The 243,692-nt window shown below is 44.4% G+C and overlaps 1 protein-coding gene and 2 long non-coding RNA genes across 5 annotated transcripts; 1 reads left to right on the top strand and 2 right to left on the bottom strand.

Moving 5' to 3' along the window:
* Positions 1–49,198: 49,198 nt before the first annotated feature.
* On the top strand, positions 49,199–211,702 carry FAM135B (family with sequence similarity 135 member B). Its single transcript, XM_079984151.1, has 20 exons — positions 49,199–49,241; positions 112,888–112,983; positions 131,227–131,306; positions 145,510–145,649; positions 146,647–146,717; positions 150,627–150,800; positions 154,263–154,389; positions 182,993–183,146; positions 184,576–184,625; positions 191,203–191,358; positions 192,413–192,486; positions 195,072–195,226; positions 196,853–198,878; positions 199,478–199,644; positions 200,979–201,070; positions 203,089–203,186; positions 203,364–203,515; positions 204,386–204,496; positions 205,480–205,593; positions 210,853–211,702. Exons 2-20 carry the CDS (start codon positions 112,907–112,909, stop codon positions 211,056–211,058), a joined length of 4,224 nt encoding a protein of 1,407 aa, XP_079840277.1. The 5' UTR covers positions 49,199–49,241; positions 112,888–112,906; the 3' UTR covers positions 211,059–211,702.
* Positions 92,114–116,554, bottom strand: LOC307220571. Of its 2 annotated transcripts, none has more exons than XR_013840932.1 (4): positions 116,451–116,554; positions 112,877–112,999; positions 95,976–96,049; positions 92,114–93,675 (listed from the first exon to the last, which is right to left on the bottom strand). It is a non-coding gene; the product is annotated as an uncharacterized lncRNA (long non-coding RNA). The 2 variants fall into 2 exon arrangements; XR_013840933.1 differs by lacking the exon at positions 116,451–116,554 and adding an exon at positions 113,081–113,375.
* LOC307220580 lies at positions 116,812–118,562 on the bottom strand. 2 transcript variants are annotated; one of them, XR_013840946.1, is made up of 4 exons: positions 117,868–118,562; positions 117,448–117,509; positions 117,086–117,266; positions 116,812–116,835 (listed from the first exon to the last, which is right to left on the bottom strand). It is a non-coding gene; the product is annotated as an uncharacterized lncRNA (long non-coding RNA). The 2 variants fall into 2 exon arrangements; XR_013840947.1 differs by having other exon boundaries at positions 117,086–117,209; positions 117,868–118,561.
* Positions 211,703–243,692: the final 31,990 nt, after the last annotated feature.

The following is a 243,692-nucleotide window of genomic DNA, read 5'->3' as shown; positions in this document are numbered from 1 at the left end:
TTTTAATGTATTGAGAGGATTATATTATTGAGGTTTATATTCTAATGGTTGTGTAACTGTCCTTTGTCCTTGCAAACTTCTTAGAAGCCTATTTTGACATTCAGCATTATATAGTAAGCATATTATTGCAACGCGCTCAGCATGGGGCTGCCCTTGAAGATGACTCGAAAACCTCAATTGTTTCAAAATGCAGTGGCCAGATTCTGTTCCACTCTCATATAAACCATGTTTCAAAACAGCTGTATTGGTTACCAGTTCATTTCTGGGCCCATTTGAAGGAGCTCACACCTTCACTACAGACCCCCCTTTGGTGTTAAAATTGGCAGAGTCAAGTCCTCTCAGTTGTTCCACCACCCTCAGAAGCTCTGGAGGTGGCAACCTAGGAAAGGGCATCTTCATTATGCAGCTCTTGACAAATGCTGAAAACACACCTCTTTTCCTGTGTGGTGTAGTGGTTAAGAGCAGTAGACTTGTAATCTGGTGAACTGGGTTTGCTTCCCTGCTCCTCCACATGCAGCTGCTGGGTGACTTTGGGCTAGTCACACTTCTTTGAAGTCTCTCAGCCTCACTTACCTCACAGAGTGTTTGTTGTGGGAAAGGAAGGGAAAGGAGAATGTTAGCCGCTTTGAGACTCCTTCGGGTAGTGATAAAGTGGGATATCAAATCCAAACTACTACTACTACTACTACTACTACTATTCTTCTTCTTCTTCTTCTTCTTCTTCTTCTTCTTCTTCTTCTTCTTCTTCTTCTTCTTCCCCCCTGGCATTTGCAGCTGAGATGTATACTTTTAAGTCCCACCTTAAAAATACGTGCTTCTGTGATTCAAAGTCATTGCAAACTGTTTTTAACATTTTGATTATCACAATCCACCATAGGAACTTAGGGTTAAAAGAACATAGGGTTAAATAACAACAACAGCGATAAAAAAGGATGATGTCATATCCTCCAACATTTCTCTGATGAAAATAGGGATGTCCTAAGGAAAAGCGGGACATTGCAGAATCAAATAAAAAACTGGGACGGCTTCTGCAAATCCAGAAGCATCCCTGGAAAATAGGAATACTTGGTGGGTCTGTGGTGTAGAGACCACTGGAGGAAGAAGACAGCCATCTTACATCACCGGCATTCCCAATGATATCAATGCCTTTTGAATCGGGTGAAAGCAACTGCAAAACGTCAAACTGCAAAAGAAAAGAAAAACAGGTTGTAACAGGTAAGGACTGACAGATGGTGAAGGTAATCAATAGCACGGAACTGTAGTTTCAGTTTACATTGAAATGGAAGTTGGCTTTGCTTAACTAAAGAAAACAGTGTGGGCTGGGCTGTGTACTTTCTTTCAGGAGCTACACAAAAGATGAGGAAGTTTTTGCTCTCCAGAGACACAAGTGTTTACCTACCAGATGTAGCTGAGCAACCTGAAAGCTCTCTGTATTTACAACAAGGAGGAATTCAGGTGGACTGAGAGCCAGGCTGAGGGAAGTCTCAAAAGCAGCTGACAGTGGACCATGACCCCTTTCCTCCTGTTTCACCAAGAAGGAGGATGAAACTAGCCGGCACCTTCCCTCTGCCCCTACTCTATGCTGAAATGGAAATTCCAACAGAACACGATCCCCAGTACAAAGGTGGGAAAAAGCTCAAACTGGAAGGCAAAGAGTTGATGTCAGTGCCTCGCCAGATCTTTGCACTGCAAGGATTGAGAGTTCTGGAGATGACTCCAGAACGAGAGAGCTGCCTGAGGTACAGGATGGATCTTGTCCCTCGTGAGATTGGCCACTTGCAAAACCTGGCCTTCCTCTACCTGGACTCCAACAACTTGAAAGAGGTCCCTGCTGAGATAGGCTCCTTAGGCAAGCTGGAGAGACTCACCCTCAGCAACAACAGCATAGCCTCTCTGCCTGAGGAAATAGGAAGCCTCCAAAAACTTCATAGTCTCCATTTGGCAAATAATAGCCTGGCAGAGCTCCCTGCACCTGTTTGTCAGCTGAGGAACCTGGTCTTCTTAGATGCTACCGATAACCACATCAGCACCATCCCCGACACCATTCAGCAGCTGCAGAAACTGGAAACATTGCTGCTGCTTTTCAATTCTCTCAGGCATCTGCCAAGGGGAGTGGGTTCCTTAAAGGCCTTGAAGACTCTCTGGCTAGGACAGAACAACCTCAAGGCTCTCCCATCCAACTTTGGTCAGCTGGTAAACTTGGACTGGGGTTCAAATTACTGTTCCTGCAGCTTTGAAGGGAATCCATTGGTGCAACCGCCTCCTGAAGTGTGTAGTGGAGGACCTGTTGTGATCAGAGAGTATTTTGCCTCTTTTAGGGGATAGAAATCTATGTGTAGGGTAAGTAGAGCAGAGAGAGAAGTTAACACTTACAGGGAAGCATATCTGATTTGCATTTCCTCTAACAACACTTGGCAGCCCTCATTCAGAATTCACACTTCTTCAAATAATGCATATGCAATCTATCTATCATGTATCTATCTATCATCTATCTATCTATCTATCTATCATCTATCTATCTATCTATCTATCTATCTATCTATCTATCATCTATCTATCTATCTATCTATCTATCTATCTATTGCAATGTGTCCTATGCATTGGCTCTGAATTTGCATTGCATATGTTCTAATTATGGATGTATTTTTTTAATATTTTAATTAGATTGTTTTATCGTGTGTTTTAACCATAGATGTTTATATCTTGAGGCTTGTATAATTGGTTTTTATTGTTGCAAACAACCTAAGGAGCAAGCCCTTAGCAAGATCCACCAGGAGGAGCTGGTTAGGATCCAGATGATCTCTTGCTGAGCTGAGAGGTCCATGGTGCAGCTGGGCTAGGCTGGCTTAAATCCTGCATCCTTGCACCCATACAGCATGCAGCTGGCTGAGCCAAACCTGGCTGATCTGAAACTGGTGTAAGCCCTGAGAAGAGGGTATTCTGGTACGGTTGCCATGTGCCCTCTTTTTCCAGGACACACCCTCTTTTTCAGGGGTAAAATTTCTGTTCGGGTGGATTTTTAAAATTTGACAAAATGTCTCTGGCTATACTTTCTGTATGAAGACATAGACATAACTGCTGGCTGAAGACTTGCTTTCCTCTTATCTTATCTTCTCCTACCCCCCTCAGCAACATATCACAGCCTCTACAGCCTACATATAGTAAAGGTAAAGGTAAAGGCACCCCTGACACTGTGGTTGCGGCGCTCATCTCGCTTTATTGGCCGAGGGAGCCGGCATACAGCTTCCGGGTCATGTGGCCAGCATGACTAAGCCACTTCTGGTGAACCAGAGCAGCACACGGAAATGCCGTTTACCTTCCCGCCGGAGCGGTACCTATTTATCTACTTGCACTTTGACATGCTTTTGAACTGCTAAGTTGGCAGGAGCAGGGACTGAGCAATGGGAGCTCACCCTGTTGTGGGGATTCGAACCCCCGTCCTTCTGATCAGCAAGTCCTAGGCTTAGTGGTTTAACTCACAGTGCCACTACTACATATAGTAGGGGTATTTAAAATGAGAGTCATCATAGCGTCTTCTTTTTTGCTCTTCAAAATATGGCAACACAATTCTGGGGACATAGGACTTGGGGGGGGCAGGACTTAGGCTGAGCATGTGACCTGGCACCCCAGTGTAAACTAACCCAACAAAATGGATGGTGTAACTCTAGTACTATTTTAAATGGTTGTTTTCCTTTTGCCAGGCTTCTCTTTGCCTCCGTCAGCAGTAGTGCCTCTACTCTGGTGCAACTTCACACCAGATTGATTTACTCTGGCTTCTTGTGAAAAGGATTGCTCTCTTAGCAGTAAGCCGTGCATTTTTATTTTTATGTAGATTATAATTCTGGATAAAAAGGTAAAGGTACCCCTGCCCGTACGGGCCAGTCTTGACAGACTCTGGGGTTGTGCGTCCATCTCACTTAAGAGGCCAGGGGCCAGCGCTGTCCGGAGACACTTCCGGGTCACGTGGCCAGCGTGACATCGCTGCTCTGGCCAGAGCCAGAGCCAGAGCCAGAGCCGCACACGGAAACGCCGTTTACCTTCCCGCTGGTAAGCGGTCCCTATTTATCTACTTGCACCTGGAGGTGCTTTCGAACTGCTAGGTTGGCAGGCGCTGGGACCGAGCAGCGGGAGCGCACCCCGCCACAGGGATTCGAACCGCCGACCTTTCGATCGGCAAGCCCTAGGCGCTGAGGCTTTAACCCACAGCGCCACCTGCATCCCTATAATTCTGGATACCTATATCCTAATGCTTGTTGTAATTGGTTTTACACTTAGAATTCTGATCAGCATTAAGTGGCATTTAAGTTAAAATGTTAATGATGATGATGATGAAGATGAAGATGTATTTGTTTATTACACATTGTAAGTATAAATGTTTATATTTTAATGCTTGTTTAATTGATTTTCATTCTTGTAAATCACATAGAAATCAATTTTGCCATTCAGCGGTAAATATATATAATATTAAATAACAACAACAACAACAACTGTGCAATACTGCCATGTTTGGGGGAAGAAGCTCTGCAGAGGGTGATAGAGACTTTCTAACTGCAACATGCTTAACCCTTACTATTAGGAAGCAGGAAGCAAGTAGCCTGTGTCTGGATCTGAGGTTGCAGCATCTCTATTTAGGTCACCCACGTAGGCAATGTCAGCAACTGTCCTCTGTCCCAGCAGGTTATGGCTCATGAATTTTAAAACCAAGTTTTGATCCAGCATGCTGAGCAGTGCCCAGGCAGTTAGGTCTGCCTGCTATTTAAATTCCCCACCATGATCGAGACGGATGCTATACGGGACAAATTGTAAGCAGTTAAAATGTTGGCTGGGCACAGCCATTCCATTCCCTTTGCACTGCTGGTGTTGCCTGCTGCCATGTAAGCTTAGAGGGGACCACCAGTGGAGAATGGGGGAGAGGGCAGAATGAGACCTTTTTGTCTACATTCAGGAGCTAGCGTTGCTTTGTACTGAAGTAGAACTCTCTAGGCAATCAAGGACACTGATCAAGTAGGCTTCCTGGTCGCCTAAAGTGTCCTACTTGCACTCAAGTAAGTTGTCAGTAGAAGCCCCCTGTAGGCCTTCACTGTAGAGCATTGGGAAGAGTAGCAGGTAGGGGGGCACAGGATGGAGCGTATGACAAATGCCCGGGATGGGAATTGCTTGCACAATCCTTCCCCTCTCCACAGAAACAGAATTTGAGTGTTCAGGCAGAAACCCAAATGTGCCCAATATCTAGATCAGTGCTTCCCAATTGGGCGCTCTGTGGACCCCACCCAAGGGGTCCATGACACGTACCTGCCAGCTGTCTGCGACACTTTGCAGGGTATGGTGGCATCGTTCACATAATAAAGACTACCTCAGAGATACCAACATTTACAAAAGTAGGGGGTCAGTAGCTTGGAATTTGAGAAACAAGGGGGTCCACAGTATTGAGTTAATTGTGAGCCACTGACATAGATACACAGATGGACAGGTAGGGAATAGGGGCTGCCATCCCTGCTTGCATTGCTCCCCTCATAGCTCCTTCAACTCCCCCATCCCAGACTACCAGCCAAACTCTGCACCTTGTGGCCAATCCACCCTTCTCACTGTTCACCCCAAAGTCCCCTCTTCTCCACAGTTCATCCCCAACTCCCTCCTCCCCTCACAGCTCACCCTAATCCTAAGAACTGCCTGTTGCTGCTGCCACTGGTGATGGGGATGGGAATGAAGTCTCCTCCCCCCACTTCACACTCATCCCCACACCACCGCTGCTAGAAGGAAGCATGAGGTACAGGCCTAGCAGCAATGAAATATTTGGCTGTCCTTCCCAGGCTGCCCATTAAGCATCCTTCTTTCCACTGTTCTTTCTCCCTCCTTCCATCCTGAATGTTTGCAGAGTCCGTTTGCCTCAGGCCTACAAGCCCTGGATGTTGAAAGATGAGAACATAACCATGCCTTATATATCTTAATGGCACCATTACGCAGAGCGAACATTAACTTGAGGTGCTGCCACAACATTAAAATCTAATCTTCTCTCAGTTATCTTGTGCTTGAACTGTGGTGTTTGTTTCCTTTTGTTTATTTCAACTTTTGGTCCACGCTGGTGAAAAGTCTCAACCTGCAGCCGCTGACAATTTGAGTGAGTTGCACAGAGCTTCCTTTAACTACTCTGGAGCAATTTACGCTGAGGGTTGCCACTTAAAGTGTCAGGCTCCCAAATCATGGAGCAGGGGTTTTAGCTCACTCCTTCATTTATTTATTCTCTCGTTCTTTCTGGCAGGGCTAATGGGCCTTTTAATGGCTATATGACAGCAAAATATCAAGGAACACACAGACCTTCTGTTATTGAGCCACTGCCTATTTCAGGAAGTGGCGGACTTTGGGCTTTAAAATTTCAGTGGGGTCCTATACAATGCCAAAATTTGGTACCACCACCTCCTGTGGCTCAGCAAACTGAGATGTGCTCCCAAACCTGTTAGGTAAAGGTAAAGGTACCCCTGCCCGACAGGGCCAGTCATGACCGACTCTAGGGTTGCGCGCTCATCTCGCTCAAGAGGCCGGGAGTCGGCGCTGTCCGCAGACACTTCCGGGTCACATGGCCAGCGTGACGAAGCTGCATCTGGCGAGCCAGCACCAGCGCCACATACAGAAATGCCATTTACCTTCCCACTATAAAGCGGTCCCTATTTATCTACTTGCACTTAGAGGTGCTTTCGAACTGCTAGGTTGGCAGGAGCTGGGACTGAACGACGGGAGCTCACCCCGCCGTGGGGATTCGAACCGCCGACCTTATGATCAGTAAGTCCTAGGCACTGAGGTTTTACCCACAGCGCCACCCGCGTCCCACCCAAACCGGTTGCACTCCCCTAAATCCATCTCTGTTACTGGACTCTTAAAGGCATGGGGACACGAAGAGGAATGGGGGCATCTGCTGAAAGGATTCTTCTTGATAAAGCTTTGGACAATATGTTTGTGTATCCAAAACAAGAAGTTGTGTGATGAGACTACATTGATTATTTGGCATTCATCTCACATCCAGTGAGGTTTGCTTTGATGTCTCAGCCAACATATGGGAAGATGGCCAGGAAGAACCCTTTTTTCTTTGCCCTCCAATGTCCCGAATTTCACTGGAAGTGATTGTTTCTGAGTCCAGCTGTGCCGATTGGCTTAGAAACTCACAAAAAGCTGCTTCCTGAGTCTAGACGGCTTCATCATTCATGTTGTGATGGTAGACCAATGTATTTTGATCTAAGATATCAAACCAAACAGCTATAGGAGTAAGGAAGGAAAGAAACATCAGGCTTAGTGTTTCGCTAAAGGTGCTTTCAAAGCTGACTCCCTGCAATGCTTTCAGACTGTTGCTATTTTGGAGGGTGGGATTCAGTCGCATGCTGACAAATAAGGTCGCACACCTATAGTGGATCAGAAGGTCTTGCACAGCAAGTCCACTTTCCCCAAGGATCATATGATTTGCAGTAACGAAGCTGGTGAGAAAACACACTGGAACGTGTGCAACAGCACTCACTTAATGCAACCTCATAAAACGTCCCTGCAAATATATATTGGTGAATGCACAATGAGCAGTACATCTGGAAATATGGGCACCACAGTTCAAGAAGGACACTGACAAACTGGAACGTGTCCAGAGGAGGGCAACCAAAATGGTCAAAGGCCTGGAAACGATGCCTTATGAGGAACGGCTAAGGGAGCTGGGCATGTTTAGCCTGGAGAAGAGGAGGTTAAGGGGTGATATGATAGCCATGTTCAAATATATAAAAGGATGTCACATAGAGGAGGGAGAAAGGTTGTTTTCTGCTGCTCCAGAGAAGCGGACATGGAGCAATGGTTCTAAACTACAAGAAAAAAGATTCCACCTAAACATTAGGAAGAACTTCCTGACAGTAAGAGCTGTTCGACAGTGGAATTTGCTGCCAAAGAGTGTGGTGGAGTCTCCTCCTTTGGAGGTCTTTAAGCAGAGGCTTGACAACCATATGTCAGGAGTGCTCTGATGGTGTTTCCTGCTTGGCAGGGGGTTGGACTCGATGGCCCTTGTGGTCTCTTCCAACTCTATGATTCTATGATTCTATGAAATAGGGTTGCCAGACCCTACAGTGCTGACCTGAAGTCTCCAGCTTTGTTTGACCCACTCCAGGTGGCTGGGGGGGAAGGGGAGGGAGGAGGGACTTGAATCTCCAGGTGAGTGAGAGCACACAAAAAAAAAGCTTGCAAGCTTCAGCCCAGCAGGAGCCAGCTGCAAATTATTATTGCATTGACTCTCTGGGATGCGTATGACCACATCCCCTTCCTCTTTCTCCCTCCCAATTAACCCTTGTCTGTGCAAATTATTGCACAACCTCTTTGGGGCCCATGACATCACCAGTGACTGACCCTAGTTCTTAGGTTTGGGCCCCAACATCTCAAAGTCTGGCATGTTACTGACCTTGCAACCCTATCTGGAAATGACCTCAGTAGTAATGCATGGATTCCTTACACCTCTCACCACTGGCCAAACTTCTTGACTGGCCTCTACTTGATAGGACTGGAACTGACCTGGTTTTTATTGAGTTATTCCCCCTACCCCACCCCAGTGTCCCAGATTTACTCTCTTTTCTCTCAGTTCTCTTCCAAACTTAGCCTCAAAGAGCCATCATGCCATTTCCGCTGTTCCTTTTCACACAAGAATTATAGATATAAAAAATCTCATCAGCATTTCATTCTTTTCCTTTCCTTTTCAGGTTCAACATACATTGCATTCCAGAAGCCCCCCCCCCCCCACTGCCACTCAGCTCCTTCCATCATCTCTTTGACACCCTTTTCTTCCTCCCTTGCTATTTTAAAACGTCAATGGCTCCCTTTCCTCCCCTTGAAGTGAGCCAGGAGCAAAACGATGAGACGCTCAGAAACTATCAGCGTGATGAAACGAGAACGCCTTCTGCACAAAGAGCACTTAAGAGTAGGAGCTCTTCAGCTCATCCTGTTCCACAATGGGGGGATACTTTGAATACCATCAGGAAAGATGAATAACCTAACAGCGTCACATTCACGGAGATGCATGCTATATTACCATCATTTGCAGGCCAAAGGAAGAGAAATGTTGATTAGGATCTCATCCCATAGACCAGCCTTTCTCAACCTGTGGGTCCCCAGATGTTGTTGGACCTCAACTCCCACCACCCCTAGCTAGCAAAACCAGAGCTCATGGATGATCGGAGTTGTAGTCCAACAACATCTGGGGACCCACAGGTTGAGAACCACTGTCATAGACCAACAGCACACTCATTTTCCAAGTATGGACCAAAATGGCACCATCCCACATGAAAGGAGAGATATCCAGCCAATCACCTCCTCCAATGATTGACTCATTGTAGTGGAAAGATAGGAGGCAAAGGGATAAAAAGATACTTTCACTCCTGTCTTCCCTCTGCAGTTCCGTGTGCAGATTGGATTGCTTATTAACACTGCCCCAGATATTAAATTTACATAGCTCACCTAGTACAAAGTCAGGTTATCACACAGCCAACTGCTGCTATGGGTCATGGACCTATCAAATGAGCATCATGTTCCCCACAGTGGCCAATGAGAGTTCAGTCTGGGACTTCAATATGCAGGTCATTGAGCTCCAAGAAGCTGGTATTCAGAGGAATGCTGTCTTTTGTAACAGGAGAGTCATATAGTCATTGTGATGAACAGATCTTCATAGGCTTGTCCTCTTAGGAGACCATAAGCTTAACATGAGTCAACAGTGTGATGCAGTAGCAAAGAAAAGCTAATGCATCTAGGGATGAACTCTGCTGAACTCACAAACATGAGGACGTTATAGTAATCTCTAATAAATATATCCTCTCCTAGCATCTATGTACATCCCTACACCTTTAATGATGGAGAGATTTGGGAACACATTTCAGCATTTCATTTGTGCCCTGTTCAGAGTTCAGCTTTCCTTATTTTTCTATTATCCTTGTATCTCCAGTGGATACTTATTTGCTGAAGGAGGATGCTCCACTGTTTCCTTAATTAAGAACTTTTCAGCTTTCATAAAAGTTCACATTATTAATAAGGCTTGTTTAATCCCAGCACGGTTTGTTTACTCTGGAGGTTAATTCCCTCTGCCATGCTTCCTTAATCAATTCTCTGCAGCTTTACATTGTCTGCGGTTCCTCTCTGCTCCACTTGGTTGTTGTTCTCATCCTCAGTTAAAGTAAATGAAATCAACATTGGTTTGCATCTCAGTGCAGCCCCCATTGTGTCAGGGATAGCCTGCAATGTTTTTCTCCGATAATAGTGGCATTTGCGTTGGGACTGCACTGCTACAAAAGTCCTCATGTGAGCTGTTTTTCAACATCACTTTGCCAGCACACCAGGGAAAAAGACTCAGAAGGCAGAGTCATGGTGGAAAGGCCTTATTTATTCAACTATAATATTAGAAGACCTCCCAAGCAATCATCAAATTATGTAAACACAGGAAGGTGAGCTTGCACTGACATACATGGCTGTCTAGCATTCACTAAGGAGGAGGAGGAGGAGGAGGAGGAGGAGGAGGAGGAAGAAGAAGAAGAAGAAGAAGAAGAAGAAGAAGAAGAAGAAGAAGAAGAAGAAAGTCCCAAGAGCCAATCAAGGGCTTCCCCCAAAATTCCTAATCAACCCCCAGAAAGGGTGACTAGCAAAAAAGAGGGAGGGGATGTTCATCCAATTTGCAGATGGCACCAAACTGGGAGGGGTGGCCAATTCTGCAGAAACCAGAATCAGAACTGAAGAACTGGACCAAAACTAAGAAAATGAATTTCAGTAAGGTTAAATGCAATGTTTTGCACTTACAGTAGGCAGGGATGACCAGCTCCACTAATATAAGATGGGGGCCATATCTCACATGGTTGTTGGAGCAAGCTTGTTTTCTTTCCTGCTCTTGAGGGTAGGACCCAAACCAATGGATTCAAGTTACAAGAAATGAGATTCCAATTAAAGCTCAGGAGGAACTTTCTGAAGGTAAGAGCTGTTTGACAGTGGAGCAGACTCCCATGGGAGGTGGTGGACTCTCCTTCCTTGGGGCTTTTAAAGCAGAGGTTGGGTGATCATCTGTCAAGGGTGCTTTAGCTGAGATTCTTGCATTGCAGGGGGTTGGACTAGATGACCCTTGAGCAGAGACTTACATAGGTTCATTTGCATCAGTGACCCTGCAAGGGGAGAGGAGGAGCAGCCCAGGGGACATGTGGACAGGCATACGGTCTCCTAGCCACTTCAAGCCAGAGTGGAGAGGCACTGTTTTTCTGCCCCCTTCTGGGCTTGCTCCCTTGCATCCCTTCCACAATATTTCTCTGATGAAAATAAGGGTGTCCTATTCCATACTCTCCAACATTTCTCCAATGAAAATAGGGACATTTTATGGAAAAGCGGGAAATTCCAGGATCAAATCAAATTTGCTTTGTTAAAAAATAATGCATGTTAAGATAGTGCAAAGACACAAATAATAGTTTGGTCCTCAATTATTCGACAGCAGCAAGAGAAACAATAGCCAAGAAGTGTTCAACACCACACTGAGACATTAGGGGGTGCTAAAGTATTCTTGTCCTTCCTAAGGCAGAGGATGGTCATGTTCTATTTTTAATTACATGGTTGCAACTTCTCCCTTTCCCAAGGGGAAAGGAATTTGTATGACGTTTGAGATTTGGTCCATGGGATAAATGTGTTGGAGGGACTTGTAAATGACACCTTTAATCCAACCCATGCAATGATGCAATGAGCCACTTCCCCCACCAGCACCTCAGTTGACTTCTTCTCAGGGGACTCCTTGACAAGAGGGCAGGAAGGGCAAGGGACCTGGTATGCATGTGCATATTTAGCCCCGAGTTGTTTTATTTATTTTTTTAAAAAAGTGGTTGGGTGATTAGGAACATAGGAAGCTACCCCTCACTTCCTTCTATAGCATGTGCAGAAATCACTTTCTTGGCTGTTGGACCCACTACTGGTCTCTTCTGCTCAATCCACCAGAGTCTGTCTTCACTTGCAAAGGAAGTCCCAACTCACTGAGGGCTTGAGACCCATCTAGTTCAGCTGGCCAGTCAAAGGTGTTCCCAGAAATAATAGGGGCTAGGTTCAGTGTGGAGCAGGAAGAGGCCATTTGTCCGTTACCTCAGAAGTCACTGGTGGTGGAAGGGCTTTTCTGCCCACCCCCACATTAACAAAGGTACAGCCTTTTGTCCCTAGGGGAGAGAACTGTCTTGAATAAGGGAAGGGGTGGTGGAAATATAGCATAAATCTCTAGAAAAGACTGGGGTGAGGAAAATGCCACCCAACAGCATGGACCATGTTACCCCAGTGAATGTCTGCTTGTTTATCCTATGATGATGTACATAAATAAATTCCATGGTGGAGCTATAAAACACCTAAAACTAGTGTAGTTAGGCATTTATTTATTTATGAGAATTTATATACCACTTGATTGTAATAAAACCTCAAAGCAGTTGTTAATTGTGGTCCTGTAAAGAGTAGCAATTTATTTATTTTTATCCTTTAGGTTATTCCCTCTCCTCATCCTTGTTCTAGAATAAAAACTAGTTTCCAACCAGTCATCCCAGTGTCCATTTCCGTGTTTATGTGACCCATTTCTGAACATGTTTTAGTATTGCTTACTTTCCACAATATCCTTCAGTGTTCAAATTGAAGCCCTTCTTTCTACCGCTACCCAGTCCCACGCTGCATAAGAGCATCTTCTCCCAATTGCTCTCCAACGTGCTGAAAGCTCTTTGACCATCTCTGCACAAGGACTTTCAAAGCTCCTTTGTGTGGCCACAAATTCCTTTTTGCTGATAATTGCATCCCATGGAATATGTGATGTGGGGAAACTGGATAGGGGAATTGGATGGAAAGGAGCTTTTTTGCCCTCTCACAAAATACCAGATACTAGAAATACTAGAGTCTGACCCTTTAAATAAGCTGAGTGATACTGAATAGTTTTATTTGTTATAAAATGCCCAATAGATTTTAATGGCAACAGTAAGTTGCCAAAGAAAAGTCCACTCCCCCGAATCACAGCAACCAGAGTGTCTTCCCTTAGTTCGCTCCCTCCTGCTGCCACGACTTAATCCCTTCCCACTTCTCCCCTACTACCATGAAGAAATAAGCCTTTTATCCTCCTCCTCCCTCCTCTTCCCCTTCACTGCCTTAGAGGAGAACACAAAGGAGTCTGATAAGTTTCTGTTGTCTGGAAACGATCCTTCTCCATTCAGTCCCTCAAAATTTGCCCTAAATTCTCGCTGATGTAAGGATGACTCAATCTCATCCCCTGCTAAAGCTGTTTACTGCACACGACACTTGCTCTCAGTTATGGATTCCAGCCTTCCCCAACCTAGTAACTTGTTCTGAGTTCCAATTCCCATCAGCCCCACCCAGGATGGCCAGTGGTCAAGGGTGATGGGAACTGTAGTGCAGCAAAATCTGGAGAATGGCAGGTTTGTGGGTAGACTGAGATGGCTTAAAACTTGGGGCTGATGTAGAAGGTGATTCGTCTTTCCACCACCACCACTGGCAGCTTAAGCTAGGCTGCCATTTTTATAAGATATAGACTGGATCTACTGACCCGTTTAACGTTATTAGGACAATATTAGATATATTGTTCTAAAACGTCACAGGGCATAGTTGCAAATTAACCTGGTTTGGTGTGTGTGTGTGTGTGTGTGTGTGTGTGTGTGTGTGTGTGTGTGTGTTTTACCTTGGTTTCTTTCTGTCTCCCTGCTTCTGGTTGCTGGTTCTGCTGCAGCACCCTCTGATGTAATATTTTAATAATGGATTAAGAACATTGAAAGCAGAACCAATCCATAAGCCTTCTTTAACATTATAAACCATGAGTGTAGATCTGCCCATAGTTGGGAACTCATTCTGCTGAAATCCACAGCAGGACTGTGCATGGTTTCTGCTACCTAAGCTGGGTGCCTGTTCAGTCTTACCTTCGCTCAGAGTGGCCCAGGAGACACCTGGACAGGATCTGACCCTGAATGAATTTGAGGATGAGTGAGACTAATGTTTAATTAGGGTTTTTTAAAACCCTATTTTTTTAGGGTTTGGATGTTTAGAGGGAGTGGAGGCATGAGTTGTTGTGTCATTCCCCTCCTTCTGACTGCACTGTGAGTAGTCGGGTTCAATACTGCTGGGTGCTGCTTCACAAGAGGCTGCCTACCTCTCTTCTCCACTAGACAACATTGACAGCCTGTGGTTACTCCATAAGCCCAACACAAGGAGATCCTGAGCTGTGGACTTGGGCAAACTCTGGATCCACCCGGAATCAGCCAGATTTCGCTCGGGATTCAGTTGGATCTGGTCCACAGCCCTCCTCAGCAGCATTTACTCCTGAGCAAACATACAATGGATTGTGCTGTCAATCAGTGCTTGGTACAATAATGGCCTCCTAATTTAGGGCTGGTGAGATAACAGTCATTTTGTGTCATGTCTTTTAATACATATACAGTGGTACCTCAGGTTAAGTACTTAATTCGTTCCAGAGGTCTGTTCTTAACCTGAAGCACCACTTTAGCTAATGGGGCCTCCCGCTGCTGCCGTGCCACTGCAGCCCGATTTCTGTTCTCATCCTGAAGCAAAATTCTTAACCTGAAGCACTATTTCTGGGTTAGCGGAGTCTGTAACCTGAGGCATATGTAACCTGAAGCGTATGTAACCCGAGGTACCACTGTACGCCTATAGGCTGGGACTATCTTGTCAATTCTATTTGCAAGCTGCTCCTGCAGCCTTTTTCAGGTGGGCTTATGAGTAGAATACAAATTCTTGAAATACACGGAATAAATAAATGGCATTTACAGCCCAGCTGTGTCCAGTCCAGATGGACCATCTACATGCTCCTTAAAGCCCAAGGTCCTGGCTTGGTGCAAGGTCCTGTTCTTGACGCAACATCTCTTTCTCCTGATGTTCTGTCATCTCCAAGATAGCCTGAGCTCCTTCCTTCCTTTTTTGTTCTTTAAAGCAGAGCTGCAATTCTCCCTGCAGACAAGCACAGTAGGGGTGGGGGATGGGAGGGAGTGCCAGTTGGAGCAATGCGAGCAGATTTGGTCCTTGTTGCCATCTGCCTCTGGGTTGTTGGCTGGGAAACGTGGGGCTGGCACAGTGTGACTCCTTGTATAATGCGGTGCAGCCTGCTGAGTTGAAGATGGGCATCAAAGCTGCCAGTGTCAGCAGTTCCTTTGCCATCCTGCATATTGGAGATGCGGGAACAAAAGCACGACAAAGCCAAGAGAGAAAGTAGGGGGAAGGGACATTAGCAGATGCTCCGCTTGAGTTTCAGCATTTCTGCACTGAGTTCATCTTTACCTCCTCCACCTTTGCCCTTTCCAAAATGTAATTGCCCCTTCTCCCCCATTATTGCATTATCGGGCGAGGCATTCATAATGAACTCGTTTGGGAATCCTTAATGTGTCGATTAGAAGCTCTGTCCATTTAGATTCAACTTAATTGCATTTTCAATCTCGGCACTTTATTGCAAAGCGCTTTCCTAGTTAGCTTTCCCTGTAGGGCATGTTCAGTGTCTGCTTAAGGATGACAAGAATCCCTGGGGCAATATCTCCCCCCATAGATTCCTTTAGGAGGGCAATGTCCAGAATGCCAGGAGGTGGCCTAACACTGCAAGGCTGGAGGCAGTGGGCCCAATAACTGGGCACCCATGACTTGACATCCCATTGCCTTGTGCCATTTTTAGCCCCGGTTACCTCCCAAATCTCTCTTTGCTGCATACAGCACAGTACCATCTTTGTGTCCTTTTATTACATGCATGGGCAAAACCATCAACCTAGAAAGCAGGAAAAGGTGGTGTTCTATGCATTGTTCTCAATCATCAGTTCGCAGTGTGTTTTAACAGTAAAATCTTCTTTCCATGGAACTCTGGGAAATGTAGCTCAGTGAAGGGAATATGGGTCTCCTAACAACACTCAGGACTTGGGTGGTGCTGTGGTGTAAACCACTGAACCCTGTGGGCTTGCTGATCAAAAGGTCGGCAGTTCAAATCCCCGTGACAGGGTGAGCTCCCATTGCTCGGTCCCAGCTTCTGCCAACCTAGCAGTTCAAAAGCATGCCAAAAATGCAAATAAATAGGTACTGCTCAAGCGGGAAGGTAAATGACATTTCCGTGAGCTCCTCTGGTTTCACCAGAAGCAGCTTAGTCATGCTGGCCACATGACCCGGAAAAACTGTGGACAAACGTCAGCTCCCTCAGCCAGTAAAGCGAGATGAGCACCACAACCCCAGAGTTGTTCATGACTGGCCTTAACTGTCAGGGGTCCTTTACCTTTACCTTTTTAACAATTCTTAACAAACTACAGCTCCCAGAATTCTTTGGTGGAAGCCATGACTGTTTAAAGGGGTATCATAGTGTTTTATGTGAATGTGTGAATGTGGTCTGTGTGATAGTTTATTGGGCTACTACAAATTGTGTGAGCAAGAGTGGATATCCAGGCCACAAAAGGAACAAGTGATACAATTCAGGTTTCTTAAATACTAGTGGGGAGTGCCCAGAGCTGCCCAGGAATTTTTAGAAACCGGAAAACATTGTGATGTGACCTTTCAGTCGACCATCTTGATTCAAAATGGCAGCTAGCATCCAAATGGCAATGAAGTCTGCCACTCCCCATCTCAGGAATCCTCCAGCCGAGTCTGGTGACCAATATCTCAAGAGGCAGCCAAACCTTTATAGAACAAGGGGCAGATGTACAGACAGGCAAAGCACTTTCCATGCAGCAGTTCCAAACAAATGCTCACAAAGCTACCAATGCAGAAAGATTGTGTGTATTAGTAAACAAATATCTATTAATCACCTGCATTGGCAGCTTTCTGTATCTGATGAACACCCATTCAAGAAATGAAGCATAATAAAATAATATGACAGCATGCTCAATTGTAATATATCAAAGAGAAACAGTAGTTTCCTCAAAGCACCTGATAACAAACCTAGAAGGTGCACAGGGGTAATAATAATAATAATAATAATAATAATAATAATAATAATAATAATAATAATATACCGCCCTATACTCACTGGTCTCAGGGGTAGAGTTTTACAGGCCTAATGTAGCACAGAGAGGCACTGTGATATAATGGTTAGACTGCTGGGCCCATGAGACCTGGGTTCAAATTCTCACTTGGTCATAAAGTGCAGTGTGTGACTTTGGGCCAATCACCGCCTCTCATCCCAAGCTACCTCACAGGGTTGTTTTGAGTACAAAGCTTGAGAAGGGGGGGGACGGACCAATGCATGCCGCTTTGAGTTCCTTGGAGGAAAACTGGGATAAAAACGGAATAGTAGAATTTATAAATAAATAAATAAATAAATAAATAAATAAATCCCAGTACACGCTTACTCAGAAATAAGTTCCACATTCTTCAGTGGGGCTTGCACCCAGGTAATATCTGCACAGGTTTTTAGCCTCAGGCCAAGCAGTGGCTGGAGGCCATGTCTGGCACCCAAGTTTAGTTTATCAGATTTTTTAGTGAAAACTTTTTAGAGCAGAGCATCATCATTCTCCCTTCCCTCCTTGCTTGGATGGTTTTCAATAGTACTGAAAACAAACACAACCATATTTTACTTACCTGGTCTGTTTGGGTATGAAACTGATGGATTTTACCATCAGTGATGCCACAGACACAAATTAGAACAGGCCAGAGGCACAACTTGAGTTCTTGGTCTCAGCATGACGATGGCTGCAGCGAGAGCTGTGATTTATGAGCCCAGAGAACAATACAGCCTGTGGGCTACGCTTGTGCTGCCTTCTGGACTCTTAATCACAGCAGCAGCCATGCATAGCTGTCTCTACTAACACATATTTCTCATCCCCTCTCCTTGACCTTGGAATTGAACAGCAACAAAATAACCAGGAAAAGGAAGGATTCATATACCGTAAATGGACCAGTTACAGTAACCAAAATTACCAGAGTTATTTTTTTCTTTGTTTAGTCATTTAGTCATGTCCGACTCTTCATGACCCCATGGACCAGAGCACACCAGGCACTCCTGTCTTCCACTGCCTCCCACAGTTTGGTCAGAGTCATGTTGGTAGCTTCAAGAGCACTGTCCAACCATCTCGTCCAGCATCATAACTTTTATATGCCTGTTGTCTTTGTCCATGGAGTTTTTTTGGCAGGGATACTGGAGTGGCTTGCCAGTTCCTGCTCCAGGTGGATCACATTTAGTCAAAACTCTCCACTATGACCTGTCCATCTTGGGTGGCCTTGCACAGCGTAGCTCATAGCTTCTCTGAGTTATTCAAGCCCCTTCACCGCGACAAGGCAGTGATCCATGAAGGAGACCAGAGTTATATATAGAAAATAGCTAGTGTGGTACTTGTTAACCCAGGAATGGCCAATGTGTTGCTTTCAGATGTCATAACTGGTCTTTCACCATTCTAGTGAGGGCTGATGAAAATTGTTCTCCAAAAGCAGCTGGAGGAAACTATGTTGTCCACCCTTGCGTTCACCTCTCCCTCTCTTAACCCACTGCTCTTGTCTTTATTATGCATCTTGTGGTTTTTTTCCATTGTATTTTTATGCTGTGAACCACCCTGAGATCTACAGATGAAGAAATTTCTTAAATGTCACAAACTGGCTGGACACAAAGGCATAGTTGGAGGAACCTGCTGGGGAACCACCAAGGGAAGAAGTCTCAGAGCCCAGGAAGTGATGATGGGACAACAATGCATGGTCACAGGGAGAAGAGGGAGAAGCCTGGGAAGAGGAGGTGTTGGAAGCTGAAGGGGTAATAGGGCTTAGTGAGTTTGGAGAGTCTATGACTAAGAGAAGTCAAAAATCAGAGGCAGAAGCTGAAGCAGATGAGTTGGATGAGGAAAGCCAAGAGGTAGAGATGAGTCAGGCTGGTGAAGTCATGGGTGTCTCCCCTCCTGCTGCAACAGGCTCCTTTACCTTCTTGTCCCCCAGAACCATGAGAGGTATGAAACAGGAGGAGCAAAGTCAGGCGGCATGCAGACATAGTCTCTGATTGCTTGGAAGAAGACCAGGAGAAGAGGAGATATAGGCAGCTGTGGGGAATTTAGTCTTGGCAACCTGGTTCATAGACTAAGACCTATAGGGCTTGAGCAGCTGTGCTCACTAGGCCTGGAACTCAGCCAAGCTTGTGAAGATCATATTTAGCTAATAAAATGTTGACTCCAGCTTTGAACTGCGTGATTGACTGGCTTACTCTGTGACTAATAATAATAATAATAATAATAATAATAATAATAATAATAGGTAAAGGTAAAGGACCCCTGGATGGCTAAGTCCAGTTAAGGGTGACTATGGGGTTGTGGCACTCATTTCACTTTCATGCCGAGGGAGCTGGCATTTGTCCACAGACAGCTTCCCGGGTCATGTGGCTAGGATGACTAAACCACTTCTGGCGCAAAGGAACACCATGACGAAAGCCAGAGTGCACGGAGACACCATTTACCTTCTTGCCACAGTGGTACCTATTTATATACTTGCACGGGCGTGCTTTTGAACAGCTAGGTTGGCAGGAGCTTGGACAGAGCAACGGGAGCTCAGCCCCTCGTGTGGATTTGAACCGCTGACCTTCTGATTGGCAAGCTCCAAAAGCTCATTGGTCTAGACCACAGTGCCACCTGCATCTCAGTTAAAATCATCATCATCATCATCTTCATCATCATCAACCCATGCACACATCCTGAGAAAAAACCATTGATTGCAATTTGTGGAGCACATACCTTTCATTCATTCTGAAGGAGCCCACAAGTATACAGCGAAGCGCCTTCTTTGCCTTTACTATCACGGCTAAGTATGTAAACAGAGGTCTGCTGCATCATACCCAGGGCTCATTTTGGCCTGTCTTCAAAAGCAGATGCTTCCATAAATCACACAAGCAGGAAATGAAGACAAACATACGATTGAAAGCCTCAGGAGTCAATGCCATTTCATATAACAGCCCACATATATCATGATGTTCTCACCTTTGTGTCTAATTTATAACCAGACTCGCAGTCCTAAGAGACTTCTGGGAGCTGGCATTCCTCAAATGAAGCATCACTCCAAAAGTCAAGTCAGGTGTCCCATATTTGTGCATCTGATTATTCCTGCCTAAGTGTAGAAAACCTTATATCTTGTTGGCATGGCCCACTTCTCCATTCTCTTATGGTCATTTTGAATCCTGATTCTATATTCTGAGATATTGCATACCCCTCCCAGTTTTGTGTCATCTGAAAATTATTATTATTATTATTATTTATTTCATTTCTATACTTCTTTACATTTTTCAGGGGGACACACACCTCAAAACGGTTTACAACCTACCTTAAACATCAAATAAAAGAATCCAGAATAAAACATTGCTGAAGAATGTATATATAATATAATGTGATATATAATGTATACATTTAAAGCAACATAGTTAACAAGAAATTAAAATATTAACTAAAATATTTCAAAATAAAGCATTACTATAGGAAGTCAAATATAAAACAGCATAATTAGCAAGAGAACATACCCTCCAACATTTTTCTGATGAAAATAAGGACATCCCAATCCATAATGATAATTTATACCCCACACATCTTATGGGGTTGCCCTAGCCACTCTGAGCAGCTTCCAGCACATATAAAAACACAATGAAACATTAAATATATATATATTTTAAAAAACCTTCCCTGTACAGGGCTGCCTTCAGATAGCTCAGGGTTCACATAACTCCATACCCTCCAATATTTTCCCATTGAAAATTGGGACATCCTAAGGAAAAGTCAGACATTATGGGATCAAATCAGAATCTGGGACAGCTTCTCTAAATCATGGACACTTGGAGGTTCTGAGAGAATAATATATTATTATTATTATTATTATTATTATTATTATTATTATTAGAAGAAGAAGAGTTTGGATTTGATATCCGGCTTTATCACTACCCGAAGGAGTCTCAAAGCGGCTAACATTCTCCTTTCCCTTCCTCCCCCACAACAAACACTCTGTGAGGTGAGTGGGGCTGAGAGACTTCAGAGAAGGTCACCCAGCAGATGCATGTGGAGGAGCGGGGAAGCAAACCCGGTTCACCAGATTACGAGTCTACCACTTTAACCACTACACCACACTGGCATAGAAAAGATGCTGAACAACACTAGGCCCAGGACGAAACCCTACAGCACCCCACTTTCCACTTTTTCCCCAGGAGGGCCAAGGAACTATTGGCGAGCATTCTGTGTTCGGTTCGTAAAAAGGCTACAAATCCACACAACAGTAGCATTCTCTAGCTTGCATTTTACCAGCTTCTCTGCCAGAATATCGTGGGGGACTTTGTTGAAAGCTTCACTGAATTCAAGTTACAGCCACAGTTCCTGCTTTCCACTCAAATACAGTGTCTTTTCCCAGCCCTAAGGCAAAGAGCAATTAGCACGGGTCCCCAAGATGTTTCCACCAGCACTGATGCATGTTAACCCAGTGCCCTGAAGCAACAGCTCACGGTGGGTGCCTCCAAAATGCCATCTGAGTTACACACCATGCAAAGTGACAGTGCTTGGACCCTTGTTACACTGTAGAGATCTTTCGCTTTATTAGTCCAGCTGTTATCCCCCCCCCCCCTGCTTTGGCACCGAGTCAGTTGCTGTGGTTATTTCTTAACCCCTGACGCCGTAACATTTGACTGGGTCAAGTGCGCCCGTTCTGCAGCTCGCTCCGACTGCAGTGCTTGTCTGTTGACAGCTAACAAATGCTCACGTCTTTGGAGCTTTTAAAAAGGAAATGGAAATGTTTGATTCTGCTGATGAAGCAGAACAACAACGCTCCTGGCTTTGTGAGAGGGAACGCTGTTTTTTGTTTTTTTTTAAAGACAGTCCTTGAAACAACTGGGGCCAAGTGAGGCTCAGAGAACTTTAGGCTGTGGTAATAGAGCCTTAGGGTGCCTTCAGATTGTTGTTCAAATTAACAATAACAATTTTATTTAGCAAGGAAGTTTGTGACACGAGTGGATAAAACTTGTTGTTGTTGTTTAGTCATTTAGTTGTGTCTGACTCTTCGTGACCCCATGGACCAGAGCATGCCAGGCACTCCTGTCTTCCACTGCCTCCCGCAGTTTGGTCAAACTCATGCTGGTATCTTCGAAAACACTATCCAACCATCTCATCCTCTGTCGTCCCCTTCTCCTTGTGCCCTCCATCTTTCCCAACATCAGGGTCTTTTCCGGGGAGTCTTCTCTTCTCATGAGGTGGCCAAAGTATTGGAGCCTCAGCTTCAGGATCTGTCCTTCCAGTGAGCACTCAGGGATAAAACTTAGGATACTTCAGTTTACAATGTTATTTCACTTCAAGGTTTTCTCAGTTGTTTCACACTTAATACTTTGGTTCTTAACTTAATGCTTTGGTTCTTAACTTAATGCTTTGGTTCTTAACAGGGTGGTACTTTCTGTCAGTGACACACCCCTTAGACAACCCTACTCCTGCAGTACTCCAAGTAATGGACCCAAGGTTTCACTGGTTTGGGAGTCTTCTCTTACTAGAAGAATCTCTCCCCTCCTGACTGGAATGAGACCTTAGTAGACAGTCTCTTTACAGTTTCTACTTCTCCTGTCTCAACCTCAGCCTCCCAATTAATTCCTGGCCTAATTACTCTTACAGGACACCACACAATGTCCTTCACACCAAGCTCAGAGGCTCCTTGTGATATTTTCCACAGAGTGGATGTTTCTGCTCAGAACCAGCTCTCACTCCCTATCTTCCTCCCTATCCTCCCAACCTCAATCCCAACCCACTCCAAAACCCTTTCCCAACACTCCCTCCAAAACTCCAAATTTGCAGGTGGAATTCAATCACATACTGGCAAATCCATGTTGCACATTTATAGCTGATTGCACAACAAGCCCTCTTCCTCTGATTCAGGCTTTTTGTGATCAGGTAAATAATGGGTAAATGCAGGATGACACTTGCTTGGATGCTACACCATCCAACCTGCCTGCCAACAAATCAAAACTAATGCTAATTAAATAGCCAACGTTGTCTACTCTCCCTGAAAACAAATCAGGATGAATCCTCAACAAACAGGTTGTATGGAACTGCAGATAGTTTCCAAATCACCAGAAGTAATAACTGCACAAGATTATGCACTGGGTGGCCCTCATTCAGAGTCCTGTTGTGGATGCCCTGTATCAACAAACCACAATTTTATTCTAAGCTAACTAGTATGGGTCTAAGCTAACTAGTGAGGGACGTGGGTGGCGCTGTGGGTTAAACCACAGAGCCTAGGGCTTGCTGATCAGAAGGTTGGCAGTTCGGATCCCCGCAACGGGGTGAGCTCCCGTTGCTCGATCCCAGCTCCTGCCAACATAGCAGTTTGAAAGCACGTCAAAGTGCAAGTAGATAAATAGGTACCGCTCTGGTGGGAAGGTAAACGGCGTTTCTGTGCACTGCTCTGGTTCGCCAGAAGCGGCTTAGTCCTGCTGGCCACATGACTCGGAAGCTGTACGCCGGCTCCCTTGGCCAATAAAGCAAGATGAAGCACAACCCCAGAGTTAGCCACGACTGGACCTAATGGTCAGAGGTCCCTTTACCTTTACTTTAACTAGTGTGGAGTGGTTGAGGGAAGGGGCAAAAAACTTCAGCAATCACACAGAAGTTTTTTTTTCTGTCCAGTTCTGCCCACTGGTGCAGACGGCAACTGTGGAACAGAAATAAATATGGCGGCTGGAAAAAATGGGAGTGTGCAGACTCTTATGTGCTAATCACCCACACAGGCAATTCAGATCTGAACAACCCATTTGTGACCAGTCTGAATGCAGGCAAAGAGGAAGTTTGGCCCTGGATTACCGGGTGAGCTTTTTGGTTGTGAGTTGGAATTTGAACCCTGGTCTCCCTGTTCCTGGTTTGATGGCTTGCATGTGACTACAGGTATATGTATGGTTTGGTGGTTAATAAAGAAATGTGCAGACTTACTCTATTATTATCAATTTCAAACAGCAGTGATTAAAGTTTCATTTTTTAATTTTTGTTTAGTCTCTTTCCCCCGCTCCCTTTTCCACTTCAAAACTTATTTGTGTTCATTAAGGCTTCTGTCACTTTGCGAAAGTCCCCTGTGGCGTAATTTCTATTTTGATGTTCCAATTCTCACCTTTCATGGATATATATATATATATATATATATATATATATATATGCTGGTGTCAAAGCCTCAAGCAGAGACATTTGTTTCCATTAATTATCTTTCCCTGTTGGGCTTTTGCCTTGCCACATGATGAAAATATATTTCCTCTTTTCTTGGTTCATTCCAAAGGCAATTTCAAATTCCCTTTTCCCCCCCTGCCCCTCACACTTTTAACCACATAGACAAAGTCTGAGTGATGGTTGTCCTGGCTAACTATACACAGCCATTAGTAGAGTGAACATATGTCCCCATACGTTGTTGAACAACAGGTGTGGAGAACTGGATCTAGTCAGCAGGCCATATCTTTATCTCCCTTATCTCTGATAGGCCAAATGTGACAGGTGGGTGGAGCGGCCGACTTGTCAATCATCTCAATTCATAATGGCAAAACACCTACACACCCACCCACCCAGTGAATAAAACATTGATCTGAAATTTAAGATTATTCAAGATTATTCAAGATCTGAAAATTCCTAGACGTGCAAAGTTTGATTCCAAGTGCAAATTACAGCAATTGTGAGAGCAGTCATGAAATTAAAAGACTCCTGCTCCTTGGGAGAAAGGCAATGGCAAACCTAGACAGCATCTTAAAAAGCAGAGACATCACCTTGCCAACAAAGGTCCGTATAGTTAAAGCTATGGTTTTCCCGGTAGTGATATATGGAAGTAAGAGCTGGACCATAAAGAAGGCTGAACGCCGAAGAATGGATCCTTCCGAATTATGGTGCTGGAGGAGACTCTTGAGAGTCCCATGGACTGCAAGAAGATCAAACACATCCATTCTTAAGGAAATTAGCCCTGAGTGCTCACTGGGAGGACAGATCGTGAAGCTCAGGCTCCAGTACTTTGGCCACCTCATGAGAAGAGAAGACTCCCTGGAAAAGACCCTGATGTTGGGAAAGATGGAGGGCACTAGGAGAAGGGGGGGGGGGACAGAGGGCGAGATGGTGGGACAGTGTCCTCGAAGCTACAAACATGAGTCTGACCAAACTGCGGGAGGCAGTGAAAGACAGGAGTGCCTGGCGTGCTCTGGTCCATGGGGTCACGAAGAGTCGGACACAACTAAACGACTAAACAACAACAAGCAAATTACAGAATTGTAAAGTGGGAAGGGACCCAAAGGGTCATTCAGTCTAACGCCCCTGCAGTGCAGGAATTACTTACAATATTAAACCAAACACTTTCCACAATCAAAATGTGCTACATTTGAAGGTCTTTGATAATAGACTTCATTTCTGTTTCCTGCTGGTCTTCAGAACCATGATTTTTGTCTCAGGATTGCCTAATATATTACCCAGTGGCACATCTTTCTTTCAGAAGAGTCCAGGATTTATGGTTGCTATTTTGAGTAGAACATTCACTCACTTCATGCTAGACATTTAGGATTAATGTTTTGCACACTCTGAATTGCAAAATGAAAGTAACCCTACTCTAACTAAATGTGAAATGCAAAAATAATTCTGTAACATTAAAGTAAAGGAATTTTCCATAACTTCTACTGGTTTGAAATCATGTATTTTCTTTTGTTGTCCATGAGGAGTATTAAGATGATATTCAAAGCACTAAATTTCACACTAATCCCTGAAATTCTGCTCAGAACTCCTTCCTGCAGAGTCTGAAGTCTCTCCAGACACTCCCTGCATGCAGTCAAATTTCCTTGTGCATTCATGAGGCTAAGGGCCTGTCTGACTTAAAAACAAATGAAATATGAAACACTCAGGATGCCAAATTCTTTGCAAGATCTCCTGTTCAACACTTTTGTGCTGCAATCATGGGCGGGCATAATAGATATCTGCATGTATATCTTTTAATCGCCAACTCAGTCAAGGTTTTACATTCCTCTAAATTGCATGTGTCTGCATGTATGAATTGCCCAGCTCTCATTATGGCTGCTTGCCTCTATAATTAATATTTCCATCACTTATATTTCTCATTAAGTGCAACATCAAGTTTATAATTGTGAAGCAAAGCAGAGCTTGACTGACCTCCAGGCATATGGCTGCATCAAAGTGTGGCTTTTAATTGAGTTCCATGCAGATGTAGGGCCAAGGATAAGACTTGGTCTTAAACAGTGGCGTAGCGTGGGTTGTCAGCACCCGGGGCAAGGCAAGTAATTTGCGCTCCCTAACCCGTGGATTTGCGCCCCCTAACCCGTGGATTTCCCTAACCCCCAGATGTTGCGCCCGGTGCGGCCGGCCCCCCCTGCACCCCCCACGCTACGCCACTGGTCTTAAAGGCTTGTTAAAGTCATCCTTACTTCTTGTTGGTTTTGCCTGGAAGTTAAGTGCATTCTCATTGATCCTGCTCAGTATTGACTGCCTGTACATAATGCTTCTGAATGAAAGTTCAAATCAACATAGAAAACACAGTTCACTTAACAAGCCCTATTGGCAATTGGGGGTGAACTTTCAGCGGGAAGCATATGCATCCTTTCTGGTTAGAAGTGAAAGGCAGAATGCCACCCACTGTTGTATAATTAAAGGTCTTTTACCTCTGGTTCCCCCTCCTTTAGATGGGGATCCTGTGGCCAGCAATTTGCATTTTCTGCTTTTGTATAGCACCTAATGCATTATACGCAAGTGATGCTCATGGTGATGAAGGCTTAGTAAAAGATAGAAAAAGAAGAGGAGGAGGAGGAGGAGGAGGAGGAGGAGGAGGAGGAGGAGGAGGAGTTTGGATTTGATAACCCACTTTATCACTACCCGAAAGAGTCTCAAAGCAGCTAACATTCTCCTTTACCTTCGTCCCCCACAACAAACACTCTGTGAGGTGAGTGGGGCTGAGAGACTTCAGAGAAGTGTGACTAGCCCAAGGTCTCCCAGCAGCTGCATGTGGAGAAGTGGGGAAGCGAACCCGGTTCACCAGATTACGAGTCTACCACTCTTAACCACTACACCACACTGGCTCATATAGTGCAGTCTTCCTCAACCTGATGCCCTCCAGGTTTTAAGAACGTAAGAAGAACCTGCTGGTTCAGGTCAATGGTTCACCTAGTCCAGCATTCTCTTCTCAAAGTGGCCAAACTGATACGTGAGGGAAACTTGCAAGCAGGACTTTCTGACAGTAAGAGCTGTTCGGCAGTAGAACAGACTCCCTTGGAAGGTTGTGGACTCTCCTTCCTTAGATGTTTTTAAGCAGAGTGTGATGATTACACAGGGTCCCCAGACATTTAACGGTCTATTGATCCCCGTGCCACCACTGTGCTCGCTTCCCCGCTGCCACCAACCCTTTACTCTCAGGTAAAACTCTGAGTCCAGACAGTTGTTAAAAGTGAACCAAATAAACAAATTTATTTTACAAACATTAACAAGTTTATGGTTTGTCAGATAATATTCCTGTCAGTATCTTAACTTTAGTTTCTTTACTGGCCTATACCTTCCTAATACCTTCTGACTGATTATCTCAACTGTTTGACTGACTCCTCTTAACAAATTCTCTCACTCTCTCACATCAGACTAGCCCAACCCACAGACTTATCCTCTCTCTCTCTTCTAACTCCAGACTGTCTTTTCAACAACTCTAACTCCTAACTCCTCCCTTTGGGTTCCCATTGGTGAGTCATTTTACAATTAGTTAACCCTTTCCTTATGAACCCAGTATGATGTCACACACCTAGGAGGGCAAACTCCACACAGAGGTTGGGTGGCCATTTGTCATGGATGCCTTAGTTGAGATTCCTGCATTACAGGGGCTTGGATTACCCTTGGGGATGACTTTTTCCTCCGTCTGTAGTTTCAACAAAACCTTGGTTTAACTTTAAAATGTCAGCCTTTTGGGCTCTAATTCAAAATCTCAGGTTAGTGTTACATGGCCTGAACCAGCTGCCAGCCTATTCTTATGTTCTTGATGTGAATAATTTGTGAAGCGGCTGAATTCTTTCAGTTAATCACGTGTTGTTTGAAGTACTTTCTCTTGTCTCTGCTGAATCTACCACTAATTAATTCCATTGAGTGACTCTATCCTAGTATTAGGCAAACGGAAGAAAAAGTCATTGTCGTCCACATTCTCCATATTCTTTGTATTTTAACAAGCCTCTTATCATGTCTCTTCTTAATCATTTCTCTTCCGAATTACAAAGCCCTGTACTGCACATTCTGCAAAGTTATCATGTGCAGACATGTTTCTAACGCTCTCCACAACACTTGAGTTTCCCTTAGAGGTTTCTCTCCCATTTCACTCATTTTCAGGCCAGTTCACAGCACAGTGAGGATTGCTGTCCTTGTATTCCTGCAAGCCCTTCACTTGTGTTCTATGTTGTTCACTTAATTTTTAATACCAAACATGAATGCCCATGGTAGACTGTCAGTTTCCATTGCCTTCTTTATTATTTTACAGCCACTACATTAAATAAACGTGTGTTTCAGAGCAAACCTAAGGGGGAATGTGCATTGTCATATATCCTTCATGCTTTCGTTATTCAGTTAACGAAGGAGTAGCCAACACGGTGACCTCCAGATGTTTTTGGACCACAGCTCCCATCATTCTTGAGGAATGGTCATCCTGAATGAAGCTGATGAGAAGTGTAATTCATAACATTTGAAGGACATCATATCAGATGGTTGTTGTTGTTTAGTTGTTTAGTCGTGTCCGACTCTTCGTGACCCCATGGACCAGAGCACGCCAGGCATTCCTTTCTTCCACTGCCTCCCGCAGTTTGGTCAGACTCATGTTTGTAGCTTCGAGAACACTGTCCAACCATCACGTCCTCTGTCGTCCCCTTCTCCTTGTGCCCTCCATCTTTCCCAACATCAGGGTCTTTTCCAGGGAGTCTTCTCTTCTCATGAGGTGGCCAAAGTATTGGAGCCTCAGCTTCACGATCTGTCCTTCCAGTGACCACTCAGGGCTGATTTCCTTCAGAATTGATAGGTTTGATCTTCTTGCAGTCCATGGGACTCTCAAGAGTCTCCTCCAGCACCATAATTCAAAAGCATCAATTCTTTTGCAATCAGCCTTCTTTATGGTCCAGCTGTCACTTCCATACATCACTACTGGTGATGGTACATCACCACCTGGTTTCAGATGGTACATGGGTAAAAAAAAAAAAGGTAAAGGACCCCTGACAGTTAAGTCTAGTTGCGGACGACTCTGGGGTTGCGGCGCTCATCTGCTTTACAGGCCAAGGGAGCCGGCGTTTGTCCACAGACAGTTTTTCCAGGTCATGTGGCCAGCATGACTTAAGCCGCTTCTGGTGCAATGAACACCCAAACCAGAGCAGTGCATGGAAATGCCATTTACCTTCCCGATGAAGTGGTACCTATTTATCTACTTGCACTTTTTTTGGGTGTGCTTTTGAACTGCTAGGTTGGAAGGAACTGGGACCGAGCAATGGGAGCTCACCCCGTCACGGGGATTCAAACCGCCAACCTTCTGATCAGACCACAGTGCCACCCGTGTCCCAGTACATGGGTAGACAAGTCTAAAAAGCCCAGGGCACAAATTTTCACAGGCCTCTAGCAGCTATAGTGGCTCATTTACAAGGAGTAATGTGTTAAGTGTAAACTCGCAATTCTGACCAAAGTTAAGCCTCAATTCTGACCAAACTAAGCCCCCTAGAGCACAATAAACAACAGGTGCTGGGGACCAATGAGAGGGATGTCGCCCTCATGCCCTGCTCATGTGATTCTCAGAAGCATCTGGTTTGCCACAGCTGGAAAAAAAATACTTGACCAAGACAGTAGGAGAAGCCTTCCTTTCCTATCATGAGTTCTTATTCAGATGAGGCCAAGTATCTGCAATGACCCCACAAAGACTGCTCTAAAACACAGCTGCCAATGCTAGCAGGACAAAATCCTCATTGAGATTGAAAATATTGCTCTTGATGTAAACATATTGCTAGCCAAGGGAGTAACTCAATTGAAATCAACCTTGAGTGTCTGCCAAGGCAATGCACAAGTCAGTTCACTGGGGCTGTCCACAAAGGCCGATGCTGACTAATGATTTATGCCCCACCCACCCCACCCCCCCAAAAAAAACACAATGACTGAAAGAGTCTCCTCTCTGTCTGGCACAAATTTGGCTTTCACAAGACCACATTTTGTACCTGTGATGCATTGGGTTCTTTAACAATGAGATCACATATTTCTTCAGAGCATTATCGTATTGCAAGTGGAAATGGTTCAGATAATGCTCTGCCTCCCTCAATTTTTAACCTCTGCACAATGCGGGTGGTAGTGGTGGTGAGATTAACTCTACCGAGAGTAACTGTTGCACTTGTAATGCCCTTGGACATCCATAGATGAACATCATGACTGAGCAACAACAACAACAATATATGCCATGCATCTGATTGGGTTGCCCCTGCCACTCTGGGTGGCTTCCAACAAATTAAACACAGTAAAACATCAAACATTAAAAACTTCCCTATACAGGACTCCTTTCAGGTGCCTTCTAAAAGTCAGATAGTTGTTTCTTTCCTTGACCGAGAAAGCTCTCTGCCTGGTTTCCTGTAGCTTCACATCTTACACTGAGAGAACCACCAGTAGACCCTCAGAGCTGGATCTCAGTGTCTACACTGAATGATGCAGATGGAGACTCTCCTTCAGGTATTTAGGGCTTTAAAGGTCAACACCACCCCATTGAATTGTGCTTGGAAACATACTGGGAGCCAAAGCAGCTAAAGCAGGTCTTTCAAGACCAGTGCTCTATGGTCCTGGCAGCCACTCCCAGTCACTAGTCTAGCTGCTGCATTTTGGATTAGTTGTAGTCTCCGAGTCACTTTAGACAGCATTGCAATCAATGGGGTGCAAGTCAGGGGGTTACCCAACTGTTTGCATTTAATTCCATGGCGATTCAGGTGCAACTAACTCAGGCTGAAATCATATATACACTCACCTGGAAGGAAGTCCCACTGAACTTCACGGGATATGACTTTTGAATGACTGGAATGTAGCCCAATGTACAGAGGTCTAAGTCACATCTATGTCATCACTCATCTTAGTCTCTGGCAGTGTTCACCAATTGGCATGTGGCTCCCAGAAGGTTGCCTGCAAGGAAATGCATCCATTGGACTGAGAAAGGTTCCCAACTCTTGATATACCCAGACCTTCTGGTTCTGACACAGCCTGCATTAATCCTGACCTCAAGGTCCCCACAATTTAAAATAATATCTACAGAGCGGTGGAAATGCCAGCTCCTAAGTATTTGCATTAAAAAGCATTAAGCAAAAGAAAAAGGCAAAAGCCAGCATAAATGAAAACAGTGGAGCCAGCATAACTCAGTTAAAATCAAATACCATTAAATGTCTAGGCAAAGCAACGGTGACACATTTTACCTGGCTCCTAATAAATATCAATAAAGCTGGGCCTTCTTGCTCTTAATAGGAGCTGAAGTCACATGACCTGGAATGGCCAAGTGCAAATTGATCAGAACTCCTGCACCCTTGGAGAACTGAGCAGGGGAGCTGACGTGGGCCCCAGGTTATGGGTGCCCAGTGTATATGATGTCATAACGTCACATGCACGTCCCCCCAGGCCTCAGAACCTGACTTCCAGTGGCACCTCGGAGATCTTGCGAGGCCTTGGACGTGACTTCCAGTGCTTCTCGAGGCACCAGAAGTTGAGTTGGGGGCCCTGTGGTGTGGGTGCTGGGCACCCACAACATTTTTTGTGGGTTCTCAGGCACCCAGAGCCCCCTACAGTTAGCACCCTAGAACTGAGAATTAGCTTAATGGTAGAGCATCAGCCTCGAATGCAGAAGATCCGAAGTTCAATACCCAGAATCTCCAGGAAGGACTGAAAAAATCCCATGTCTGAAGAGAGTCACTCCCAGTCCGCATAAATAATACTGAGCTAGGTGAACCAATGGGTCTCATTCAGTATAAGGCAGCTTTCTATGTCCTCACCTTCAGTTGCTATAGCCTGCCACCCCTTGTATCAAGGGATGTAACCATCCCCGTTTCAAACTTCAAAAGATGGGTGTGTTTCAGTTTGCACATTCTTTCTGAAAGTGCAAATTAGGAAGGTCTGCCTTTCAAAGAATCTAAGAAGAGTCTATTGCAGTGTTTTCCAAACTTGGGTCTCCAGCTGTTTTTGGACTACAGTTCCCATCATCCCTGACCACTGGTCCTGCTAGCTAGGGTTGATGGGAATTGTAGTCCAAAAAACAGTTGGAGACCCAAGCTGGGAAACACTGCTCTACTGCATCAAGCCAATGGCCCACCTAGTCCAGCATCCCGTTCTCACAGTGACCAGTCATTATGGTAATATGACCTGAATCAAATTGATCCCCTATTCATATCCTATTCATATCCTAGACTATCCCATACAACTAACCAACCAACCAACCAACCAACCAACCAACCAACCACCCATCCCTAAAAGAACAGAATTTCACAAATAAATAAATAAAATAAAATAAAATAAATAAATAAATAAGGTCAGCAGATTGTGATGGGCACGTTATCAAAACAGGCAAAGGTAAAGGGACCCCTGACCATTAGGTCCAGTTGTGGCTGACTCTGGGGTTGCGGCGCTCATCTCGCTTTATTGGCTGAGGGAGCCGGCATACAGCTTCCGGGTCATGTGGCCAGCATGACTAAGCCGCTTCTGGCGAACCAGAGCAGCACACAGAAGTGCCATTTACCTTCCCGCTGGAGTGGTACCTATTTGTCTACTTGCACTTTTTTTGGTGTGCTTTTGAACTGGTAGGTTGGCAGGAGCAGGGACCGAGCAACGGGAGCTCACCCCATCACGGGGATTCGAACCACCGACCTTCTGATCGGCAAGTCCTAGGCTCAGTGGTTTAACCCACAGTGCCACCCGCATCTCCCAAAGTTACCACTTAATTTCCTTTGTATCCCCCACAGGCCAACAAAGCGAAAGAGAGCAGTTCACCCAGATGAATGTGTCCCTTGTACTGTCCGTTCCATTTCAGGCTTTGCACAGTGGCTTGTCTTTCTGGGTGGGTGTATTTGTTTAAGTGATTGGTGGCTAAATTAAATTCTGTTTGCAGGGCTAAGTTATCCCTTTCATCAGCTCGACCTACACATGCTGTGCTGATGAGCTAGATAAGGTTGCCACTGTCTTCACTTCATTTATTAGAGAGACAGCACCAACAGGGTGTAAGGGCGGAGAAGGAGAGAGAAAGAGGTCTACTTATGTTTTCTTCCAAGCTGTTTAGCCTATCTTACGCCGAAAGCTGTTGGGTCAACAATCACAGGCCTTTCAAAATGTGAAACATTGCAAAATCCACACAGGGTTCTTTGTGTGGGGCTTTTGGGTGGGTAGTAGACAGGCAAATTACACATATCAAAGCAATTCCTTTGACAATGGAGAATTGAGACTGCCATAGCTTTTACACCTTCAGTCTACATGGAAGGCATCCAGTTCTGGTCTTGACCTTCCAATTCATTGTGTTGTTGTTGTTTAGTCGTTTAGTCGTCTCCGACTCTTCGTGACCCCATGGACCAGAGCACACCAGGCACTCCTGTCTTCCACTGCCTCCCGCAGTTTGGTCAAACTCATGCTGGTAGCTTCGAGAACACTGTCCCACCATCTCATCCTCTGTCGTCCCCTTCTCCTTATGCCCTCCATCTTTCCCAACATCAGGGTCTTTTCGAGGGAGTCTTCACTTCTCATGAGGTGGCCAAAGTTTTGGAACCTCAGCTTCATGATCTGTCCTTCCAGTGAGCACTCAGGGCTGATTTCCTTAAGAATGGATAGGTTTGATCTTCCCGTAGTCCATGAGACTCTCAAGAGTCCCCTCCAGCACCATAATTCAAAAGCATCATATTCAAAGTGGCAAAGGTTACCATCGGCTACTAGCCATAATGGCTGTGCAGCAATGTCTCTGAATGCTTCTGGATACCAATTGCTGGAGACCACAGGAGGGGAGAGGGTTCTTGTGCTTGGATCCTGGTTCTGAGATTATTTATTTATTTATTTATTGAATTTATATGTCGCCTGATATCAAATATATAAAATAAAAATAACCCAATTACAACCCCCTCCCCACCCCAAAAAGAGCGACATTTATGAAAGGTATAGGATGTCAATCAGGGCAACCAAAGGCCTGGTTAAAAAGGAGCGTTTCTGCCTGGTGCCTAAAGGTGTATAATGAAGGCGCCAGGCAAACTTCCCAGGGGAGAGCATTCCACAGACGGGGAGCCACTGCAGAGAAGGCCCCGTTCTTTTGTTACCACCCTACGGACCTCTAGAGGACGGGGCACACAAATGAGGACCTCAGAAGATGATCTCAAGGTCTGGGTAGGTTCATATGGAGAGAGGGAGTCCTTGAGGTATAGAGGTCCTGAGCCATTTAAGGCTTTATTGGTCAAAACTAGCACTTTGAATTGGCCCCGGAAACTATTGGTAGCCAGTGCAGTCAGACCAGGATCAGTGTAATATGCTCAAACCGCCTTGCGCCGGTGAGCAACCTGACTGCTGAATTCTGCACCAGCTGAAGTTTCTGAACTGTCTTCCGAGGCAGCCCTACATATAAAGCTGGCATGTGGTTGGCCACTGTGAGGGCAGGATGCTGGACTAGATGAGCCATTGGCCAAATCCAGCAAGCTCTTCTTATGTTATTAACTTGACTTAAACCTCTGATTGTCATCTTGAGATGTTTCGCTGCATGCCACCTCAGAGGCAGGTCCAGAGGGTGGCTGCAAGAGAACAGGCCTGCTCTGCCCAAGACAGACAGTGAAAGCATTTTTAGTTTTCCCAGAGATTTAGGCAGCCCAATGATATTGTATTATATTGTTAGATCTGTCTTAAAAGTATCTTTATTATTGTGTTCTTTACAGTCATACCTCAGGTTACAGAAGCTTCGGGTTGTGCAATTTCGGGATGCGCACTGCGCCGAATCCGGAAGTACCGGAATGGGTTACTTCCGGACTTTGTCGCTTGTGCATGCGCAGAAGCGCTAAATCGTGCTTTGTGCAGAAGCGCCGAATCGTGACCCCTGCATGTGCAGACATGGCGCTGTGGGTTGCGAATGTTGTGGGTTGTGAACGTGCTTCCTGCACAAATCACGTTCGCAACCCGAGCGTCCACTGTACAGTGGTACATCAGGTTAAGTACCAGAGGTCCGTTCTTAACCTGAAACTGTTCTTAACCTGAAGCACCACTTTAGCTAATGGGGCCTCTTGCTGCCGCCGCACCGCCAGAACATGATTTCTGTTCTCATCTTGAAGCAAAGTTCTTAACCCGAGGTACTATTTCTGGGTTAGCGGAGTCTGTAACCTGAAGCGTATGTAACCTGAGGTACCACTGTGCTTGTAAATCATTTTGGGACTTTGTTTTACTAATTTAATAAACTTAAACCTAACACAAAGCAGTCTGCATTCTGTTGAACTGATACAGATATAAAATTATGCATTGTTTAGAATTTAACCAGGCAACACTATCAACTGAATTTCAGCAAGGATGAAGAGAATCAAACACAGATAACTCCAAGCCACAGTTAATTACGCGCCTGTTAAAAAATATTAATTGTTCAATTATATATGTATGAAAAGGTTGAGGAGTACAGACTGGCAATTATGGTGGATGGATGGATAGATGAATGGATATAAAGCTATCTATTGTTTAGTTTTTCAGCAAATAATAACGTCAACGAGCAAACACAAATATCACAAGCTGTTAATTGCTTGGCACGGTTAGTTACTGTTGCTAGACCAGTTACACTTGCTTCCATAGCTCCTAGAGCCTGCGGTTGCTGGCTTCCGTTGCTGATGTTCAGTCTTCTCCAGTGGAAGGGGATCGTTCTCTCTGCCTCCGCCTCCCTCCTTCTCAACACTCGACTCTGCTTCTCCATTGCATCCACTCACCTTTGTGCTTAGCTGCTTGCCTCCATGCCTTGTCCTTGTCCATTGCTCCTCTCTCCTCCCCCTGCTGTCCCCAGCTAGATCCCAACCCCGCCCTCACATAATGGAACATCTCTCCCCTTTTGTAGGAAAAGGCTTTTACATCAGGACAGAGAAAAACACAGCAGGGACCTCAGAAAAGGTAAGGCAAAAGAAAAGTTTATTCCCCCTTGACTCTCCTCCCTTGAAAAAGTTGCAGCAATTTTTGGGGCTCGATCAGAATAGAGTGGTACCTCGGGTTACATACGCTTCAGGTTACAGACTCCACCAACCCAGAAATAGTACCTCGTGTTAAGAACTTTGCTTCAGGATGAGAACAGAAATTGTGCTCTGGCGGCAGGAGGCCCCATTAGCTAAAGTGGTGCTTCAGGTTCAGAACAGTTTCAGGTTAAGAACGGACCTTCAGAATGAATTAAGTACTTAACCTGAGGTACCATTGTAATTACTTTGCAGTGCCTCTCTTTTAAAGAAGCTTGCGGTTGTTGCTATTTTGCACATCTGTCAAGGAAACAGTGGTGCGCTGGTTAAGAGTGTTGGACTAGGACCTGGGAGACCAGGGTTCAAATCCTTGTGAAGGGTGATTTGGGGCCAACCTCTCAGCCTAACCTACCTCACAGGGTTGTTGTGAGTAAAAAGTATTGGGGGAAGGAACCATGCCCACCACCTAGAACTCCTTGGTGAAAATGTGGAATATAAATGAAATAATAATAACCACAACAAATGTTGATGATGCCTCATGATTACACCTTTTTAACTCAGAGAGTCCATACAAGCTAAAATCCAGTATACAATTTAAAGCATTGGTGGGCAAACTAAGGCCCAGGGGCTGGATCCGGCCCAATCGCCTTCTAAATCTGGACCGTGGATGGTCCAGGAATCAGCTTGTTTTTACATGAGTAGAATGTGTCCTTTTATTTAAAATGCATTTCTGGGTTATTTGTGGGGCTTGCCTGGTGTTTTTACATGAGTAGAATGTGTGCTTTTATTATTTGTGGATTATTTGTGGGGCATAGGAATTCGCTCATTTTTATTTTTATTTTCAAAATATAGTCCGGCCCCCCACAAAGTCTGAGGGACAGTGGACCGGCCCCCTGCTGAAAAAGTTTGCTGAATCCTGATTAAAGGCTAATGACCAAGGCTTCCAATAGGCTTTTCAGAGCCCAGTTCATTGTATGTTTACCTCTGCCCTACTCACAAATGAGGATATACATTTGCACAAATTTGTGTAATATGCAAATTCCCAACCTCTTTTTACAGCGCTGGGGTGAGAAGAGAATCTGCAGCAGAAATTAACTATACCCTAAACCTCCACTCATCCTTCCAGAGGAGCAATTATTATATAATTGCTAAATGGTACCATAATTTAGCAGCTGGGGAGAACTGTGGTCTCTGGAGACACCATACCAACAACGTTTTCTGTTGGCATTACATCCAGATCACAGGTTTCATTCAAACAGGTTTCTCCTTTGCAGTACCTCTATCTCTCTGTCTTGTTTTCAGTTTATGCCACTTTTGAAAGAGATAAATTGTGATGGTGTTTTTTCAATCCCATGTCTGAACAATGATGCCAAGCTTGCTTGTATTATGCATATTCATTCTTTACCAGTTCCTGAGGAAGAATTAAAAATACTATGCATATATCCCCAGTTTTGGAGAAACTACATCCCTCATGCGAAAAGACCAGAAACTATGTATGGACTCTGAGTTAAAAAGGTGTAATCATGAGGCATCATCAACATGCAGACCATTTGGATCCCTTCCAGTCAGGATTCAGGCCTCATCATGGGACTGAAACTGCCTTGGTCGCACTGGTTGATGATCTCCGGCGAGCTAGGGACAAAGGTGAGAGTTTTTTCCTAGTTCTGCTGGATCTCTCAGCGGCCTTTGATACAATCGACCATAACATCCTTCTGGACCGTCTAGAGGGGCTGGGAGCTGGGGGCACTGTTATAAAGTGGTTTCGCTCCTCCTCCTGGGCCGTGTTCAGAGAGTGGTAGTGGGGGGTGAGTGTTCAGACCCCTGGGCCCTCACTTGTGGGGTGCCTCAGGGTTCCGTCCTCTCCCCCATGCTTTTTAACATCTATATGAAGCCGCTGGGAGAGATCATCAGGGGGTTTGGACTGGGTGTCCATCAATATGCAGATGATACCCAGCTCTACCTCTCTTTCAAATCAGAACCAGTGAAGGCGGTGAAGGTCCTGTGTGAGTGCCTGGAGGCAGTTGGAGGATGGATGGCGGCTAATGGATTGAAGTTGAATCCTGACAAGACAGAAGTACTGTTTTTGGGGGACAGGGGGCAGGCTGGTGTGGAGGACTCCCTGGTCCTGAATAGGGTAACTGTGCCCCTGAAGGACCAGGTGCGCAGCCTGGGAGTCATTTTGGACTCATAGCTGTCCATGGAGGCACAGGTCAATTCTGTATCCAGGGCAGCTGTCTACCAACTCCACCTGGTACGCAGGCTGAGACCCTACCTGCCCGCGGAATGTCTCGCCAGAGTGGTGCATGCTCTAGTTAGCTCCCACTTGGACTACTGCAATGCGCTCTACGTGGGGCTACCTTTGAAGGTGACTCGGAAACTACAACTAATCCAGAATGCGGCAGCTAGACTGGTGACTGGGGGTGGCCGCCGAGACCACATAACAACGGTCTTGAAAGACCTACATTGGCTCCCAGTACATTTCCGAGCACAATTCAAAGTGCTGGTGTTCACCTTTAAAGCCCTAAACGGCCTTGGCCCAGTATACCTGAAGGAGCGTCTCCACCCCCATCGTTCTGCCAGGACGCTGAGGTCCAGCGTGAGGGCCTTCTGGCGGTTCCCTCATTACGAGAAGCAAAGCTACAGGGAACCAGGCAGAGGTCCTTCTCGGTAGTGGTGCCCGCCCTGTGGAACGCCCTCCCATCAGATGTCAAAGCGATAAATAACTACCTGACATTCAGAAGACATCTTAAGGCAGCCCTGTTCAGGGAAGTTTTTAATCTGTGATATTTTAGTGTATTTTTGGTTTCTATGGAAGCCGCCCAGAGTGGCTGGGGAAACCCAGCCAGATGGGCGGGGTACAAATAATAAATTATTACTATTATTATTATTATTATTATTATTATTATTATTATTATTATATGTCTTCCCCTTTGCCAGCTGGTGTTTGACACCTGCACATCTTTTAAAGATTATGTTTAAAGGATGTGCTATGAGGCTAGGTAGATAGATGACTATTATATGTATGAAAATGAAAGATGACCTCCATATTCAGAGACGTTAGCTGCACTCGAACAGTTTTCTACTTTCCTGATGTTTGCTTATTGGATAAATTTGGCATTTTATGTATATTTCATATCATGTAAAGGCCACTTCTAGAAACCTAGCAGAATCTAGTGGAATTTTAGTGCTCATTTCTGTGGTTTTTTTTTTGCTTCAAGAAAAAATCCATTCACTACTCCATTAACCCAGAAAGTCATTGGATGCAGTATGCTGGCATACAGAGCCCCTGTGGTGTAGTGGTTAGAGTGTTGGACTAGAACTTTGGAGACGAGGGTTCAGTGCCCCACTCAGCCATGAAGCTCAACATGTGATTTTGGGTCCTGAGCATATTCAATCTGCACTGGGCTGCTTTTTTTTTTTTTAATTAAGAGTTGTTTATTTGCACTCTCACACATTGCAAAAATGATTTTGTGTGACCAGGTGGCGACAGCCCCAGCCCCCAGGGATCATAAGGAAGGAATAAAGACTCTGACAACATTATACAGTGATACCTCGGGTTAAGAACTTAATTCGTTCTGGAGGTCTGTTCTTAACCTGAAACTGTTCTTAACCTGAGGTATTACTTTAGCTAAAGGGGCCTCCTGCTGCTGCCGCACCGCCGCCGTGTGATTTCTGTTCTCATCCTAAAGCAAAGTTCTTAACCTGAGGTACTATTTCTGGGTTAGCAGAATCTGTAACCTGAAGCGTCTGTAACCCAAGGTACCACTGTATGGAATTAAAATTAGGCCACAACTTTATTAAACTTCCAAATGTAGGAAGACCTTGGCTTAGGCCTTGGGCGTGTATCCCTCCCAGCCCCCCAGCCGGGGGGAACTGGGGCTCATCAGGGTAAATGGGGTATGGGGGTGCTCTGCACGACGTAAGTGTAGCAGTCAGCCAAGCCCATATCCCCGCATGCAGGGTAGTTCACTGATGACCTTTCAGTGTATGGCCAGTGACACCCATACAGTGGTACCTCGCAAGACGAAATTAATTCGTTCTGCGAGTTTTTTCATCTTGCGATTTTTTTCGTCTTGCGAAGCACGGATTTTGGAAAAGCTTCAAAAATCACCAAAGTCTTCAAAAACCTCAAAAAAGGCTACCACACCGTGTGCTATGAGTTGCTCCTCGAAGTCAAGTCGCAACTGCACCCCCTGAATGCACCCTGGGTATTAACGGTTTTAAGAAAAAGGAAACAAACTTGCAAGACGTTTTCATCTTGCGAAGCAAGCCCATAGGGAAATTCGTCTTGCGAAGCAACTCAAAAAACAAAAAACTCTTTCGTCTTGCGAGTTTTTCGTCTTACGAGGCATTCGTCTTGCGAGGTACCACTGTATATATAACCCCTTTAAGAGGGGGACCCTGGAATTGCCACCGCAGGGGGGTGAGTCACCACTTCACACACACACACACACACACACACACACACACACACGGAAGAAAAGACCAAAGGATTCCATCCAAGGCCATAACCGTCAAAGTTATGACGAATTGCTACAGGGAAGACAAAACCTGTCAATGCAGGAAAATTTCTTCCCGGCCCTTCAACAGCAACCAGTCGTAGACAGTAGCAGCGCCCACTAAACAGGAAGAAAAAGTTAACCTGCAAACAAAAAACTTTAAACTAAGGGAGGGTTGGGTGGGTGAATCTCCAGAGCCGACTGCCTGCCTATTGTCGGCTCCACTCCCTATATATCAATGGGACTGGCCCCACCTCCCAGCAAGAAACTTGATTATGGAGGCGGGGCGTGAACCTCCAAAAATTAACACTCAGAGGCAAACCAGCCCCTGTTTACTAGTAAGCTCCCTGGGAACTGTAGCACCACATGTGATCCTGCAAACGGCACCCACAATGTAAAGTGTGAGTGCTCATTTTTGTACTTCTGCAAGCCTCAGGGTCCTTTTCATGTTATCAATATCCCCATGCCACTTTCATTTCTCAATAGTGCCCTGATAGGACCCTGAAATATACTTGGAGTCGAGAGTGGATTTCATGCTCTTTATTCAGCTCATAGTGTTGAGGAGGAATAGAAGTTCCCCCAAAATGTCTGCTTTGTATACATTATTTACACAATGGGCCCCACATGATTGGCTAATTCTGGGATTCACCTCCACCTGGAGCTGGATTGGGTGGCTCCTGTGGACTAATCAGACTGCTGCATTCCTGACCCTATTGTTCTAGGACCAATCAGACTGCTGCATTCTGAATCGTATTGTCTAGGACCAGAATGCTGCCTTTTGGGTCCTATTCAACTCAGTACATAACACACCCCAACCTGTTGAACTGCAGTCATTGTTCCTTACTATGCGATGGGTATGTAGAACCAGGGTGGTGGGAAATTAGGGATGCAAATTGCTTCGCTTTGACTGCAAACTTCCATGGGTGGGAAGAACAATATAATTATACAGCGCCAACTGGTACTTTTGCATTGTCAACTCTAAAAGCAGTTAAAAACCACCAGGGAAAACAAACCCTTAAACAAACAGCCCCATCTGTCTGCTTAGCCAATTTATATGTATATTTCCTACTGCTTGGCAAATAAATAATAATTTAGAAAAGGCATCAGAGCATGTTTCCCTGCAGGACTATAAGTCAGAAGGCTAAAGAATGCTTTTAAGTGCCCACTGTAGTTACATAAAAGAATCAGCAATACAAAACACAAACACACCTCCCCCAACTAGGCTGCTGGTTCAGACCAAAGGCCTGTCTTGAGCAGCCCACAGCAGCCAAACAATTTACTCTGTAAAGCTCAGAAGATGTGAAATAGCCCTCTTCTCCTGTAGTTTCCAAGCACCGATGGGTGATTCCATCAGTTTCAGCTTGTCTCATTTTCTCATTTCCACTCCACCCCCTGCCCCCAGGCTTAAGCTCATCTTTAAAAAAGATGCACATGAATATGCACATGTTTTGAAATAAATTTTCCCTAACATAATGCATTTGTATACGTTATTTTTAGTAACTTGTATTTTTTTGTACATGGCGGGCGAACTGCACTGCAAAATTAGGAGGAATGCAAACTTCTTTTTTAAATGTGTTTTTTTATTAAAGATTCCTCGGTTTACATTGTGTGCAATGTCTCTTTTTTCAAGTTACATTTTCTACAGGTCAGTTTCATTTGTTGAGACATTAGTGTTACATTAGGAAGAGGGGGAATGGTGAGTGGGGGTAGGGTTGGGTGGCAAAGTTTCTATTTTACTTAGTGTATTTGTGGGGTTTTGTGTCAGCGTCGCTTGTGCAGGTTCTTGTTGCTATTCACTTGTGTTCCTTTGGTAGTGAGAGAAGTTGGGGTTGGCCTAGGGTGTGGATGCTTGTTTGTGATTGGCTGTGGTGAACTTTGTTTTCATGTGTGAGTGGGGTGGGTGTTTGTGAATCAGGATAGCCATATTGATTTGAATATTGTTGGTGGATTCTTGTCATTTTGTGGGCTGTGTATGTGATAAAGGGGAGCGATACCAGGGTGAAGGCATCGAGAAATGCAATCTTCAAAGGATGGCCATGCTTAGGTTCATGTTTTAGAGAGTGTAGTTTAGGAAAGCTCACTTTTAAATGCAAACTGAACTTTCTTTCGCATCCAAATTTCCAAGTGACCAGTTTTTAAAGGTAAAGGAACCCCTGACCATCAGGTCCAGCCGTGAACGACTCTGGGATTGCGCGCTCATCTCGCTCTATAGGCTGAGGGAGCCAGCATTTGTCTGCAGACCTGCATCCCAGAGGCAGAGTTAGTGTCCTCCGCAGGTGGTGTTGTGGGTTAAACCACAGAGCCTAGGACTTGCCGATCAGAAGGTCAGCGGTTCGAATCCCCACGACAGGGTGAGGTCCCGTTGTTCGGTCCCTGCTCCTGCCAACCTAGCAGTTCGAAAGCATGTCAAAGTGCAAGTAGATAAATAGGTACCGCTCCAGCGGGAAGGTAAATGGTGTATCCGTGCGCTGCTCTGGTTTGCCAGAAGCGGCTTAGTCATGCTGTCCACATGACCCAGAAGCTGTATGCCGGCTCCCTCAGCCAACAAAGTGAGATGAGCGCCACAACCCCAGAGTTGGCCATGACTGGACCTAATGGTCAGGGGTCCCTTTACCTAACTCTGTCTTAGCAGGAAGAATGCAGCCATCATAAGCAGCAGTTATTCCACCAATCCCTTTCTGGATTTAGCTCGGCAAAATTAAATCTGATTCCACTGAACCCTTGCTTTCCTGTCCAAACCATTTGTAGCTTCATGTACAAGTAGCACTGTGATATTCCATGCTAATCCAAAATCTTCCAGATTTTCAAAATTTCAGCAGAAAGCCTGTGTTGAAAAAAAGAAATAGATTCATTGTAGCCTAATCATCCCAGTTATTTTTCTTGTGTAGGTATTAGATTCCAGTGTGCTTTTTGAATGGCACATTTTTAAAAAGTACGTTTCTATAGGCAAAGATTTGCGGAATGGGACAGAATTTTCCCAGCTGAATCCTTGGGAAAGCTATCAAGTTCTTATTTTCTGAGACCAGCTCAGCAACAACTGTCTATACCAAACTTCTTTTTTTCCACTATGGTCATCACAATGTTCTATGAAATCCAGCCAAACTACTTTCCTGCCGAGATAAATGGTTAGAAAAGTAATAAAGGAGTAAAGCTTTTGCACTTTGTGAATAATAATATCCCACAATTATGGGCTTTTTGGCAGATCTTCAGGTTCATATTTGGCCTGTTGAGACCTACAGTTCTTTCACTCTTATCCCCTTAATTAGTTTCCAGAATGAATTTTCAGGAGAACCTGTGGACACTCCATCATAGGAGAATATAAGAAACTGTCTGCCATGACACCATATCAAATTAAGTGGGTTTTTGTTTTGTCCAAACAGCTCGTGCCTACTGTAACTGGCAGCAGCTAATCAGTCTCACGCAGAAACATTTCCCAGCTTATTTCATTATTTTTAATTGAAAAGCTCAGGTGCCAAACCCAGACGCTTCATACAGACAAAACACTGGTTGTCCACTGAGCCATGACTGTTTCAAACTAGGAGGAAAAACAAACAATTCAAGAGATACGTTACAGAGTTTTCTTAGGTGGCGGACCAGTTTTCACATGCATTTGCATTGTCATTACTGGAAGACTGTCTACAGCAATGAATTGCACGTGATAACTGTCATGGAGATGTTGGAAGCCCAGATGTTGGAGGCTCAGAACATTGTCAGGAGCTCAGCCTTCACCCGAGTAGGACCCTGGCAGAGACACATGCCCAACCGGCATGTTCTCTCCTTCCTGGTCATTCATTCAGGAGCTTCCAAAGCTTTCTTCTGCCCAAACATCACAGCGACCGATGCCAACAGACACCGGCACACTTAGGATCCGCAGAGTTCGCACAACTTGCATAAAAGACCTCAGCGACTCAGCATTTTGGCTATCTACTTTCTTTACATATAAACACACACGGAGCACTGCAACATGGCTCCCTCTCTAACATTGGACAGCAAAGAGAAAAAAGGACAAAGGACAATAGTCCCACTTCACGGAACACAGTAACACAAAATCCTGTTTCCGTCACTTCCCACTCTGTGGAGTCAAAACATATACCGTCATGTGAAAGACAACAATCCCATGACTGCAATCATGGAGCAGAAATTCTAACAATTTTCACATGCATTGGCATTGGCATTACTGGAAGACTGTCTACAGCAATGAATTGCATGTGATACCTGTCATGGACTGGCTAGAGGCAGAGGAGTGGTGGATGGCACCAACTGGGAAACCCCCAAGGAATGAAGGCCCAGAACCTGGTGATTGGTGGTAGGGTGACAATCAGTGGTTAGAGAGAGAAGTGGGAAAAGATTGGGAGGAGGAGATGTTGGAAGCTGAAGAGGTAACATGTTTTAGTGAGCAGGGGGAGTCTGTGACAGAGAGAAGTCCAGAACCAGAAGTGGAAGCTGAAGCAGGAGAGGATGGAGGCCAAGAGGCACAGGTGAGTCAGATTGGTGAAGAAGCCAGGGTTTCTCCCACCCCTACTGTGACCAGCTAACTCCCCCACTCCTCCAGTCTCCCAGAACCAGAAAATAAGAGGAGGGAATGGAGACAGGCTTGCCAGCAGAGTCTCAGATTGCTTGTGAAGGACCCAGCACAGGAGGAGGCTTAGGCAGCTGTGGGAAGGTGGGGACTGATTCAGAAATGTAGAGAATGGATCTTAAAATTGGAGAAAGGAGATCTATCCATCCATAGACAACATATCTGGAACATTTGTATTGCACCGCAATGTGTTTGAGTGGAGCTGGTTCACACATTCAGCTGCCAATCAAGGGAACAATAATAAAGTGTAGATAAACTGAGTGACATGCATGCATGCATTAAATGGCCCAGAGTCTGCATCCTCTAAAATCTGGAAGTACAACACGAGTGCAAGTGTGAAGAAGACTCAAGGGATGCTATTACTGATACCACTTCTGACGCCATGAAGGTGAAAACAGCACAGCAGTAGTCTTGCCTGTGGCAATGCATGGTTAGTTCCAAAGATAGATGTTAAAATGGTCCTCGGATTTTGCATGACCTTAGATTTAAGTGATGTGTTTTACTCAAAACAAAATAGAAGCATTTCCATAAGACAAAAAAAGTGGATGTGCTTTTTTTAAAGTCTTGAAGGCCATAGCTAAGTGGTAGAGTATCTGCTTTGCATAGAGAAGGTCTCAGATTCAATCCCAAGTATCTACAGGTAGGCCAGGGACAGTCCTTTGTCTGAAACCCTAGAGAGTCACTCCCAGTCAAACAATACTGAGCTGGTTAACTGGTCTGATTCAGTATATCGGAAGCATTTTTATATGTTCAGTCGAATACAGAAGGTCTCAGATTCAGTCCCCAGAATCTCCAGGCACAGCTGAGAGAGACCCTTGTCTGAAACCCTGGAGAGCTGCAGCCACTGAATGTAGACAGCACTGAGATAGATGGACCAATGCTCTGATTCAGTGTATTGGAAGCTGCCTTGGAGTCATTCCTGTGCATCGGTATTTTTGCATGGCTTATTAAGGCAGCCCATGCTGGCAGAAGCAGAAAAGTCATGGGGAGAAAACAGTGGGGACGTGATGTCTAATGACAAAGGGGTGAGCTCAAGGTTTGCTGGCCTGATTGAAAGTGTGAGGCTGAAGCAGTGGGAAATCTGCAGCAAGCTGTCCTGACTGCTTTTCGTTTCCTTTAAGGTAACCATCGAGGGAGGATTTATTTTGACCGTGGTGCCAGATGAGATTTAGATGTAGGGTCCTACTTGATTAACAATGTGTGCATATGCTCTGGGGCTGAGCTATGACCTCCCCCCCCCCCACCCAGCACTCGAATACTGGATGTCAGGGAACTGCCATTGGCTCAGAGGCGAGATAGAGGGGCAGGTGTGTTACAGGGAGCCTCCGAAAATCTTGTAAAGCAGTTCTTCTTCCGGGGAGGAGGGAAGCCCCACCTCCAGTGAGGAAGAGGTGCAAGGACCAGAGGATGCTAGTAAGAGCCTTAACACCACACCTGAGCAAGCCAGAGAGGAGGGAGGCACGCCCTTGCCATTGCCCATCATGCGCAGTAGTTTGAGGCAGAAAAGGCTGGGGGTGATGAAACTTTTCTGTTGGGGGAGGTACAAAACAGACCACTCCCGGATTCTGCTAGCGATTGAGCCAGACATGAATATGTGATGCTCTTCACTTTAAATAGTTTGCAGCAAAATAAAGCCTATAAAAGACAGGTCAGAATCCTGCCTGGTTACTCTCGAGCAACCACAACAGCATCTGACACCACCCACTCACCTGGGCCCCATAGCTCTTTAAGTGCTTTTAGTTAAACAATAAGGTTGAGTTACTAATTCTTCACTTCTTATGATTACCAGCTCCATGTCTCCACCTACTTCACCACGTCTCTGTTGCCACTACCACAGCCCTCCTTTTCTGGGGCTGAATGTCTGCAACAGGAAGTCTGCTGTACTCATCCTTCCTGCACAATTTATAGCAGGGATGTGGAACATCTGCCCCTCCAGATGTTGATCGCCACAACTCCCATCATCCCTGAGCATTGGCCATGCTACACCTAGAATACTGTGGTCAGCTTTAGGCATCACAATCTAGGAAACATATTGACAAGCTGGAGTGTGTGCAGAGGAGGCAACCAAGATAATAATAATAATAATAATAATAATAATAATAATAATAATAATAAAAAATTGTTATTATTATTTATACCCCACCCATCTGGCTAGGTTTCCCCAGCCACTCTGGGCGGCTTCCAAACAAAATATTAAAATACAGTAATGCATAAAACATTAAAAGCTTCCCTAAACAGGGCTGCCTTCAGATGTCTTCTAAAAGTCTGCTAGTTGTTGTTCTCTTTGACATCTGGTGGGAGGGTGTTCTACAGGGTGGGCACCACTACCGAGAAGGCCCTTTGCCTGGTTCCCTGTAACTTGGCTTCTCACAGTGAGGGAACTGCCAGAAGGTCCTAGGTGCTGGACCTCAGTGTCCGGGTAGAAGGATGGGGGTGGTGATGATGTAAGACTGAGAAACCAAGCCTTATGAGGAATGGTTGAAGGATTTAGGTATGTTTAGTGTGGAGAAGAGAAGACTGAGAGGTGTTATGACAGGAATCTTCAAATATGTAATGGGCTGTCACAGGGAAGATGGAACAAACTTGTTTTCTGCTGTTCCAGAGGACAGGACTTGAACCAATGGATTCAACAAGAAAGGAGATTCTAACGAAACACTAGGAAGACACGCATGACCGTTAAGAGGTGTCTGAGAATGGAACAGACTCATTCCAAAGGTGGTAGGCACTCCTTCACTGGATGCTTTTAAGCAGAGGTTGGATGGTCATCTGTCAGAGCTGCTTTAGTTGTGATTGTTCGTTGCAGGGGGCTGGACCAGAAGACCTTAAGGCCCCTTCCAACTCTACAATGCTATGATTCTATGATGGGAGTTGGACTCTGAAGATCCTCTGGAGGTCCACAGGTTCTCCATCCCTGACTGATAACATTTGAAGACAAACTTTTCTTCAGTTAAAAGCAGCCATGAGGTGGTGTTTAGGTCCCATGGTAGCATGAGAAACATTCTGAGCTCTTCACTGTGCTATGCTTAGGCTTAAATCTTGTGCATCATCCAACTGCTGTTAGCTAGGACTGAAGGTGATGGGGGAAGAAACAAGCACTATATAGGTTACTGATGTTCTCTTCTCATGTGTTCTCTCCTCCTCCTTCTAATTATTTCATACATCCCTTTTCCTCCAAGGAGCTCAAAGTTCTCCTCCTGCTTTTTCCTTACAACAACCCTGTGAGGTGGGTTAGGGTGAGAACCAAGAGCTTCATGGCTGAGTAGGGATCTGAACCAGGGTTTCCCAGGTCCTAGCCCAACACCTTACCACCATACTGGCTCTTCTCTTCACCATGGCTTTCTGTGGTTTTTTGCCTCAGCTGACCATGACCCATATAAAATACTCTGGAGAATGATCTCTGCTCTTGTCCTGGGCGTTCTTCTCTAGGGACAAGAATGAGCTATAACCTGGGTTTGTTCCTTCGAGACCTTTCCCCCTGAGGCTCTTTCTGTTCCAAACTGTAATGTTCTTACTGCTGCCACTTTTTTTTACCCTTTTTGTTTCGTTTCCAGCATCTTGCTGAGATATAAGATCCTAACAGCAGCTCAGACACTGGCCAATAACGGCTACATGTCATCAAGTTGTGGATGAGTGTTTGTCAAAATGAAGAATATGCCTTCTCATTACCTTGCAGCTTGTGCTACAAGCCAGACTTGGGTCCTGTCTGTGAAAGAACCAGGAGTTCTAGCAGCTGTTGCACTGTGTAGTGCTGCTGAGTTCCATCGCCATAGCAACAGCATCAGCACCATCTGCGGCATCCTCCTCCCCCTCTCCGCTCATACTCCTCCTCCTCCGTAACATCATCAGTACCAGGAACAGCAGCAGCAGCCTGGGCAGAAGCCAGTGCCTGGTAGCACACTGACTGCAATTCAACCAGCTGGCTTGGGAGACCTGCTCAGGCACCAGGACCAGTGATGAGCTGCAGCAACCGCTACTCTGTCATTTTCTGGAAGATGGACAGATAGAAAAGAAGGGAGGGAAAGAGAGTTGAGGACAGTACACTGCAGAGGAGCCGGAGAAGACCTAGGTAAGGGACATTTCCCCCCCAACTCCCTGTTTCTGCCAACTCTCTGCCCTTGATTGTCTCAATTGCATTTCCACATCTTTCTGATTTACTAACCATTTTGAACGTATCCAAATTATCCCTCTCCCTACCCCCAACAAACCATTGCCTGCTTTAAAAAAGAGATTCCCCTCCTCCTCTTCTTACCATCATCACTTTAATCTTAAAAACAACAAATATATTCAGAGGGGGAGGGGGAGGGGAAAAGAGAGACTGGAATTGATTGTTGTTGATGGGGGAACATAATCAAGAGATGCAATGTGTTGGATCCAAAGGGAAAAAAGGTTCTTGCTGAGCGCTTCAGAATAAAAAGTGGACAGCAGCTAGGCTGGCATAGCAATCGTTCATTCTTTTTCAGAAAAAAAGAAAGAAAACCTATACAGATCTGTGTCCAATCTGTTTATTAAATTGCTCTGAAAAATATTCTGCTGAGATTTTTTAAGACAGCGAGGTGTGTGTGTGTGTGTGTGTGTGTGTGATTAGTAAAGTCTTTCTCAAAAGCTTGAATTATATAGTGGAAAAAGTAGTGTGTGTGTGTGTGTGTGTGTGTGTGAGAGAGAGAGAGAGAGAGAGAGAGAGAGTAATTAGGGATGATGAGTTCATAAGCTCCCTGTTATTTACCGTTTGGGTTTGTACTGTTTGATATGGAACACATTCTGTACACTGGGTCAGAATATTGGATACTCTGGGCACAACAGGCATATTAAAAGCATTTTCCCAGTGTCTGGTGTCCAGGTATTTTCCAGCCTTCCTACCTGGGGTTCTTTGTCAAGAGATAACAAGGACTGAACTTGCGATGTTCTGCATGCAAAGCATGCACTCTGCCACTAAGCACTGGGCACACCAATTCTGATGTGATGGGCGGAGAGTCCTGCACTGAGCAATGTTTTCGGCTAAGGCACTGAATCTTCTTCTTAGATATTTCTTATGGACCTTTTGACTCCTTCTTTGAACCCTACAATTCTAAGGTTGTAGTCCTGTACGCATTGACCTGGAAGTGAGTCCCACTCAACACTGTAGGACTTATTTCTGAGTAGACGTGCATAGGATCGTGTTCCAGAAATACCGTGTCTTGCTATGAAGACTCATGGTGATGTTGTTATCCGGTGCAAATGGCAGTAACTCCTCTGTAAGCAAACATTAGAATGTCTCAATGTTGTGGATGTCCTTAAGCCATCCATAGGAGATTGTGTCATATCAATAAATTTACTGTGTGCATCTTTTCCCACCTTGAAACTGTTTTGTGCCTCTGTTGCTATGACTCACCAACCAGTTGAGCTACAGTTCCTGTGTTTACTTTGATTTGCTTCCTGGGTTGAAATCAGTTTCGTTGCATGACTGAGAATGTTATTCAGTTACAGCAATCATTCCAACAGCAGTTTTCATTTGACAGTGTGCTTGATCATTTGTGTTTCGCCTGTCTTGAACAAACCTCGGAGTTAAGTCACCATGAATCCTCATTTGCACATGGGGAAGCAAGGCTAAGTAACTATGATTTACTCAAGGCCATTGAAGAAATTTGGATTGGATTCCTATATCCAGAGACTCATACTAAAGACCACAATGCAGATTTTTTTATTTGATTTGATTGCCCCTTCAACTCGCCATCAGTTGCTTTTAACAGTTGTTATTAATTTCACTGGTAATTCTATTGCTTTATTCATTGTGTAAACTGCTTGAAGGTTGTTGCGGTGCTTTTTATAACCAAGCAATATATACAGTAATCTGTATGAAATAAAATAGATAATAATATTTAACCAAAATCAAGTTCTGAGGCAAAATTGATAGAGCAAACCATCACTCAGCATCTGAAGGCAAAAAGAATTCTAGCAAGATTAGCAAAAAGGAAAATACTCAAACAGTGAATTTTTGTACTTCTCTTGACTCCTTCCTCTCCTCTCCAGAAACCTGAATTTGAAGTGAATTCTAATGGGTCTGCTCAGGCCAGAAAACCTATTGGAATCTGGAGAAAAGCTAGAGAACAGAGAGATTTGTGTATTTTTGAGCAAAACACTGCAATGTTCTATAGAACGTCCCAGGTGAAAGATGGGGTTGCCTGGTGGATGTTCCTTAGCACTGGTGAACATCTTTAGTGTAGGTTTTGCAATTGATGTGGGTGGTGCTGTGGTCTAAACCACTGAGCCTCTTGGACTTGCCGATCAGAAGGTTGGCAGTTCGAATCTGCACAGCGGGTTGAGCTCCTGTTGCTCTGTCCTTGATCCTGCCAACCTAGCAGTTCGAAAGCACACCAGCGCAAGTAGATAAATAGGTACCGCTGTGGCGGGAAGATAAGCGGCATTTCCGTGCACTCTGGTTTCCATCGCAGTGTTCTGTTGTTGTGCCAGAAGCAGTTTAGTCATGCAGGCCACATGATCCGGAAAGTTGTCTGTGGACAAACACCAGCTCCCTTGGCCTGAAAGGAAGATGAGTGCCGCAACCACACAGTCGCCTTTGACTGGACTTAACCGTCCAGGGGGACTCCATTACCTTTTTCCCCCTTGAGTGCACTGAAAATGTGAACATGGCATCTGTTCCTCTTCTGTTAGAGATGAATGCACCTACCTTTTCTGCTCCCTTGTTGTAGGGAGATATAGGAGCACAGGAAGCTGTATTGCACTGAGTGAGACTATTGGTCCATCTACCCCAGTATTGTCTACACTGACTGGCATGAGCTTTCTGGGATTTCAGACCAGGATTTATCCCAGCCTTACCTAGAGATGCTGGGATTGAACCTTGGACCTTCTGCATGCAAAGCAAATGTTCCAGCACTGAGCTATGGCTCTTTCTCCAATGCTTAGAGGTAGCATGACCAGAGATACCTGCTGAAATTCCCTCTTTACAATTATTAGAGGTGCAGAGGTCCAGTCCTCACTTACACCTGGCCATTGAAGATCATCTTTGAATTCATTTTAAAATTTATTGTTAAAAAAACCCCTTAAATCACTTTAAATAGTAACATTTCGATACTGATATATTTTCTGCTGCTGTTGCTGCTAATCTTAGTAATTTGACTTAGTTTGTGAAAGGTTCACTAACTAAATGTAGATATTTTTGTGTAACTGGTCATTTATGCGAGGAATGCTTTTCATACATTATAATATTGCAATGTCTGTTAGCATGCTAATACTTGATAACTGCTATATTGTGTGTTCAGTAAATTTAGGATTGTTTCTGGTGTACGCACATATTTATGATTTGTTTACTCTTCTTGTGAGCTGCTTTAACTATGATTTGGGAAAGTAATGTATTTGTTTTCTCTGGCTTATAGAAACAACAAATGCAAAACCTGAGTTACTACTGCAGTCTTTATCTTTTTTTACTTTGGGATTTTCCAATATTTTGGTATGTTGGCCCTTTATATATACTGTACATAGTTGCGTATGTGCCTGAAGTCCAACATTAAGAGCACAATTCAGTAAAAGGCAGTTTTGAGTATTTCTCATTAAAAGCAATGGAGTGGGAGTCACAAGTCAACCTGAATTTGTTGGACTTATTTATTTGGAAATTGCCCCTCAGGGGCAGAGTTGTGGCTTAGTGGTTAGAGCACACACTTTTTTTTGTAAAAGCTCCCGGGTTTGATCCCATGTGTCTCTGGAGAAGGCCAGGAGAGCCTGAAATCTTGGAGATCCACTGGCCGACAATATTGACATTATTGAGGACCAATGGTTTGACTTGGTACAAGGCAGCTTATTAAAAGGTAAAGGGACCCCTGACCATTAGGTCCAGTTGTGGCCGACTCTGGGGTTGCGGCACTCATCTCGCTTTATTGGCTGAGGGAGCTGGTGTACAGCTTCTGGGTTATGTGGCCAGCATGACTAAGCCGCTTCTGGTGAACCAGAGCAGCGCACGGAAACACCGTTTACCTTCCCGCTGGAGCGGTTCCTATTTATTTACTTGCACTTTGACGTGCTTTCAAACTGCTAGGCTGGCAGGAGCAGGGACCGAGCAACAGGAGCTCACCCCATCGCCGGGATTCAAATCGCCAACCTTCTGATCAGCAAGTCCTAGGCTCTGTGGTTTAACCCACAGCGCCACCCGCGTCCCAGGCAGCTTATTATGTTCCTATAAATATGTTTTCTTGCACATGGCCTGCTAAAATGAAATGAATGACATATGTACAAGGCTGCAACAGTGCCCATGTTCAAGTAACCGTTCATTATAACTGGGGATGTTCAGGAGAACAGCAGATTGTGAACAGTCACAGCAGACGGTGTCCTTTAAGAATAACTTTAAAGCTTCACATTTAAATGTTAAGCTTCCCGCTTAATCTTCATTTTAACATTATTGATACTGCTGAATGCCAGTTGTCGAGCAGCAGAGATACTCATAAAGTCCTTCTGAGCCAGGCATGGATATGAACTTAGAGGGTTTATAAAAGCCAGGCCTAGCCGCCTCCAAATTCTCTGTCTCAGAGGAAAATCTAAGCTGGAGAAGAATTCATGGTTTCTCCCTGCCTGCCCTTCTCTCTCTCTCTCTCTCTCTCTCTCTCTCTCTCTCTCTCTGTGTGTGTGTGTGTGTGTATGTGTGCTTGTGGTCGAACATCAGTGCAAATTTCATCAAGACTTACAGTGTGTGATAGAGTTAATTACCAGTATTTGGCTATTTAATTTAATTTAATTATTTAATTACTATCATATCTTCTGGATGCTGAAGCTTTTAAATTATCTTCTGGCTACTTGCTGAGTTAGATGTATCTTGGTCCAGTCTAGCAAAATGGTTGTATGTTCATATTTGTCCATCAAGGCTGCCTTCACTATGACACATTACATATTACATTGCAATGAACTTAAGAAAATCCCTGCTTCATCTACTTCACCAACCAGATGCTTATGAGAAATCCACAAGCAGGGCATTAAGGCGATAAGGTTCCAGACAGCCTGTTTGTTGGCAGAAAGCATTTAGAGAGGGCCCTGGGAAGATTTCAAGCAGGTCTAAAGGTCCTCACCCCTGTATTTCATGGCCAGCAGTTCAAATCCCCGTGACGGGGTGAGTTCCCGTTGCTTGGTCCCTGCTCCCGCCAACCTAGCAGTTCGAAAGCACATCAAAGTGCAAGTAGATAAATAGGTACCGCTCCGGCGGGAAGGTAAACGGCGTTTCTGTGCGCTGCTCTGGTTCGCCAGAAGCGGCTTAGTCATGCTGGCCACATGACCCGGAAGCTGTACGCCGGCTCTCTCGGCCATCAAAGCGAGATGAGCGCTGCAACCCCAGAGTCGGTCACGACTGGACCTAATGGTCAGGGGTCCCTTTACCTTTCCCTTAACCCACCCAGGGACCTTGGGGTAAAGTAGGGTAATCAACAACAACAATGGAACAGCAGAATGGCGATCCTATCTCCCAAAACTTTGAGGCAGTTTTCCCCATTCCCTCCTGTATTAGGGTCATAGGAGATACTGCATTATTGCACCTTTGGAAACAACTTGGAGTGGCTGCAATGAGCTTGTGCAATCCACTTTCAGCCTGTGGTAGGTTACTTCCCCCCCCCCCCAACTTGAATACCGAAAGACATTTATTTTTATTATTGTTTTGGTAAGCCTCCCTCCTCTTTCCCCAATGAAATATATCCAAAGCGATGGAGAAATGCCACAAGAACGGCTCATTCCTGACCATGATAAATCAAAGGCAGTATTTTTTTTAATCCACTTTCTTTCTGCACATTGCCAAGAGAGCTGTACCACATAATAAAGAGGGTGCACGTGGCTGTGCGATGATGGATAGAGGCCTGTGAGCATTTCATCAGCCTAAGCTAACAATGAAAAGCCACCAGGGGCCTACAGATTGCTTTGGGCTCCCTAAATATTATTCCAAATCATCACTTTGCTGTTAACTAAAAGCATGCAGCAGCACCACAGAGATAGAGTCTCTTGATTACGATGGGGCTGCAAAAACTCCCTTTAAAATGATGTCAAACCCCCAGGGATATATAAATCTTTATGTCTAGAATGTTTGCGTGCTTATATATTTATAGCCAGACCAGGTTCATGCCATCAGTGAAATATGCCATTTTAAAGCAGGTTGTTGATGTTGTGCTTTTGCATCTCTGTATAAATAGAACTGGCAAGGCTATGCTGCACTCAAGGAACAAAACCAGCTAGCTTGGGTTCTTCGTTATTAGACTATGGCTGATTCCTCCATTAGTTTTACCACCTTTTCTCCATCTGCCACTTATCAGACAGCTTGTTGTCTGAGCAAATATTGTAATTTTATGTATTTAATGTATTAGTCTCATTTCATGCTTGGCAGTCGCTACTATAGCTGTGTTTCTGATGTCGCTGAAGTTGCCCTCCTATGTCACTGTTAGGGAACAAAGTAATTTTATAGTTGGAGTCTCCATTTAATTAGCAGCTTTTTTGAGGAGCTGATGCCACAGTCCTATTTACGCTGTATTGGCAAACAGCAGAAATGAGCAATCCTTAGCCCCAAATGATGTATCCGTTATTGGGTTGTGCCATTTTCTGACCATATAGACAGGGAGACATAATCGAAAGCTCTCCATTCACGGACAAAAGTAGGACATGAAGGAGAAAGATAGGAGAAAGATGCTCCTGCCATGCTTGTGTTATGTGAACATTATGTATCTCCTTTTTTTAAAAAAAGTGTGGTGGAGACACAGACCTTCGAACCCATAATTCTCAGCCCCCTACAAACCTTCAAGTGTCGCATAGTCCTACATGTGACCCTGTTGATCAAGCAGTATGGCTCTAAATGTGTAGGATTAGACCTGGGGTCAGCAAACATTTTCAGCAGGGAACCGGTCCACTGTCCCTCAGACCTTGTGGGGAGCTGGACTATTTTTGGGGGGGCTGGACTATTTTTTTGGGGGGTGGAATGAATTCCTATGCCCCACAAATAACCCAGAGATGCATTTTAAATAAAAGTACACATTCTACTCATGTAAAAACATGCTGATTCCTGGACCGTCCGTGGGCCAGATTGAGAAGGCGATTGGGCCGGATCCGGCCCCCGGGCCTTAGTTTGCCTACCCATGGATTAGACAATGTGCCAATTGCATCACTGGAGACATAAATGATGAGCCATGTTGTGCCACAGAACATAATAAGTGTCTTGAAGCTGGATCTGGTCAAATGCCCATCTTGTCCAACATCCTGATTTCACAAGGGCCAACCTTTATCCACAGTCAGGACCTTAGCAGAACATCAGTCTCCTCACTTGCAATTCTCAACAGCTCATATTCAGAGGAGACACCGTTGATGGAATCTTTTGAGGAGTTGGAGATGTGGAAGGATGTGTGGATCCAGAATTGGCCTCCACAGTCACTTACGGGCTCATTGTTAAAACCATGTTTATGGAAGACAATCTTACTCGGCTATAAGTTATCGCCAAAGAAGAAGATTCAGAGGCACACCGACTCCAGCACTTGAGGTTCAGCATAGTCATCATGGCATGTAGCCATTGATTTTGTCTATTATTCTTTTAAAGCCACCCAATTCAGTGGCCATCACTAGAGAAATCCATAGTTTAACAATGTGTTGAGTGAAGAAGTATCTCCTTTTATCTCTCCTGAATTTCCCACTATTAAGCTTAACTGGATGAGCCTTGAGCTCTAGGATAATGAAAGAGGGATGAAAGCTCCCTCTTCACTTCTCCACACCACGGATGAAGCAAAGGACAAGAGAACGCTTTCCGCATGTCATGCACAGAAGTGGATCAGGCATTCAGCCGAATCTCACTTCAACCTGGGAGCTTTTGTATGAGCTGCTTAGCCGAGACTCATTTTCTTTGCCCTGTGTGGCTTGGTTTATAAGGGCAGGGGTAGCCACTGGGGTTCCTTCCAGATGTTATGGGCTACAACCAAATCATCACAGACAATTGGCCATGCTGGCTGGGGCTGATGGGAACTGGGGTATGGGATGGAGGAGAAATTTGGTTTGCCTCCATCACTTGCTCTTCCTGAAACAATGCACAGCTAGCCTTCCAAATCCACACTTCTCTGAATTTTGCAATGCAGTTCTCCAAGCTGCTCCCAACCCCTGCACATAAAAATGCATTTATTAGAGGGAAAGTAAATTAGAAATGCACATTTTGTGAGAATAAAACGCATGATAAAATGCTTGCAGAAATGTTTGTGTGAGAATAAATGCACACTAAAATGGCAAATTTCCGTGAGGATTTTCAAATTAATGCAGAAATGTGGCAGACTGACCTTAAGATTTATGAGAGAAACCAAAATAAACAGATTTGCCCATCCCTAATTGGAGACTGCAATAATTAGAGGGATTCATTATGGCTACCCCTGGTTAAGATTGATGGTGTATCATACTGAAGCTCATTTAGCCACCAGTGAAACTCTTGCTTAATCATTGCAACACACATTGCTTGCATGAACCAGTAGTTCAGTTTCAAGACAGTGGCAGTTATCTCTAGGTAAGTAGTATTGTTTTAGCCCCTAAAAAAAGAATCTGGTCCAGGTTTATAAAATTATTTATTTGTTTCATTTGTTTATAATGCAACATGTGGGGAAAGTTCAGTGAAAGAGTGCCCCCCCCCCCTAGTAGCACTAGAAATTTGACTCATCCAATGAATTTGAATGGAAGTGAATTTTGGACTGAGGAAATAAAATCTGTTCCCCACCCCCAAGAAAATGTGTGGAATTTGTTGTCACCATATGGGCTCTAAAGAGGGGTTGTGTACAGTCATGGTGGGTAAAGCCAAGGTCCAAGCCATTTCTGGCATATTCAGAGGGCCTTGAATGAGTTGGGAACACGCAGCCATGGATCACTGCGAGTTGGGTTGGGTTGGGTTGGCCCAGAGTGGTCCGCAGCTGTCAGGAGGCAGGACATAATGCTGGAAGGAGAGACAGGCAGGATGCAAAGAAGGCCAAGATCTACCTGACTGGCGATTGTGTCTACCTGGAACCAGGTAGGCCCAGTGCCTTCTTCCTGCCTGATGTCTATAGGACCAACAACTGTTGAGTGGAAGCATCGGACCTGTGGGTTGCAGGTGCTACTTCTCAAGAAGCTTTCCTGCTTCTGAAGCAACAATACATAGGATTGAATCCTCCTACTGAAACAGCTGTCCGATCCTGCATGGGGCTGGTCACTACTTATCTTACCGTGCACGGTGCTGGCGGCTAATCCCTACATATAAAGTATGTTGCTGGGAAGGACTAGCAGTGGCACTGCAAAGCAGGAGAATGTGATACTGCGGTGTGCCTCCTGATCTTCTCAACAGGTTTTTAAATGGTTTTGTTGTTGTTTAGTCGTTTAGTCGTGTCTGACTCTTCATGACCCTATGGACCAGAGCACGCCAGGCACTCCTGTCTTCCACTGCCTCCCGCAGTTTGGTCAAACTCATGTTGGTAGCTTTGAGAACACTGTCCAACCATCTCGTCCTTTGCCATCCCCTACTCCTTGTGCCCTCCATCTTTCCCAACATCAGGGAGTCTTCTCTTCTCATGAGGTGGCCAAAGTATTAGAACCTCAGCTTCAGGATCTGTCCTACCAGTGAGCACTCAGGGTTGATTTCCTTAAGAATGGATCGGTTTGATCTTCTTGCAGTCCATGGGACTCTCAACCCTTAGTAATAATAAAAAGGCCCTCTCTCTGAATTGTTTCAGAGACACATCCAGAACGAGGTGGTTATGTTCCTTCCACCCAGGGTGGCATAGGGTAAATTGCCCTGCACAGCCCGAAAATATGCTACTTCCAGGATCAGAGGTACAATATCGCATAGTATCATTATGTGGGTGGACCAGGAGGGACAAAGCTATTACTTATGGGTTTCTGGGGAGGCATAAGTTTCTTCACTGCACTAGGCAAGCTTCCTGGCTGGGTGGGCTGTTTAATTTGACTCAGCAGAGCTCCTCTTGCATTCTTATGAACCAATTACTACATGATTAGCCACTTGGTAGTTACTTTGCCCTGGGCACCTATCCCATCTTATTTCATCCACGGCTGATCAAAAGGCGATGGCTTTTCTGATGGGCACAGGCTGTGCGTTGTTTATTTTTTTATTGCCGTCTGCAATGCTCAAGAGCAAACAATTAGCAATAAGTTACCAGGGAGGGCCCATCTGAAACACTGGGCTGTCTCCCGATCCAAGCAGCAGAAAAGCAGGCAGAGCTTGAACAGTGTGTAGCATAACTATTAACCAGCAGTCATTCATTGGTATGTAAATAAGGACTACCTGCAATTACATTAAAGGCCTGAATGGAAATGGTTGGGGTTTTTTAGGTGCAGATGATTACACACACACACACACACACAGAGAGAGAGAGAGAGAGAGAGAGAGAGAGAGAGAGAGAGAGAGAGAGAGAGGAAGCTGCCTTATATAAGTCAGACTATTTGCCCATCCAGTTCAGTATTATTTGCACCCAAAGGGAGTCACTCTCCAGAATTTCAGACTGGGGTCTCTTCCTGCTCTACCTAAGATGCTGGTGATTGAAGCTGGAACCTGGAATGTCTCCACCCCCATTGTTCAGCCCAGACACTGAAGTCAAGCTCCAAGGACCTTCTGGCAGTTTCCTCCCTGTGAGAAGTGAGGCTACAGAGAACCAGGCAGAGGGCCTTCTTGGTAGTGGTGCCCGCCCTGTGGAACGCCCTCCCATCTGATGTTTTATCACTTTATTATTATTATTATTTCATTAATTCTATTGGGAGCTGCCCAGAGTGGGTGGGTATAAATAAATTATTATTATTATTATTATTATTATTATTATTATTATTATTATTATTATTATTCTGCATACCAAGCAAATGTTCTACCACTGAGCTATGACCCTTCCCAAGTGGATTTTAGGCCATGGCTGGTGAGAAGAAATGTGTTTATCCATCCATCTCATTTTGTGTTGTTTTCAAAGCATTGACTTGTTTAGAATTCTCATCCATTACATCCTGGTGCCAATCCTTACGGCTCTATAGAAGTTTGCATGTTGTCGGTTTTTGGTTTCCCCCCCTCTATAGTATATCGACAACAGAGTAGATCAACTTAACCTAAAGTGGAGTGTAATAGTGTTACGAGATGTGTGAGTCTTGCAACGTGGTGGCAATTCTGGTGATAATTGCACTTTTAAAGTGTGTTACATTGGTGAGCTCTCTATTGATTTTTGACTTAGGGAGGGTTGGAATACTTTCCTCTTCGTAAAGAAGGCCAATATTGTGAGATTTAGGAAAAGGGGGAAAGATCTGCTCCAAGGACTGTTTGTGTTTTTGTTTTCATGTGAAATGCAGACAAACTCGGGGGCCTTATTCCTCTGTTGATACGACTGATAAGTAAGAGGGCTCGGTTTTCTCTTGATGTCTTTATATCTCTATTACAATTCTCAAAACAAATCGAAAAATCATGGCGATAGCATATTTATTAATTAACAACATGTATAAGCAGGTATAACGCAGGTGGCGCTGTGGGTTAAACCACAGAACCTAGAGCTTGCCAATCAGAAGGTCGGCAGTTCGAATCCCCTAGACAGGGTGAGGTCCCAGTGCTCAGTCCCAACTCCTGCCAACCTAGCAGTTCAAAAGCACGTCGAAGTTCAAGTAGATAAATAGGTACCGCTCCAGCAGCAAGGTAAACAGCGTTCCCGTGCACTGCTCTGGTTTGCCAGAAGCGGCTTAGTCATGCTGGCCACATGACCCGGAAGCTGTACGTCTGCTCCCTCGGCCAGTAAAGTGAGATAAGCGCCGCAACCCCAGAGTCGGTCATGACTGGACCTAATGGTCAGGGGTCCCTTTACCTTTATCTATAAGCAGCTTAAATCAAACAGTATAAAATATTGAAATGCTGATAACATTAACAAACTTCTTTTAAAATGGTCAGTTCAATAAAATGGTCAAAATATAGTAAAATCAACAATGCAAAAACAAATATGTATAAGAAAATTACATGCCTGGGTTGGCTTACCTAAAACTAAAATGTTTTTTGCAGGGACAGTGCAGTGAAGGGGACTGTCCAGTATTAATACCATGGTGCTTCAGAGCATGGGTGCTGCCATCAGCTCTTCATATGCAGTGGTGTAGCATGGAGGGGCATAGGGGTGGTTGCCTGAGTGCAAAATTGTTAGGGATGCAAAATTTCAACACCTGGTGCTACCTCAATACAGCTGTGTGCTTCTGTCGCTGGGCTCTGTTGAAAACGGCTTCTCCATGTGAACCAGGAAGTGACCTCTACTCAAAGTAGAACGTATCTTCTTTTCTTATCTCTGCGGCTGCAATCTGCTGGGTGACGTGGATGCCATTTGGCAGTTGAATGTGCAGGTGTGCTCCATTTGTTTCCCTTGCCATGTCTCCAGGCACTGGTAACCCCTGCTACACTACTGCTCCTGTGTAATATATTCAGTAGTAATGGCCACAGTGTATAAAGTAATATCCAGTTTGCCATAATGATGGGAATGTAAAAGGCCTTGGGGCCCTTTCAGAAGTTTGGGCAGCTGGGGAGGCTGAAGAATGCTGGGGGAGATGGGGAGAGGTACAGATGCTATCCTGGGCTGCCTCATAACCAAAAGGTATTCTCAAATCCTTGAGACTGAGGCCGATGAATGGAAGCCTCTTTTATTTATTTATCATTTCTATTTGAACATTTACAATCCGCTCTTTCATGAAATATAACACATAGGCTTTCCACAAATAAAATGCAATAACATCAGTCTATGAAAACCTAGAAAACTTAAGTAAAAACATCCTGGAGCCAGCTTTGCTTCTGGAAATTTAACAGCGTAGATTGAGAGAGAAGGAAAAGCAGAGCTTTTTTTGTAATATCAGCTTAAATAAATTTCAGTGTTCGATTTGGTAGCTATGTTAATAATGTGAGCAACCAACAACACTCCATTTTCCCTTAAACTAGGAGCTGCATTATTTAGCACTTGCTACGACAAATAATGTGCAAGACAGAAAGGGGTTGGCATTTATAGCAATGGGTATACAAGTGGGATGTCTTGTAGGTTATGTAGCACAATTTAGTCAAATAAGCTAAACAATTTAAGGTGTGAGTCATGACCTTTAAAGCCATTAAAGGCTTGGAAATAGGTTTCGTGAAGCACGGAATACATCTGCGCCCATGCAAACCTTCCACAGATTTGAAATCAGTGACAGAGGCTGCACTCCAGGGAGAGCAAGCATGGCTGTTTCCAGGCGTAGTTGAACAACTCCCAGGAGCATGGCCAATGGTTTGGGAATATGGGAAATGTAGTCTCAACAGTATCTGGACAGCTCCACATTAGCAACTCCTGTTGCCTTCGTATGTCCTCTAAGGAGAAAGGTTAGTCTGGTGGGTGTGAACAGGGTCTTTTTGGTAGAGGTCCCATGGTGTGGAGATATGAGCAGCTTCCTCCTTGCTATCATTTAGGTGGGCTCCAAAATTGTTTCAGCAAAGTGCAGAGGTAGTGCATCTGTTTCACATGCGGATGTTTCCTGAACATCTAAGACCTTCTCGCAATGGTGTTGCACCAGAGAGAAAAGAGCCACTTTTCCAAGGTAAGAACAGGTGCCTGACTTTGGCATGCTGCCAGAAGTGAATTCATGGGCCAAATCACATGGCTTCATGGGCCATGGGCTCACCACCTTTCATCTAACTTTTCCACCAGCTTCTGCCTCTATGTGAGACTCTCTCCGCATCAGACCTGTATGCAATTGCAATCTGTTTGTGGAGTGGTGGGCTCCAGATTTTATGGGTGAACTTGTTGGCGCCAACCAGGTCTATGAGGGCATGGTTTTCAAAACGCGGTAACCACTAGAGAGAATTTAGAAATAAATTGGTTAAATGAGCCTACTAGGTTCCTCTTGAAGTGATTAAGGACTGGCTACTGCATATGTAAACAATTTGGAGATACGGAGGGAGAGAGGATTTTTCATAAATACAACATTGCCATTTAATAATTAATTATTAGCTTTGTAAGCTTTACAGAAAATCTATAGGAACCATCTTCTTCAATTTTCCAAGTGGTATTTCCAAGGGAGTAATTAAATGTTGCATTCATTTATGTAGCTGTTGAGAAAAAACAATGTTTGCTCAAGGAACAGCTATGCCAAATGCAGCATATTTGTGATGGCCTGGGACTCGGGCTCCGACTCAGAACCAGAGGAGTCTCAATCTGCACCGGATCCTTTGCCTCAGGCATCATCTGAACCAAGTCTGCGGTCTGATCCTAAAGAGTCCCAGTCTGCACAGGTTCCCCTGCAACAAACACCAGCTGGGCCGAGTCAGAGGCCTGAGCCTGCCCTGGCTCCAGATGTGGGGATTACCTTGTTGCCTTCAGCTGGGCCATCACTTACAGCTGCTCTACTACTGGTTTGGTCAGGGGAGGCTGAGGCAACCTCTGGGTCTAGTAACCCATCAATGTCTCCCGAGCTGCAGAGACTAAGGTCTGAGAGAAGGAGAGACCTGAGTACTCGCAGGAGGAGTGCTTGCCTTCAGGAGAAACAGGGAGGTGAGTCGCTGGGGGATCAGGACTGGCCACTACCCCGACAAAGATAAAAGGCTGTCGGACCCCGCCCCAGGTTGCAGGAGCAACATTGCTGTATGCTAGATCCTGCCTGAGATCCTATACCTGTCCTTGCTTGGTTTCCTGCCGCGTGTCCTGCCTTGGCCCTGTTGGACTGACTCCTAGCGGAACCTTCAGATTCTGGACCGGTCCTGGACCACGTTTCACAGGTTACCCCCAGGCCCAGCACAATATTTCAAGGTCATTTCTTCCTAATACGGCATTTGAGATGAACAAAGCTAAGGTCACTAGACATGATGAACTAAGTCAGGTATCAGGGACTGTCAGGGTCTGAAAGGTCACTGATGAGTGAGTGTGCGTCTGGGCAAGGGCGGCTGTAGTCTGGTTCAGGACTGGGGGGCAGTGATTTGTGGTGACCGGCATCAGTCAGGAGGCATGAGTCAGAGGCAGGAGAAGCTTCAGAGCTGGAGGGTGGAGTGCAGGATGGGTCAGAAAAAGAGGGGGGGGGGAGGTAGGTCAGGCAACTGAATGGCCAAGTACTTCCCTGTCCTCTCCTGCACCACTGTCTCCCAGTACCAGGAGGGGACTGAAGAGGAAGGAGCAGGGGAAGTTTCCATGCAGGTGTAGTCTCTGTTTGCATGCATGCAGCCCATCAGGGGAAGTATATAATATGGTGGAGGGGGATTGGCCCCCATTTGCAGCAACTGCTGCATAGAGCCCAGATCCTGGGAATAGCTGCCTAGATGCTAGACTGGTGTGCGTGGTTATTTGAAGTTGTAGAATAACTGTGTTAGCTTTGCCAATAAAGAGTTAACTATCTGCTGTGCACATTCCTTGGCTGGAGAGTGCCCTTGACAGCAGGTCTTTCAACTCTGATACATTGGTACCTCAGGTTAAGAACTTAATTCATTCTGGAGGTCCGTTCTTAACCTGAAACTGTTCTTAACCTGAGGTACCACTTTAGCTAATGGGGCCTCCTGCCGCCACCACGCCACTGCCGCACAATTTCTGTTCTCATCCTGAGGTAAAGTTCTTAACCCGAGGTACTATTTCTGGGTTAGAGGAGTTTGTAACCTGAAGCGTCTGTAACCTGAAGCGTCTGTAACCCGAGGTACCACTGTAATAACTTTTGCTTCCCTGGATGCAGGACACATTGCTGTGTGTCTGCGTATGTCAACCGGTTTATTGGACAAAGGTAAATTTTACATTCCTTGTGCTGCCCATTTTCATCTTGGACTCGGCCCACCATTGCCATGTGGCCTACAGAAGTTTGCATAGAAAGGAATGTGTTGCTCAGCCTCGGGGAGGGGGGGGGGAGTTTCTCACTGTCTGAACCAGAGAATTAGAAAGCTTCTTCAATGGAAATTGGAGGTGATCATTTGCAGCACTACGGACCTCAACCAATGCACCAACCATCTCTGATTGAGGCTGTAGCAGTGGAAGAGTTTAGCGTTCCTCCTTGGAATGTTTCCAGAATTAAAATCTTTCATCCCCAGCAGCTATTTGCACTGTATGTAGTTGGGGGGTATTTTTTTGTGCTGGCTGCTGGTGGTATATAAATTAAAGTTTAATCTGGAGAAAGCGGTACAGGGGAAAAGGGTAAAAATCTCCTCCTTTGGTGGCATAAAGCCTCACTCCAAACTGGGCCTTCCCTGTGACTGCTGGTAGCTTCTAAAAATCTCGGCATTCCTGTGTTCAGTCTGATTTGGCCCCACACGTCTCTTTAAGTGAGGGGCAAGCTATTTGAAAGCTCCCTCCAAGTGCAGCTGTAAAAGTAAAAACTGTAGAACAGATTTCAAAGCACTTCTTTTAGGCATAATTTTCAGAATAATCACCAGTAGCGCTAGTAGGAACGATGTACGTCCCTTAAGAGGGAGAGATCTTCCGCTGATTAACTCCGGCCATTCCCAGCAGGTGTTCTCTGCATAGAAAGTAGCAGAGCTGAAAAGTACTTTGTTTTCTGAAATTTGCAAGCAGGGTTTTACAGCAGATGGACTGAAGAAGTCCCAGCCTATCGTCTGCCCTCTCCTTGTCCTTTTAATTGTTCAATTATGATGAATTGTGTTCATGGTGCTATTGGGGCAGTTAGACACAATCCCACTTTTAATACTATTTGTGCTTGCACGAGTTTCAGGGTGGTCATACTGCTTCGTTTCCAACCAGACATGGCCTTTAACTTCCTGCTGAAATCCTGTAGCTCAGAGGTAGCCAACATGGTGCCCTCCATATTATGTTGGACTACACCTCCCATCATCCCTGAAAATTGACCTTGCTGGCTAGGACTGACAGAAGTTGTACAGTGGTACCTCGGGTTACATACGCTTCAGGTTACATACGCTTCAGGTTACAGACTCCGCCAAGCCAGAAATAGTACCTCGGGTTAAGAACTTTGCTTCAGGATGAGAACAGAAATCGTGCCCCATTAGCTACAGTGGGGCTTCAGGTTAAGAACAGTTTCAGGTTAAGAACGGACCTCTGGAACGAATTAAGTTCTTAACCCAAGGTACCACTGTAGTTCAACAATATCTGGAGGGTAGCACATTGTCTGTCCTTGATGTAACTTTTTTATACCACAAATGTTACAGGGCTGTTGGTTTTTTTTGTGCCACTTTTGTTGTGCTGTAGAGCAAGAGTGCTCTTCCGGATGGCAGTGATGGAATAACACTGGGGATGCACCACAGAACAACTAAGAAAGCTCTCTCCAGGCATTACACTTTGCGTTAAGGAGAGGGAGCGGGAACATGCAAAGTTAGCACCCTCATTCTGCCATCAGCTGACACTGAACAAATGACTGGAGGATGGCCTTCTCATGTAAGGATTTCCATGGATTTCTGGAATCTAGAAAGTGTGATCTGGAACCTGGAAACTGTGGCCAGAAACCTAGAACATGTGCATGTGAAGACCCCACTACTTCAGACGTCTGTGGTGCACATGCAGAAGACAGGAGGAGAGGTTTCTTGCTGCAGCCCCACTCACACGCTCTCCTTTAAGTATAATGCCTGAGGAGGACTAGAATTAGATCAGAAGAATGAAAGAAGTAGCAGTCAGGCAACTGTAGGAGAGGCTGTGTAGGGAGCTGATGATGCTTGAGTATAATGCGTAAAGCCATTCGTAAGGCATGATCTATCCAAAGTGTTAAACCCTCTCTATTGATTTCAGTAGGAAAGCATTTAACATGTTCTGAAGTCGTCCATATAAAAAATACAGGACTTAAATGTGCTTCTTTGAATGGCAGTCATCAAGCGGAGGGCTGCAACTCAATGGTAACTTTGTATGAAGAAGGTTCAATCCTGACACATCTCCAGGCAGGGCTAAGAGAGGCCCATGCTGCAAATCCTGCAGAGCCATTGCCAATCTCTGTAGACAGTACTGAGCTAGAAGAACCAGCGGTTTGACTCAGTAAAAAGCAAGTTCCTCCATTCCCTTGAGGACGATGCTACGATAAGCTCTGTACAATCGCCTAGCACACTGCAGGAATTATACAAATCTCACTAGATTGGATGGTCTTGAGTTGGACAAATTCAGGGAGCAGTGGAGGTTTTTAGGCATGGCAGATAAATGGTGTCTCCGTTCCCTTGGAGGTCATGTATACTAATAGACACCAGCTGCTGGAGAACAATACTGGGAAAGGGCTATTGTTTGCAAGCCCTGCTTGTGGGCTTCATGGAGGCATCTGATGGACCTCCGTGGAGCCTTCTGCTGCCTAACCTTCCTCGCAGGGTTCTTGTGGAGGGAGGGGAACCATGCATGCTGTCCTGAGTTTCCTGGAATAAGGATGGAAAATATCAGTAATGATAACTGATTTCTGGGAGAGTAGCACCCACATATGAATAAATTATTTGAGAGTCTAGGGGACAATTACAATCTACTAGGTTTCCTTCCTTCCTTCCTTCCTTCCTTCCTTCCTTCCTTCCTTCCTTCTTTCTTCTGTGTCTGATATGAGGCATTCCCCTTAAAATATCCCCAGCTCTTTTTCCTATTGTTTATTTGCTTTAAAGGTTTAGGCATGTGCAGATAAAAGCAGCCAAAAGGATTTACCAGATTAATATTTCTAGATGACGCCATTGAGCGAGAGAGAGAACATCGGGGTGTTAAGATCACAGGATGCACTTTGTGTGACTTTGAGCTACCTTTTGACCCCTCCCAGAGGCTCCAGATTAAGGATAATGCACTTACAACACTGTATGCTGGTTATTTGCTTCCCCTGCACAGCTCATACAGTGTGTGCATGCATTGCACTTTGTGCCTGGGAACATAAGTGGTGAAAGATCTGTAATAGGGTGAGCACTGCAACACTAGTACCAGAACACAGTTTCATGTCGCACTTCCTGCTCAAAAGAAGTCCCAGGGAGCTAATAATCACAAGAAGCTATTATAACCTGCAACACGGTATACATAAAATCACTGGGAAACATGGGATGCAGTTTATGCAAAGTTAAGCACCTTAAGAGTACAATCCTGTGGTTGGTTGGCATCCATTTATCTCAGGAGACAAAGGAAGAGGGGAAGAACCTTCAGGGGGAAGTGAAACCATTGGAGAGTTACAGCACCGACTGTGGCTGTAGAGAGACAAACCTATATGTGTCTTTGTAGAAGTAGGTCCCATTGGGGCTTACACTTGGGAAGTGTGTATGGCGTTATGCACAACCCAAGAGATTTCGGAGGTGAGATATTTCAGGGGTGCCAGCAGATCCCTTGAATTTGTTTGCCTTGAGATGAAGGTTTCTGGAGTCATAGAATCATAGAATCATAGAGTTGGAAGAGACCACAAGGGCCATCGAGTCCAACCCCCTGCCAAGCAGGAAACACCACCAGAGCACTCCTGACATATGGTTGTCAAGCCTATGCTTAAAGACCTCCAAAGAAGGAGACTCCACCACACTCCTTGGCAGCAAATTCCACTGTCGAACAGCTCTTACTGTCAGGAAGTTCTTCCTAATGTTTAGGTGGAATCTTTTTTCTTGTAGTTTGGATCCATTGCTCCGTGTCCGCTTCTCTGGAGCAGCAGAAAACAACCTTTCTCCCTCCTCTATGTGACATCCTTTTATATATTTGAACATGGCTACCATATCACCCCTTAACCTCCTCTTCTCCAGGCTAAACATGCCCAGCTCCCTTAGCCGTTCCTCATAAGGCATCGTTTCCAGGCCTTTGACCATTTTGGTTGCCCTCCTCCGGACACGTTCCAGAGTCTGTGATGTCTTTGTGATGTATAGCTTCAGTCACACATGTTTAGCATAAGATGGAAGCATGAACATCCCAGGAAATCTTGTTCCCTGTTGGGTTTCTAGGCGGGTTCCCAAAGTCATGGCCTTTGTTTCAGAACAGACGAGGCTAGTTCTGGCCTGTTGTTCTTTGTGGGGGCTGATCCCCTGTGACTAGTAGGGTATAAGATGGTGATCTCAAATAGTAGTTGGAGCCAGAGTCAATAATAGGCAGAGCCAAGTAATTCTAGTTTTGCCCCCATCATTTTCCCTCTTGAGTTCTACAAGGTAAAACACTGAGACTGAAGAGGAGGAGGAATCTCGCAAGTAGTTCTTGAGCCCTGGAGTGGTTGTGAGTGGGGATGGGAATTGATTTCTTCTAGTTTCTCATTTTCCCCACCTTTTACATTCAGTTCTCCACATCTCCACATCAGGTTGCATTTTTTAAAAGTGCTCATCAAAATTTGCCTGCCTTTTAGTGCAAATTTCTCCTGATATTCATATTTTAATGCATACATGTATTATGGGCACATTAGTGCAAATCAGTTTCCCCTAATATAATGTATTTTATATGCTATTTTCACTAATACACCCATCATTATGCAAACTTTGCCTTAGTATTTGCATTTTTTGCCCTTTTCATGGCTGGAAAACTGCGGTGCAAAATTCAGAGAAATGTGAATTTTGCAGTATGGCTGCATTTTGGTTTCAGTATTGTTCTGGAATGTTTAACATAGGTAGATTTGCCTTTAAATGTCAGCTGAATCAGATTCCTTGCCCATCCCTACCTGTTATTGAAGTCCATTTAATATAATTCTATCCTCTGTGGCACCAGAAAGCAAGAGTTTACCCTCTTGTATGAGACAGCCCTTACGGTATTATGTAACTGAAGGATAATGATAATGAATGCTTTGATTGGGGGGGGGGGAGCCTATATGTGGAGAGCGTTCTTTTAGTAGACAGCCAGATACCTTAGGTTTTTTTTTTTTTATCAAGAATGAAGAATGAGCTCTGTGATTAATATTCAGAAAGGCAATTCCTCCTTCCTGCTTTAATTACGAGCAAATATTATTATTATTATTATTATTATTATTATTATTATTATTATCTATCTATCTATCTATTTATTTATTTATTTATTTATACATACCCCACCCATCTGGCTGGGTTTCCCCAGTCACTCTGGGCAGCTTCCAACAAAGTATTAAAATACAATGGTCTGTTAAACATTAAAAGCTTCCCTAAACTGCCTTCAGATGTCTTCTAAAAGTCTGGTAGTTGTTTTTCTCTTTGACATCTGATGGGAGGGCATTCCACAGGGCGGGCGCCACTACCGAGAATACCCTCTGCCTGGTTCCCTATAGCTTTGCTTCTCGCAGTGAGGGAACCACCAGAAGGCCCTCGGCGCTGGACCTCAATGTCCGGGCAGAACGATGGGGGTGGAGACGCTCCTTCATGTATACTGGATTTAAATAAACAATGCAATATAATAATAGTTATTAAAACAATGTGAACAAGGAAATGTTTTCTTCTCAGGTTTGTACTATTAAGCCTGTTTTCAAGATGGTAGGTGAAAAGCCAATTATAATCTTGCTGAGAAGTTTAGCAAAACCAGCAGACTGAACAGGGGTACACGCCAACAACCCTGTGAGGCATAATGATTGGTTCATGTTCACTCTGTAAGCTTTATGTCTAAGGTAATATTTGAACCCTGGCCTCCTTTGCGTAATGGTCTGAACATGATGCTGGCATTTATAACCCGCCAAGGATGATACAATCATGAGACAATTGCTGCTAGTCATGAGACAATTGCTGCTAACACCCCTAAAGAGAGTGTGTGTGTGCGTGCACGCATTTCTGTGTTTTTCTCTATAGCACCAAACTGGATGGACCAGCTGTTCCTTTGGTAGGAAGCTTCACGACCATCACTATAGGGAATCCAATGTGGAACTGGAAATCGAGCCTACTTAGATTAATAAAGCTGTAACCAAAGTAATGCATGGGGGACATTAAAGCTTCTAACACATTCCCTATCAACAGAGTGATCATTTTGAGCTAAAATTAGACCCAAGATTGTGCACTTTGTATCTTAATTAATACAAAGCCCTCTTTATCAATTAGCTCTGACAAGTATGTGCAGACGTCTGCTTGCCAACATAATCCCTTACTCCCGTTTTGATTAGTAAATGGAATTACATTAAAATTGATTCTTCTCCCGTGGTCCATTTGTACTCTCTGCCTCTCTTCAATTAGATTGCTGGCCCACAGCCATTCCCTGGCTCCCCCGTTAGGATGGCAAAATCACTTCTGCAATGATGCTCTTTGTGTGACTTACGACATATCAGTGATTTATCACAGAGGCTCAACACAGAGATGAAATGCTATCTAAAGATGCACGGCTTTCATCCACCATTCCTCATGGATTCTTTGCTTTACCTTGACATCCAAAGTCAAATGCAGAAATAACCTTTCCTTGTGTGGAGCTAAAGATGCTTCCTTTGGTTCAAAGATGGGTGGTTGGACTCAGATACAGTCCTGTATTCTCCAGGTCATGGTCCATGGAGGTCACTTGGTGGAGATGGTGTTCTGCCGATTGAGGTAATAGTGTTTGATTGTACAATGACCTCAACTCATATGAACCCAAGAAAAATTCTGCAGGATCAGGCCAAAGGCCCAGTCCAGCATCTAGACTTCACAGTGACCAAGCAGATATGCATGGGAACCCATGAACCATCTGAACGCATCAACTCTCTCCCAACTTGTGATTCTCAGCAACTCATATTCAAGGAAATACTGTATCTGACAATGGCTCAAATTGCTGTAAGAATGAAACTCATGAATGAACACATATGGATACAGGGGAAATAGATTCCAGCTATTTCCATTCCACATCAGATTCACACATGTTCATCCATAATTTTAATTCTGACCTATTTTTGCATCAATCTGCAGACTTCCCTTAAAAAAGAAAAATGCATTGAAATTTGCTTTATTTTTTTGAATAACACACAAAACGCAGGGGGTTTTGCATGAATTTTATCACAAAGCACATTTTGGTACATATTTTTTGATCCACTATGTTGGCTACCTTTGGGGTTAGGCTGAGAGGGAAGGGCCCAAGTTCACTCTGTAAGCTATATGGATTTGATCCTAGGTCTGCCCAGGTCTATTTTGACATTCCCACTACACTTTGTTGATGTTCACAGTTTTAGCTGAACATGTAGTTGAGGGTGGGTACCAATGATTGCAGAGTGGCAGGTGAAGATGATAGACTTTGCAGAATTGGCCAGACTGACCTGCAGGATTTGAGACCAGGGCGATCAAAAATTTCAAAGGGACTGCAAGTAAATTCATTGTATATTTGAATAACAATTGCAAAAACTTGAAGGCACTAGCAGGATTGAAATAAATCCTACAATGTGGACAATAGAAGTTAAAGAGCTAAATTGCAAGACAGGACTTGAAAGCGGAAAACCGGCTGAAGGGAAGGAGGGAAGTCATATGCTCAGCAGAGCAGAAAGCTTTTGTGCTTGTTATTGTATTGTTGAAAATATTGTTTAAGGAGGAAAATAATAAAAATATATCTTTAAAAACAAACAAACATGTAGTTGAGGGTGCCAGGGTCAACACATGCCAACCTGCTCTCCTTATCCACATGTCTGAATGGGTCTATAATGAAAGGTTAATAAGCCTGTTCTAATTAGGTGCTGGTTTTAACCTTCAAAGCCCTATACGGCCTAGGACCCTCGTACCTATGGGACCGCCTCTCCTGGTATGTCCCACAAGGAACTTACAGTCTTCAATAAAACATCTTGAAGGTCCCAGGCCACTGGGAGGTTAGGCTGGCCTCAACCAGAGCCAGGGCTTTTTCGGCTGTGGCTCCGATCTGGTGGAACGGTGTGTCACAAGAGACTAGGGCCCTGTGGGACTTGACATCTTTCCGTAGGGCCTGCAAGACAGAGCTGTTCCACCAGGCCTTTGGTCAGGGCACAGCCTGACTCCCTCCTTTGGCAATCTTCACAAAACTCTAGCCCAATAGTTGTCATCAATTTGATTTGAATTAATTTTATAATGAATGATTTTAGAATGTTGTACTATTTTATTGTTGTTAGCTGCCCTGAGCCCGGCTTTGGCTGGGGAGGGCGGGATATAAATAAAAATTTATTATTACTATTAATCAGGGCTGCAGAATGGAAAATATTCTTTCTATTCTTCATTTTTTGTTTTGTTTTAAAAGCACATTACTTTTGGTTTGCCTTCATTTCCATTGGCTTCATTTTCTCTCCACTCCCTCACTGATTTCAGCTGAGATTCACACTCTCCTCTGTTACTAGCTTCTTCTAAACCCAGCGTCGTCATGAAAATCTCATTTTGAGCTGGAAAATCTCATATTTAAAATGACGCCCATCCACATTTGTGTATTAGCTGTCCCAAAGAGGAGACTTATTGAGAATTAACAACCAGATGTGGTGTTATGTCTTTAGTGGGAAATGGCACTTGCCCCATTTAATAATGCAACCACTTATCTGGGGCAGCATGGTGTGTGTGTGTGTGTGTGTGTGTGTGTGTGTGTGTTGAAGAAGAATTACCTCAAGACCCTCTGATGGGCACCAAATTGTTCTATTCTGACTAGAAGCAGATATCTTGGGTTTCAAGCAAAAGTTGTTACGGGCTCTACCTGGAGATACCAGGGATTGAACGCAGCAGCTTCTTGTTACAAGGCATGAAGGCTCTACCACTGAGCTATTCTTCCCTGAAGAAAAGGAGGACCAGGTGGAGGAAGAAAGCTATATTTATGCTCTAATGAGGCTTCCTCCCCCACTCCGCATCCGTTGTTTTTGTGCCAGCCTAAAAGAGGGGGAGAAATGTCACTTTCCCTGTTTAAAGTCTGGCATTCAAAGTGTGAAATTTACAGCTTCAAATAGAAAAATGTGTTAATTGCAATACTATATCGCTCAAGCTATGAATGCTGCTGCCATAAGACAACAGGGGCCAGCATCCATCATCAGTTTGATAAATCATTTATTTTTATTTTTTTCCTGCGGGCATCTGCAATGTGGAAGCCATATTTTGACTGAAATTTGTTGCATTGCTGAAATAGGTGTCTGATGCAGGCTGCGAAGGCAGCTCCAGGTTTGGCTGGAAACGTTGGCAGCCATTGCACCCCGTTGCCTATAAAGCGTGAATAATTGTTTGGTGCCTGTGTTTTTGTTCAGAGGAGAAAGACAGAGAGACAAGCAAGGAAGACAAAGGAGAGCGTTCACAATGTGGTTTTATAAATACTGTGTGGCATTGTTCTTTATCTCTCTCTCTCTCTCTCTCTCTCTCTCTCTCTCTCTCTCTCTCTCTCTCTCACACGCACACACACACACACACACACACCAAACAACTTAGGGCATTTAGTTTACCGTTCTTGTGGGAATGTTCAGGGTGGCAGGAGAGGATATATTGTTTATTAATATCCTTCCTAACTTGTGCCAGCAAGTTCCTTTACTTAGCAGAGTTTACATTCCCCTTTTTACATACACAGCAGAGAGCTGGTTGCAGGCTTGTGTAAGCCACTCACTATTATACAATTCAGTCTGTCTCAGATTGAATTGTATAAAGGTAAATTAAAGGTACCCCTGCCCGTACGGGCCAGTCTTGACAGACTCTGGGGTTGTGCGCCCATCTCACTTAAGAGGCCAGGGGCCAGCGCTGTCCGGAGACACTTCCGGGTCACGTGGCCAGCGTGACATCGCTGTATAGTTCCTGGTAAAAAGGTAAAGGGACCCCTGACCATTAGGTCCAGTCGTGACTGACTCTGGGGTTACGGCACTCATCTCGCTTTATTGGCCGAGGGAGCTGGTGTACAGCTTCCGGGTCATGTGGTCAGCATGACTAAGACACTTCTGGCGAACCAGAGCAGCGCATGGAAACGCCGTTTACCTTCTCACTGGAGCGATACCTATTTATCTATTTGCACTTTGACGTGCTTTCGAACTGCTAGGTTGGCAGGAGCAGGGACCGAGCAACGGAGCTCACCATGTCGCAGGGATTTGAACCTCCGACCTTCTGATCGGCAAGTCCTAGGCTAGGTGGTTTAACCCACAGCGCCACCCCCTTTAATCCCTCTTAAAAGAATAAAGACACAACAATCTTATTTAAAGTCAATAAAAGAAGTTTACTCACATCAGTTCACAGTTGGATCCCAGCAGGTAGACTTAGTTACAAATATGTACATGTGGATCTACCCCATATGGGGGAATAATCCACTGCTTATGCTAGCTGGAAGCTAGCATAGCAGTCCCTGGCAAAAAAAAAAAAGCTGGTCCAACGAAGAAGGAAGTCAAAAAGAGAGAGTGCTGCGTGACTTGTCCTTTTTGTTACCTGGACAGGCAAGGTCACACCCACCTCTAGTCACACACAATGAAGGATGCTCCAGCCGAGGAGGAAACAGGAAGTTTCGACTGGCTGGACAAACATCCCTTTGCATGTCCACTCACTCTAGGAAAACAAGGAATGTTGTATTTGACTGCTCCCTGTGGATTACATCCCACAGTTCTAACCTTGGGCCCCTTAAAATATCACTACAGCAGTATAGCTCACAGTGCCGTAAGCCCATGAGAACACAAGAAGAGCCCAGTGGTCTTCTTAGTACAGAATTTTGTTTTTATGGTGGTCAACTAGATGTCCATGGGAACCCTGCAAGCAGGACATAAGAGTAACACTTGCCCACTTGCTCCCTTGCCCACTTGGGATTTTCAGCAATTGGTATTCAGAGGCATATTCCTTATGATAGTGGAGGGAGAATCATAGCCATTTTTGCTAGTAGCAATAGATGGATGCTGCTGCTTCCTCCTCCTAGAATCATAGAATCATAGAGTTGGAAGAGACGACAAGGGCCATCGAGTCCAACCCCCTGCTAAGCAGGAAACACCATCAGGGCACTCCTGACATATGGTTGTCAAGCCTCTGCTTAAAGACTTCCAAAGAAGGAGACTCCACCACACTCCTTGGCAGCAAATTCCACTGTCAAACAGCTCTTACTGTCAGGAAGTTCTTCCTAATGTTTAGGTGGAATCTTCTTTCTTGTAGTTTGGAACCATTGCTCCGTGTCCGCTTCTCTGGAGCAGCAGAAAACAACCTTTCTCCCTCCTCTATGTGACATCCTTTTATATATTTGAACATGGCTATCATATCACCCCTTAACCTCCTCTTCTCCAGGCTAAACATGCCCAGCTCCCTTAGCCGTTCCTCATAAGGCATCGTTTCCAGGCCTTTGACCATTTTGGTTGCCCTCCTCTGGACACGTTCCAGTTTGTCAGTGTCCTTCTTGAAGTGTGGTGCCCAGAACTGGACACAGTACTCCAGGTGAGGTCTGACCAGAGCAGACCTCACCTGGAGTACTGTGTACTATTGTTAGAAATAAATCCTCCTCCTCCTCCTCCTCCTTCTCTTCTTCTTCTTCTTCTTCTTCTTCTTCTTCTTCTTCTTCTTCTTCTTCTTCTTCTTCTTCTTCTCCTCCTCCTCCTCCTCCTCCTCCTCCTCCTCAATATTAATACTTTATTGAAAATGACACAGAGAAGAAAAAGGGGGGAGTGAGGGAAGGAAAGAACAAAGTGTGGGTGGGGGGAGAGGTAGCTAATGCCTCAGAAGACAGAATTCAAAGTGACCTTAACAGATTGGGGAACTGGGTGCAAGCTAACAAAATGAATTTCAATAGCGACAAATGTAAGGTTCTGCATTTAGACAGGAAGAACCAGATGCACAAATATAGGATGGGGGACACTTGGCTTACTAACAACACATGAGAAAAGGATCTTGGCATCTTGGTGGATGACAACAACAACAACAACAATTTCCCCAGCCACTCTGGGTGGCTTCCAACAAAGATTAAAAATACATTAAAATGTTGCACATTAAAAACTTCCCTAAACAGGGCTGCCTTCAGATGTCTTCTAAATGTCAGGTAGTTGTTTATCTCTTTGACATCTGATGGGAGGGCGTTCCACAGGACGGGCGCCACTACCGAGAAGGCCCTCTGCCTGGCTCTATGTAGCTTTGCTTCTCGCAGTGAGGGAACCGCCAGAAGGCCCTCGGCGCTGGACCTCAGTGTCAGGGCAGAACGATGGGGGTGGAGATGCTCCTTCAGGTATACTGGACCAAGGCCGTTTAGGGCTTTAAAGGTCAACACTGACACTTTGAAATGTGCTTGGAAATGTACTGGGAGCCAATGTAGGTCTTTCAGGACCAGTGTTATATGGTCTCAGAAGCCGCCCCTCACCACCAGTCTAGCTGCCGCGTTCTGGATTAGCTGAAGTTTCTGGGTCACCTTCAAAGTTTGCCCCACGTAGAGTGCATTGCAGTAGTCCAAGCGGGAGATAACTAAAGCATGCACTACTCTGTGGAGACAGTCTGTGGGCAGGTAGAGTCTCAGCCTGCGTACCAGATAGAGCTGGTAGACAGCTACCCTGGATACAGAATTGACCTGCGCCTCCATGGACAGCTGTGAGTCCAAAATGACTCCCAAGCTGCGCACCTGGTCTTTCAGGGGCACAGTTACCCCATTCAGGACCAGGGAGTCCCCCAAGAACAGTACAGTGTGATGCAGCTGCAAAACAAGCTAATAGTGTTCTAGGCTGCATCAACAGAAGTATAATATCCAGATCAAGGGAAGTAATACCATCACTCTCTTCTGCCTTAGTCAGACCACACTTGGAATACTGTGTCCAATTCTGGGCACCACAATTTAAGAAGGATATTGACAAGCTGGAACACGTGCAGAGAAGGGCAACCAAGATGATCAAGGGTCTGGAAACCAAGGAATGGTTGAGGGAGCTGGGTATGTTTAGTCTGGAAAAGAGGAGACTGAAAGGAGATATGATAACCATCTTCAAATATCTTAAGGGCTGTCACATGGAGGAGAGAGCATGCTTGTTTTCTCCTTCTCTGGAGGGTAGGACTCAAAAGGCTTCAAGTTGCAAGAAAGGAGATTCCGACTAAACATTCAGGAAAAAACATTCTGACAGTAAGAGCTGTTCAGCAGTGACTCCCTTGAGAGGTTGTGGACTCTCCTTCCTTGGAGGTTTTTAAACAGATTGTTAGAAATAAATCAGAGGTTGGATGGCCCTCTGTCATGGATGCTGTAGCTGAGATTCCTGCATTGCAAGTGGTTGGACTAGATGACTTTGGGGTCGCTTCCAACTCTAAGATTCTATGATTCTATGAAATGTAATGTAATATATTGCCTTTCATTCTTATTTAAATTGATATAGTGTTGTTATCCTAATACATAAGTAGATATCAATATTCTACATTCTGTATAAACTCATTCCTAATATTGTCATATTTATTCAAACAAAGTCTACGTCTCTAAGTTGTCCATTCCCAAGTTGCGAGTGTTGTCCTATGGATAGTCTTTATCCTCCCTGAATTGTCTAATCCACTTTTTAAGCCTTCCAAGTCGGCAGTACATACGCTTCAGGTTACAGACTCCGCTAACCCAGAAATAGTACCTTGGGTTAAGAACTTTGCTTCAGGATGAGAACAGAAATTGTGCAGCGGCAGCAGGAGGCCCCATTAGCTAAAGTGGTGCTTCAGGTTAAGAACAATTTCAGGTTAAGACCGGACCTCCAGAACGAATTAAGTTCTTAACCCGAGGTACCACTGTACATCTTCTGGAAGCAAATTCCACAGTTCAACTGTGTGCTCTTTTAAGCAGTACTTTGTTTTGTGTGTCTTGACATTTCCATCATTCAGCTTCATTGAATGGTCCCAAGTTTGAGTGTTACCCCCTGGTATTGTGTTGAGTATTTGCGCACTGGAAAGCCCATACAACTGATCCCATTCACATGCACCTGGTTTTCCAAATTTTACCCTGGCAGCATGTGAAGAAAGTCACAGAGAAGAGGTGATTACAATATCTGATGAAGGCTCTCCTTATGTAGCTATTTTCATGGAATTATAGAATTGTAGCATTGTAAGGGACCACGAGGTGGGACGCGGGTGGCGCTGTGGGTAAAAGCCTCAGCGCCTAGGGCTTGCCGATCAAAAGGTCAGCAAAAGGTCAGCAGTTCGAATCCCCCCGGTGGGGTGCGCTCCCGCTGCTCGGTCCCAGCGCCTGCCAACCTAGCAGCTCGAAAGCACCCCCGGGTGCAAGTAGATAAATAGGGACCGCTTACCAGCGGGAAGGTAAACGGCGTTTCCGTGTGCGGCTCTGGCTCGCCAGAGCAGCGATGTCACGCTGGCCACGTGACCCGGAAGTGTCTCCAGACAGCGCTGGCCCTCGGCCTCTTGAGTGAGATGGGCGCACAACCCCAGAGTCTGTCAAAACTGGCCCATACGGGCAGGGGTACCTTTACCTTTACCTTTAAGGGACCACGAGGGTCATCAGTACAGTCCCTTGCAATGCAGGAATCTTTCACCCAACATGGGTCTCAAAACCACAACCCTGAGTCTAAGAGTCTCATGCTCTACTGACTGAGCTATCGCCTTTCATTGTGTATACCATTATGCATGGGGGGAGACCGCCTGAAAAAGTTCTGAGTCTTAACCCCCTACCACACTTTTTTTCTTCTTCTTCTTGCTTCCACATTTCTTGGCTGCTTCTCTCTACTGGGACCCAATAAAAAATTGAAACTTTGCTTTAGGCAGTGATTCTGCACTTAACCACATTTGCTGTTCTTGGGATGCATAAGTTCTTGGTGTCAGAGTCTAGCAGTGCATGCATAAATTATAATCGTGTGTCTCCAACTGAGACACCGGCTGCTAAATTCTCTTGCTCTGGAGAATGCTGGTGGGTGAGAAATTCTTAACAAGATCCCTTTGCCCTGCAGTCAACATGGGCTGGCTATTGAGCTAAGATCTCATTTGCCAGCTAAAGCTAAAGCTGGGTCACAAGTGATAGAAAGCCCAAAGCCATTGAAGGACCAAACTACAAACTATGCAGGGGGTCCGTGATTGAACTGATTTTAAACTCAAATGCACAATGGGGAGACGACCTGTCAGTTTTATTGAACTGGAGGATGGGATATTTAACCTTTTCCTCTGGTGCCATTTCCCCAATTAAAATCACCTCCACAAGGTGACGCTTGCATACACAGGAGCCAGTGTGGTGCAGTGGTTAAGAGTGGTAGTCTCGTAATCTGGTGAACCAGGTTTGCTTCCCCGCTCCTCCACATGCAGCTGCTGGGTGACCTCGGGCTAGTCACACTTCTCTGAAGTCTCTCAGCCCCACTCACCTCACAGAGTGTTTGTTGTGGGGGAGGAAGGGAAAGGAGAATGTTAGCCGCTTTGAGACTCCTTCGGGTAGTGATAAAGCGGGATATCAAATCCAAAATCTTCTTCTTCTCTTCTAATAGGTATCTGCAGCTCCCTCTACACAGCTGTGGTGGCCGGTGCCCATTTGTATTGATAGGGTGGAGTGCAGGGAGGCTAACAGTGGGTGGCGCCAGAGCACATGATGTTGTTGTTGTTGTTTAGTCGTTTAGTCGTGTCCGACTCTTCGTGACCCCATGGACCAGAGAACGCCAGGCACTCCTGTCTTCCACTGCCTTCCACAGTTTGGTCAGACTCATGTTTGTAGCTTCGAGGACACTGTCCCACCATCTCGTCCTCTGTCTCCCCCCCCCCTTCTCCTAGTGCCCTCCATCTTTCCCAACATCAGGGTCTTTTCCAGGGAGTCTTCTCTTCTCATGAGGTGGCCAAAGTACTGGAGCCTGAGCTTCACGATCTGTCCTCCCAGTGAGCACTCAGGCCTGATTTCCTTCAGAATGGAGAGGTTTGATCTTCTTGCAGTCCATGGGACTCTCAAGAGTCTCCTCCAGCACCATAATTCAAAAGCATCAATTCTTCGGCGATCAGCCTTCTTTATGGTCCAGCTCTCACTTCCATACATCACTACTGGGAAAACCATAGCTTTAACTATACGGACCTTTGTTGGCAAGGTGATGTCTCTACTTCTCAAGATGCTGTCTAGGCCTGTCATTGCCCTTCTCCCAAGAAGCAGGCGTCTTTTAATTTTGTGGCTGCTGTCACCATCTGCAGTGATCATGGAGCCCAAGAAAGTAAAATCTCTCACTGCCTCCATTTCTTCCCCTTCTATTTGCCAGGAGGTGATGGGACCAGTAGCCATGATCTTCGTTTTTTTGATGTTGAGCTTCAGACCATATTTTGCACTCTCCTCTTTCACCCTCAATAAAAGGTTCTTCAATTCCTCCTCACTTTCTGCCATCAAGGTTGTGTCATCTGCATATCTGAGGTTGTTGATATTTCTTCCGGCAATCTTAATTCCGGCTAGGGATTCATCCAGCCCAGCCTTTCGCATGATGAATTCTGCATATAAGTTAAATAAGCAGGGAGACAAAATGCAGCCTTGTCGTACTCCTTTCCCAATTTTGAACCAGTCAGTTGTTCCATATCCAGTTCTAACTGTAGCTTCTTGTCCCACATAGAGATTTCTCAGGAGACAGATGAGGTGATCAGGCACTCCCATTTCTTTAAGAACTTGCCATAGTTTGCCATGGTCGACACAGTCAAAGGCTTTTGCATAGTCAATGAAGCAGAAGTAAATGTCTTTCTGGAACTCTCTAGCTTTCTCCATAATCCAGCGCATGTTTGCAATTTGGTCTCTGGTTCCTCTGCCTCTTCTAAATCCAGCTTGCACTTCTGGGAGTTCTCGGTCCACATACTGCTTGAGCCTTCCTTGTAGAATTTTAAGCATAACCTTGCTAGCGTGAGAAATTAGTGCAATTGTGCGATAGTTGGAGCATTCTTTGGCACTGCCCTTCTTTGGGATTGGGATGTAGACTGATCTTCTCCAATCTTCTGGCCACTGCTGAGTTTTCCAAACTTGCTGGCATATTGAGTGTAGCACCTTAACAGCATCATCTTTTAAAATTTTAAATAGTTCAGCTGGAATACCATCACTTCCACTGGCCTTGTTATTTGCAGTGCTTTCTAAGGCCCATTTGACTTCACTCTCCAGGATGTCTGGCTCAAGGTCAGCAACCACACTACCTGGGGTATATGAGACATCCGTTTCTTTCTGGTATAATTCCTCTGTGTATTCTTGCCACCTCTTCTTGATGTCTTCTGCTTCTGTTAGGTCCTTTCCACTTTCCACATGATAGGCAGAGCCAACTAACTCAACTTTTGTCACCACCCTCTACTTTTATCACCATCCTCATGCTTGCTGAGTTCTAAGGCAGGGAAGGAGTGCAGGAGAGTGGCCACCAACAGAGTAGGTGGTGTTGTGGCTCCATCTCCAATACTTCATCAGTTGCTGCACCTATATAATAATAGAGTAATGATGTTGGCAGAGGCCTTGTAGACCATGTAGCCAAGCTCCCTGCTTGATGCAGGACACTCATAGCTCAAGTATTCCCAACGGATGGCTGCCCAGCCTCTGCTTGAAGACTGGCAAAGAGAGAGAGCTCACCACCCCTAACTGGGAATTTCTCTTAAAGTTCCATTAAAATCTATCCACCTGTAATGTATTCCTAGAACTAGCCCTGGGTCTCTGGCGAAGCTTTTCACCAATTTCTGGCACTGCCCCCCCCCCCAATAAATACTGATTGGATGCTTTTTTTTTACAGTGGGTGAAAATGCATGTGAAAAGCAAGCCCACCTGGACTTAGACCGACTGATTTATTCTTATAAATTGGTCTCATACCAACAGCACAACTGTTTTGTGTCTCTGTTTCTGCTCTCTTCAGAAATGGCCCGTAGCCTTCAGTGACATTCTGCATAACAGGATCTCATTGGCGCATGTTTCATTTTTTTTTTATTATTATAGAAAAACACACATATTCGCTCCCGGTTCAGAATAAAATGAAATACTGTGCCAAAATTGATTATGCTGAGAAAATGGTTCTTGCATGAGTCATTCTTAAATGAAGGAAAAAATGCGGCATCTCAGGCAATTAAAGCTTCAGATGCAAATTTATATTCCCTTTCCAGTGGGATTGGTAGGATCCTGAAGCCTGCCTGCTAAATTCTAGCAATGGCCAGACCAGCTTTAGGTAAAGGTAAAGGTACCCCTGCCCGTACGAGCCAGTCTTGACAGACTCTGGGGTTGTGCGCCCATCTCACTTAAGAGGCCGGGGGCCAGCGCTGTCCGGAGACACTTCCGGGTCACGTGGCCAGCGTGACATCGCTGCTCTGGCGAGCCAGAGCCGCACACGGAAACGCCGTTTACCTTCCCGCTGGTAAGCGGTCCCTATTTATCTACTTGCACCCGGAGGTGCTTTCGAACTGCTAGGTTGGCAGGCGCTGGGACCGAGCAGCGGGAGCGCACCCCGCCACGGGGATTCGAACCGCCGACCTTTCGATCGGCAAGCCCTAGGCGCTGAGGCTTTAACCCTGAATTAAAACTGGAAGCATTTTTCATTCTGACACTACTCAAAGTGCGCTTTAGATTGTGTAAAAGTCAGGTCTTAGCACCTTTAAAGGAACCCACTCCAGTGCTTGAACGGAGGGCTGCCCCTGTCTTTGAGATTTCCCCCTTAGCTGCTCTTTTAGAAGGTTACAAGATTTGCACCCCCCCCTCTTCAATATTCCACCATGCTTCTTCCCTCTAACTCAAAAAGAAAACTTTGTCTGTCTGTGTTAGAGCTGTACACACTTTCCCTATGCCACCAACTGGAGGCCCAGATTGTCCCCAACCCTCGCCAACCCAAAGAACATCAGACTTGGGTCTCTCTGAATCGATTGGGGTGGTAGTTAAAACCCTGATTAAACATACAGTAGCGTGGGGGAAGGAGCTGCTGAGTCTGAGAGCAGGAGGGTTCAATCCTGCTGGGTGCTGCTTCAGAAGTGCCTTCCCTGATTGTCTGTACATTCATTGTCCAACACACCCACTTGGATGTGATAAACCAGCTCTGAAACCCTGGAACGGATAATCATTTGTATCTGGAGCGGACTTATCTCCATGTGCTTCTCTGTCCCCTTTGATGGAGTAGATATGGAGATCAGTTGTGCTGGTATGGAAAAGGAAATTAAAAAGTCTCCAGCAACAAGACGTGTCTTCCCTGCAGCCTTGCTGCACTGACACTTGCCAATTCCAGATTACTCCAGACAGCCCACACTGACCTGAGGCAACCTGGGTTTGTCTTGAACCATCACAGCCCAAGCCCAGATCCCACTGACTCTGTTTGGATGTGGGCTTCAGCCAAATCCAGTGCACAGCCCTAGGATGGATGGAGGGATGGATGTGTCCCACTGCTCTGAATGTCTCTTGGAACAGGGCATATGGAGGAGCTATCAGCTGATTGGAAGTGTAAGGAAATTCCAATATCCCTGATACGTGGCCATCAAACTTCTGCTTAAAAACTTCCAATGTTAAGTTCAGGGATATGGGACCTGTGGCCCTGCAGTTGTTGGATTCCAGTTCCCTTCATCCTTGACTATTGGCCTTGCTGGCTGGGACTGATGAGAAATGGAGTCTGGGAAGCCACAGATTCCCCATCTCTGGTTTAGTTCAGCCTTAGTGTAGAGTGATCTGGACAGCCTGGTCATACCAGCCAGTCCTACCATGTTCTCTGGGGCTTCCTCTTTGATAATTGCACTTTAAGCTTCAGCCATAGTCTTGGAGTCTTTCCATTTGTAGCCATATTCCAGTTTCTACATCTTGCCTACAACACGAGCATTTAAAATTGTAAATGTTGATGCTGTTTAAACACATTTGACAGGTTTCTCATTCTTCCCCCAGATAGTTTATCTTCTTTTTTTAGGCATGTGTTTTAGCACTGCTGAGAATTTCTGTAACAGTTAGAACCTGAGAATTTCCCTCTTGGTGAGCCAAATTTGAGGCCAGCACCACCAACAACTTGGGCACCTGGGAGTTACTACACCCTGAAAGTTTATAAATCTCGATTACCAATCCAGCTTGGTGGTTTACAACGGCTCAAAGCTTTACAAATCTGTGGCCTTTGTAATAACCAACCCCCAACTATGAGTCACTACAGCTTCAAGCTTTATAACTCTGAAACCATTTCCATAACCAATCCTGACTGGGGGGCTACGACAGCTCAAAGCTTTGTGAATCTGAGGTCATTGTCATAATCATTTCAGGTGGGGGAATTACGACACCTTGGATCTTTATCAGTGCTATTCTTCTAGAAAAGAGGTGCCAGAGTTCACCATGAACTTCTCATTTGTTCTCTTAGAATGGCAATGGCTCCCACTTGAAAGGTGCCAGAGTTGAGCTCTGGCTGGGGAAAAAAGCAAGCCCTGATCTTTATCGATCTAAGACTGTTGCCATAATCAATCCAGGGGTGTGGGTGGGTGTTACTACAGCCTGAAGTTTTGCAGGCATCTGCTCACTTCCAGCTTCTCCTTCACTCAACAGCCTCCCCCCTGGTGTTCACTATAACGGGGAGTCTAAAAACGGCTATAACTTTCCCCCTTTTGGCCAAAGTGGATGAAATTTACTGGCACAGGAGCCCCTTCAGAATAGATCAAGCTGCCAAATTGCAGCAAAATTAGCTACTAGGTCTTTTGGCAGGAGGTAAGGAGCACTCAGAAGAGCTTTATATGATGGAAATTCCCATATGCATAGCATAGGTCAAGGGTGAGGAACATTTAGCAGCCTGAAGGCCACATTACGATCTAGGCAGCTTTCCAGGGGCCAGAGGTGGGCAAGGCTGGAGGCAAAAATGGGCATGCAAATGTTATCTCTGCAGAGTTTCTACACACTCGCACAGCCCTTTTCTTTCATCTAGACTAGCAAGAGGCCTTGACAGAATTCAATGACACATTCCAATCAGATGAAAACAATCCAGGAGGGTGCAGAGCAGGGTCAGCAAAGGGTGTGACCTGGTACAAGTCATGAGAGCCAGATGGAAAGCTTGGAGGGTTGAAATTTGGCCCACAGGACTGAGGCTCCTGACTCGTGGCTTAAATATTTACTCCCCCACCTCCATAATTGGGCTCCAGAGGGACTCCAAAAACAGCTCAAACACTGAAGCTATGGCAGCTTTCCCCACCCACCCACGATCCCTTTTTTATATATACATACACGTCAGAGGAGAATTGTTGACTGCAAGGATCAGAACATCCTCTTTGTATAAGCCTTCTGCTGGGCTTTGTTCCAGCCCTTTGCTGCTTCGCATGTTTTATATTCCTGCAGCAGACATTAATTCCGTTAATTACCACGGGCTAGAGGTCATCCGAGGTACCGGGAGACAAGTGTGCGCACGTGTGTTTTGCATAATGTGTGCTTCATTCTATCTGACCTTTTATCTCACGTGCCGTTTGCACAAATCGAGGTAGGCAGGATGAAACGTTCGGAGAGAAAGCAATGCACCCTGAAATGTTAAGACGCTTCGCAATGTGAAGCTGACCTTGGGAGTTTGGTTGGAAGCGCCGGCTGGCAAAAAGAATAAAATGATCAGAATAAAATAAAATAAAGTCCTGGGGGAGGGGGTGGTGAGAGGACTGAGTCACAAGGAAGACATTATACTAGGATTATACTACAGAATGGCAGCAGCTTTCAGAGCACTGGTGTTAACAAGCTCAAAGTGGATTGGGGCCAACATGTATTTACTTGTTTGCTTGTAAGTTGTTGTTGGCTTCTTCTTTTTTCCTGGCTCTTTGCCGTAAGGCCCAAGGGCTGGGTACAGCAACAGAACATAGTATTATATAAAAAAGCTACAACAATTGGTCACACCTGGAGTCCTATATCCAGTTCTGGGTGCCACAGTTTCAGAAAGATATTGGCAAGCTGGAGCATGTGCAAAGGACCAAGGTGATCAAAGGTCTGAAAACCAAGCCTTTTGAGGAACAGTTGAGGGAACTGGGTATGTGTAGCCTGGAAAAGAGACTGCGAGGAAATATGATAGCCATCTTCAAATATCACAAGGGCTATCACGTGGAAGATGAGGCAAGATTGTTTTCTCCAGTTCTGGAGGGTAGGACTCAAACTAATAGCTACAAGTTACGAAAGAGATTTGCTTCCAGGAAACAGCTCTTTGCAAATAATACAGAAATGAGTGCTTAATATGCATTATCTTCAACTATAGTTTCAGAAGTGGTGTTTATGTTGTGTGAAAGCTCAAATATAATGTGGAAATTAACAGTTAGGGGGATGCCAGTGGAATTGAATAAATGCCATGTGAATACAGCCCTAGAGAGCACATGATAACTCACTCATCATTGCACTATGGAAATGAAAAGAGACCCTGGTGCATTTAACCATAGCACATCCCAGCTCTAGAGCCTGGGACCTCTTCCAGCTAACACAATTTCATTTTCTCCATAACCAACTCCCCAGTGTGCTTTTACCTGAAACTATTCCTAACTCCTTCCCCCCACAAACAGATGGCACAGCAGATAAAATGAAACATGGGATGGAGGGAGGGAGATTCTGACTAAACATCAGGAAGAACTTTCTGACGTTAAGTGCTGTTTGACAGGGAATGGACTTCCTTGGGAGGTTGTGGGCTCTCTTTCATTGGAGGTTGTAAACAGAAGTTGGATCGGCGTCTGTCATGGATGCTTCAAATGAGATTCCTGCATTCCAAGGGTTTGGACTAGATGACTCTTAGGATCCCCTCCAACTATGAATTATGCAGTTGCAGAACTCGTAAAATCACTCCACGTGGAATGGAACAGTATAAAGTGAGTTACAGAGGTGGGGTCCCACAAAATGAAATACCAGTTAAGATGTGCATACTGGGAAAATTGTTTGATGAAGATGTTAGGCACAACCCTGTGGGGAGGGAGCATCATGGTTTAGATGTTGCAACATTGAAAGGCAGCAAAAGCTGTCTTGAAGGACATGTGGTACTGGCCAGCCACTGACCAACACTTTTCCTGCTGTCCTCCAGAAACTCTCAACATAGAGTGTCTTGGTTCCTAGGATTAATAGACTTCTGGAGAGCCATAAATTCCCTCTGGCAGAATTCTTGCTCACTGGCTGGGCTAACTTAGTTCCAGTGTATGATCTGTAGGAAGCATTTGAGGCCACCATCTTGCTGAAGCTAAGAAATCTGAGTCTGGTTAGTTTCTAGAGGGGTGACTGCTTGGGAATCCCTGTAAACGACATTGGGTTCCATGACAGAAGAAAGAACAGGTCGCCTTCAACCATTCTCTGCACCTCTGAGGGTGTAGGACCTACCAAGAGGCACTCCTCTGCATATCTTTAAACCCAAGAAGGGCAATAGGGTTCAAGATGGTCTTTCTCTCACCATCTGCAGTGATCATGGAGCCCAAGAAAGTAAAATCTCTCACTGCCTCCATTTCTTCCCCTTCTATTTGCCAAGAGGTGATGGGCCCAGTGGCCATGATCTTCGTTTTTTGGATGTTGAGCTTCAGACCATATTTTGGGGCACATCCATTTGTTGTTGTTGTTTAGTCATTTAGTCGTGTCCGACTCTTCGTGACCCCATGGACCAGAGCACGCCTGGCACTTCTGTCTTCCACTGCCTCCCGCAGTTTGGTCAAACTCATGCTGGTAGCTTTGCGAACACTATCCAACCATCTTGTCCTCTGTCGTCCCCTTCTCCTTGTGCCCTCCATCTTTCCCAACATCAGGGTCTTTCCCAGGGAGTCTTCTCTTCTCATAAGGTGGCCAAAGTATTGGAGTCTCAGCTTTAGGATCTGTCCTTCCAATGAGCACTCAGGGCTGATTTCCTTAAGAATGGATCAGTTTGATCTTCTTGCAGTCCATGGGACTCGCAAGAGTCTCCTCCAGCACCATAATTCAAAAGCATCAATTCTTCGGTAATCAGCCTTCTTTATGGTCCAGGTTTCACTTCCATACATCACTACGGGGAAAACCATAGCTTTTACTATATGGACCTTTGTTGGCAAAGTGATGTCTCTACTTTTTAAGATGCTGTCTAGGTTTGCCATAGCCTTTCTCCCAAGGAGCAGGCATCTTTTAATTTCGTGACTGCTGTCACCATCTGCAGTGATCATGGAGCCCAAGAAAGTAAAATCTCTCACTGCCTCTATTTCTTCCCCTTCTATTTGCCAAGAGGTGATGGGCCCAGTGGCCATGATCTTCGTTTTTTGGATGTTGAGCTTCAGACCATATTTTGGGGCACATTCATGCCATCCACTTAAAGCAGCACCCATTGAAAGCACACAACACAAGGGTGCTGTGAACTGTAGTCCTGTGAGAGGGGTGAACTACAATTCCCAGGGGACACACCATGTGCTTGAAATTATGCTCGAAATGTACATTGCAGATGTGACCAACATATAACTCCATTTCAGCAATCTGAGGTTCTGCTCCGAAAAGGAAGTCTGCTCCATCCTGGCTGAGGAAATGCCACAAAAGAGATACCCTTGGTGCTTGTTTTGAGCACTGTGTGGCATTGAAAGAAGGCATATGCAAACATGCCAAAGCAGCTGTCAGATCTGAAAGGCAGAATCTGTCAAAACGGCTCCCATTATCCAGCTTCAAAGAGCCTACAGGATTACAGCCATACGAATTTGATGTGTGGGTCTAAGACTCTATGCTATTCAATGGCTCCCTCTATTAATTTATTTTTTGCATTCATCCATGCTACATCCTCGCCCCTAGTTTTTCCCATCCTCCTTTTCATAAATATCAAGTCCTTTTTTTTCTTTAAAGAAAGCTAAGGATGCACAAGTTTCCATTCCTTCCTCCTCTGCAAGCTCTTATAGTAAATGATGTTAGGGTAAATGAGAAAGATCCATTCGTTTCCAGAAACCATGAGAAGATTCTTGAAGCATCCAAGTGCAAGATTGTTTAGTCTACATCAGCAATAAATAGCTAAGGAGCACATATCTGTGGATTTGCGCTATTCCTGCAGGGGAGAGACCACTGAGCTGAGTGCAGGCAGCATGTAGGATGGAAGTGTCCCTTACTATTTGTGTGGTAGTAAAGTTGTAAAAGTGGATGCAGGTGGTCTGTTTTTTAAACCACTGTGCTGATTGGACTTGCCGATTGGAATGTCAGTGGTTCAAATCCCCGCGATGGGATGAGCTCCTGTTGTTCGGTCCCAGCTCCTGCTTACCTAGCAGTTCAAAAGCATGCAATGCAAGTAGATAAATAGATACAGCTCCAGCAGCAAGGTAAACAGTGTTTCTGTGTGCTGCTCTGGCATTGCCAGAAGCGGCTTAGTCATGATGACCACATGACCCAGAAAAACTGTCTGCGGAAGTGGACAAATGCCGGCTCCCTCAGCCTGTAAAGCGAGGTGAGCGCCGCAACCCCAGAGCCGTTCGCAACCAGACTTAACTATGAGGGGTCCCTATACCTTTACCTTAAAGTTGTAAATAGTCCTGTGCCATCAAGAGTAATATTGCCTTTCAAGTAAACAATGCTTGATTGAGCTTTACTGCTTCCATGAGTGTTTTATTGCCATCGGCCGTGTGCAACCTGATCCTTTCAATGCTTAGGCTGTGTGATCGTCCCTCTGCTATGCAAGGGAGCTAGCATACACACAAGGAAGTGTTGCTGGACCACCCTCGATATTTACAGTTGGAGATTGTAAAATCTTCTTCAAATGTTGTGGGTATGCTTGCTTGCAGCTCTCTCCTATAAATATTCATTTGTTATTTGGGTCCCACCTCTCCTCCAAGCATCTCGAGGCTGCATACATGTTTGAACACTGCAAATTGCTTCATAAATGCTAAGCTGTAAGCATCTACGGAGCTTCGCATAGAGCCTTCCCCAGTGACTCAGAGCAAACGGCAGTGATCCAAATCTATCGCTGCCACTTTTATTCCAAGAAGGTACTGGAAACTGAAGGTAAGGGAAAGGCAAATGATCCCTGGACAGTTAAGTCCAGTCAAAGGCAGCCATGGGGTGGTGGTGCTCATCTCGCTTCAGGCCGAGGTAGCTGGCGTTTGTCCACATACAGCTTTCTGGGTCATGTGGCCAGCATGACTAAACTGTTTCTGGCACAATGGCACACTGTGACGGAAACCAGAGCGCATGGAAACGCTGTTTACCTTCTCACCACAGTGGTCCCTATTTATCTACTTGCACTGGCGTGCTTTTGAACTGCTAGGTTTTCAGGAGTTGGGACAGAGCAACGGGAGCTCACCCTGTTGCATGGATTCGAACTGCCGACCTTCCGACCGGCAAGCCCAAGAGGCTCAGTGGTTTAGACCACAGCGCCACCCAAATCAGCCCACTGGTCTGCCTAGCCCAATTCTGAGTTCCCTGCTCCAGCGGCCACTGTGGTGTGGCAAAGCCACCTGCCCAGAACCAGTGCTGATATAGCCTGACTTTGCTGTTCCCTGCTTCATCACCACAGCCACTGTGCCCCACCCCCCCAGCTTCATTCAGGTAACTCTGGTATGTGGAAAGTGACTTTGCCCTAGGACACTAGCTGCTATTGGCAAACAACAACTTTGTCCATGCTCAGACCTGTTCCTTGAGATCCTATTACAACAGAGATGTTGTGGGTTGACCCTATGCATGCAAGCACACATTCTGCTGCTTATCTGGACCCGCCTTGTGGTGTATTGGGAAAATGTATCTATTTGTTGCATTCATTGTTGTTGTTGCTTATTAAATTTGTAGACCGCCCTTCTTCTGAAGAACACAGGGCAGTTCACAACTGGCAGACCCTCCAGACAGACTCCCAGTATTCCGGATTATTGGTCATGCTGGCTGGAACTGATGGGAAATAGCTGAAGGGCCACCGGTTCCCCATGCCTATTCTACAAGATGACAACAACAAACAAACCTATGGTCACATGAAGCATCCTCAATAAGTCCAAACAATCCACATGAAATCCTTGTCTAGACTTTGTGAAAGGATTTTGTGGAACTGTAACAACTTTTCATGTGGATTGTTTGGACTTTATGAACAGACAGGTGGAATAGACACCATTACATGGATTGACCTTATGCATGAACTGACTAGAGAATGATCTGATCCACTGGGTCTTCTGCTTTGTTCATTTGTTGAACTTTATGAGTTACTTCTGTTGAAATTTACAATTGGATACAATGAATAGTATACCTTATTTATCTAAGAACACAGCTGGTTATGTCTTGTGTGTTTATTGTGAATATTCTACAAGATGTTCAGACATGAGGCATGAGAGGCTGAAAGCAGTTTTCTTCCTTGATGTGTCCTTCATACTCTTGTATCTTCCTCTGAATTATGATGTCCTGTGTGAGGATGGGTGAAGCTGTCAATATCTGTTTCTAGCAATCTTTCATTTGTCCAGTCCAAAGTTATATTCTCCACATTTACGCACCCTTTTGTGATTATTATTATTTTGTGATTTTCCAAAAGAAAATTCAGCATTCTCCTAATTTCTTATTCAATTTGCCTAATGTGCCCAAAATATTTTTCAAAGGGATTTATTCTAATATGCTATTTTCAGTAACATACAAATTTTTAATACCTGGGATATGCATTTTTATATACAGTTCTCAGCTGGAGAAGTGCATTGTTACATATGGAGAAGTGGGAATTCTAAAAGATGGTTGCCTTTCAATTTATTCATTACCTCTGATAGTGCAAGTCTAAGGCTGCGGTCCTACTTTGCCTGGGAAGTTGTTCCAGAGACCACAGGATTCTCTCGTGTTACAGAGAGGGGAAGGAACATTCAGAGAAGGAGATCTGACCGAATGTGCCCCTTCTCTGAGGCTCCCGAATGTTCTGCAGGCAGTGCCCCACTGAAATCAGAGCTAAGATGTTCAGCGAAATGAGCAGCTACTAGCCATGATGCCTCTGTTTTACTGCCAGAGGCAACAGGCTTCTATATGTAAGTGCTGAGAATCCTACTTTGATGCAACTATACACTATTTACTAGGAATCCCAGAGGCATCTGACTGAGCACTCTGAGAACAGTATTTTGGACTAATTGGGACTTCTCCTAGATCCAGAAGGGTTCTTCTTATGTCCATAGAGAGACAGAGTGTGCAGATCATGTTCTTGCTCTTTCTCCTTGCTCCTCTGCCTGGCCGCTCACTTGGAGAGGATGATTGCACGGGTAGCAGTCACAAGGAAGAGAAGAAGAAGAAGAGTTTGGATTTGATACCCCGCTTTATCACTACCCAAAGGAGTCTCAAAGCAGCTAACATTCTCCTTTCCCTTCCTCCCCCACAACAAACACTCTGCGAGGTGAGTGGTGCTGAGAGACTTCAAAGAAGTGTGACTAGCCCAAGGTCACCCAGCAGCTGCGGGTGGAGGAGCGGGGAAGCGAACCCGGTTCATCAGATTATGAGTCTATCACTCTTAACCACTACACCACACTGACTCTCAGAGGAGAGGAGCAGGAGAGTAAGGAGGCTCCACAGAGATTAGTCCCTGAGGATTCAGTCCTCAAGAGGTGTTTAATGTTGCCAACCCTTGGTGCTGGCGCTTCTTTCAAAAAGTGCATTAGAAACAAATTCTAATCCCATTCTTTGTATTTTCATAGAATCATAGAAGGGACCCAAGGTTCATCTAGTCCAATGCAGGGGGCATCTGACTTGCCCATGTATAAGAAAATGCTGTTATCTCGAGAAGCTCGAGTCACTTCTGGCACCACAAGAGAGATGCTGTTCCTCATGATGGGTTTTGTGCTTTGCTGCAAATAGATATTCTTGTGGAAATCCCTCCCTCCCAGGGTTGCTGGTGTCCGTGTTTGTTTCAATCTACCGATGTGGCACACGAAGCAAATTGATTGCTTACATGGGAAACATTTCATTTGTGCTTACAGCTGGGAGGTTGGAATGTTCTGCTGTTTGTAGCGGTCAATTCACTTTCAAGTTTGGAGCCTCCCCTGCTTTGCTAAATGACTTGGGTTCACTTCTCCATCGCTTCCTGTCCTTTTGTTATGTCATGGAGAGCTTCTGTCTATTTGTGAGTCCACACTTCTGGTTAGAGCTCCAAAACACCTAGAATTCAAGGAGAAGTTTAGTCTGTTTTCTTTATACAATTTTTATTTGATTTTACAATTTAATCTTCAACACATTTATCATATTTTTAAAAAACAAAGCTCCCCACCACCACCCCGTGACCTCCCTCAACTTTCCCTTCTGGTTCTTTAACAATTTGCTAGGTAAAGGTAAAGAGACCCCTGACCATTAGGTCCAGTTGTGGCCGACTCTGGGGTTGCGGCGCTCATCTCGCTTTATTGGCCGAGGGAGCCGGCATACAGCTTGCGGGTCATGTGGCCATCATGACTAAGCCGCTTCTGGCGAACCAGCGCACGGAAACGCCGTTTACCTTCCTGCCGGAGCGGTACCTATTTGTCTACTTGCACTTTGACATGCTTTCGAACTGCTAGATTGGCAGGAGCAGGGACAGAGCAACAGGAGCTCACCCCATCACAGGGATTCGAACCGCCGACCTTCTGATCGGCAAGTCCTAGGCTCTGTGGTTTAACCCACAGTGCCACCCGCTGCTTATTCCACAGCATTTGTATTTCTTATGGCTTTACTTCTGTGACAGATCCTCTCCTTACACCAAACATTCATTCTATGCCCTACTTGAGACACAGATGTATGCCAGCCCATGCCTTTAGAACTGGGGGTGAAGAAGGAGAAGGTACCGGTGGCAGGAGCTGGGACCGAGCAACGGAAGCTCACCCCGTGGTGGGGATTCGAACCGCCGGCCTTCTGATCGGCAAGTCCTAGGCTCTGTGGTTTAACCCACAGCGGCACCCGCATCCCTAACAATTTGCTACTTCTGCTTACTTTTTCTATCTTACTTTTCGTCTTTTAGTTAAGTGCTCTTATATTCGTATCATTCTTAAACCAGATTTTCTTCAAATTACATCTTACATTTCATTAATTTCCATATTGTTATCTCTTAACCTTTACACTTGTTTTCTTAGTTGTATGTTTTTACTCGAACCCTGCTAGTAAGTCCATTTCCTTCCAGTATTTCTGTAAATTCAGCATGCATGGTTCCCAGTCTTTTAAAAGTTTTTATTGTCATTGTCTCTGAGTATTCCCGTCAGTTTTGCCATTTCTGCGTATTCCATAAGTTTGACTTTAGTTTAGTCTGTTTTCATGGCTTCTTCCCAACTATTAAATTCCACATTATATTTGAGCTTTCGCGTGATGTCAAAGCAACTTCTGGAACTTCCTTGGATAATTTTAAACAGAGGTTTAAAATCCATCTGCCAGAGATTCTTTAGCTGTGGTCGCTGCATTGCAGGAGGTGGGACTAGATTACTGTGGGGTACCTTCCAGCTCTATAGCACAGGTGGCCCTGTGGTCTAAACCACTGAGGCTCTTGGGCTTGCTGATCAGAAGGCTGGTGGTTTGAATCCCCGTGATGGAATGAGCTCCCATTGCTCAGTCCCTGCTCCTGCCAACCTAGCAATTAGAAAGCACACCAGTGCAAGTAGATAAATAGGTACCGCTGTGGTGGGAAGGTAAACGGCATTTCCGTGTGCTCTGATTTCCGTCACAGTGTTCTATTGTGCCAAAAGTGATCTAGTCCTGATGGCCACATGACCCGGAAAGCTGTTTCGGACAAATGTCAGCTCCCTCGGTCTGAAGCGAGATGTGCGCCGCAACCCCATAGTCGCCTTTGATTGGCCTTAACTGTCTTTTACCTTTTACCTTTATAGGTCTTTTACCTTTTACCTTTATAGCACAAGTTTAGTGCTCATTTCCATGTTATTTGCTTCCAGGAAACAGCTCTTTGCAAATAATACAGAAATGAGTGCTTAATATGCATTATCTTCAACTATAGTTTCAGAAGTGGTGTTTACGTTGTGTGAAAGCTCAAATATAATGTGGAAATTAACAGTTAGGGGGATGCCAGTGGAATTGAATAAATGCCATGTGAATACAGCCCTAGAGAGCACATGATAACTCACTCATCATTGCACTATGGAAATGAAAAGAGACCCTGGTGCATTTAACCATAGCACATCCCAGCTCTAGAGCCTGGGACCTCTTCCAGCTAACACAATTTCATTTTCTCCATAACCAACTCCCCAGTGTGCTTTTACCTGAAACTATTCCTAACTCCTTCCCCCCACAAACAGATGGCACAGCAGATAAAATGAAACATGCCGAAATAATGTTTTGCTACCTGTCTTGGTGAAGCAGGGGAAACTGCAAAATTTAACCAAGGGGAAAGGGAGGTTCACTGCTGTTGGGAGTGCAGCTATTATTACCAGCTCCAGGGATGGGGGGGGGGGGAGTCAATTTCATTTTGCCCATAAAGGCGCACCTACCTGGTTTGCAATTTCCAAAACGGTATGAGAACAGGAACGCAGCCATCCTTCGAAATGAATTTTGTGATGCAGTTCTGCAGACAAATAATGCATACCAAGAACTGCATATATTAGAATAAAATGTATATAGGAATTCATATACTCATGAAAATAACATTTAAAAATGGACTATATTAGGGGAAACAGGATAGGCTATAGAAAGAAACAGCCACCCACAGCTGATGTCACTGGGTGAAAGTTTGTCTGTCTCTGCTTCCTATGCCACCTGTAAAAGGCCTCTGTAAATAAGGTAAAGGCAAAGGGACCCCTGACCATTAGGTCCAGTCATGACCGACTCTGGGGTTGCGGCGCTCATCTCGCTCTGTAGGCCGAGGGAGCCGGCGTACAGCTTCCAGGTCATGTGGGCAGCATGACTAAGCTGCTTCTGGCAAACCAGAGCAGCACACGGAAACACCGTTTACCTTCCCGCTGGAGCAGTACCTATTTATCTACTCGCACTTTGACGTGCTTTTGAACTGCTAGGTTGGCAGGAGCAGGGATTGAGCAACAGGAGCTCACCCCGCTGCGGGGATTCGAACCTCCAACCTTCTGATTGGCAAGTCCTAGGCTCTGTGGTTTAACCCACAGCGCCACCTGTGTCCCTGTCTCTGTCTCTGCTTCCTATGCCACCTGTAAAAGGTCTCTGTAAATATCCCCCTGGAAATTTACAATGCGCAATTGACTGCTTGCTCTTCCTGCTCTGTTCTTGTTTGGTTGTTTGTAATTTAGAGCATTTGTACCTCAATCTTCAGCCCTAAAGGCTGCCAGAGCAACTTGCAGATAATCAAAACAAGACAGTCCCTACCCACACATGGCGTAATGGTTGGAGCATTGGACCATCATGACCTTGGAGACCAGGGTTCGAATCCCCACTCAGCCGTGAAGCTCATTGGGTGACCTTGCGCCAGTTGCCATCTGTCAGCCTAGCCTACCTCACAGGGTTGCTGTGAGGGTGAAATGGGGAGGGGTAGAACCACATACACCACCTTGAGCTCCTTGAGAAAATAAAAGGTGGTATATAAATGTACTAAATAAATAAGATTGTGGACTGCATCCTCGTTAGTAGAAGTGCTACTGTACTGAATAGATCACCTTCAGCAATATCAGAGAAGGATCTTACAAGGAGTTCCCTCTTGTGTTGATATAGAATCTTAAAGCCATTGGTTCCAGTTCTACCTTCCAGAGCAGGAGAAAACAAATATGTTCCCTCTTCCATGTGACAGCCTTTAAGATAGCTATCATATCTCCTCTCAGTCTCCTCTTTTCCAGGCTAAACATACACAGCTCCTTCAAGCACATCTCTTAAGACTTAGTTTCCAGTCCCTTGATCATCTTGGTTGCCCTCCTCTGCACACATTCCAGCTTGTCAATATCCTTCTTAAACTGAGGTTCCCAGAGTTGGATACAGTATTCCAGATGTAGTCTCACCAAGGCAGAAAAGAGTGGTACCATTGCTTCCCTTGATCTGGACACTATACTTGTGTTGATGCAGCTTAGAACAGCATTAGCTTGTTTTGGTGCTTCATCACACTGTTGACTCATGTAAAGCTTGTGGTCCACCAAGATCCCTAGATCCTTTTCACATGTACTACTAGTACTACTATTAGAAGAGTGACTAGTGGGGTGCCACAGGGTTCTGTCTTGGGCCCGGTCTTATTCAACATCTTTATCAACAACTTGGATGATGGACTCAAGGGCATCCTGATCAAATTTGCAGATGACACCAAACTGGGAGGGGTGGCTAACACCCCAGAGGACAGGATCACACTTCAAAACGACCTTGACAGATTAGAGAACTGGGCCAAAACAAACAAGATGAATTTTAACAAGGAGAAATGTAAAGTATTGCACTTGGGCAAAAAAAAAATGAGAGGCACAAATACAAGATTGGGGACACCTGGCTTGAGAGCAGTACATGTGAAAGGGATCTAGGAGTCTTGGTTGACCACAAACTTGACATGAGCCAACAGTGTGACGCGGCAGCTAAAAAACCCAATGCAATTCTGGGCTGCATCAATAGGAGTATAGCATCTAGATCAAGGGAAGTAATAGTGCCACTGTATTCTGCTCTGGTCAGACCTCACCTGGAGTACTGTGTCCAGTTCTGGGCATCACAGTTCAAGAAAGACACTGACAAACTGGAACGTGTCCAGAGGAGGGCAACCAAAATGGTCCAAGGCCTGGAAACGATGCCTTATGAGGAACGGCTAAGGGAGCTGGGCATGTTTAGCCTGGAGAAGAGGAGGTTAAGGGGTGATATGATAGCCATGTTCAAATATATAAAAGGATGTCACATAGAGGAGGGAGAAAGGTTGTTTTCTGCTGCTCCAGAGAAGCGGACACGGAGCAATGGATCCAAACTACAAGAAAAAAAGGGACTTCCGGTTGGCGCCGGCGCTAATGGCGGCTCGCTCTCCGTTCTCCGGAGAGAGAGCTGCTCCGCGAGTTCGGGTCTGACCGCTACGGCGAAGCGGGGACCCCTAAAATCACAGGCGCGGAAGCCTGTGAGCAAGGAGACTCGGTGGGCATCGTTTGCGCCCCCTTTTACTGCGAAAGAGCCTTTTTAAAGGCTCCGGAGGAGCATCGGGGGAGCGCAGAGCTGAGAGTCGCTACCCAGCTCGTGGAGTGAAGCCGCATCGCCATTAGCGGAGAGCGCCGACTTCTTCCTGTTATTTGGACTGAAAGAGATTCCCGTCAGTAGGATTGGCAACCCTTTCGGGACTTTAAATTTAATTTCTTCAAAATTTGGCCGAAAGTGGGGTTGGTTAACAAAGGAAGTCTGCCTTCCCCAGATTGCATGACTGCTAAAGCAACGGACTTGGTAAGCTGCAATTGACATCTTTTAAGGGAAATTTTTTAAAAAAGGATTAACCCCCCCCAGCATTGACTTAAGTCCTCCCCCCTAGGGAGCAGGAACGGGGGGGGGGGTGAAGAAGAAAGGAAACCTGCAGGGAAATTTTTTAAGGGACAATCTACTGCAGACTCTGTCTCTGGGAGCGGACTGCCTGAGTGATACACTTTGACAGGGAGCTGTCAAAGACATTGCAAAGAGGAGACTTTATTTGATACAATTTATTGAGACTTTGTAAAAATTATACGGTTGCAACTAAAAAGACTGAGAGAAGTTTTTAGTAACTTTTCCCTCTGAGGGCTTTTGGATTCATTGTTTCCTTGCTATACTGAAGATTTCAGCTCCCTCTAGAGGGCTGGAAGTAACAGTTGCAACACGATTGTTAGTCACTGGTTTTTTTCATTCAAACCAGTTCCTGTGAGAACGACCTTGGGACATGAGCGGCCCTGGAGATGAAATAGCAACAAGATCCAAGTCCAAGGCAGCACATAAGAAAAGGGGCTCCTTATCAGGACTATTGCCAACAGGCCCAGGTGGACAGGAAAAGGGAATAAGTGCATTCATGGAGTCAGTGACGCAGGCATTATTGAAGATAAATGAATCTTTAGAAAGATTGAACAAACAGAGTACAGAAAATACTAAGCAACTGGCAGATCTAACGGCAAAATTGGATTTAAACACGAAGAGCGTAACGTCTAATACACAGATTATACAACAGTTGGTAGAGGAGAACGCCACAATAAGGAAAATTGCAGAAGAGGCTAAATCTACTGCGGAATCTACACAGGAAAATTTAGTTCCTGTTTGTAGGAGGCTTGACCAGCATGAGGCGACCCTTTCTTTATGGGACATGCAGCGTAAGGAGAAGAACTTAAGACTTAGGTTGGTTCCTGAGAGTGAGGGGGACAACCTAGTGGACTTTCTCACAAAAGAAATTTCAGACTTCTGGCAGGAAAACCTAGAGGGAACAGAATTTGAGATTACAACCGCCTTCAGATTGGGTAGAAGGCAAGGCAGGAAGATTCCAAGGGACTGCCTGATTACATTGAGGTCGAAAGAGGAGAGAGACAAGATACTTAGTTTGCATTACCAGAAAACGCTTCAGATTCAAAACGTCTCTGTGCAAATCTACAGGGATATCCCAAAATATATTTTGGAGGTGAGAACTCAGTTTAAGACTTTGGTGGACCTGCTGAAGAAGAACAACATACCTTTCAGGTGGGAGTTTCCACAGGGTTTGTCCTTCAACTTCAGAGGAAAGAAAGTCAAGATAAAAACTGTACAAGATAAAGAACAGTTCCTACATAAACACGGAGAAGACCTGGTGAAAGGGGTCCTCAACTCAACTGCAGATACAGACTTGGGGAATTTGACATTTGGACTCAAATCACCAACGGACGAAGAACAGCTGCAGGGGGCAGTTGGAGGTAACTAACTAACAATGTCTCTGAGAATTTTAACTTGGAACTGTAATGGACTGAACCTTCCCAGAAAAAGGCGTGAGGTTTTTCACATTTTGAAGAAAGAACAATTGGATCTGATTTGTTTACAAGAAACCCACGTGACAAGAGCACACAGAAGATTACTTATAAATAAAAGATTGGGACAAGAATTTATTTCATCAGATAAAGTTAAGAAAAGAGGAGTGGTGATATACGCAAAAGAAAAATTGGCTCCAAGACAGATTTTTAAAGATGAACAGGGCAGAATCTTGGCAATTGAGATACAGATTCAAGGAGAAAAAATTTTGATATTTGGAATTTATGCACCAAATGAAGGGAAGGCAGAATTTTATAAGAAATTACATGAGACACTAACAAATTATCTGGATTATAAGGTGATTTTATTAGGCGATATGAACGGGGTTGTCTCTACAAATATGGACAAAGCACAAAGACAGGTGATCTCCAAGGACGGGAGACTACCTAAGACTTTTTTTGAAATGACTGACAACTTGGACCTGATCGACATTTGGAGAATAAGAAACCCCCTCGAGAGGGAGGGAACATTCTTTTCAGAATCACAGATGACCTGGACAAGAATAGATCAAATATGGATTACTAGTGGGATGGCTCCTAAGATAAAGAAAGTGGAAATCTGCCCAAAGACATGCTCCGACCACAATGCAGTAAAGATGGAAATGAAAATAGCAACAGCTGGCTCTTTCAGATGGAGAATGAATGACACCCTATTTAAAGATCCAGAGGTGTACCAAAAGGCCCAAAAGACTTTGAAGGACTATTTTGAGATAAATCTAAGGACAGAAGTGGAGAAACGAGTGATCTGGGACGCAAGCAAGGCCGTGATGAGGGGTTTCCTGATACAGCAGAATTCCTTGAAAAGGAGGAAACAACAGGAGAAGAAAGATAAAATTCTGGAAAAGATAAAAGACAGTGAAAAGAAACTGAGATCCAACCCAAAGTCACATGAGATCTTGAGACAAATCAAATTGTATCAGAAGCAATATATGGAATTGATGAACCAGGAGATTGAATGGAAAATTAAACGAATGAGACAAAAGACATTTGAATCGGCAGATAAATGTGGGAAACTCCTGTCATGGCAACTGAAGAAGAGACTGAAATTGAACACAGTTACAAGTTTGGAGGTAGATGGAAAGAATATTTCGAAACCAAATGAGATCAGCAACTGCTTTCAGAGCTATTTCAGAAGATTGTATGCACAAGGGCCGGAAAATGAAAGAGACATTGAAGAATTTCTTAAGAAATATGGATTACAAAAAATTTCGCAACAAAGTATAGCGTTTCTAAATGAGAAAATGACTGAACAAGAAATCGAGGGTGCCATTCAAAACATGCAACTGGGGAAATCTCCAGGGCCAGATGGACTAACCTCCAGATATTACAAAGCCTTGAAAGACTGGATAATTCAGCCACTTAAGGAGGTTTGCAACGAGATATTAGAGGGGAAAAGGGCACCTGAGACGTGGAAAGAAGCCTTCATCACACTTATACCAAAGACTGAGGTCGATAAAAAACAGATCAAGAACTACCGCCCTATATCACTACTTAATGTGGATTACAAAATTTTTGCAGACATTTTGGCAAAAAGACTAAAGAAGGTGCTGGTGGAGGAGATTCATAGAGACCAGGCAGGCTTTCTCCCGGGTAGGCATATATCTACTAATGTAAGGAATATAATTGACATTATAGAAATGCTGACAGTGAACATTAATACGAAGGCAGTTCTAATTTTTGTGGACGCGGAGAAAGCCTTTGACAATATATCTTGGAAATTTATGAAAAAGAATCTCCATGGGATGGGGGTAGGTCAAAGGTTTGAAAATGGTATAAGTGCAATTTATTCTGAGCAAAAGGCGAAGTTAATTGTAAATAATGTGGTTATGGATGAACTACCTATAGAAAAAGGGACACGTCAGGGGTGCCCAATATCCCCATTACTTTTTATATCGGTCCTGGAGGTCCTGTTAAATATGATTAGGGGAGATCAGCTGGTAAAAGGGATTCAGGTCGGAGCCAGACATTACAAATTAAAGGCTTTTGCAGATGACTTAGTACTGACCTTGCAAGAGCCAGACACTAGTACCAAAAGAGCCTTGGAATTAATTCAAGTATTTGGCCAGGTCGCAGGATTTAAGTTGAATAAACAAAAAACTAAGGTATTGGAAAAGAACTTAACAAATGTTGAAAGGGAAAGATTCCAAGAGGAAACTGGGTTAGTGGTGGCAAAGAGTGTAAAATACCTGGGGATTAACATGACATCTAAGAATGTGAACTTATTTAAGGACAATTATGACAAGTGCTGGACTGAGATAAAGAAAGATTTAGAAATATGGTCAAACCTGAAGCTTTCCTTGTTAGGTCGAATTGCTGTGATCAAAATGAATGTATTGCCTAGAATGTTATTTCAGACATTACAAATTGTTGATAAACTGGACTGTTTCAAGAAGTGGCAGAAAGACATATCTAAATTTGTCTGGCAGGGCAAAAAGCCCAGAATTAAGTTTAAGATACTTACCGACTCTAAAGAAAGAGGGGGGTTTGCCCTGCCGGACTTAAGACTTTACTATGAATCGGCAGCTTTCTGCTGGTTAAAAGATTGGCTACTTCTTGAAAATGCAGACATTCTAGATTTGGAAGGATTTGACAATAATTTTGGTTGGCATGCATATATCTGGTATGACAAGGTTAAAGTGTATAAGGGTTTCAAAAATCATATTGTCAGGAAAGCACTATATAATGTATGGATACGGTATAAAGATTTACTGGAAAACAGAACTCCCAGGTGGCTTTCACCTATGGAGGCTAAGGAAGTAAAGAAACTTAATATGACAACCAATTGGCCGAAATACTCTGAGATCTTAGAACAAGAAGGTGGTGAATTTAAATTACAAAGTTATGAGAAAATAAAGTCCAAGGTACGAGATTGGCTCCATTATTTTCAAATAATGGAGGCTTTCAAACAAGACAGGAAAATTGGTTTCCAGGTGGAGAAATCGAAATTGGAAACAGAATTGTTAGAATCCAATACTAAGAATTTATCAAGAATGTACAACTTGCTGTTGAAGTGGAATACAATAGATGAGACAGTGAAGTCTGCTATGGTTAAATGGGCACAGGACATAGGTCATGACATTATGTTTGCTGACTGGGAGCAGTTATGGACCACAGGTATTAAATTCACGGCATGTAATGCCTTACGAGAAAACATTATGAAAATGATCTATAGGTGGTACATGACCCCAGTCAAGCTTGCGAAGATTTATCATTTGCCCAATAATAAATGCTGGAAATGTAAAGAGACTGAGGGTACCTTTTTCCACCTCTGGTGGACCTGCCCAAAGATTAAGGCCTTCTGGGAAATGATTTATAATGAAATTAAGAAAGTGCTTAAGTGCACCTTTAACAAGAAACCAGAGGCATTTCTCTTGGGTATGGTCGGCCAGTTGGTGCCGAAGAAGGATAAGAATTTCTTTTTGTACGCTACTACGGCAGCAAGGATCCTTCTAGCAAAGTATTGGAAGACACAAGAGCTACCCACGCTGGAGGAATGGCAGGCGAAAGTGATTGACTTTATGGGACTGGCAGAAATGACCGGCAGAATCCGCGACCAAGAGAAAGAGACTGTGGAAGAAGATTGGAAGAAATTTAAGATGTATCTTAAGAATTATTATAAAACTGAGGAGTGTTAAAATGCTGAGGGAAAAGAAGACGTAGAATTGCAGCGATAATTGGGTTTAAAATTAAGGGTGGAATAGAGAAAGAGGATAAATTTATATTTAATTGGGCAAGATAGGTTGCTGAATAATGGTACTAAATTAAGGATGCAAAAAGGGAAAGGTATGGGGAAGTCCGGGAAAAGAGGGTTATGAAAATAAGGTTATGAAAACATGAGTTTTTTTGTTTGTCTGTTTCTTTTGTTGTTTTTTGTTTCTGTTAAAAAATTGGAAATTAATAAAAATCTTTTATAAACAAAAAAAAAAAAAAAACTACAAGAAAAAAAGATTCCACCTAAACATTAGGAAGAACTTCCTGACAGTAAGAGCTGTTTGACAGTGGAATTTGCTGCCAAGGAGTGTGGTGGAGTCTCCTTCTTTGGAGGTCTTTAAGCAGAGGCTTGACAACCATATGTCAGGAGTGCTCTGATGGTGTTTCCTGCTTGGCAGGGGGTTGGACTCGATGGCCCTTGTGGTCTCTTCCAACTCTATGATTCTATGATTCTAGTAAGCCAGGTGTCCCCCATCCTATATTTGTGCATCTGGTTCTTCCTGCTTAAGTATAAATCCTTACATTTGTCCCTGTTGAAATTCAGTTTGTTAGGTTAAGGTCATTTTGAATTCTGATTCTGTCTTCTGTGGCATTAGCTACCCCTCCCAGCTTGGTGTCATGACAGAAGCACAGTATAGTTTTGGCTGGTCAGGAACTCTGCCACTATCCACAAGAACCTAGGATCTCTTTGGTGGCAGTTCACCACCTACACCGCCAACAGTGCCCAAACTGGGGAAAGAGGAATTGTCTAAAGCCCTTAGCATTTTTGATCTCCCTATTCAAGATCTCTCAGCTGTGGTAAGCCTTGCAGTATTCTGGAACCTGGGGAAACATTAATCATAGCTGGGAGTTAAAGAAATTACTCATGTCATGCAGGCCTTGCCTTCTTCCGATGGAGAACAGAAAATGAGCAGCTCAACAATAGGGTGAAATAAATGTTTGCTAACCTCGGTGATTGCTTGGGCTAAAAATAAGCCACCGGCACAGGGATCAGCCAGGTTCCACAGCATCTTATGAGCAATAAAAGTGGTAAATTGCTTACATCCAGCTGTGGCTTTGCGTTTCTTTCAATGAAAATTGGATTCTGGTCTTGGCAGGGTGAGACCCAAATCAGCAGCCAGTTAGCTTGCAAAAGGCAACATGTAAAGGTTGTTTATTGGATTTATTGCACACTTTCATGCTCCACCTTTCCTCTGCCATGGCGCTGCAGGTGTGGACCAGCTTGACTATTATGCAGAACACAGTGACTTCATTGGATGCAGATATCAGACCCTCCAGGTGTCCCCATTTCCCAGTGACAGTCCCAGATTTATAGAAGCTGTCCCAGTTTCTGAATTGATCCTGGAATGTCTTGCTTTTCCTTAAAGGTAAAAGTAAAGAGACCCCTGACAGTTAAGTCCAGTCAGCGCTCATCTTGCTTTACAGGCCAAGGGAGACGCTCCGTGGACAGTTTTCTGGGTCATGTGGCCAGCATGACTAAGCCGCTTCTGGCACAATGGAACACCAACACCAGAGCAGCATACGGAAACACAATTTAACTTCCCACCAGAGCATTACCTATTTATCTACTTGCACTTTTAGGCGTGCTTTCAAACTGCTAGGTTGGCAGGAGCTGGGACCCAGCAACAGGAGCGCACCTCGTTGTGGGGATTCAAACTGCTGACCTTTTGATCAGCAAGTCCAAGGCTCAGCGGTTTAGACCACAGCGTCACCCGCACCCCTTAGGGTGTCCCTATTTTCATCAGAGAAATGTTGGAGGGTGACCCCCCCGAGCCAAGGAGGTAACTAACTATGCAACCTTTAGAAGACATCTGAAGGAAGCCCTGTATAGGGAAGCTTTTTTAATGTTTAATGTTTTATTATGTTTTTATATATGCCGGAAGCTGCCCAGAGTGACTGGAGCAACCCAGTCAGATGGGTGGGGTATTATTATTATTATTATTATTATTATTATTATTATTATTACTATTATTAAATATGACATCCCTGTTTTCATTGGAGAAATGCTGGAGCAGTGCAACAAAGCAGCAGCCCATTCCCTCCAATATTTAACATCTGATGGTATATTGCCATTGACCGTGGATATTCTACTTTGGATTTATCAGCAGCTATGAGCCACAAGGGACGTGGGTGGTGCTGTGAGTTAAACCACTGTGCCGCTTGGGCTTGCCGATCAAAAGGTTGGCGGTTCGAATCCCTGTGACAGGGTGAGCTCCCGTTGCTCTGTCCCAGATCCTGCCAACCTAGCAGTTCAAAAGCATGCAGTGCAAGTAGATAAATAGGTACCGCTCTGGTGGGAAGGTAAACAGCATTTCCATGCACTGCTCTGGTTTCGCCCGAAGCAGTTTAGTAATGCTGGCCACATGACTCGGGAAAACTGTCTGCGGAAGCAGACAAACTCCGGCTCCCTTGGCTTTCAAAGCAAGATGAGTGCTGCAACCCTAGAGTCATTTGTGACTGGACTTAATTGTCAGGGGTCCCTTTACCTATGAGCCACAAATAACTTGCAGAAAGGGAAAAGCCCAAGCTGCTGGGCTGTGGAAGTTCATGCTTGAGAACTGTGTGTGTGTGTACGAAATAAATAAATAACATGCCTTATCTCTCTGCTCCGCTCACTTTTTCAAACACTTTATTGTAAGCGAGCATGTCTTTGCTCATGACTCACAGTTGCCCTTTATTTCTGAAGCAGCATATCATTATTTTGGTACTCTCCGAATCTGACTTCATTGATTTTTGTGCTAGCGGGAGAGCGAGGGAGAAAGAGTGAGAAATATTCTGTTCTGTGGGACAATATTTCATAAGCAGAACAGAGAGGGGGACGGCTTTTCTTCTTTCTTTCTAAAGGTTCTATTATTATTTTTCCACCGGCAAACAAATCCCAGCTTCGTAGCTGGAAACCTAATGCAACACAGTGCCTGACAAATATATTATGAAGCCTTGCATATTTTCTAAGCAAGACAGCAAATTCTTTCTCTCGCTCTCCTGTTTTTGAGCCATGGTCTCGTTCCATGGGGTGTTTTGTTTTGCTGCGGCATTGCCCCTGATGATGATGATGATTTGGGAAAGGATTTGGTAACAGAAGCAGGCAAGTGTAACCAAAATAGTGAGGCTGGGTTATATTTTTTTGCTGAAGAATAACACTGGGAAGATTGATCAGCAGTCAGGTCAGTAAACAGGTTTGCTCTTTGTCGCTTGTAATGTATGGTGGTGTTCTTAATGCAAACGATACTGTGTGTTTCTCGTTTCGTTCTCTGGTTCTTGTCATGTGTTGGTGGAATTTGCAAGGCTTGCACATTTGATCTCACTAATGCTTGGTGACTGGGCCAAACCACACACACAGGGCATCTACCATGTATCTATCCCTTTTGGTGTGATTTTTAAGGGTTTAATACTTATCATTAGGTAAAGGTAAAGGGACCCCTGACGATTAGGTCCAGTCGTGGCCGACTCTGGGGTTGCGGAGCTCATCTTGCTTTATTGGCCGAGGGAGCTGGCGTACAGGTTCCGGGTCATGTGGCCAACATGACCAAGCCACTTCTGGCGAACCAGAGCAGCGCACGGAAACGCCGTTTACCTTCCCACTGGAGTGGTACCTATTATCTACTTGCACTTTGACGTGCTTTCAAACTGCTAGGTTGGCAGGAGCTGGGACTGAGCAACGGGAGCTCACCCCATTGCGGGGATTCGAACTGCCAACCTTCTGATTGGCAAGTCCTAGGCTCTGTGGTTTAACCCACAGTGCCTCCCGCGTCCCCAATACTTATCATTAGAGGCTTTCAAACAAAGGTCAGGTATACTTGAGCTGTGGTTCTTGCATGGCAGAGGGTTGGACTAGATACTCTTGTGGTCCCTTCTAACTCTACAATTCTATTGACGTTTTAAAGCATGGGTCTTCAAGCATAGGTCAGATGCACAGGGGGCCACAAGGCCACACCAGGTGAGTCGCAGATTTGCCATGTTAGATTACAGCTTAGGTGGATCAGATCACCACTCAGCTGAACCTTTGCACAAGGCAGGTAAGTTTTCCATTTGCTCACCCCATGCCCATGAAATGCAAAGCTGCACAATATGTGAAGGAGACGCATTCAATATTCAATCAGGTGATCTGATCCATCTTCAGCAGGCTTTTCCTGGCCGTAAAGCCCATTTTTAGACAGAATTTATCAGCTTTGGCAAATGAAAACCGTTACGTCTGCATTGATGGCTCATCATCATCATTATTATTAAAGAACTTTGCATTTTTAAAGTTTGCATTTTAGAACTTTACTTTTCTAAGTAGCTAGGCCTTCTATGTGTTGGCACCACAAAGGTGGGATGGCCTCTCTTTGGAAGAAGGCAGACACCAACCCCTTTGACATTCTGGCACCAGGAATTAGCTGTGATTCCTGCATTGGAGGACTCTTGCAATTGCTTGCAACAATATGATTAGGATCAGACCTGACTTTTTGCCCTCACATTCATAGGACCCTGGTTTGCCTCTAGGCTGATTTTAATAGGTAACTTTAAATTAAATGAATTACTGCCACAGACTGATATTACTGAATGCACAAATACAAACGTACAACCAGTTAAAACAGTTATATCCTCAAGAAGGCAGAAAAAAAATTATACTGGTGTGTAATGAATTCAGATTTATTTATTCATTTATTGCTACCCTCTCAGGAATAAGGGAAGGAATGACCTTTAAATAAAACAATACCAAATTAACAGATCCTCCTTGGAGAGTTTTTAATAGGGCGAGAATTAGCCTCTCTCTACACTCACTGTGCAACTTAAATGCAGAATAACATGAGAATAGAATCATAGCTTTCAGAGTTGGAAGGGATCGCAAGGGTCATCTAGTCCAACCCACTGCAATATGCAGGAAACCTTTGCCCAACATGGGGCTCAAAACTACAATCCTGAGATTAAGAGTCTCATATTCTACCAGCTGAGCTATCCCAGATACTATTGTTCTATCTCTCATTAACTGGAAACTCGTCAAATCATCCTAATTATAAATTTATCCTTTACCTGCTCTCAATATTATTATTTTAAATACTTTTTTAATCCAGCCTTGGATAGTGTCCCTTCTTCTGCAGGATTCTGACTGTTGGATTACCGAGATGACAGCTAACTTCCTGCTTAGTGTGATGAAGAGGAAAGCGGCACCAACTTCTTCTTTAATACCACAGAAGTAGTCGATACGCCGCACAATCGAACTTGTTTATGTATTCCCTGTCACTCGATGTTTTAAATCCCTTGTTAATTTTGTTATCCTCATTTTTTCAAAGTATTCGCCCAGGACGACATCTACTTTTATCTCCCCATCCCCATTTTATGTTGCTATTTCTATGTATATTATGCTATGGCCACATGGCTAATGCAATAAAATCGATAATGAAATACTTTTTAAAAAAAACAAAAAAAAAAAAACCACAACGCAACAACCCTGTAACCTGCCCTGAGACCTTTGGATGTAAGCTTGTCTAAAAAAAATAAATTAAAATGTTTTTTTTTTAAATTCCAGTAGCACCTTAGAGATCAACTAAGTTTGTTTTGGGTATAAGCTTTTGTGTGCATGCATCCTTCTAAACAAAATGTTTCTTAACCTTTTTTCCCCCTTCTACATCTGTACAAATTTTATTCTGCCTCCTATATTTAATGTCTGTTTTATTGTAATTTTAATGAATATTTCATACCATTTTACATATGTAATGATTTCCCCCCCCCCATAAGCAGTATATAAATTTTGCTAAATAAATAAATGCCTGCAGTGTCACAGCTGTGAACAGCACCTTACAGAGTTATGGAGGCAAAAAGAGGCAGGTCCCTGCCCTAAGGATCTAAAATAGGGAAGGAGCAGTAACAGGGTAGGGGGACGTGAAAGGAGGTGGGCAGATGCCATTATGTGTGTATTTAAAGCTCTGTGACATCTGGAAATGAGGATCAGTGGGGGAGGCCAAAGGACACACCAATGATGGAGGACCTTTCTTAGCACAAGGGGCTGAATTCCATTCTGGAAAACCTTCCAAGGTCTAAATACCAGTGCAGGGCAAAGCTAAAGGCCAAAGGGGAAGGATGAATGCAAATTTTTACCTTCATGTAGTAGGATAGGCTCAACACATGTTTCTCTATCTTCTATCCAAGCAAGCAAGCAAGAAGCACCACCAGAGTTCAAGGACACATCCACAGACAGGCAAAACGACTTAAGGAGGGATGTGAAGCTAAGGCGGGGGTTTGGCCTGAGGAGCGAGAGAGTGGTTTGAGAGAGAACTTAAGGACCAGGTGGAGAGCCCTGTAGGACCACATTTGGCCCGCAGACCAAATGTGCCACTGTATTCTGCTCTGGTCAGACCTCACCTGGAGTCCAGTTCTGGGCACCACAGTTCAAGAAGGACACTGACAAACTGGAACGTGTCCAGAGGAGGGCAACCAAAATGGTCAAAGGCCTGGAAACGATGCCTTATGAGGAACGGCTAAGGGAGCTGGGCATGTTTAGCCTGGAGAAGAGGAGGTTAAGGGGTGATATGATAGCCATGTTCAAATATATAAAAGGATGTCACATAGAGGAGGGAGAAAGGTTGTTTTCTGCTGCTCCAGAGAAGCGGACACGGAGCAATGGTTCCAAACGACAAGAAAAAAGATTCCACCTAAACATTAGGAAGAACTTCCTGACAGTAAGAGCTGTTTCACAGTGGAATTTGCTGCCAAGGAGTGTGGTGGAGTCTCCTTCTTTGGAGGTTTTTAAGCAGAGGCTTGACAACCATATGTCAGGAGTGCTCTGATGGTGTTTCCTGCTTGGCAGGGGGTTGGACTCGATGGCCCTTGTGGTCTCTTCCAACTCTATGATTCTATGATTCTATGATTCTAGGCCTAAGGTTCCCCATCTTGAAGCTAAACTGGAAAAGGTGGGCTTTGAGGAGGGACTTGAAGGAAGAGAGGTAAGAGTGACCATTCTGGTAGGGGATTTCATGCATAGAAAACAGAAAAGGGCATGGACCTGGCAAGGGTGGCTGTGTGCAGCGCACAGTGTGGAGGGTGCCAGGGGGGCAATGGCCCTGGGCACATGATTTTTGAAGGGGCACAATCCAGGCGCCCTGAGCATGGCCTGGCCCAATGCTCCTCTCTGCTCACTAAGGGCCACAGGCAAACAGGTGGCTCATAACAGCCCCACTTTGCTCCTGTGGGGGTGGGAACACTCCCATGGTGAGAGCTAGGCTGGTTTCCCCTGTGCCCTCCATGCACCCCCTATCCTGGGGTGCACATTTAGTAGTAGCAGTAATTTATTATTTGTACCCTGCCCATCTGGCTGGGTTTCCCCAGCCACTCTGGGTGGCTTCCAACAAAGATTAAAAATACATTAAAATGTCACACATTAAAAACTTCCCTGAACAGGGCTTCCTTCAGATGTCTTCTAAATGTCAGGTAGTTGCTTATCTCTTTGACATCTGATGGGAGGGTGTTCCACAGGGCGGGCACCACTGCTGAGAAGGCCCTCTGCCTGGTTCCCTGTAGCTTAGCTTCTCGCAGTGAGGGAACCACCAGAAGGCCCTCGGCACTGGACCTCAGTATCCGGGCAGAACGATGGGGCTGGAGATGCTCCTTCAGGTATACTGGGACCAGGCCGTTTAGGGCTTTAAAGGTCAACCCCAACACTTTGAATTGTACAGGGAACCAATGTAGTTCTTTCAGGACCGGTGTTATTATGGGAGCCAATGTAGGTCTTTCAGGACTGGTGTTATATGGTCTCGGCGGCCACCCCCAGTCACCACGGGTACCAGCAACCGATGCTACATCACTGGCTGTGTGATTTTTCTGCTAATCAAATGTTTGAAGTGTGAGGACCTGGGATGAGCAACAAGAGACAGAGGATACCTTCAAGTTCTGCTGATGAGCTTCCAGAGGTGGTGTCTGGCTGCTGTCAGCAAATTGTATGCTGGGTGAGATGGGGTTTCCCTGCCAGGCTCAGGCAAGGAAGTCTAACTTATAGTTTAGAGCCGTGTTTCCCAAACTTGGGCCTCCAGATGTTTTTGGACTATAATCCCTGACCACTGGCCCTGCTAGCTAGGGATGATGAGAGTTACTATTATTATTATTTATTTAATTTCTATACTGCTTTATATTTCTAAGAAAAATCTCAGAGCAGTTTACATCAATAAAACATCAATAAAACAATCTGAAGAAAGTCAAATATAGAGTATACAGTCAATGCAACATTATTAACAGAAAAGTAAAATATTATCTTAAAGATTTCAAAATAAAACATTACTAAGGAGGCCGACCACAGAATACATACTTAACACAAGCAAAGTTAACAAAAAAAAATCTTAAACATTTTAAGAACAATAGCACCATTGCTAGGTGAAGTCAAATATAAAATGCACATTTAAAACAGCACAATTAATAAGAGAATAAAATAGTATCATAAGCATGACATGGCTCTTTGGCAGGCACAAAAAGATGGGGCAAAACAATCCAGTAAGGTTTGTTGTCAGGCATAGTGATGTTCCTCTGGTCTCACCTGGAGCCTCTTCAGTGGGGCTGGTGAGTCTGGGCCCCACCCCCTAGTCCAGGTGGAAAGGGCCTTGCAGGGAGCGGCCTTCACGACTCACAGCTAGGCAATGTCCAGCAACAGCTGGAGACTCAAGTCTGGGAAAGACTGGTTTAGAGGCTTTCCAGATCTAACACCAGCACAATCACCACTGGGACCACATAGGCTTTTGATAAATTTCTGCTGTGCATCTTTCCCCATCTGCTCAACCAACTCCTTCCTTTCTCACCTGCTCTTTAGGTGATGACCTGAAAACATCATGTCGGAGGTCCAGGGAACTGTCGACTTTTCTGTGGAGCTGCACAAATTCCATAATGTGGATCTCTTCCAGAGAGGGTGAGTCAATAGATTTCTGTATCCATGCATAAGAAAGTTGCAGGTGCTTTGAAGTTAATCAGATGTCCACGTTATGAGGGAAAGTCCCTCTTCTTACCAGTTGCTTCAGAGAAACAAGCCATGGGCATCATGCTCATGCCTGAGTTATGGACTTCTGGCTGACTATGGGAAAAGTTGAATTAGATCATCCTTTGCCAGCCTGGTGTCCTCCAGATATTTTGGACTACAACTCCCATCATCTCTGACCATTGACCATCCTGGCAGATGATGGAATTGTAGTCCAAAATATCTGGAAGGCACCAGATGATGAGTGGACCTTTTCAGTAGTGGCACCTCACCTGTGGAATCCTCTTCCTAGGAGACTTGTCTGAATTTTGTGGTGCTAAAGTGACTGTATAAAGGTAAAGGTAAAGGTACCCCTGCCCGTACGGGCCAGTCTTGACAGACTCTGGGGTTGTGCGCCCATCTCACTTAAGAGGCCAGGGGCCAGCGCTGTCCGGAGACACTTCCGGGTCACGTGGCCAGCGTGACATCGCTGCTCTGGCGAGCCAGAGCCGCACACAGAAACGCCGTTTACCTTCCCGCTGGTAAGCGGTCCCTATTTATCTACTTGCACCCGGAGGTGCTTTCGAACTGCTAGGTTGGCAGGCACTGGGACCGAGCAGCGGGAGCGCACCCCGCCGCAGGGATTCGAACCGCCGACCTTTCGATCAGCAAGCCCTAGGCGCTGAGGCTTTAACCCACAGTGCCACCTACGTCCCAAAGTGACTGTATACAAATGCATATACTGGGGTAAAGCATGTGTTTAAATGCAAATAATAGTGAAAATAACACACAAAAGGCATTATATAAGAGGAAATTTTGCAAAAATGTGCCTATCAGAAAGAATTGCATGCAAATAGATATGTATATATTAGGAAAATGCTTTTGAATGTTCATGAGGATTTGTTAAATGAAATAAAATCACAAACTGAGGTGGAAATGTGGAGAACTGAATTTAAGACTGGGGAAAATGAGAAACTCAAAAAACCTAAAACTGACAGATTTAAGCTCATCCCTAGTGTATATATAGCATTGCAGCCTTATGCAATTACTGCAATACAATATTTCAAAGGCTGAAATAGGAATCACCCCTTGTTTATGACCCTGTCCTGTTTAGAGGACATTCAGGGAGAAAAAATGCATGAAATAATTTGCATACTCAATCAGTGTTTACAACAATCAAAAGCAGACACTGGAAAATTAGGAGTGACATGTTTGAAATATATTGTCTTTTTGAAAGTAAGTAAGTAAGTAAGTAAGTAAGTATTTGTGTGTGTGTGTGTGGAGATATACTGAGACCTAAAGGTCAAGCATATATAATGCAATTTTTGAAAGAAATGCACATTTGAAGATTTCTTCTCCTCATTGAAATTCACCCCCATCACCTATGATTTAATCAGTGTAGACAGCTGAGTCTCTACCAAAATTAGTTTTAAGTTTCTGACATTCTTTAATAAACTTGGAAACTGAATTATCCAGATTTAGCAGAGATCAATTAATTGATTTGCCTGCTTATGCCAGGTCTTCATTCCCTCCAACTTATTCTTATGCCACTCAAAATAATTGACAAATTTGGTGTGTATATTTGTAAACATAAAAAGAGGTAGCAGAGTATGGAGGGCAGAAAAATGTAAAGCAGAGGCAACTGAGAGAAAGAGTGGGAGGTTCCAGCAATCATAGAATCATAGAACTGATTTAAATTTGTTTTGAATATTGTACTTCAGAGCATAATAATATACATAAGATCAGCTGGCTGAATCAGGCAAATGGCCCATCTCAGAGTGGCTGATAAGATGCCCATTAGAAGACCACAAGCAGGACCAGAATGGGGTCCTCCAGAGCCCTAGGAGAGTGACCAAATAAACTATCTATAGAATGAAAAAAAAACCACAAAGGCCTGAGAGAATTGCCACTGCATTTACGAACCAAGAAAGCTGCGTTATATCATGTTAGATCATTGGTCTGTCAAGCCCAGGCCTGGGGGAACTTTTCCAGCTTGAGGGACACCTTCCTTTCAGTGGCAGGTGGAACAACTAATCCAAATTGTACCTTTGCATGGTAGGATAGTTTCTACACAGATTCACACCTTCTCTATCCTTCATCCAGGCTAGTGAGAGTCATTATCAGAGTTCAGGGATGGATTCTAACCAAGCAAAAATACTCAAAGAGGTTCTGAACCAGGACCGGTGAGGGGCATTGTATGGGGAGAGAGGTTGTGGCATGAGAAGAGTCCAGCAGGCCAGGTAAAGAGGTTTAAATTTGGCCCACATGCCGGAGGCTCTCCATCCTTGATCTAGTCAAGCCATGCTCTCCAGATCTTTCAGACTACAACTGCCATCAGCCAGAGAGAGAGCCCGGCCAGTGGTCATGGAGAATAGGAATTGTAGTCCAAAACAACTCTCAAGCAACAGATCGAGGAAGGTTGTTTTGGACTTTGGTTGTCTACAGAGGCATTCCGGTGTCCCAGTCCAGGATCTCCTGAACCCTAAAGAGGATCTTGTAAATTTAAAGCAAAGCAGGATTGGGTCTTGGACATTCTGAATGCAAGGCAAAATGGTTATGGCTTTCCCCCATATATCAGTTAAAGTGGATTTGAAGGTTCCTGTTTGGCTCAAATATGGAAGAAATGCTGAAGTAAGGGAGAAAAGGATCATACTAGTAAAAAAAATTAAAAAATATCCTTGACACTGAAGGGTTTTTTTTTGGGGGGGGGGGAATGTCTTTTTTAATGGCTTTTTGTTCTGGAGTTGAAATGTGTAACACTTTAGAGGGGAAAACAGAGCACATTAATTACTAAAAGAGCTCGCTGCTAAGGCACTAGGTGATTAAATGCAAGTCAATCCTTTCATCAGTCTACATCCAATTTTGGTGTTCAATATATATCCATTAATCTGCGGGCAAGATGTATGTCTTTATTCCTTGGCAGTGCAATTGCATTCCACCCCACCACCCCCACCACCTCTGATAGCAAAAGCTCGCAAAAATGAATCATGTATTGTACTGTAGCATAATCATCTCTCTGTGCATAATGTATTTTATGATGATATCCACAAACAAGCAGGATGTTGGCTTCTAATAGAATTGGAAATGTAACCATAGCGGGAGATAGTTGCTGTCAGGCAACAAGAACAATAGTAATAACGTTGGGGACAGGAAATGCATACTCTTGAGATTATCATGCTCTGAGCATTTTACCAGTCAGCAAAAAAATATCTGCATGATACGATGCATGGTTTCTTTACCCCAAAAGGAGATGCTATGAAAAGGTGTACAATTCATGGTGAGCCGCCAAGCCAAGCATAGTGCCACCCCCTCCCCAGTCAAGAATAGCAACTGAGCAGGATTAAGAAAAAAACACACAATTTGAGATAGCAGAGATCATGCATCTAGCACTAATAATGTCAACATTGCATAAGAAAGCTTACAGTATCTACACAGCAGAGGATGGATAGGGAAGCTGTGGTCCTCCAGATACTCTTGGTCAACTCCTGCCATCATCCCTCACCATTGAAGAAGAAGAAGAAGAGTTTGGATTTGATATCCAGCCTTTCACTCCCTTTAAGGAGTCTCAAAGCGGCTAACATTCTCCTTTCCCTTCCTCCCCCACAACAAACACCCCGACGTGTGTGGGGCTGAGAGACTTCAAAGAAGTGTGACAGGCCCAAGGTCACCCAGCAGCTGCATGTGGAGGAGCGGGGACACAAACCCGGTTCACCAGATTATGAGACTACCGCTCTTAACCACTACACCACACTGGCCACTCCAGTGTGTCTACACTCCACTGGCCACCATTGGTCATGGTGGCTGGGACTAGGAATGCCAGAGAAATGGAAATGGGAGCAAAAATTGATGTCTGGAACGGCAGTCAATGCAGCAGATTTGAATAATAATCACTGTTGATACTTTCAGTCTGAAAATGATATGTAATTGATAATTCTCCCCCCAAAATTTTTTTGGGCGGTTTCATTTGCCTTTAAATCAATGGGGTGGGATAACATAATGATAGTGTAATTTGCGTAACTTAATTTCACCGCAGCAGACAGGGAGATAAATAACTTACTTTGGGGGTGGAATTGCAGTGGAACGGAAGTGGTGCTCCATGTGATGACTACAGGGTGGAATGGGGAATGATGTCTTCTTAACATCTGCACTTAGGGATGATGGGAGTTGGATTCCAACAACATCTGGAGGGGGACAGATTCCTGTTTGCTGTTTTACAGTGCCGGGGTGATACGAGAAATCTGCAGCAGAATCCAACTGTTACCAGCTCTCAGTGAATGCAAGGAATCCTCTGCTCTTCCCTCCAGAGGAACAATTATATAATAACTGTTAAATGGTACCATAATCTGGCAACTTGGGAGAACTGGAGTCCCTGGAGACACAGTCTCAACAACGCTGCTTGCCACATTATATGATACTCACCTGTTTTATTCCATCAGATTTCTCCTTTATAGCGTCTCTCCTCGTCTTGTTTTCAGTTTATGCTGCTTTTGAAAAAGATAAATTAATTTTTGGAAGTGCATTTCCCACATCTGAGCATTGATATAAAGAAGGGTGTTGGAGTCCATTGCAAGAGGAAGCTGCTGTATTTAGATTCAGTTTTGGTTTCTCTTATTTCCTCATTTTTCCAATCTTAAGCTGAGTTCTTCACATTAGTTTGCAATTAATAAAGAAAGTTCTCTTGAGAAATTATCAGCATTTTTGTCTGCAAATTTCTCCTAGCAGGCACATTCTTATACACAATTTTGCCTATTGTACACATTTTTTTGCAAAACAGTTTCCCTAATAAAATCTTTTTCTGTCATATTTTCTCTGATACATGCATACATATGCAAACTGTACCTTAGTATATGCATTTTTAGCTGGGGAACTGCATTGCAAAATACAGACACATGCCAATTTTGAAGGATGCCTTGTTTTTCAATTTGCTTGTTGTTTCAGGAAGTGTGAATTAGGTAAGGTCACCTTTAAAAGCAAAATGAATCAAATTCTCCCCCCACATCCCTATTCTGTGCACCACAAGGACTAATTTAGAACCCATCTTGGGGCATCCCAGTGCACGGAGCATCCATTGAAGTTTGCTGTGCAGTTTGGAATAGGAGCAGAGTTCTTGAAGCAAACCTCACAGAGGGCCAACTCCCTTCCTCCGTCACAGAAAGGCTTTCTGTAAATCACAACTGAGTCATGTTGGCAAAGGAATGTTGGAACGCCTCTCTCAGAGAGGCATCTATCACATGGTGCAACAGACGTCGTCAGTCTCCTCGGCTGTCAGTCTGGCATTTGTTGTCGGCACTAAATGTACTTTTGAAGTGTTTACTCTGCTTGCGTGGAAGGGAGAAAAATAGCCTTGGCTTGCACAATTGCCAGCATTCTGGTCAGAACAACAGGTAAACTTGGGTGAATTCCAACAATCCCCTTAAGGAGATTTCAAATAGCAATTGGGCTTTTAAAAAGAAATATAAAGGCTGATCGCCGACGAATTGATGCTTTTGCATTATGGTGCTGGAGGAGACTCTTGAGAGTCCCATGGACTGCAAGAAGATCAAACCTATCCATTCTGAAGGAAATCAGCCCTGAATGCTCCAGGACAGATCCTGAAGCTGAGGCTCCAAGACATTGGCCACCTCATGAGAAGGGAAGACTCCCTGGAAAAGACCCTGATGTTGGGAAAGATGGAGGGCACAAGGAGAAGGGGACGACAGAGGACGAGATGGTTGGATAGTGTTCGCGAAGCTACAAACATGATTTTGACCAAACTGCGGGAGGCAGTGGAAGACAGGAGTGCCGGGCATGCTCTGGTCCATGGGGTCACAAAGAGTCGGACATGACTAAACGACTAAACAACAACAACAGCAACATAAATGAGCTCTAGATCTCACCAATATTGCTGAATTCTTATGTTGAGAACAGAATTTCCTATATTCGCCAAAACTAACTGAGTCTTTTGCTCAGAGCTTCTAACTCCTTTGAGAGTTATTTATTGTTATTTATTAAATTTATATACAGTGGTACCTCAGGTTAAGTACTTAATTCGTTCCGGAGGTCCATTCTTAACCTGAAACTGTTCTTAACCTGAAGCACCACTTTAGGTAATGGGGCCTCCTGCTGCCGCCGTGCTGCCAGAGCACAATTTCTGTTCTCATCCTGAAGCAAAGTTCTTAACCTGAAGCACTATTTCTGGGTTAGCAGAGTCTGTAACCTGAAGCGTATGTAACCTGAAGCGTATGTAACCTGAGGTACCACTGTACTGCCCTTCATCCAAAGATCACAGGGTGGTCCACAACATAAAAACACAAACTGAGAAGACAAAATATACGCTCAAACAAAAATGAACCAATAACCCCCTCCCCCCTTCTGCAAACACATTTAAAAGGCCTATTTAAAGACTATTTAATCAGTTCAAGGCCTGGTTATAGGGAAGGTTTTTTGCCTGGCGCCAAAAGATAGGTAATGAAAGCACCAGCAGAGCCTCCTCAAGGAGAGCATTCCAGTGACAGGGAGCAGAAAAGGCCTTTCTTCACGTTGCTGCCTTCTGGGCCTGTCGTGGAAAGAGCACATGTAGAAGGGCATCAACTGATGATCTCAGGGTCCAGGTCAGTTCATACAGTTCCATATCATGAGAACGTAATGAAAGCGCTACTGGATCAGGCCAAAGACCCATTTAGTCCAGCATCCTGTTGCGATTCAAGGACCTGCCACCCACTTGGGGATAAGAAAGACACATGGACACAGTATATTAGGTTAATGGGCTAAAAAAAAGGCCTCAACTTTATTGATTACAGCATGTGAGAGGTATTGGCTTAGGCATTGGATAAAACAACAGAGCGTGACTCCACCCCCTCAGGGAGGGGTGAGTCTAACAAGGGTTAACTACCAGTGGGAGGAGCCTGTTGATGCAAATACAACTGAAATCTCCCCCGATGTCACCGGGGGTCGTTCCATGGCCCTAGCCACCAGCAAGGGCGTCGGACAAGATCCACGACTGCCGGATTCCTTTACCGGAATACCCATAAAGTGGAGGGGTAGGCGATGGCCACACCCTGCCCTCCAATACACAAACATATTCCAATGCCTAACCGCCAATACCCAAAAGTTGTGACGATTTGCTACGAGGTAGGCGGAAAACCAAGTGGCCGGTGCCAGTTTGCCAGTTGGATAAAAATTCCTACCAGGCCCCTTGGACAACCAAGGCGACCAACCACAGGTCCATAGCAAAGTCAAGAACCAAGCAATGAACTAAAGGGAGGATGGGTGGGCGATCCGATGAAAACTAGCAGCGGAATGAAAGGGAAGTGCTGCTGCGACCACGTTTGAGCTGCAAAACCCCGCCCCCAAGCTTCCACCTGATTGGTTGGCTACCTGGGGGTGTGGCGTGGCAGCCAGGCCAGCTGGGCAGGGGCTGCCAATGCACGAAACAGCTCCTGCTCACAACTCCTCCCCTCTGTAAGGAGGAGAGGCTTTCTCACAGTGACCAACCAGATTTATTAAATTCCTACCCAGCCCTTCTTCCCAAAGGAGCCCAGAGGCCAACAAGACCTCAGTGCTATGGCACTCTCCTTTTGGGATTTCCAAGTGACTGGTATTCAGAGGCATCTCACTGCCTCTTCCCACCCCTCTGCATCTGCCGCCTGAGGCAGCCACCTCCGTTTGCCTATTATTAGGGCTGGCCCTGAAGATATTTGGGAACACAGGGAAGCTTTGTTTGGAGAAAACAAAAGGAGCCTGTCTTCCTGCTCAGCCCATCCCCTGCTACCAAGGCATTCATGTCTGGCTCTTGTCCGTTCCCTGGTGACAATGCTATTCCTTCTTTGTTTTATATCTCTGCTGGGCTGGAATTGAATGTTGCTTGCTCCCTTTCCTATTACGTTTCCATTCAGTCTCCGAATATATTTAATTAATTAATTTATTTATTTTTAAAAAACACAAATCTGCCTCTCCTCTCTTTGTCCAGCATCCCAAAGGGGAAGCAAAGGGCAGGTTACTGTAAAAATGCCAACGCAGGAGCAAATAAAAGGCAAGTCTCGCTACCGTGTTGTGCCAAGAAGGGCACCAGCTCCTGAGGTGAGCATGAAAGGCACTTTCAAGAGAGCCTGTTCATGTGGCTGTCAGAGAACTGCGGGGTATAAAAGGGTTCGGGCTTTCATTTTTCTTCTTCTTCTCCCCTGATGCCTGCGAGTGCACGCTCCTAAAAGCAAACTACCATTTGATCTCGAAGCTAAAAATAACCATATACAGTGTAGGAGAAGATCCAATTTGTGGTTTACCCACATCCAATTTTTAGAAGCTTAGCCTCCTATTTTAAAGCTTATTTGGACCAGGCAGGGGCTTAGAGGTTAAGCTGGTGGATTGTGCATTTTATTCCCCAAAGCATTTTCCGGAAGGCTCAGGCTGATGCTGCAGGATGGAGCCCTGTGCAAGGAGCCTAAGGCCTACAGCAGCTTCTGAAGCACACACGACCTATCTTTGGTGTAGTAAAAATGGGTATTGGGCCAAAGATTGTGCCACAAACTGAAGATCTTGCAAAGAAAATAAAATTCAGTGTGATGAGAGTCGCAAGATTCCATTCATTTATTCAAAGAGTACCAAACTCTTTGGCATTCTCTAATCATTCTCTAATCATCATCATCATCATCATCATCATCATCATCATCATCATTAATTTATTTATACCCTGCCCATCTGGCTGGGCTTTTCCAGCCACTCTGGGTGGCTTCTAAAAAAATATTAAAATACTGTAATACATCAAACATTAAACAGGGCTGCCTTCAGATGTCTTCTAAAAGTCTGGTAGTTGTTGTTCTCTTTGACATCTGGTGGGAGGGTGTTCCACAGGGCAGGCGCCATTACTGAAAAGGCCCTCTGCCTGGTTCCCTGTAACTTGGCTTCTCGCAATGGGGGAACCGCCAGAAGGCCCTCGGCGCTGGACCTCAGTGTCCGGGGAGAACGATGGGGGTGGAGACGCTCCTTCAGGTATACTGGACCAAGGCCGTTTAGGGCTTTAAAGGTCAGCACCAACACTTTGAACTGTGCTCTGCCCCACCAGCCTCCGTCTGCCACTGGCCAGCTCTCACCTTCCTGCTTTCTTGCTTCTCCAGTCCAGGGGATGGCACCGCCTGACAGCTTCCTCCTCCTCTTCAACCCCAAGAGTTGCCTTTTTAGAACTCAGCAGGAGAGAGGAGGGGCAAAACTAGAATTAGCTTATCTGTCATTGACTCTGGCGCCACCTACTGTTGGCCTCCCACCCTACCCATCCCAATGGGCAACAGCCCAACACTGACCAGAGCAAGCCAGAGTGAGGGCTTAGGGGTGTCATTTGGCCTAGGTCTTAAGTTTAAATGGGACCTCATTACATTCAAACACATGGCAGAGGAGAGGTGGGATTCACACCGACACAGTCTCAGATTACTGGGGGGAAAACACTGGACAGGAGGGAATCCATGGGGAGGCAGGGACTTACAGTCTTGGCAACTGAGCCATTGAGCAAGACCTATCGGGGATGAGCTGCTATGATCACCAGGCCTGACATTCCACCAACTCTGTGCAAATCATATTCTTGCTAATAAAGGGTTAACCTCTTAGTTGCACAGTGTAGTTTACTGATGGCTTACTCCTGACATGTACAAAGCTAAAAATTGCATTTGTTGTCCTGCCCATATTTATCTCTGCCAGCCCCCATCAGTGGCACATGGCCCTCAAAAGGTTGCCCAGAATGGAATGTGGCCCTTAGTCCAAAAAAACATCCCCCACACCTATTTTCAATTAACACTATCTGATCGCCATACGCATTTGTCTGTATTTTTTTTATTGTGTTTTGTTTGTTTTGGGAATTGTTGTAATAATAATAATAATAATAATAATAATAATAATAATAATAATTTATTATTTGTACCCCGCCCATCTGGCTGGGTTTCCCCAGCCACTATGGGCGGCTTCCAACAAAGATGAAAAATACACTAAAATGTCACATATTAAAAACTTCCCTGAACAGGGCAGCCTTCAGATGTCTTCTGAATGTCAGGTAGTTGTTTATCGCTTTGACATCTGATGGGAGGGCATTCCACAGGGTGGGCGCCACTACCGAGAAGGCCCTCTGCCTGGTTCCCTGTAACTTGGCCTCTCGCAGTGAGGGAACCGCCAGAAGGCCCTCGGAGCTGGACCTCAGTGTCCGGGCAGAACGATGGGGGAGGAGACGCTCCTTCAGATATACTGGACCGAGGCTGTTTAGGGCTTTAAAGGTCAGCACCAACTCTTTGAATTGTGCTCGGAAACGTACTGGGAGCCAATGTAGGTCTTTCAAGACCGGTGTTATATGGTCTCGGCGGCCGCTCCCAGTCACCAGTCTAGCTGCCGCATTCTGGATTAGTTGTAGTTTCCGGGTCACCTTCAAAGGTAGCCCCACGTAGAGCACATTGCAGTAGTCCAAGCGGGAGATGACCAGAGCATGTACCACTCTGGCGAGACAGTCTGCAGGCAGATAGGGTCTCAGCCTACGTACCAGATGGAGCTGGTAAACAGCTGCCCTGGATACAGATTTGACCTGTGCCTCCATGGACAGCTGTGAGTCCAAAATGACTCCCAGGCTGCGCACCTGGTCCTTCAGGGGCACAGTTACCCCATTCAGGACCAGGGAATCCTCCACACCTGCCCGCCTCCTGTCCCCCCAAAACAGTACTTCTGTCTTGTCAGGATTCAACCTCAATCTGTTAGCCGCCATCCATCCTCCAACCGCTTCCAGACACTCACACAGGACCTTCACCGCCTTCACTGGTTCTGATTTAAAAGAGAGGTAGAGCTGGGTATCATCTGCATACTGATGAACACCCAGCCCAAACCTCCTGATGATCTCTCCCAGTGGCTGCATGTAAATGTTGAAAAGCATGGGAGATAGGACAGAGCCCTGAGGCACCCCACAAGTGAGAGCCCAGGGGTCTGAACACTCATCCCCCACTAACACTTTCTGAACACGGCCCAGGAGGAAGGAGCGGAACCACTGTATGACAGTGCCCCCAGCTCCCAGCCCCTCAAGACGGTCCAGAAGGATGTTATGGTCGATGGTATCAAACGCCGCTGAGAGATCCAGCAGAACTAGGAAACAGCTCTCACCTTTGTCCCTAGCCCGCCGGAGATCATCAACCAGTGCGACCAAGGCAGTTTCAGTCCCATGATGAGGCCTGAATCCCGACTGGAAGGGATCCAAATGGTCCGCTTCTTCCAGGCGTGACTGGAGTTGTTCAGCAACCACTCGCTCAATCACCTTGCCCAAGAATGGAAGGTTTGAGACTGGGCGATAATTGGCCATCGTGGCCGCATCTAAAGATGGTTTTTTAAGAAGCGGTTTAATAACCGCCTCTTTCAGCGGGTCTGGGAAGGCTCCCTCACGGAGGGAAGCATTCACCACTCCACGAAGCCCATCGCCCAGTCCTTCCCGGCTAGCTTTTATAAGCCAGGATGGGTGGTTGGCTTCACTCGTCCAAGCAGCCTGTCCACATCCTCGGAGGTAACAGATTGGAATTGATCCCACACAACTTGACCAGACAGGACTCTAGCACTCTCCCGCCCCAGCCCTGCTCCCACGGTGGAGTCTACTTCTTCCCGAATCTGAGCGATTTTATCTGCAAAAAAATTTGCAAAATCATTGCAGGAGAACATATGGCCCGTACTGGGCCCCAATGTTACAGGTGGTTCCGCTAAATTGTGAACCACCTGAAAGAGTCTCCTGCTGCTGTTTTCTGCAGATGCAATAGAGGCGGTGAAGAAAGTCTTCTTCGCCGTCGCTATCGCCACTTGGTAGGCTCGACGTTGAGCTCTAACCTGTGTCCGGTCAGATTCGGAATGAGTTATCCACCACCGGTGCTCTAGTCGTCTCAACGATTGTTTCATTGCCCTCAGATCCGTGGAAAACCATGGGGCTCTCCGGGCTCCATGCCCGGAGAGGGCGCTTCGGAGCCAAACAGTCAATAGCCCTGGTTAACTCCACATTCCAGCGGGCCACCAGGGAATTGGCTGAAAGGCCATCAACATGGGATAAAGCATCCCCTACCACTCTCTGGAAACCATTTGGATCCATTAAGTGGCGGGGGCGGACCATCCGAATCGGTCCGACCTCCCTGCAGAGGGGATGGGTCGCAGAGAAGTCCAGTTGCACCAGGAAGTGATCTGACCATGGCACTTCTTTCGTTTCACTTTTACTTAGTGTCAGATCACCAACATCCATAGAGGTAAACACCAGGTCCAAGGCATGTCCGCGGCTATGGGTTGGGCCAGACTTATTCAGGGACAGCCCCATGGAGGCCATGCTTTCCACGAAGTCCCGAGCGGCCCCTTGTAAGGTCGTGTCGGCATGGATGTTAAAATCCCCTAGGACAACCAAGCTAGGTGTCTCCAGGAGAACATCCGCCACGACCTGAAGCAGCTCGGGCAGGGAATCCTTGGTGCAGCGGGGAGGTCGGTACATCAAAAGGAATCCTGTACTGCCCCTATTGCCCAACTTCCAGAACATGCACTCGGAAAATTGGGTCTTCCCAATAGGACGCCTGGTGCAAACTAATGACTTCCTAAAAATCACTGCAACCCCCCCTCCCCGCCCACATGACCTGGGTTGCTGTGCGTAAGAGAAACCTGGTGGACAAGCAGCAGCAAGGACAGGCCCATCTGCTTCATCCAACCAAGTCTCTGTTACACATGCCAGGTCAAGTCCTCCTTCCATGATCAAGTCATGGATGGCAGTGGTCTTATGAATCATTGACCTGGCATTGCACAGCAGCACTTTCAGGTCATGTGGGTATCCCTTGCTGATTCTAGTATCCATCCGGTCAGGACCAGACCCGGAGGCAGGGATAGTCCTCAAACAACGACTAAACCTGCCTCCTCTGTAATGACATGGTCTGGTCTTAGCGTAACTCCTCCTCCTACCCGTGATCACTGAGATCGGTTGTCCCAGTGCATTCCCCCCTGTGAAACCTGTCCCAGCCATTTTGTTGGCTGGGACCAACTCCCCAGCAGCCCTGACCCCTCCCCTTAAGAACAAAATAACACCTTTAAAAAAACAACAACACCACAAATAAAACAATACAAACAAAAAACAATAAAAATTACAAAAAAACATAAAATCAAACAAATTCCCAGGCCCAATAAACATCCACCCCCCCACCCCCACATACAAAAAATTCAAAATAAAATTTTTTAAAACATTTTAAAAGCACTCTGCACCCCTCCAGCAGTAACAGCAACTGTCCTAGTGAGGCCCGTCAGGCCCTGCCCCGGGCCAGGTGGTGAGTGGCAAGAAGGAGCAGGGCCCTCAGACACTCACACAGGAGAGTCCTCCTGGGCAGCAGAGCGCAGCAGTCCTTATGAGGCTTCAGGCCCCGCCCCAGGCCAGATGGTGAGTGGCAGGAAGGAGCAGGGCCCTCAGACACTCACACACAGGAGAGTCCTTGTATTTTGTTTGTTTTGGGAATCATTTCTTTTAATCGCTGTTAGTTGACTTGAGTAATACCTATGCCAGTGGTTCTCAACCTGTGGGTCCCCAGATGTTTTTAGACTACACCTCCCATCATCCCTTAGCTCTGGCCTTGCTAGCTAGGGGTGATGGGAGTCGTAGTTCAACAACATCTGGGGACTCACAGGTTGAGAAAGGCTGACCTATGCATTATAAGAGAGGAGGTATGCATTGTGATACAAATGAATGCACAAAAATAATGCATTTATCCTCATCTCCAAACGGGGTACCCCATCACCCCGACACTTGGCCCCTCTCTGAGCAAGCTGCTCTCCTACACGCGTGGGAATCAGGGATCTGCGCTGGAGTAATCTGTCACTGGCAAGTGGCAACGCTTGCTGTCACAGTAGTAGAGTAGCAATCTGTCCGGGTGATGACACACTGTGATCACAACTGTGTTTCTCAAGGCGTCCTGCTGGATGATAAATTCTTCTGTGTCAAGGCAAAGTGCTGCTTTTGCTTTTCTGTTTCTAATGGCAGACTATTTAACACTGGGAGCCACAGATATGACAGCATCGCGAAGTGTCCTAGCTCTTCATTCAGTAAATACTATGTGGGCCAGCTGCTTCGATGTCTGCCAGCTGCTTGGTTTCCATTTGCCTATTGGCTGTCTGATCTTAACATGGAACAGATCTCCGGGTATGAGATCCTCAAAGGTTGCTGAGTTCCTGAAGTGTGTGAAGTATGAGGTTGCTGAGTTCCTGAAGTGCTCTAGAGAGCCAGTGTGGTGTAGTGTTTAAGAGTGGTAGACTCATAATCTGAGGAACCGGGTTCACGTCTCTGCTCCTCCACATGCAGCTGCTGGGTGAACTTGGGCTAGTCACACTTCTTTGAAGTCTCTCAGCCTCACTCACCTCACAGAGTGTTTGTTGGGGGGGGGGTGAGAGAAAGGATAATGTTAGCCGCTTTGAGACTCCTTCGGGTAGTGATAAAGTGGGATATCAAATCCAAACTACTCCTCCTCCTCCTAGGAACGTGGCATATATAGTATTTATTTTATCATTTCAACAACCCTATAAGATGGGATGAGAACATTCTTTAGAACTATATTCCCATTGTCTGGAAGTTAACAGCAGGACAATGAAAATGGATTCCACATGTTCTAATGGTAGCCTAGAGACTTATATTGAGGAACTGGAAGAATCAAGATAAGATCCCCTTTGATAAGTGGATCGACAATATGACAACACTCCCGACTTATGAATAGACTGCTTACAAACATAGACCTTGTTTGGATAAATATGACAATATTTGGAATGAGTTTATGCAAAATGGAATAGGCTCTTAATATTTACATATGCATTTGGATAATAATATCAAAAGAATGTATGTTAGGATATTTTTCGTATATATTCATGTTTTTTTCCTCTACACATTGTTGTGCCTTTTTTATTTTTATTTTCTTCTTTTCTTTTTCTTTGTACCACTTTATTTTGTTATAATTGAAACTTCTCAATGAAATATTAACACACACACAAAAAGAAAAAAACCTCCTGTAACTTAGGCTTGTATTACCATTCCTGAGATCTGCTTTGACTCAGATATGCCTTTAACCACTTTGCTACACCATATGTCTGTGACCGGTGTTTTTCTTCCATGTTTATTTGGTGTTCCTCTCAAGTTAACCCCCTCCCCACAAAGCTGTCCCAGTTCTAGTGCTTTTTTCTGGGGGGGGGGGACACAGGAGTACACATACCCCTAAACATTTTGTGAATCTAAGTTTGGCCTTGTTGAGGGGTAGTATTTCAATATGAGTAGGAAAATGAGAGTACCCCCAAACTTTTTTTTTTTAAGAAGAAAAGCACTGTTGAGTTCTATCCTTTCTTGATGTAAGGAAGGGATGTGGAACCTATGGTCCTCATGAAGTCAAACTCCACCTCCTGTCATTCCCAGCATGGCCAATAACAATGGAAAGGCATGAACGTCCCCATCACTGTGGTAGACCATTAGGGACTGATGTCACAGGATACAGAATGAGATGCTAGATGAACAACAATTGCATCTTATGTACACTTTCTCATGAGGAAATATGGTGGATGGCTTTTAAATCATAATCTGGGACTAGCCAATCACTGTTGCAACTGGAAGTCTTGTTGGTTAGCATAAACGTATCTAGGATTAAAATTGTTGGCCAACCTGGGAGTTTCATCTGCAGAGCTTTGAGTTCTAGCTGGTTTCAGCCAATGAGCCAAACCACAGCCTACAGTGTTTAACAGATTTTCACAACTGGTGTTAGAAACTGAAATCTGATTGGCTGGCAATCCTGGAGCTTGTGATTGGCTCACTTGTAGGAGTGAAACTAGAGCTCAAAGTCTCACAGTCCATTCTTCCCAAATGCAATCTTGTTCACTCTTGATTTGTTCAAGGCTGGAAATGATGACTCTTAGGACGACAACAGCAAAGTGATGCTCTGACCCTGTAAAAGGTAAAGGTAAAGGTACCCCTGCCCGTACGGGCCAGTCTTGACAGACTCTGGGGTTGTGCGCCCATCTCACTTAAGAGGCCAGGGGCCAGCGCTGTCCGGAGACACTTCCAGGTCACGTGGCCAGCATGACATCGCTGCTCTGGCCAGAGCCAGAGCCGCACACGGAAACGCCGTTTACCTTCCCGCTGGTAAGCGGTCCCTATTTATCTACTTGCACCCGGAGGTGCTTTCGAACTGCTAGGTTGGCAGGCGCTGGGACCGAGCAGCGGGAGCGCACCCCGCCGCAGGGATTCGAACCGCCGACCTTTCGATCGGCAAGCCCTAGGCGCTGAGGCTTTAACCCACAGCGCCACCTGCGTCCCCTCTGACCCTGTAGATAAGTCTATAATTGGGAGGCTGTCTGCTTCTGAATGCCAGCTGATAGAAATGACAAGTAGGGAGAAAGAAGGTTGTTGTGCTAATGTCCTCTTTGTGAACTTCACATAGGCATCAAGTTGGCCTCTGTTAGAACAGGATACTGGAGTAGAATGAGTCTTTGACTTGATCCACCAGGACTCTTGTGTTCTTATTTATCTTATTTTTAAATTTAATCAGGGCTGCTGGATGCAAATCTGTACCATTGGGCATAAAAGGGAATGTTGGCACTGTGGCTTCTAACCCAACAGAATGGAAAATCTTCTGATACATCAAAGGTAGCCAATGTGTTTCCTGTGTCAGATATGCTGGAGTACATTTTCCACCATGCTCCACCACTGGCCCTATTGGCACCACTGGCCCTATGGGCTGGACCTGATGGGAGTCCAGCAATATAAGTCACCCCAGTTCTCCACAGTCATCAAAAGCATGAGAGAATTTTGCTGTTTGCATCTTTTCAGTAACATGAATCCCTTGTTTGTACTACAGAAATCTGTTAGGGCTGTGAATATACCCAGTGATACTGGTATTGGTATTCTCTGTGTACATCTCTACCATATAAAGGGAAGACTTCTGACCTCCTGGAATGAAAAAAGAAAAAGAAAAATAGATTGGAAATCATTGGGAGTGGAATAGTTGCACCATTCTCTCTGACCTTTAAATTCCTGGATGAAACACGTATAGTTGACTTGAGAATGTGAGCAGGCAATGCAGTCTATTCTATTTCACAGAAATGTTCTCTTTCATGTTATTACGGTCTTAGCCTTGCTGCTTAGAAGAAGAAGAAGCAGTATTACCAAGAAATATGATGGCTCTGTACAAGCACTCCAGAGAAATTTTGTTAATCCTATCCAAACTCTTCCCTTGGATATTAGGGAAGGGTCCCAACTTAGCAGGAGAACACTTGCTTTGCATGCAGAAGTTCCAGGTTCAAAGCTCAGCATCTCTAGGTAGGGCTGGGGAGGTCCCCAGCTTGGAGAGCCACTGCCAGCCAGTGTAGATGACATTGCACTAGATTGGCCAGTGTTCTTACTCTTGGGCTTGCTGATCAGAAGGTTGGCGGTTCAAATCCCCACGACGGGTTGAGCTCCCATTGCTCTGTCCCAGCTCCTGCCAACCTAGCAGTTCGAAAGGACATTAGTGCAAGTAGATAAATAGGTACCACTGTGGCAGAAAGGTAAATGGCTTTTCTGTGCACTCTGGTTTCCGTCACACTGTTCCGTTGCACCAGAAGCGGTTTAGTCAATGCTGGCCACATGACCCAGAAAGCTCTCTGTGGACAAACATCGGCTCCCTCGGCCTGAAAGTGAGATGAGCGCCACAACCCCATTGTCACCTTTGACTGGACTTAACCATCCAGGGGTCCTTTACTTTTACCTTTTCCCTACGAGCTGTGCTTTGTATCATCACTTTATGCTTTTCGACAACTGGCCAGATGCACCTCTTTCCCCTGGCCTTTGGTTGAGTGGACATTATCTGTCCACCTGGATTTCCATGCATGCACAGCTCTCCTGTGTTGCTGTCCTGTGATTCTGGAAAGGTTTCTTGTGGTTTTGTTTTATGGTTTTAATTGTGCGGTGTACTTATTCTGTGATATTTTTGCAACCCACTCCACTCTGAAACCATTTGGTGGGCCATATTAAAACAAGTCCAATCTACAATAACAAACAAATAAAGCATTATAGATTTTAGCTATTGTTCTGCTTTATGGATTTCACCTTTGTTGTAAAATTTGGTTATTGGGCAGTATAGCAGTAAGTAAATACATAAATAAACAAGCAAAATATTTGCTTTTTTGAAGGAAGGCTGCAGTTCCTTCTATAAGAGTTTTCTTTTTTCCCCTCCAAAAACCCTCTCTCTATAGGTATTACTTGGTGCACGCAAGTCTGAAGGTCCCACCCAGGATCCCACATCGATTGTTGGCGACCATTGTTGAACAAACAGGTGAGAAAAGAAAGGAGAAATGGCTTTGAATGAGGTGAGTTCAACCTGGCTTGAGGGATGGAGCCAGAAACTCAGGAGGGTGAACTGAAAGAGCCACACTGTAATGGTCAAATCTGAAGTTGAGTCTAGAATAGTTCTGCAAAACCTCAAAGTGTATAGAGTCTACACAGCTGGGATGGCAGTGTGGTTACCTATTCGTTTCCATGCCCGGTTAAAAATTCTGGTAATGACTTTTAAAGACCTAAATGGTTTAGGACAAGCTCACACCTATAGAAATCGTTTGCCTGAATCTTGAGATCAGAATCAAAGGATGATGTGCCTATCAGCCTACCATCGAGACCTATTAGATCACATCTTCACCATATATTTAAAGCACTATTATACCCAGTGGCATAGCGTGGGGGGTGCAGGGGGGGCCGGCCGCACCGGGCGCAACATCTGGGGGTTAGGGTTAGGGGTAGGGTTAGGGGGCGCAAATCCACGGGTTAGGGGGCGCAAAGTACTTGCCTTGCCCCGGGTGCTGACAACCCACGCTACGCCACTGATTATACCTCCTTTAAATAGTCATGGCCATGGGTAGGCAAACTAAGGCCCGGGGGCCAGATCCAATTGCCGGGGGCCAGATCCAATCGCCATCTCAATCCGCAGACGGTCCAGGAATCAGCATGTTTTTACAAGAGTAGAATGTGTCCTTTTATTTAAAATGCATCTCTGGGTTACTGTGGTATCTCAGGTTAAGAACTTAATTTGTTCTGGAGGTCTGTTCTTAACCTGAAACTGTTCTTAACCTGAGGTACCACTTTAGCTAAAGGGGCCTCCCACTGCCGCTGTACCACCACCGCACGATTTCTGTTCTCATCCTGAAGCAAAGCTCTTAACCTGAGGTACTATTTCTGGGTTAGCAGAGTCTGTAACCTGAAGCGTTTGTAGCCTGAAGCATCTGTAACCCGAGGTACCACTGTATTTGTGGGGCCTGCCTGGTGTTTTGACATGAGTAGAATGTATGCTTTTATTTAAAATGCATCTCTGGGGTATTTGTGGGGCATAGGAATTCATTCATTCCCCCCCCCAATATAGTCTGGCCCCCCACAAGGTCTGAGGGACAGTGAACCAGCCCCCTGCTGAAAAAGTTTGCTGACCCCTCTCATGGCTTTCCCCAAAGAATCCTGAGAACTGCAGTTTGTTAAGGGTGATAGGAGCTGTTAGGAGATCCCATTCCCCTCACAGAGCTACAATTCCCAGAGTGGTTTAACAGCCCCACTTCCCAGGGAACTCTTTGTTTTTTTAAACAAATAAACAATTCAACAACATTTCAAATTTAGCAATCAGTCATTCCACCTATGATTTCCCCCTCCCTCCCTCCATGGTTCCCTCAAAATTTCAATTTATGCTGCATATCATAGTTACTCTACACCTTCACCTTACCTCACAAGAAAAACAGAAAGTTCACCCCCCACTGCTGTTCTTACTCAAATCCTATTTGCGTTTTAACATTTTTACACTGAGTTTTTAAGTATTCTGAAAATATTTTCCAATTTTCTTTCAAACCAGTCTCTTCCTGATCTCTGATTTTACACTCCAAACTTGCCATTTCTACATATTCTGTCAATTTCAGCTGCCATTCTTCTTTGTTGTCATGCCATTTTTGTGTCCCTCTGTTTTCAATGGCATTTACTTCCAAAAAGTGAAATTATTGTGGTAGTCTTATGCATACTGTCATGGAAATTTGTCTGGATTTCTCCCACCCACAAAAGAAAAATACCATTTGAGTTGGTTTTCATTTGAGTCGGTTTCGCTGCTGTTTTAAATATGACTTACTGAAGGAGCACCATTTTTCTTCATTCTTTGAAAGATGTGTTTGATGAGCCTTTTGATGCTGTCCCAACAAGTTTGCGCTGCTCATTGCTCAGTGGAGCAGGAAAGACTCAAGACTCGGGATTGTATCAAATTGCTGTCATTAGTTCCAATAACGCTCGAAGGAAGCAATTTCTGCCTCCATCAACTGGAAGCAAATTTACTGCCTTTTGAAGTACAAGAGAGAGGACAAAACTTTTTATTTTCCATTGAATGCCATATGATTATAATTTTTTAATGCTGTAATGAACCTGCGTGAATAATATCCAGGATTTTACAGGTTAATGTTTTAAAAGGCACAAATACCAATGTATTACGTGAATCTGGCAGGTACCATTTTGGAAATGGATTGCTGTAGTTCTGCTGGCGCCAACAGTTATCCCAAACAGACCTTCTATCTGATTTGGGCTCTCCAATTCACTTTCTGTCAAGAAAAGAATGATTAGCTGCTGGGTGTACAAACTCTTTAATGCAACCTAGCTAGGGGCTTAAGAATGAGGAAATGTGGGAAGCAAATGATAGCATATCCACTTGAGTGTAGAACAGGGGTCAGCAATTTTTTCAGCAGGGGGCCGGTGCACTGTCCCTCAGACCTTGTGGGGGGCCAGACTATATTTGGAAAAAAATATATGAATGAATTCCTATGCCCCACAAATTCGCCTTCTCAATCCGGCCCACAGACAAATCAGCGTGTTTTTACATGAGTAGAATGTCCTTTTATTTAAAATGTATCTCTGGGTTATTTGTGGGGCCTGCCTGGTGTTTTTACACGAGTAGAATGTGTGCTTTTATTTAAAATGCATCTCTGGGTTATTTGTGGAGCATAGGAATTTGTTCATATTTTTTTTCAAAATATAGTCCGGCCCACCACATGGTCTGAGGGACTGTGGACCGACCCACAGCTGAAAAAGGTTGCTGACCCCTGGAATAGAGTGTTGCTATTACTTCCCTTGATTTGGATGGTACACTTCTGTTAATGCAGCCTAGACGAGCATAATGTTTCTGTTTCTGCTGCTGCATGATACTTTTGATTCATGTTAAACTTGTGGTCCACCAAGACATCAAGATCCTTTTCACATGTACTGCTAAACAGCCGGAACTTGAAGAACACAGACATACCCTTAGCTCACAGGAAGGGAGAATTCCAATTATACACAACAGCCTTCTTCTTCTTCTTCTTCTTCTTCTTCTTCTTCTTCTTCTTCTTCTTCTTCTTCTTCTTATCATTATTATTATTATTTTGATCACTTTAGTTTAGAAGAGTAGCCTCCATAGCTTACTATTCTGGTGCCGGATAGAGTTGCAGATTGGGCTTCCTATCCATTTATATCTGACTGCATCCCATTCCAGTAACCTTGAAAAATGAACTTGGGTTTATGAAAATAACAGCGATAAGTGGCTACATTTATATTACTGACTTCCATGTGAGGAAATTAATAGGGATATCTTACTTTCCCATCGTCCATAATGGAATAGTGTTAGAGAGGCAGTTAGCTATCGCTCTTTCCAATGGGCTAATTGGAAATGTCAAAAGGCGAGGCTGAGTTGAAGGATTGATTATAGAGCCATGCAACTTTTCGGCAGGAGTTATACTTTGAGAAGAAAGGGATGAAGAGCAGAGTCTCTAATCACAATGACAGGAAGCGGCAGACATGCCTTAACATGCCAATCTTAAAGCTCAGAGCAAGTTTAGAGTAAAATACTGCCTAGGAAACTGAGTGAAGTCCATCGGTATAAATATTAGGAGCCAACTCCTAGGGGCGGAAGTCCCTTCGCCTCCCCCAATAAAATATTGAAGTGGGCCGGGGGGTCCCCAAAACTGATGGGCATTGCCATTCAAATGGTGTGTGTTGCACGTCTTGTGATCAATTATACAGGGCTGGACTTACCCCCCCCCCACACACATATTTTATTTAAGTTGGCACCCCTGGCATGACCAGAGGCAAAAAGGGGTGTTGCAATAGAAGTGACTTTTACCTCTGTACAGTAGGTCACGTCCCAGCCCTGCAACAACTGGAGGTCACTGCAGACATTGCCCTCCACCAACCATTCAGGCAAGCAAACAAGAGGTATTCCAAGGCACTTAGGGAGGGTGCAGAACAGGGGCAGTGGGGGTGTGGCCTCAGGAAAGAGGGCGTGGTCTGGGAAGGAGGTGTAGGGGAAGTCCCATGGGCCATATAAGTCAGCCTGTAGGGTCATATTTGGCCTGGGGTTCTCCACTCCTGGTGCACATGGTAGCTCACTAGGGGTGTGTGTGTGTGTGTGTGTGTGTGTGTGTGTCTGAATAACCCTCCTGGATTTTACGACTGCAGAAACTTTCAGCAGCTATCTGGCAATGCACACTACTGATATGCATTCTGTTTTATAGGTCAATTCACACAGGTGCTCTTACAAGTGATACTTCCTCAACTTCCATGGTTGGGGGGGGGGCTCTGTTGCATGTTGAGACTTTTAAACCTCCCCCCTGAAATAAACTCAGACAAGACTCAAATTTTGGTTTGGTTTTTGGCAGAATTTAGGCCACAACCCTCACCGGTCTTCAAGCAAGCTGAAGCTGGTTAGTTGTTAGGACCAATGCCTAAGCCAATACCGCTCAATTCCTGTAATCAATAAAGTTGTGGCATAATTCGACCCATTAACTCGAATTCTTGTTCCTCGTGTCTTTATTTCTGAGGGGGGAGGCAGGAACTCGCCACACAAATGATACTTCCTCAACTTCCATGGTTGGGAGGGGGGCTCTGTTGCATGTTGAGACCTTTAAACCTCCCCCCTAAAATAAACTCAGACAAGACTCAAATTTTGGTTTGGTTTTTGGCAGAATTTAGGCCACAACTCTATTGATTACAGCAAGTGACTGGTTGCATAGACTCTGGTTCGACCAGCTCCCTGCACCATTGCAGGTAGTGCTGACCCAGGGCACCAGCATAGGTCAGCCTAGGGTGAACACCTGAAGAAGCAGAAAGCCAGGAGCAAGCTATCTCCTCCACCCAAATGCCCCCCTGGACTCAGGCACGGGCACAACCCCCTCTCAGGGGTTGACCAAACCATTGAGTCCCTGGATTCCTTTAACTGAATACCATCACATAGGGATGGTGAGAGCGTTCTCCCATCCCTATCACCTGAACCAGAGCCTATCTGCAACCTTACAAGTTGTGATGAATTGCTACGCAGCAGGCGAAACCCAAATGGCAACAGCCAGTCAGCCAAGTGGGGAAAATTCCTGCCGTGCCCCTGTCCCAATGACAGATGACACACGACAGAATAGCAACTTCAAGCGAAAAGCCCTAAAAGTAGGGACAGGTGGTTGGGTGTTCCGAATGCATGCACTGAAAGAGGAAGCTCTGGGTCACATGCATTGGTATAAACTCATCCCTCGAACCGTTTGGACTGCGTCCCATTGGCCTGATTGCAACCAGCTACAAGGGACCTACCAATCAGGTGTTGTGGCCGACCAACAGTACCCACCCACAACACAGGGTGTCAGTTTTCCAGGTCTCACCGCAATACGTGCCCTCTTTAAGGGAGGACCTGATTTGTCATTGTTTTTTCAAGTTTGTGTGCCTAGGCAAAGTAACTGTGGAATTGCACTCTTTAAAATAGTAGCATCCTGTGGGTGAATGCCCATTGGGAGAAAAGGATGGTTTCAATTCATGCAGGCCCTGGTAGCATGGACTGTTTGTTTTTAGCTCAAACAGATTAGACTTTGTTAAAGGTCAGGAACTGACAGGGCTCATGAATTACAAGACAAGCTATGATCCTTCATTATATGGTTCATTTGCTACATCCTTGCGGAGCTTCAAATAAGCAGAGCAGCATGACTTAGGCCACCTTCACATCACACAGTTAAAGAACCCTTTAAACAATCATAGCTACCCCCAAAGAATTCTGGGAGCTATAGCTTTTTATGGGTGCTGAGAGTTGTTAGGAGTGAGACTGCAAGCTTCCCCAGAGGGCTGTGGGGCTGTGGGGAGGCAGAGGCAATGGACAGGAGCTGTCTGCCAAGCAGTGAGTAACAGCGGGAACTGAAAATGCATGAGGTTCCCTGTCTGCCAAAGCTATGAATGAAATCCTCAACACAAATCTCCCTGGAGTCAGAGCTTGATTTAGGGGAGTGCGACCAGTTTGATGGGTCATGGATCACCGCCTTGTCGTGGCGAAGGGGCTTGAATAAGAAGCTATGAGCTATGCTGTGCAGGGCCACCCAAGACGGACAGGTCATAGCCGAGAGTTTAGACTAAATGTGATCCACCTGGAGAAGGAACTGGCAAACCACTCCAGTATTTTGCCAAGAAAACTCCATGGACATAAAAAAGGAGAAGCTTTGAGAAGAAAGTGAGAGTTTTCAAGGCATGCTATGGTTCATGGGGTCACGGAGAGTCGAACACGACTAAACAACAACAGTGGCCATTTTGATTCCACTGCCTGCAGAGCCTTAGGAGTGCCGCAACTATGTTATGGTTGCCATATTTCTGGAAGTAAAATTCCAGACAGTTGTTTAGCTTTTTTCTTTTTCTTTTAGGAAAAACAAAGTTGTTAACGCAATCAGCCACAAAATCCTGGACATTTTCTGAAATCCCCCCGGCCGCTATTTTCGCTATTTTTGCTAGTTAAATTCTATATGGAAACCCTAAACTATGTTGTAGAATGGAAGGCAAGTGGCGGGAGGCACCAAATTTTGGTGTCACACAGGACCCCAAGCTCTGCTACTGTGGATGATATTGTCAAGTTATCTGAATGCACATTCATGTTTGTTTTCCTTCTTTGCAAGATATCAAACCCTGCTTTAGCCCAGATGTGCATAGCGAATCATGTACTTCGCTAGGTTATGATCTGAAATAATTATGTGCACTGATAGCGTGTGAGCATTAATAGCCTTAGCGTGAACCTTTGGTGCTAACACTTGCCATTGGGTGAGTGTGTAGTCACGCTTTTAAAGTTGCCACAGGATGCAATGTGATAAAGCTCCCCATTTTCAAATGTGGAAAGGCTTTCTCCATCACATGGGTTAAATGCCACATAGGCAGATTTTACTAGCTAGCTTTCTGAGTAAGTATTTTCATGAAGGTTAAAGACTGCCTGCATTTACATTCTCAATCCCATGGGGAAGGCACCACGGCTATACTGAAATGTAATTAGCAGTAACTGAAAAAGAACAATGGCTGTGTGTGTGTGTGTGTGTGTGTGTGTACAGTAGCATATGTTCTTACCTGTCCCTGCTATAAAGAGGAGCTTAGGTGGGAAAGTTGTCATTTCATCACTTGCCTTTAATTAGGTTTTATTTAAGGACAGCATATTGGCCCAAAATACGTACAGAAGTTAGGTAAACATCACCATCTGCTTGTGACCTCCTGTCTCCCTCAGCAACACACACACACACACACACACACCACTTTGCAGGCAGTTACTGGTGACATTGCAGTGCGAGCTCAAGCTTTCAGCTCAGAAGCATATCACTTTCTTTGCATGCATAACAGGCCGTGGCAGAGTCCTAGCATGACTAGGTAAGGGTTTTTAGCCAGGGCTGAGCTGAACATTGAGCATTCTTTTTGTGCATCCGTCAGTATGTGCAAATCTGACCCTTCTCGCACTACCCTGGAAGCAGACAATGGAGCAACAGTTCAATTACCTGTCGCGCTGAGCTTAAGATTCAAATGTTAGAACTTCTGGGTATTCCCCCCCCCCTCAAAAAAGGCTGTCAGGAGATAACAGGGCCTTCTTGGTAGTGGCGCCCTCTCTGTGGAACCCCTTCCCTTCAGATGTCAGGAGATAAAGAAATACACAACTTTCAGAAGACATCTGAAGGCAGGCCTGTATAGGGAAGTTTTTAATGTTTGATGTTTTATTATGTTTTTATATATGCAGTAAGCCGCCCAGAGTGGCTGGGGAAACCTAGCCAGATGGGTGGGGTATAAATAAGATGATGATGATGATGATGATGATGATGATGATGATGATGATCAGTGATCTTAGGGAAGAGCCACTGCTTGTTCTCCTCCAAAAACGACTTATAATCACAGTTGCCACCCAGATGCCTGTGGGAAACCCACAAACGGAACCTGAGCGCAGGAACACTCTCCCCTTTTGTGGTTTCCAGAAACTCATATTTGAAAGCAGTAGAGAACCTGTCCAAGTGACAGTGACACCAAAACCCCACACATACACTAAAGCAAAATAATGCAGGTTTTACCACCCCACCCCCTTTTCCCTCCTTCTTCCACAAACTTATATTGTAGGCAACACCAGTGGGTTTTTTTTCCCTGGAGGTACGCATACCCCTAAACATTTTTTGAATCTAAGTTTAGCGTTATTGAAGGGCAGTATTTCAATATGAGTAGGAAAATGAGAGTACCCCTAAACATTTTTTTAGGGGGAAAAACCCCACTGGGCAACACTAATGTCTCACATTGAATGTAACTGAGCTATAGAAAAGACTGCGACCTGAAAAAGAGACAATGCATGTACTTTTGTAACCAAATAAAAACTTTAATAATTTTTTTAAAAAAAACACATTACTGCCTTTGACTGTGGAGGCAGAGCATAGTCAACAAGGCTAGTAGCTGTTGAACTTGTCCCATCATCATTTAAAACCATCTGATCAATGTAATAAAAAGCAACAGCAATATTATTTAATAATAACTGGAGGTTCACAAAAGCCCAGCCTTTTGCGTGTTGAGACCCAGAAACCTCCCCCCTAAATAAATTCACACAACTCAAATTTTCGGTTTTGGTTTTTGGCAGAATTTAGGCCACAACTTTATTGATTACAGAAAGTGACTGGTTGCATAGGCTCTGGTTCGATTAGCTCCCTGCCATGCAAGTAGCGCTGACCCAGGGCACCAACATAGGTCAGCCAAGGGTGAACACCTGGATAAGCGGAAAGCCAGGGATGGGCTAACTCCGCCACCCAAATGTCCCCCTGGACTCAGGCATGGGCATAACCCCCTCTCAGGGGTTGACCAAACCATCGAGTCCTGGATTCCTTTATCAGAATACCCTTCACATAGGGATAGTGAGAGCGTTCTCCCATCTCTATCACCTGAACCAGAGCCTATCCACAATCTTACAAGTGGTGACGATTTGCTACGTGGCAGGCGAAACCCAAATGGCAACAGCCAGACAGCCAAGTGGGGAAAATTCCTGCCATGCCCCTGTCCCAATGACAGATGACACACGACGGCATAGCAAGGTCAATCGCAAAGCCCTAAAAGTAGGGAGAGGTGAGCGGGTGTTCAGAATGCACAAGCCAAAAGAGGAAGCTCTGGGTCACATGCATGGGCATAAATAGGTCCCTCAAACTGTTTGGACTGCAACCCATTGGCCAGATTGCACCCAGCTTTGAGGGAGCTACCAATCAGGTGTTGTGGCTGACCAGTAGTACCCACCCACAACACAGGATGTCGGTTTTCCAGATCTCACCGCAATATGTGCCCTCTTTAAAGTAGGACCCGATTTAGGGGCATGTGTGTCAACTTCTGGGGTGCTATTCCATGGCAACGCCTAACTGCATCATTTCTGATCCCACCAGGTCACATTTGAGCAAAAGCCACTGACAGACCCTCTCTCTCTTCTAGTAACATTTTGTATAGCAGGATTGGAAACAGAAAAGCACACACCTGCCAAAAGTGAAGGCAACGCTCACAGGGACCCCATTGCAATGCTAGCCACGTCTATCAATCTGAGCATTGCTTTCTTCCTGCCTTCTCAGGCAGGAGGTTTTTAATTAAGGGAAAACTCTGCAGGGTCTAGTATCTCAATCTGCTTGCATATGACTGGCATTGTCTTGCGGTTGTTTTTAATCGTTGGGGGGTGTGGAGGTTCAGGAAGGCCCCCATGTTTTTGAGTTACCATCGCTGCTGTGAAAAAAAGGAAGAGCCAGGGGACCGAAGTGTGTGATGGTGTGTGTGTGTGTGTGCTTGCTGTTTTTCTTCTGTTACTGTGTTTTTCCATTAGTGGCAAATGGCTTGCCACTTTTTTCATTCACAGACCATCTGAAGTTTTGGGGGGAAGGGGGTGTTGCTGCTGCTTATGGGTGCAGTAAAAGCAACTGGGGAGGGTAAAGAGAGAGAACCCCACTCTTCCTGCTTGGTTTCTGGAGAGATGGGTTCTGCTGAGATGTCAGAGGGCTGCTGATAGGATTCCTGTTTTTTGAACTGAAACCATGTGGCACCAGTGAAGGTTCAGGAGGAATCTGGAAGGGTTTAGTGCAGTGGTGGCGAACCTTTGGCACATGTGCCAGAGTGGGCACTCAGAGCACTCTCTGCAGACATGCGCACCATCGCACCATCATTCAAAGTGTCTTGCCACCCCACCCCCCACCAGTGCGGGTGTGAAATGCTCATAAATTGTGTTCCACGCACAGCGGCGTTGGGGGGGGGGGGAGTCGCTGTTGGCGAGTTGGAGACGCATGTTTGCTATGCTGACGTGAGTGAGTGTAACCGTTTTTTAGTTGAGTTAGTTATTTTCTGCGTTCCCCCCGAAGAAGCTCCAGATCCCTGTGCAATCTGCCCTCAAAAAGCTCGACAACTTTGTGCAATCCTCCCCCCGAAAAGCTCAACAACACAGATAAAAACGGTAAATTGTCACGTTGGCACTTTGCAATAAATAAGTGGGTTTTGGGTTGCAGTTTGGGCACTCGGTCTCTAAAAGGTCTGGTGGATGGGGGTCTGAGCAGGCCCAGGAGCAGAGCTAAAGCAGGCTTCAATTGAACTGAGGGCCTAGCCTAGCTCTAGACATGTTTTGGTGTTACCTTAATGAACCATACTTAGACCGTTACCTCACCAGGAAGCTAGCCTGGCTATTCCAGGAATTTGAAAGCTTGCTTGGATTTTTACACTTGTTGAATCCAGAAATTAGAAGGATCCAGCAATTAGAAGCCTTACTCTCCACCAAAAAAACCTCATAGCAGTATTTACTCATTGATGAGATCAAGAAACATTCCATGGGGAAGTTGTGCTCAAGCCTCGAGACACACAAGGGTGTACCAAAGTGAGCATTTAAGTCTTTGTTGGTGTATTTATCGACTTTCCTCACTTAGGTTGCAGGAGAAGGAGGAGGAAGGCTCTTAAAACGTGCGTGCAAGTTTTTGCATCTGATCAGCTCAGGTTTAGCAAAGTTTGTCTAAATTAACTAGTATACACCCACTGACTTGCAAGATCAGTGAAATACATGGGTGCATAGAAAGTCATATTTAGGAGTTTGCTATGTCTGCCATTTGATGAAAATAATGAAAGGCATCTGAACTTTTTAATGCATCAATCAAATCAAATGTTTAATGGGGTTTTTTATTAAAAAGACAGAGAAACATAATCTTGAACCATTACAATGCTGTTCCGCCTTAGAGGAGGTGGTCCTTACTGTACAACGGAGAAGATGAGATGTCTGTTCTAAAATAGCAGCAGTCTGTTATTTTTATTACAGGGTGGGGTATTATTATTATTATTATTATTATTATTATTATTATTATTATTTTGCAGGGCAGGGAGATTATTTCTAATTATTTTAACTAAACAAAGAATGCTGCCCAGATTTATCGGGGTTGAGTTTTAATCAATCAAAAGTTTTAAAATTAATTAAGCTGATTTATCAACGCAAAGTTGCAGGCCTAGAATTAATGTAGCAATTAACTTACATGCGGAGAGCTCTGCAAGGCATTCGGTCTGACCTCTGTGGAAGTCCAGGCTTGAGAATTAATTCTGCAATTAATTAATTGGCAACAAGCATCACTTTGATCTTGCAGCCCATGTTTTTGGAAGGTTCATCGGAATTAGCATGCAGAGAAAGCATCCCACACAATGCCAGTATTCTCACCGAGCAAGCTGGGGTCAAGGTCGGCTTACTTCAATGACGTATATTGCTTTAAAAGCCTTGATGAAAGGGACCGGGAAAGAAGTAAATACACCATAGCAGGGATCCCTCCCATTAAACATGGCTGGAAGCATCTCTCTGACAGCTGTATGCTAGCTCAGTTCTGGTTTGCAATAGTCTCTCCTACACTGATTTAAAGCATAGAGAGCCTTTGTTATAAAGGTTTACCAGAAGCTTTAACCAAGAAAAAGGGTTTTGTGGCAGTATAAGGGTGGCGCGTGAGTTAAACCACAGAGCCTAGGACTTCCCAAACAGAAAGTCGGCAGTTCGAATCCCTGCGATGGGGTGAGCTCCCGTTGCTCGGTCCCTGCTCCTGTCAACCTAGCAGTTCGAGAGCACGCCAAAGTGCAAGTAGATAAATAGGTACCGCTCTGGCAGGAAGGAAAACGGCATTTCCGTGCGCTGCTCTGGTTCGCCAGAAGCGGCTTAGTCATGCTGGCCACATGACCCGGAAGCTGTACACTGGCTCCCTCAGCCAGTAAAGCGAGATGAGCGCCGCAACCCCAGAGTTGGTCACGACTGGACCTAATGGCCAGGGGTCCCTTTGCCTTTACCTTTAAGGAACAACAGAGTTATGGTGACATATTTTGTGGGCTAGAATGCACTGGGGGCTGATGACGCATTTTAGTCCATGAGCACATACACCTTCGTAAGAGTCCTCAGGTCAAAGGCCCATCTAGTCCAGCATCTTCTCACAGTGACCTACCAAAGCCCATAGAAAGCTACAGCACTTGACTGCAAACAGGCTTCTCCCCTCCTGCACTTTCTAGCAGCTGGTATTCAGAGACAGCCAAGGAAGAACATAGACTTCATGACTAGTAGCCATTGTTGCCCTTGTCTGCCATACATTTAATTAACCTTATTCCAAAGTCAACCAAGTTGGTGGCTGTCTTCTGAGTGCAAAGCGTCATAAACGTTTCCACCAACTATAAATGTGTTGGTCTTGGAATGTGCTACAAGACTCTTTTGCGCTGCAAAATAGTACCAAAGATACAGAAATGAAGTGGTGGTGAAACCAGCACATCCTGGTCCTACAATATTGGTATCTTTCCACTTCTGCCTGGAGATGTTGAAGACTGAAGCTGTGACGTTTGAACTATGGCCTTCTGGAAAATAGAGACCCTTGGAGGACATGCATTATATTGGCTGGCCCCCGTATAAATAATGTCTCTAATATGCTACCAATTATGCACCACTGGGGATCCTAGCAAAGGTATATTTGGAAGAGAAAATTACATTAGGTTCTGCGTCTCTAAAGGGAGTTAGTGTATCAAATATACACAAACACACTTATATATATATAATAATAATAATACAATCAAATTGCTTTTCTTTCTTTTTTGTCCCGTTAGATTAAGAGAAGAATAGATTTGGCCAGTAATGCAGTTTTACCAATGGCTCTAGAATGATGAGTTTTCAATGAAAATAAATCAGGCTGTATTGCTTGCCTTTCGAAGAGCTTATCTGCTTCATGCTTTTTATTGTCCTCACTGCGGTAGAGCAAATAAATGAGTTTTCTTTTTCTACTGTCCACGCTTCCATTATGATGCTTGGCTGAAGTGCTGGGGCTGAACGAGGCAGGGGCTCAGTGTCTCATGGAATGTTCTTGAAGGAAAATATGTTTTAGTTTTCCAGACCCACCATAAACTGGATTTTAAAGTCTTGTTTTCACTTCGCCATCTTGCTCCCAAAAGGGTTTCGGATCTGGCATAACTTTACGCCAGTTTATCTCAAGGTGGCGTAAATTACACTGGCTCCCGTAGTTCGGATTGCTGCCCCCCAAGTGATCGATGCATTACAAACACATAGAAGTGTGGGGCCTGATTAATTCTGGATGCCGAGGGTGGAAATAGGAGTATAGCATCTAGATCAAGGGAAGTAATAGTGCCACTGTATTCTGCTCTGGTCAGACCTCACCTGGAGTATTGTGTCCACTTCTGGGCACCACAGTTCAAGAAGGACACTGAGAAACTGGAACGTGTCCAGAGGAGGGCAACCAAAATGGTCAAAGGCCTGGAAACGATGCCTTATGAGGAACGGCTAAGGGAGCTGGGCATGTTCAGCCTGGAGAAGAGGAGGTTAAGGGGTGATATGATAGCCATGTTCAAATATATAAAAGGATGTCACATAGAGGAGGGAGAAAGGTTGTTTTCTGCTGCTCCAGAGAAGTGGACACGGAGCAATGGTTCCAAACTACAAGAAAGAAGATTCCACCTAAACATTAGGAAGAACTTCCTGACAGTAAGAGCTGTTTGACAGTGGAATTTGCTGCCAAGGAGTGTGGTGGAGTCTCCTTCTTTGGAGGTCTTTAAGCAGAGGCTTGACAACCATATGTCAGGAGTGCTCTGATGGTGTTTCCTGCTTGGCAGGGGGTTGGACTCGATGGCCCTTGTGGTCTCTTCCAACTCTATGATTCTATGATTCTATGATTCTATTCTATGAAATCTATCTCATAGTTCTTCTGTTTTTGGATTCTGCTTTGCAGGCGATTCAATTCTTTGTGCAGCCTGCGTCCATGAGAACACCGTCTACAGCAGAGTGTTTCAGATTTTGTACAGGAATGAAGAGATTGTCATCAATGAATCCATGAACTTCAGGGCCCACCTTCTTGTGGATGGGGAAAAGGTGTGTTTCTCTCAGTTTGGACTCTCCCTCTTTTACACACATGCATATACACACAAAGAGTGAATCTGGTTCCACTGGTAAGGTATATTGCAGTTATTAATATTGCAGAATCTGAAGCAACTGGAAACATGAAAATGGCAACTGCACCCCCCCTCCCACACTAGGCCACTGCTGGGTCTCTTGACCACTTTTCTGCGCCTCTCTGAGACCTCTGTCTCACTTTGCCAGGGGTAAGCAACCTAAGGCCCAGGGGCCGGATGTGGCCCAATCGCCTTCTCAATCTGGCCCATGGACGATCCAGGAATCAGCCTGTTTTTACATGAGTAGAATGTGTGCTTTTGTTTAAAATGCATCTCTGGGTTATTTGTGGGCCATAGGAATTTGTTCATTTTTTTCTCCAAAATATAGTCCGGCCCACCACATGGTCTGAGGGACAGTGGAGCGGCCCATGGCTGAAAAAGGTTGCTGACCCCTGCTCTATGCCATTCTTTAAGTTGTCAGACAGTTGGCTCTCTGGTACAGTCAAACCTCGGTTCTCAAACGCCTCCATTTTGGAATGTTTCGTCTCCCGAATGCCGAAAACCCAAAAGTAAATGTTCTGGTTTTCGAACATTTTTCGGAAGCTGAAAGTCCGACGCGACTTCTGCTTGAGTGCAGGAAGCTCCTGCAGCCAATCGGAAGCCACACCTCAGTTGTCGAACATTTTGGAAGCCAAATGGGCTGCTGAAATGGATTATCTTCAACAACCAAGATTTGACTGGACTTGTGTTTCCTGAGTCGCACTTCAGCAGGAATGCTGATAGATACTTGCTGATGGGAGCTGAGCATCTTACGCGTCTGAGGTAAATTCATGCTGATTTAGCAGAGCCCCTTGATAGAACTGTCACACTCAGGCTTCATTTCATCACATCGGTTCTCAGAGCACACACACACAATTTCCTATGTGTTATGAGGCCTTGCTTGTAATGACAGTTCTCTTTTTCAATAACCTCTACAGGTGGAAGAGGCACTAAGAGAAGCAGACTTTCAACTCAAGCTGGACTTGCATTTTACGGACAGTGAGCAACAGTGAGCACTTTTTGCTTTCCTAAGGCAAACTGATCGTTGTGGATTCTGATGCAAACTGGCCCAAATCAGGACTAACCCGCAGATAGAAATGTAGCTGTTCTTTGAATACCCTCCTAATGTTGCCACTCTGTCATTAGCTAAAAACAAACCAATAAACAAAAAACATGCATATGGTGGCCCTTGGTGGCCATGACATCCACACTGTGGCTGCAGTCAGTGATTTCAGCTCAGCTGTGGCGACAGTTGCCCAGCAGTGATCTAGCCAGGGCTACATACCTAGCCTAGCATCCCGCCTTCATCACTAGTGAAGGGTAGGTGGGTTCCCACGAGGCAAGACACAGTGATAGCAGCAAGAACCTTTATTGAACCAACAGAACTGGGCAACAGGGCCAAAACAACTGCATATATACATTTCTAAAGGCCTGGGCCACTCCCACTCCCAACGTGATTGGCTATCTAAACTTCCAAGCTGCGAATCATGACTCAGAGTTCAAGGGCCAATAACAAAGGCCCAAATCGTCAAATGTTCTGTGATTGGATATCACGTATCGAATCAGAACACAGGAACTCAGAATCCTTAGTCCAGACTCAAGCTCAGACAAACACAGACCGCTGAATACGTAACAGGAAGATAGGTTTAAAAAAATGTTTTGAGATAAAATGCATTTAGACATTGATATTTTGTGATAAAAGATATTCAGAATAGTATTTAAAAGTGAGTTTTTATGATTTTATTCATTTTTTTATAAAAATAATCATGTGAAAATGGCAAAGAAATAGACTACTAATTGCTAGTGTCGTCTAGTATTCGGGGTCACCAACATGGCTCCCATGGAGTCTTCCTTGACACCTACTTGGCATCTATTTGCTTGGAAGAAGCAAATAGAATAAGTAAGAGTGTTGTGGCATTTCTAAAATGCTCGTGGCAACTTCTATGTTTTGCAAATGTACCTTCAGCTCCAAAACTTTGGCAGCTCTAGATCTCAATAGCCATTTTCTGCATCATTCATCTAAACCTCCCTCTTTTACGGAGCAAGCCTAAGCCTGAGAAGTTCCCTAGAATTCATCTCTAGTAAGTGTTCTTAGGGTTGCATTCCTAGACTTTCAAAAGTTAATCTTCCCTACAGAGAGTCTGCCTCCTTTAGTGCTGCTATGTCCATGGCCCAGATAGATTGTAGGACATGGAATCACATGAGGAAAAAACATTTCCACTTCCCTGAATTGAAGGTAGATTTCTTCCCCCTCCCCACTGGAAACTGTGGGTCCCAGCAGGCTAGATTTGAAAGTGGGTGGTATTCTACCCCACTCCAATTCCTGGGCTCCCCGGTTATTGATGGTCTTACTGTTATTTCTTAATTATTGTGTTTTCTGGTTTAAAATGTATTCCGTTTACACATTGCTCTTATATAGTATTTTATTGTGCTGGTTTCCTATTTGAGATTTTATGTGCTGGCTTTTTCTAACACCTTTTGTGGCTTTATTGTCATATTTTCATTTGGTTTTTGCCTGATGCCTGGAGAATTTATTTCATGAAGAATCTCATAAATACAATAAAGAGATAATATTGCTTGAAGCTGCCTTAGAAGCCAGAGTTGTTGTTGTTTTTTAAAGTCACTTTGTGTTGCTCTGGGTTAAGATAAAGAAACTAACTCGTAATGATGATGATGGTTTAATCTAAGCAATCATGTAGTTTTCCCAAGGATTACTGAATGTATCAACTATTCCATAATGGGCTATCTTGGAAAAATAGAATTTACTAAGGCTCCCTGCACCATGAATGCTATGGCGGTCATAATCTTTGCTTCTAACATTATGTTCTACGTATGTTCCACCCATGTTCTACCGTCACTGTCAGAAGCATTCTCTCTCCGAATACCACTTGCTGGTAATCTCAGATTGGCAGAGAGTTGTTCCATTTGTGTTAAGCTTGCAGGCTCTTACAGGCATTTTTTGGCCACTGTGAAGACAGGATGCTGGACTAGACAGGTCTTGGTTGGATCCAGCAAACTCTTCTCATGTTAAGTCCCGTATGGCGGCAAATCTGGGATACCCAACACCGACTGGCCTCAAAGGTTTCCATGGTGCCATTATTCAAACATTTGTCAATGGATCACAGAGATTTTTAAAAAGTCCATCAGTGAAATATCTGTAGCTGATGTTCCACAAAATCCCTCTTTAGAAGCTCCAGCAGGCTTTTCAAAAGTCATGTTTTGAACTTTGAACTTCAACCCCCCCCCCAATTTAACATTTCTATTCAGTTAGGAATAAGAGGGAAGATTCCAATAGTGAGAACAGGATCATAAATCTTCTTACCATTATTTATTATTATTATTATTATTATTATTATTATTATTATTATTAAGATGAGGAAATGCGAGCTTCTGTGACATCATTGGCACCAAATGAATGGGTGACTGGGGTACATTTTTTATTGCACTGGCCACTCAGATGTTTAGACACACATTCTCCTGAACAGCATGGACATGGGAATAAAATGGATTGTCCTTTTTTGTCCTAGCTCTTCCTTCATCTCTTACACAGGCTTCTCAAAAGTCTTAATGGCTTGTGTCAGCAGCTTCTCCTAAAATGACAAAAGCAGGTTTAAGCCCAATTGCTGACTCTTTTTTTTTTTAAGGATCTGTGAATGGTGCAATGCAAGTCACTTTGGGTTTTTCGCAGCAATGTCATAATATTGACACTGCTGCTACAAGTACAATTAAGAGCTAAGCACCAGCCTTGTAAATGTTCCTCGTTGCCAAGTGAATTGCTGCCAAGTGATAAAAATTCCACTCACACCATTGTCTCTGGGGCTGCATCCATGCAGCAGATTGAGCCAGCAGAAGGCTCTTCTCATTTAGCTACCAGGCTAAGTTGAAGGTGATAGTATGAAGCCCTGTACAGTTTGCATCGGGATACCTTGAAGACCAGCTTATTCCTTATTGTTGTTGTTGTTTAGTCATGTCTGACTCTTCGTGACCTCATGGATCAGAGCACGCCAGGCACTCCTGTCTTCCACTGCCTCCCGCAGCTTGGTCAAACTCATGTTCATAGCTTTGAGAACACTGTCCAACCATCTTGTCCTCTGTCGTCCCCTTCTCCTTGTGCCCTCAATCTTTCCCAACATCAGGGTCTTTTCCAGGGATTCTTCTATTCTCATGAGGTGGCCAAAGTATTGGAGCCTCAGCTTCAGGATCTGTCCTTCCAGTGAGCACTCAGGGCTGATTTCCTTCAGAATGGATAGGTTTGATCTTCTTGCAGTCCATGGGACTCTCAAGAGTCTCCTCCAGCACCATAATTCAAAAGCATCAATTCTTTGGCGATCAGCCTTCTTTATGGTCCAGCTCTCACTTCCATACATCACTACTGGGAAAACCATACCTTTAACTGTACGGACCTTTGTCGGCAAGGTGATGTCTCTCTTATTCCTTATACGCGCAACCAATCACTGTGCTCCATAGGAGAGAGCCTCTGTGGATACCATCTCATGGGAAAGTCCATTCCATCCAATGTGAGAACAGGGCTTTTATTGTGGTGGCACCTATGCTTTGGAACAACCAGCCTCTTCAGTACATGTCAGGAAGCAGTCATCTCTGATGATTTGTATTGCATTTTATTTATTTTTTAAAAAGTTTTGTATTATTGCTTGTGCATTTACTGCCTGGGGCTCCATTGGGAGGAAGCGGGTTATTAAACAAACAAACAAATAAATGCAATTATATTAACTGTTTTTTTCCTCCTATATGTATTTTTTTAAAGGTGTTTTATATGCAATTGTTTTAACTTTTTTGTAGATAGATGTGCAACAGTGCTTTATACACTTTTCTTCCCTTGAGAAGGCAGTTTGAGATCCTTCATACAAAGCCGTCCATATATGTTATTAACAACAACGACCATTGCTTCTCCTTCCAGGCTGAGAGATGTCACGTCAATCCCCGTGATCAGCAGCCGCACTTTGGGGCTCCACTTCCACCCAGGGCGAGGGCTGCATCATCATGTGCCTGTCATGTTTGACTACTTCCACCTGTCAGCCATCTCTGTTACTCTGCACGCCTCTCTGGTGGCTCTGCACCAGCCCCTGATCAGGTGAGAGAAACAGGGTTCTTATTGTTTTCATTTTCCGTATGTGTATTTCATGATCTTTGCTATGAGAGGTCAATTGTTCATATCTCATGTTATGTACTGAGCTTGGATCCTAGAACAATAGGCAGGTAGGAACCTAGAAGGAAAAGCCCAATCCGGCTCCAGGAGGAAGTGAATCAGCAACCTGATTGGCCTGCAGGAACAGTCCAATCAGGCTCCAGGAGGGGAACTGAATCAGCCAATCACGTGGGACCCATTGTGTAAATAATGTATATATATAGCCAGAGGTTTTGGGGGAAGGCACTCACTCACTGTTTACCATGAGCTGAAATAAAGGGCATGAAATCAACACTCAACTCCGAGTATATTTCATCTCATTTGCTTTTCTAAAAAATGTATACATAAAATAAAAAACAATGCCAGCAACAGAACAACTAAAAATACAGAAACTTGGCAGAGTTATTATTATTTATTAAATTTGTATACCCTGCGTATAAGCAGCCGTATGTATAATGTGTTGCGGTAATCTAACCACAGTTGCTGACCAAGGTTTGCCTTTTATAATCAGCTATGTGGTCATGGCTGGGATGCGGGTGGCACTGTGGGTTAAACCACAGAGCCTAGGACTTGCCGATCAGAAGGTTGGCGGTTCGAATCCCCGCGATGGGGTGAGCTCCTGTTGTTCGGTCCCTGCTCCTGCCAACCTAGCAGTTCGAAAGCACACCAGTGCAAGTAGATGATCTCCGCAGACAGCTGGATCGAGGCGGGTTGGGGCTGCTGATTCTTCTAGATCTGTCAACAGCCTTCGACATGGTCGATCACGAACTCCTGGACCACCGCCTTGCCGACGTGGGGATCCAGGGCACAGTCCTTCAATGGCTGCGCTCGTTTCTCTCTGGTCGGGGACAGAGGGTGGCGCTTGGGGGGGAATTGTCATCGCGCCACTCCTTGGTGTGTGGAGTGCCTCAGGGTGCGATTCTCTCCCCGATGCTTTTTAACATCTTTATGCGCCCCCTCGCCCAGCTTGTCCGGAGTTTTGGGCTGGGCTGCCATCAGTATGCTGATGACACCCAACTCTATCTGTTGATGGATGGCCATCCTGACTCGGCCCCAGACACACTGGCGAGATGTCTGGAAGCTGTGGCTGGATGGTTACGTGGGAGCCGGTTGAAGTTAAATCCTTCGAAGACAGAGGTCCTCTGGCTGGGGCGGGACGATATGGGATTGAGGGAACAACTCCCATCTCTTGCGGGGGTGCAATTAGTGCCAGCACCGTCTGTTAAGAGTTTGGGTGTAATCTTCGATACCTCCCTCTCTATGGAGGCGCAGATTACAGCTATAACAAAGGCGGCATTTTTTCATCTCCGCCAAGCTAAGCAGTTGGCCCCTTATCTCTCTCGCCCTGACCTAGCCACTGTGATCCATGCGACGGTCACCTCCAGACTGGATTATTGTAACTCGCTCTACGTGGGGCTGCCCTTGAGACTGACCCAGAAACTCCAGCGGGTGCAGAATGCCGCGGCAAGACTCCTTATGGGGTCTTCGCTGCGAGATCACATTCATCCAGTACTATACCAGCTGCACTGGCTCCCGGTGGAGTACAGGATCAGGTTTAAGGTGCTGGTTTTAACCTTTAAAGCCCTATACGGCCTAGGACCCTCGTACCTACGGGACCGCCTCTCCTGGTATGCCCCACAGAGAAACCTACGGTCTGCAAATAATAACATCCTCAAGGTCCCAGGCCTCAGAGAGGTTAGGCTGGCCTCAACTAGAGCCAGGGCCTTCTCGGCTGCGGCTCCAATCTGGTGGAACGCTCTGTCACAAGAGACTAGGGCCCTGCGGGACCTGACATCTTTCCGCAGGGCCTGCAAGACAGAGTTGTTCCACCAGGCCTTTGGTCAGGGCGCAGCCTGACTCCCTCCTCTGGCAACCTGCACAGAATCTTGCTTTATCGGTTGCCATTAATTTGATTTTAATTGATTTTTATAATGAAATATTTTGAATGTGTGACTATCTGATTGTTTGATTATTTGATTATTGTTAGCCGCCCTGAGCCCGGCTTCGGCTGGGGAGGGCGGGATAGAAATAAAATTTATTATTATTATTATTATTATTATTATTATTATTATTATTATTATAAATAAGTACCGCTCCGGCGGGAAGGTAAACGGCGTTTCCGTGCACTGCTCTGGTTCACCAGAAGCGGCTTAGTCATGCTGGCCACGTGACCTGGAAGCTGTATGCTGGCTCCCTCAGCCAATAAAGCGAGATGAGCATCACAACCCCAGAGTCGGCTACGACTGGACCTAATTGTCAGGGGTCCCTTTACCTTTATGTGGTGATGGCACTATCCAGACTGGGAAATGGACAGCACTCTGTCCTATTTTAGGGTTGCCATATTTCTAGAAGTAAAATTCAAAAGTAGTTGATTTTTATTTTTTTTAAGCAATCAACCTCAAAATCCTGGACACTATTTTCCCTGGTTATATCCTGGACATGTCCAGGAAATTCCAGACATATAGCAACCCCATCTTATTTAAGTCTAGTTCTTGGATGTGGCTTTTCCAAGCATTTTGCCACCCTATGGACCTCTCATGGAGGAGACCCACAAAGAAGGACCTTAGATGATGACTGCAGGGTCCAGGTCAGTGCACATGGGAGGTTCTTCTGAGGTCCAGCTCAAGACATTTTGTAGCCTAAGGCAAAGGTGTCCCCTCCCTTCCGTGCACAGAACCTTGACAGGGCTAACTCCTACTTCCACACTAATCATGTAAGAATCATCCTCCACAAAGAGGAGCAGGCTAGCTTAGGGACCATGTAACACACTCCTGGCTGCTGGTCCCTATCCTCAACACACACTGCCTGAGGCAGCAGCCTCATCCTGTCTATTGGTAGGGCTGGTAAAAAATAAAAAAAATTAAAGCGGACCCTGCAAGCCTCAAATCTGCCTGCCTCTGATCTAACGTTTCCTTGTTGTCTCTTGCCTGCTCACACACAGACTTGTTGTTCTTAATACTTGATCTAAATCTAGCCTCCCCCCCCCACTAATTTGTAACCACTGTCTCTTGTCTTACCCTGAGCGAAGAGGGAGAACAGTAATCTCTTTGCTTCTTTCTGAACTCCTTTAAAATGCTTAACAATTGCCATATGCTGTTGATGACAAAGAGAGAAGAAAAGCTTACCTATTCCTGGAAAACTTGTTTGCTGCTACTGATCCTGTTAGCGGAGAATTTTTAACAAGCTTTGAAAATGCCTGAAGGCTTCCCAGAGCACCACAGACCGAGGTGAACCTTTGCTATGTCTCCCAACTCTCCAAGAACTGTCGTTTTAAAATAGCAACACAGGGATATTTTTTTAAAATGTATTTTTAGTGCAGAGAGGAAAGGATAGGCGAGAAAACTTTGAAATGTGTAATATTGTTGTTCCATATAGAAACAGGTATTCCATTTTTTCTTCTTTGTTTAGCTTTGCCCGTCCAGGGAAGGGCTCGTGGCTTGGTAAAAACAGCTTGGAAACAGGACCAGATCTTACAGGGATGTCACTGGAAAACCTGGTGTTTGGAGCCGGTTACTGCAAACCTGTTGCTTCTGAGGTAGGGCACGGTTATTGTTTGTGGTGATATTAGATGCACAGTTTTAAGGCATGGAGATGGGCCTTCCTTAGGCAGGATCACCAGGCTGATAAGAGAGAGGTGAGTTTATATTATCCCTACTCCCACCGATAAAATCTGTGGTGACTTTTGCCCACTGGGAATGGAAGCGCAGAAAGCAAGGAGAATATCTGCAGGTAGAGGCAGAGCCAACTGCTTCTAGACTTGCCCACAACCCTTTCTTCTCTGCTGAATTCTATACGGGCAACATTGAGGTTACGGAAGAGGAAACTGGCCTTCTAAGGCAGAAAACTGTTTACAAAATCTTTCCCTTGTAACCATTTTGTCAAAAAAAGACCGGTGATGCCAAATGTTACTTGAGGAAACAACAGGGGTATTAATATATTCACAGTCATGCTTCTTAAACTCCTACTCTGTTGGGGTGGTGTTGCCGATCCCGCCTGTTATACAAAGTGCTCATCCCTTAACCTAGAAGAAGAAGAAGAAGAAGAGGAGGAGGAGGAGGAGGAGGAGGAGGAGGAGGAGTTTGGATTTGATATCCCGCTTTATCACCACCCGAAGGAGTCTCAAAGCGGCTAACATTTTCCTTTCCCTTCCTCCCCCACAACAAACACTCTGTGAGGTGAGTGAGGCTGAGGGACTTCAGAGAAGTGTGACTGGCCCAAGGTCATCCAGCAGCTGCATGTGGAGGAGCGGGGAAGCAAACCCAGTTCACCAGGTTACAAGTCCATCACTCTTAACCACTATACCACACTGGCTGCACTGAAACCATCTACAGAGGAGCAGATCTGAGATGCTGGTTGCTCAAATCCCAAAAGGCTAGTAGAAGAAACAGAGCATGCAGATGTTTTACTTACCTTGCCTTTAGTACTGACTAGCAAGGGAAAAGGCAGTGTTTTGTGAAGCAAAATACTCTTCCTGTATCATCGGAACAGTGGTGCTATTTTGAACAGTGACAGCATTCTTGGGTGGAAAATTTCCTCCAAATATGAATGTGGAATACCAGAATTGTAGAATTGGAAGGGATCCAGAGGTTCAACTCCCAGTTAGGTGTTCCCTTATTGCGTCTTTTCGTGTCTTGGCTGCAGCTCCCTCCTTGCATCCTTTAGTCAAGCGGTCTGCAACCTAAGGCCCATGGGCCACAAGCGGCCCATGGGGGTTGTTTAACTGGCCCATGGACCCTCGGTGCCCGCTTGGGGACCCCCGCCACCTGCTTGGTCGGCTCCCGTGTGCCACGTTAAACTGGTGCAGAGCAGAGCAGGGACCACCTTCCGTGACACTGGCCGGCTTCCCATTGGCTGCAGGAAGCTCCTGCAGCCAATGGGAAGCTGTGCATGCCTCCTCCACACCAGAAGGAGCACCAGAAATAGTGTTTGCGCATGCATGCATGCGCGCGCACTCCGGCCCATTGCGGTGTCTGTGGGACCGTGAACTGGCCCAAGCCACAGAAACTTTGGTGGCCCCTGCTGTAGTCTGTTATCACCAGATTGGGCACTGCTTTCCTTTTGTGTGAAAACAGAGGCAAAGTAGGTGTTGCGCGGTTCCATCTTGTCTTCGTCGTAGCATTTCTGTGCCTTCTTCACGCAGAGGTCCTGCAACTTGCTTGGTCTTCCTGTTGCTTCAAACATAGCTGACGAACAGGTCGGCTACGCCAGATCAATTTTGATTTCCCCCAGTTTCCATTGCTTATTCGTTTGATTTCCTTTCAAGCGCGCTCCAGCGATGATCTGTTTTGCTTTTCAGCTTGCTGAGACCGTGTCGATTACAGAGATAATTGAGATAATGAGCTTGTTTATCAACAGTAGATAGCTTGCTTGGTTAATGTTTATTGCTGCTTTTCTTTCCCCATTTTATGAGCTTAGGAAAAAGTGGTGCTAAATGCAGTTTGCTGACTTTGGAGATAACAATGCAGAGAGAGTCAATGTGGAAGAGAAGTCCATGGGTTGGAAATCATATGTGGGTTGGAAATCAATGAACACTTGGGGTCGTCGCCAACTAAGTTCTACTCAAAATAGACCCAACAAAATTAATTGACCGAATTTAATCATATTCATTAATTCCATTGGGTCTGCGCTGAGTAGGGCGAGCACTGGACACCACCCTCAGATTGCACACTTCTCTGTATGATGCATACAAAATTTTATACGTATTTTTAAAACAACAACAAACAAACAAACATGGGCTTGCAAAGCCACACAACCAAGCTGAATGGGATCAGGATCCAGCCTAAGTTCCCCCTCTCTGCTCCCTCCCCTTCCACTTCCCCAGAACACTCCTTTTGGGGGAGTTACAGCCACATTCAACTGAGCCCAACTGAGCTGGGATGAGAAATTCACCCTGGTATATTCAGCTGCATTGGTGTTGAGGACTTAACGCCAGCTGAGCATGTCCGAGCTGGGAATCAGTTGGTTGAGCCAGAGAACCTGCAGCATCCATTATATTGTAAGTCACCCGGTGATCCTCGGATGAAGGTCGGTATAGATATTTAATAAACAATCAAACAAATAATCCTAAACTGCTCGTCTTGCCATACGATTGCCTGCGACATATTTTCCATTATTACCACCTAAAATTCTGAAGTACATTCCCATCCTCTCTTTTTTTAGAATAATGGGAAATGTAGCTTATTCCTCACAGAGCCCCCCTAACAAACTACAGGTCCTTTGGAGGGGTGTAATTTAACTGTGCTTTAAATCTATGGTGTGTGGGAAGCCTGAGATGCATTGCTCATTCTGCATCACAAAGCTGTTTATTTTAACACCCTCTGTTGTGTTTTGGGTCAGTTGAGGGTAATGTGCTTGAAGAAGCTTCAATTTATCTGTAGAACATTCTGCGGGCACTTTGTCTTAGACGTGTGCTTTGGCTGTTGCTTAGATTCATATTTAGGCCATCTATTTCCGATCAGAGCATATTTTTGACATTATTATTGGACAGCATGAATGATCTGCCTCATACTGTGTAGGAAGAGCCTATGGCTTGCCACGATGAAGAACATCCCCTGGCCAGGTAAGGAACAATGACACAGTTGGAACATTTCAGACATTCTCCTTCTCCACATTCCCTTGTAGAATTTTGAGTGCCGAATTGTTCTCATTGTGGGAATGTTCAGGGAGGCAGGAGAGGATATATTGTTTAATTATATCCTTCCCAACTTGTGTTAACAAGTTCTACAATTTAGCAGAGTAACATTCCCCTTTTTAAACTTAACATTTTTGCCAGGCTTGTTTAAGCCTCTGAAATAAGTTTCCTGGTAATTCCCCTTTTATTCCCTCCTAAAAAGATAGACACAACACAGTCTTGTATAAAAGTATAAAATAGTTTACTCACAGTTTCATTCAGTTCACAAAAGGATCCCTGAAGGCAGACTTAAGTTACAAAATATATACACCTAGAATCTATCCCATAAAGAGATAGTTCCTTTGTCCTTTCTTGGCTGGAAGCCAAGAGGGCATCTCAGGCTGATGCTTCTTCGACGAAAGCAAAATGGAGAAGAGAGAGATGTGGTGGCCACTCCTGTGCTTTTGTTACCTGCACAGGTAAAGTCATGCCCACCTCTGGTCCCATGTAGAGGAAGTTTGTCCCAGCATAGGAGGAAACAGGAAGCTTATCTACTGGCTGGACAAATGTCCCTCTTCATGTCTAAACATGTCCACTCTGGGAATGTTGTATTTGACTGCTCTGTGTTTCACACCCCACACTCATCTCATCCATCTCTACATTTAAAGCCTACTTATACCACTTTTAAAGTCATGGCTTCCCCTAAATAATCCTGGGAGATGAAGTTTTGGGGTTTTTTAAGGGTACCTACAAGTCCCAGAATCCTTAACAAACTACATAAGGATTTTGTTTAAGTTGGCACCCCTAGCTCCAAATTTGCTGGTGGGGGTCCGGACTGCCCCAACACACACACACACACACACACACTCACACCAGCCTCTTCTGACAACAACCAGCCACCAGTTTCTGGAACGCCCATGGCTGGAATTTCAGCCACAGCTGAGCTGCAGAAGCTGATGGGAATGGGAGGTTGGGTTAAAATTGTAACAGCAGAACCAAGCAATGGCACCCGGGTAGGATACCAGACAGCATAGGAGCCAAGGGTCCGAGGTCCCATCTCCCCCCCCATAAAATATTTGAGAGGGAGCCCCCACCCAAGTTGCCATTCAAATAGTGTGTGTGGACCATGTCATGTGATTGATTATGTAGGGCAGGGCTTACCCCTCCCCCTCAATATTTTATTCAAGTTTCCATACCTGCCAGAGAGGGAAATACAGAGATCTCAGAAGAACCCGATGTTGATGGTTAAAAACATGTGCATGCACGCAAAATAATAATAATAAAAAAACAAACTACATAAGGGGGGGGGCATTAAAAAACATTCCATACAAACAACACAGAAAGTAAGATGGGACATGGGCTGAGAGATCAAGGAAATGCCCTGTGTAAATCATAGAAACATCAACTTCCGCATAGCGTTGGAAAGGATACTGAGTCATTTAGCTCAGCTTCATGCAATGCAGGAGTAAGTGTGTAGCCCCAAAGACTTGTCTCAAGTGGAACTTGCTTGTCTTCGCTGCACAATCTCTTCCACATTTGAGAGGAAGTGCCCTTTCACACTGCACAAAACAGATGGCACTCTTTCGCCACTGATAAATGTCCTCTGAAGTTTTTTCTCCCAGCTGTCCAGCTGATTCCCGGATGCTGGTACAAATGTCTCTAGTGATTTGACCAGCTTGATATCTGAGAAGGAGAAAGTCCTCGCTGCTGTCTTCATTTGCGAATGGAGACGGGTTTCAATCAATCCTCCTCCTCCTTGCTTCCCCTGCTTTGATTCTGCACAAGGGAGCTTGGCACGCTGCTGTTTTTGACAAGGCGTCAAAGGTTCTTTGTTCAGCGCTCCTGACTTCTCGCTGTGCAGAATAATTAAATGTCAGGAGCAGAAGGTTGTACCAGTCCAATTTCCCTAGCTCTTGCAAAGTGACATGCCGGACACAGGTTTTATTATTTCATTTTAATTTTGAGTGTGTGCTTTCTGCTTTTCTGGCTTACTGCCCATCAGGATACTTCTAATTCACGCGGAGGCTTTTAAAAAAACGAGGAAATGGCTTTAGGTGGTCCTTCCTTCCCCTTTTCAAATGACAAAGGGGAATCTTTGGAGGGGGATTTGAGCATTTTTATCCCCACAAAGTATAGGCTAGGCACTTGCACTTCAAGAGAGATGAAGCTGACTTGGCCATTTATCTTAGCAGGATTGTAATTTCAATCAAATAGGCCCACAGAGTTTGCATTTGTGAGCTTGATTTATCCCCGCAGCTTCTGAAGGTGGCAAAGTGAGTCAGACCATTTTGCATACCAATCTCTATGGTTAACAAAAAAGGAAAGGTTAGATTGGCAAGTCACTTTCCACAGGCGGAAGTTGATGATGGCAGTGATTTACCAATAAATAAATATTATTTGGGGGGACAGGCCTATGACAAGATTTCTAAGGAAGAACAATTTAGGATGCAGCAGATCTCTGGCTCAGATGACTGGTGCCCAGCTCAGCAGACATTAAACCCTCAACCCCAGTTTAGCCAAATATATGCTGGCATAATTTGCACATTCTGGCTCTGCCAGCTGAGACTTTAAAAAGGTAAAGGACCCCTGACAGTTAACTCCAGTTGCGGACGACTCTGGGGTGGCGGCGCTCATCTCACTTTACAGGCTGAGGGAGCTAGCGTTTGTCTGCAGACAGTTTTTCCGGGTCATGTGGCCAGCACGACTAAGCCGCTTCTGGCACAATGGAACAACGAAACCAGAGCAGCGCACGGAAATACCGTTTACCTTCCCGCCGGAGTGGTACCTATTTATCTACTTGCACTTTTTGGTGTGCTTTCAAATTGCTAGGTTGGCAGGAGCTGGGACCGAGCAATGAGAGCTCACCCCGTCGCTGGTATTCGAACCGCCAACCTTCTGATCAGCAAGCCCAAGAGGCTCAGTGGTTTAGACTACAGCGCCACCCGCGTGCCAACTGAGACTAGGTTGGGGTAAATCCCCAAAAAGAGTCATTCTGGGGGCATGGCATCAGAGATGGAGGACTTAGGCTGGATTCTAATCCTATTTAGCTCAGTCTCATGACCTGGAAACCTGACAGAGAAGACTGTTTCAAAGGCTTGTTTTCCTTCTGCTAGGCTTAGAGCAGCAGCTGACTGCTGAACGGTATTTGACCCTGGTGTAAATTTACACCATCTTAACGCACAGAAGCCTGCTTTACTTCAGCTTCTTCTGCATACTGATTTGTCATTTGCACCCCTTTCAGGAAAAGAGGGACCAGAATACTGCAATGCCCCATATCTCATAATGCTTAATCTGGACTTCTAAAATGTCCTATACATTGGGCCTGCACTTGAAAACTTTGCGGAAATTGTCACTGTAGGAGAGTGGAAGTAAGGCTGAACTTTAAAATGATTGCAAAAGGAAGTACTATTGTTATTGTTTGAGACAGGAATTAAACTAGCACAAAAAACCCAGCAAACTGAAAGGGGCTAATGTCTAGTTTGATGTCTAGCTTTCATTCCTAATAATTACTGCAAATGGCTGAGAAGGAAGAGTCAGTTGACATTGCGATATCTTTATTTCCACAATATATATACATATATATATATTTAAGCCTCTAATACTAACCCTATGAAATCCCTTTCCTGTATCAGCATTAACACAAGCTGATCATTGAATTGTATAATTGTCATCTAGTCCTACCTCGTTCAGTGCAGGAACCACAGCTAAATGCTAACAGCCACCATCCTATGTCCCAAATCTAAGTTTGGGCGCAAGACATGATAAAGAATTGTTTAAGTGACATTATTATATAGCTTTCATGGGGGATGAAAGGGCCCCATCCTTTCTGTAAGAATTATATAGAATTATATGGAGTCCAGCTGGGTTAAGCCAAAGGTCCACCTCATTCAGCATCCTATTCCCAAGCCTATAAAGGTAAAGGGACTCCTGACCATTAGGTCTAGTCGTGGCCGACTCTGGGATTGCGGCGCTCATCTCTCTCTATTGGCCGAGGGAGCCAGCGTACAGCTTCCGGGTAATGTGGCCAGCATGACTAAGCCACTTCTGGCGAACTAGAGCAGCACACGGAAATGCCGTTTACCTTCTCGCTGGAGCGGTACCTATTTATCTACTTGCACTTTGACAAGCTTTCGAACTGCTAGGTTGGCAGCAGCAGGGACCGAGCAGCATGAGCTCACCCCGTCATGGGGATTTGAACCACCGACCTTCTGATTGGCAAGTCCTAGGCTCTGTGGTTTAACCCACAGTGCCACCCGCATCCCAAGCCTATTGGAAGCCCACAAACAGGACCTGAGTGCATCAGTACTCTTCACATTTGCGAATCCCAGGATCCAGAGGCATAGTGTCTCTGGCACAGCATAATGACCTAACAAATAATGGCAAACTGCTCCACGATTCATAAAATTTCATTGTCCTTGCCTGTAAATTGCTTCAAGGCTGGAGGGTGAACTATGAATAATACAGGAGGTGCCTGCAGGAGCAAGGAAGCAAAAATCAGGGAGAGAATGGGATATTTATGCTAATCTCCCCCAGTTATCCAGACGTTCTTTGATGCACAGCAGTGAATTGCAGCAAATGAGAGCTGTTTGCTTTTTAAAGCAACTTGCCGAACAAAAGTTTGGAATACTTGTGATTGCTGGTTCAAAAGGCAGAAGGGGGGAGAAGAGCTTGAAGAAACATTTCCCTCTACTTGTGTTTCCCAAGCAGCATAGTGTAGATTGCAACCACTATCCAAATCCAGACCATGCGTACAACCCACCTAGGACTGCCAGATGTCAGGGACTGGCTAAGGAGGAGAGGTGGAAGTTGCCATACCAAGAACATCTCAAAGAAAGCATAGGAGAAGATTTTGATCCTGGATTCTGGTGGTGGGAAGCCGGTCACACACACACACACACACGGGAGGGAAAGAGCTGGGAAGTACTGGAGGCTGGGAGCTTGAAGGATGATGAAGAGGAGGAAAGAGGCAGCTGCCCCAGCAGAGACAGGAATCAGACTTGTCCTTTCTACCACAGAGCAACTCTGACAGCTTCTCTGCTGATAGCTTGCAAGACAACCTCCCAGAACAAGGTGTAAGTTGCATATTTTTGAACAGAGAGCCAGGCAGAAACAGAGAGGGTCCTTGAGGCCCACCGTAGACAGAGGTGTGATGGCCTGAGACTCGGAACTGGAGGAGTCTCGGTCCGCACCGGATCCTCTGCCTCAGGCGGCATCTGAACCGAGTCTGGGGCCTGATTCTGAAGAGCCCCAGTCTACACAGGTTCCCCTGCAACAAGCACCAGCTGAGTCGAGTCAGGGGCCTGAGCCTGCCCTGGCTCCAGATGCGGGGATTACCTCGTTGCCCTCTGCTGGGCAATCTTGTACAGCTGCTCCACTATGAGTTGGGTCAGGAGAGGTTGAGGCGGTGGCTGGGTCTAGTAACCCACCGACATCTCCCGAGCTGCAGAGACTGAGGTCTGAGAGAAGGAGAGACCTGAGTACTCACAGGAGGAGTGCTTGCCTTTGGGCGAGACAGGGAGGTGAGTCACCGGGGGATCAGGAGGTGAGTCACCGGGGGATCAGAAAAGGCTGCTGGACCCAGGTTGCGGGAGCAACATTGCTGCTTGCTGGAACCTGTCTATGACCTTGTGCCTGACCTAGCCTGGTTTCCTACCTCGGCCCTGCTGGACTGACTCCTCACGGAATCCTTGGATTTGGGACAGGACCTGGACCGTGTGACTCGGGTTAACCCCCGGGCCCAGCACAAGAGGGAGTGTCTTAATACGGAGGGATAGGGAGTGAAGGAGGAGGTACAAGCCAGTCTGGGCAACTGCTTCTTCTAGACAGGGAAGAACCTTTGAAGTCTCCATGTGTTCTGCTTCCTTAATCAAGGACCTAAATGTAAGTTAAGCGGTATTTCTCTGTCTTTCTCTGATCTGCGAACGACTTGCTTTCCTTGTCATCTCCCTGACACCAGGCTACACTTCTAGTGTCAAGGAGTTCCAAAGGACAGGGGCTACCACACCAAAGGCTTGGCCCCTGGTAAAGGCCAGCCTCAGTGCCATTCGTGGGACCACCGCCAGTGCCCCACCAGAAGACCTTAGGTGGGGCATAAGGAATCAGGAAGTCCTTAAGGTACTTTGTGCCAAAGTTGTTCCAAGCTTTGTGAATTTGCACAAGAACCTTGACCCTGTCGTGATCAGAAGTTGATCACCAGTGCAGTAATCCTATTCAGGGCATTTTAAGGGATGGCACATCTGACAGCAGACCAGGAGATTGGCGGAGACAATCCCTTCCCACACAATTGCTTGTGATTCATTGGAGTTGAGGCTGGAAGCCACGGCTGTCTTCTAGATTGAAAGAAACCAATAAAGGCGTCCGTGAGGAAATGTCAGATTGACTGTAAAGCAAATAAAGCTGGAAAGGTTGGAGTCATTGATCACTATCAGGTGACAGGGTGGTATTTCCTTTCTGGTGATTGCTTGACACTTTGTATAAGTTTACTCTTCTCATCCTCTGCACATTTACTCATCTTCTGCAGCCATCCTTTTCATTTCCCCTCCTTTTCCATGGAAAAACAGTGTGACTTGAAATGTTGCTCAGCTGGCTTGATTGCATAGCGCTGCTCTCCTCCAGATGTCAATAGGGTCTCTGGAGTGGATACAGTGGGTGGACGTTGTTCCGTAGCCTGACAGAATGCTCTGTCCCTTGCGGATCTTTTGCAGGAAGATAAGTGAAAATGTCTTCCGAGAGTTGCAGCTCTTTGCAAGAATTGACACCTGAGCTGAATCTGTGGCTCTAGGGAGGTAGCTTTAACCTCGCTGTCTCACCCAACAATGGATGCTGCAGAGTGTGAATTCACAGCACAGGTTATGTGACCGAACAGCATCAGGATGCTCTCTTTGGGATGAGCAAATCTGCCTCCATTTCTGTTTGTTGTTTTGCCTTCTTGAATGCTGGCATTTAAGGGAGGCACAAATATCCCGGTTCTTATTCCTAATACAGTGGTACCTTGGTTCTCAAACTTAATCCGTTCAGGAAGTCCGTTCCAAAACCAAAGCATTCCAAGACCAAGTGCCCTTTCCCATAGAAAGTAATGCAAAATGGATGAATCTGCCAACAGGCACAGCTGGACAGGAGAAAGGAATAAACACATTCATGGATTCAGTGACTCAAGCATTACTCAAAATAAATGAATCTTTAGACTTCCGGGTTGGCGCCATCGCCGAATGGCGGACTCCCTCCGAGCTCCGGAGGGAGCCTGCTCGGCAGGGGCTGGGTCCTACCGCACCGGCGACGCGGGGACCCTCAAAAACCATGGGCGCTGAAACCCATGGACATGGTGACTCGGCTGGCACCTTTTGCGCCCCCCCGACCCGCGAAGGAGCCTTTTTAAAGGCTGCGGAGCGGGTGACGGGGGGGTGGTGCTTTGAGTCCTTCGCTTCCCCTGCCGAGCGAAGCCGCATGCCATTCGACAGAGAGCGCTGACTTCTTCTATTGAAAATCTGGACTTAAAAGAATAACCCGTGAGTAATCGGAACCTGGACTAAAAAGGGGGATAAATTTTTTTTAAAAAAATTCGGAGTGAGCGGGGGAGGCGCAAAAAGGAAGTCAGCCCCCCCCCTGTTGTAGAAGAGTTAAAGCAAAGGATTTGACAACTAAGATCGAGTGCAACCCTATTTTGACAAAGTTATTAACTTCGCGAGGGAAAATCATAAGACTGAGCTGGAGGAGAAAGGTGGAATTGAATTAAAAAGCAACCCCCCCCCCGGAACCCTGGGAGCGATTTGTGAGAGCGCCGGGAGAAGAGAAATAGAGGTTTTGACAGCTGTCAAAGAGCTGTCAAAGCGGAAGAATAAAATAGAGATCTTTGTTACGAGGACTTTGCCGGTTACATTTGTTATAAATTGGATACAAATTGTTACAAACAAGGAATAACAAGTTATTTTGACTGGTGGACGTGATCTGGAAGGGAATTTAGTTATTGCAATCCACCTAGAGGAGCCAAGTATTGTTGGCGTGGAATTTGACCAGAACTTTCTATCTCATGGGAAACTGCAGAAATGGAACACTATTTTGTCTACAGAGGTCTACGCACTAAAGGAGACAATAGATTTATCTATTGAAGAATGAAAAGGACTTGACGTAATGTTTTGTTCTTGAATAACAAGCCTCTGCAGAGGAATTAGAAGCTTTTGGAATTGGAATATTTGTGCAGGAGAGCAGGGAAAAAGAAAAAAAAAAGGAGGAGTGAGATCAACAAGAACAACAAAAATAATAAGAACTGGACAAAGTTGGAAGTGGGAACATTTGGGACATCCAGATTTGACTGGTTTAAAGGAATAAAATTGGAGCTTTCACCCCTAGATATAAAAATCTGGATGGAAGAAATGGGCCTTTTTTTTTTGAGACAGACTCCTTCCAAGATTGGACATTCGAAACTAAATTTGACTGGGAAAGGACTATGGTTTAGAGAGATGTGGGAACTCCAGGAAGATATCAGACGTCGAGGAACATTGGGAACGCAACCGGGAAAGGGGGGAGGGAAATTTGGAATCCAAAGGGTGTAAAATTATTTTTTTTATTATTTTTCTTCTATTGTAATCTGTATTGCATATTAAAGGGGGGAACTCGCGGAAGGGAACAGGTCAATTTTAGGGGATGGGAAAATATTTTTAAAATTGAGTCAATGATAATAAGTTTAAATTTGGGATAAGAACTTGTTGAAATTCTTTTTTGTTTATTTGTAAGAATTGGAATACAGGAGGGGGAGGGGAGGGGAAGTCCTGAAAAGATGTTATTGGGAAAAAGATTTTATGGAAAATCTTAATAAATATCATTTAAAAAAAATAAATAAAAAATAAATGAATCTTTAGAAAATTTGCCTAAGCAAAGCACGGAGAATACCAAACAACTGACAGAACTTACAACAAAATTGGACTTAAATACCAAAAGCATTACATCTAATACAGAAACCATAAATAAATTGGTTCAAGAAAACGCCACAATTCGAAAAATTGCAGAAGAAGCTAAATTTACTGCAGAAACCACACAGGAAAGTTTAATACCAGTCTGTAAGAAGCTGGACCAGCATGAGGTGGCCTTGTCTTTGTGGGAGATGCAGAGGAAAGAGAAGAATTTGAGACTTAGGTTGGTCCCTGAAAGTGAAGGGGACAACCTGGTGGACTTTCTCACAAAAGAATTATCAGAATTTTGGCAGGTAAATTCAGAGGAAGAAGAATTTAAGATAACAACCGCCTTCAGATTGGGCAGAAGGCAAGGCAGGAAGATCCCAAGGGATTGTCTGATAACTCTGAGATCTAAAGAGGAAAGAGATAAAATTTTAAATTTGCATTACCAGAGAACCCTTCAGATTGGAAATGCTTCTGTTCAAATTTACAAGGACATCCCAAAATACATTCTGGAGGTAAGAACCCACTTTAAGAACCTGGTTGACCTGCTGAAGAAGAATAACATACCTTTTAGGTGGGAATTTCCACAAGGCCTGTCCTTTAACTTCAAAGGAAAGAAAGTCAAAATAAGAACAGTGCAAGATAAAGAACAATTCCTGGACAGAAATGAGGAGGACCTTCTGAAAGGAGTGCTAGACTCGACCTCTGACACAGACCTTGGAAATTTGACATTTGGACTGAAGTCACTAACGGAAGAAGAACAGCTGCAGGGAGCAGCTGGAGGTAACTAATTAACAATGTCTCTGCAATTTTTAACCTGGAACTGTAATGGACTGAACCTTCCCAGAAAAAGGCGTGAGGTTTTTCACATCTTGAAAAGAGAACAATTGGATTTGATATGTCTACAAGAAACCCACGTGACAAGGGCACATAGAAGATTACTTATAAATAAAAGATTAGGACAGGAATTTATTTCATCAGATAAAGTTAAGAAAAGAGGAGTGGTGATTTATGAAAAGGAAAAATTGGCTCCAAAATTGATCTTTAAAGATGAACATCGAAGAATTTTGGCAATTGAGATACAAATCCAAGGAGAAAAACTCCTGATAGTTGGCATTTACGCACCAAATGAAGGGAAGGCAGAATTCTACAAGAAATTGCATGAGACATTAATGGATCATCTGGATTACAAGGTGATTTTATTAGGAGATATGAATGGCGTGGTCTCTACAAATATGGATAAAGCACAAAGACAGGTGGTCTCTAAGGACGGGAGACTACCTAAGACCTTTTTTGAAATGACTGAAAACATGGACCTGATTGATATCTGGAGAACAAGAAACCCTCTTGAGAGAGAGGGAACATTCTTTTCAGAGGCACAAATGACATGGACAAGAATAGATCAAATATGGACTACTAGTGGAATGGCTCCAAGGATAAAAAAGGTGGAAATCTGCCCAAAGACATGCTCCGACCATAACGCAGTGAAGATGGAAATGAAACTAACAACAGCTGGATCCTTCAGATGGAGAATGAATGACACCCTATTCAGAGATGTGGAGATTTACAAAAAGGCCCAAAAAACCTTGAAGGACTACTTTGAGATAAATCTGAGGACAGATGTTGAGAAAAGAGTGATCTGGGACGCAAGCAAGGCCGTGATGCGAGGTTTTCTGATACAACAGAACTCTTTAAAGAGAAAGAAACAAATTGAAAGGAAGGATAAGATTTTGGAAAAAATAAAAGAAGGAGAAAAGAAACTGAGGTCTAAACCAAAGTCTCATGAGATTCTGAGAGAAATTAAGTTTTATCAGATGCAATATATGGAATTGATGAACCAGGAGATAGAATGGAAAATTAAGCAAATGAGACAGAGGACATTTGAATCAGTAGACAAATGTGGGAAACTTCTAGCATGGCAATTGAAGAAGAGACAGAAATTAAATACAGTCATAAGCCTGGAGGTGGACGGAAAGAACATCTTTAAACCAAATGAGATCAGCTACTGCTTTCAGAGCTATTTCAGGAGATTATATGCACAAGGGCCGGAAAACGAAGGAGACATAGAAGATTTTCTTAAGAAATATGGACTACAAAAAATTTCGCAACAAAGTATGTTGATTTTAAATGAGAAAATAACAGATCAAGAAATGGAGGGTGCCATTCAAAACATGCAATTAGGGAAATCTCCAGGACCAGATGGACTAACCTCCAGATATTATAAAGCATTGAAAGAATGGCTAATACAGCCGCTTAAGGAGGTTCGTAACGAAATATTAGAGGGGAAAAAGGCACCTGAATCGTGGAAAGAAGCATTTATTACACTTATACCAAAGACTGATACTGAAAAAAACCAGATCAAGAACTACCGCCCTATATCATTACTTAATGTGGATTACAAAATATTTGCTGACATTTTAGCAAAAAGACTGAAGAGGGTGTTAATGGAGGAGATTCATAAGGACCAGGCAGGCTTTCTCCCAGGAAGACACTTATCAGATAATGTAAGGAACATAATTGACATTATGGAACTGCTAACTGTAAATATTAATACGAAGGCAGTCCTAATCTTTGTGGACGCGGAGAAAGCATTTGATAATATTTCTTGGAACTTCATGAAGAAGAATCTCCATGGGATGGGGGTAGGCCAAAGGTTTGAAAATGGTATAAGTGCAATATATTCTGAACAAAAGGCAAAGCTAATTGTAAATAACGTGGTTACTGATGAACTCTCTATAGAAAAAGGGACACGGCAGGGGTGCCCAATATCCCCATTACTTTTTATATCAGTCCTGGAGGTTTTGCTGAATATGATCAGGGGGGACCAGCTGGTAAAAGGAGTTCAGGTCGGAGCTAAACACTACAAATTGAAGGCATTTGCAGATGACCTAGTATTGACTTTACAAGAGCCAGACACTAGTACAAAAAGAGTTTTAGAGTTAATTCAATTCTTTGGTCAGGTGGCAGGATTTAAGTTGAACAAACAAAAAACTAAAGTTTTGGAAAAAAAACTTAACAAATGTTGAAAGAGAGAGATTCCAAAATGAAACTGGGTTAATGGTGGCAAAGAAAGTAAAATATTTGGGGATTAACATGACATCTAAAAATGTGAATTTATTTAAAGACAATTATGATAAATGCTGGACAGAGGTAAAGAAAGATCTAGAAATATGGTCGAACTTGAAGCTTTCCTTGTTAGGCCGAATCGCAGTGATCAAAATGAATGTATTGCCTAGAATGTTATTTCTGTTTCAGACGTTACAAATTGTGGATAAACTAGATTGTTTCAAGAAGTGGCAGAAAGATATATCTAAATTTATCTGGCAGGGCAAAAAGCCCAGAATAAAATTTAAGATACTTACTGATGCAAAAGAAAGAGGGGGGTTTGCCCTGCCGGACTTAAGACTGTACTATGAATCGGCAGCTTTCTGCTGGTTGAAAGATTGGCTACTTCTTGAGAATGCAGACATTCTGGACCTGGAAGGATTTGATAACAGGTTTGGCTGGCATGCATATTTATGGTATGATAAGGTTAAAGTTCACAAGGGTTTTAAAAACCATATTGTTAGGAAAGCACTATATAATGTCTGGATTCGATACAAGGATTTGTTGGAAAATAAAACTCCTAGGTGGTTATCACCTATGGAGGCTAAGGAGGTGAAGAAACTTAATATAGAATCCAAATGGCCAAAATATTCTGAAATTTTAGAACAAGAAAGTGGTGAATTTAAACTACAGAGTTTTGAGAAATTAAAGTCTAAGGTACGAGATTGGCTCCATTACTATCAATTAATGGAAACTTTTAAACAGGACAGGAAAATTGGCTTCCAGGTGGAGAAATCGAAATTGGAAACAGAATTGTTAGAACCCAATACTAAGAATGTATCAAGAATGTATAATTTGTTGCTGAAGTGGAATACAATAGACGAGACAGTTAAATCAGCCATGATTAAATGGGCACAGGACATTGGTCATGACATTATGTTTGCTGACTGGGAACAGTTATGGACCACCGGTATTAAATTCACGGCATGTAATGCCTTAAGAGAAAATATTATGAAAATGATTTATAGGTGGTACATGACCCCAGTCAAGCTTGCGAAGATTTATCATCTGCCCAATAATAAATGCTGGAAATGTAATGAGACTGAAGGTACCTTCTTTCACCTTTGGTGGACCTGCCCAAAGATTACAGCCTTTTGGGAAATGATCTATAATGAAATTAAGAAGGTACTTAAATGTACCTTTCACAAGAAACCAGAGGCATTTCTCTTGGGCATGGTCGGCCAATTGGTGTCAAGGAGGGATAGGACTTTTTTATGTACGCCACTACAGCAGCAAGGATCCTTCTAGCAAAGTATTGGAAGACACAAGAACTCCCCACACTGGAAGAATGGCAGACGAAAGTGATTGACTTTATGGGATTGGCAGAAATGACTGGCAGAATCCGTGACCAAGAGAAAGAGACGGTGGAGGAAGACTGGAAGAAGTTCAAAGTTTATCTTAAGAACTGTTATAATATTGATGAGTGCTAAAATGTCAAGGGAAAGCAAGATACAGAATTGCAACGGAAAACGATGGTTGAATTAAGATGAAATTGAGAAAGATAATAAGTTTTAATTAACTGGAGTAAAGGGTTGCTGAAAAACTGTAAAACAAGGATGCAAAAAGGGTGAGGTATGGGGAAGTCCAAGAAAGAAGGCTTATGAAAATGAGGTTATGAAACTATATCAGTGTGTTTGTTTTTGTTTGTTGATGTGTATGTTGTTTTGTTTTGTTTGTTGAAAATTGGAAAATTAATAAAAAATTATTTAAAAAAAACACAAAAAACAAAATGGATGAATCCGTTCCAGACTTTTAAAAACAACCCCTAAAACAGCAACTTAGCATGAATTTTACTCTCTAGCGAGACCATTGATCCATAAAAAGAAGGCAGTAAACAATGCACTACAGTCACACAATCGATCAGTAGCTGAACTGGGTTCCACACAGTCACAAAAACAAAACAAAAAGAGCCACACAAACAAAAATGCAAAACAAATAGCAAAAACAGACAGACCTCAGCGTGACACTCAAAACAGAAGTGTGGCACTCAAAACGGAGCATGTTCGGCTTCCGGAAAAAGTTTGCAAACCAGAATACTTACCTTTGAAGTGTTTGGGTTCTAAGTTATTTGAGTACCAAGGCTTTTGAGAACCAAGGTACCACTGTAGGGCTTTTTTCTTTGCAAGTACTCTAAGTGAGCGTGATCAAACGATTAATATTGTGATCTTTGCCAGCACCAACCTTGCCCTGCCTCCCCATTGGCTCAACTGGGCCAAATGGGAAAAGCAGTGGCACACGTGATCTAGCTGTTCAGTAGCACATCCTTTCTTGCAGTTCTTCCTGAGACTATGAGTTCCAGAATTATCTTCAGAAATGTGTCCATCTTCTTGACAATCTCCGTTTGGGCCTTGACCTTTTCCCACCAGCCATGCCTCTAGGACAAGGGTCTCCAGCTGTGGTTGGACTACAACTCTCATCATCCCTAGCTAGCAGGACCCATGGTCAGGGATGATGGGAGCTGTAGTCTAAAAACAGCTGGAGGCCCGAGTTTGAGAAACTCTGCTTTGGAACAATGCTACACCCTGACATAGCACCATTGTGGAAGGACTTGGAATTGGAAAGGCATTCCATTCAGTTTGCACCTAAAGGCAAACCCACCAAATTGGTGCACTCTGTATTCTGCTCTGGTCAGACCTCACTTGGAGTACTGTGTCCAGTTCTGGGCACCACAGTTCAAGAAGGACACTGAGAAACTGGAACGTGTCCAGAGGAGGGCAACCAAAATGGTCAAAGGCCTGGAAACAATGCCTTATGAGGAACAGCTAAGGGAGCTGGGCATGTTTAGCCTGGAGAAGAGGAGGTTAAGGGGTGATATGATAGCCATGTTCAAATATATAAAAGGATGTCACACAGAGGAGGGAGAAAGGTTGTTTTCTGCTGCTCTAGAGAAGCGGACACGGAGCAATGGATCCAAACTACAAGAAAAAAGATTCCACCTAAACATTAGGAAGAACTTCCTGACAGTAAGAGCTGTTTGACAGTGGAATTTGCTGCCAAGGAGTGTGGTGGAGTCTCCTTCTTTGGAGGTCTTTAAGCAGAGGCTTGACAACCATATGTCAGGAGTGCTCTGATGGTGTTTCCTGCTTGGCAGGGGGTTGGACTCGATGGCCCTTGTGGTCTCTTCCAACTCTATGATTCTATGATTCTATGATTCTATGATTCTATGATACCTGAACCAAAATACATCCTTTGAAAACTCGCACTTCTCTGAATTTTGCAGGACAGTTCTCCAGCCAGGTAATGTGTACAGAATTGTGTATACTGGGGTAAAGCATGCCTAGAAATGCATATGTTAGTGAAAACAGAATACAGAGATGCATTGTATTATTTTCCCTAGCCTATGCACATTTTAAGCTGCCCAGAATTATTGTTGTTGTTGTTGTTGTAAATAATAAAATTGTTGTTGTTGTTGTTACCTTACTCTAGTACAGTAGTATCTCGTTTTGCAACCGGGATCTGTCCTGGAGCCTTGGCCGATGGCCAAAAAGTATGCTGGACAAAGTGCCATGTCTGTGCATGCAATTCTGTGCATGTGCGAGTGGCGAAGCTGGAAGTAACCCATTCTGGTACTTCCAGGTTTGTTGTGGACGTTCAATGGAACAGGCGCTCGATGAGGCAGATGCTAGACAAGGTACCACTGTATATGCATTTTGGCTGGAGAACTGCATTACAAATGCCGAGAAATGTGAATGCCAAAGCATGGCTGTGTTTCAGTTCCCCTATAGCAGGGGTAGGCAACCTAAGGCCAGGGGGGGGCGGATCCGGCCCAATCGCCTTCTAAATCCGGCCCATGGATGTTCCGGGAATCAGCGTGTTTTTACATCAGTAGAGTGTGTGCTTTTATTTAAAATGCATCTTTGGGTTATTTGCGGCGCATAGGAATTCGCTCATATTTCCCCCCTCAAAATATAGTCCGGACCCCCACATGGTCTGAGAGACGGTGGACCGGCCCATGGCTGAAAGTTTGCTGACCCCTCTCCTATAGTTTCAGGAGGTGTAAATGAAGTAGGTTCACTTTTAAATGCAAACTGAATTTCCTTCCCCATCCCTATCCAGAACTTTGGCTTCAGCACCATTGAAAACTCATTATTTTGCCTCCTTTTGCAAAGCAATACAGTACTGGGAGCTCTGGCGAGAACCAATTATTACAGTCCTGCTTCCCTCCTTCCCTTTAATCTGCTGCTTCAGAAGCTGTCAAATAATGAAGCTGTGCCATGATGCGATGATCCCCACTTACATAGAGAAGAGACCAATTTTGTTTACTCGCTGGAGAAAGTGTTCCGAACTCCTAATTAAGCGGAAAGCACTGACGCTGCTTTGGAGACGTCCCTGCCACAATCATCATGTTCCGGGGAAACAAGTGGGAAAATTACGTGGGGTGTATGCGATGCAGTGTTACATGAAAGTACCATATTTTTTCGTGTATAACACGCCCCCATGTATAAGATGCCCCTCATTTTGGGGGATTCCAGATTAAGAAAATGGGGGGAGATTGTCCAGAGTTGCTGAGCTTTTGGGGAAGGATTGCCCATAGCTTTTGGGGGGCAGAGTTGCTGAGCTTTTTAAAGAGGTGATTGCCAAAATCCGGTCACCCGCCTGCCCTACGCTGCTACGCTGCCAATCACACACATTGTTTGTCCCCTCGCAGGCAGAGGCCGCCAATCATGCTCAATTGCAGCAGCAACAGCCAATCAACACCAGCCCTTCCCGCTGCCACCAATCCCATGCCCAAGCCGCTCAGCTGCTGGGCGAGGGGGAAAAGAGGGCGGTCCCTGGGCGTGCCTGGCCTTAAGTAGCCCAGGCCGCACCTCCCCTCGCCCGCCGATTGGCGGGCTGGGTTGCAGGCACGCCCAGGGATTCCCCAGTTCTCGCGGAGGCGAGGGAAGCCCCCCCCGCGAGTGTGGGAGTGTCCTGCCCGCAACACCCTCTCCTCTGCAGGCTCGGAAAGGGCTTTGTGCAACATTAAAAAGCCACTTTTTATTTATGTATTTTTACAGGCACCTTTGTGTTAGCGGATGGAGAATGTTGGTTAGAGCTCTGTGTTGTTGATCATATGTGGAACTGTGGGAAAGTTTCTTTGAAGGTCAAGTTGATCAAGGTCCTTTTAAAAAGCTCCCAAAATGAGCAGCCAAATCATGGGCTGCATATTCAAGCCAGCATGGAAATTCAGACCATTTCCTCCCTGCCACTAAGCATCTATGTCATAGTTCTTATTGAATTATCGAGGGCTGGTTATATAGGGTTGCCATATTTTTAAGAGCAAAATTTGCCGACTTCTACTTTTCACTATGGATAGCTGTGACAACTCTCACTTTAAATATTCCTACTATATGTAGGCTATAGAAGCTGTGATATAAGCGGGTGGCACTGTGGTCTAAACCACTGAGCATCTTGGGCTTGCCAATCAGAAGGTCGGCAGTTTGAATCCCCGCAACTGGGTGTGCTCCTGTTGCTCTTTCCCAGCTCCTGCCAACCTAGCAGTTCAAAAGCATACCCCAAAGTGCAAGTAGATAAATAGGTACCACTCCGGTGGGAAGGTAAATGGTGTTTCTGTGCGCTGCTCTGGTTTTGGTGTTCATTGCGCCAGAAGTGGCTTAGTCATGCTGGCCACATGACCCAGAAAAACTGTCTGTGGACAAACGTCAGCTCCCTCGGCCTGTAAAGCGAGATGAGCACTGCAACCCCAGAGTCGTCTGTGACTAGACTTAACTGTCAGGGGTCCTTTATCTTTTTACTATATGTAGGCTATAGAAGATGTGATATATTGCTGGTAGCCTTGTTCTTAACCTTCAGCAACAAAATAATAATAACAATAATACACAGGACTCAACTTCATTGGATGCCCATGAGATCTAGAATTAGGAGAGAGGGAATAAAACTCCCTATCCACTTTCTTCCACACAAAGCATATTTTTGACACCTGCTCAAACCATCTGTCTTAAGAGGCATTGTGAACCTCAGGGTGTGTTCCTGCGGAGGAGGAGGTCAACAGCATTGACGAGAGACCTTCCTCAGGAAATTACACCCAAGGAAAGCAAGAGTACACTCTGAAATATGGCATTGTGAATAGACACATCTTCCTAATTATTTCTTTTAATAGCTCTTTCAAAATTGCTTCTGTTGGGAGTAAGTAATTTGCCTCATTTGAACATAGCACCGCCACTTTATTCCTCTGTTACTAGTCATTTTACAGCATTCTGGTAATGACCTGTCACATTATAGAAAAGTAGTAGATCAATAAACGCAGGACAGGTTGGTAATTAAAATGATGCAATGCACACCTTGAAAGTTCATTTGTGATTCTATAATGGTGCTGTTCCAAGGTGCTTTGTGCATGTTTTATGATAAACAATTGGGAAAGGTATTAATTGTCTGCGTGTTCCTTGTAGATGGCCTGTACATTTCTTAATTTGTAAGTAAGGGAGGGGGAGAGGTCTGGATATAATTCTGCTCTGAATGGCTCAGTGAAAAGGAGGAGAAAGCTCTCAGCAACTAATAGCCATTAAGGCTAAGCTCTGCCTTCACAGTAATGCTCTCAATACCAGTTGCTGGAAGACACAGTAGGAGAGCTTGTGTGCTCGAATCCTGCTTGCCGGTTTCACACAGGCATCCGGATGCCTGCTGTGAGACTAAATGGTCCATTGGCCTGATCCAGCAGCATGTTCGTATGTACTTATGAAAACTCATACAAATGTTACTGCTCCTTTCCTGGCAGATCTCTCCTTTTGTGGTTGAACCGATTCCTGAAATTCCAATCCGGACTGTGACTCACACTATGTCAGGTTGAAATAATTTATGTCACACTGACATTTTCTTGCTAATATTCGAGGAGGTTTAAGTATACGGTGTAGCGATAGCACGCAAATTCAGTGCCGTTCACATTCTAATGTGAGCCTGCCCATTTCATGCTTCCCAAAACGATAGGTGAACCGAAGGGCAACTGTCCTTCAAAATTCACACTTCTCTGAATTTTGTGATGTAGCTCTCCAGCCCAGGCATATGTAGAAATAATAATAATAATAATAATAATAATAATAATAATAATAGGAGGAGGAGGAAATGTACAGAGAAATGCATACATGAGTGAAAATACCACACAAAAGTGTCTTGTTTGATAGCACTTTAATTCAAAATTAAAATTTGAAAGCTTGGCTAACGGATAAAAGTTTTCAACTACAGTGGTACCTCGGGTTAAGTATTTAATTCGTTCTGGAGGACTGTTCTTAACCTGAAACTGTTCTTAACCTGAAGCACCACCTTAGCTAATGGGGCCTCCTGCTGCTGCCACACCGCCGCCACGCAATTTCTGTTCTCATCCTGAAGCAAAGTTCTTAACCCGAGGTACAATTTCTGGGTTAGTGGAGTCTGTAACCTGAAACGTATGTAATCTGAAGCATATGTAACCCGAGGTACCACTGTAGCACCCTGCTTGTGGTTAACGCTTAGCTGGAATGAAATATTCAACGCAGCAATAGAGAAATTAAAATAATAATTTATTTGTCAGACAAATAAATATGAGGCACAGTGGTATATGGTTACCAAGCTCTGGCCTGGCCTCCTGCCATTCTGGCCAGCACTTATATTTCCTTAATCCAGCCCCCTTGCTCCTCCTGTGGCTGCCTCTGTCCAATCAGCCTGGTTGAAATTCCTATTGGCTGTTTGCTAGAACCAATCACAAAAGATACACCCATTTCCTTCTGCCCTTTTATGGGAAACAAAAAGCTATATATTCTTCTATCTATAAAGGACAAATAAGTAGTAATATATCTTACATGTGTCTCAACAAGGAACCTTAATTACCAGCTCACCTCGCCCTATTGCCCTCCAAAACAGATGGTTAATCTTTAATTTTTATCTTAAACAGATGTCAAGGATCATCATTGAAAGATCTCCTTCCTTTGGAGGTCTCTAAACAAAAGCTTGACAACCATATGCATGCTCTAATGATGTTTCCTGCTTGGCGGGGGGGGGGGGCTAGGCTGGTGGCTGATGGCCCCTGTGATCTCTTCCAACTATATGCATAAGGATTTAACATTTCTTAGCTTCTAATTCCTTTGCATAATTACATTTAAGCCAATATATTTAATACATAACATAGATAGCTTTTTAAAAGGAAAAGAAATCTTAAAAGGATCTCAGTTTAAGAAAGAAACAACTTTAGAAAAAGACTTCCCAAAATACTCTCTTCCTTTCTGCCAGCTAGATGCTTTTCCATTGCTCTTGACCTTTGAACCTTAGGAAAATATGGCTCAAGTTTAATGGGAGGCACATGGTTTTATTTTACTATTTACCCACTCTTAATTATGTTTATCTCTGCTTTTTTATCTTCTGTAATATGTAGGGTCAGTGTAACCTTGGCTGTCAGCCTGTAATTCCCTTTTTACGACTTTGAGAATTGTTTTCTGCTATAAATCAGGGGGCCCCCTTGTCTAGGAGGAAAAACATTGCCAAGGTTCTTAGGCAGCTGGTCTTCTGCCTGGCATAAACATTTGAAGATCTTTAAGCTCATTTTAAAATACAGGCCCTGATCAAGCCTCAATAAAAATGCAGGCTATGATTAGATGCCTCACCACTATAGTGCTATGCTGAAATCACATTCAAATATTCTCAAAGGGGAGAGGAATCTCAGTGAAAGTCTCACAAAGGGGATATGTATGAGTTTTTTTGTTTTTTTGCTAGACTTGGCTTACTTTTGAGGAGACTGATTCTAGAAATCATTGGTCCAGTGCTCTGCAGCCTTCCTGGCTTCACAGACTTCAGTGAAATCCCAGGGGATGGGGAGAATGAGAGAGAGAGAGAGAGAGAGAGAGAGAGAGAGAGAGAGAGAGAGAGAGAGAGACATGCCAGGAGTCAATGCCTGTCATAATACTTTTTCAGGTCAGAAAGTGTGGGCAGTCAGGGAATCTGACCAGTGCTGGATAAATATTGGGACAGATTCAATGTTGCACTGTTACAAATGTTCCATTAGTGCAAGAATTTCTACTTGCCCAATGGAATCATCTCCCCCTTTTCCCACTCCCTATACCCCCCAAAGCCCATTTTGGTGGGTGAGGGGGCACACCATGGGGGGAGGAGAAGGGGAAGTTACTAAGGCACTAGTAAAAGTCCTTGTGTGTGTGTCTGCTAGCAGGACCAGTTGTTGTTGTTGTTTAGTCATTTAGTCATGTCCAACTCTTCGTGACCCCATGGACCAGAGCATGCCAGGCACTCCTGTCTTCCACTGCCTCCTGCAGCTTGGTCAAACTCATGCTGGTAGCTTCGAGAACACTGTCCAACCATCTTGTCCTTGGTTGTCCCCTTCTCCTTGTGCCCTCAATCTTTCGCAACATCAGGGTCTTTTCCACCAGGACCCTAAGATTATATTCCGAGGCCCTTCTTCATCTTCCTCCTCCACAAGAGGGCATTAACATGAAAACAGGCATTTTCTGCTCCCAATTTGTGGAATGCTCTCTGTCCAACCATCTCGTCCTCTGTTGTCCCCTTCTCCATGTACCCTCCATCTTTCCCAACATCAGGGTCTTTTCTAGGGAGTCTTCTCTTCTCATGAGGTGGCCAAAGTATTGAAGCCTCAGCTTCAGGATCTGTCCTTCCAGTGAGCACTCAGGGCTGATTTTCCTAAGAAAGTACCGTATTTTTCGCCCTATAGGACGCACCGTCCCATAAGGCGCACCTAGTTTTTTTGGGGGGAAATAAAGGGGAAAAAATTATTTCCCCCCAGGTGCGGGGCTGGGGCGGGGGAGGCACAAGCTTCCCCCGACCCCAGTCCCCAAACAGGCAGCTCTCTGCAAGCCGTGGGAGCCCAGCGCTGGCTCCCGCTGCTTGCTGAGAGGTCCGCGAAGCCTGGACGCACTGATCTCAGCGCGCGCAGGCTTCAGCACGCAGGCAACTCTCCGCAAGCAGCAGGAGCGCTCCCGCTGCTTGCGGAGAGGTCCGCGAAGCCTGGAGAGCGAGAGGGGTCAGTGTGCACCGACCCCTCTCGCTCTCCAGGCTTCAGCGAAAGCCTGCATTCATCCCATAGGACGCACACACATTTCCCCTTCATTTTTGGAGGGGAAAAAGTGTGTCCTATAGGGCGAAAAATACGGTATCTAAATCCAGCCCATTCACTGGAAAGAAAAACAGACACTGTGCTTGACCACCTTGCAGTGATAACGCAAGACCAAAGCCCCAAACCCACAATTATTATTTTTTTACAAAATTCTAAAAGGGTCCTGAGAATGAGTCAGAGCAATGAAAATGTCTTTCACAGGTGCAGAAAGCATTTGAAAAACTGGAGGATGGGTTTCAGAAAAGCACAAGTTTTCACTGCTGTAAAATAACGCATCCCCCATTCTGCTCCTCTGTTGTTTATTATCTTGTTTCACAGCATTTTGAACTGAGACAGGCTGCAAACACGTCCTTTAAAATGTTGCCTTGTTTTGCAACCACACTGCATTAAGTTTGAAAATTAGGTGGTGTTGTGAATTGATGACTTTCGAAACAAAATGAAACATTTGGTTGCTGTCGTGGCTTTTCTAAACAATACGAGGGTGGAATACCACCTCCTTGCAGCGTGATAAATACAGAGAGAAAGAAGAAAAAAATGACGTGGGAATTGTGTCTTTGCTGTAATTCTCTATCTCTTTACACATTGCTACACAAGATACACTGACACATGCATCTACGCACAAGTGCATGCAGCTCTGGGCTGTAGGGGAACGTCTTAGTTTAGAATAGAAGTTAGCATAGTAGTATTTTATTAATTCACAAATGATTGAGATATAAAGAGAGGGATTGTTTCGCTCCTATTGCAATGATGATGATGATGATAATTTTATTTATACCCTGCCCTCCCTGGGCTCAGGGTGGCTAACACCAGTAAAATTACAATAAAAACATAATAGGACAAAAACAAATCAATTTAAAATACAAGTTAAAATACAGCCTCATTTTAAAAGTAGACCATAGATCAAAACCATAAGGGGAGGGAAACATAAGGGTTAGGCTGAGTCCAACCAAAGGCCAGGCGGAACAGCTCTGTTTTTCAGGCCCTGCGGAAAGATGTCAAGTCCCGCAGGGCCCTAGTCTCTTGTGACAGAGCATTCCACCAAGTCGGGGCCAGTACTGAAAAGGCTCTGGCCCTAGTTGAGACCAGGCTAACCACCTTGCGACCTGGGACCTCCAAGGTGTTGTCATTTGTGGACCTTAAGGTCCTTCGTGGTGTATACCAGGAGAGGCGGTCCCATAGGTAGATCACCGTAAGATCACCAAAATGACTGTGATTAGCAGCTGATTCAGAGCGGATGAGGGACACAATGCTCCAGAAGCTATCAGAAGCGGCTCTCTGGGTGAAGTAGATCCCCTGTACTAGTATGCCAGCAGGAGGGTTATTGGGTTATTGTTGCTTACAGGGTCGGGGAGACAGTAGGGAGGTCATCACAGTCACCTTTAGTCTTGGAAACACCTGGCATGCAAAATATTGGTCTAGCTAAACCTTGGTGTTGTTCTCCAAGGGAAGTCTTTTTAAGCCAACTCAGCCTGGAACTATTGTAAATCGAGCGCTGCAATACTGGCGGAATTAATTGGTGAATTAATTGCATAACCCCAGGGGAAGGTGAGCCTTTTTTATTCTCTTTCAATATACAGTGGACGCTTGGGTTGTGAACGTGATCTGTACGGGAGGCACGTTCGCAACCTGCAGTGCCGGGTCTGCACACACACGGGTTGCGATTTGGCACTTCTGCGTATGCGCAAAGTGTGATTTAGCGCTTCTGCACATGCGTGGCCACCAAAACCAGGAAGTAACCCATTCCGGTACTTCCAGGTTTCGGCGTGTCCATAAAGCGTGTTCTCCTTCAGGGAGAGCACGTGTTGCGGTGGGGTCTACTGAGCCACCCCCTTTGTTGCTGGGTAAGTTCTCCAGGATGGCCAGGGGGCATTGATTGGATTGCCGAGTTGCTAGGGGAAAAGTTATGTTGCAATTTTGGTGGGAGGGGTAAAAGGTTTAAATACTCTGCACACAGCCTTGTACTTTCTCTTTTGCTGTGTGCAACGGATCACCCGCCCACCCGCCCTAGAATAAGGGGTTGTTGCGTTGACCTTGCTATGCCTGTCATGGGGTCTTCTGCCTTTGAGCAGGGGCCTGGTAGGAATTTTTCCACCTGGCAAATTGGCTGGCTGGGTGGTTTTTGCCTACTGCGTAGCAAATCGTCACAACTTGTAAGGTTGTGGTTAGGCATTGGTTATAAATCTGGTGGAGGAGGGGTTAGGATAGGCTGGGCCTGCCCCTCCATGGTTGCTGCGGAAAGGGAATTCCGTTAAAGGAATCCTGGGGCTTACCATCTTTTCGTCCAATCCCTGGAATGGGACTAGGGCCGGCAAGCCTTCAGGGAGCAGGCGGGTGAGAGTTGAGGATCTGTGTCTCAGCTCCAATTCTTCCCCGACTTGCTTTCCCCCGCACTGTCTTTCGGTGGTGCCCGGAAGTCAGTTCTGTCCCCAGGCGGGGGGACAGATAGTCTTAACCAATGCCTAAACAACCACTCACAGTTTGTATTTTAATAAAGTTGTGGCCAAAATCATGCCAAAAATCTTTAAAAAAAAATTACGTGTCCGTTGTGAGTTATTTTGGGGGGTGGATTGGGGACCTCAACACGCAACCCGAAAACACGCAACCTGAAGCTTCTGTAACCTGAGGTATGACTGTATATGTATTTGCAGTTTTACCTGGTAAACCTCCCCCAAAAGGCAACTGTTTGAAATACGCAAGCAAGCTTGAAAGAATACTCTGCTGCCATTGTGGTTCAATTATAATACTGACTGGGTGAGGATTCTGGCAGCTACCCTTAGTGGAAGGATAGAAAGAATTCTGGACTGGAGTTATTTTGTTCTTGTGGAGGTACCAGCATGTTGGGAGATGGAGCGAGACTACAGAGGGGAATTCTGGATGGCTGCCCAGAGCTAATGGTGTCTTTTTCTTTGGGATGTGGCGTATTATGGCTCCTGTGAGCAGAAATCAAAAATGGAATTGCTGGAATGTGGATAACAACAGGGAAAAATATTTCACACACAACTATGAAGACAAAAGTTGAACAGACCAGTGGTTGCAAACATAAATGAAAAGCAAGCGAAGGATCAACATCAGAATGGTTTATTGACTAATTAAGAAGTGCAATAAAAAAATTCCTTCCAGTAGCACCTTAAAGACCAACTAAGTTAGTTCTTGGTATGAGCTTTTGTGTGCATGCACACTTCTTCAGGGTGTATTTTTTTATATTGTTTTGACTATGGCAGACCAACACGGCTACCTATCTGTAAGAAATGCAATGTGATACTAGATGATCAGCACTCTGCAGAATTCAGAGCATGGGAAGTCACCCAAAGATATATAATTTGGCATTTATCTTTGGCTTTATTTGATTGCTTTGTAATTTGGAATGTTTTGATGTGGTATTTATTGGATTATTAAAATTGAAAACTTAATAAATATTTCTTTTAAAGTGAGTGTTGCGATAATCTGCTCCTCTTGTCCCTTTCTCTCTTCCTTTCTCATGCAGGGTAGCTTTTATGTGCCCTCTGAAAACTGCATGCAGCATGCACACAAGTGGCACAAAGACCTTTGCCTCCTGCTCCTCAAGGCGTATCGCGGACTCCACATGTATTATGCCTTCATCACGAAGGAGATTCCCAATTTGCCGCAGCTGAAGTTAGGTAAGAGGACGGCCGTGGCCTGAGATCTGAGCACGTGGACCGGTTCTCATGTTCAGGTGACATGAAGCCGAACAAAATGACTGATTCTGCCATACCAATCCCCCCTCTTTGCTGCCATAAGGAAACTGCTTACACACGTCAGTCCAGTTACCTTGGCAATGGGCTCACAGCTTCCTCTCCCTTTTGTGCTGTTTGGAGCACCTTCAAACAACCATTAAAAGGGAAACTTTTTGCAGGGGACACCAAACCCCCATATTTCAGTTTATCCCTAGCTTAAAGCAGGCCACACTTCTTGCTGCCACAACCCTTTCACCACCTGCAATATAATGGCAATAATGCCAGCCTCCCTGACAGGCTGTTCTATAAGTTCACAGAACAATAAACCTTGGGAATTGTTGTTGTTTAGTCGTTTAGTCATGTCCGACTCTTCATGACCCCATGGACCAGAGCACGCCAGGCACTCCTGTCTTCCACTGCCTCCCGCAGTTTGGTCAAACTCATGCTGGTAGCTTCAAGAACACTGTCCAACCATCTCGACCTCTGCCATCCCCTTCTCCTTGTGCCCTCAATCTTTCCCAACATCAGGGTCATTTCCAGGGAGTCTTCTCTTCTCATGAGGTGGCCAAAGTATTGGAGCCTCAGCTTCACGATCTGTCCTTCCAGTGAGCACTCAGGGCTAATTTCCTTCAGAATGAATAGGTTTGATCTTCTTGCAGTCCATGGGACTCTCAAGAGTCTCCTCCAGCACCATAATGCAAAAGCATCAATTCTTTGACAATCAACCTTCTTTATGGTCCAGCTCTCCCTTGGGAATACAATCTATAAATAACTTATTCTGCATGCCATTATTCTGATTCAGTGCCATCTTTAAAGAGCTTTCTGGAGTTTAGCTGAAATGATATACAGCGGGAGTTTAGAGCATATAGAGTTCAATTTGTGTTCCCCACCTCTCTCTCAGATTCTACCCATTGTCCATAGGATATGAATATTTAAATAGGTTAATTTTCTAAATTCCCTGATTAAATGGGGTGCATAGAAGACTAGCAGGCCTCTGAAATTTTAATTTAGGATGAATGATGTCACAATTTTATTCCAATTGGCAAGAATAACTCCTGTAATGAATTAAAGAGGGGGGGGGGGGCTGCATGAATTATCCAACTTACCTTTGATTTGCTTTTTTCCCCAAAGGGTAGATTGTGGTCTTTATTTATGCTATATTGAGTTGGTGGTGAATTTTATTTCAGTTTTTTTTGGCACCTTGTTGTATCTGGCAAGATATATGAGAAAAGATGGAGCAACCAAGTGTATTCCGTCATTTCAATTGAGACATTTGGCTGAGGTCTTCTGATGTTCCTATTATGCAAATCAACCCTGGGCACAGATGCTTCTGAAATAATTGATTGTACCTTTTTCTTCTTATTTTTTCTAGAGGATCTTTCAGTAGAAGACACCCTGTTGCAGCTGTCTGCAGAGCTACAGGTAGCTAGCACAATAGCATGCACCCATGTGTGCATTTCCCAAACCACAGCAAGAGCAATATTTCGTTTTTCCTCTTCAAAGATGCATGTCCATTGCCAAGTACATGCATTTGTCTATGGGGAAGGGAGTGTTGTGTTAGAATGCAAAAAAATTACGTGAGTTTTGCATTCCAGCGCAATGACTTCTGCATGGGGTTGGAGCATTTTCTGTCAGTGATTTGCAAATCCATTTCATTCCAGCCCATTCCCCTTTTGCATGCTATTTCCCATAGTTCAATTCTGTTCAGTTTCCTTATTCACACGGCATTCTTCTTTTCTAAAAGAAAACACACAAACCTTCACAAAAATCTTTTTTTAAAATATATATATATACATTCTAATGTTTATTTTCTGTCAAAGTCTATATATAATGTTTATCTTCTGTCAAAAATGTATCCAAATATTTTGATATGTTTAAATTGCTGAGAGGTGACACATGATCGTGCCTTGTAAGTGACATGGAGCAGGGCCTTCTTGGTGGCGATGCCACATTTTCAGAACGTTCTACCTAGTTGCATCTGGTTGGCTTCCACAGTGGATATATTTAAACAAAGACTGAATACATATCTTTTCTTTTGCCCAGGGTTTTGTATCTTAATGGCAATTCCTATTTCTTGGGGTAGTCTAATCGTCTGTCATTGCTTCTGATTTGATTGTGATCCTGTTCTTCTAACTCTGACTTTTATCATGCTACACCTTGCTTTACCTAGCTGATGCTCTTATTCTCACTTGGTGAAGATGAAGATTGTGGGATGTAAAAAACAACTAAGAAACTAATAATAATAATAATAATAATAATAATAATAATAATAATAATAATAATTTATGCCCCGCCCTGATCCTTATGCAGACCAAGTGATTTTGTATAGGAATCTGCAAAGATCAAATCTCTCAAGCTTCCTTACCCCCTATGAAGGAAAGCAAAAGCTATTGAGGCTTTTTTAAAAAAGAAAGAAAGAAAGAAAAACCCCTGAAAGGTTTGGAAAGAGGTTTATTTTTCTCTTCAAATTCCATAATGCAAAATCATGGAATGAAGTTGATTGGCAGTAGGCACACAGCACAACATACTTTCACCCAACACAGAGTGGTTCATCTTATAAATCTTACTGCCATGTGATAGCTACAATGATGGCTAAAAAGGTAAAGAAAGGTAAAGTACCCCCTGACAGTTAAGTCCAGTCGTGAACAACTCTGGGGTTGCGGTGCTCATCTTGCTTTACTGGGTGAGGGAGCCAACATTTGTCTGCAGACAGTTTTTCCGGGTCATGTGGCCAGCATGACTAAGCCACTTCTGGCGAAACTAGAGCAGCACATGGAAACATTTATCTACTTGCACTTTGATGTGCTTTCGAACTGCTAGGTTGGCAGGAGCAGGGACCGACCCCGTCACAGGGATTCAAACCGCCAACCTTCCAGTCGGCAAGGCTCAGTGGTTTACACCCACAGCGCCACCTGCGTCCCTACAATGATGGCTACAGCCACTCAAAAGAGATATCCAGCCAAGTTGTTCTTAGGCATGGGATTTTCTGTGGGTGGACGCAATTGGCCTAATATCTGCTGAATATGGGATCTGATTGTGAGACAATCACTGGTGATGTTTCTCATGGCTGGCATTATGGTGCCCTGTGGTGTTCTAAGAATGGCTGGCTAGTATTATGCTCGGTTCCAAAGCGAAGAACTTGATTAAGGCTGGGGTATTATTATTATTATTATTATTATTAATTCATGTACGTGCCACTTAATTGCCAAGGTGTCTTCTAAACAGCTTTAGAAGTATAAAAGCAATTACAAAACGAAAATATTAACACACCTAATTGAAATACACAAGAAAACAACCCCCTTGAAAGATTACAATAAACCACCCTCACTTAGAATATTCAATACAACAGCCCATTAAAACAGCACAACTGTTAAAAGAGTTAAAGCAGCCATTGAAACAGGAAGTTTGGTTCAGGAGATCGGGAAAATGCTTGCTTAAACAGGTGTACCTTCAGAAGATGGTGCAATGGCGATACCAAATGGACATCCCATATTTCAGCAGAGAGAGTATTCCAGAATACTTGGACTGCCAACGTGATGGACAAAAAGTCCAAAGCTGGGGTGATGGTCGAAAGCATTCACACCAGTGGTGGAAAAAGGGGATTTATTCAGAGTGCAGTAAGAAGATTCAGGGGAACCCAGTTCCAAATCCTATACATTCAGACATTTATACATTTCAGATACATTGGTTGGACTTTACCATGATCCTATTGGCTATCAGTGTTCCCTATGACAATGTGCTATTTCCTCCTTTTTCTTACCTCATCTTGCAGAGGCAAGAGTTAGTGCTTGGAAACCAGGGTAAAAGGTAAATGTAAAGGACCCCTGGACGGTTAAGTCCAGTCAAAGGTAACTGTGGGGTTGCGGCACTCATCTTATTTTTCAGGTTGAAAAGACAGTTTTCCGGGTCGTGACTAGCATGACTAAACCGTTTCTGGTGCAATAGGACACCATGACGGAAACCAAAGTGCACGCAAATGCCATTTACCTTCCCACCACAACAGTACTTATTTATCTACTTGCACCGGTGTGCTTTCAAACTGCTAGGTTGGCAGGAGCTGGGACAGAGCAACAGGAGCTCACCCTGTTGTGGGGATTCGAACTGCCAGCCTCCCGATCAGCAAGCCCAAGAGGCTCCGTGGTTTAGACCACAGCGCCCCCCGCCCCTTTCACTGAACTTAACCGTCCAGGAGTCCTTTACCTTTACCTAACCAGGGTAAGGTGGTGATGGCATGTCTGGGGTTTTTTCTAGCTTACTTTGCTGCCCAGTACAATTTTTAGGAGAGGACAAGGTCGCAAGATATGGGAGTTGGGTGTTGGCAGTCTCATGGTAGCATTTGCTGACCATTGCAGTGCAGCGTTTATAGGTGGTTAGTCCGGAAGGTTGAAAAATAGAAGAAAGGTTGAATGTTTATGCTCGTCCCCAATTCATGCTTGGTTAAAAGGTTACTGGGGAGACCAAAACTATGCTTTACTTTGCTTCTAGCTAATTTCCGAGGCCAAATCTAAAGTCCGCTGCATGTAAAAGGATGAAATCTCTTGCTAATGCCTGGTGTTTGAAGCAAGGTGGAGTTTATTATTCTAGTAAGGAAGCCAGTGAGGTTCCTTTCAGATTCTTTTAGACCATCATCCTTGCTCTCAGCTGTCTGGGGATGACAGGAGTCCTATGATGTACAAACAGCACCATGTTGGCAAACCCTGAACTAAGACATACATTTTATTATCTGATACTCAGAGGTATGTTGCATCTGAATATGGAAGCCCCATTTCGCTGACATAGCTAAGAGCATTTGACAGATCTGTCCTCTGTGTAATTGATCAGATCTGGGGAATTTGCCACTTTCACAGTTTATGGCTTCAGAAGAGAACCCCCAAAGAACAGACCACACTGAATTATCCCCACCACCCCCAGCAAAATGATAATAAGCACTGTTGGCCGCAGAACAAATCGAGAGATTTATTCTGCCAGTATCTCTCTTTGAAATCTCTGATTTTTATTGTGCGGCATTTCCTAATTCTAAACTAAAAACTAGGCTGACCACCCTGCTGGGAAGTGTTTGGAGGAACAAACAAGGGAAATATTGTAGATGCATCAGAAAAAGTTTGGCATGTTTGCCGAGTTTTTAAAAAACATTATAGATGGAGCAGCACCATCTAGTGGACAATGTATAATTGACAACAAGAGATGTCTGTTGTTTCTATTTTTGCAGTCCATAGGAAAGAGTACTTAGTTGTCCACAGGCAGCTACAGCAAAATGGTAGTATTAGGTACAACCCTGAGTTCCAGCAAGGGAACCTGCTGGTGTAACATTCCTAGTAATGCTAGAGAAGACATACGAGGGAATGTTTGGTCCAACCAGTCGAAACTTCCTGTTCCTCCTGGCTGGAACATCCTTCCTGTGGCATGTGATAGAAGGTGGGCGTGACCTAACCTGTCCAGGTAACAAAAGGACGAGTCACGCAACACACCTTTCTCTTTTTGACTTCCTTCTTCGTTTGACCAGCTTCTAGCTAGGACTGCCCTGCTAGCTCTCAGCTAGCAGAAGCACTGGGATTATTCCCCCATATAGGGTAGATCCACATGTACATATTTGTAACTAAATCTGCCTTCAGGAATCCAACTGTGAACTGATGTGAGTAAATTTCCTTTACTGACTTTGAATAAGATTGTTGTGCCTTTATTCTTTTAAGAGGGATTCAAGGGAACTTACCAGAAACGTATAATTCAACCTGAGACATATTGAATTGTATAATAGTGAGAGGCTCACATGAGCCTTCAACCAGCTATCTGCTGTGCATATAAAAAGGGGGAATGTAACTCTGCTACATAAAGGAACTTGCTAGCGCAAGATAGGAAGGATATTAATAAACAACATATCCACTCCTGCCACCCTGAACATTCCCACATGTATTGCATCTCATGTTGCTTTGAAGGGGTTCCCAACCCCCACCAAGCAGAATTTGGGGGAGCATAAAGATCTGGAGGGAGAAAGGGAAATGGTTGTAAATAGTCCCACACCCACCTTCATCTGGTGGGAGCCTATCATCCTGGCAACACTGCACAGAATAGCCTCTCGCCAGCAGGAGAAACTCTGGAGCTCAGCCTCTGTAAATGATATTTGCCATAAATCGCCCCATCTTTCACTGCCAGCTGAAATCCGTTCCCTGAACTAGACTTGCAAAACAGTTTGAATATTTTACTACTCCCGTTATCCTTGTCAGAAGCTCAGTCTAGATTGATGCTCACAAGTAATGTTCATTTGAAGAAGCTGGAAATAGTGAAGGAGAGGGGCAGGACACAGATGCCATCAAATCCAGAGCAAGATTGAGTTGAACTCTGTGAGAAGCAAAATTTTCAGGAGAATTTGAAGCCCCTTCCAGGAGGAAACGATTGAGGAACTCAGAGGGAGGAAAAAGTGCTTAGCAACATTTCCAGTATAGGCTTCTGTACCTCACATTGCCAACATTGAGTTTCACGCTGAGTTGCCTTTTCAAGATACACAAAATACCAGGGAAATTACAAGATGAATTAGAGGGTTGGAATAGATAACCCTTTGTGTCCCATCCAAATCTACAATTTTATGATCAATTCTACAAGGGTGAGAAAAGAACCTTGATAAAAGTTGCAAAATTTCAACATAGCTTTCTTAATATTCACAATGCACTCAAACTGTTTTAATGTCTTCTGCTGAGCTGGGGATGGAGGACTTTATGCTGGCTAAGCCTACCTGAGCTGGGAATCCTGAATTCCTTATCTTGGTGCATTTGGCAAAAGATTGCCCCATAATTCAAAGGTATTAGGGGTCATAATGTCTCTGAACACCAGCTGCTAAGAGTCACAAGAGGACAGGGTACTATTGCACATTGTTAAGATGATGATGATTGCCCCAGCCACTCTGGGTGGCTTCCAACGGGGAAAAAACGTCAGGCATTAAAAGCCTCCTGATACAAGACTGCCTTCAGATGTCTATGGAAAGTTGTTTATCTCCTTGACATCTGATGGGAGGGTGTTCCACAGGGCAGTGCCACTACCTAGAAGGCCCTCTGCCTGGTTCCCTGTAACTTCACTTCTCACAATGAGGGAACTTCCAGAAGGCCTTCTGAGATGAATGTCAGTGTCTGGGCTGCACAATAAGGTGGAGACACTCCTTCAGGTAAACAGGGCCAATGCCATTTAGGGCTTTAAGGGTCAGCACCAACACTTTGATTGCGTTCAGAAATGCACTGGGAGCCAATGTAGATCTTTTAGAACTCATGTCCTGCTTGTGTCAGCTGCTCCATAGGCAAATGTTTGATCACCGTGAAAAACTGGATGCCGTATTAGATGGGTTTGTGGCCTAATCTAGCAGAACTCTTCTTGTGTTGTTTTGCCTAAGTTCATTTCCCATACAGTCATACCTTGGGTTACAGATGCTTTGGGTTGTGCACCGCGCCAAACCCAGAAGTACCGGAACGGGTTACTTCTGCGTTTCAGTGTTTGCGCATGCACAGAAGTGCTAAATCACGCTTTGTGCATGCGCAGAAGCATCGAATTGTGACCTGCACGTGCACAGATGTGGTGCTGTGGGTTGCAAACGTGCTTCCCGCATGGAACACGTTCGCATCCCGAGCATCCACTGTAGTTGGAACCCAATTAGGCTATACAGTGGTACCTCTAGTTACGGACTCGATCCGTTCCGGGGTGCCATTTGCACCCCAAAAAGTCTTCAACTAGTGCGCTGCTTCTGTGCACATGCACAGCGGGATAGAGCTCTTCTGCGCATGTGCAGGTGACGAAACTAGGAAGTATACACTTCCAGGTTTGCCACGTTCGTATCCTGAAAAAACGCAACTGGAGACTCACATAACAAGAGGTACGACTGTGCTGGGCTGTTCTGAATCATTTTGGGTCTCCTCCAGGCTTATTCAGATGTTTGACTTTTTGCAAAATAAAATAAAAACCAATTCAAAGGTCATTGTCACTAGTTTGCCTTGACAATATCTACTTTTTACCCTTCCAGATGCTGAACAATCCAGAAAAGATAGCAGAGCAGATCAGCAAAGACCTCACTTGGCTCTGCTCCCACCTTTTGGCTCTCTGGACCCAGTTTCTGGAGTTTGTAACCCTGCACCCAGATGTCACAGCCTATCTCGTTCAGGAACATCACACTCTGAGGGTAACCTTGCAAGATGGTTCTGAACCCTACTCGGAGGAACAACCTGATTCAATCGAAGGCTATAGGCAATCCCACTCATTTTTAAGGGCATTGCAGAATTGTACTGTGCATCTTTAGGGGTTCCCAAATTTCATGAATTTCCTAAAATTTAGCATAACCAAGATTGCATTCAGTTGTTTTGGACGATGTGACCAGTAATAATGACAATAAACAGAAGTGCTACCACGTTTACAACAAAATGCTGGTTTCAATCTTATTTGTTCGTTTAGGTGCAAACCTGGCCTTAAAACCCCTTTTTGTCATTTGCTGTCAGGAGGGTCAGAAAGAAAATCTCCCCAAAAATTATGGAAGGGAGAGCAGAATTTTGGTGACATCCATGTGGGTGTCTTTGAATCTTGTAGAATTATGCAGTGGGTGTGAATGTCTGTTCCACTCCCCCAGTTTATCGAAAAAGAGATGATTTAGCATTCTGGCATCTTCCCCAAGGATACTTCCAGAAAGTGTGGAAAGCCGGGACATCTGATTGTGGAGCACCCGAGAATGGCATACTCGGCATACCCAAGCCATTTGCTTATCTTTGGCTCCATCACAGGAATGAGTTATACCCAATTTGTGTCACCTTCACATAGGTTCACCCATAAATCTGTCCTGCTCTGTCTCATTTCCACATTTATTTACATCCGCCCCCCCAAAAAATGTGCATTTAAATACATATTTTAAAGCACGAATTCTTCAAAATGCACACTTCCAGACATTTTCTTCCTCCCTCCTGCCAAAATGCATGTTTAACTGGGTTGATCCCTACATTGGGAAGTTCCTAATATTTATTTTCTTGTAGTCAGCACAACTTCTGGACTCACTTGTCCGAACAAGCCAAGGTATATTTTCTTTGCACCCCAAACTTCTGCGGCCTTTTTAAATGCACTGCTGACTCTGATTCCAGGAACGTCCGATGCCTTGGGCTGTTATGGAGACAACATACAAATAAACATACGGTAGATTGTAGACTATGTTTTGAAGGTGATACACCTTCTAACATGTTTTTCTTCACCAGGTAAGAAGATTCTCTGAGGCTTTCTTTCATGCTGAGCATCAAAAGCCTGCCGTTGTGACTTTCCAGGAAAGCCTGTATGTAATTTTTGATGCATTTCTACCTTTTGACTGTGGTGTTATATATTTTAATGACATTTTTTTTCTCACTTATTAAAAGAAAAATAGACACACTTATGTGACCATGCAATTCTGGGCATAGCTACCTAGTAGTAGGCTCCGTGGCACTAAATGGGGCTTATTCCCTGGAAGGTAGGTACAGCATCGCATCCTAATATACTGTAATGCTGATTTTGGGAGGTCAAGCCCTCACATGGTGTCTTCCAACCCACAGAAAATACAATATATGCACTTTCCTCCGGTGTCCCAGTTTCCCAGGGAGAGTCCCAGATTTACAGAAGCACTTCCCAGCAGGGTGGTCTGCCTAGTTTTTAGTTCAGAATTGGAAAATGTTGCACAATAAAAACCAGAGATTTCAAAGAGAGATACTGGCAGAATCAACCTCTCTTTCTTCTGTGGCCAACAGTTGCTTATTGTCATTTTGCCAGGGGGTGCTTCTGTGATCAGATCAATTACATGGGGGAACGGATCGGTCTAACGTTCTTAGTTCTGGCAGCTAAGCTAAATGGGGCTTCCATATTCAGATGCTACCTCCCTTTGAGTATCAGATAATAAAATGCATGTCTTAGTTCAGGGTTTGCCAACATGGTGCTGTCTACACATTGTAGGACTCGAACTCCTATCATCCCCAGAAAGCTGACAGGAAGGATAATGGAAGTTGCAGACCCTGCAAGTGTCCTAGTTTTCTAGGGACAGTCACGGATTTCCAGAAGCCGTCTCGGTTTCTGATACGATCCCAGAATGTCCCACTTTTCCTTAGGATGTCCCTATTTCCACTGCAGAAATGTTGGGGGAAATGGTAGAATATCCCTATGTATACCGGAGAAAAGTTGGGAGTATGGAGTTATCTGACCCCCAAGCCATCTGAAGGCAGCCCTGTATAGTGAATGTTTTATTGTGCTTTTATATGTTTGAAGCTGCCCAGAGCGGCTGCGGCAACCCAGTCAGATGGGCAAGGTATAAATAGTAAAATGATTGTCATTATGGAATAGGACATCCCTATTTTGATCGGAGAAATGTTGGAGGTGTAGTGGGCACCTCCAGTGTAGTGGGTACCTTCCAGTATAATTGGGGGGCAACCATGAAGAAGGCTCTGTCTCAAGACATCATATAACATATCCCACCCTGAGAGGCGAGATATTCTCCTTCTCCACCCCCAGTTCTAAAGACATGGGCTGGCACACATCTGTGTCTCAAGTAGGGCATAGAATGAGTGTTTGGTGTAAGGAGAGGATCTGTCACAGAAGTTAAGCCATAAGAAATACAAATGCTGTGGAATAAGCAGTGGGTGGCACTGTGGGTTAAACCACTGAGCCTAGGACTTGCCGATCAGAAGGTCAGCAGTTTGAATACCCGCGATGGGGTGAGCTCCCATTGCTCGGTCCCTGCTCCTGCCAACCTAGCAGTTTGAAAGCATGTCAAAGTGCAAGTAGATAAATAGGTACCGCTCCGGCGGGAAGGTAAACGGCGTTTCCATGTGCTGCTCTGGTTTGCCAGAAGTAGCTTAGTCATGCTGGCCACATGACCTGGAAGCCGTACGCCGGCTCCCTCGGCCAATAAGGCGAGATGAGCGCCACAACCTCAGAGTCGGCCACGACTGGACCTAATGGTCAGGGGTCCCTTTACCTTTACATTATTACATGAGCACTGTTCCACAGCATTTGATATTTTCATTTACATACATTCATTTGAAATAAGATTATGAAGCAATTCTATATCCTCCTACCACGCTGACGAAGAATTCTACGAAACAGTAGTCAATATCTGGAATCACTGTTCAGTGTTGGACATCATATTTGCTGAATACACAAAGCTTCACAGCTTGTCTTTCATTGTACAAAGTTTGGTACCTCGCTTCATTTAAAGATTTTCAGAGACTTTGAGACTAAAGATTTCATTTTGTGCTTCTTATGGTTTGAGGGAATTTTATAAAGATTGTCTATTACGTATGTATATGGTCATCTTGTTGCCTAGACATTGCTGACGTTCTCTTTGCAACACAGGGGTTGGTTTGTTTTGTTACAGAAGTAAAGCCAGGAGGGGTAGGGAACCTCAAGCCTAGGGGCCAAGACAACCCTCTGTTCCCCTCTAGACTAGCCCTTAGGCCATACCCCTCACTGACTGCTTCACACCCAGAATGTTTTACCCTGCTGTGATGTGTTCTTCCTTCCTTCCTTCCTTCCTTCCTTCCTTCCTTCCTTCCTTCCTTCCTTCCTTCCTTTCTCTCTTTTGCTTGGGTGGAGCACAGGGGTATGGAAACTAGCCTACCATTCAGATGTAAAGTTTCCATTCGTTGCTCCACCCACTTTTTCATCTGGTCCTGTCCACGTGGCCCTCAGGAGGTTGCCTGGAATGGAATGCAGCCCCCAGACTGAAAAATGCCCCCCCCCCCCCGATTTAGACGGTGTTTCATGTTTGGTTCAAGTGGGTTGTTGCTGGCAATCGTGGCAAACTCTCTAGGGGGTGGGACCTCAGTCCACTGGAACTGGAAGTGGGGAAACTCTACTGTAGTGAAAAGCTACCCTTGCGTTTCTTCCAAACAGCATCCAGCATCACAACCAAATCTCATCAGAAGTCCGGAACTCCGAGTACCTCACCAGCATGCCGCCCCTGCCAGTAGAGTGCCTCGACATTGATGGAGACTGGGGCACGCTGCCGATTATTTTTGAAGACAGATATGTCGATTTCCCCTACAAAGGTGGGTAATAAACTGAGCTTTGGAGCTCCTCCTTGGGAACTTTGCTTTCTTTTTTTCTTTTTGAAATAATTTTTATTTGGTTTTACAAGTACAGTGGTACCCCGGTTTCCGAGCAGCTTAGTTCACAAACAACTTGGAACCCGAACGCTGCAAAACCAGAAGTAGGTGTTAAGGTTTTCGAACTATTTTTCGGAAGCCAAATGTGCTCCGAAAAATAGTTGCCAATGCAATTCTGGGCTGCATCAATAGGAGTATAGCATCTAGATCAAGGGAAGTAATAGTGCCACAGTATTCTGCTCTGGTCAGACCTCACCTGGAGTACTGTGTCCAATTCTGGGCACCACAGTTCAAGAAGGACACTGACAAACTGGAAGGTGTCCAGAGGAGGGCAACCAAAATGGTCAAAGGCCTGGAAACGATGCCTTATGAGGAACGGCTAAGGGAGCTGGGCATGTTTAGCCTGGAGAAGAGGAGGTTAAGGGGTGATATGATAGCCATGTTCAAATATATAAAAGGATGTCACATAGAGGAGGGAGAAAGGTTGTTTTCTGCTGCTCCAAAGAAGCGGACACGGAGCGGACACTACAAGAAAGAAGATTCCACCGAAACATTAGGAAGAACTTCCTGACAGTAAGAGCTGTTCAACAGTGGAATTTGCTGCCAAGGAGTGTGGTGGAGTCTCCTTCTTTGGAGGTCTTTAAGCAGAGGCTTGACAACCATATGTCAGGAGTGCTCTGATGGTGTTTCCTGCTTGGCAGGGGGTTGGACTCGATGGCCCTTGTGGTCTCTTCCAACTCTATGATTCTATGATTCTATGATTCTGTAAATTGAGTCCCCCACTGCTAATGAGAGACTTCCTCTTCCATTCTGAGGTTGTCCTAGGCACCCATGCAACACAGAGGTGATATTTTGAGCTTATATTTGGTGCTTTTGTTTTTTATTTTATTTTTTGCATTTTTGTTTGTGCAGTTTTTTTGTTTTTGTGACTTGTTTCTGTGATTGTGTGGAACCCAGTTCAGCTACTGATTGATTGATTGACACTGGGCACTGCACTGCAGGGGATGCCACAAGAATGCTGTAGAATCCCAACTCTTCCCCTTTTTTGTATTATTCTTTTTTGTAATTGTTATATAAAAGGAGGTAAAGGACTCCTGGATGGTGAAGTCCAGTCAAAGGCGTTTATGGGGTTGCAGCGCTCATCTCGCTTTCAGTCCAAGGGAGCCGGCGATTGTCCACAGACAGCTTTCCAGGTCATGTGGCCAGCATGACTAAACCTCTTCTGGCACAATGGAACACTGTGACAGAAACCAGAGTGCACGGAAACGCCGTTTACATTCCCACTACAGCAGTACCTATTTATCTACTTGCACTGGCATGCTTTCAAACTGCTAGGTTGGCAGGAGCTGGGACAGAACAACGGGAGCTCACTCCGTTGTGGGGATTCGAACTGCCAACCCAAGAGGCTCCATGGTTTAGACCACAGTGCCACCTGCGTCCCAATTGTTATATATTGTAACTCAATAAAACTGTTTTTTGAATCAAGCTGATAATTTTACTGAAGCAATTAGTTTTTAGTGCTGCTATAATAATCAGGGTGTATTTACCCTCTCTCTCTCTCTCTTTCAGTTCAGAACTTGGACAGCTTGCCGGACTATGTTGCTTCTGCTGCTGGCAAATCACAAGTGGACTTAATAGGAAAAAACGAGGATCCTTCTTCAAATGATGACTCTGCTTTAGCAAAGGGAGACTTCAGGAACAATGCCCCTTTCATCATCCATACAGATAGGATAAATGGAAAATCAGTGTATGGCCACAGCTATCCAAAAGGAGATTCCTGTATGGTTGAGAGTTTCAAGGATCACCCCACAACTCAGGTACACACAATGAATGGAGACGCCCAGTCCCATGGGGATGAGTCAGATCTGGCTAGCAATATGATTTCTGGTTTGCAATCAGAACTCCTGAAAGATAATACAGAAAACCTTAAGACACCAATGGAGCTTTCAGAAAATAATAGTGATAGACTTTCACCGGAGGCCACCTATTTGGACATAAGCCCAGTGTGTAATACTGACCACCAAGGAGAACCAATGCTAGTCATGACTGCCCAGTATGATGGTGGCACATGTGGACAACATAAACTTTTGAATGAGATTGAATTGAGCCAAGCAGCTTCAGGGGATGGTTGTGAGTCTACTCTCACTTCAGACAAACTTCTAAATGCCCAAGAGAAACCAGCGGATCAGAGTTGTGAGTCAACACTGCCATCCTTGAGGACATTTGATGTAAGTGATGATTTGGGTTCACTGAACCAGATAAAAGACGCTGAGGAGATTAAGGAGCAAAGAGTGCAAGAGTGTGAGGAGTTCAGCTTGACATCAGGGGTCATTAAGAGATCTTCGTCACTAATCTCAGACTCAGGGATCGAAAGCGAGCCAAGCTCAGTAGCTTGGTCTGATGCAAGGAGTAAGGCTTTGGAGTTACCCAGCGACCGGGAGATTCTTCACCAGCTCGTCAGAAGGCACGCGATTCACCGTAACTCTCTGGAGGGCGGACACACAGAAAGCAATACCAGCTTGCCCAGTGGCATCCAAGCCTCCCTCACCTCAATCAGCTCCTTGCCCTATGAGGAGGAAGAGCGGGAGGTGGAGCCCAATAAGCTGACAAAATCTATCTCAGCTCCTCAGATCAGTAGCCCTGAGGAGCCTGTTGATGACATGGATATATCAAAACATGCAAAAACTATATTGGGCACCACAGAGGGGCAATACGTGGAAATAGGGTGCACGAGCATGGCCCTAGCAGAAAACGTTTCCATGTGCCGGAATGCCAGAGAAAATGGTGGGTTGCCACTTCCATTTGCTACCATGGAACACCCCAAATCTGCCTTTGAAGAAAATGTTGGCAGTCCTCACTTACCAGAAGCTGCCGAGGACTTATCAGAGGTGGACTGTGGCTTGGAAGCTACAAGAGAAGCTGTATTTCTAATGCAAAATGAAAATCTACATGACACAGTTGAAAGCCAGCTGCCAAAGACAACAGAGGAGATCTGCTTGGGAAGGGTTGGTGACTATTTGGACACCAACACCACTCCTCTTAATGTGTATGAGGAGGAGGTAAATTTGCACACAGTCCACGGTTCGTATTCCACAAACGTTGAGGTTTTTTCACACCATGTGGGCCACACGCCAGACTATACTAGCACAGTCTCGTCAGAGGTGGTACCTGAACCTGTCTCTGCAAAGGGTCCCCATGGCAGTTGTCTTGCCAATGGCAAAGTAGTGATATGTGGTGGAGAAATACCCAACTTACAAGAAATTGATCTGGATAACAGACCCGGCTGTGGATCTTACTGTGCAGAACCAGAAAACCGAGAGTTCAAAATGGTGGCAAACAGCACAAGCTTCCATTCAGTGGCTCCAGGGGCACTGGCGCTCGAGAGCAAAAAGGCTATTGAGGTGGTCAACTTATCTGTTTCTTGCACAGCCACCTGCCTTCCTTTTTCTTCAATCCTCAAAGAGAACCCACCAGTGGCTGGCTTCTCCTCCAAGCAGGTCACTTCTCCAATTACTCACCAACCAGTGGGCTCCTTTGGGGTCATCTCCTGTGAGTCCAGTGATGTGGATGGGGAGGCCAATGAAAGGATGCTTAGGTAAGTAGGTCCAAGGGCTTTTCATTCCCCACATGTTCTATTGGCTGCAATTTCCTGGATTTGGTGGGTTGATTTGGTTCTTCTGATTACACCAGCATCTGGGGTTCAGGAAGCCCAGAAGCTCAGCTAGGTCATTCTTTTTGCAATTTGGATTGAAGGTGGTTTTGGGGGAAGCACATAAAAATGCAACATTTCACGAGATACATATAGGATAGCTATGGATTGTGGCTAATGCCATATTTACACTGCTTGCCAAACCAGTGGTGGGAGCACACTGGATGTCAACATGATGTCATATGATTGACAGGTGGGTGGTTCCAATCACCTCTCAAAATTGTCCTACTGGGGTGTGGGAGATACAGATCTGTCCCAGTGGGCTGAAAAGGTCCCCCAGCCCAGGCCTACATCATTAGAGACTGTATGGCTGGCATTTGGGTTGAGATTTTAAAAATCTGAATTTGGTTATCCTTCCACAACTGGTCTACCAGCTGCAGTGGCAAAATCCAATTCTCACCCCCAGCCCTTTGAATACAATGGTTGAAAAGTCACATGTTGTTGAATGCCCATCTCAATCAGTGATTAATTAGTGTATTCTCCAGTTTTCATCAGGCCAAAGAAAAATTTAAAAAAGAGCTGAAGATTGAAGGATTTCTGTACAGTGACTTAACTGCACTCGCTTCTGATATCCCATATTTCCCACCAGAGGAAGAGGAAGAAAATTTTGAAGATGGGATTCACCTAGTGGTCTGTGTCCATGGACTGGATGGTAAGGCCAAAGAGGCTATGTGGGGATAACTGGGCATTCTGAATATACAGTGTTCACACAATACATAATTGTGTGTGATGTGAAAGCAGACAGTTGCAGTTACGCTAGTCATAGAGGCCATGGTTAGGGGGTCTTCAAATTTGGGTTGGACTATAAATCCCAGCCTCCTCTGGGAAGTAACTCAGTGCTTCAGAACTTTCACAAAGTCATGGGTGTTCTGAACCATAGGCCCAAAGGAGGGCATGTATGAGTGGTTTGATGCAGGGATACCAAAGAAGGATTTCAGAAAGACCAGACATCCAGTTCTAGTGCTCTATAAGCTTACAACACAGTGTGCAGAGCCTCACTGCTTTTAAAGACATAGGATGGACACCGTAACAGTGAGACGTCATCATCATCATTTTATCTGCATGCCGCCTTTCCACAGTTAAAAACAATGCTCAAGGTGGCTTACAACATGACAAGTTTTACATAATTACAAAAGTCATAAACAATAAATAAACCACAGCAAAAAAATACACAACCAAATGGAAAACAATTTCCACATAAATCAAGATCTAAAGCTAAGAATACAGCATTAATATCACGGTTTAAAATGACATAGGTAAAAAATAACAGCAATTAAAAAAACAACAACAGAGCCCTCTCTGCATCATGACATGTCCGCACCTGAGCAAACATTCATACAACCTTTATGCACAAAGCAGCATGCATCACTTTACCCAGAACCTCCTATCACACTTGGCTGGTGAGGCCATAGGTAGCAGCTACTCAAAGCTTCTCCGCTCTGGGCCTAGAACTCAGTATCCCAAGGTCCACAGATTAGCACAGCATCAAAGTAAACCAAGTAGCATATACCAAAGCAAATATATATACACATTATGGGCTCATTCTTGCAACAACTTCCAGTTTTTTTGGTGTTATCTTGGCCACCAATATGGTGCTTGAATGCCTTCTAGAACATTTCACCTGGGGTTCAACACACTGGGTCAAAGTTTGATAGGATGAAAATTGTCCTGAAAATGAATCACCATTTTAGATGAGGCACTGCATTCACACTGGGGGCATCACAGCCATATCACTGGAACACAAGTCATTTCCCACCTCCTCAGGATATGCCTGCAGTGAGAGCGGGAATGCAAAGTCATGCAAACTGGCCAGCCTAGATACATGGACTCATCATCAGAAGAATCCACTCATGTTTGCTCTGGAAAGAGACATACCAGACCGTCATTGTCAGCCCCCCTCCCCAATAAGCAGGATGAGAGATGGGTGGGTGATGTCCTTCAGCATGGAACCCGTGTCTTAGAAAAGCAATTTCTCCCCCCCTCAAGGTAACAGTGCAGATCTACGGCTGGTAAAAACTTTCATCGAACTGGGCCTCCCTGGTGGAAAGCTTGACTTCTTGATGTCAGAAAGGAACCAGGTATTTTGCTCATTTCTTGCTTCTTCAATGTTTGTACCTCAAGTTTCCATCTCATAATGATGCATTCAACACAGTTAATGATATCACAATTTAAAAAATGGAACACAAAGCCTCAGAAAATAATTACAAATACATTGGAGCTCAATGGGACACTCCTTCTTATCAAGGAAGACCCATGTGGGTTTTTTTGTATGTCCTCTGTGATTAAGCACATCCTCCCATGTCTAAATAAAATGGAAGATAGTAAGTTTCAGAGAAAACCATTAATTATCAGTGCAGGCAAAACAAACAGGCCAGAGTCTATATTTAAGTTTACGAGCATGTTTAGTGGAAGGCAATATTGCAAATTGGATGTGCTCGTGTTTTTCTTTGGAACGAGTGGCAATTAGCAAGATGGATTTTCTCTCTCACACAAAAAGAAGCATTAATTACTGGATGTTTCCCTTGAATCTTTGTCCCAGCATTTGATGTTTATTTCCCTGGCATCTCATTAGTTTTGAATCTGATGCAGAGCTGATGGGATTACAAAGCAGCACAACTCCAGAGAAAAAGAGCCATTTGGCATCCTCATCCCTCTGAATTCCGTTCCTCCATCATTCCCTTTCTGTTTATTACAAGCAACAACAGAATGCATGGCTTAGCATTTGCATAACTACACATTGCTGGCCCTCAATGGGTACTAATTATAACTGTTCAACCACAAAATATCAGAACTATGTTGCAACAATGCAACTTTGTGGTAGCTTTGCGGTCAACATTAGCCATCTGATGGTTTCATAGAGGAGAAGAAGAGTTTGGATTTGATATCCCGCCTTTCACTCCCTTTAAGGAGTCTCAAAGCGGCTAACATTCTCCTTTCCCTTCCTCCCCCACAACAAACACTCTGTGAGGTGAGTGGGGCTGAGAGACTTCAAAGAAGTGTGACTGGCCCAAAGTCACCCAGCAGCTGCATGTGGAGGAGCGGAGACGCGAACCAAATGCAGCTGGACTTTAAGTGGTAGTAAAAGTGGCAGTAGGAAGCTTACAGAGCATTGGAAGGGCTTCATCACCAACCCTTCAGCTCTGAGGCATGCCAGTGAATGCCAAAAATTAAGGATGAGACTGGAATATTGACTGAGGCTGTGATCCTCTAACCCTTTTTCACCTTGAGGTCCACATTCCCTTCTGACCTACCTTCCAGAGGTTCCATGCGAGTGGTGGGTTAGGTGAGAGGCAAAAGTGGACAGAAAAAAATAACGCAAATTTTAATTTTGTGCAGTAGGCCAAGTTTTGCACAGCTTTCTTTATCCTCCATCCAGACTAGTAAGAGGAATTGTCAGAATGCAAGTACAATTCCCCGCTGGGCAAAAACATTCATGGAAGATGCAAAGCCAAGCCAGTGGGAGACATGGCCTTGGGAAAGTGAGTGTGTTTGGGGAAATTTCCAAGGGACAAACTGAGATGCCTAGAGAGCCACATTTGACCTGCATACTTGAAGTTCACCATCCTTGCTATTACAGTTGCATGTGAATAACTCCCATGGAACACAGGGGTGCTTACATTTGAATAGACATAGGTAAGATTATGCCAATGCAGGCAATACATACAATTTTGTATGCGTGGTTTGGTTGGAGAGCTGCACTGGAACATTCAGAGAGGTTGTGTTTAGATTTGCATCCTGGTTTGGGAGCTGTGAATTAGGTAGTTTCTCATTAATATGAAAGCCAGATTGAATTTCTTTAGCATCCCTACCACACACCCAACACCAGTTGCAGAGCCAACAGAAATGAGCCTCTGAAATGCATGGCATGCCTTGGGCAGGTGTACTCTTCTTTTAAATATTCTCGAACTTCTTTTGTTAATCATTTCAAATATATGGTTTACACACACACACCACATACTCTGTGTGTGTGTGTGTGTGTGTGTGTGTGTGTGTGTGTGTGTGTATGAATGATAGATAGATAGATAGTCTCTTTCTTCTTCTTTGCCTATGAAAACTCGGAAGGGTACTACCAACTGTTCTTCTCTTGATTTAACAGACAGACACATTTGCAGATTTCGATACAATGACCGACCGCTTGCTGGATGAAATAATTCAGCACATTCAGCTGTACAACTTGTCGATATCGCGAATAAGGTAAATAGCAGTGGCAACTGTGGAGCAGGACGACGTCATTTTCATAGGCTACTGTTTGGTTGTTAATATATTGAATGGTGGCCCTTTCTGCTTTTGTGCATCACTTTTGAGGTTCCTTTGAATGCAGAGCAGTGAAGGCGTTCTCTAAATAAATGGATACAAATTGTGTCCCCACAGTTTCATCGGCCACTCCCTTGGCAACGTCATCATCCGCTCCGTGTTAACCCGGCCCAGATTTCGCTATTACCTCAATAAGCTGCATACTTTCCTTTCCCTCTCTGGGCCTCACTTGGGAACGCTTTACAACAACAGTACTTTGGTTAGTACAGGTAAGAGCTACCGGCTGTTTGAAGGGAAACACTGAAAGTATGAGAGTGGTTCTAACATCCTGTCTAATGTTTCTTTCCCCATGCTATGAAATGTCATAGGAGTGTCTCCAACCAGGAATGTTATACAACCATGGAAACCAATTCACTGAAGACCATTGGTTTCTGTGGGCATGCTCTGGTTTCAACGGGTATACTCTGAGTTTTATTGGAGATCACACAGACACACACACAGACACACACACAGAGAGAGAGAACGACCAACCTCACCAAATGCACAAAATGAACCAATAACATGCTTTATAAACATGTGGACTTTGCTTGTCCATTGCTAATAAACCAAGGTTAGAAAGTTGTGGCCCTCCAGATGTTGTTGGATTCCCATTAGGTCAACTCCCATTAGTCCGTGGCAGCATGACCAGTTGGTTGAGGGTGATGGAAGCTGTAGTCCAAGAAACCTGGAGATAGGCCTAACCTACTTTTAGAGGTCTTGTCTCCCATCATGTTACAATTCCCAGTACACAATCCCTGAAAAGCCCCTTTGCCTGCTAGCCAACCAGCAACTATCCCTTACCATCACAGTACTTTCAGATGACCATTCTGGTTTTGAATAAATAAATTAAAACTTAAAAATTGCCCAGTAGCACCTTAGAGACCAACTAAGTTTGTACTGCGTATAAGCTTTCGTGTGCATGCACACTTCTTCAGTTTTGAATGACCCAGGCCACTCAGCTTCCTCCAGTAGTTCTCAGACTCCCTTGGAAATAGCTGCTTTGGGGTTTAATGCAGAATTGATCTACCCCAGTCGGTTTGCTGGGCTTCACCCCACGCAAGTGCTCTTGGAAACCCACAAATCACCATTGCTTTTTCTAGGCTTGTGGCTCATGCAGAAGCTGAAAAAATCCGGATCACTTTTGCAGCTGACCTTCAGGGACAACGCAGATCTGCGGAAATGTTTCCTCTACCAGCTCAGCCAAAAAACAGGTGGGTGAGTTAAAATCAAAGCCTCTATTCTAGCAAGTGGTGGTGTCTTCATCTGCTTGTTTGAAATCCAGTTGACTTGGGGAAATGGCCATTTCACAGAGAGTAGTTTCCTGTTTGGCTGCTATCACAGGAGCCAACTGCTAGGGGTCGAGGTCCCTTCCTTCCCCCTCCCAAATAAAATATTTGAGGGAGCTGGGGGCCCCCAAAAGTTGCTGGGCATTGCCATTCAAATGGTGTATGCACGCTGTGGCTTGTGATAAATTATATGGGCTGGAGCTTACCTGCTCCTCCATGTTTTATTCTAGTTGGCATCCGTGGCTGCTACTATGCTGTAAAAAAGAGGTAAAGGACCCCTGGACGGTTAAGTCCAGTCAAAGGTGACTATGGGGTTGCGGCACTCATCTTGCTTTCAGGCCGAGGGAGCCGACGTTTGTCCACAGGCAGCTTTCTGGGTCATGTGGCCAGCATAACTGAACCGCTTCTGGCGCAACAGGACACCGTGATGGAAACCAGAGCACACCGAAATGCCATTTACCTTCCCACCACAGTGGTACCTATTTATCTACTTGCACTGGCATGCTTTCAAGCTGCTAGGTTGGCAGGAGATGGGACAGAGCAACAGGAGCTCACCCCATTATGCAGATTCGAACTGCCAACCTTCTGATCGGCAAGCCTAAGAGGCTCAGTAGTTTAGACGAAATGCAGACTCTTTAGACCTCTTTGTCTGGCCCTTCAGATTCCACACATTCTCCTCAACCATATCACCTCTTCTCAGTACTATTATTCAAAAGAAAGAAAGAAATAAAAAGAAACAGAAAAAGAGGGAGTTTCCAGAACTTACCATGAAACTTACCTTTTTCTTCTTTGTATGGTATGATGTTGTCTTCATAGTGGACATGCTCCACCACCCAGCATACATTTCATCTAAGGAAGGCTGTTCTAATGCACACACTTGTTTCCTTTTTCCTTTCTTCTTTTTACAGGTCTCCAGTATTTCAAAAATGTTGTCCTGGTGGCCTCTCCCCAAGATCGCTACGTACCATTTCATTCTGCAAGAATAGAAATGTGCAAATCGGCCCTGAAAGACAGACAGACAGGTGAGCTTCTTTGTGGACTTAAGAGAGTGGTTGTATTTAAAGCAACAACAAACTGTGCATGGATTTATTTCTAGATGGGCATATCCTAATAGGACACATAGCAGATTTATACAGTGTGAAATCAGATACTTCCCTGTTTCTAGATGCCCGTAATCTCCATTAATCAATGGACATCAGGAGACAAAAGAAAAGAACAAATCTCCAGTTAGATCTAAGACTCCTATCTGAAATCTGGGTCATACATGGTACAGGGAAACTTCCTATGTTCCTCAGGAGGAACCAGGGCCATCTGCCACAAAGGTGATCACTTGAAGGTGATTGCTATTCATCCCAGTTGAGTCAAACAATCGCATATTGCAAGACCATGTGAATTAGACCAGGGGTAGAGGCCCTCAAGGTACGGTTGAGCTGCAAATCCTACCATACCTGACCATTCCCTGGTGCTGGTGGTGTTTTGAGTTCAATGCTCAGAAGTGCCCCATTTGTATGCAAGTCTGCTATTCTTGCATGTGTCCTGGCTTCTGTGTTTAGAGCTCCTTTTATCATTGAAACTACACCATGTTCAGAAACAGGCACTTATGGATTTATGTAGGCAAATAATACCCCTGAGGAGTGGTATTGGGGTAAAAAGAGAGCAGATTGGAATGGGAAAAGAAGAGCCTGTTAATCTCCCAATTCAACAAGGAGAGGGGCACAGGGAGCTATGGATTAAGTTGGAAAACACGAGACATTTACCCAATGGGAAAGGACTGTGTCTCCTCTAGACTGGTGGGTTTTCCATTTTGTTTTGTTGGTTTTTTTGCAGATATATTCTGCAACATGCCATTGATACAACAATAGTTTATTAGTGGTGGATTTATGCTGGACTACCTACACATAAATTCACTTTATTAGTTGTTCTGCTATACTTCCTGAATGATATTACATTATTGCCATCTGGTGCTCCTGCAGTGCAGCACAACAAAAGCAGAACAAAAAAACCATTGGAATATTTGTGATGTGGAAAGTTACAGGATTTCAGCAGGGAGCTACAGGACGTGTACTGGTTGGAAACAAAGTGGTGTGTCTGCCTTGAGACTTTTCCAGGAGCATGTGTGTAGCCAGGATTTATGTTGGAGGGGGCAGCACCTGCGTTTGGATCTCGTATAACCACTCAGATACCACAATGAGCGCAAAACATCATGAATGCACAATAGAAAGGCCATATTGATGGGCAACATGCGCCACACTTCGAAGTGCTTAATTTCACCACTTGAAGCATCTGTCGTGTTGAGCTATTTCAATTGCTTTTGTTTGATTTGCTCATTTCAAACAGCTGAAAGTCTGTAAATTTCGATAATAAGCCTGATTTGCAATGGGGGGTTGAATAATTTTGATTGCAACTGTAGATGATGATGATGATTGATAAATAAATAAATAAATAAATAAATCTTGCAGGGCAGCAGCTGAAGAAGGAGCAAAAAGGGTTTTCTTGTGTGTGTGTTTCTTGTGGCTGATTAGCTGCTTTCCCTGTGCAAACGTCAGAGGGGGCAGGGTTTCTGTTGAGGCAGGTGATTAGCTGTGGGAGGAGCTTGCAGGGCAGCAGCTGAAGAAGGAGCAAAAAGGGTTTTCTTGTGTGTGTGCTTCTTTGTGGCTGATTAGCTGCTCTCCCTGTGCAAAGGTCAGAGGGGGCAGGGTTTCTGTTGAGGCAGGTGATTAGCTGTGGGAGGAGCTTCTTGTAAAGAAGCTGGTAAAATGTGGTCTTGACTATGCTACCACTCAGTGGATTTGTAACTGGCTGACTGACCACAGGGTTGTGTCTTGGGCCCGGTCTTATTCAACATCTTTATCAACGACTTGGATGATGGACTCAAGGGCATCCTGATCAAATTTGCAGATGACACCAAACTGGGTGGGGTGGCTAACACCCCAGAGGACAGGATCACACTTCAAAACGACCTTGACAGATTAGAGAACTGGGCCAAAACAAACAAGATGAATTTTAACAGGGAGAAATGTAAAGTATTGCACTTGGGCAAAAAAAAAAGAGAGGCACTGTCAGAGCTGCCTCTAGGTCCCAGCTCACAGAGGACCAACGCTAGGCTGTAGTAATGTACAAAAGTCTTTATTGAAGTTCAGTTTCCATTTCAAAGCCACAGCGTGCAGCCCTATGTCTTAAACCCTAGATCGGCGAAGTCCCGTCTGAGTCTCCTCCCCTATGACACCAGTTTAAGATCCTAGCCTTGCTCCACCTTTTACGCTGCTCTCTCCTCCTCTAGGTCCTCCTGCCCGCTGGGGCATTGCCCTTTCTGGACTCTTCCGACGCTGAGTCGCTTAGCTCCTCCCCCTCCCTCCAGCGGGCTTTAGGACCCGGTTCCCAATCCTCATTCTCTGCTGTCCCACGCTCCTGTACATTTGAACTTGCCTCTCGCGCCAGCCCAGTGACCTTTCTCCTAACCGTTACACTACTTCGGTCACTGCTTCCCTCTTCCGGGACACTGGCCGGATCTGACCTCTCCTCCGTTGTCCGACTTTCTGATGGAGGCGTGGTCAGCCCTGCCTTATCTTCTCTCCCTGGTGGGGAATGCACTGGCCCCGATCCTTGGGACTCTTCCCCCCCCACTCTGCTCTGTTGGGGAAGCTGGTCCTGATTTCCAACTACTGCTCTGGGAGTCCCTGCTGCCCCCTTGCTCCTGGGGCATTCCCCTTGGGAACCCCCTACCCCTGGCCACTGGCGCCCCCTTCTGTGAATCTTCTGATTCGCTGGAGAGGCTCATGGAATCCCTCGGTCCACTGTCCTCTTCTCCTACGCTCCCCTCGGATTCTTCCCCTTCGCTCTCCATCTCCTCTCTTCCCTGTGCCTCTGCTCCTGAGCCCCTGACAGGCACAAATACAAGATGGGTGACATCTGGCTTGAGAGCAGTACATGTGAAAAGGATCTAGGAGTCTTGGTTGACCACAGACTTGAAATGAGCCAACAGTGTGACGCGGCAGCTAAAAAAGCCAATGCAATTCTGGGCTGCATCAATAGGAGTATTGCATCTAGATCAAGGGAAGTAATAGTGCCACTGTATTCTGCTCTGGTCAGACCTCACCTGGAGTACTGTGTCCAGTTCTGGGCACCAGAAGGACACTGACAAACTGGAAGGTGTCCAGAGGAGGGCAACCAAAATGGTCAAAGGCCTGGAAACGATGCCTTATGAGGAACGGCTAAGGGAGCTGGGCATGTTTAGCCTGGAGAAGAGGAGGTTAAGGGGTGATATGATAGCCATGTTCAAATATATAAAAGGATGTCACATAGAGGAGGGAGAAAGGTTGTTTTCTGCTGCTCCAGATAAGCGGACACGGAGCAATGGATCCAAACTACAAGAAAGAAAATCCCACCTAAATATTAGGAAGAACTTCCTGACAGTAAGAGCTGTTCAACAGTGGAATTTGCTGCCAAGGAGTGTGGTGGAGTCTCCTTCTTTGGAGGTCTTTAAGCAGAGGCTTGACAACCATATGTCAGGAGTGCTCTGATGGTGTTTCCTGCTTGGCAGGAGGTTGGACTCAATGACCCTTGTGGTCTCTTCCAACTCTATGATTCTATGATTCTATGAAATCTTTATATCCTGCCCATCTGGCTGAGTTTCCCCAGCCACTCTGGGCAGCTCCCAACAGAATATTAAAAACACAATAAAATATCAAACATTAAAAACTTCCCTTCAGTTGTCTTCTAAAAGTCAGATAGTTGTTTATCTCCTTGACATCTGATGGGAGTGTTGGGATTTGCAGGATACTGAATAAGTCTGCAGGCTTCAACAGGATGATGCAATACTCTGTGAAGTGCTGAGTCAGAGTGACTCAGCAGGAGTGTGATTAATGTGATTGGCTATCACCTGTTTTAAAAAGGAAAGCCTGTTTAACAGTGGGTGTGGTTGCTGTGGTGGTTGTGCTGTAGTGTGGTGGTGCTGTGGTGGAGAGTATTCGTTTGTAAGTACTCTGTATGGACTGTCTCTTTTGTAAATACCTGTATATACCTCACATTAAAAGACTGCACTGGGAAAAACCTGGGACTCTTAGCGTTTCTGCTGAAAGCGCCGCGAGGAATTTCGCGACAGGGAGGACGTTCCACAGGGAGGGCGCTACTGCCAAGAAGGCCCTCTGCCTGGTTCCCTAGAATCATAGAGTTGGAAGAGACCACAAGGGCCATCGAGTCCAACCCCCTGCCAAGTCTCACTTTTCGCAGAAGGTCCTCAGAGGTGGACCTCAATGTCTGGCCTGAATGATGGGGATGGAGAGTCTCCTTCAGGTATAGATAGACAGACAGATAGATGATAGATAGATAGATAGATAGATAGATAGACAGACAGACAGACAGACAGACAGACAGACAGACAGATAGAGCGAGTGAGCTATAGATAGTAACACCAACAGCATCTGAAGGGCCACAGACCCTTCATCTTTGAGTTACACAAATGCAGCCAACTACACAGAAAAAAAACCTATATTGATGGGAAACGCCTTTCAGAGCCCAGGAACAGATAGCATTGGGGATCACCTTCACCTCTGCAATGCCAGCAAAAGCTCAGCTGGACTTAGGCAAAGATGGTTGAACCACTGTCAAGTATCCCCCCCCCCCACTCAGTTATTTTAATTTATGTATTCATTAGTCTTCCTTCTTAAGTATAATGACTTAAAATATGGCACAATCATTATTAGTGAAATATTGAGATAGCTACTCTTATTAACTGTTGTGATGATTTGCAAAATTGTCCATAATTACAGTTTTCCTTTTGATAAACAGTTAGCTTGGCTAATCATGCTATATCCCAACTCTATATGCTTTTTCAGGTCTCCTATTAAATTTTCCTTGCCTGCAGCTATTAAATACATAATTGGCCTTTGAAACTTAGGAGGATTAGCCTATTTTTCATACTTCAACAAACATCATTTCAGATCTACTGATAATTTAAATTTGTGCATTTCATTTTTACTATTTATAGCTTTATCCCAGTACTTTCTTTTTCTTTCACAAATGCACCACATATGGATAAAATTCCCTATATCTGTTGCGCAATACCCACCTTTCCCTTCCACCCTTCCCTTCTACTCATTTTCCGTGGTGAAAGTTAATAAAAATATTATAAAAAGAGAACAGGATGCTGTATGAGATGGGCCACTGGCTTGGTCCTGCAGGCTCATCTTGTGTTCTTCAGACACCATGAATATTGAAGACAATGAAGAAATAATAATAATAATAATAATAATAATAATAATAATGTTTTTCAACTTTCCAAGGTCCCGTTTATGCCGAGATGATCAACAACCTCCTCCGGCCGGTTGTGGGGACAAAGGATTGCACTTTAATCCGCCACGATGTGTTCCACGCCTTGCCAAACACAGCCAACACCCTGATTGGGCGAGCAGCTCACATCGCGGTGCTGGATTCTGAACTGTTCCTGGAGAAATTTTTCCTGGTTGCAGGACTCAACTACTTCAAATAAGACTGTGAGCCTCGGGGCAGCAAAGGGAGCCTTGCATATTGAATTGCAAAGACTTTCTGGGCCAAGAGAGTGCTTCGTTTCTAGAAACAAACAGAATATGCTTACGGCACACCCTAGTGGCTTGGGGAGAGGAATCAAAGTGCTTTGGTTATAAGGTATTCAAAGGGCCAAAAATTGGTGCTTTTTGGAAGATGTAAACATATACATGTTATTCCGTCTTTTTTCTTTTTGTTCATCTAACCACCAACCTCCTAAAAAAAAAAAAAAGCTTTTAAAATCCTGAGGATGTGATTATAGATCTGCCCCCTTTATAATGGTCACTGGACTGACATCTTTCTCTCCCTTCCACCATTAAGAAATCCACTTAGGCATAAACTGCCTTAGCTGAGTCAATAATTATTATTTAAGAAGAAACTTGTCTGGTTTTGTAGATTTTCCATGTTTCGTGTGGTCAACAAAAGAAGAAAGATGTAAACTCAGGTTAAATTCTCCTTTGTGGTGAATCAGAAAATAGGAATGGAAATCTGTGGATTACAGCACTTTATTTATTTGGCAGGGGAAGTTAAGAAGAAAACTCGTAAATGTGTGGAAAACTCCAGTTCTGAAGGCCGCAAAGTGTAATAAAATTATCTCTGCAATGTCTAGTCGCTGACTTTGAACTAATCTGTTGTGGTGTCCCAAATTTTGGTGGGCAGGGGCTTTCCTTGTGGCAATCAATCTGATTTAAGGGACTCTGGAGGAGCTTTGAAGGCACTAGAACACAGGCTGGCAATGGCGGACATATTGTGAAGTGAGCAAGGACTGAAGGATGTCGCCCCAAAATGACTCCTTCCGCTGATCAAGACCCAGGCCTCTCCTCCAGCATACAGAGGCTACAGTTCATCCACTCACTTCAAGACCCAGACAAGGGACCCTTGAACTGCTTCCAGTACTTGAGGAGGAACTCTCTCCAATATGAATAGCATACAGAGTTATTCCCTTGTTCATCGCAGGTTGCCCTAAGTTGCTAAAAGATGCTGACAGTGGTCAAAGATGCAGGGACAGTGGTTGAAAAAACCACCTGCCTATAACTTGGCATGGGAAAATGTGGTTAATGCGCCTACTTAACAGGGTGACCTTGGGTACCAGACTTCATTTTTTTGGGGGGAGATAAGTTAACTAGAATTTTCTCCTGTGCCTCCTATAGTAGGAGGATTGGAAACAACAGAAGAGCCTTGTTGGATGAGGCCAGCAGTCCATCCTGGCCAATCAGATGCCTAAGGGAAATATACAAGGAGAGGATGAGTGCAATAGCTCCATCTCCCCTTGCGATTTCCAGAAACTGGCTTTCAAAGACCCCCAGCAGTGGACATCATGGCTGGCTAGTAGCCATTGGTAGAGAAGAAAGCGCAGGGATTAGGTGACTGGCTGGAGACCCTGAGTTTGGGAGAAAAGATTATAGGAAATGTGCATATCTATTGGTTTGAGCTGGAGGCAAGAGAGGTGCGCCTATCACAGTCTCCACCTCCAGTTGCTTTGTGGAATGGTGACACTGCGGGCCACGTCTTCTCTCTTCCCAAGACATCTCTAGCCCAGCCAGTCAGTCGAAATTGGTCTCCCAGGTGTGTTACCTCTAAGCAGGAAAGGAGCCTCCTGTCGGCCAATCCAAAGGCCTATTTGACATCATAACCAATGGTAGCTCAGTGGTAGAGAACTTGATTTACAGGCAGGAGATGCCAGGTTCAGTCTCTGGTATCATCATCAGATGATAGCCTGCACCTCATGCCTGAGAGTCTTCAGAGCTGTAGTGATTCAAAGTATACAATACCTGAATTAGATGGATAAGTAACCCAAACTGGTATGGCAGCACTCGGTGTAAGAGCTTTTGCAAATATTTCTCTGAGATTTTGCGGCACGTAGAACTAAACGTTCTGTGGGAAAAGGTTGAACTGGATGGAGTAGCTTGGAATGGTATGACTGCATGTTATTTTAGATCAGGCTTTCTCAACCTTGGCCCTCCAGATGTTTTTGGCCTACAACTCCCATGATCCCTAGCTAGCAGGACCAGGGGTCAGGGATGATGGGAATTGTAGTCTCAAAACATCTGGAGGGCCGAGGTTGAGGAACCCTGTTTTACGTTGATTCACGTTGGAATTCTTTTTAAATTTCTGGAATGTGAACTTCCAGAATCTGTGCTTGTCAGTTTTTGCAATGTGCACGTAAATAATCTGTAGTTCGTCAGAGTACAGATTTTGATATATTTTCCTTTCGAGAGAAGATTTGGGTTATTTCATGAAGAAAAAACAAAGCTTGCTCATCCCTGCTCCATCAGGACTCAGCCAGCTGAATCAAAGTTGTCTGGAGTGTAAATCCCCAAAAAGTGGTGTTCTGGGGGCATGCAGGTGGGCATAGGTGCCAACTCTATGTGTGTGTGGACAGGGCTGAGCCCCCACCCCACCCCAGTCTTGGAGAGGCTGGGCCACAGCAGCAGTGGGCCTCACCAGGTGGAGGGCACCCTGCAGACCTAGTGACTTCCGACATCAATCACATGCAATGAGCCCTTCCAATGTCAGGCAGAACTCAGCACCTCTGGGGGGTGTGACTGGGTAGTGCAGACTTGATCCTGATCCGAACTCTGTTCAGCTCAATCATGTGGCCAGGCAAAAAAGGTTGTGTTTTAAAGGCTTGTTTCCCCAGTTAGCAGTGGACTTTCCCCAGACCAGGGGTTTGGATGTGCTGTGGCTTTATGCCAGCTTAATCTATGCCAGCATGCTTGATGCCAGCTTCTGGTGTACAGGATTACTCCCTAAATCACTTTCTTAACATCTCATAGTATCTTTGGAGTGCTCTCAGCTTCAGGTAATGTATCTTAAGCATGTGGCAAAATCAGAAGCAGTGAAACAAAGATCTCTGTGACTTGGGGAGCAATCTAGAAGCTGATGTAAAACACACCAGCATAAACCAAAATGGCATAAAGTTTGACCAAATCCTAAACCCATTCGGCAGTAGGGTTGCTGATGTTGCTCTGCCTCAGCCTGGCAGAGGGGAGACAAGCCTTTAAAACAGAGTTCTGTGCCAGGTTTTCATGTTGCACAACTGCGCTGAACTGTCTTGGAATCCAGTCTGAGATCTCCGCCGTCAAGTCCCAGCCCACCATGCCCCCAGAATGTCCCACCTTGCCCCCCAAAAGTCCTGGCTGAGCCAGGGTCAGCAAGTTACACCAGCATAACCTTGGCTAAGATGAGGTTGGGGACTTAATACCAGCTGAGCCCAGAATCAGCCATCTCAGCTACAGATCCTGATCTTCCTAAACTCATCATTTCAATGGATTTTGCCATAGGATTGCCCCCTTTAACTGTTCGAGAAACATTGATTTACATATTTAATTATTAAGATATATTTTTAATTGGACAAAATTTGTAGAATGTTTTCTTTAAAAACCTCTGCAAGCAGTTTATGTAAAATAGACTATAATACTGACAAAATAAACAGACCTTAAAAACAAGCTGAAATATTAAAGGTATCAACGTGTAGATAAAATCAGCAGAGTTTGAAAACAAGCATGCATAATCAAATTACATGACTGGGTAGGCAGCCTAAACAAACAAAAGAAAAGTTTTTAACTGGCATAAAAGAACCCGTATAATGAAGGCACTTTCGCCTGACATTAATAGGCAGCGCATGTCCCAGCAATTAATTCTGCGCATGTAACACACCCAGAATTTTCTGAAACATTGAAGAGAATGGGAGAGACCTTGCTCACCCAGGACTCTAAGGGTGAAAAACAGCCCCATAAATTTAGCATCTTAGCCATTGTAACTTAATCCTATTCCTTGCTAGTGTTGTTTACCAAATCCCTATATTAATCTCTCCCCCCCTCCCAATGTGGAATGGCAGAATGTATGTTTTATGTGTGAGCATTATTTGGTAATAACCCAACCTGAAATCTTTAATAATACAGTAATAATAATGATGATGATGATGATGGTGAAGGGACTTCTAGAGACACAAAACGGGCTTGAGACCAACTTGTCTGAGCCTCACCCAACTTCTGCAGATGCTAACAGGCACTGCTTAGCTCTATGTTCACTTTTTTATGTGTCTTACTGGAGATTTCAGGTGGTCGTCTCAGACCCATGCAGAATTGGTTGGAATCCTCCTCCTTCCACCCAGAATCCTGTGGATCATAGATGAACCATCTGAGATGTGGGTCTAGTACCATCATCCTGATCTAGTACTTGTGAAAATATTTCTGTTGATCAAATGTGGATGTTCCTTTTCTCCAACCAAGAAAATCCATGAAACACAGGCTCCTGTGGATCAATTGCTGAACTCGTAATAGGGTTGTTGTTTTTTATACAAACTGGTGTAGGTTCCATCTTCATAAATGCTGCCACAATTGTATCGGAATTATGGGCAATAATAATCTGATCTGCTGAAGATCTGCAGCTATCAGATATATCTTTTTTTTTTTATTGGACACTGTCTTTGTAAAGGCCTTGAATATTATATAATCCTGTCTTACATATATATATATACATATATATATATATATATATATATATGTATATGTATATGTATATATATATATATATATATATATATATATATATATAATGTTTATGCTATTATACTTGTACTACAAACAAACCTTAGAAGATAATTGTGTTGTGTAGAGCAACATCTAAAATGTTGGAACATCGCTAAGGTATGATCCAATTTGGCCTCCTTTGAAAAGGCTTTTAAGATGTCTCTTTCTATGGGAATATATAAATATAGATATACAGATATATTTGAAAAGACCTTGTTATTGGCTGTTCAAATCATTCACAAACACACACACACACACACACACACATTGCTGGGTGTCAAGCATCATTGTCAGAGTCAGAGTCTCCTGAACTGGGTTTTTTGTTTTTGTTTTTACAGACTTTCTCTATTACTAGTTAGTAAGGTGAATAACTATTGCCAACTCCAAACCAATATTACCACTGGCAACTGGTTCAAGCTTTCCAAAATGGCCTGATTAGATGTGATGAATGTGAAACTTGAGAACAGTCATACCAGAGAACCCCCTTTTGTGGATGCTAATAAGTAACTGATGGTTCTTCATGATCCATTTGCTACGAGTTTCACTGTCTGCAGCTGTGCCCCACTTGCAAAGTGCATATGTCCATTTGTGCAAATTTGACCTGCAGCCCAATGAGAGGGTGGGATTATTGCTTGCAAAGGTCTGCCCATTTCCTGGGACAATAATAACGCGTCCCCTTTTCTCTGTCTCCCCTTTCTTATTAATTTCATGTTTGACAAGCGACCTCACTGACAAATGCAGAGCTCTGTATGAGATCAAGGCAATGGGACATAGTGGGATAATTGGAGTTGGCTGAGAGAAAGGGCTTTTAATTTTCAAAGGGGTCTGCTTTCGAATTTTGAGCATATTTAAGGGGTGGGAGGTATGGGACACGGGTGGCGCTGTGGGTAAAACCTCAGTGCCTAGGACTTGCCGATCACATGGTTGGCGGTTCGAATCCCCACGGCGGGGTGCGCTCCCATCGTTTGGTCCCAGCACCTGCCAACCTAGCAGTTCGAAAGCACCCCCGGGTGCAAGTAGATAAATAGGGACTGCTTACCAGCGGGAAGGTAAACGGCGTTCCGTGTGCTGCACTGGCTTGCCAGATACAGCTTGTCACACTGGCCACGTGACCCGGAAGTGTCTGCGGACAGCGCTGGCTCCCGGCCTATAGAGTGAGATGAGCGCACAACCCCAGAGTCTGGCAAGACTGGCCCATACGGGCAGGGGTACCTTTACCTTTACCTTTAAGGGGTGGGAGTAATCGTCTCCTATTTAACCAAGATCACGAATGTAAAGCTTAGAATGCCACTGTGAAATTTTAATGCTCCTTATTTATTACAGAGATGATCAACTTTGTATAATGAGAGGATGATGCTAATGATGAATGGTAATGTTAATAACGAACAGTCATCAGTGCCAATATGATTCTACTATTTTTCTACATATGCTATATGGTGATGATTTGTGTGGCTTGTTGTAAGGTGTAAAAGAAATGTTAATAAAACTGTTTGCTTCCTTTCGTTTGTCTTTGCATGGTTACTTTGGAGGAAGACACCTCCTTATAATGCATTGACTAGGTTAAGAAACTAATCCAAGATGAATAATAATAATAATAATAATAATAATAATAATAATAATTTATTATTTGTACCCCGCCCATCTGGCTGGGTTTCCCCAGCCACTCTGGGCGGCTTCCATAAAAACCAAAAATACACTAAAATATCACAGATTAAAAACTTCCCTGAACAGGGCTGCCTTAAGATGTCTTCTGAATGTCAGGTAGTTATTTAAGATGAATAACCCAAAATGTTAGCTTTAGTCTGCCAGGGATACTGCATAGGCTGCTGATTTGCCATACAAGAAACAGCCCACATCTTATACAATATGGTGGCACTGTCTCTGTCTCTGTGTGCATGTTTGTGGAGAGAGGGAGGGAGGGAGGGAGGGAGAGAGAGAGAGAGAGAGAGAGATGCACTTGTAACTCCAGTCATAGTTTATAAGTAACATGCTTTAAGTCATGCATAGGCAAACTCAGCCTATGTTTTGGGACTACAACTCCCATCATCCCTAGCTAACAGGACCAGTGGTCAGGGATGATGGGAGCTGTACTCCCAAAACATCTGGAGGGTCAAGTTTGCCTATGTCTGCTTTAAGTTTTTATCAGAGATAAATAAAAAGGAACACAGAAAGCTACTTTCAGTTGCCACAAGATGTCACTGTTTCCTCAAATAAGAATACAATTGTACGTTCACCTAGTTATCAGTGCTGAAAATGTTTTTTTTTTAATAGATATTTATTAGAGTTCCCAAATTAATACAAAAAACAAAAAGCAAAAATAAACAAAAAGTAACAAAAATACAAAAATACAAAATTAAAAACAATTAAAACAAATATCATATTCCATTACCTATTTCCATTACCTTGTTTCCCAGACCTCCTCTCACCTCCCCCTTTTGTATTCCAATTCGAATTCTTAACTCAACAAATCCTTATTATAACTTATTTATAACTTATTATAACTTATTGCTCAACCTTTACATTACAGCTGGTAACCACTTAATTTCTGTCCAACATCATTCTAACATACATTAATTTTGTAATATTTCTGCAAATAGTCTTTAAATTTCTTCCAGCGCTGAAAATGTTACCCACATGAAACCCATAGTATTAGGAGAACTGGTAGTACACATGGTTCACATGCAGAAGGACGCAGGATCAATCCCCCATCATCTCCAGGAAAAAGGGACCTAGCAGTATGTGAGGGGAGGAAACCATAATTCAGTGGCGAAACTCATGGTTTGCATGCTCAAGGTTCAATCCCTGGAGCCTCCATTCCAAAGGATCGGCGAGTGGACTTGGGCTTCAAATCCTGGAGAGCCAATGCCAGTAAGATTAGACTAGCTTTTCTCCAAGTGTCTCTGGCTTTCTTAGCATTTGTGACTGGGCCAGTGATTTGGAACCTCTGCTCCTTCAGAAGATGTTGGACCACCCCTAGTCAGTGGAGACTAGTCACTCACTGGTTTCATCACCTTGTCATGGTGAGTGGACTTGCACGTTCCTATGACCCTTGTGAGCTAAGCCGTCTGGAGTCTTCTACTCCCAGCACGGTCACCCAAGGGGAGGAGCTAGAAAAAGAATGATCCAAGAAGTCTTCAGCGGCAGAACAGGCAGAAGATAACAAGTCACATGTTACAGCAGCTGTGAAGGCGGATGAAGGCTGTAGCAGATAAGAATCTACGTCATGATGCTCATGTCATTGGAATAGGGCTTTACTGCAAAGACTGTGCGTTGGTCAGTGTGCACTGATCTACACACATAAAACAAATTCATGCACAGGTGTCTTCCAAAAACCCATCCCAAACCCAAACCCCAAAAAAGTTCCATGGTGATCCGCAAATGGTAACGGAGGCAGGATCATGAAATCTGTGCAGCACAGTTGAATGTAGGTCAAGCTGTTGTACCTGTTATCTAATATTAAAGAGTGCTTGTAGACTGATGATCAGGCAGCATAGACTAAGGGTATGAGTCTTATGCCTACTGATTGATTTCATGTAATACATAATTTATATTGACCCCATTATAAAATTACTTTTTCTTCATCTTAATTATTTAGTAAGGTAAAAGGTAAAGGGACCCCTGACCATTAGGTCCAGTCATGGCCGACTCTGGGGTTGTGGCGCTCATCTCCCTTAATTGGCCGAGGGAGCCGGTGTACAGCTTCCAGGTCATGTGGCTGGCATGACTAAGCCGCTTCTGGAGAACCAGAGCAGCGCACGGAAATGCCGTTTACCTTCCCGCCAAAGCGGTACCTATTTATCTACTTGCACTTTGACGTGCTTTCGAACTGCTAGGTTGGCAGGAGCAGGGACCGAACAACAGGAGCTCACCCCGTCACAGGGATTCGAACTGCCAACCTTCTGATCAGCAAGTCCTAGGCTCTGTGGTTTAACACACAGCGCCACCCACGTCCCTATTATTTAGCAGGCCTATATTATTATTTACTAATACAGTTCCCTATTACCCCCACTTGCTACTATAATACTATATATAAATATATGCTATATAAAGGGCCCCATTACCTTCAGTAGCTTAGGGCCTCATCAAACCTAAATCCGGCCCTGGCTATCACATGGAAGGTAGAGAAAGCTTGCTTTCTGCTGCTCCAGAGGAAAGGACCAGACCCCACAGATTCAAATGAAAAGGAAATTCTGAATATACATTAGGAAGAACTTTCTGATGGTAAGAACTGTTCAACAGTGGCATGAAATACCTCAGAAGGTTGTGAACTATCCTTCATTGGGGGTTTTTGAACAGAGGTTGAATATTCATTGGACAGGAATGCTTCAGCTGTATTCCTGCATTTCTGACATCACTTGGGAAGACAGGTGAACTAATACCAGTGTACTGGAAGAAGCAAAGATCACCAGTATTGAAGCAATGATTCTTTAACATCAACTTCGTTGGACTGGTCATGTCGTGCGGATGCCTGATTATCGTCTTCCAAAGCAAGTGTTTTCGAGGTTACCAGCATGAGTCTGACCAAGCTGCGGGGGGCAGTGGAGGACAGGAGTGCCTGGCGTTCTCTGGTCCATGGGGTCACGAAGAGTCGGACACGACTAAACGACTAAACAACAACAACAACAATGCTGGTGGTCAGCAAAAGAGGTTTAAAGACTGTCTCAAGGCAAATCTTTAAAAATGTAGTATAAACACTGACAACTGGGAAACACTGGCCTGCGAGCGCTCCAATTGGAGAACAGCTTTTACCAGAGGCGTCATGGGCTTTCAAGACACTCAAACTCAGGATGCAAGGGAGAAACGTGCTAAGAGGAAGGCACGCTTGGCAAATCCACACCGTGATCAACTCCCACCCGGAAACTAATGCCCCCAACTGTGGAAGGACGTGTGGATCCAGAATTGGCCTCCACAGTCACTTACGGACTCATTGTTAAAACCATTTTTATGGAAGACAATCTTACTCAGCTACGAGTGATCACCAAAGAGAAGAGACTGTTTGGGTCCCTTCTATGACTTACAAAGGGACCTTCTGTTACTTTTTAGAATTGAAAAGAGGGAGTAGCAGGGAGAGATGGTTTTTGAGAGGTTGAGAGAACAATGCCCCATCTGCTGTGATGGACCAGCCTCTGCTGACCCTAGTCCCTTATAACAGTCAGTCAGTCAGTCAGTGGCGTGGACATTTATTTTAGGACCCTTGTTATGTACAGATATAGAACAGAAGGGTGATATTGTGCAAAGTGCTCCTCGCTGATTATGAAGTGAGATTGCAGACCGACTGAACAGACCAGAGTGTGCTCTAGGTTTACACATATATATGTGGCTTAGAATCTGCAATTCTGGTTGTGAACAGCCCTGGAGCCAAAGCATAAATAGCTTGTTCCCAAGGTCCTGTAGAGCAAGCTGATAATAACTAAAAAGTGCAATTGCAGTAATTTTCCTCGGAGTGCCGCTGGGTAAAATCTCTCCCTCGTCACCCTGCACAGGCTTTTAAGCAATTTTCAATCTGTGCTTCATTAGAGAGAGAGAAAAAGAGCGAGAGAGAGAATAAGAACTGCCTAGCTCTACCTGCACCCAGTCACTTGAAAATACTAGAAAGCGGCGAAGGTCGTATGTTTCAGTGATGTTTTGTTACGGCAGTGTTTCCCCCCCAAAGATTAACCCACAGGAGATGAACTGTAGGGGGTCACACACAAAGGGGGGAGGAGTGGCCCAGAAGGATCTGAGCAATGGAGGCAAAAGACTCAAGCTCACAGGGAAGGAAAGACAGGAGAGCCCAACTTCCAAAACATTTGAAGACCAAAACATGGCTTCTGGTTGGTCCCAGGAGCTTCCCCGTCAGAGATTTGGGTTCCATAGAATGTTCGCAAACCAGAACAGTCACTTCCAGGGTTTGCAGTGTCCGGGAGCCAAAACGTATGAGTTCCAGGGCGTTTGACAACCAAGGTATGACTGTAATTATTAGGGATGTGCACTAGATTCTGCCAAGTCCCGATAGAGCACTGGGGGTGGGGGTGGATGACAGGGGGTGGGGGACAGACAAAAAGGTTGAGACCTACCTGATTGGCAACAGGTTAGGAAAATTCTCAAGACTCCCTGGAGATTGCCAGGATTTGAACCCAGGACCTTCTGCATGTAAAACAGATGCTCTACCTCTGAGCTACAGCTGTTCCCTTGGGGGATATTATAAGTATCCCCATGTTCATTTGTGAACTGTCAGAAAGCATCTGTGGAGAATGCAGGCTGCCTCTCGTTCCAAGCCATCCCGTGAAAGGATTCATCATGGTGCCACAAACTTGTGATGGGAAAAGCAGAGATTACCTGCAGTGCTTCCAAACTGCTCTTTTCTGAAGCATATGGCAACATTGACCAGCATGCCAAAAACACCCTCTCTTTATGTTCGGTGGGAGTGAGCTTTTGCGATATGGACCTAGCCCCCAAAAAACAGGTGAGAAGGTAAATGGGGAGGAATGCAATCATGGTCTCTTCAGCAGAAGTCACAGGGCGAATGAGCCATCAGCCAAAAGAACAGCCATGGACCATAAAGAATTACATCCCTCCTCTGCCGGAGGCAGCATCCTGTATAATCCACACCTTTTGCAGGCCCAGCCATCCTCCCCTTTCTCATAAAATGGCGTTTGCAAAGATTCGTAACCGTATCACTGAGATGCTGTGTGTCTTTTTGTTAAGCCCGCCAGGTAGCAGATACGTGAGGAGGCAGCGATGTTTAGCTCCCCATCTGCGCTGATGCATTCTAGGATGTAATAGCCAGGAATGTTAAAATAACTGCCCATTATATGATCACCTTGGTTCTAATGCTGAGAGGGGGTCATCGGTGAGATTGATCTTCCACAGGCATGAAAAGATTAAATGCCACTTTCAGGAAACCAGCAGTTCCGGATTGATGGAGCAGAATAACAAAGGCTGGATGAACAGGACAAGGCTTGTTCCGAAACACAAATGTCCAAAATGTCTGGCTTGGCAGAATTTCTCAACATTCGTGTGGCTCATAGGGAGAGCAAAACCCACCCGAGGATAGAAAAAGGGAGTTCTCATGAAGTGAGAATAAGTTTGAGATTAGGGTACTTAGTATTTGATGACATTTATTTGTTCAAATTAAATCTTGGCTTTCTTTCTGAAGGATCCCAGATGGCATATCAATACACATCAGTAATAAAATGTATTATTATTACTATTATTATTATTATTATTATTATTATTATTATTATTATTATTATTTTACAACATAGTCCACAACAACTCATACATACAAACAAATCTACCACCATTGACAATTTAATTATCAAAATAAAACTTCTATCCCCTTACATAAAGAAAACATAACATAAAAATAAAGGACTTCCTTTATCTTGTAAATAGCCTCCTTATTTACTTCCTGTATATTGTTTCTTTTATATATGATTATTACAATTTTTCCTAGTTATGACTTTAAAAACCGCAAAGTCTCCTGTAGAAATTAATCGAAACAAGTCCAGGTATATATTTTGGGGTTTGGTAAAGTATTATCTGCATTTTCCCCATTCTTTTTGAAATTCTTGTGTGGGTTTTCCCCTAATTATCTCTGTTAATCTGGCCAGTTATTTTTAAGCATTATGAAAACTGTTTAAAATTTATTAAAAAATCAGTTGTTATAGTCTCTCAGTTATCTTAGAGCATTCCCACCAACATTTCTCTGCTGAAAATAGGGATGTCCCATTCCATAATGATAATTTTGTCCCATTCCATAATGTTAATTTCTGTTGCACCAGCCACTCCAACATATATAAAAACATAATCACACATTAAACGTTGAAAAAACTTCCCTGACAGGATTGCCTTCAGACAGCTCAGGAGTTGAATAACTCTATACCCTCCAACATTTCTTGATTGAAAATAGGGACATCCTAAAAAAAAAAAGTGGGACATTCTGGGATCAAATCAGAAACTTAGATGGCTCCTCTAAATCTGGGACTGTCCCTGGAAAATAGGGAGACTTGGAGAGTCTGTTAGAGTTGCCAGGAACAATGTATTGTTGTACGTTTCCGGGCACAATTCAAAGTGTTTAAAGCCCTAAATGGCCTTGGACCTGCATACCTGCATACCTAAATGGCAGGTATACCTGAAAGAGTGTCTCCACCCCCATCACTCAACCCAGACACTGAGGTCCAGCTCTGAGGGCCTTCTGGCGGTTCCCTCACTGCAACAGCTGTGACCAAAACATTTTGAGTCCAGGAAGAGCTGCCTTCAACTCTTCCAAGTCCTCCCGCATGCAGGTCCACAGGCTCAAGCTGGGAGCTTCTGGCAGATCGTTCTCGCCCAGATGCACCACCATGTCCACAGGCATGCCTTCCGCAGACACCTTCACCCGCACCATCAGGAGAAGCTCCTCCCAACGCATTCCTCATCTGGACACCCAGGAGACACACACGTGGTCGGGGAGTCCGAGTCTGCGTCCGAATCCAGACTCCGCCACCCTCCTGCCGGCCCAGTGGACAATGCTGTCCCTGACTATTCAGACGTGCAGGGTAGGTGGACCTAGGAATGAACAAAAAAAATTAACAACTGCACCTCAGCGCCGCATCCAAACATAACCCCTGTATGCATCAGATGTTCAGTGGCCCAGATCCTTAATCCTGTCAAAGGACAGACCCCAGTGCACAGCGGTAGTAGCTGCCCCAATGCAGAAAGAATGAGGTGCAAACTCACTGGCCAGCAGGCCACATGTTGCAAGCGCCTTACGCATTACTGCAGCAAATTGATGCTTCTTTAACAGGAACCTTTAAAGCCCTAAATGGCATTTGTTCACCATGAACACCTCCCTTGTTTTCTTAGAATGGCAATGGCACCCACCTGAAAGGTGCTGGAATTGAGTTCCAGCTGAAAAAAAAGTCTTGTGAAGGGGAGACCTATTCAGAGAAGTTTTTAATGGTTGATCTTTTATTGTTGTCAGGGAACTGCCATCGGAGCAAAAGGAGGAGAGAGGGCTCGAGAGGGATGCCGGAGAGGGTCCCAGTAGGGAGAGAGGCAGCCCATCCGCTGGGGAAGGAAATCAGCGTAGCACCAGTGGAGGAGGGGGGCAGATGGGGGAATCGGAGAAAAGGCTCCAGGACTCCTCGCCGGAGACCAGCGGGGAGAGCACGGGTCCTCCGCTGCCCACACCCTCCCTGCGCAGAAGGCTTCCGCGCAGGGAGAGTAGGAGGCGACTGGGCGTCAAAGAACATCTTTGCTGGAAGAAGTTCAAGAAACGCCCACTGACGGATTCTGCCAGCGACTGAGACAGCCATGAGTGCAAGGCTGTCCAGAGAGAAAGGGTTCAATCAGGCAACCTAGCCAGGAGTGGCGGCAACTTACGCACGAGCAAGCCCCTTAGAACCATTACAATTGTGTTTTTAATATTTTGTTGTGAACCACCCGTTATTTATAGCCCGCCCATCTGACTGGGTTGCCCCAGCCACTCTGAGTGGCTTCCAACATATAAAAAGCATAATAAAACATTAAACATAATAAACTTCCCTATAGAGGGTTACCTACAGATGTCTTCTAAAGGTTGTATAGTTACTTATCTTCTTGGCTTAGGGGTTGGATAGCTCCATAGCCTCCTACATTTCTCCGATGGAAATAGGGACATCCTACCATACTCTCTATGGGACGTGGGTGGCGCTGTGGGTTAAATCACAGAGCCTACGACTTGCTGATCAGAAGGTCGGCGGTTCGAATCCCCGCAATGGGGTGAGCTCCCATTGCTCGGTCCCGGCTCCTACCAACCTAGCAGTTCGAAAGCACACCAAAGCGCAAGAAGATAAATAGGTACCGCTCTGGCGGGAAGGTAAACAGCGTTTCCGTGCGCTGCTCTGGTTTGCCAGAAGCGGCTTAGTCATGCTGGCCACATGACCCGGAAGCTGTACGCCAGCTCCCTCAGCCAGTAAAGCAAGATGAGCACCACAACCCCAGAGTCGGCCACGACTGGACCTAATGGTCAGGGGGCCCTTTACCTTTACCTTTACCTTTACCTTTACCTTTACCTTTACCATACTCTTGAACATTTATCCAATGAAGATAGAGACATCCTAAGGAAAAGCAGGACATTCTGGGCTCAAATCAGAAACTGGCATAACTTCTATAAATCCGGCACTGTCCCTAGAGAATAGGAACACTTGGAGGCTCTGAAATATATCCAAATACATTCAGATCAGAACCAGTGAAGGTGGTAAACGTCCTGTGTGAGTGGTTGGAGGTGGTTGGAGGATGGATGGTGGCTAACAGATTGAGGTTGAATCCTGACAAGACAGAAGTACTGTTTTGGGGGGACAGGAGGCAGGCTGGTGTGGAGGACTCCCTGGTCCTGAATGGGGTAACTGTGCCCCTGAAGGACCAGGTGTGCAGCGTGGGAGTCATTTTGGACTCACAGCTGTCCATGGAGGTGCAAGTCAATTCTGTGTCCAGGGCAACTGTTTACCAACTCAATATCTTTAGATGCGGCCACAATGGCCAACTATCGCCCAGTCTCAAATCTTCCATTCTTGGGCAAGGTGATTGAGCGAGCGGTTGCTGAACAACTCCAGGCATGCCTGGAAGAAGCGGATCATTTGGATCCCTTCCAGTCGGGATTCAGGCCTCATCATGGGACTGAAACTGCCTTGGTCGCACTGGTTGATGATCTCCGGCGGGCTAGGGACAAAGGTGAGAGCTGTTTCCTAGTTCTGCTGGATCTCTCAGCGGCCTTTGATACAATCGACCATAACATCCTTCTGGACCGTCTTGAGGGGCTGGGAGCTGGAGGCACTGTCATACAGTGGTTCCGCTCCTTCCTCCTGGGCCGTGTTCAGAAAGTGGTGGGGGGGGATGAGTGTTCAGACCCCTGGGCTCTCACTTGTGGGGTGCCTCAGGGTTCTGTCCTCTCCCCCATGCTTTTCAACATTTACATGCAGCCGCTGGGAGAGATCATCAGGAGGTTTGGGCTGGGTGTTCATCAGTATGCGGATGATACCCAGCGCTACCTCTCTTTTAAATCAGAACCAGTGAAGGCGGTGAAGGTTCTGTGTGAGTGTCTGGAGGCGGTTGGAGGATGGATGGCGGCTAACAGATTGAGGTTGAATCCTGACAAGACAGAAGTACTGTTTTTGGGGGACAGGAGGCAGGCTGGTGTGGAGGACTCCCTGGTCCTGAATGAGGTAACTGTGCCCCTGAAGGACCAGGTGTGCAGCCTGGGAGTCATTTTGGATTCACAGCTGTCCATGGAGGCACAGGTCAAATCTGTGTCCAGGGCAGCTGTTTACCAGCTCCATCTGGTACGTAGGCTGAGACCCTATCTGCCTGCGGACTGTCTCGCCAGAGTGGTGCATGCTCTGGTTATCTCCCGCTTGGACTACTGCAATGCCCTCTATGTGGGGCTACCTTTGAAGGTGACCCGGAAACTACAGCTAATCCAGAATGTGGCAGCTAGACTGGGAGAGGCCGCTGAGACTACATAACACCAGTCTTGAAAGACCTACATTGGCTCCCAGTACATTTCTGGGCACAATTTAAAGTGTTGGTGCTGACCTTTAAGGCCCTAAACGGCCTCGGTCCAGTATACCTGAAGGTGTCTCTCCACCTGGACACTGCCTGGACACTGAGGTCCAGCTCAGAGGGCCTTCTGGTGGTTCCCTCACTGCGAGAAGCCAAGCTACAGGGAACCAGGCAGAGGGCCTTCTTGGTAGTGGCACCTGCCCTGTGGAATGCTCTCCCACCAAATGTCAAAGAGAAAAACAACTACCAGACTTTTAGAAGACATCTGAAGGCAGCCCTGTTTAGGGAAGCTTTTAATGTTTAACAGACCACCGTATTTTAATACTTTGTTGGAAGCTGCACAGGGGGGCTGGGGACATCCAGCCAGATGGGTGGGGTATAAATAAATTGTTGTTGTTGTTGTTGTTGTTGTTGTTGTTGTTGTTGTTGTTGTTATCATCATCATCATTATCATCATCCACTGCCACTGTGAAACCTTAGTTTAGGTCCCTAGTCAGCTTCTGCCAGGAAATCAGAGTTGTATTGCCCTCTTCATTTTGGGACTTTCATATGTTTCCCTTCCTCACAGGCCAGCTCTTTCATGTCTGCTCACGACTGAAGGCGAAACAATTTTTTTGCATGAATTTAAAATTTGGCTGAATTTCAAAGTTGGGGAGCTGACTGTTGGCAAGACTCTTGATGATAACAGCATTGGTTGGACAGCATTAACAGGGCAACTGGTGCCCAGTATGAACAAGCACTTAGAAATGAGAAAAAGAGGCCATCCTGATGGAGATGAATCAGCTGCTTAAAAAAACATGAAAGATATGTGTGTTTGGGGGCTCTTGCCACTGGCTCGCTGCTTTTAGTGTTTTGGCGTTGTGCTATATTTCATGCACTTTGTGAAGTGTGAGCACCACTCTAGCCTCTGAAATTTCTTTCCTTAATGTGGTCTGGGGAGGTTTTGGCGCGCCAGTGGAGAGCTCTCTGGCTAAACCACTGGAATGATGATGTATATCTGAAACATTCTGCTGCTCACTTACGCTTAAACTTATTTTCTTGTTAACTTTCTATATCCTTGGAGATTCACTGCCGTTTGGAAGGTCAACACTAGGGATGGATGAATCTGTCAATTTCCATTTCTCTCAGTTTTTCATCTTCTTCTTTTTTTTTCCAATTTTAAGCTTAGTTCTATACATTCCCAGATCAGTTTGCAACTGTAAAAAACAAAAAAAACAAAACACTATTAAAATTTTACAACAATTTATTGTATATTTCTCCTCCCTGATATACGCATCCTTGATTGCAATTTTGCTTTAAATATTTTTTTGCATGCAATTTTCACTAATACAATGCATTTTTTTTTTTTTTTGCTTTATTTGAGAATCCTTAATTACAGGGGGTTGGACTCCACAATTTTTTTGATTTCCACTAATATATATTATTATTCACAAGTTCAATTAATGTATGCCTTTAAAGGTAAAGGGTAAAGGGACCCCTGACCAACAGGTCCAGTTGTGGACAACTTTGGGGTTGTGGCAGTCATCTTGCTTTACTGGGCAAGGGAGCCGGTGTACAGCTTCCAGATCATGTGGTCAGCATGACTAAGCTGCTTCTGGCGAAACCAAGCAGCGCATGGAAATGTCGTTTACCTTCCTGGCGGAGCGGTACCTATTTATCTACTTGCACTTTGAAGTGCTTTTGAACTGCTAGCTTGGCAGGAGCAGGGACCGAGCAACGGGAGCTCACCCTGTCACGGGGACTTGAACCGCCGACCTTCTGATCAGCAAGCCCTAGGCTCTGTGGTTTAACCCACAGTACCACCTGCATCCCTAATGTATGCCTTTAGTATACATTATTTGGTTGGAAAGCTGTATTGCAGAGATGTGCAAACTTTGAAGCATGGCTGCCTCTTTGTTTGTGTATTGTTTCAGGAACTGTGGATTAGGCAGATTTGCATTAAAATGCTGACCACACTACATTTCTCTCTCATTCATCCCTAGTCAAAACAGTGTATCCTCTAGTAACCCTGTCCTCATGGAGCCTTTTAAGGAAGTTGTTTTGAGCCACAAAATTGCAGTGTGAATCATCTCAATAGGCTGACATTTCAGCACCTAAGACAATGTAAAAAATGTTTCTTATCATCCTCAATACTGTTCTTCTTCTTCTTCTCCTCCTCCTCCTCCTCCTCCTCCTCCTCCTCCTCCTCCTCCTCCTCCTTCTCCTTCTCCTTCTCCTTCTCCTTCTCCTTCTCCTTCTCCTTCTCCTTCTCCTTCTCCTTCTCCTTCTCCTTCTCTTTCTCTTTCTCTTTCTCTTTCTCTTTCTCTTTCTCTTTCTCTTTCTCTTTCTCTTTCTCTTTCTCTTTCTCTTTCTCCTTCTCCTTCTCCTTCTCCTTCTCCTTCTCCTTCTCCTTCTCCTTCTCCTTCTCCTTCTCCTTCTCCTTCTCCTTCTCCTCATTCTTCTCCTTCTTCTCCTTCTCCTCCTCCTCCTCCTCCTCCTCCTCCTCCTCCTATCTAGGGACAGCTGAGAACACCAGAGCTTGCTAGATGTGACACAGCTGGGTGTGGATATGAGCAGGCTAGAAATGAAATGGTGTAGCTGTTGACGTGGATGCCAGCTAAGTCCCGCTCATGCTACAACCCTTTTTGTGGGTTTTGGGTTAGCTGGCTGAACCCCCACAGAACTGGACAAGCAAGTTGTGTTAGCTTATTTTTGGCTGAGCCAGAGATCCACTCTCTCCAAAACCTAAGCAGCTTTTAAAAGGCTTTTAAAAACAGCAGATAAAACCATTTTGGGAGGAACAATGCCCGAGCCTTTTTATGCAACTCCCTGCTGAGCCACCATCTTCCTCTTCCTCCATTTAACACCTGTTCATTACATAAAATGCCTCTCTCCTAAGTTGCTCATTTCTGGCGGGCTAGGATTGTCTCCTTAAGTCACTAAGGGCTTTATACACAAGAATGTGAGCACCTAGAATTGAGCCTAAGATACATAGATAGATGGCAGATATTCATATCTCATTTCATTTGTAATTTGGGAGTTCCACAAGTCTCTCTTTTATTTAGTTCACATTGGGAGTCTAGGGAGTCTGTTTTCTATATTTCAGTGTTTGGCACATTTGGAAGGTACATCAAAAAAGAAAGAAAGAAAGAAAGAAAGAAAGAAAGGAAGGAAGGAAGGAAGGAAGGAAGGAAGGAAGGAAGGAAGGAAGAATTGCCACAGAAGCACCAGCCTTTCAATTTTCTGGAGTTGTTTATTGTGATTTCCCTCTGCTCCTTTCTCCTCCTCCATTTTTACCTTACCGTCCTTATGATCAAAAGTTCTCTGTAAGCCTGGGTAGCAAACAGCACACTCAGGTTTCTGGAAGCCTGGTGGGGAGTCCTGTGATGTACAGTGTTTGCAAGAGGACAAACAATAGCTCTTCCACTGTCTCCGTCTCAGCACACCTGCCCTGCTGCTAAGGTATTTCTCTTTGTTGCATCTTGTCCTCTGATTCAAATGAACTTCCCTCCTGCAAATTAGGTTCATTCCATCCAAACATTCATTCCATTCTGCTTGGGCTTAATTGGAATCATTGTATAGTGAACAGTTTCTTAGTGTCTGTGGTTTTAATACAGTACACTATCTGAGGCCCTTTTCAATGGATAAGTATTCAGCCTGGGACTTCAACCTAGGACTTTCTGAAATTCAAAGGATGTGGTCAGCCACTGACATGTGGCTGGGGATGATTGAGAAATCTGTTCTTCATGAATGCAAATATAAATTAACTTGATTTAGTCTTCATAAACAAAACTAGACAGCATCCTAAAAAGCAGAGACATCACCTTGCCGACAAAGGTCCGTATAGTTAAAGCTATGGTTTTCCCAGTAGTGATGTATGGAATTGAGAGCTGGACCATAAAGAAGGCTGATCACCGAAGAATTGATGCTTTTGAATTCTGGTGCTGGAGGAGACTCTTGAGAATCCCATGGAATGCAAGAAGATCAAACCTATCCATTCTGAAGGAAATCAGCCCTGAGTGCTCACTGGAAGGACAGATCCTGAAGTTGAGGCTCCAATACTTTGGCCACCTCATGAGAAGAGAAGACTCCTGGAGAAGACCCTAATGTTGGGAAAGATGGAGGGCACAAGGAGAAGGGGACGACAGAGGATGAGATGGTTGGACAGTGTTCTCGAAGCTACCAGCATGAGTTTGGCCAAACTGCGGGAGGCAGTGGAAGACAGGAGTGCCTGGCATGCTCTGGTCCATGGGGTCACGAAGAGTCGGACACGACTAAACAACTAACCAACAACAAAGTCTTCATAAAGCAATGTTTTTTGTTGTCTTCTTCATCTCCAGCTTCCATTCTGTTGGATGAAGACAACTACCGTATTCTTCCGTGTATAAGACACCCCCTATTTGGGAGGAATCCAATGGGGGGAGATGGCCCAGAGTTGTTGAGTTCTTTTTTGGGGAAGGGTTTTAATGTTTAATAGACTATTGTATTTAATATTTTCTTGGAAGCCTCCCGGAGTGGCTGGGAAAACCCAGTCAGATGGGCAGGGTATAAATAATAAATTATTATTATTATAAGGGTTGCCCACAATTGTCAAGCTTTTTTGGGGGGTTATGAGAATGCCGAAAATCACTCACCATACTGACAAATGCTGCCTGTCACCACAAACTGTCTGCCCGATCGCCAACAGCAGCTGGCAAGCACACACACAACTGGCGCGGTGGAAGACAATCAACAGCAGCCCTTGTCGCATCCAACAATCTCTAACCCAATCGCCGCTGCCGCAGCCAATCCAAAGCAGCCATTGCCGCAGCCACCTATCACCCACCCAATCGCCATAGAGAACTTCCTGCTCGCGGCTGCAACCAAACGCCCATCCCCCCACTCCACTATCTGTGTATAAGATGAGCCATAATTTTGAACACTATTTTAGAGGTACATTAAAAAAGAGGTAGTCTTATACACAGAAAACTACGGTAAATGGTTTTGTCTGGAATCGACCCCTCCCAGCCCTTATGCTAGGCTGACAGTGGGGTGGGATTGACCAGAGGTGTCCCTCCACGCACTTCTACTGACTCAGTTGACCTCTCACAAGTCACTGAATGAGCAGGAGGGAGGACATCCCACCAGTGGCATACAGCCAATGGAACCTGTCAGAAAGTCCCTCAGTGGGACATAGCAAGGGTGCAGTTGAGGCAGCTTAGGATTCACTGGATTCCGACTTGGTTCCACAGGCAGTGCCAGCCTGGATCCAGCACAGGGATCAGGTGCAATCTGGCTTGCCCGTTGCCACCATGAGTGAAGCGGTGGCCTCACGGCTCCGTACAGCCCTGTCTGTGGCAGCGGGTGTGGCGTTTGTACGGAGCCCCTGGTTGTCTCATGGACTATTGACCCGTACACCACTAATCCGCTGCCACCAACCAGGTTCTCCCCAGTAAATCACTTGGCCACAGTCAGGTTCTCAAGTTAACGATGAAGGTTGTAGTTTACTGCAAACACACATAAACTTTAAAGGCATTTGAAACACTGTTACTCTTTACCCTCTTAGTCTTATTTTGTCCTGTCTCTACCTTGTCTACCTCCCCTCACACAAGAACCAACTGCCCTAACTGTCTCTCTATTTCCATCTGTCTGCCAACTGCTTTCCCAACTGCTTCTTCCCAACCAACCAATTGTCTAAACCTCGGGCTAAGCCCTTTTTATAAACAGGCAGGCTCCACCTCTGGCTTTTCTATTGGTCTACCTATTAACTCTCTCCCCCTGTACAAACATTTCCAAAAGAATGGGCAAATGCCACAGCGGGGTACTAATATTGTTCTCTCGATGTCTCTAGCAAGAGTCTTTGGAAGCATGCAAACAACCCTTCTTGATAAATTATTTGAGAGAAAGGATTTGAGAGAGGGAGGGAGGGATTGAGAAGGCCTTCTCAGGTCAGGTGGAGGCAGTGAGAGGCATTCATGGACTTGAAACAGTGAGGATAATATCTTGGATAAGGAAGAAAGATTTCCTGCCACTGAACGAAGTGAAGAAATTAATCCTCAGTATTAGAGATGGTGCTTATGTCAAAGATTCTTCTTGCTTTGATGCCATATATATATATATATATATATATATATATATATATGAGGAAACTCTCCTTAATCTCACCTCTTACGATTGAATGATAAAGCTAAATCCACTCCAGTTTAAGGAGCTCAGTTGACTTGCTTGAAAAGGAAGTATTTCCTGAAAGAAATAAGGCTTTACTGTCTCCATCATGTTAATCCTTAGTCTGGGTTCATGGAAGCATGCATGAATCAGGAAGAGTGCACCAGGAGAGGGCATTGCCATTCACCATTGGTCTCTACCCCTCCCCCCAGTTTACCCCTCATCCTAAAGCAAGGGTGGAAGATTGGGCCCTCCAAACGTCTCTATTCAGGCCTTTTGACTCGCTCCAGGCTACATTCTTCTCCCTAGGTTGCCCCCCCCTCACTGTTCTGAGCCTTCAAGATATCAAGATAGCAAAAGGAGATAATGAGTATTATTTGCATTTTTGGTAAAATCAGGAGAAGTTCAATGAGAATGTATGGAATTTCATGAAAACCTTTTTTAAAAATGCAAAATGGGATGGAAATATGGCAATTGAATTCAGAAGGGAGGGGTGAGAAACTGAGAAAAAGTGAAATTGATAAATCCATCCATCCCTTTCACTGTTTTAAGGGAGGTGTAAAAATAGCCAGAGACTAGACTCCTAAGTGTGTGTGTGTGTGTGTGTGTGTGAGAGAGAGAGAGAGAGAGAGAGAGAGAGAGAGAGAGAAGGAAGGAAGGAAGGAAGGAAGGAAGGAAGGAAGGAAGGATAGCAGTACTGTGCAGTAAGTTTACTTATTGTTTCTGTCCTCTTTCTGCCTGTAACTCTTATTTTAAAGAATGAGAAAGATTGCTACTGGCTGGGTAGGCAGACAACTTCCTTCTGGAGCTCCACTCACCAGTGTCGAAGCAATGATTCTTCAACACCAACTGTGTTGGACTTGTCATGTTGTTCGGATGCCTGATTATCATCTTCCAAAGCAACGACTCTATTCCCAACTTAAGAATGGAAAGCAAAATACTGGTGGACAACAAAAGAGGTTTTAAGCCTCTCTCAAGGCAAATCTAAAAAAAAATGTAGTATAAACACTGACAATTGGAAAACACTGTCCTGCGAGTGCTCCAATCAGAGAACAGCCTTTAGCAAAGGTGTCATGGGCTTTCAAGACGCTCAAACTTAGGACGCAAGGAAGAAAAGTGCTAAGAGGAAGGCACGCTTGGCAAACCCTCACCATGATCAATTCCCATTCAGAAATCTATGTCCCCACTGTGGAAGGACATGTGGATCCAGAATTGGCCTCCACAGTCACTTACGGACTCATTGTTAAAACTGTGTTTATGGAAGACAATCTTACTCGGCTATGAGTGATCACCGAAGAAGAAGAAGAAGAAGAAGAAGAAAAAGAAGAAGAAGAAGAAGAAGAAGAAGATTCCAATGAGGGTTTGCAAGTTTCTAAAGCCTTACACCCGCCCCTCTCCCTCCAGCAACGTAAGGCCTTGCAGACTTTTGTGGTTTTTGTGTTGTTGTTTTTTGCCAGGGCTGATGAGGATTGTTGTCTAGAACACCAGCAAGACATTAAGTTGGCCAAAGCTGCCTTGTTATATTCCAAAGTTATTTCCAATAATGCATCGAAAGACAAGCACATTTTGTTTCACTGACTGGAAGGAAGCATTTGAATTCATCGCTCCCATTGACAGAATCTGGATCCCTCTCTCCCCAAATAATTTCTTTCATTTAAGTTCCACATGGAGTTACTTCAAGTGATGCTCAGCCTGAGTTTCCACTCTGCAAAACATAAGAGAAAAGTGTGTTTAATTAAGACAGCACATCCTTCTTTGTAGGAAAGCATGGCAAAACTGTGCTTACTGTATGGTACTTGCGTCAGAGATAAAGCACTTTATAAACTGCACAGAAGATCAGAACCACAAACATTTTATAAGACCACAGGACAGATTACTCTGGTTTCACAAGAGTGGAGAGAGCCATAAAATATTGGAGTGTGGTACGTTAGTGAGCAACAATGGCTCGTTGAATCCAGAGGTGATTTCTTGGGGCGGGAAGAGAGATGAAATAATCGACAGAGGACAACACAATTCTTGGAGGTCTCTTGTTGATGGCAGCTCATTCATTTTCAATGAGAAACTTTTTTTTTTTCACAGTAAAAGCTCAAGGTTGGAAGAAAGTTTATCAAATATGTCAATCAAACTAACAAGTTCCTACCTGGCGAATGGTGAATATTTGCAGCGCTAAGTGCATCGTTTTAAAACTAAGAAATGTGAATGCCTGCGTGATGGTTAGGGTGAACTGAAGTCATTTGAGAAATCCAATTAATTCCTAGTTCCTTGTTGGAGAATTCATTAATTCACAGCTGATAACCCAAGAGCATGTGCTGCCAAGCTAACCTCAGCTTGAATCGAGACAGAATTTCAGGACAGACTCTAGAGAGTCAGCTCAGGCAATAACAGACTCCCAGACAGTTGGAATACACCAGGGTATATCAATGTAAAACTTCCAGTACCTTACCTAATAAAGTCAATGGCCTGGTGAAAAGAGTTGTCTGGATTAGGCAGTTCCTAAAAGTCTGCAGAAATATGGGGTAGGGATGCCCCTCAAAATTCAATCTTTGCAAACTCCAGCATGAAATTAGTTGAATTTCACCTATCCTAAAAAGCAGATAATAATGTATAATGCAATTCTACCCCATAGGCTTAGTTCTTAAGTATGAAGGCCTGGATGGAAGAAAGGTAGATCCTGTTGGGCCGGAGCTTCCCCGAGACTTGGTTTTTAATATTAAGGACTATCAAAAAGACCCGCAGAGAGGAAGTGAGAGAGAATTAAGAGCCTCAGACTTGAGATCTCCAGGCTGATTGTATATGAGATTGATGGACACATGTTGGGGACTGAAACCGGGAAGGGGGCATGGGTGGAATAGAAATTGGGAACTTAAAGGGTATATAATTATAATTTGTTTTTCTTTTTGTCCTGTTATTTATATGAAAATTGGGGAAATCGTGGAAGGGAATTTTGGTCGACCTTAGAGAAATGGTTTAAGAATAAGTATTGAAGTATAAGTTTGGATGAGAGTTAAGATGGGATAAAGCAAAGATCAGACAAGATTGGGCGTCTCCAGGGTAGTATGGCCATAGACTCCTGACAGGTTTAGATTTAATCTTGAATATTAAGAATGCTAGAAACTTAAAAATTTATTTGTGATATGCAATAGGTATAACAGGAAGTGCATATTGGCTAAGAATGTGTAGATCAACAAAAGATTAGGGAATGAATTCATATCTTCGGATAAAGAGAAAAAAAGAGGTGTTGTTTTATATATTAAAAACAAAATTGAATCTCATCAACTTTTCAAAGATGAAGAAGGGAGAATCATTGCTGTCCAAATCAGTTGGCAAGGTGAAAAATTGATAATTGTCGGGATCTATGCACCAAATGGAAATAAGACTGATTTTTATAGATCATTGGAGGAAAAATTAATTGAATACATGGATCAAAAAATCATAATAATGGGAGACATGAATGGAGTTGTTTCACTGGAAATGGATAGGTTAAGAGAAGTAAAAAACAAAGAAGGGAAATTGTCTAAGACATTTTTTACGATGACGAAAAATTGCAATTTGATAGACATTTGGAGACTCAGACACCCATTGGAGAAGCAGTTCACACATTACTCAGAACTGAATCAGTCAATGTCAAGAATAGATCAAATATGGTTATCAAATGAATTGACTCCAAGAATCCAAAAAATTGAAATTCAAGCGAAAGTGATTTCGGATCACAATCCGATAGAAATGGAATTAAAAGGATTTGAAGAAAGAACTTTTAGATGGAGATTGAATGATAATTTGTGGGATGATCAGAAGATAGTCGAAAAATCACAAAAGAAATTATCTGAATATTTTATGGACAACGTCAACAAAGGTACGAAAACGAGTATTGTTTAGGATGCAAGCAAAGCAGTAATGAGAGGCTTTTTTATTCAGCAAAATTCATTGAAGAAAAATAATAAGGAAAAAAAGACAAAAGAGATCTTACGACAGTTTATGGACAATGAACAAAAACTGATTAAAAAACCTAACAATGTGAAGATAAAGCAGGAAATAAAGATCCTCCAAACACAGTTTGCAATGATAATAAATAAAGAAGTGGAGTGGAACATCAAAAGACTAAGACAAAAAAACTTTGAGTTTGCAAATAAATCAGGAAAATGGCTTGCGTGGCAACTTAAAAAGAGAAAGGAACAGAGCACAATTAACAAAATTAAAATAAACGGAGAAGAGACAGTTGATCCAAAAGAAATAAGGAAAGGATTCTTGGACTTTTATAAGCAATTATATAAAAACAAGGAAAGGAACAATAAGAAGAAAATAAAAAGATATCTAAGAGACAAAATGGTGCGGAAGATCCCGACAGACCAAAAAGCCCAACTAAATGCCCCAATAGAAAAAGAAGAAGTAAAAGAAGTGATAAAGGAGCTGAAGAGAGGGAAAGCCCCGGGTCCAGATGGGTTTACATCTAGCTACTATAAAGAGATGAAAGATGTGCTGATGACCCCGCTGATTGAAGTCATGAACAATATTTTGAAAGGAAGAGACATTCCAGAAACATGGAAAGAAGCATATATTACACTAATCCCAAAACAAGATTCTGATTTAACCCAAGTGAAAAACTACAGGCCTATTTCATTATTGAATACGGACTATAAGATTTTTGCTGGAATTTTAGCGAAGAAATTGAAAAAGATACTAACAAGAATTATACATAAAGATCAAGCAGGCTTCCTACCAGGCAGAAAAATGAGAGATAATATAAGAAATATAATCAATGTTATAGAATATCTGTCTGATTGGTACGATAAACAAGCAATTTTAATGTTTGTGGATGCAGAAAAGGCCTTTGATAATGTGATTTGGGAGTTTATGTTGAAAAATCTAGAATACATGGAGGTGGGACAAGAATTTTTCAATGGCATAAAGGCAATCTATACTGAGCAGAGAGCAAAATTGATAGTAAACAATGTGATTACCGAAGATATAAAAATATCTAAAGGAACAAGACAAGGCTGCCCATTATCGCCATTGTTATTTATAACGGTTCTGGAAGTCTTACTAAATGCAATTAGACTTAACAAGCAAATAAAAGGGGTAACAGTAGGGCTAAATGAGTATAAAGTTAAAGCCTTTGCCGATGATTTGGTAATGACTATGGAAGAGCCAACAGAAAGTATAAAGGAAGTATTGGAAGAGATGGAACAATTTGGAAAGGTGGCAGGATTCAGACTGAATAAGCAAAAGACGAAAATGATTGTAAAAAAATATGGAACAAAATATGATTGAATTAATGCAGCAACAAACTGAGATAGAGGTGGTGAAAAAGGTTAAATATTTGGGAATTTGGTTATCACCTAAGAATATAGATTTGTATCAAAATAACTATACCCTGGTTTGGAAGGGAATAAAGAAAGATCTGGAGGTGTGGGCCAGAATGAAATTATCATTTTGGGGAAGAATATCCACGATAAAAATGACGGTGCTACCAAAGATGTTATTTTTGTTTCAGACTATACCCATACTAAAGGGTATAGGAATTTTTAAAGAATGGCAAAAAGTGATCTCAAGGTATATCTGGCAGGGAAAGAAGCCTAGAATAAAATTTAAGTTATTGACAGATGTCAAAGAAAGAGGAGGCTTCGCCCTGCCAGATATGAAATTGTATTATGAGGCAGCATGTTTATGCTGGATAAAAGAATGGATAAAGTTAGAAAACAATGAATTACTTGATCTAGAAGGTTTTGATAACAGATTTGGATGGCACGCGTATCTTTGGTGTGACAAAAAGAGGGTTCATAAAGGATTTGGAAATCACATCTTCAGGGGTTCTTTAATAGAGGTATGGGAAAGATACAAAAATATATTGGAACCAAAAGTTCCGTTCTGGTTGTCCCCGTTGGAGGTAATGAGTGTTAAGAAAACTAATATGAGGAAAAAATGGGGTACGTATGGTGAATTGGTGATTAACGAAGGAGGGAAATGGAAATTGAAGCCATATGAACAAGTTAAAGAGCTTATGTATGATTGGCTGCATTACCGTCAGGTAAATGAAATATTTAAAAAAGATTTGAAGGAAAAAGGTTTTGTGGAAAAGGAATCGATTTTCCAAAAAGAAATAATAAACAATGAGTATAACATTCTGTCAAAAATGTATAAGATTTTGCTGGAATGGCATACTAAGGATGAAGAGGTTAAATCGGTAATGATACAATGGGCAAAGGATTTTGGGTATAATATTCAATTTGAGGAATGGGAAAAATTGTGGAAAGAGAATATAAAATTAACGGCATGTACGTTATTGAAAGAGAATGTAATGAAAATGTTTTATAGATGGTACATGACTCCTGTAAAATTAGCGAAGATGTATAAGGTTGATAACAAATGCTGGAAATGCAAAGATAAAGAAGGGACGTTCTTTCATCAGTGGTGGGAATGTAAGAAAGTTAAAAGTTTCTGGGAAATGATATATAATGAGATGAAAAAAAATATTAAGATATACTTTTGTGAAAAAACCAGAAGCTTTTCTTTTAGGTATTGTAGGAAAGGACATAAGAAGAAAGGACTATAAGCTTTTCCAATATGCTGTAACGGCAGCCAGAATCCTGTTGGCCCAGAAGTGGAAACAAGAGGAGATACCGACGATAGAAGAATGGAGATTAAAATTGATAGACTATGCAGAACTGGACAAATTAACTGGGAAAATCAGATTTACTAAAGACCAAAAGTTCATCGAGGACTGGGGAAAATTGGTGGACTATCTGAAAAACATTTGTGGTATAAATACAACGTTAGTGGGATTTCAAGAGGCACTGTAAAAATACAAATAAGTATTGTTTATTAAAAAATAAAAACAGGAGCAAGGAGGAATAATGGCAATATGAAAAAAGGGAATGTGTATCAAAGGTATAAATACGGATGATTTTCAGAGGCGCTGAAGGAAGTTCAAAACAGGTATAATATGTTGTATTTGATTTAAAATGTATAACTGGATGAAAATCAATAAATTTATTTATATATATATATAAAAAAGAATGTGTAGAAAGCACAATAAGGTGAATCGGAAGTCAAAAGTGTGTGTGAAGTTAGAATATTTGTTGTTAGTGTATGTGTAGTTGTTATTGACATACCGTTCTTTCTTTTTTGTTTGTGCTGTTTTATGTAAACTGTTTTGCAATAAAAATAAAGAAAAATATAGAAAATAAATAAATACAGTGGTACCTCAGGTTACAGATGCTTCAGGTTACAGATGCTTCAGATTACAGACTCCGCTAACCCAGAAATAGTACCTCGGGTTAAGAACTTTGCTTCAGGATGAGAACAGAAATTGTGTGGCGGCAGCGGGAGGCCCCATTAACTAAAGTGGTACCTCAGGTTAAGAACAGTTTCAGGTTAAGAATGGACCTCCGGAACGAATTAAGTTCTTTACCAGAGGTACTACTGTACTCAAGAAGTGGACCCATATGAAGCCTACTGACTCAGTTGGGCCAGCCCCCTGACAAGTGCCTGTCCCTAAGCCCGCTTGCCATTGGCCAGTCTGGCAGGCAGGCAGAATTCAAACTTCCCAGTCAGTGAGGAGGCCTGCTTAGGCTCCTTGCTGGCCGATAATCCTCCACATCAGACAACTCCAAGTCAGATAGTGTAGGGTGAGGCAGTTCCGGCCCTCCACACTGCCACATTCTGCAGTGGGTAAGTGCGCTTGCATCAGAAAACCCACATATGCACACTTTTTATTTCTCTTGAACATCATCAAATATTTCCCTTGGGCAGGAACCTCACAATTTTGCTTTAGGTGACATTTAGGGGAAATGCTACTCCAAAGCATAGCTGTCAACTTTTCCCTTTTCTTGCGAGGAAACCTATTTTGAATAAGGGGATTTCCATTTAAAAAAGGGAAACGTTGACAGCTATGCTCCAAAGCAGATCTCATTTGCTTTCTTAACCACAATGAGAAATCACCCACCAGCCTTGGACCCCAGCACTTAAGTGGAAGGAGATGGTGCCCACAGCTGAGCTTTGCTAACTTTCTCATAGCCTCCAACATTTCTCCGATGAAAGTAAGGATGTCCCATTCCATAATGATAATTTTACTGACTTCCGGGACGCCGCGGCCGCAGAAAAGGAGTGCGAGATAACTCCTCCGGGGGAGTCTCGAACAGCATGGAGATTTAGAGGGGTCGCAAAGGCTACGTGAACCCTGAAACCACAGGAGGGAATCCTGCGGGACAAGGTACCCTGCGACGCTGCCTGTGCTCGCCTGTGTTGCCGGCGTTTAACAAGGCTGGAGCTGCAGCATAAAGGGGAGGCAACAGACTCCATGCTGTGAAGCCTCAAGCTACGAGGGAAAGCGGCGGACCTCCAACAACAGCGGAGAAGCTGGGAAGTAGCTATAAAACACTGTGGAAAAAGCAGTGGGGACAAAAGAAATATTGGAAAATACTTAGATAAGATTAAAGGAACGTTTTGATAAGAACCCAGTGGAGAAGAAATAATTGGTGAAAAGGAGGAGGAATCCACCCCTGGCGGTAAGGTGAAAAAAGAGTATAGCGAGACGCTGGGAGAGAGGAAACAAGAAGAAGAAACAAGCCGCCAAGTGAGTGTGGTGGAAAGACCTGAGACACAAAGTATAAAGAGTCGGAGGCAAGGTAACAGTAGTGTAACAGCAAAACTATTAAATGGACTAGAGAGAGGGGAAAAAGACTTTTCTGTTTCATCGGGACGGAGAGCGCTATAGCCAGCGCGGGTTTCGGTGGAGGATTTCTGCTTTTAAATCTCAGGTTTAAATCTCAGGTTTGGGGAGAGTTGGGACTTAAACGGAGTGTGGAATATAGGCACCCTCTCAGCACTCTGTGAGACTGTGTTTAAAGACTGTGAGACTGTGTTTAAAGACAGGGACTGTGAGACTGTGAAAGATCGCCATATTGAGCAAGTTAAAGGGGACCCGCCTTCGTCATCCCAATCTGATACGTTTTTTTGACCTCCAGAGATGGCTGCGACTCTCTTCGGGATTTAAAGAGACATACACCCCGGGACTTAAAGTTAAAGAATACATCTTCGCATGACCCTGCCCACGAATTTGGGAATCCCCTGAATTTGGAAGTGCCTTTGGTGGTTCAGGTGTCTATTATATTTAACCATAAGACTTTGAGGATTTAAATACGTGTCTTGATTTAGGTACAGTTAAAATTGTATTATCATTACTTGATCTTAAATAAGGGCTAATTCTTGCAGTGTACCAATTTAGTTAATTTTGGACCCTTGTTGAAATATCTGAGAGACGTTAGCTTTGTTACCTCTATACCTTATCCCTACAGTATATTAGGAGGAATCAATCTTAAATATACAAATGCCGAACGGTTCTAAGAAGGGTGTGGTAACACCAGGGGAAAGGAGGCCTTCAAGACAAGAAGAGGGGAAGGAGGCAAGAGAAATTAGCCGAAATAAGAAAGGAATTTAAAAATAATGAACAGTATATCGAGAGAAAATTGATAGAGGTACAAGATACTTTAGATAAGAAACTGGAGGGAGTGGTGGGGGAATTGATAGGAAAAGTTAAAGATCTCTCAGTAAGAACTAAGGCTTTGGAGGACTCAGTGAAGAGGGTGCAAAAGGATACGAAAGACAGCAAGAAAGAGATGGACAGAATTAGACTAGAAGTTAAAGAGATAGGAGCGACACAGGAAGAGTTGTTGGATAACATGGCTATGCTCCAAATTATAAAAAATCCACCTTCTATTCTGAATTAGGAGACAAATTGATGGAATGGATGGACCAAAAAATGATATTAATGGGAGACTTTAATGGGGTGGTGTCTCCAAGCCTAGATAAGTCAACAAAAAAACAAGAGAAGAAGGAAGGTAAATTACCGCGATCCTTTTTTGATATGGTAAATAACCTGGGATTAATTGATGCTTGGAGACTCAAAAACCCCACTATAAAACAATATACTTTCTTCTCAAACCCAAATCAAAGTTGGGGGAGAATAGATAGCATTTGGATTTCGAAGGAACTGACTCAGAATTTAACTAAATCGGAAATTCTTCCACGAACTATATCTGATCACAATGCGGTTTCCATTGAGTTAAAAGGCAAGGATATCAAAACAGCTAGATGGAGAATGAATGAATTTTTATTCAATGACCAGAAGATTGTGAATAAGGCAATAGAGACAATAGAAGATTATTTTAAATGGAATTTAAACGGGGAAACTGCTATAGAGACGGTGTGGGACGCAGGAAAGGCAGTTATGAGGGGTTTTCTAATACAGAAAAATAGTCAAGTAAGAAAAGAAAAAGAGACAAAGAAGGAACAGATCTTAACACAGATTATGGAAAATGAAAGAAAGTTAACTATCAACCCCAGTGAGGAGACCGCAAAGCAGAATATAAAGATACTACAAGCTAAATTTTCTACAATAATTGACCAAGAGGTAGAATGGAAAATTAAAATGATGAATC

The sequence above is a fragment of the Podarcis cretensis genome, assembly GCF_951804945.1.
Source record: "Podarcis cretensis genome assembly, chromosome: 7".
Lineage (NCBI taxonomy): Eukaryota > Metazoa > Chordata > Lepidosauria > Squamata > Lacertidae > Podarcis > Podarcis cretensis.
Note: the sequence above shows the minus strand (reverse complement) of the source record. Positions and strands in the feature narration are given on the sequence as shown.

Coding starts and splice junctions, on each gene's coding strand:
- FAM135B (XM_079984151.1), top strand. CDS start 112,907: ATGTCGGAGGTCCAGGGAACTGTCGACTTTTCTGTGGAGCTGCACAAA. Junction 145,650..146,646: donor TTCTTGTGGATGGGGAAAAG/GTGTGTTTCTCT, acceptor TAACCTCTACAG/GTGGAAGAGGCACTAAGAGA. Junction 191,359..192,412: donor AGGAACATCACACTCTGAGG/GTAACCTTGCAA, acceptor TTTCTTCACCAG/GTAAGAAGATTCTCTGAGGC.